The 261,466-nt window shown below is 39.0% G+C and overlaps 1 protein-coding gene and 1 pseudogene across 4 annotated transcripts; both read right to left on the minus strand.

Moving 5' to 3' along the window:
• Positions 1–28,179: 28,179 nt before the first annotated feature.
• On the minus strand, positions 28,180–28,496 carry LOC113837818 (annotated as a pseudogene).
• A 61,485-nt stretch (positions 28,497–89,981) lies between these two features.
• Positions 89,982–229,105, minus strand: Stag2 (stromal antigen 2). 4 transcript variants are annotated; one of them, XM_027433515.2, is made up of 34 exons: positions 228,861–229,105; positions 170,605–170,744; positions 165,151–165,229; positions 163,066–163,230; positions 153,865–153,961; positions 150,083–150,159; positions 147,602–147,806; positions 145,554–145,705; positions 143,020–143,093; positions 141,648–141,771; positions 140,478–140,576; positions 140,307–140,386; positions 138,459–138,566; positions 137,774–137,885; positions 136,367–136,484; positions 135,295–135,398; positions 124,919–125,011; positions 124,709–124,798; positions 123,839–124,042; positions 121,607–121,677; positions 121,308–121,395; positions 121,135–121,215; positions 118,283–118,375; positions 117,571–117,745; positions 112,767–112,906; positions 111,192–111,293; positions 109,043–109,191; positions 106,658–106,786; positions 103,717–103,940; positions 100,721–100,910; positions 100,520–100,630; positions 97,508–97,634; positions 95,823–95,900; positions 89,982–91,910 (listed from the first exon to the last, which is right to left on the minus strand). In XM_027433515.2, exons 2-34 carry the CDS (start codon positions 170,646–170,648, stop codon positions 91,887–91,889), a joined length of 3,807 nt encoding a protein of 1,268 aa, XP_027289316.1. In that variant the 5' UTR covers positions 170,649–170,744; positions 228,861–229,105; the 3' UTR covers positions 89,982–91,886. The 4 variants fall into 4 exon arrangements, with proteins under 4 accessions (XP_027289316.1, XP_027289315.1, XP_027289317.1 ...); XM_027433514.2 differs by lacking the exon at positions 228,861–229,105 and adding an exon at positions 227,684–227,817; XM_027433516.2 differs by lacking the exon at positions 228,861–229,105 and adding an exon at positions 227,428–227,515.
• Between the last annotated feature and the right edge of the window lie 32,361 nt (positions 229,106–261,466).

The following is a 261,466-nucleotide window of genomic DNA, read 5'->3' on the forward strand; positions in this document are numbered from 1 at the left end:
TTTCCTTCTCTCCCTCTCACTCTCTCTTTGAAAATAATGTTTTTAATTATTCTTTGGGAATGTCATACAATATATTGATAATAGCCATCCCTCTTCCCCAACTCCTGCCCGATCCTTCATGACCCACCTACCCACCCAACCTTCACCACTCTCCCTCTCCCTCTCCCTCTCTCCTTGGCTCTCTCTCCTTATCTCCCTCTCCCTCCCCCCTCTCTCTCCCCCCATCTCAAAAAGCTAAGCATAGTAGCTCACTATGAATTTGAGATTATCTTGGGTCTACATAACGAGTTCCAGGTCCACCACAACATATAGTGAAATTCTGTCTTTAAAAAAAAAAACAACCACAAAACAAAAAATTATGTCCAATCTGTGTTGACCAACTAACTACTTCTGGTTATAGAACCTGCCCTGAAGTGTGGCTGATATATCAGGTGTCACTCCATTAAAGAAAATTGACTTTCCCTCTCCTGGCAGTAATCAAATATCAATAACTCTTCAACCTGGGATGGGACTTGGAGCCTACCTCCCCTCTTTCATGCTGGGATTTTGTCTGGTTTCAACTTGGGGATTTCTGTGATAATTGCCTTCTACAGCAAAAAGAAACGTTTTATTGTTTGTGGTTCTGTTTATTCCCTTAGCTTCTCACCATTTTATTTTGGGGTTTGCACAGGGTAACAATACCAGGCCTTTACCTGTGAGCTACACCCATAGTCTAGCTGAGAAGAACTGTGCCAAACTGCAGCCAAAAATTCAGTCTTACTCAAACCTTGGCAGGTATTTCAACTTAAATATTGGGGGCAGGCTTTCTGGTACAGCCTGTAATCCCAGCAGTTAGGAGACTATGACCAGAAGATGCTAAATTCAGGTCCAGTCTGATCCTTTTGCCTCTACCTCCCAAGGGCTGGGATTGAAGGTATGTGTCACCATGTCAAGTATATGTGCATAATATTATCTTATCTCAACCCCTCCACTCCCTTAACCCTCTTCCTCTTCTCAGCTAGCTCCTCTTCTAGTTCATGTGTGTATGTGAGAGAGACAGAGACAGAAAGACTCAATGAGATTCATTAGGATTATTTACAGAAACATGGGCACCTTACCAGTGGCAATATCACTGAAGAAAATGATTCTCCCACACCCAACACCCATTAACTTTGTGTAAGTCCTCCCGGAGGGCAGGACCCCACAAATACATCTCTCTTTAATGAAAGGGTATTGCTGGAACCAATCTTGTATAGATCACGATACAGTGAATCACAGACACTGTTGAGATCAAGTTGTGGCCATTGGCTGGGCGTTGGTGGCGCACGCCTTTAGTCCCAGCACTTAGGAGGCAGAGGCAGGCAGATCTCTGTAAGTTCAAGGCTAGCCTAGTCTCCAGAGCAAGTGCCAGGATAGGCTCCAAAGCTACACAGAGAAACCCTGCCTCGAAAAACCAAAAAAAAAAAAAAATGTGGCCATTCTTGAAGGGCTTTCATTTGTTCTGCCTTTTCTTCTGTAATGTTCCCTGAGCCTTGGAGAGGGCAATATAGATCTCCTGTTTCTGGATGGCTATTCAACAGTGTGATGGCTAGTCTTGGTTGTCAACTTGATTACATCTGAAATCAGCTAAATCCCAAACAGCTGGGCACACCTGTGATGAATTTTCTTGAGTGAGTCATTTGCAATGGGAAGATGCACCTTAAATTGGGATCATACCTTCTGATGGCAGCACACAGAGAAGAGCATGAGAGAAAGAGGTGTTTTGCTTTTTTTCCTGATTGCCCTCACTCTCGATGGCAAGTTCATCTATCATGTTGCTGAGACATTTATTTTCTAGTACTAGAATTTACTTCATTGGAAGTTCAACGTAGACTGAAGACCAGCAGCTCCCTAGGACTGCCCTGGGACTCCAGCCCCAGATTGGAACTGCCACCAGACTGAACAACTAACAGATTCTCAGCCTTTCTGTCAGGAGACAACCAATGTGGGACTACCCAGACCACAGACTAAAAACCATTCTAACAATTCCCCTTTTAACACACACACACACACACACACACACACACACACACACACACACATCTCACTCATTCATTCTATCAGTTCTCTTCTTTTAGAGGAACCTAGCTAATATAAAAAGTTGTTCTCATTATTTTAGCTAGTTATGAGTCAGCAGACACTACTACTACTCCAAAAAGAAGTTTCTCTGACTAAAGCTGATAGCTGCACTAATCTATGGGTATAAATATAGGTATTTAAAAGGCAATGTGATCCGTTTGGACTTAAGTTTTGTGCATGGTGATAGATATGGATCTATCTGCAATCTTCTACATTTCAACATCCAGTTATGCCAGCACCATATGTTGATGGTGCTTTCTTTTTTCCATTGTATAGTTTTAGCTTCTTTGTCAAAGATCAGGTGTTCATAGGTGTGTGGGTTAATATCAGAGTCTTCAATTCGATTCCATTTGTCTACCTGTCTATTTTTGTGCCAATACCAAGCTGTTTTCTTTTTTTTCCCTTTTTTTTTTTTTTTTTTGGTTTTTCAAGACAGGGTTTCTCTGTGGCTTTGGAGGCTGTCCTGGAACTAGCTCTTGTAGACCAGGCTGGTCTTGAACTCACAGAGATCCGCCTGCCTCTGCCTCCCAAGTGCTGGGATTAAAGGCATGCACCACCAACGCCCGGCTTTTTTGATTTTATAAAATTCTGTAGGTTTTTTTTAAAGATTTTATTTACATATTATGTATACAACATTCTGCTTCCATGTATTTCTGCACACCAGAAGAGGGCACCAGATCTCATAAGGGATGGTTGTGAGCCACCATGTGGTTGCTGGGAACCGAACTCAGGACCTCTGGAAGAGCAGTTAGTTCTCTTAACCTCTGAGCTTTTTCTCCAGCCCCTGCTATTTTCATTACTATAGCTGTATAATAGAGCTTGAAGTCAGGGATGGTGATGCCTCCGGAAGTTCCATTATTTTACAGGGTTGTTTCAGCTATGCTGGGTCTTTTGTTTTTTCCATATAAAGTTGAGAATTGTCCTTTCAAGGTCTGTGAAGAATTGTGCTGGGATTTTGATAAGGGTTGCATTGAATCTATAGATTGCTTTGGGTAAGATGGCAATTTTTACTAAATTGATCCTACCTATCCAAGAGCATGGGAGATCTTTCCATTTTCTGGTCTCTTCTTTTTTTTTCTTTTTTTTTCTTTGAGTTACAAACACTATTGAATTACATGACAATCCCAGTTCCTTTCTCCCTCCCCTCCTCCCCTAACACCCCCCAACTAAAACCCTACCTATCACATATCCTTTCTTCTAATCTATACCTGACTCAACCTTTCTGCTCCCTCATGACCTCTGCATCATTCCTCTTCTTCCCTTCTCATTCTCATAGCTCCCTCCCCCCTCTTCCCATGCTCTCAATTTGCTCAGGGGATCGTGACCCTTTCCCCTTCTCCAGGAGACAAAGTTTGTATCTTTTAGGGTCCTCCTTGTTTACTAGCTTCTCTGGCAGTGTGGATTGTAGGCTGGTAATCCTTTACTCTATGTCTAAAATCCACATATGAGTGAGTACATAGCATGTTTGTCTTTTTGTGATTGGGTTACCTCGCTCAGAATGGTTTCTTCTAGTTCCATCCATTTTCCTGCAAAATTCCATTGGTTTTTTTTCTGCTGAGTAGTATTCCATTGTGTAATTGTACCACATTTTCTCTATCCATTCTTCAGTTGAGGGGCATCTAGGCTGCTTCCAGTTTCTGGCTATTACAAATAATGCTGCTATGAACATAGTTGAACAGATGTCCTTGTTGTATGAATGTGCTTCTTTTGGGTGTATGCCTAAGAGTGGAATTGCTGGATCTTGTGGTAGACTGATTCACATTTTCTTGAGGAGTCGCCATACTGATTTCCAAAGTGGTTGTACAAGTTGGCACTCCCACCAACAGTGAAAAAGTGTTCCCCTTTCTCCATATCCTCTCCAGCATAAACTGTCATTGGTGTTTGTGATTTTAGCCATTCTGACAGGAGTAAGATGGTATCTCAGAGTTGTTTTGATTTGCATTTCCCTGATGGCTAAGGATGTTGAACACTTTCTTATGTGTCTTTCAGCCATTTTAGATTCCTCTATTGAGAATTGTCTATTTAGTTCTGTACCCCACTTTTTAATTGGATTGTTTGGTGTTTTGGAGACTAGCTTCTTGAGTTCTTTGTATATTTTGGAGATCAGCCCTCTGTCAGATGTGGGGTTGGTGAATATCTTTTCCCAGTCTGTGGGCTGCCATTTTGTCTTGCTGACTGTGTCCTTTGCCTTATGGCAAAGATGCACATTCAATAAGGACATCTGTTCAACCATGTTCACAGCAGCATTATTTGTAATAGCCAGAACCTGGAAGCAACCTAGACGCCCCTCAACTGAAGAGTGGATAGAGAAAATGTGGTACATTTACACAATGGAGTACTACTCAGCAGGAAAAAACAATGAATCTTGAAATTCGAAGGCAAATGGATGGCACTAGAAGAAACCATCCTGAGTGAGGTAACCCAGTCACATAACGATAAACATGGTATGTACCCACTTATATATGGATTTTAGACATGGAGCAGAGGATTGCCAGCCTACAATCCCACCACCAGAGACTCTGGGAAACAGGGAGGACCCTGGACAAGGAGAATGGGACAGGATCTCCTGAGCCGATTGGGAACATGGGGGAGGGGAGAGGGAGCTGGGAGAAAGAGAGGGGGAGAGGAGGACATGCAGGAGCAGGAAGGTTGAGTCAGGAGAAGAATAGAGGAGAGCAGGATGAGAGATATCATAATAGAGGGAGACATTATAGGTTTAAGGAGAGATCTGGCACTAATGAGATTTTCAGAGATCTGCAAGGATGACACCAACTGGCAATCTAAGCAATAGTGGAAAGGCTACCCTAAAAGCCCTTCCCCAATATTGAGATTAATGAGATTGATGACTACCTTATATGCCATCCTAGAGCCTTCATCCAGTAGCTGATGGAAGCAGAAGCAGACACCCACAGCTAAGCACTGAGCTGAACTCCTGGAATCCAGTTGCAGAGAGGGAGGAGCGATGAGCAAAGGGGTTAAGATGAGCTGGTGAAACCCACAGAAACAGCTGACCTGAAAAGAGGGAGCTCATGGACCCCAGACTGATAGCTGAGAGGCCACCATGGGACTGATCCAGAGCCCCTCAACTTGGGTGTCAGTGAGGAGGTCTGGTTACTCTATCGGGCCTTGGGTAGTAGATCAGTATTTATCCCTGGCATATGAATGGACTGTGGGAGCCCAGTCCATGTGGAGGGACCCTCTCTCAGCCTGGACAAATGGGGGAGGACCTAGGCCCTGCCCTGGATGATGTGACAGACTTTGGAGGTCCCCCATGGAGGGCTTCACCCTCCCTGGGGAGTGGAGGGGGGATGGGGTGGGAGGATGGGGGGTTGGAGGTGGGGTGGGGGAGGAAGGGAGGGAGAGAGAGCTGGGATTGACATGTGAACAAGCTTGTTTCTAATTTAAATAAAAAATAAATTAATGTAAAAAAATGAAATAAATTTAATTTGGACTGGGAAAAAATAAAAGGCAATGTGATATCATGTTCATGCAAAACAATAGAAATAGCCTCTCCAGCCATGTTATTTTGGCCAGTTTTACTATATCAGATATATATTTTATACTATGGAATAAGTATCAAATCCAGTGATAAAGTGGTTAGTTATATAAAGCACCGTACCAAATAAATGAGCGACAGACTCAGCCCTGAATAAACACTTTCAGTCATTGAAAATGACTGGACTGGACAGTGGTGGCACACACCTTTAATCCTAGCACTTGGGAGGCAGAGGCAGGTAGATCTCTGTGAGATGAAGACCAGCCTGGTCTACAGAGCTGGTTCCATGACAGGCAGGTCTACACAAAGAAACCCTGTCTCATTTTAAAAAAGAAAGAAGGGAGGGAGGGAGGGAAGGAGGGAGGGAGGGAGGGGGAGGGAGGAGGGAGGGAGGAGGGAGGAGGGAGGGAGGGAGGGAGGGAAAAGAAAATGACTGAAACACAGGAGGAGTTTTGAAATTCCTGAAATCAAGAAAACCTAGAAACATACGTAGCAAAATCTGTGAGACACAGGCAAAGCAGTATGAAGAAGGAAATTCATAGCAAAGAGTAGTTATGTCCAAAAATAGCAAGTAAATAAACAAGAGAGCATAAAGAAATGAAATGGGGTATCACAATTACTTTTCTATTGCCGTGAAAAAAAAAAAAAAAAAACACCATGACCTAGGCAACTTACAGAAGGAAACATTTAATTTGGGATTCACAGTTCCAAAGGGTTAGAGTCCATGACAAGCAGGCATGGCACTGGAGCAGTAGCTGAGAGCTCACATCCTTATCCAAAATAGGAGGAAGCAGAGAACATTAACTGGGAATGAGGAAGAGGCTTTTGAAAGTTCAAAGCCCACTGCCGATGATATACCTCCTCCAACAAGGCCCCAATTCCTAATCCTTCCCAAATGGTACCATACACTGAGGATCAAGCAGGAAAATATATTAGCCTATGGGATCCATTTTCATTCAACCCAACACATGGAGATTAAAGAATAATTCAAAGAATCAATGAATCAGCATTGGCTCTTTGAAAAAGATAAACAAAACTGACAAACTGTAGTGGGCTTTCTCTTAGACTATCAGCCCCCAACTCATGACACGGAGACTTTATTAGTTATGAATGCTCAGCCTCATATTATGCTTGTCCCACTAGCTCTTACTTCTTCATTGAACGTGCTTCTCTTCATCTACGTTTTGCCTCCAGGTTTTTTACCTTTCACCTCTCTTACATTCTGTATGTGTTGTAATTTAAGAAAATCATCGCCATGTGACAGAGTTCAAGTGGAGGGGTTTTTTTGTTAAGGGGAAAAGGATTGTAAAAAGGGACAGGGGGAGCAGGAAGACCGGCCTCTGGGGACAGGAGCAGTGGGAAAGTGGAAAGAGAGGGGGTAAGGGGGATGGGAGGTGGGCAGGGCCCTTTTAAAAGGAAACAGTGAATAGGCACACTAAGAGTGGCTGAACTCTTAGTGGCTGAAGCTGAGGGCATATTCTGTCAGAACCCCAAGGATAGGCCATTACAAATGCCTAAATATGAACAGTATGTCCTACTTTTCCTGCTTCTTCCATGTCTATCTGGTGGCTGCCTGGCTCCAGGTGTCTCCCTCTCTTTCTCTTTCATTCTCTTTTTTTCAAGCCTAGATTCCTCCTCCTACATCTTCTCTCTGCCTGCCAGCCCCACCTATCACTCTACTGCCTAGTTATTGGCCATTTAGCTTTTTATTAGACCAATCAGGCAAAGCAATACATCTTTATAGCCTTAAACAAATGCAACACACCTTTACATAGTTAAAGTAATATTACACAACAATAAACCCTTAGCCAGAATGAGAAAGAGAGAAACTGAAGGTAAGAAAAGATAACTAACTGATAACAGAGAAATTCAAAGTTTCATGAGTCTTTTTACAAACTGTGTACTAACAAATGGGAATATCTAGAAGAATGTTTCTGGACACATATGACTTACCAAAACTATATTGAAAGGAAAGTTTCAAATTTTTTATTGATGAAAATACAGTCTCTATAACAAACGGTTCTGGAAAAACTTGATCACTGCCTGAGAAGACTGACACGAGATACATCTCTCTCATTCTATACAAAAAATCAACTCAAATTGGATCAAAGACCCTAATTTTGACCTACAACTCCAGAACTACTGAATTAGAACACAGGGGAAACAATTCAGGATGTTGGCCCAAGCAACACTTTCCTCAATAAAATTCAAAGTGAGGAAAATGGAGGCAAAATATGACAAATAGAATTACATCGAGTTAACAATTTTCTGTACAACAAAGAAAGCAATCGGGACCAGGAAGATAGATGAAAGGATAAAGGCACTTGCCACCAAGCCAGGCAACCTGATTCTGTAGCCTGAATCCATGTGATGAGTGAGAACTGACTCCTGCAAATTGTACTCTGATCCCCCACATGCATGCCATAACAGAAACATTGGCGTGTGCATACACACACACACACACACACACACACACACACACACACACACACACACACACACACACGAACACACATACACAATAAATAAGTGTTTAAAACGGAAACAGTATGAAGACACAGTTCACACAATGGAAGAAAATCTTTGCCAGCTATTTATCTGACAGAATTAATATATAGACTAGATATAAAAACATAAAAAAACTAAACCACAAAAAATCCAATTTAAAAATGGGCAAAAGCAGGGTCTAGAGAGATGGTTAAGTGGTTAAGAACATGCAGCCTGGCAGAGGACCAGTGTTCAGTTCCCAGCACCCATGCCAGGCTGCTCATGACCTCCTTTTACTCCAATGACAGAGGATCCAACACATCTGCCTCTGATACTTTAACATGTACATAGCCATATACCTACACATATTTTAAAATCTTTTTAATGGGCAAATGTAGAGTCAAAGATAAATATCGAGAGCTTTCTCTCATATGTGAAATCTAGGTACATTCCCACACATATTAAAACATGAAAATAGGAAGGAGAAAGGAAACCCATACATGTGTAATAGAAAGTATGTTCAAACTACCTTATTATTATATGTATGAAAATACCAAGGTGAAACCCATATTTTGTACAATTTACATTAATTTTTCAAAAGATCAAAATGAAGTTATTTGCAAGAAAATGGGCAGATCTGGAGATCATCATTTTAAGTGAAATAAGCCATTCTCACCACAAGTATAATGTTTTCTGTCATAACTGGAACTTAGGGAGAAATAAAAAGGGACACTAAACTAAAAGGAAGATGGTTAGGAAAATAGAAGAAGAAGAAAGGCAGAGAACGGGAAATGACAGGAGGTAAACAGGGTGAACACGATCAAAATACATTATATTTGTGCATGGAAATGTCACAAATAAAACCCATTACTTCATACACCTAATTTTTTTACAGTATGGACATTTAGCATGGAAGGAAAGAAAATACTACTGAGAATTCAGTTTTCCTTGTTAACCCACAAGAGAAATTATCACTCAAAAATCTAATCTAAGTCATTAAACTGAAATTGCCATTCTTAATCTATGCACCATTTCACAGAATTCTAGTGGTTTTCGGTTTGTTTACAGAGTACACAGTCATCTGTCAGGAACCCACATGTTACAAAGACTAGAGCAAAGTCAAAAGTCATCATCATCACGAACCATTGTTAAATATCCTTAGAGGAAGAAAGAAGGAATACCGTTTTCTCTTCGGAAAAAGTCCAAAATTTTGGTTGTCAGTTTCAAGTATAGGATTAGCACCTGCCACAAATATAACTGAACATGGAAAGGTCAGCTGCTTGCAACTTTACTTTCTTGCTCATAAGTCAACAGGGGCTTTCCCAGGAAGGTAACACTCTCATTTAAGACATTTTGGAGCCTTTGTTTCCATTTCAAATGCTAGGTAATCTCTACCTTTGATTAAACAAGTAACTGTAACCCACTGCCATGCCTTTGACACCTGTGAAAATGGTATCTTTCTGAGAAGGAGCCTTGGGGGAAATCCACCAGTACACAAGCCCTTGCTCCTCCGTCCTTTGCCACTGTGCCACCAGGAAAGAACATTAGATGCTGTACTCAGTTAGGGCCATTTAGGAATCCTGTGAGATCTAGAGGCTATAAGCTCCCAACAATTAACTTAGGAGCAACTGGAACTCCTCAAATTAGATCAGATTTGACCCTGACATAATCAAAGTAAAGTTTTCCTATGTTCCCATGTTTAATAGTATGTGGTTCCTGTTGCCTCCTGGTGGATAAGGTAATGCTTTCTCCTCCTATTAATCCCTGATACCTACACACATGTGACTTTATATGGCAAGAAAGACTTGGTGGCTGTGACTAAATTAGAGATCATTCAGTGGTGACATTAACCTTAATTATCTAGATAGACTCTGTTATCACAAGATTCCCTACGGAGGGAATCAAGAAGGTCAGACTCAGAATTTGTGACAAAAGCTTGGAAATTTTAATGTTGCTGTGTTGCTAGCTTTGAAGAAAAGAAAGGACTCTGACCCCAAAATGTGGGGGATTTCTTGCAGTTGGAAAGAGCAAAGGATGGTTGTCCCAGGGAGCCTACAGAAAGAATACATCTCTGCTAATAACTTTATTTTAGAACTTCTAAGTATAGAACCATAAAACAAAGGTGTCCTGTGTCCCACCACTATATTTGTGCTAATTTGTTACCACAGTGTTGATGCCAAGGGAAAAAAACATAGTTCTTACCTCAAGGAAAATAAGAAATTGTTTATTCTAGAGCCAAGCATGAGTGACCAAGACCCAGGAACACAGAATAAGTCACCCCAAATACTATGTTCTAAGGTGGTAACAATTTCATGAAGTCTTTATAATCACAGAACAAAGAAAGTTATAAGTCAAAACACCTTCCAAATATATTGGTGGAAATAGCAGGTAGGTGGGTTACAGAAAATTGAAGAAATCTCTGCTCTAGGCCTCTGCATCATGTGGGTACAACCAGCATGGCTTTCTCTCTTCCTCTTCATCTCCCTCCTCCAGGCAGCCACCAAGATTTTTACAGCTTGCCTGCCATGCAGTTTTGTCTTGTTTTGTTTTGTTTTTAGAAACTCTAATTAAAAAAAAAAAACTCTTCAAGCTTTCTTCTGACTCTGTTGTTAAATTCTTTTACTAACGAAACTAAAAACCCCAAGAAAGAGACCCCAATTTCCCTGGGAATGCACTGAACAATAAGGGTCTGCCGTGCATACAAAACGAAGAGAAAACACCACACCTGTATCACGTGGAATGAGTTTATAACACTTCAACTCAAGTCACACGCGAAAACTTTTCCATTAATGTCCAAATTATTGTGACTGAGATCATATATAATGATACTGACAGGAAATCTACTCCTTCTGTCACAGTCCCTTAGAAATGAATATCAACCACATTTCCTGATCCCATTACACAGCCTTTGATTCCCACCCACCCTCTTCCATCTCCCCACCTTCAGCCTATATTATCAACCACAGGAACTCTGGAGCTCAGTTACCCCACATAAATGTTTCAACATAAAGTAGACCTAGACTCCTCCAAGTCTTTCACACACATGACTCTATGTTTTGACTTCACCCCACTTCCTCCTCCCCCATCTCGACACACCCCGCCCTGATTTGCTGTGTGGAAACAGAGTTTGGTCTTAGCATCTCTAAAGACTTCATAGAAAACTGTTCATACTTCTTGCACCTCAGAGCCTGCATCAAAGAGCCAACCACCTTCTCCTGTGTCCTTCTAGCTCAACGATTTTGTCACCCTTTCCTGGCTCCAGAAATTGGCCTGGACAACCTAGTGCATCCAATCTTGTTACAATGTATTTGGACCTCAAATAGAACTTCAGTCTGAAATTTAATCTCTTCATTTCAGTGTCTAGTTGAAACCCCAATACTCTTTATGCAAAAATTCCCCATTCCTATTCCTGACAATGGTGGGGTCTCTACTGTGATGAGGATATAGTGCTTTAGACTTAGGTAATTAAAGGGACATTCTGATAACTTGTCCAGAACAAAAAATGAAAGCTCGAAAAGGAATCAATAGCTTCACCAAAATTACAGCAACTTCAAAATGTTTCTTCCCTGTTTAGAAAAAGAATACAGTCTTTCTTCCTTGGTACCCCTATCCCATTAATTTGTTATCCCTGGTTAGATAATGGCACCTAAAGAAAAAAAGGAAGCAAACTTAAACTTGATAGAGGTGAAAGCAAGTCTGGAAGCAATCCATATGAAGACTTGGCAGTGAATGCAACCAAGGAGTTAGCTGAGATGGGCAGAACCCAGTAGATAAGATTATTGAGGGAGCTTAATCAGAGAACCCACACACCCTGCCTCGAGAGCTCCGCAGTGCTTTCAGTTGGCTTAGTATCAGTTTATCAACACGCAACTACTTTCCACTAAACCTGTTTATTGAGCTTGCACTGCTGACATAGACATGAGTGGGAACCTGGAGGACATTTGCCAGGATTTCCAGGCTCTTCTGTTCCAGAACAATTAGATGAGGGCCACATGGAGAGTGGTAGAAATAGAGCTTATTTATTAAGAGAGCACTTCAGATGATGGAAATAGGCCAGAGAGCTGGGAAGAATTAGAAGCTCAATGGCGGCGGGCCAGTTGTGACCCTTTGTGCAAATTTTACACAGCACCTGACTTCTTCCATATTTGTATAGTGCGGGCTTTTCACCCACATGCTCTGTCCCTCACATGCAGCCCTGGCAGGGTAGGTCCAGACTATTCATCATTGGTTCATGTGCTGATACTGGTACCTCTAACTCAATGCTCTGCCACTCTGCCATCCTATAACCAGGGTTCCCAAATTGTGGTCCCTAGACCAGTGGAGTCATGCCCTGGAAACTTGTTAGATATGCAGATTTTCAAACGTCATCCTGAGTAACTGAATCAGAAACTCAAGGGCTAGGGAGGGGGTTAGCCCTATACATGTTAATCACCTCAGGTGATTCTGATTGCATGTTCAAGGTTCAAGTGTGAGCACCAGTGACAGACCTAGATATCTTTTAATCATCAAGCACCTGCTGAGTGGTAGACTAAAGATTAGAGTAGCCATAAAAGACATAATGCTCAAAGCCAGAAGTGACGGTGCATGCCGCAATCCCAATACTCAGGAAGCCAAGGCAGGAGGACTGTTCACAGATCCAAGTTTAGCCATTAGTACAGAGACTGACAATATTTTTTTTAAAAAAAATAAAGGAACTCGAGGTAGTTTATTAAATTTGCCTTCTTCGTGGTTCTTTTTTTCCGATTTTTTTATTTGAATTAGAAACAAGATTGTTTTACATGTCAATCCCAGTTCTGCCTCCCTCCCCAACTCCCATACCACTCCCCAACTAAAACCCTATCTATCACATATCCTTTCTGCTCCCCTGGATGGTGAGGTCTTCCATAGGGTGTCATCAGTGTCTATTGTATACTTTGGGATAGGGCCTAGGCCCACCCCTATGTGTCTTGGCTCAGGGAATATTCCTCTATGTGGAATGGGCTCCCAAAGTCCACACCTATGCTAGGGATAAGTACTGAACTACTACAGGAGGTCCCATAGATTTCCAAGGTCTCCTCACTGAAACCCACGTTCATGGTGTCTGGATCAGTCCCATGTCAGTATTCCAGCTATCAGTCTGGGGAGCAAGAGCTCCCGGTTGTTCAGGTCAGCTGTTACTGTGTGTTTCACCAGCCTGGTCTGGACCCCTTTGCTGATCACTCATCCTTCTCTGCAACTGGGTTCCAGTTCAGTTCAGTGATTAGTTATGGGTGTCTGCTTCTACTTCCACCAGCTGCTGGATGAGGGCTATAGGGTGGCATATAAGTCAGTCATCAATCTCATTATCAGGGGAGGGCATTTAAGGTAGCCTCTCCTCTGTTGCTTAGATTGTTAGCTGGTGTCATCTTTGTAGATCTCCAGACATTTCCCTAGTGCCTGATTTCTCTGTAAACCTAAAATATCTCCCTCTATTATGGTATCTCCTTTCTTGTTTTCTTCTATTCTTCCCCAGACTCAACCTTTCTGCTCCCTCATGTCCTCCTCACCCCTCCTCTTCTCGCTTCTCATTCTCCTAGCTCTCTTCACCCTCATCCCCATGCTCCCAATTTGCTCAGGAGATCTTGTCCCTTTCCCCTTCTCCACCAGACCATGTATGTCTCTCTTAGGGTCCTCCTTGTTTACTAGCTTCTCTGGCAGTGTGGATTGTAGGCTGGTAATCCTTTACTCTATGTCTAAAATCCACATATGAGGGAGTACATGACATATTTGTCTTTCTGTGATTGGGTTACCTCACTCAGAATGGTTTCTTCTAGTTCCATCCATTTTCCTGTAAATTTCAAGATTCCATTGTTTTTTTCTGCAGAGTAGTAGTCCAGTGTGTAAATGTACCACATTTTCTCTATCCATTCTTCAGTTGAGGGGCATCTGGGCTGCTTCCAGTTTCTGGCTATTACAAATAATGCTGCTATGAACATGGATGAACAGATGTCCTTGTCGTATGAATGTGCTTCTTTTGGGTATATGCCTAGGAGTGGAATTGCTGGATCTTGTGGTAGACTCATTCCCATTTTCTTGAGGAGTCGCCATACTGATTTCCAAAGTGGCTGTACAAGTTGGCACTCCCACCAGCAGTGGAGGAGTGTTCCCCTTTCTCCACATCCTCTCCAGCATAAATTGGTGTTTTTTATTTTAGCCATTCTGACAGGAGTAAGATGGTATCTCAGTTGTTTTGATTTGCATTTCCCTGATGGCTAAGGAGGTTGAACACTTTCTTATGTGTCTTTCAGCCATTTTAGATTCCTCTATTGAGAAATGTCTATTTAGTTCTGTACCCCACTTTTTAATTGGATTGTTTGGTGTTTTGGAGACTAGCTTCTTGAGTTCTTTGTGTATTTTGGAGATCAGCCCTCTGTCAGATGTGGGGTTGGTGAATATCTTTTCCCAGTCTGTGGGCTGCCGTTTTGTCTTGCTGACTATGTCCTTTGCCTTACAGAAGCTTCTCAGTTTCAGGAGGTCCCATTTATCACTTGTTGGTCTCAGTGTCTGTGCTACTGGTGTAATGTTCAGGGAGCAGTCTCCTGTACCAATTAATTCAAGGGTATTTCCCACTTTGTCTTCTAATAGGGTCAGAGTGGCTGGGTTTATGTTGAGGTCTTTGATCCATTTGGACTTAAGTTTTGTGCATGGCAATAGACATGGATCTATATGCAGTCTTCTACATGTCAGCATCCAGTTATGCCAGCACCATTTGTTGAAGATGCTTTCTTTATTCCATTGTATAAATTTAGCTTCTTTGCCAAAACTCAGGTGTTCATAGGTGTGTGGGTTAATATCAGGGTTTTCAACTCTCTTCCATTTGTCTACCTGTCTATTTTTGTGCCAATACCAAGCTGTTTTCAGGACTATAGCTCTGTAATAGAGCTTGAAGTCAGGGATGGTGATGCCTCCAGAAGTTCCTTTATTGTACAGGGTTGTTTTGGCTATCCCAGGTCTTTTGTTTTTCCATATAAAGTTGAGAATTGTCCTTTCAAGGTCTGTGAAGAATTGTGTTGGGATTTTGATGGGGACTACGTTGAATCTATAGATTACTTTTGGCAAGACTGCCATTTTTACTATGTGGATCCTACCTATCAACATAGGAGATAGGAACATAGGAGATCCTTCCATTTTTTAGTATCTTCTTTAATTTCTTTCTTTAGAGACTCAAAATTCTTACAGTACAGGTCTTCTACTTTTTTAGTTAGTGTTACCCCACGGTATTTTATGTTGTCTGTGGCAATTGTAAAGGCTGATGTTTCTCTGATTTCTTTCTCCACGAATGTATGATCTGTATATAGTAAGGCTTCAGATTTTTTTTTGAGTTAATCATGTATCCTGCCACTTTGCTGAAGTTGTTCATTGGCTGTAGGAGTTCCCTGGTAGAGTTCTTCGGGGCACTCATGTAGACTGTCATACCATCTGCAAATAGTGAATGTTTGACTTCTTCTTCCTTTCCAATTTGTATCCCTTTGATCTCCTTTTGTTGTCTTATTGCTCTAGCTAGAACTTCAAGGACAATATTGAAGAGGTATGGAGAGAGTGGACAACCTTGTCTTGTTCCTGATCTTAGAGGAATTGCATTGAGTTTCTCTCAATTTAATTTGATGTTGGCTGTTGGCTTGCTGTATATTGCTCTTATTATGTTAAGGTATGTTCCTGTTATCCCTGATCTCTCCAAGACCTTTATCATGAAGGTGTGTTGGATTTTGTCAAAGGCTTTTTCAGCATCTAGTGAGATGATCATGTGGTTTTTTTTCTTCCTCAGTCTGTTTATATGGTAGATTACCTTGATGGATTTTCGTATGTTGATCTATCTTTGCATCCCTGGGATGAAGCCTACTTGATCATGGTGGATGATTTCTCTGATGTGTTCTTGGATTCGATTTGCCAGTATTTTATTGAGTATTTTTGCATCAATGTTCATGAGGAATATCGGTCTGTAGGTCTCTTTCTTAGTTGTGTCTTTGTGTGGCTTGGGTATCAAGGTTATTGAAGCCTCGTAAAAAGGAGTTTGGTAATGACCCTTCTGTTTCTATTGTGTGGAATACTTTGAGGAGAATTGATATTAGCTGTTTCTTGAATTTCTGGTAGAATTCTGCACTGAGGCCATCTGGCCCTGGGCTTTCTTTGGTTGGTAGACTTCTGATGACTATTTCTATTTCATTAGGGGTTATAGTTCTATTTAAGTTGCTTATCTGTTCTTGATTCAATTTTGGTAAGTGAAATCTATCCAGAAAATTGTCCATTTCCTTTAGATTTTCAAATTTTGAGGAATACAGGTTTTCAAAGTATGACCTGATGATTCTCTGGATTTCCTCTGTGTCTGTTGTTATGTCCCCCTTTCCATTACTGATTTTATTAATTTGCATGTTCATTCTCTGCTGTTTGGCAAGTTTGGATAAAGGTTTGTCTGTCTTGTTGATTTTCTCTAAGAACCAACTCTTCGTTATATTGATTCTTTGTATTGTTCTCCTAGTTTCCACTTTATTGATTTCATCCCTCAAAAAAAGATCAAGATGTACAAGTTTAAAACTAAGAAAAAAATTTAAAAATAGTATAAGGCACAGAACATTTAGCAACTTTAATTTGTCAGCTGAATGATAATTTTTATTGCATAGGGTGTGCTTATATGAAGAAGCAAGCTGGAAGCCTAGTTTGGTGACCCATGCTTATAATTCCGGTACCTGGGAGGCTGAGGCAGAGGATCAGGGCAAGGTCAGACTCTGCTACAAAGAGAATTCCAGGCCAGCCCTGTCTACTGGGGAGGCTAAGGCAGAAGAACCCAAGTACAAAGTTCACCTGAAAGTTCAAGGCCAGACTAAGTAATTTAGTGAGAGCCTGTCTCAAAATAAAGTCAAAAGAGACCTAAGATAGTATACTGGTAGAGTACATGTCTGCCATGCAAAGACTCTGGGTCCAATCCCCAGTATACTCCCCATCAAAAAGCAGCTGTTACATATCCTGACATACAAGTTTTAGTTACTTATTTAGTTACTTATTTCTCACTATGTGGCCCTGGAAAGCAGGATTTGTATTCACTGTTCTAACTCAAGGGGTCCCAACTACTGTTGTTTCTACTTGTTTTACTTTTTCTCTGTGATTAAACTACTGTCCCATCCATATAAGGCAAGTCATGTGAATTAGACAAAGGCACCTTCCCTGGGGTTGTTGCAGCATCACACTTGAATGCGCAGCCTGAAAAGAGGGATCCTAAGCTGCACTTTAGCCCCTGCTCAAGGTTCTTTGTGCCAGGCAGATCAGAGCAGAGCCCACTGCCCTTGTGACAGGTCTTCTTACTACAGGGCTACTTGGACTCATTCTAATTACTTACACTTGGCTTTGTCTCAGAATCCATCGGGGAGGGGAGAGCCTGCTCCCCACCACCCAAGACTCGGGTTTTCTAAAGCCATGTTTGTCAAAAGCATCCGTGTGCAGATCCTTTTGTTGGTAATGGTGGCATTCAAGTTGAATTGCGCATGAAATCATCTTGCTAAAGAAGCTTCATTCTCTATGTAAAAGGGGGCAGGAGAAATGGAAGGATCTGATTAGTTACTAAGAATTCTGAGTAGTGAAATCCCAGATTAGCATAAGACGCTTTCTTGTTCAGAGCACGTGCAGTTCCAGAGCAAAAGAATTCTTTTCTTTCCCCCTTTCTGTTGAAGCATTTAGTTCTAAAATAGTATAATCACAATAAGACTTTCCAGTGTGTGAATTATAGTATATTAAGTCATGACTAATTGCATTGATTTGCATTCGGGGGTTTTTAACATCTGTGTGGTAATTATCCTAATCCAATTTGTTATGCAGAATACAATCAACGTTATATATGTTGGTGTTTAGGGCCCGACACCATTTCTTGCTAAAAAGGAGAAGGAGATACAAAGGTAGCTCAGGTGGAAAGACAAGCCCATCTTTTAGAGATAGCAGCTCCCTTTCTTGATCTCCCAATTTAGCTGGGGGAAGGGTGGAAGCAGGGATCAAGCAAATTTCATTAGCATTTTAAAAGGAGGCCCAAGAAAAGAGAGAAAGGGAGCACATCCAACAGGAGCGCCCGGCTCGTGAGAACAAGAGAGAGCGAGCTGTATGAAATCCTCGGGCAGATTTTTTTCCTAACAGGCTGTGGCTTTCAGAAGCTTCCAGAAATAATATCCTGACCTTGCCTGATAATGAGCCAATAAGACCATGTTCTGCTGACACTGTGCTATTTCAGTAAGGGTTGCATCTTACCTGGGAGTCAGGGTTTAGCTTTGAACCTTTCATTTTTCTGTCCTTTCAGAAAAAGGGTGGAACACTGACAGATCCCCCTTAGAAAAGTCCTGTAAACCTGGGGCACAGCCACAATATGTGGCAAAGGCAAGGGAAACAGCAAGCCGTGGCTTCTGCCTCTCTACAGCACCCATCCGAACACCCACGCTGATACCTTGCTGCCCTCTTGAAAGTGTCTGCATTACCTACTCAGGAACATCTGATCATCTAAATTGCAGTCTTCCTTCAGCAACAATGCAAACCCTAGTGAGCAATACTTAGCCAGCTTCTTATGTAGTTATTTACTTATTTACTCATTGGAACTTAACCCAGGTCCTTGTGCTTGCTAGGCAAATGATCTACCACTGTAATATTTTCCCAGCCCTTATACAACCTCTTTTTAATCTTTAAAATGTATTGGAATTTCTTTTGTACAATATATTTCGATCATATGCTTTCCCCTCCCTCACTCCTCTCAGATCTCCCCCCCATCCCTACCCACCCAACCTCCTTCTTTCCCTCCCTCTCTCCCGCTTTCTCTCAAAAAAACAAAAAGAACCAAGAAAATCAGTAAATCAAAAGATACTCAAACAAAACAAAACAAAACTGAACACAATACACACAATAAAACATGGAGTCCATTTTGTTTTGGCTAGCTAGTCCAGGGCATGAGCGCCTGCCCTACAGTGTGGTTGATATACCTATCCAGTGACACTCCATTGGAGAAAACCGAGTTTCCCTTTCCCAACAGGCATCAATTGCTAGCATCCTGGTTCGGGATGGGACCTTGTGTCCACTTCACCATCACAGTGCTGGGATCTTTGTTAACCAGCCTCTTTCAAGAGAGCCAGCTTTATTGACTTCAGAAGAGAAGATAGAGAAAGAAGGCTCAGATGTCTGAGGGACAACAGAAACCTCAAAAGTGAGGTTTCAAAAGCCAATGTGGCAGATTTTGCTGTCTTCACTCAATTTGTCTTTGTCATAAGCACACAAACCTTGAGCCCTCCAAATATGGCAGGAGCCCCATGCTGGAGAAAGGGGTTGGGCATCCCCTCCAACCTTCCCTCAACCCTCTCCAACAAGCCAGCACTGCCTTTAGTCAGCCCACAATGTAAGCCTATGGCCCCATGCCAAGCTGCTAATGAGAATCAGCAGGAAATCTTGTTAAACATATAGTTATCTCGTTCCTCCTTCAACGACAAGGGCTTAGGAAGGATCAAGCCTAGAGCTTTAAAGGTTCAGAAGACTCTGATCGGCAGTTCCATCAGGTAAACACTGGCACCAGCTCTGATTCCCAACCATACAAGCATCCCTATGAGGAAAACAGACTGGTGGGACAATCCGTGCAGAGAATCCACTTTACAGCTAAGCAGAAAGCTGGCAGCTTTCATCATCCTTCCTTGGTCTATTACAAAGGATTCAGTAAATACATCAATAATAAGACTATCCATAAGAACAAACACTGGCACTTTCATTTTGGAGCAGTCTACTTTGGGTTAGGTGGGATCACTATGTAAGCAATTTACTTCCATACAACCAATGACAGTTCTGATCAACTTCTTCAGTCTCCCACCATTAACACCTAAGTCTTAAAAAAAAAAAATCCTGAAGCCCTGCACTCAATCCTCAATGTGCAAGTGTGGGCGAAAACGCGCGCGCGCGCGCGCGCGCACACACACACACACACACACACACACACACACAGAGAGAGAGAGAGAGAGAGAGAGAGAGAGAGAGAGAGAGAGTAAAAGAGAAAAAGGAAAAAAGGAAAGAAGGAAGGAGGCCACATTTACTAAGAATCATTTTAAGCAATTTTGGCAAAAATACCCCAGGTCTCAATGTCTAATCAAATTCCTGTTGGAAATTATCCACTAGCTATACACCTCCACTTATCCTCGAAGTAGTTGGAGTTCAGTCTCCTCCTACTAGCACAGCAATCTTGAATAAAAATCTCCCTTACTAACTTGCTTACAAGTGCCAGAATATTTCCTGTTCAATAAACCCCTGGGAGAAATTACCTCTGCCAAACCAGGGTTTCATTTAACCAACTACTTCCGAGTTAGTTCAGGCCTGTCCCAGCATACTAACCAAGCTGCTGGTGGCACCATCCAAGGGCATAAGTCAGCAGGGGTCTCTCCTAAGAACTAGCCCTCCTTGTTGGGACAGTAAGGTTCTGACAGTAAGGTTCTAAAAGCCTCATCATTGAGCAAAGCATGAACTCAGTTTTCTCTAGGTCTTTGTAGGAGGAACTGGGATGGGGGGGTGAGCCACTGCCTCAGCAAGCACAGACAAGCAGACAGACGGTCTTGGGGCTGTGGCCAGCTTATTTTAACCATTTTTACTGAAAAGGAAAGAACCATATATCAAGTAATTGGCAGAATAAATATTTCATTGGGGAAGATGGCCCCAGAGTTAGTTAATGGTAAGAAAAAAATAGGAAACAGCTACACATGCCGGTTAGTGTCCTTTGTGTACAGCAACACCACAGAGTCCTTTGTGTTCGGCAGCTCTGTGGCATCTGTCCTGCAAGCTGCTCCCTGCTCCTCCACATTCCAGCCATGCTCAGGGTCACTGCCCGCAAGTTTAAAGCACCCAATTAGAATGTAAGTCACCATGTACAGAAGACGAAGAGGCAAAAATTGTATTAAAAGGTCTGCTTCATTATATTCAGGCCTCTGCCTTTAAGAAAAATCCTGCACAGACTGTTCTAGTACATAATAAATTGCTTTCTGCAAAAGAGCCTTGGTATCTCGTTTCTGTGTTCAGAAAGCCTACAGCATCCTTGAATCACATCTCTAAGGCGATCCATTCACCTTGGTTACTCTGCAAGCTCTTTCAGCTCCCTGCTTACCCTTGAGCAATGGGACATCTTCTTCCCAGGGTTCCCTCCTAACCCAAGACACACCAACCCTTCCATGGCTAAACTCTGCCTATAAGCAAAAGGCCAGACTTAACCTGCTGCTTCAGGTATTTTATGGTCCTAAAAGGATGATGCTGTCATGAGCATCACCCATCAGGAAGGCTAGCTCAGCATCTAGCTCAGGAAATTAGGACGCAGGGCAGTGTAGAACATACCCTTGATTTCTTTGTTAATACTGTCTACATATCTGTACTTTGGTCAGTAACAGAAAGAAATGCCAGAGACTCTTTCTGCTTCCAGAAAAGGGAGACACTAAACTCAGAAGTGAGTCTTTAAAACAAAAGCAAGACACATGAGATCCCACAGAAGCCAAATAGTGTCAACCTTCCATCTGAATCACCTCTGGGAAAGAGCTCATTGTAGCAGCTATAGTGTCTCCCACCTGAACAATTGAACATTGCTACTTCTTCCCAAAGGCCAAAGAATGGGCACACAAGACAAACTGCTAGAAGCTTCCAAAAGCAGACGGATAGCCAGATATCTAAGGGTCCAGTCAGGTGTCACATACAACCGTGTGCTCACAAAGAAACACCTTTCCACCATTTCAATAGAGTTGACTCTGCTGTCCTTCCGGTGTCATAGAAATTGGGATCCAGGTTTTGAAGATGCTCCCTAAACTAGGGGCCACTGGACTTTGGGGCAGAGAAGCTGCATGTTACCTTTCTGATGGTCCCAGCAAGGCATATTGAAAACATTTGATAGCACACTTGAAGGCATCAGGTCACTTCTAAGACTAGGAATAAAAACTCTCATATGCACTGTCCAGGTTGCCTCCCACCCAGGGCCTATATGCTTGGTTGGATAAATGTCCTTTGCCACCACCCTCCATCTCTTGGGCAACATGGCAGCCAAATATCACAGAAGACAAGACTTAGCTATGGTGAACCACTCAGTGTCTCCCATTATCTTCCTGAAGGCTTGCTTATTATTGTTCTTGAATATTTGAGAAACATTTATCTAATATTATATTATATATTATATATTATATATATTATATATTATATATTATATATATCTAATATTATCTAATATTATAAACATTATATGGATGGGGGATTTTTCAAACCTTCCTTTCTGATTCTCAGCACGAACATGAGGGTACAGACTAAGGCAAAAGCTACGTGAAGTGTATTTGGCAGTCTGCATCTTTTCGCTGAATCATGCATCCCTCCCTGCATCCAAATATCCTCACTCTGCTTTTGTCTTGGGCTCTGTGAGGAGGATGGGCAAACCATACATCCCTGGTGTCATTTGTAAACTGGGAAGTAAATAGCATGCGCTCCCTTTGAAGGAGAGGAAGCCCTGGTGACTACCAGGAAAGCCCAGAGAGAGATTTATTTTAGAGCTAAGAGCACAAAGTTTTGTCAGCTTCCTACAAAAGTCCTGCTTTGTTAGGAGTCTTGTCTGAAAGTCCACGTCTTTTAGTAGTCATTGTCAATCACACATCTCCTGCTTCATTCAACCCTAGATAATACTGGAAATGCCTACAAGTCAATAGTGCAAGAAGGTTGCTGTGCATTTCTCATGCCTGGCACTTATTTGGAAGCTCATTTTTTTTCTTGTTTTTCATCCCTCTGGGCAATATATTGGTTTGTGCTAACAAAGTTCAGAGTCCGGAGAAAGAAGGAGCAAGAGATGTTAGTATCTTTCCCTTTCGCTGCCATGATTTGAGGCTTCCAGGGGCACCTGTGGGTGGACCTAGCGCAAAGTCCTGAGCAGAGGACCTGCGAGATGACTCAGCCAAAAAGATCCTTGTACCTAGCCTGATGATCTGAGTTCAAAACTCAGGGCCCACATGGTAAAAGGAGAGAGCCAACTCCCAAAAGTTGTCCTCTGACTTCCATCTATATGCCATGGTGCAGGCATGCACACACACACACACACACACACACACACACACACACACACACACACAAATGAGTCTAATTTTTAAAGTCTTTTCAAATCCTGAGAAGAAACTGTATTTCTTCAAATAGCTCTTCAAAGTCAGTGCTGAGGGTACCACAGAGATGCCTCAGTGGTTAAAGACACTTGCTCCTGCAGAAGATCCTGGTCTGATCCATCCCCATGAGGGCTCACAACCATCTAAGTCCAATTCCAGGGGTCTGATGCCCTCTTCTGGTCTTCACAGGCACTAGCATGTGTGTGGTGCACATACATACATGCAGGCCAAATATACACACACACATAAATAAATCTTTAAAAAAATGTAAAAGCCAGTGTTGAAATTTGAGGTCATAATGAGTAGTGACTAACAGTATTAGCAATGAAGTTTGGATTGGACTAATAATCACTTAGACTCCCTTTTAAATCTCATCATGCTTCCTTATTGAAATAAAGCTGAATATTTTTCATTGCTAATATACTTACCTACTCCGTTTGAGAAATTAACATCCAAGCTGATAAACTGACATTTTACCCCACAAATTTCTGATGCACATTAAAGAACTGGATGACTGAAAAAATAAAAAAAAAAAAGAACTGTATGACTGGACAGTGATGCATGCCTCTAACTTCAACAATCAGGAGGCTGGAGGAAGAATATCATAAATGTGAGAACAATCTGCATTTTAATATGCAGCAAAACTAACATGGACTACAAATGCATCAAACCCTTTTTACAAAAGATGAAAAACTGTTGAGCAGTGGTGGCCCACACCTTTAATCCCAGTTCTCAGAAAGCAGAGAAAGGTGGATTTCTGGGAATTTGAGTCCAGCCTGGTCTACATAGTGAGTTCCAGGACAGCCAGGAATGTTACACAGAGAAAACCTGTCTTGAAAAAAAAAGAAAAATTACGAATTTATTTTCATGAAAATGGTCGCAGATGATTTTACCTAATAAAACATTCTATAGTTGCTATAATTTCTCCACAATTGAGTATACTTACAAATGATGCCTGAGCATAAATGTTCAAAATAAAGATGACATATTAAGGCTCAGCATATTTTGATTTTTTTTTACATTTTTTGTGTATGCACACATGCAAACACACATAGGGCTTGGCTTGCTTATGGAGGTCAGAGGACACGTTGCCAGCGTAGGTTTTTTCTTTCTGCCGTGTGGGTCTGAGGAACTGAACTCAAGTTGTCAGTCCTTACCTGCCAAGTACTCATTAGCTTAGAGCATAGTTTGTTGTTGTTTTTAAGATTTCTTTTTATTTTTTCCTTAATTATGTGTCTAAATATCTGGGTATATGCATATGAGTACAGGTGCCCTCAGAGTTCAAAAAAGGGGGTATCAGATCCACTGTGGTTATAAACTACCTGATGGGAATGATGGGAATAGAACTTAGGGCCTTGGCAAGAGCAGTTTGGAACTCCTGAAAAGCTCATCTATCCAGCACCCCCAAAACGACTTACTAATAGACCAAATATAGAATCTTGCACATCAATCAATCTCAAAAGGAAAGGAATATAACTCTGGGGAGAAAGAAAACTAGAAATGAGCAAAAGGACATAGGAGAGTGTACTGGCTGCTTTTGTGTGTCAACTTGACACAAACTTGAGTCATCAGAGAGAAAGGAGCCTCAGGTGAGGAAATGCCTCCATGAGATCCAGCTGTAAGGCATTTTCTCAATTAGTGATCAATGAAGGGGCAGCCCATTATGACTGGTGCCATCCCTGGGCTGGTGGTCCTGGGTTCTATAAGAAAGCAGGCTGAGCAAGCCATGAGGAGCAAGGCAATAAGCAGCTCTGTTCATGGCTTCTGCATCAGCTCCTGCCTCTAGGTTCCTGCCCTGCATGAGTTTCTGCCCTGACTTCCTTCAGTAATGAACAGTGATGTGCAAGTGTAAGCCAAATAAACTCTTTCCTCCCCAGCTTGCTTTTTGGTCACGGTGTTTTGTGGAAGCAATAGAAACCCTAACTAAGACAGAGTTATACTCAGATTTCCTTCTGTGCTGGCTACAACATGCAGGGGCCACTTAACCTTTTAAAAGCCCAGAAACAAGCCTAGAACTGAACAATAGAGCTCTCTGTGATGATCGTCTTATGCTGCATAGCCATCATCCCACACAGCAGTGACTTCCCACATGTGGCATTTATGCACTTTAAATGTGGCTAGCATAAACAAAAAGTGTATTTTAATAATGAATTTCATTTCCTTCCTAGTCACACATGGCGAATGAGAAAAAGCACAGGTCTAGAGTGTACCAGGCTTTTTGGTTTGGGGTTTTTTTTTGGGGGGCACCACCTAGCTCCCAAACAAAGATACAGAGACTTATTTTTTGTTACAAATGCCTGGCCTTAGCTTAGGCCTGTTTCTAGCCAGCTTTTCTAACTTAAGTAATCCTGTTTCTCTTTATCTATGTTTTGCCTTGGAATTTTTTTTTTACCTTGCTTCTCTTCTTTCTGTATGTCTCACTTCCCTGCTTCCTCTGTGGCTGACTGGATGGCTCAGTGACTAGCGTCTCCCTCTCTCTTCTCAGCCTAAATTTCTCCTTTTTATCCTCTCTCCCTGCCATCCCCACCTTTCCTTTCTCTGCCTAGCTATTGGCTGTTCAGCTCTTTATTAGACCAATCAGGTGCCTTAGGTAGATAAGATGAAACATCTTTTCATAATTAAAAAAATGAAGCATAAACAAAAGTAACACACCTTTACGCAGTTAAAGTAATATTCTGCAGCATAAACAAAATAACACATCTTTGCTCAGTTAAAATAATGTTCCACAGCACCAGAGTCACTACACTGTGCATTCAAACATCATTCAAACATCATTCAAACTTCTACCTCTTGCTAGGAGTCTTAACCTAGCTGACCTCTCTGTGCCTCAGTTTATTTATATGTGAAATGGAAATAATAGGACTCTCTCGACACTTGAGTTGAGCACCTCTTTCTAGATGGGGGGGACAGAGAGGGAGGGAGGGAGGAAGGGAGAGAGGGAGGGAGAGGGAGGGAGGGAGAGACAGAGAGAGAGACAGAGAGAGAGAGACAGAGAGAGAGAGACAGAGAGAGAGAGAATTTCCAGGAAGAACAATGATTTTAAATGGCATGTCTTCTGAAGTCTGGCTTTGGAAGAGTGTTTGACTTTTACCTGCTGTCTTTGGGCATAAGGGACTTCAATTCCTTAGTAAAGGCCTCACAGTGGCTAATGAGTGTTGTTCTACTGGGTGTGTCTGATTGGAAAAAGTGACACCCACAACAGGCACATCTTAAATTATCACACACACCCACACACACACACACACACACACACACACACACACACACACACACACACACCACAGAGAGAGAGAGAGAGAGAGAGAGAGAGAGAGAGAGAGGGAAGGAGAAACCAGCTATGGAGTCTGAGCTGAGTAAAACCAAGTCCTACTGCCTCCTAGCCCCAGGCCAGGCAGGACCATAGGCTCTTTATTTTTTTTTCCATAGGCTCTTTAAAATGGCCTGCAGGCTGCTAGTTTCTGATGGGATTGTAAAGTATTTTTTCATCAGTCACTCTCAATGTAGGAAACAGAAGTGCAAGTTACTTCATTAAAAGCACTCACACATAACTGGATATATTTACATATTAAGCAGGCAACTGAGACTCTAATCTTTCTATTTTCTGTACAGCTGTAATCATTACTCAGCATCAGAGTGCTTGTTAAATACTCAGGGTACTATAGAGAAAACGTTCAGATCTTTACTAAGCAAAGGTGACAACTGAGACATGCTCCCATTCACTCGCCCTCCACAAGCCTTCAACAGTAGTGACAGTGTGCACAGGCACTCTGGAGCTCATTCAAGTGAACCTTAACTATAAAAAAAAACTGTGACCATAGCATACGTCCTCTGGCATATCTAATTAGCTGACTGTCATATGCAAAACATGAGCCTCTTTTCTGCATTGTGTTGTTGGCTTGCAAGTAGGGTAGAGAAAGGGAAAGAAAAACCCAGAGTTCTTAGCAGTTGGAAGAAGCACCATCTTCGGTTGTAGGAAGAAAGGTCAAAAATGTGGTTTCGCAGGATAAAGGCAAGCAAATTCAAGTCAAAGAGAGGCTTTACATTTTTATATCATTAATTTAGCTTCACTACTTGAAAAACATTTCTAACTCAAAAAGTCAACATTCCAGCAAAGACATTGTAAGACAGCTGCAGATGGATAGCCTTCATTAACATACAACAGACAATCCGCAGAAATATTGACCATGTCACATCCAGCAATACATATAAAAGGACATTACCTCATGGTCAAATACAATTCATCCTAAGAATACAAGCCTGGCTGAAATTTAAAAATCATTCAGTATAATTTACCATCTCAACACTAAAAGCCATATAGCCATTTCAATAGGTGCAGAAAATACATTTGACAAATAAAGATTAATTGGTCATATTTTCAAAGACTCTCAGAAAATTAGGAATTGAAGAAATGTCCTCAACCAGACAAAGAACATCTTTGAACAATCCACAGTTAATATCACACTTAATGGTAAAAGACTTAAACCTATCTTCTCTAAGATCAGAGAAAGGACGAGGGTGTCGGGTCTTGTCATTTTGATTTAACATTGTACTGGTAGTTCTAGCCAGGGCAATTAAGCAAAAAGGAAGGGATAAGAGATCTGAATTGCTATGGAAGAAATAAGGTTGTCCTTATTCATAGACATCAAGATTACCTACATAAAGCATCTCCAAAGGTATGGTAGGTGGCCCTGGGGTGTATTTAAAAAAAGCAGGCTGAGACAAGACAGGAGAAGCCAGCCAGTAAACAACACTCGTCAGTTGCCTCTGCTTCAGTTCCTGCCTCCAGTTTCCTGCTTGAGTGCCTGCCCTGGCTGGCTTCCCTCAATCATGGACTACCAAGTGGATGTGTAAGTAGAGATAAACCCTTTCCTCCCCAGGTTGCTTTTTAGTCCTTGTCTTTATCACATGGTAGAAAACAAAGACAACACAATTTTTTATTGGGGGGAATGGGCTTTCAGGGCAGGCCTAGGGCCCTCACTGCAGGGCTTGTTCATTGGTGCTGCCTCCAGAGTTCTATGACTTCTTCACTTCTAGAAGTTCCAGGGGACCGGAAAAGGGTTCAGTGTTCAGGGCTTCAGCGGCATCGTCAGCTCAGAAGAGCAGGCCCATTGTTACTGGGGCCCATTGTGACTGCTGACCCAGTCACAGTGACCCAGAGCATTTCCATCCTCGAGGATCAATTGGTCATGCTTTTACAGCTGCTGTTCAGTGGGCAACTGCTTGAGGATGCCCTTCTTGGCATCTGTGATGATGGCGGTCTTGTGGCATCAGATCATGAGAAACGCATCCATCCCAACACCTCCAAAAAGGTACTTTCTACACCTATTCCTTGAAATATTTTCCCCAGCAGTTTCAATGTTTCGAGTCTTACATTAAGGTCTTTGCTCGAATTTGAGGTGATTATTTTGTACAAAGTGACATAAAAGGTCTACTTCTACTCTTCCAGTATTCCCAGCACACGTTTTAATTTCTTAAAAAGCTGTTTTCTTTTCCTTTCATATATGGTGTCTAAGTTACCTTTCTAATGCTGTGAAGAGGCACTATGACCAACGCAACTTGGAGAATAAAGAGATTACTGAGAGCTTACATTTTAAGATGGTTAGAGTTCATGACCACCCTGACAGCATCCGGCAGACAGGCATAGTACTGGAGCAGTAGCTGAGAGCTTACACCCTCATCCACAGGCAGGGACAGACAGAGCTAAGTGGGAAAGGGGAGAGTCTTTTGAAACCTCAAAGCCAGCCCCCAGTTACATACCTCCTCCAAGAAGGCCACACCTCCTAATCCTTATTAAGCGGTTAAACCAACTGGAGCCCAAGCTTTCAAATGTTTGAGCCTGTAGGGGACAGTCTCATTCAAACCACCACATGTGGTTATGGCACTACTTTCAACAAGTGAATGTTTGTAGCTGCATAGGTCTGTCTGGGTCTCTATTCTGTCTCTATTCTGTTCCACTGGCCTACATGTGTAATGCCATGCTGTTTTTGTTACTGTGGCTCTGCAAGTAGTTTTGCAAACCATCTGCATTTGTGGAGGCTCACAGAAATGCCTTCCCTCTTCTGCCTGTAGCACCACTGTGAGACATCCTCTCATTCCTCTGCTGCACTATTGGGGTTCACGCTTTCTCGTCTACTTCTAAAGATCAATATTTCTGACTTTCCCATGATTGCTGACCCCTCTTCTTCCTGTAGACACGTAATCTGTTATTTGCTTCAGAGTTGCAGACAGTGTTGTCTAACCAGCCATCTTCTTCCTCCCCCTTTGTTTAACATCGCCTCTCTATTGATGTCCTCTTCTTCTGCTGTTCTAAAACAGTAGTTCTCAAACTGCCCAGTTCCCTCATTTCTAAAACAGGAGCCCACCCATCTCTTAGATGCTCCAACATGTGAATAGTAGCGAACGCGCCTGGCGCACATGTCCAGCTCATGAGAGGAAAAGAGATAAGAAAAAGAGTGGACGAAAGTGCTTGATTAAGTGATAGGCACTCTGATTCCTGAATCGAAAAATGAAGGGCAGAAGGAAAGCAGCCTGACTGGTAGAAAGGATGTGTGGGGCGTATTGGTGCCTCCCACACACAACCACATTCAACTCTATGACCCACTTAGGGCATCACCCATTTAGTGGGTGACCTACATTCTGGAATTTCCAGGACAGCCGTACTTCTAGCCCTTCCTCCCAGGGGAACAGATGTCAAAGTTGGGGAAATAGAGGGACCTCAGTCAAAGGACATATTCCTAATGCTCCCCTCTTCTCTCTTTCTCATCAGTGAGGGATTTGTTCGGAGTTCTTTCATACAAAATCAAACAGAACTGGATGGTAAATCTCCTGGGTGGAAAAAAAAAAAAAGCAACAAAACTCCATGACCTCCATACAATACATTTCAACGCCAAATAGAAATGGTTGAGAGATCAAGTCTGTTCTATTTATTTGTGACTTCTAGTGTCTCCCTATCCAGCCCTTCCCTCAGCCTCAGCCCTCCCCTTCTTTCTCCAGCGGTGGCAAAAGTGGAAAAGCATTTGTCTCTCTGCTGGGCAACTGGGACTGAGGGAAAGGCAAAAAGAATTATTTCAGTTGTGCAGCAAGTGCGAGCGTGGGCTTCTCACTGCCTGCCTCCCCCCCTTTTTAATTAATGAACAATCTGGCCCATTACTGCTCCCGTAGGTATGCAAAATAGCTTCTTGTTTGAAATCCCTGTTGTTGAATGTACTCTGTGGGGCACATTGCCACCCCCTGTTTTGCATAAGAAACCGCTGTTTCCAAGATAAAAATCTTTTCATTTAGCTGTCATGAGCTCATCCTTTTTCCTGTGCATTGTGGCTCCGACTCCTTTGAGTCAATACCCAAACAATGACTGCCAGCGTTCAGCCACCCTCCTGCCCCCAATCCCCGGAAGACAGAAGGCTGCGGCCTCCGGAAGCCTGACTAGGACGGCACCCCGAGGTCTTTTCAGCCCTTAGATGTCAAGAGGGCGAGAACTAAGATCTGAGACCTCTAGAAAAATCTCCATGGGATTTAAAACCGACCCTGGGGGTGGGGGTGGGAGACCTGAATGAGATGGTGTGTGGTAGGGGGTGGACATGCAGTATCCTGGGATCATGAACTTAAACAGCCTGGGAAAATCTAAGGGCAGGGAGTTAGGAACTCATAAATGTGCACAGCTGCTAGACCACTCCTCCTCTGTCCCTGACCATCAGACTGCATCTTGCCGGTGCCCTTTGGTTTGGAACAATCACGCCCACAGCACAAATCACACAATAACACTCCGTCCCAAGTAGAAACTAGAGGGGAGACTGAGATTCTGTGGCATCAAAGCCCCTGCCTCCTGTCTGTAGGTAAATCGAGGCCCAGGGACGGGAAGCACTCACATAGTTAGCTGAAGACATGGGTATTGAAGCTTCAGTTTCATGCTGTTTATCCTGCCACACACGGCTGCCTCTGGAGGGAATCAATAACATTTGTGTACAAAGAACCGAGGAAAAAGACAAGATAGGAGATTAAACAACATCATGGTAAAACTACAAAGTCTATACAAACAGTAGGGGTTTTATTGTTAGCCTTCTCGTTTGTAGAAGATACTTTCCAAAGAGCAAAATTTAACCTTTGCCATTATGAAAGACTCTTACAGAAGGTAGTGAGTTTCTAGACAAATGCACGTAGTCATTTTACCTGGAGAGGGGAATAACTTGATTGCATCAACTCAGAACTTACTCCTTATTTCTTCTTTGGGGAAAGAAAGAATACAACGAAGGGGCTTTAATTGAACCATAGACAGCTAATGTGCAGGCTGTGGGAGACCAGGTGCCCCGAAGTTCACAGAATTGGAATAAACAAAGGCCCTGCCTTTAGGAGGGGACGAGCTGGGTTGATCCACTGGTTGGTCTGCAGTTTGATCATAAGCCGGCCTGCATCAAGGCCAAGCCTGGGTATCCCTGGTAACTTCCAGCATAGCAAAGTGCTCCCAGTCGGTGTCTAGTCCATCCTTACTGACTGGATGATTAAGCAAGATCCCGAGCTGCCTCTGAAACATACCCAGTGTTGCGTTTTCTCCATGCTTGGCATCAAAGAAGATTCGTTACAATTTCAAAGAAACAGTTTCCCTATCAGTGCCTCTGAGAAATTTCCAGTGAGTCACGGAACATTTGAGGGGAGCACTGACCTCCCAGGCACCAGAAGTCATGTGTCAACTTCACTAGTGAAGGTGATGAGACAAACCACAGAAAAATTAGAAGGAAATGTCTCCCTCATTTGCCCAGCAGTTTTGGAAAGTCAGAAATCTCATGCCTACTCCTCCCCTAAAGACTATTGGCAGTTCATGGTTGCTGAGGGATGGGTTTCTTCTTCAGTTGCAAAGCCTCTGACAAGTGGCTGATGCTGCAATAAATAACTCCTCAGCCATGCTCATGCAAGCAATGCTAATTAAACTCGGTGTGCCACAAAAAGAGGCAGGGGGTGGGTTGTTGGGGAAAAGAAGGGTTCCAAGAGGAATGGGGGTGTGTGAAATGACCAGCATGCATTATGTACTTGTGTGAAACTGTCAAAGAAAGAAAGAAGAATGAAAGAGGAAAATGAGCAGAAACCTCTTCTATCTAAAAGCAGGATAAGAAGCAGGAAACATGGGTGTCCACCCTAACCTGGCTCATCACTGCTTATGAGATGTTGAAAAATAATTCTCTTCTCTAGTCTTCAATCTCTTTGTCTAGAAGATGACTTTACCAAAGATGACTAAACTGTGGTTTGAAGTCAAAATGTTTTCAAGTATAGAGTTAGTGTGGTGGGGAGTAGGGTAATGGATATACAATAAAAGCAGTAACTGGTAGTGAAAAGACTGAATGAACATTTCTAGTTATATTTCATGCTTCTTTGAAATCCAATTTCTGTTCATGGAATAGGCTTTAAAATGAATCCAATGTTTGTTATTTAAAACAATTCCACTTCCAAGTTTAGTCTGGTAGATCAAATACATGTACTTAACTCCTTCCTAAGATGTCTCAAAAATGGCAAAGGAACTAAAAGGTCAAATTTTGTAATTACAAAGAGAACATGAGAGGCTACCATGAGCAAGGCAAGGCACTTACATACATACACATTTGTACAAAGTGTGGAAACTAGAAAATGGATAAACACATGATAACTGATGATACATCTAAGAAAGCTAAAAACCAAGGATGCTATCGATACTTCATATCCCAAATAACTCAAGATTTGAAAGTACCACCCATCTCTGAAAGTAAGAGTTTGGCCATAGTGTTGCAATCCAAAAGATGTGTTGACAATTTTTAGAAGAAGCAGTTAGTTCCCAGATTGCTTTCTCTACCCAATGGGAGAGGGGACACTTAAGGCAAACACAGCTCAAGAATCACTGAGGTGCCATGTTGAAAATGGGGATTAAGCTACAGTCAGCATTCTGAATTTTAAGACCTTCCGTCCCCTTCCTTGGCTCAGCTCCCCAAATACTAAGAGCCAGGCTTACCCATGCCAAGCAGGAAGTTGGAAAGGCTCTGCTTTGGGAAACTGGTGGAACTCAGAGAAATAAACCAAAGATGATATTGGAGAAGCAAGCAGGAGTCAAATTATGTTCAAGTTTTTAGGTCATATGAGGAGATTTTTGGATTTCAGTCCTAAGATCAGAAATCATCCAGGGGTTTTAAACAGCAGGGCATGATCACTCTTGAAATGATTACTAAGCAGAGCTGAGGTGGCACACACCTTTAATCCCAGCCATTGGGAGGCAGAAGCAGATGGATCTCTGAGCTTATGGCCAGCATAATCTACAACATGAGTTCCAGAACAGCTTGGGTTACACAGAGAAACCCTGTCTCAAAAACACAAAAAAGATTATTAAAAGGAGTTAGTATATCCATTTATGTATTAAAGGAGCTAGTATATTCATTTGTATAATTAAAACAGTTAGTATATCCTTTATTCAAATAGAAATGACTCTAAATGACATTTGGGACACTTTCAGTCATATCAAAACACAATAACTCCTGATCTCTTTCTACTTTTCTCTCCAAACATGGAGGAGTCGTGCAGGAAAGAGGCTATATGAGGGCCTATATCATTGTTATCCATGTTAGTGGCAGGGGTTATGGAGTGCTGGGGAGGCAGACAGACAACCCATGGCCGTAGGCTAGGAATAGGGAGCAAAGGGAAGCTGCACATAGAAACGTGCATAATTTGGCGGCCAAAGACATGAGGTCCTGAAGCAGTGCAGAATGCCATATGGAAGCGTATTGGCAAAGGTGTCACTCGCTGATATAGAAGAATATAGATCCTTGAGGCTGGGGTGCAGTTCAATGAGCCTTCTAGTTTTCTGTTGATGTGATGAAGAGTGACCAAAAACAACTTGGAGAGAAAAGAATTTATTTCATTTTATACATCCAGAAATCAGGGCAGTAACTCAAGGCAGGAACCTAGAAGCAGAAACTGAAGTAAAAATACACAGAAGAATGCTGTTTAAGTGGCTTGATCCCAGGTTCTCAGTTAGCCACTTTTCTTATACAGCCCACCTGCCTAGGGATGGCACCACCCACAGTGGCTGGGTCCTCATCCATCAATTGGCAACCAAGAAAGTACCCTACAGACATGCCTATAGCTCAATCTGATGGAGGAAATTCTTCAACTGAGGGTCCCCTTTTCAGGTGTGTCAAGTTGACAACCAAGCTTGGCCTTCACACCAGAGTATTTACCTAACAGCCTGATGTCTTGGGTTCTATCTCAAGCATCTCATAAACCAAGAGTGGTGGCACATGCCTACAATCTCAGCATGAGGTAAATGCATCAGGTGGTCAAGACCTTCCTTAGCCATGAGCTAATTTGAGGCCAGCCTGGGGTGCACAAGACAGTGTCTAAACAAAGAAAAAGGAATATAGGTCAGTGGTAATGGTGTGCATAAATGGCAGATGATGAAGACTGGTGTTCAAGGGGAGACTGGTTACTTTAATTGGGCAAATAAGTGAGAACTACAGCAAACCTGATAAATGCCAGGATTCTCAACTTTGAAGAAGATACTAAAATTCAAGGAACAGATGGTATGTGTAGACTGAGTTTCTGTTCTGCCTGGTCCTGCAGCCATTTAGTCCCAAATAAATACACAGAGGCTTATATTAATTATAAACTGTTTGGCCGATGGCTTGGACTTCTTATTGGCTAGCTCTCTCTTAACTATCAACCCATTTCTATTTATCTGTGTATCTCCACGAGCTCTTAGCTTACAAGTGATGTCCGGACCCTCTTGCTTTTTCAGTAGGTACATGGTATCTCCCTGGTGGTTCCTCTCTGCCTTTCTCTTCCCAGCATTCTCTTTGTCTGATAGCCCCTTCTATACTTCCTGTCTGGCTACTGGCCAATCAGCATTTTATTAAACCAATAAGAAAAACATATACTTACAGCATACAGACAGGACATCCCCCATTAAGTAGGAAATAATCTTGTAGTAGAAACAATATTTTACATTACTTTTCCACCATCATAAAGTAGAAAACTGTAAGCTAAGCCACTGTAAGTGAGAACTGTCTATACAAAGATTTCCTAGCTCTGTTTGCTAAGAGGATAGACATGAAACAATATTCCACAAAGAAAGAGCACACCAATTTATTAGGTCTTAGCTTCTATTAACTATTCTCCAATAGAGTAATAGAAAATGTCAAAAGGACACACACACACACACACACACACACACACACACACACACACACACACACACTAAATAAATAAATAAATAAATAAATAAATAAATAAATAAATACTTGAACCAAAGACCTCCCCTAGTCAAATCAGCAACAATTTGGGCATCAAATGAATGAAGGTGGTAAATTATGATCGATTGTGTAACATAGAAATTCATATACATATAGTGAGGTAGATGAGCACATAAATGGACAAGAAGGCAGGCTGTGGTCTATAAAGATGTCTACCACAACATATTATATTGTAAAGGTTGTTTTAACAATGTGTTATTAATAATTGTCCCATGAAGTGGTATGGGCTCTATTCCTTCCCCTAAACCTATATAGATATTTGTGACTCCCTCAGCCATTAGGTACTGTTGAAATAATAGCTTTACATGTAAGGTTATATCACAGAAGGGTTAGTGAATTTCCACTATTTTCTCTTGTAATGCTGTTGACTCTCAGCCACACCCTGGAATGAAATCAAACATCCACATGGAGAGGAGGCTTCATATAAAGGCTCTGGCTGACAGCCCAAGGTGAGGTCCTAGCCATGAACCAGAATCAATTAGTTATGTGAGTGAGCCACACTGGAAGTTTCTCTGTCATTCCAATCGTCCCAGCTAAAATATCACCTTGCTGAAATCACAGATTTGTAATCTGCTTAACCAATTATTGTTATAAGGCACTAAATTGGGGCTGGTTGCATATACAGCAATAAAGAGCTGGAACCAAAGACAGTCTCTTCTCTAAGTAGATGTCCAATCACATAGAAAGATTGATGGAAATAATCACTATTCAGCTATCCTGACAGTAGCAGTTGATTTAGGAAGCTAAGGATAGTAGGTGGCAGATTGCCAAGGAACAGAATGTTGGCATGATTTGCAAATATCTCCCCCAAATTTTAATCTATTACAAAAAGCAAAGTTGATGTTTTTGTGGTGGAGAAACCTGCAGATACCAATATAATAAGCAATGAAAGTTTGCATCACCAGTAACAGGACTGGTCGGCATGATATGCCCTCTGACATTTAGCACTGAGAAGAGCACAGCATCATTTCTAGCATATTCCTTCAAGTGAAGCATGGCCTATCTCTAGTCAGGAAATACACTTGTCCTTCTACAAAATTTAAACAAGTACCTTTATTTTATTTATTTATTTTTAGTGTATGTGGACATGAGTGTGGGGGTATATATGTATGGAAGCCAGAGGTTAATATAAAGAATTGCTCTTCATCTTTCTTTTGAGGCAGGATGTCTCACTGAACCCATAGCTCAGCAGTTAGCTTAAACGAACTGGCCAGTAAGCTTGGGGGGGATCCTCCTGTCTCCATCTCCTCAGAACTAGGGTTACAGGTACACAAAAACACTTGGCTTTTACATGGGTGCTTAGGATCCAAACTCAGGTTCCCATAGTTCTGCAGCCTCGTGCTTGTATAGCAAGCATTTTACTGACTGAATCATCTCCCCAGCCCTTAAACATAGTAATTTCTAAAGCTGCAGATAAAATGAAAGACAATAAAAGACCAAAAAACTAACTTTTAGTGAAGGAGCCTATAGAGTTACTATAGCAGCTAATTGCAAGATGGACAGTGCTAACAGTTGACTGCTGACAGCTAAATATTACTGGATGGAACCCTGGACCAAAGGGGAGATATTGTCAAAACAGTAAAGTTGTTAAGGAGTCCACAGATTTAATGGTACTAGTTTATTAACGCAGATTTCCTGGGTCAGAGAGTTGTATACTGGTAAGTTTGGAGAAAGGACATAGCTGGAAGAAACATACACAGGAATGTTTATTGATGAAGGAACAACATATCTTCAGCTACTCTCAATTGGTTCACTGCAAAAGTAGATAAATGATGATGGGATTATAGGTAAAAGGAATCTGGAAGTTTTGTGTACTACAGTGGTGATTTTTCTGTTGGTTTGAAAGTATTCCAAAACATTCTTTTTAAAAAACACGCAATCACTCATTTTATCAAATCATTTCAGATCAAGAATTCATTGCTTAATTTTAACCACTCAACCATTTTTTTTCTCTAGAGCAAAGGGGTAAATATGGGTAGGCATAACCCCAAACCACAGATATGCAAATCACATCTCAAACCAGGCTCCAATTGATACTAATTCATCAAAATTTCCATGCCTGCTGCTGCATCAGCACTCTCAACTCCAACACAGCCACTCTAGGTTTTGCTGTGTTCACTTCCAATGAGCCACAGGTGCTCGTTGCACAAAACAGCCCTATGCCTCATATGATACAACAAAGAGGTACTCCGTTGTGGTAACAGTCTTTATGTGTCATCTATTGTACTAACAAAACTGTAACAGATGAGGACTGGAAAGATGGCTCAGCCTGTTAAGAATACTGGCTGCTGTTACAGAGGACTAGTGGTTCAATTCCCAGCACCCACATGGATGTTCACAACCATCTCTAATTCCAGGAGATACATCATATTCCTTTGGCCTCCAAGGGCACTAGGCATGTATGTGGTGCACAGACACACAAGCAGGCCAAACAACCAAACACATAAAACAAAATAATAAATTTTTTAAAACTATAATGTGTGTAATTCAGTGATTTTCTATCTTGTTTTCAGTGCTATTCTTTCTTCGGTTGCCTCATGCCCTGGCCCAGATGTCCTGATGGCTCAGGCTTTGAGGCTTGCTTTCCCAGTTAATAGTGCACACAGAGAGCCTTTCCCATGTTTCTTCCAAATTGTTCTAGTCCACAATCAAGTTTGACAACAATGAAATCCAAGTGGGAAGTAACTAAATGGAGGAAATTCAACATTATTAATAAGTAAAGAACACAATGTAGTGGCCATTAATTTTAAATTAGCACTACCAATATAGTGTGAGAGTCAGGGATATATTTATGATGTATTTATCATGTATTTTGATGTAATTATTCTACTTTTGGAACTTTTACCAGAAGCACTCACAAGACAGTGTTGATGTAATATTAAAAATACAAATAAAATGTGCAATATTCATGTACCCTTTCAACTGGTTCTTGCTGAGAACCTAGTACGAACCATGTATGTGCTAGAAAAAGAGTTATATTTAAGTCTTATGATGAATTGACACTACAAAATGTTGCACAACCATGGAAACTCTGAGTAGAAGCACTCAAAGGAAACTGTTTATAAAATGATATCAAGTAAAATGTGAACCATCATAGGCACAATGTAAGACAATGTACAGACTATAAATTATTGCAATAATGCAATAAATAAAAACCATATATGGACGATAAAATATAGTAAAATTAAAATTTTATAGACACCATGTGAAAGTAATGTTCACGCTCTAAATCAAATCATAATAAAGTCTGTTCGGTGCTTAAGTATCCAATTTAAATGCTCACAGAAATTCTAGTGTTCTTGCTCACATGATGTAGATAAGGAAACTGAGGCTTGACGGGATTATAAACCAACATTAGAGCATTTGTTCCACATGGCAATGTTTCTGGGTCTTGTTTACTGCTGGATCTCCACTGTCTACCACAGTGCCTCCCCAAGTGCACTCAATAAATAGTTCTTGACTACGAGAAGTGGCTGAGTCATGATTTAAATTCAGTGTCCCCCTCCCATTATTTGTAGAAGCTAGACCTACCAGGACTTCGGGGAACAAATGGGTTCAGAGATGGATTGCAGTACCTACAAGTTCCTTGTTGAGATGCTGGTGCCTCACTTCCTTTCCTACTGTTTCTTTTCTCTTTGACTGTCCGCCCTCTGGTGGAAGCAGTAGGTAGCAGCAAGGGTCAGGAAAGAATGGGCCAGGGTCATCATGAGCTGCACAGAGCACCTCCGTGTTAGTGATACGTATGGAATCAACATTGGATTTTGTCTGTTTCTCTATGCTGTAAAATTGGCTAGATGGGTTTCCATCAAATTTGGATGTTATGTTTAAGATGGTCTGACTTAAAACATATTAGCCAAATGTCCTTGGAGGACACTTCACGTCATCTTAATTTTCTTTTCATTCTGAGTTTGGGGTCCTAATCTCATTATTGATCTGTGTGAGTTAAGAAATTTATTTTTCTTTTCATGTTGGAAATCATACTTAGGGCTCTGTGAGTGCTAGACAAGCACACTACCACTTAACTACAGCCTAAGCCCCCCACCACCACCATTGAACTTTTCTAAAATGTCATAGACTGAAGAGGATATGCACATTTTTAAAAATTATATGTAATTCTCTTTAATGTATGTATTCTCTTTAATTACATGTATTTAATGCACTTGTGCTCGCAGTTGCCTGCAGAGTCCTGGAGAGGGCACCAGATCCCCTAAAGCTGGAGTTACAGGCAGTCATGAAACCTCCCATCACAGGTGCTAAGAACCAAACTTGAGTCCTCTGCAAGAGAAATACGTACTCTTTACTGCTGAGCCATGTCTCCAGCCCGATGTTCAGATTTCTCAAAAATGATTGATTTTTATTTTTCCCACATAATGAACTTATTAAATGCCATAAATTTCACCCCATGGATGAATAAATCTTGGTTTTAAATCGCCAACACCATTTTTTCAAAGGGAACTTTTATAGAAAAGGAAATCCAGTTTGAAAAGAACAGCCATGCAAGGGCTGGTGGGAAAGTCAGTCTCTTGCAAGGGTGAATGGTCACGCTATGAAAAGAATGCCTGGTGAAAGAGCACGAGAATCACGTTCTTTTATGGGCAAGTGAAACCAAAGTCCAGTTCAAAGAGGCATTTGGCTGCTGATCAGGAGATAGGTCACATATAGCCCTAGAATTCTAGATGTTTCTGTTAGAGAACGCTGTGTCTTTACATTTGAGCTCTAAATCAACCATACCACAGAATTTCCACCACTTCTATGTCTGGAATCTTCAAAGGGTGCCTAAGAGTTCCAGTGGAAAGGTCTAGGCTGCCAAAAATTTTCAACTCACTCACTATTCATGGCACAGCACCCACAATCTCAGCAAGTCTGAACTGGCAGCAGAGCTTAAACTGTATATTTCAGTGGAGTGATGTAAAAGGGAACCCAATGGGTCTCTCAAGATTCCCCTTCATCTTTTACATGCCCAAAATACCAAGGGAGCATCTTTCTGATCCCACCACAGCTATTAATAAATCTCAAGTGCAGATGCCTCAAATAATTGGCACCGGCTTGACATTTAGCCTCTTCTCACATAAGAAACACCAAGTAATGTGTTCCCAAGGGAAGAGCAACAGGGATTTACACAAATGTGCTCCAAAGCATAGCAATGAAAATGACCTCTGAAGACATGTGTAAGAAAGTAAAAACTATCACAGTTCAGAATATTTCACCTGCAGAGGGTTAGCACAATAGCACCATTAGTGTGTTTGTTGTCTCTCTGGAGCTTCCTTCAATCGAGATACATAGTCTGTGAAGCACAGGGTGTCTCCTGGAGCCTTAGGCACTTAGAAAGCAATCCTGACTGACTAGCATACTCCTGGGAAATTTGTAAGAATCTTATTAATACATATTTTCTCAATGACTTAATGAAATCTTCATATAACTGAGATTCTTTGATTGCGACAAACAAATTCCAACTCTGGCTCACTAGTGAAAGAAATGACCTCACCCCTAAACCAAGAGAAGACAGGGTGTCGTGATGACTATTGCCGCCAGGAGAGCGACCGAAATTTCTAATACAATGTTGAGGAGCTATTGCCAAAAAAGAATCTAGAATAAATGCAGAAGAGGGAAGGAAGAAAAGAAGGGAACTGGAAAGCATTTTCTAAGATCTAGACAGCATAGTGGAGCTCAGTGGGATTGTGAGTACTCGGTATGTGTGAGGCTCTGCACCAGTACAGCACCAAGAAAGGAGGCACGGGAGAAAGAGGGCCTTAGGATTAGATGAGGTCATAAGAGCAGGCCTTGACCCAGCAGAATTATTGCCCTTATAGGAGGACATCAGTGGCATGAATCAATCTCAATCACTCTCTCCCCCTCCCTTTTTTCTCTCCATACAAACACAGCACAGAATAAGCACACAGGTGATCACACTGTCTGAATGCAGCTGTCTGCATCTCAGAAGAACACTTTGTTCCCATATTTCAAGTCTCCATTCCTGTGAGAAAGTAAATTTCTATAATTTAAGGCAGCCAGTTTATGGGACTTTGTAAGGAATGACATAAGATGAACATAAGTCAACACACAAAGTTGTTAACACAAATACTTCCCCCAAAAAATATCTCACATGGAATAGTAACTGTTAGGTATAGCTATCCTTATTTAGTATGTGTCTTAGTTTGCTTTCTATTGCCATGATGAAACCCATGACCAAAAGCAACTCTGGGAGGAAAAGGTTTAATTTTGCAAACACTTGCGTGTTACAGTCCCTTATCTTGAGATGTCAGGGCAGAAAGGCAAGCAAGAACCTTTCAGGAACTGAAGCAAAGACCATGGAGGGACACTATTTATTGGATTGCTCCTCACGGCTTGCTCATCCTGCTTTTTTATACAACCCACTGTTCAGGGGTAGAACGAGCTATACTGGGCTGGCCCTTCCCACATCAATCATTAATTTAAAAAAAAGCTCTACAGACATGCCCAGAGGTCAACCTGTTGGGAGCAGTTCCTCGGCTGAGGTTCCCTTTTTCACTGGGTGACTATAGATTGTACCAAGTTGACAAAAACTAACCACAACATTTTACTAGGGATAGAATTGAACCTGTAGAAAATTTTCACTAGTAACTGCTTCCTTGACAAACTAAGTCTTTTAATTCATAAATATAGAATCTTTCCATTTGGCTTTTTATGTAGGCAGCATCTTTAGTCTTCACTATAATTTATTATTTCTTGATTAATTTTATGCCTAAATATTTCACTCTTTTTCTGCTATATAATTAATTTCATTTTCAGAGTGTTCTTTGCTAATGTACAAAATTACAACTGAATTTTGTATCTTGTAATATTTCTGAAACTTTTTAATTCTCTCTAACATCTGTATGAGTGTGTGCTTGGTATGTTTGTTTACTTCTCTCTAACATGTGTATGAGTGTGTGCTTATGTATGTTTGTTTAATTCTCTCTAACATCTGTATGAGTATGTGCTTGTGTGTGTTTGCTTAATTCTCTCTAACATCTGTATGAGTGTGTGCTTGTGTGTGTTTAATTCTCTCTAACATCTGTATGAGTATGTGCTTGTGTGTGTTTGTTTAATTCTCTCTAACATCTGTATGAGTATGTGCTTGTGTGTGTTTGTTTAATTCTCTCTAACATCTGTATGAGTATGTGCTTGTGTGTGTTTGTTCCTTATGGTTACCACACATAAGATCACATGATCTTTGAGATAGTTTTGCTCTTCTTTCTTTCTGATATGATTTTGTTCTTTACCTAAACATCCTGTCTAGAGTGTCCTATAAGATGTTAAATACTATTGATAAAAAAATCATCATATCTTTCTTAATAGTTCTCTCAGTCTTTCATCATTGAATATAATATAGTGTTAGCTATGGATTTTCAATTTATACTTTTTTGTCTCATTAAGAAATTCTCTTTTGGGGGCTGGAAAGATGACTTAGTAGTTAAGAGCAGGGCCTCACTATCCCTGGGGAGGAGTTGTGAGGGGATTGGTGGGGAACATGGGAGGATAGGAGGTAGAGGGAATATGGGGGATGGATATGTAAATATGAGTAGTAATTAAAGAATTGAAAAAAGAGCACTGGCTGCTCTTCCAGAGGACCTAGGTTTAGTTCCCAGTAACCACACGGTAGCTCCTATTTATTCTCTCTTCCTGGCAGCCCCGTGTATCCCTCTCCTGTCTATTCTATTATCTATAAGCTACCCAGCCTATAGTATTTTTTAATTGTGGCCCAAACACACTAAAACAGCTGTTGTTAATTCTTTAAACATTTAGTGATACCATCAGCTATGGGGAGCTGGGAATGTTTTGGGGGAATGTTTTGAATATAAATTCATTTTCTGTACTATTATCATTTTATTTAGAATCTGTTTTCACTGAATTAGTTTTGGTAGGCTGTGTTTCTAGGACATTCTTCTTCTCACCCAGGTTATCTGCTGTTTTGTAGATTAGTCATAACATCTTATACATCTTATTTCTGTAATACCTTTACTAATGCCTCCACTTTTATTCTGATTAAAAAAGTTCCTAATTTTTTAAATTACATGTATTTGTGTATATCTAGGGAATGAGCTGAGGGAGGAATTGTATTTATGAATGCAGGAGTCCACATAATTCAGAAGAAAGCATTGGATCACCTAGAGCTAGAGTTACAGGTGGTTGTCAGTGTCACCTGTGTTGTACAATATTTTTTTTCTTGGTTTTTCGAGACAGGGTTTCTCTGTGTAGCTTTGGAGCCTACCCTGCCACTCGCTCTGGAGACCAGGCTGGCCTTGAACTCACAGAGATCCACCTGCCTCTGCCTCCCGAGTGCTGGGATTAAAGGCCGGATTGTACAATATTATTTTGAGGTGTGTGACTTTTGTTTATGCTGCATTTGTTTAACTCTATGAAGCTGTGATTCTTTGCCTGTCTAAAACACCTGATGGTGTAACAAAGAGTTGAATGGCCAATAGTGAGGTAGGAGCAAGGATAGGTGGGGCTGGCAGGCAGAAAGGATAAATAGAGGGAGAGAATAAGGAGAGGAGGACCTCAGGGGCCAGCCAACTAGCCATCCAGCCACACAGCAATCCACAGAGTAAGAGCAAGATTTACAGAAGTAAGAGAACAGGAAAAGCCCAGAGGTGAAAGGTAGACAGGATAATAAATGATAAAAAAAAAGCTGGCTATTCATCCAGTAGCTGATGGAAACAGAAGCAGACATCCACAGCGAAGCACTGAGCTGAACTTCTGGAATCCAGTTGAGCAAGTCATGAGCAAGGGGGTCAAGACCATGCTGGGAAAACCCACAGAAACAGCTGACCTGAGCAAGTGGTAGCACACATACCCTAGTCGTAAAACTGGGGAACAAAGCATTGGACCCAACCAGGCCTCCTGAAAGTGGGTGTCAGTTGAGAGGCCTGGGCAGCCTATGGGGCCTCTGGCAGTGGAACCAGTATTTATCCCTAGTGCACAAAGGGACTTTGGGAGCCCATTCCACGTAGAGGGCTACACTCTCAGCCTAGATACATGGGGGGGGGTGGTCATGACGTGACAGACTTTGATGATCCCCATGGGAGGCCTCACCCTCCCTGAAGAGTGGATGGGGGTGGGATGGGGGATCGGTGGGGGGCATGGAAGGATGGGGAAGGAGAGGGAACTGGGATTGGTATGTAAAATAAGATTGTTTCTAAAAAAATACAATGGAACAGAAAAAATGTACACTGAGAAGGAGAGTGTTTTAGGTTCTTTTCCTATTGCTGGAGAGACTACTCTAACAAAGCAATTAAGGGAGAAAGGGTCAGTTCTCGCTCACAATTTAAGGGTGTGGTCAGTTGTGATGGAGAAGTGAAGACTGCAGGAGGTTGAAGCAGCTGGGCATTTCACATCCATACTCAGGAAACAGCAGTGATGCCTGCCTCTGTTGCTCTGCCTGCTTTCTCCTCTTATACAGGCCAGGATCCTAAGCAGGGAATGGCAGCACCCACAGTGAGCAGCTCTTTCCCTCATCGTTTGGTGTAATTGAGCTAATTCCCACAGGCATTCCCAGAGTTCCATTTCCCAGGTGACTCTAGATTCTATCAAGTTGCCAGTTAACACTGACCATCACAGGAATATTTCAAAGAAGCCACTCTGATATGATCTAGTTTATAAATATGTACATAAGATATTTTAAAAAGAACTTCCTTCACACCCTTAAACACTGCAAGGATGATGCTTTGAATTTCTCTTTATTTTACTTATAATTAACAAATAATAATTGTATAAATTCATGTTGTTTAGCAAATCAATCTGATATTTTGGTACTTTTTTTTAAAAAAAAATTATTTATTTATTATGTATACAACATTCTGTTTCCATGTATATCTGCACACCAGAAGAGGGCACCAGATCTCATAACCGGTGGTTGTGAGCCACCATATGGTTGATGAGAATTGAACTCAGGACCTCTGGAAGAGCAGTCAGTGCTCTTAACCTCTTAGCCATCTCTCCAGCCCCCCTATTTTGATACATTTATACACGTGTAATGTCAACTTGTGGTAACTAATACATACATCACCAAGAAAGAAAGAAAGAAAGAAAGAAAGAAAGAAAGAAAGAAAGAAAGAAAGAAAGAAAGAAAGAAAGAAAGAAAGAAAGGAAGGAAGGAAGGAAGGAAGAAAGAGAAAAGAAAAGATGGCTAAGGATAGGCATTTATAACTATGAATAAGCCTCTGTGTGTGATTCATTTGGGAGCTTGGTGGCAGGCCCCCCAAAAAAGAAAACCCACCTTAGGGCCTCTGCCACAATTGAAAAATGGAAGCAGCACTGAAAAGCTGTCAGTCTCTGCAAGGAATAACATTGTTTTACTTGAAGAAGCTAGGACAGAATCCAGCTAGGTCTAATGTGATTTAAAAAGAAAGATTTATAGGTATGGCACAGTAAGTAGTGAACTGTAAATGTTAAATAACTACCTCTTTATAACTAAAATCATATGATGTATAGTATTTGTTGATTTTTTTGAGACAGGGTATCTCCATGTAGCCCTGGCTGTCCTGGAACTCACTCTGAAGACAAGGCTATCCTGAAACTCACACATATCCTCCTGCCTCTGCTTCCTGAGTGCAGGAGTGAAAGGTGTGCATGACCAAGACCCAGGGTATTTGTTGATTTTCATCATTCAGATACTCTATGGTGGCTGATTGCTAGTTCTCAGTGTGATTGTGTTAGAAAGCATTCTGTTACTATGACAAATTAGCTCAGATAAGCAGCCATGAATAAACAAAGCTTGCTTTTGATTCAAGGCTTATATAAATGACCTCACCAGATCTTCAGAACAACCCTGCTAGATTGGCATTGTTACCTCAAACAGAGAGATTGGCACCCTCAAAAGTTAGACCTGTTCAATGTCCAAAATCCTTGGCAGAGCCACCATTCAAATTCAAAGGGATATAAACTCTATTAAAACTAAAGCATTTACAGTGGCTGCCTCTGTCTTCTTTTTGCTTAGATTTTCTACTCTATAATTTAAAATCTGGAACAACACATCCATGCAGATAGGCTGACAGGATCTATGATGTATTGCTTTTTCTTCACAGGCCCAGGGGAGTTGGTCCTATTGGATCTTCTGAAACAGTTTCGAGAAAACCCATTTTAGAGGCTACAGAGATGAGGCTGTGTATCGATAAATCTTTCGGCCAAGCTGCCCGAGCCCTGCCACCATGTGGGAGCTCAAAATAACACAGAGAGATTAATATTAGGTACAATGCTAGGCTTTGTAATTAATATTGGCCAATGCTGGCTAATGACTAGGATTTCTTATCTGCTAGCTCAATCTTAATTATCAAGGTTAACTACTAATCTATATATTTTATAAAAACTTATTGAGGACGCCGGCTGTATGTGCCCTCTCTTGCAGGCAATCACATGGTGACTACAGAGAAGAGAGGAGGAAGAGCACGATTTCCTGCTTGTCCCTGCTTATATTCTGAGTCTGTCTGCTATGTCACTTCCTGCCTGGATCACAAGATTTATCTTTACTACATTTTCCAGAATGCTCCTCGACTCCTAGTCCCGCCTAATTTGCTTCCTTATTGGCCAACAGTACTTTATTTATCAAACAATAAGACAAGCATACACAGAAGGACGTCCCCCATCATCTCCTCTTTTCTGTCTAAATAAAGAGAAGGGTAACATCTTTTATGATAACTAAAGAAAACTATAACCATAACTATCTGTCTTCAACTCCACCAAAGACCATAAAGGATAGTATATAAAGTTTAGAACCAATAGAGACATCTCTCTTCCTGAACAGTCACCCAAAGTTCCTTTGTAACATTGGGGCATCCATCTTCAGCCTATAGGACACAGTGTGTCTAGCAGACTTCTCCATGAAGCAGGAACCCTTCAGGACTGTCTTGTTTTGCAAGTTCAGCAGTCACTTTGCTGTGGGTCCTGCATGTCCAGTTTACCAAACAGTCCAGGCAAGAGCAGTTTCTTGCCCAAATGGCTAATCTTGCCATGTTGAAGGCAAACTCCATATTGAGTTTCTTCGATGCCCATCCTCCTTTCTGACATAATTGGTGTGCCAGGAGCAGTTGTGTCTCACTGTCATGAAAAACCCTAAACCATCTAGATGCCATATATTCAATATATCTTTGAAAGGTTTGAAGAATATCCATCTCAAATACATCTCTGTATATCTAGAAAATCTAACTAATCTAAGTTATGACTATTATAGGTGACTATATAATCTGTATTTAATTATGCATTATATTTTAAAATATCTATATAAACACAATATCTAAACAAGAGGAGACATATACATATCACAAAATTGACCTTAAAGTTGGATCAATAAATGAAAATACCGATGTAAAGTATTCATTTCTATATCCTATTCCCCTTTTTTTCCTTTAAAAAGAGATTGACAGTGATCATTACCATTTATAACCAACCCCATTTAAATGAAAACAAACATTTATAAACAATATTTGGGAATTTGGGCATAGTTCATTGCAAACTGCTTCATGCTGGTTGCGAGGGGGGGGTCCGATGTCCATACAATGGAGATCATGATAAAACACAGAAACATGGTCAGGTCCTTGTTTTTGTAGACTGCAAGGCTGCATCGTCTCAGCTGTTTTAGATGTTGGATCAGTTGGGACACTGTTTCAGGGGGTCTTGCTTAATCAAACCATATTAGTATGGAAGGAATCCATAGCTTAGCATTGCACCTAATATTAATCTCTGTGTGTTATTTTGAGTGCACACATGGTGGTGTAGCTCAGGCAGCCTGGCAGAAAGATTTATCAATATAAATGATGTCAGGACATGGTTTTACAAACTTCAACAGAAAAATTTCACAAAAGCTTAAAAAGGGATTTTAGAAGCAAAAGAACAGAGACAAGCACGTCTTCTTGGTAGCAGCATTTTCTCAGGTGGTCTCTGTTTTGCTAGGGACAAGCAGAGACTTGAGCTGCTCCTTTAAGAAAGGCTTCCTGACTCAGCATAAGAAGCAAAAACCGCAGGGCTCTGGCTAACAATTCAATGGTGTGTACAAGCAGCTGGCTCTCCAAGCCAGCAGCCTGTTGCTTGATAGCAGCATAGACCAAGGCAGTGAGCACAGCTCTCAGTACTGGTGGTAAACGTACCCCTGCCATCTTGGAAAGATAGCAGCTAAAACAGCCACTGCTTTCATTTTTTAACCCCCCTCCCCCACTGCTTTCATTTTAGCAATGTTGGTTAGCAGATAAAAGACCACATGGCTAGAAAAGGTTAAAGATTTACAATAAAGACAGATTCAGATGAAGAAAACTTCTAAAGGTTTACAGTGTGCTTAAAAATATACATAGGCTTGTGAGAGAAAAAGAAACAGGATAAAGTGCTTTAAAAAGAAAGTAGCTGGGTGTGGTGACGCACGCCTTTAATCCCAGCACTTGGGAGGCAGAGGCAAGCAGATCTCTGTGAGTTCAAGGCCAGCCTGGGAAACAGAGTGAATTCAAGGACAGCCAAGGTTATACAGAGAAACCCTGTCTCATAAAAGGAAAACATAAAAGTAAAAGAAATAGAGTAATGAAAAAGCCATGTAAAGATGGAAAACACACAGATAGTCTGGGTACTATATGCTATATTGTTGTCTTTAAATTGTTTGATAGCCGAGGAAAGAGCTACAGCTGCTAAAACACATTTGATTATAGGTGCTGCTAAATTAATCCAACTTACATATTTTAAAAATGCTTTGACTTCTAAATTTAAATATAAGAACAGGTTACTTAGGAAAAGAATTTTTGCTTGTATTTCCACAGAAAAATGGAAAGCTGTGGATTCCTTCCAGACTAATATGGTTTGATTTGAAACTATCTCAAGTTTTAAAATGTGAATAATTTAGACAACTTGATTTATTCTGTGTGTTCCAAATGGCAGAATAATTCAGAACCCAAGAATGTAGAAAAATGTAGTTTACAAACAGCAGTGAAAAGACCACCCTGTGGAATTTAGTTCTGCTGTCTATTCATAGGAGAGGAATAGTGGAGACCAAGTGAACTATGGATTGTGTTGAAGTTACTGGAGTCTTGCTATGCTATCAGACATATAGTGAGCAATCCACTTTTGCCCACTCAATACAACCATTTGTCTCTATGGTCACATTTCCTCCTCTTGCATGACAAATCTCCTTCAGCTCCTCTGTTTTAAGGACACACGATTAGATCAAGCCCACTCATATAAATCCAGAATAGTATTCTGTCTCAAGATAAGTCACCACTGGAACCATCCCTTTTCCACATAAGATAGTATTCATGGGATCTTGTTTGGTTGGTTGGTTGGTTGCCTTTTTTGTTTTTGTTTTTTGAGACAGGGCTCTCTGCGTAGCTCTGGCGATTCTGGGGCTTGCTTCAAACACAGAGATCCACCTGCCTCCCAAGTGATAGGATTTAAGGAGTGTGCCACCACCACCTGACAATGTTCACAGGTTTTAGAGTTGTGGATGTCAATCTCTTCAGAGGAACCACTATTCCATTTAGCAGGGACAGTCGTAATTTTTGCATTTGAAGCCTGGGACAGTATCCAGACTGAAGACAATGGTTTGAGAGCATCTGCAGACATAGGGTAGAGGAAGAGTATAAACTCTTCTAAGTAGGGAGTAGATTTGCTTCTACTCTGTCCTTCATGTGTCTTAGAGTGCCTGGTACATCATAAGTACTCAACAAATGTTTGTAGAAGGAATCAAAGTTAGTTGCCTGAGGAGTGTGATGTGAGGATGGATGGAAGGGACAGCTTTACAAGGAGGGAGAAATCTTCTTTCTTTGAATAAAAGAGAATAGAAGGGAGAAGAAGTGGTTATGCAAAATAATTTAGAAATGGACAGAATATCTCACTTTGGGTAATTTAGTATCATCAGAGTAAAAGGTGAAGTTACAATCGTTTTTAATTTCAAATTTTATCACCACCTTTCATGTAGTGCCTGAGAAGACCAGAAGAGGGCATCAGTTCTCTTAGAACTGGCGTTATGGATAGTGGTGAGCCACTGTGTGGGTGTTCAGAGCTGAGCCCAGGTCCTCTGGGAAAAGCAACTCTTAACACAGAGCCATCTCTCCAGCCCCCAAACCATCCATCCTTCCTTCCTTTCTTTCTTCCTTTTGTTCATTCATTCGTTCATTTGTTCATCTGTTCTTTTTTTCTTTTATAAACTGAGGCTTAATGAAATGTATAAAAATGCTCAGGTCACCAAGCCAATAGTTCCCTCATGGAATAACTATTTATTGACTGTTGACTCTTCTAGTCAAATCCAAAATGGGATGCTGGGAACACAATGGACAACCAAGATGGACATAAACCCTGTGCTTCTTGACATTTTAGCATAATGGGAAAGGCACAGGACAAGTTGGAGCGGTTTAAGTGACACGGGTGTGGGGGAGGGACCCAAATTGCATTGGGAAGCATTGAGGAAGACTCATGAGAGTTCAGAGGTAATGAACAGCCAGACTATTAGCTGAAATGCCAGCACAGCTGAGGAGACAAAGTGACTTGGCTGTTAACCCAAGCAGCAGTTTCATGACCTAAATGATATTTATAATTCCAAGAAGAAGAAAGGAAGGCAGCTCCCAGGGCTGTGGCCCCGATTCCAACATTCCTTTGTTCTTGGCTCTTTTCTTCATGTTCCCAGGCAGAGCAGAAGCACCAGAGGTGAAACATTTCAGTACTTCACTGACAACTGGCAGATTAAATCCTATAAATTTGAACATGGAGGCCTAAGAAAAACTGAGTTTTCTTCTGGTTTGCCAAGGGCACAAAGGCTGAAAGAAGCTGCCGGCATGGGTTAGCAGCATACTTCCTAAGTAAAGTTTGCAAGGAGTTGAGGTACACAACAGGCCAGATTATTAGTGTGCACAGGTCATGTTGATTCACAAATGTACCATCACATCTAAGCTAAACCCAGTTGTTTCCAAAGCCGATAATAAGGGCTGGAGAGATGGCTCAGTGGTTAAAAGCCAATAATAATTTGAGACTATTACATTCCGGAAAAAGAACAAATTTGAAATATATAAATATACATAATAAAGATGTATGTAATCTGGCTTGGGGTAAAACAATTACGGTTTGATTACTTTTCTAATTAAAATTTCTCTAGCCCCTCATTTTAGTTTTCATTAGAATCTGCTTCCTTCCAGAACACAGATGTGTAGACCTACATGAAAGGGTCAGTACTTCACTCTGTTGCTTTAAGGAGAAAAAAAAACTGGAAACTGCATTTTCCTCAGCTGTTGTTGCTGTTGCTACAACAACATTGCCAGGAGTCTGGAATCCAGCCCCATCCCTGTTGCTGATGGGTGAGGCTTGCCTGAGCATAACGCAAGCATGTCGGTGTATCGAGGGCGACCATGTAAGGAAAGGCAGGCCACATCATCTGTCACCTCAGCTCAACAAGTTTGCCAAGGCGGCGGCAGCAGATTTCCATTGGCATCCACATAGAGAAACAAGATCCACCTGGCTCTCCTTCTTTCATCTCGCTCTCATAGCATTTTCCCAAGTTGAACGGAGTTTGACAGAATGTACAAAAGCAAAGAAGACCTACTCCTTGTGAAAGCCAAAAATGACTTACACAGCTGTAGTGAGGGACTTAACAGAAAAAAAGCTTCCCAAATTGTGAGTTTTGATACAGGGGAGAGCTTCCATGGACTACAAAAAAGAGCAATAAGCGCCGGGCATAGGTGGCTCACGCCTTTAATCCCATCACTCGGGAGGCAGAGGCAGGCGGATCTCTGTGAGTTCGAGACCAGCCTGGTCTACAAAATGAGTTCCAGCACAGCTAAGGCTGTTACGCAGAGAAACCCTGTTTTGGAGAGAGAGAGAGAGAGAGAGAGAGAGAGAGAGAGAGAGAGAGAGAGAGAGGAGAGAGAGAGAGAGAGAGAGAGAGAGAGAGTGAGAGAAAATAACCAGTAATCTTCTCAGGGTTTGGGAGAGTCAGAGGCCAAGAGGAACAGCGTCTGCATACCAGTCACTACTGGCTGTTTACATCCTATTAGCATTTTATCCAAAGGTGTGATCATGGAGAACACAATCAGGTATTTTGCCTTCCTTTCTCCACAGTCATACATATCTGATTGCCCTATTGACCCCTACTACTCAACATGGCGATTATGTACAAGGAAATGAGCAAGCAGCAGAGTACCTACTCTAAGATGAGTGATGGAAGAAGGCAGAGAGGAACTGCTAATGTGTACAGATCTGGGTACCAACCATCTCCCAAGCCATGTCTTCTTCACATGTCATATATTTCCATCTACTTGCTGCTGACAGCAATATCCAAGCTAGCCACTTGGTGGCCTACATGTGTGCTTTGCAGACTAATTGCTGCAGCAGCAAGAGGAGCATCTAGAAATACTGTGCCCAACAGGAAAATTTGGCTGCATTTGAATCCATCTATATTCTCAAAAGACATTTCGTCACAGTACTCACCCAGGAAGGATAATGAAGTGTTATTAGACATTGTTAAATGATTTTGTGTGTGATGCTGGGAATTAAACCAAGGGCTTTGTGCATATCAGGCAAGTTATCTAACATGGAGCTTCAACTTCAGCCCTACATTCTTCTTTTAACTTTCTTTTTATTTATTCTTTGTGTCTTCCACATCATGTATCTCCATCCCATTCATTTTCCTGTCCCTCTGTATCTACCCTCTACCCTTGCAACCCCCCACCCCATAAATAAGATAAAAATTAAGAGAAAAATCACATAATGGAAGCTGTAGTGTGACGCAGCGAGTCACATAGTAAACCCTTTTGTTCATATGTCTTTACTTGCAAGTGTTCATTGCAAAGTCATTGGTCTGGTTTCTGCTACACTACCGATGCTGGGCCCTCACTGGGCCTCCTCTAGGATATCCAATTGTTGCCCTGTGTTGTGGAGATCCTGCAGCTTTGGATCTGCAGGACCGGTCCCTTCACATGCTCCAGCAGACCACAGATGGGGTGGATGGTGGGGTGGGCCGACTTATGACCCTGGTTCTGGGCTTAGGTAGTTATAGGGTCGGTCAGCCAGCTCTCCCTTGTCCTCACCACCAGGGTGAGTGCTCCTGCATTGTCCAGGCTAGTTCACCCCTTGCAGAGGTGAGCAAGGGGTAGGGCCAGCTCTCCAGCTTTCATGTGCTCAGGGTTGTATATCGTATACCTACATCTTCAGGGCCAGCTCTACTGTGTTGCCCAGGCTAGGTGCAGCTGCCCTATATTCTAAACATAATTTTATACTGTGTCTGTTTCACAGTGGTAGAGCATTTGCCTAGGATGAAGAGATCTCTGAGTTCAATCCTCATCATACATATATAAATAAATTTTAAATTGGCATGCATTTTGAAGTAATTCTAAAACATGGTTTAAATTTATTTTTGTCAACTACTTATGACTTTTTTTTTTTTTTTTGGTTTTTTGAGACAGGGTTTCTCTGTGTAGCTTTGGAGCCTATCCTGGCACTCGCTCTGCAGACCAGGCTGGCCTCGAACTCACAGAGATCTGCCTGCCTCTGCCTCCTGAATGCTGGGATTCAAGGCGTGCGCCACCAACACACGGCCATACAATTATTTTAAATCAATAGTCACAACAAAACATTCAAAGGCCCAGGCTTGACAGGGCACAGATTCTAATCGTTTCAAGCTCAACAAATGACACAAAAACCACACTGAGGAAAGCGAGCTCAAGTTGCTCAATAAACATTTTGAAGTATTTTATTTATAGATTCAACACAAAATTTTAATGGCTTTTAAAATATCTTATTTTTTTAATTTTACATGATTAAAATGTAATCTCATCATAAAGTTCAATATATACACCCACAAATTTCTTCCTTCTTATTCAATGTTTTTTTCATCCAATGTAATCTAGTCATATTCTTTTCCCTCCCCAAATTCCTCCAGTTCCTCCCCACCTCCCTACCACTGACCTTCATGTTCTCTCTCTCTCTCTCTCTCTCTCTCTCTCTCTCTCTCTCTCTCTCACACACACACACACACACACACACACACACACACACAAACATTGTGCAGGGATCAATTGCAAATAGCTTCTTAGTTAAAGGTGGGACCTTGTCCACATCCCCTTTTCAGTGCTGGCATTTTGTTCAGTTTGAACCTGTGCGGGCCTTGTATGTGCTGTCACGGTCTCTGTGAGTTCATATGTGCATCAGTGCTGTTGTGTTTGGAGGACACTGTTTCCTTGGAATCTGCCTCCTTTTCCTCATAGCTCCCTGAGTCTTGTGGGGGGGAGTTTGATGAAGACATCCCGTTTAGTGCTAAATACTCCAAAGTTGCTCACTCTATGCACTTTGTGCAGTTTTGAGTCTCCATGTCAATTCCCTTCTACTGAAAGAAGCTTCTCTGATGAGAGTTGAGTTAGTCAGGGCAGGAACTCAAACAGGGCAAGAACCTGGAGGCAGGAGTTTGATGCAGAGGCCATAGAGGAGTGCTGCTTACTGGCTTGCTCTCCATGACTTGCTCAGCCTGCTTTCTTACTGTACCCAGGTTCACCAGCCCAAGGGTGGTGCCACCCACAGTAATCCGGGTTCTTGCACATCAATAATCATTCAAGAAAAGGCACCATAGGCTTATTCACTGGCCAATTTGGTGCAGGCATTTTCTCAATTGAAGTCCACTCTCCCCAAAGGACTCTGGCCTCTGCAAAGTTAACACAAAACTCGCCAGCACATTCTATTGATCTGTTGCTGTACTACATATGACAGGTGAGCTGGCCCACAAGCTTCTTGGGCAATCCTCCTATCTCCACCTCAAATCTCACTGTAGGAGCTGAGGTTACAGATGTGCGCCACCACATCTGACTTTCTGCTTGGGTTCCAGAGAGTGAATTCAGGTCATTAGGTTTCTGTGGCAAGCACTTTTACCCACTAGTCAGCAATCTAGCCCCACAGGTACATCGTAATCCAACCAAGTTTTCATTCAACAACAGCCATCATACCAAGTATGGGGTATTTATTCACAATGCATGAAAATTTTCTATGTGGGATTTCTTTAGAACTTTAAATTTCCCTTGAACACTTGATGTTTACTTGAAGATGATTTACCAAAGGATTCTGGAACCCTTACATGGAACCTTGGGTAGAGACTTATCACAAGTTCTTTGAGCTTTCTCTGTACCGTGCCTATCTCAGTGTTTTAAGGTACAGCATACAAACTAACTGATATGATAAGTAGGCTGAGTTCTAAAAGGTTTATTGCTAGACACACCCCTCAAATAGAAGATGCCAGTGTATAGTAAAGCTGAAAGTGGGGAGGCATACCTATAACATCAGGACTCGGAAGGTTGAAGCAGAAAGGGACATCACAAGTTCAAAGCCAGTCTGGGCTATGAAATGAAGCCTTATGAAAGGACAAAGAGACCGAGAATGAATTAGCATCAATCTATACAGAATTATAAATCCATGATTGAGGACAGGGTGAGAACAATCTCTTACCCCAGAGGCAAATTTCCACATTTTCCCTTAGATTCTAAAGTTAAGAAGTTGATGGTGGGATTTTTTTTCTCATAAAACTTAACACTTGGCATGTTCGTACCTCAAAAATAATAACTATGACCTGGAAAGAGCAGTTATTCTTAAAGAAATATTGTTGTAAAACCAAATCCAGTATTAGACCATGGCAATGCCTTTATACATTGGTAAACCCACCTCTATAACTGAAAACAAGACTACATTTCTGTCGATTTTCCAATAAGTCTCAAAACCTTCAATAATCAATGCACCGCCAAACTTTGTTACCTCTGCCCTCCATCTTTCTGACAACACTCCTCAATCAGTTCCTAGGGCAGCTGCTGACCAAATGTTAAGCACTAGGCCAAAGAACTTGGAGGTCTTCAAAAGTGATTGCAAACACGGTACCAGTCATCATGGAAATTATCCTCCATTTACAAGAGAAAAACTTGATGTAAAGAAAAACTGCAGGACTTGGGGAATGTAGCTCGGCATGGACTAAAGCTTTACATGTGCCCAGCACTGAATATAACCAGGCACAGTAGTCCATGCCTGGAATCCCTGCACTTGGAAGGTAGAGACAGGAGGGCAGAAGATCAAAGTTATTATCAGCTATTTACTGGGATCAGGACCAGCCTGGGCTACATGGGATCCTATCTCAGATAGATAGATAGATAGGTAGATAGGTAGGTAGGTAGATAGATAGATAGATAGATAGATAGATAGATAGATAGATAGATAGATAATAGAAACATTGTAATTACAAATATGAACAAATTAACCCTTCAGTCTGGTACAGCAGTGCGTATGCATAGTTCCAAATAAGCAGGAGGCAGTCTCATCACAATTATTTATTTATGTGTTCCAAATAAGCAAGAGGCAGTCTCATCACATTTATTTATGTGAGGGGCACATGTGACACAGCGTGTGTGTGGAGGTCAGAAGCCAGTTATCTCCCTCAACCATGTGGGTCTCGGGTTGAACTCTGGTCATCAGGCTCAGTAGTATGTGCCTTTACCCGCTGAGACATCTCACTGGACCAGCAGGAGATCTTTTGAAATGGGAGAATCACTTGATCCCAGGAGTTTAAGGTCAGCCTGTGCAACACATGGAAAATCTATTTAAGAATGAAACAGCCTTGTGGCTGGAGAGATGCCTCAGGAGTTAAGAGCACTGGCTGCTCTTCCACACTTCCACAGGACGCAGGTTTGATTTCAAGAATCCACCTGGTGGCTCACAACCATCTGAAACTACAGTTCCAGGAGATCTGATACCTTCTTCTGGCCTCCACAGGCACCTGCCTGAAAGTGGTTCACAAACACACACACACAGCACACACAAGAGAGAGAGAGAGAGAGAGAGAGAGAGAGAGAGAGAGAGGGGGGCAAAACACCCATACACATAAAATAATTTAAAAAACAGAACAGTCTACAACCAGGTATGGTTGTGAATGCTTATAATCTCAGCACCTAAGAGACAGAAGGAGATGGATTTCGCATTCCTATCCAACCTGGCCTACATGGTAAAGATCATTCTGTGCTCTATAGCAAGACCTTGTTGCCAATGGTTAAGTTAAAATAAACAGACTTCAACTACACAGTCAATATCACTAATCCGTCAGGTTCAACTGGTCCAACCCCTTCAGTTGTCTTCTGTGCCTTAAGTATTTATATAACAATAAGCTGCTTGCCTGGGTTAATCCAAGTAATAACATAGCAAGATGATGCAAGTTACACCCCAGAAAAATAGAAAAATTCACTAGCATCAGGACAATCCTGACTCCAGGATATAGTCACACCCCAGAAGAAAGAGGCCATTGCTTACTTTCAAGTCTCTAGCTTGAACGGTGAATAGCACATTGTAGACACTTTTAATCAGGTTGATTAATTTTTAAACATGTAGAATCTTTTGTTTTGTTTTGATTTGGTTTTTGTGTGTGGCATTGAACCCAGGGCCTCAAACATGGTTGGTTCTACCATGTGAGCATATACCTCTAATGCTGAGGTATATCTACACAGACTCGTACCAGCTGTTTAGACACAACATTAAAACGGCGTCAATGAGGAGTTGTAAGGCCTAAAATATTTGAAAGTTTTGTTGATAAAAGTTGAGAAAGATGTGATTTATACAGAGCTTAGAAAGTGGAAACGTAACTTTGATTTTACCACCAGCCACTCCTCTATGGGAAAAGGGTTTGAATGGACCCTGAATGGGTCTCTCAATCTCATATATGCAACGCAAATATCTCTCCTTTCTTCTTGATGGAAACTGAATGAAATGCCTTTAGATTGATGAACTAAGTTCTCTTTGGTAATACAAATTGTTGCAAAATTCATTTTGCATAGTTCAAATAGAATTGCCTTATGTTTTTGCAGAACTTTTGCCCTAGGGAACTCTGTCATGTTTTATAACTACTGCTTATTCTTTAGAGAAATGTCTTGCCCAATTTGACTGATCACACAGAGAAAATGATGAATTGAACTAGGAACAGAGTGCAGGAATGGTGTTCATGTTAAGCAGTAGAGACTGAATTAAATACTCGTGTCCCAATTCTAGTAACTGAGGGCTAGCCTATTCAGACACTCCTATCAAACTAAAAAGAAAAGTTGAATAAAAACGTAAAAATCACCATCTTTTTAAAAAGATTTTTTAATTTGTGTGTGTGCTGTGTGTGTGTGTCTGTGTGTGTCTGTGTGTGTCTGTGTGTGTCTCGGTCTCTCTCTCTCTCTCTCTCTCTCTCTCTCTCTCTCTCTCTCTCTGTGTGTGTGTGTGTGTGTGTGTGTGTGTGTGTACACATGCTACAGTTTGTGTGCAGAGGTCAGAGGACAATTTTCTGGAGTCCCTTTTTCTTTCCATCATGGGATCTAGGGATCCAACTTACGTTGACAAGTATGTGTGGCCAAGTACTTTTATCTGCTGAGCCCACAAGGTAACTATTTACCAGAAAGCCAAATAGATCTAAATTAACTTTTTAGTGCACTTAAAAATAGTTCCTTTTTTAAGGCCTCACCCTCCCTGCAGAGCAGAAATGGTATGGGATAGGTAGGGTGTTAGTGGGGGGCAGGGCAGGGGAGAAGGAGAGGGAGAGGGGACTGGGATTGACATGTAAAACAATATTGTTTCTAATTTAAATAAAAAATTTGAGAAAAATAGTTCTTTTGACTTTGCATTTAGAATAATTCACAATTGTTAAGAGGACAGAAGTCAGAGCTCGAAGTTCCCACACATAGGAGAGCCTCTTCTGAATAAAATCTCCGAATGTTATACCTTCAGGAAAAGGATGAACCAGAGTAGGAAAAGTCATCACACAGGGGTAGAGTATGACTGTGATTCTTTGGGTTTTTGGAAATCTGTAAGCCTTGAACTGGGAGCAAAACAATACCCCACTGCTGGTGCTGTTGAATGCCTAGCAGAAACAAGTGTGCAATCTTCTTAGATGAAGATCCATTTACCCTTGATCCAAAAGTGTCCTTCAAAATGCTGTTTTAATACAGTGAGAAATGCACAAAGTTGACCAAGCACTCAAAGAAACATGATTCTGAAAGGAAGATGCAGTAACAATAACCAATAACACAAAAAAGACCTTCAGATGTTTCAGATGTTGGAATTCCTAACTAGATACAGACTAGGGACTAGTTATGAACTGTGCTTACTATAACAGAATTTAAAATAAGCTTGATGGAATCTGTAGACAATAGGAAACTACGAGAAGTGGCAATGAAAATTTCAGAAGGACTCAAATCAAACATAGAAATAACAAAATAACTGAAGTTAAAACCCAATATTTTAGCAGTCAAATGTTTCTGGGAGGTAAATTGGTGAGCCAAAAGTTGGGTCAGAAAAAAATTTCTAATGTTACACAGAGATACAATCAATGAAAAATAAAAATGAGTAACTGTGGAACATACAAGATAAATGTTCTAGCAGTCAAGACTTACTATTGACCGGGAGGTGGTGGCACACGCCTTTAATCCCGGTACTTAGGAGGCAGAGGTAGGTGGCTCTCTGTGAGTTCGAGACCAGCCTGGTCTCCAGAGCGAGTGCCAGGATAGGCTCCAAAGCTACACAGAGAAACTTGTCTCAAAAAACCAAAAATGAAAAATTAAAAAGAACTTCCTATTGGTAAGAGGTATTCTAAATACACAACTGGAGATTGCTTGTCTTGTAAAAGAATGCTGCAAGGGTCCAAATAGATCATTTTTATATGAACTGTAATTATAATAATATATTTTTAGCAAACATGGGCTTTATAAATAAAAAACTGTAATTTTTTGTGTATTTATAAATAAAAACATGGCAGTCAGAAAAATTCTTATGTACTCAAATTTTTTTGCAATCCCCCTTTCTGAGCTTGTCATTTTGTTTATCACTTATAGTCATTGGATTGAGGTCTACTACAAATGGCTTGAATTCTATCAAAGCTTTCTCCAAGTAAGCAATGCATTTATTTCTTCATAGTTTTAATGTTTTTCTTATAAATTTTCTCCCTTTTTATCTTTGAGATGGGGTCTTACTATGTAGCTCTATTGGGCCTAGAACTCAGTATGTAACCAGGCCAGCCTCGAACTTGTGGCGATCCTCCTGCCTCTGCTTCCTGAATGCTAGGATTACAGGGTGTGCCACCGCACCAAACTCATATCTGTAAAGTACCATCTAATCCTATCAACACAAAAGCAGAGAATAAAGATGTGGTTGGTTTATGATCAAACCAGCACTACACCATGACGATTCACTGTGTTTCACCTAAATGTGTTTCTCAGAAGTGAAAGCTTATCTAGATAAGTTTCTTTTTGACAATCAATCCCAGAAAATTTCGCTGCAGGCTTATTTCCGTCCTCTGACACTGTTTGGAGCAGCTGAGAAGAGATGAGCAGGAGCTTTGTATATTTCATTCTCACAGAGTTGTCCATCAAGATGGGCTGGCCGCTGGAAATGTCATGGATGAGAGTGGAGCTATGTGATGCAGTAATAGCAGGCCTCTCCTGGTGCACTGCTCCAAGTTTCTTCTTGTTTTGTCGCTCGTTTTTGTAACCCACTAATTTCCACTGCCACAGAGTAGAACTATGACCCATGTATTCTACCTGCCTTTACCCAGCCTCTTTCATCACTTTGAAATATATTAATGTAAATCATGATGGTCCCACTGTATCTTCTGACGAACACCATGGAACACCATCTACATGCCAGGCTTTGTTCCAGCCAGAGTGCTACTTGAGGGGTGGGAGGGTGAGGCTACACAGATGACTAGTTGTTCTGACTGAGCTAGAGCACTGTGAGGCTCCTGTTTTCTTCAGTATATTTCCAATTGCAGAAAGCATATGGGGCACGCACAATGGAATCTGTGGAATAAATTACACAAAAGTGGCCAAGGACAATGAGATTGTATATCTCAGTCCGCCTACAGGTGCAAGAGGTTCTGCAGACACTGGCCTTAAGTGGGTAACTGTTGTACGAGGTGGTAATGATTTTCTGGGAAGTGCCTCTTGTACCCTGCCTTCACAAATTAAACTTTTACCTAACCTTGTAACCAAGTTAATCATAAGGCCCTGTGTACTCAGCTTGTCTAAATTAAACTCACCTTTAAGAAAAACAATGTAATCTATCTTATTATACCTTGGACTCACCTTGTAATCAACTTTTACACACTAAGCTGTATGAGCTGCTTTAATCTTAAATTATAGCCCCTATATCTCCCATGTGACCCAGCTATGCTCCTGATCCCGAATACTGTGTCTGTCTGTCTGTCTGTCTGTCTGTGTTTTATGCTAATTGAATTTAATGTCACTGCCAAAAGCAAGCATGTTGACAATAATGTGTAACTAACAGTAAATGCAACTTCTTACTTGTAAAACTCTAGTAAAAGATTGATTATGACAAAGTCTGGCATTCATTTCCCTAACCATGTTGGATGTGCTGTTCAATAAAGAGTGTCCTTCATTTAAGAGGTCCAGGCTCACTCATGGGTAAACAACTCCAGGAATCAGTCCCTTTTATGTGGCATCACCAGAGTATGAGTGTCTTCAAGCAACTTCCTGGTCAATACCCTTCAGTTGGTATTTTAAGCATTCACCTAAGAAAATGAACCTAGCATGTGTGAGGCCCTAGGTTCCATACCCAGTTCCATAAAACAAAGGAAATAAAAACAAAGCAAAATCTTCCTTGTGGATGTGAATTATCATATTTGAAACAGTCTTTAAACTACTTTCTTGGGATATGACTAAAATAAAAAGGATATATCATGATCATTTTGAGACCAGTGTATGTCCATGAAAATATCACTAGTATCTGCCTTCATACTTCATGAGGTAAAACAAACATCAATATATAGTTGTCAATAATAAAATGGACCTTGGAAGAAAAGATAAGTAGTAAGTTTTTTTTTGTTGTTGTTGTTGTTGTTTTTAAAGATTTTTATTTATTTAATTATTTCTTATGTATACAGTCTTCTGCCTGTATGCCAGCAGAGGGCACCAGATCTCATTCAAGGTGGTTGTGAGCCACCATGTGGTCGCTGGGAATTGAACTCAGGACCTCTGGAAGAACAGTCAGTGCTCTTAACCTCTGAGCCATCTCTCCAGCCCCAAGTAGTAAGTTTTAAGTATAGCAATGGACTGGAAATGTTATATGCTTATACTAGATGACATTCTGTGCTTATTGGCCTTTCATCTCCTTAGCTCAAGTGAGATCTGAGACCATATTTCTTTTTTTTCTGTTCATGATGCTTAGCTGAACTCATGCATGGAGTAAATAGTCAATATTCACTAAGAATTGGCAATTTCTGATGAGTAGAATTTACATATTTACCTATTTAGTATCACATCATTGGGATATGCAAGTTTCACAATCCAATCAAATCTCTCTCTTTTCCCCTAGTTAGCTCCATATTTTGTAATAGTTAACTATGATGATTAATGTGGTGGTTTAAATGACAATGCCTCCCTCATAGGCTCTGACATTTGAATTTTTGGTTCTCAGCTGCTGGTGGTGTTTAGGGAGGCTTAGGAGGTCTTGCTGAAGAAGGTATACTAGTGAGATGGGCTTTGAGGTTTGAAAGCCAAATGATATTCCCAATCCTATATCCCCGGTTCCTGCTTGTGGTTTAATATGTAAGCTCTTCGCTACTGGCTCCAGCCCCCATGCTTCCCTGCTGCCACATTTCCCTGCTGTGATAGTAATGAACTCTTACTCCTCTGGAAGCCCAAACAAACCCTTCCTTCTATAAGTTGTTTTTGGTCACGTTGCTTTAGCACAGCTATAGAAACCAAACTAAGACTATTAATTTTAAATGTCAACGCCTGGAATCACCTGGGAAGAGTCTCAGTTGAAGAATTAACTAGATCAGATTGGTCCGTGGGTATGTCAAGGGTGACTGTCTTGATTATGAATTGACTAAGCCCACTGTGGGTGGCACCATTCCCTGGGTAGGAGATCCAAGACAGTGTAAAGAGAAACTAGCTGGGCATTAACAATAGTAAGGAAGCAAAGATTGATTTATTTGTTCTTTGCTCTTGGCTGGGGATGTAATGTGACTAGCTACTTGAGTTCCTACCTTGACTTCTCTAAAACTGTTGACTTAATGTAATGTCTTCCCACATTTATCCGTGTTGCTACCAGTAGCAGGATTTCCTTACTCCACTGTATATATGTTTCATAAATTCTTTTTTTCTAGTCATCATTCAGTGTACTTTTGTATTCTTCCCATGCCTTTGTTATTATGAGCAATGCTACAATGAATATAAGGTATACATATCTCTTAAAAACCCTGGTTCAAGTTTGTCTGGCTATATGTTGAGATATGAGTATGGCTAGATCATATGGTATTTCTATTTTAATTTTTGAGACACCTCTGCAATGATTCTATAATGACCATACATACCAATGTTCTTTGTCTTCAACAGTTTACAAAGATACTCTTTCCTCCATATCATCTCCAATACTTGCTATCTTTTGTCTTATAGATAGGAGCCACCTTAGTGAGTGTGAGGAAATAACTTGTGCTTTTTATTTGTGTTTATTTTATTTAGTAACAATGTGCATTTTTTCACAGACTTCTTGGTCATTTGTCTTCTTCTTCATAGTATCTATTTACTTCCTTTGCCTATGTTTAAGTGATATTATTTGTTTTTCTATTACTTGATTGTTACAATAAATATTTCTGCCAAAAGCTGCCTGAGCCCCACCGCCATGTGTGTGCTTTATGCCAGCAGCCTGCCCGAGTTAGGCCCAAATGAATACACAGAAACTTGTATTAGGTTCAAAGCTGCTTGGCCAATGACTAGGATTCTCATCCGCTAGCTCAGTCTTAATTATCATAAATCTATATATGTTATAAGACTTATCTTATCGGATGCCTTATTGGCGTCCCTCCTTGCCGGTGGATCACATCGTGCCGCTGGAGCAGGAGCAGAGGGGAAAAGAGGGCCCTTCTTGTTTCTCCTTCACTTAAATATGAGTCTCCTTGCTATGTCACTTCCTGCCTGGATCACCACTTCTCTACTACATTTCCCAGAATCCTCTTTGACTCCTAGTCCTGACTAACTTGCCGTTTCATTGGCCAAACAGTATTTTATTTAACAATCAATAAGATAAACATACACAGTACATTCCCCATCATCTCCTCTTTTCTGTCTAAATAAAAAAAAGGATAACTTATCTTTTATAATAACTGTTCCTTGTAGTACCGAAAAAGGTATAAAAGCATTGACTGTCAAGCCGGGCAGTGGTGGCGCATGCCTTTAATCCCAGCACTCAGGAGGCAGAGGCAGACGGACCTCTGTGAGTTCGAGACCAGCCTGGTCTATAAGAGCTAGTTCCAGGACAGCCTCCAAAGCCACAGAGAAATCCTGTCTCAAAAAAATAACAACAACAAAAAAAAACAAACAAAACAAAAAAAAAAAGAGTTGACTGTCAGATACAGTGAGAACAACAGAAAGTTCACAAAGATCCAGGACTGCAGAGAATTAAGTTTATTGCAGATTTAACAGAAGCACACACAGTCCAGGGTAGCAGCAAGACCACTGGATTCTTAAAAGTCAGGTCAGAGTAAGGCGGGTTGTGTAATGACTGGAGCAAAAGTGGTTTGAATTCAGCTTGAAAACTTGGTTTTATGCCAAGCTAACATCAAAGACCTAAGATATATCCCTGGTTCTAAGGTCCAATTGTAAAACTCCACATGCTAGTCTAATAGCTTTATTTACCTACAGACAGGCCAGAATTAAAGCAGGGAAAGCATAGCAGTCACAATTCATGTACTTCTGTACTTTATTTTATTTTTTTTTTGAGATGGGCCTTTATATATATATATATATAGCTCCCTGAGATTTTGAACTCACACAGATCTTCTTACCACTGCCTCCCCAGTACAGGCCTGCACCACTACAACTGGTCACACTTGGGTATGACCAATATTATTTGGAATATTATTTTAGTCAGTTCTGGACATCAAAATAAAATACATTAGACTGTATGATTTCTGAACAACAGAAATGCATTTCTCAAACTGGGGATGGTAGTTGGGAGGGGATGGGAGATGGGTACATGAGGGATCGGGATGGTCCAGTTGGAGGACGGATGGAGATGTAGGGCAATGAAAGTGCCCTTGATAGACCTTGATAGACGGGGGCCTTGTGGGGTTAGGGAGTAACCTGGCGCCAGGGAAACTCCCAGGAATACACAGGGAGACCCCAGCTAAGACTCTTAGCAATAGTGGAGAGGGTGCCTGAACTGGCCTTCTCCTGTTATCAGATTGGTGACTATCCTGTCATCATAGAACCTTCATCCAGTAACTGATGGAAGCAGATGCAGTGATCCACAGCTAAGCAAAGGACTAAGCTCTGGAAGTCCAGGTGAAGAGAAGGAGGAGGGATTATGTGAAGAGGGGGGTCAAGACCATGATGGAGAAACCCAGAGACAGCTGAGCTGAGCTGAGCTTGTGGGAAAGCTCATGGATCCTAGACCGACCTAGGTCCTCTGCATGTGGGTGACAATTGTGTAGCTTGGTCTGTTTGTAAGGCCCCTAGCTGTGGGACCAGGATCTGTCCCAGGCACATGAGGTGGCTCTTTGGAACCTATTCCCTATGGTGGGATGCCTTGCTCCACCTTGGTCCTGCCTCAACTTGATATGCCATGCTTTGTTGACTCCCCATGGGAGACCTTCCCATTTCTGAGGAGTGGACTGGGGGAGGTAGAAAGGAGGTGAGGGGGAGCAGGAGGAGAGAAGGGAAACTGTGGTTGGTATGTAACTTCAATTACAAAGTTAATAAAAATGTATTTCTCATAGTTCTAGAGCCACTGACAGATGCGTCTAGTGAGTCTATTCCTCATGGGTGACACATTTTGCATTCTCACACAGGCAAACAAATTTCCATTGGTACCTTTCATGTAGACATTTAATATTTTTCATTATGGCTCTTCCTTCATAACTTAATCACTTCCTCCAAAACATCTAACCTCGTACTCTCACCCTAGGGGGTATGCTTCAATATGAAACAGGCAGGGAAGGGGAATGTAGGCCTTCAGATCATAGCATCCCTTACAAGATATACTGTTTGTCAGGGTTCTCCCTCCCCTTTTGCTGATTTTTTAAAAAGGGTTGTTGGTTGCTTCTTTTGCTGTGCATAAGCTATATAATTTGACACAAGAGAACTTGTTTATTTTCGAAGCTATTTAATTTTTAAATGCTGATTTTGAAACTATGAATATGTCAATGAAGAAAAAGTTTGTGCCATCTCCTTCAAAAAGTATGGCTCAGCCACAGTTCATGTCTGCATAAAGACATATAAGGTTCATTGTAACTCCTATCAGAGATGACATACATGAACGCCATGTGAACTAAATAAACAATTACTAAAGACTAAAAGAACCAAAAAATAAAAAAGAACCAGAAAAAAAGACTAAAGGAAGCCTTGCTAGAGAATGAGTTTGTATTAGACCAGTGCTAGCTATTTCATTGTAATGTATGTGTTTGTACTAAGATTGTTTCTCGAATTTTTTTTTTTGTTTGGGTGCTTTATTTTGCTTTTTGCTTGGAATGACTTTAGATTTACAGAAAAAATGTAGAGAATTCTCATATACCTTTGCACAGTTTTGCCCAAATTTAAGAACTTCTGGTTAAAAGTAAGAATACAGCATTGCTAATATCACTACTAAGGAAAATACAGATTTAGATTTCACCCATTTTCCCACAAGTGTCTTTTCTTTGTTCTAGAATCTAACCCAGAATAGTATATTATATTTAGCTGGTCTGGTGGTTTAAATGAGAAATGTCCCCATAGGCACACATCTTTGAACACTTGGTCCCAGGTGGTAACACTGTTGGGGAAGGTTATAGAAACTTTAGCAGGTGAAGTATGTCAATAACAGTAGGCTTTGAGAGATTATAGCCTCACCCCATTTTCAGTTCACTCTCTGCTTCCTAAATGTGGATAAAAATGTCATCTCCCATCTTCATGTTCCAGCCACCTGCGACCATGCCTTCTCTGTCATTATGTCTTTCCCCTATGGAACTATGAGCCAAAATAATGTCTTTCTTCCATACATTGCTTTTGCTCAAGATGTTTTACCACAGCAACTAAAAGTAACTAATCCAGTTAGCCTTCCTTTTAATCTACAACAGTCAACTAGAAGCACATTTTGTGGAAGTATGGCATAATCTTCAAAGATAATGATAGCTTTGAATTTTATGCATGAACATAATTACTCAAAATTTGTAAAAGTTAATTAAGAAATAAATGGTTAATATAGATATACAGCAAATGTTCGATGACAAGATAAATTAACAATCATAATTAACTGAATTTTTGGTTTTGGAAACAGGATCATATAATATAGCCTAGACTGTTCTGCAATTCACAGTCCTCATCCCCTGAGTGAAATTGTAGGGATGCCACCCATGTTTGGCTGAGGAAATGATTTTTTTCAATTAAAGGAAAAACAAAATTAAAAGTTGATATCCTTTTATTAATTTCCCTACAATTGTTTTTGTGTTAGCATTTGTAAAAATGAATGCCCTTTAGTAAGTTTGTTTAATTTTTAATTATTTAATTATAACACCAGGAGTGTTTTAAGGGAAAAATGTCTCACTTGGATATCTTTTGTAGCTTAGGAAAGTGAAATAATATATAAATGTCAACTTTTCCACTACAGAGTTGCATGAGGAATAAAAACTCCTAAAGCAGCCACAAGAGCCCCAATAAATCATGTTCCATCTGAATTTAGTGAACAACAAAGGTAACTGACTATACAAAATGCATACAGACAAGCCAGGAAGTCCAAGTTTGTGTGCCTGTCATTTAAGCAAACACCACAACAGACTTTACAGCACTTTCTTGTTGTTCTGTGTCTAAAGAACTAAACAAAACTTGAAGTGATTTTTATAGATCACAAACCATTTTAAGTAGTGAAAATTGATGGAGTATTTTAGATTTACTCAAACTATGGATCCCAGGTAGAGCTCCTTTGAAAAATTAAATCACTGGAAAATACTGTGTCTCGTTTTCTAAATTTTTTCATTAGTGATACTATCAGATGTGCTACTTAAAAAATGAGAATTTGAAAGTTTGACACATAGAAACAGCCAGAAAACTTTCAAAGATATTACACAGCACCAGGGATAGATACTGCAGCGGGGAGAGGCTTAGTCCTGCCTCAACTTAATGGGCCAGGCTATGTTGACTCCACCATAGGATCCCTTCCCCGATGGGAGGAGTGAATGATGGTGGACTGGGGGAGGGGAGAGCAGAGATGGTGGGAGAGAGAACTGTGGTTAGAATGTAAAATGAAATAAAAGACAATAAATTTGAAAAAATATAGACAGCACAGTGGATTAATGTTTTGGTTTTAATTGCTTACAGTTGGCATGTTGAAAAGTACTCAAACACAGCAGTGTAAAGGATTAATCATTTACTAAGCTCGTAATTCTGAAAGTTGGAAGATTCTTCTGGGTTCACCTGTGTTCTCTCATGTGTCTATACTGAACCATGGGTCATCTACACAAGTGTGCTTTGGATGACTGACTAAATACACGCATGCAATGAATGCTAAAATGCCATTGGAAATTCACAGATGGCTTTTGTATTTAGGAATCTATTGCATTTTAAGCTGAGTATGGTGCGAATGTCTGCAACCCCAGAATTTTGAAGATATAAAGACCAGAGGATCGGAGTTCAAGGCCAGAGGCAACTACATAGCCAGTCCAAGGCCAGTGTGGGCTGCTTAAGGCCATGTCACAGGAAACAACACAGAGTCTATTACATTTTGAAAAAGTGTTTATCAAATTACTGCATTATCACAACTTCTTTGTCTGTAGTTAAATTTTTCCCCAGCCTTAATATGACTCAATAATGGTGTAGAAACATATTCTACCCTCTCTCTCCCACTGAAGGGAACTTTAAGATCTAGATAGAATGAATGAAATGGACACTTGAGGACTCTATAATTTAGCAAACATCTTGGAGGACAAAACTTCAATGACCCTTATATAATAGAAAAATAAATAAAATAGAGAAAGTGGATTTTTTGCAGCCCAAAAGAAAACAGTTATGTTGTTTACAAGAAAGTAGATGTAACTGAAGATAACTGCATTAGTCAAATTAAGCAAATTACAGAGGACAAGTATCAGATATTCTGTCCCATTTCTGGTTCTCAAATTTTATGTAGGGGCTGGAGAGATGGCTCAGAGGTTAAGAGCACTGACTGCTCTTCCAGAGGTCCTGAGTTCAATTCCCAGCAACCACATGGTGGCTCACAACCATCCGTTATGAGATCTTGTGCCCTCTTCTGGTGTGCAGATATACATGGAAGCAGAATGTTGTATACATAATAAATAAATAAATTCTTTAAAAATTTTATGTAAGTACATAAAATCATATAATTATACATACACACACACACACACACACACACACACACACACACACACACACATACACACATGCCATGTCCCCAAAATAAGAATAAAACAATCTAGGGACATAAACCAGACAAATGTCAGGGGAGAAGGGTAAGAAAAAGGAGGGTTGTGAGTATGAGAGGGGAATGTACTCAGAATATAATGTGTGCTTCACACAACACATATGGAAAATAGATTAAATAAAAGCATTTCCAAGTATCACAAAAGTAGCTTCTACAAACAACCCTGTTCTGGCAGACACCTTCTTAAATGTTCCTCTGAAGGTGTTCAACAACAGTGCATTATTGAGAGTGCTAATCTGTGTGTGTTCCTGCTAGGCAATGTTGATTAATTAGATTTAATAATTCTACATTACACACAGCAAAATGACACCGCATCTTAGAATGTATGCATTCTGATTTATCAATTAAAATGATATTCACAAGATTTTGAATGTGAAGCCTCATTTTTTAGAATACATGTCTTTTTCTCTAATGAAACTCTACATTTACTTTCGTTTCTCAGAAAATCACTCTGTGCTTGCATCATTTAGTCTTGACCTTAGTTTCTAGTTCTGAATTTAGTACTTGGGCATTTAATGTCTGGCCTATATGTGTTTTCTGTCATTTCTAGCCATTAAAGAAGAGCAGAATCCACTGAAACTTCTGCAATTTTCTTTTTCTTCCAATAGCCATGCATCTTGTTTCTTCCTAAATTATGACAATGTTTTCATGACAATACCCCTTTTGAAGTACAAAGAAACACACACACACACACACACACACACACACACACACACACACACACACACACACACACTCAAACACATGTCTCTGCCAATCTGAGTGACACCTAAAAGAGGGTCTTCAAAAAATTTTAAAAATTCACGAGGCCATGAGATGGTTCAGTGGGCAAAAAGTGCTTGCTACCAAGCCTGATTACCTAAGTTTTATCCCCAGAACATACATGATGAAAAACTAACACCAGTAAGTGCCCTCTGACCTCTACATTCACATCACTACAGGTGTGCACTGCCAAATACAAAGAAAATGCTTTAAAGCATCAAAGTTACCAATCTGTATACACCTTCTCAAGCATCTGTTAAGTTCCGTAGTAACAACCCTATTCAGTAAGTCAATTCACACGTTTAAACAAACGGAACGTTTACACCTAGTTTCTGATTCATGGCTAGTTCATCAGGAGACAATCATATGTTCAGAGCCACACTTTTCCTGACACTTTGTGTGGCTCAGATCTGGTTACTGCTTTTTAAAAAAAATGCAGAGAAATGCAGCTCGTCCACCGGTCTTGACTAAGTGTAGCCCTTCAACAAAGAGCTTCTCTTTGCAGCAGAGACCAATGTAGAAATCCCCAATTGGTGAAAATGCAAAGAACAGCTGACCATGAGGTGCCCAGGCCTCCATGAGCCATCTACAACACAACCTTACACCTAAGGCTCAGAGAACATTGAGGAAGACAGGGTAGAAAGATTTCAAAAGGAGGCCTCTGCACTCCAGGGAGCCTCTGATGGTGGATTAGTATTTTTCCCTGGTGCAAGAAGGGACTTTGAGAGCCCATCCCACGTGAAGGGATACACTCTGGCCCTGGACACATGGGGAAGGGCCCAGGAAGATTTGGTGGACTTTGCAGAGACCCCATTGAGGGCCCTACCCTGCCTGGGGAGTGGTGGGTGGATGGGGTGGGGGGTAGGCTGGGGGTGGGGGAGGAGGGTTGGGGTGAGGGGAGGGAGAGGGAGATGGGACTTGAAATAAGCTTGTTCCCTAACTAGAACTAATAAAAAAAACAAAAAAAAACAAAAAGAAATAATAAGTGAACTCAATAAAATTGGTGATCCAAAATTACCTTACCAAAAAAAAAAAAAGATTTCAAAAGCTGGAGGACCAAGAAGTCTGCTGTATGATTGTGTCTTCTATATGTGTGTGACAGGGAAGATGTCCCCATGAAATCCAAACAATATGGCTGCTTAAACAAAGCCTGCTTAATGTCCACACTGGTTGATATGTCAGTATCAACAGCACATCTAACAAGACCCAACTTCTACATGAAGAGCTACAGGCAGTTAATGGCTTATGATAGAGAGAAGTAAAACCAGCCTTTTCTAGGTATCAGCCCAGCTAGCATGCTCAATCCCAAGCAGCAGTAAACATTCATTGGACTCAGCAGTTGTGTGTATGTGTGTGAATTTAAGGAATGGGAGAGAACACAGGAGGAATTGGACAGGGAGCAAAGGAGGAAAAATTACGTAAATACACTTCTCATGCATGAAACTCTAAAAAGAAACAAACTGGCTTTCATGGTGATGGAAGGCTCCTGGGAAAGAAACGTCATCAATGAACTTAGCAAGCTATGGGGCATGCTAAGTGCATCCACCAGGGAAGGTGGATCCACTGCTACAGTAGTGGCGTGAGTATTATGGGTTACCCAAGCACTATCCGACCACCTTTGAGGCCTGCTCCACGGAATAGTCAGACTTAATACATAAACCTTGTCAAAAGCCAATGGCTGGGGAGGTCATAGGCTCTAGGTAGAACTTAACATTGAGGTCTCGCTACATGGATATGTTGTCAAATTGCTATCAAAATGTTATTTATGTGTATACCCATAGATTACTGTTGATTCCAACTCTGGTCAGAGAAACATGCTTTTTTTTTTTGGCCTGGCAGCAGTCAATGCAGAGACTCCTGACTGATCAAAATGCTGAGAATATGACTATTGAGTGACCAACTTAACATGATATGGAACACCTATATCACACACAAACACACAAGACTCGGGGAACATTTTGGAAGAGGGGTAAAATGAATTGAAGACTCTGAGGAAGAGTGTTATGAACTGCTGTCTTCTGGACACGGGGTGGCCATTGTACTCACAAGGGGCACAAGCCTTATCAGTACCCCACACCAGATGGGGAATCTGTTGCAATTATGAAGCTACTGCTATCCAACCTTATCACCCAAAGCATATAATTATAGAGTCCATTTTGGGGAGTGTGCATTCTAGGTCAGCTTTCTGGAGGAAGCCCATTGCAAAAAGGCTACCACATGATTTCCAACAAATAAAAAATGACATGTATCCACCATCAGAATGTTACATAAACTAGTCTTGCTGCTTTCAGAGTCTCCAGTGCTCTATGTCATCACTCTTCCTTCTCCCTATCTCTTGGCATCAAGTGGTCCTTCTTACTGTCTTTATAGTTTTGCTCTTCCCCAGAATGTCACATAGATGGAAATCATGCAGCAGTCCTTTTGCAATGGACATATTCTGGAAGACTGACATTTCTCTCTTATTTATGTGCAATTAAAATTCCTTCATGTCTAGCTCATTATTTTTGCATCTATTATTTGCACAATATAATGGATTCCTTTTCAACATTTTCATACATACATTCATACAGTATATTTTGATCACTTTCATGTCCCATTATTTTTCCTTTCAGTCTTGGTATGTGTATGTGTGTTATGCCATTTTAGGATGCAGGTACGAGCACCTGCACAAGTAGAGACGACAGGAAGTTGTTACTATCTTTCTTCACCACCCTCTGTCTGTCTTTAAGACAAGGTCTCTCACTGAGCAGAAAACTGACCATTCTGGATGGGTTGACAGGCCAGCTAACTCCTTAACTCCATCTAGGGTTACATGCATGGACAGCTTTTTTATGTGGTGCTGGGCTCAAAATTCAGGCAGGTTCTAATGCTTGCACTGCAAGGGCTGTCACTCACTGAACCATCTCCCCAGCCACTCATTACTTTTACAGAGGAGCCTGACTAACATAGCAAATATTCTCATTCTTGGACCTTGTCTTTCAACCTTCTGCTTGATGTCGTCTATTGGCAAAACTTTCTATGGAGCTTCTTATTTGACTGTTTGAGTTGTGCCTTTCCAAGACTTGTAACTGGTTACTTTGTCCTTACTTTCTCAATCACATCTTTTACTGTCTTCCTTAACTCGCCCAATTATTTGTCTGAATTGTCTTGGAATTAACTGATCTTTGAAAGAAATCATTACTTTGAAATTTGGAGGATGGATTTTTGAGTCTCAAGTAGCCTAAACTGGCCATAAACTCAGAATGTAACTGAAATTGACCTTGAACTACTAATCCTCCTGACTCCACCTACACAATGCTGAGATTATAAGGGTGTGCCAACATATCTGATTCTTCTTTTAAAGATATTTTATTGATATGTATGTGTGTGTTAGTGTGGGCACATGTGTTGGGGTGTCCCTGAAGGCCAAAAGAGAGCACTGGAAACCACTGGAGTTACAGGCAGTTGTGAATGCTAGGAACCAAATGCTGGTCCTTTGCAAGAGCAGCAAATGCTCTTACCTCCAGCCCCATCTTTTGAATTCTTCAACCAAATTTTATCCACATATTAATCTTCCCAGGAATATATATTCAGCAGGTGGAAGGACCGAGTGAGAGAGTACTGGGAGAGACAACTAGAACTGAGGGGCATTTGCAATGGAAACTCCCTGGAGTCTGAGGGTGATCCTAGCAAAGACTCCTAGTAATGGGGGAATATGGACCCTGAAATGGCCATCTTCTATAACCAGGCAGGACTTCTAGTGAAGGGTTTGGTACACCAACCCATGATGGGGGATGTCCCTCTGCATGCTATGAAAACAACCCACACAATCAACTAACCAGGGCTCATAGGGGCTCAGAGACTTAAGTAACAATCAGGGAGCCTCTGCATTTGTTATAGTTGTGTAGCTTGGTGTTTTTGTGGGACTCCTACTGGGTTGCCTCATGCAGCCTTGATATGAGGGTATGTGCCTAGTCTTATAACTTGTTATGCCATGTTTGGTTGATATCCCTGGGAGGCCTGCTCTTTTCTGAAGGGAAATGGAAGAATCGATCTGGGGGAGAGTGAGACGGGGGACTTTGGTTGAGATGTTATGTGTGAAGGAATTACAAAAAATAGTCCACCATGATGGGGAAACAGCAAGCATGATGGCTAGAGCAGCAAGCTGAAATCTCACATTTTAAACTGCCAGCAGGAAAGAGAGTGAACTAGAAATGGCGTGGTGTGTCTTTAAACTCTCAAAATCCACCATCAGTGACATACTTCCTCCAACACAGCCACACTCCTAAGACTCCCCAAATCTTGATCACCAACTGGTGATCAAGAATTCAAATGTTCAAGACTTTAGGGGCATCTCATTCAAACTATTATAATCCACTTCATTACCTTTGAAACTGGTTGCTCCATCTATCACAGCCTTTGAAGGGACCAGCTTTGTTTTGATGAGTTCCAAGATACCAGGTTGTCATGACATGATATAATTCCAATTAGATTTTGTAGTAGTCTGTGTTACTTTGTTTCAACATAGCACAATTATGCCGCAACAGCTCTGCTTTCTTTGTATGTGTCCCAAGAGTGGGATTCTCCTAGTAAACCAGGAAAATGAGATGTAGACAGCAGACAACATTGTGTATACCCTTTGTGGTTAGTCTTGTCAGTAACACACAGTCTAAAAGGATATAAGATGAACCTATGATGTGGCCCCTTAAAGGCTTCACATCTAGTCTTTTTGAGTTTCTCTACTGTTTCGGTAGAGGTTAATATCCAGGACCAGGCCTTTAGGCTCCTAATAGACATGCCTACTTTGAACCTTGTTGTCAGTTGAAGGCTTTTATTTCTTCTATTTGTCTTTTAATTGTCTGAGAATTTCATCAACATATATAATGTATTGAGATCAAATCCAAACCCATTCCTTTGCCTCTAACCCCTCCTTCTTACTTTCAACTTCAAGTGATTTTTTTAAACTCACCAAGTCCACTTAGTACTGCCAGTGTGTGTATAGGTAAAAGGCAATCTACTGAAGCATGGGTAGCCTCTCAAGGGCCATATCCCTGAAGAAACCGACTCTCCATTTATTTCCCTACTCTTTCAGTTAAAGTGTCTGTTGAAATTTATGTAGTGTGGTATGACATAAACAAATAGAAAGACTTGTGAAACAGAAAACAAAGTCTGAAAACACAGCAAGTGCATAGGGAAGATCAGTGAGTAATAAATATGACATTTATGATCAATGGGTTAAGATGACCTTTTTAATAGTACTGGGTAGTCATTTGGAAAGAGATGAAATTATACTTGTAGGTCACACCATACACAAGCATATATTTCAAATGGAACACAGACTTGAATCAAGTTAAACCATTTAAACCCCCAAAGACGATTCAGAAATTCCAGTGTGACCCGAGAGTAAGAAAAACTTTCAAATCATTACTCTTTACTAGATTTAATTAAAACGATTGTATCTTTGACTATATACATTTTTTGTTTTTCAAGACAGGGTTTCTCTGTATTGCTTTGGAGCCTGGCTTGCTCTGTAGACCAGGCTGGCCTTGAACTCAGGGATCCGCCTGCCTCTGCCTCCTGAGTGCTGGAACTAAAGGCGTGCACCACCAATGCCCGGCCTACATAGAATTTTTCAAAATCTTATCCTACTTTGGTATCTCTCTCCCTAGCACTTCATGTATATGAGAAAATATTGTATATTTGTCTGAGTCTGACTTATTTTCAGTAACACAATGAGCACTAGTTCCTACTTTCCTATAAATAACAATCTTATCATTTGCTTTATGGATTACTTCTCTCTCTCTCTCTCTCTCTCTCTCTCTCTCTCTCTCTCTCTCTTTGTGTGTGTGTGTGTGTGTGTGTGTGGTTTCAAAAATGTTTACAAAGTAGAATAAAATAGAATAAACACAAGTGATGAATTGAAGAAAATATTTTCAGCCTGTATCTCAGACAAAGGACAATATCTAAAAAGAAAACCTCTAAGAAGCTGGGGAGAGACTGGTATACACACTCATGTCTATACTCTTAATACTTGGAATTGAGAGGCAGGAGGAGAGGCCATTATTAGGTATATAGAGTTTGAAACCAGCCTAGAAGAAATGAGACCCTAAATTAAGTTGAGGTAGATATTCCAATGTCTAACTTTAAAAAAAAAAACATTTTTTAGTAATTTATTTTATTTTCTAGACATTGGTGTTTTGCCTGCAAGTATGTCTGTTTGGGGAATCAGATCCCTTGGAAGAGGAATTACAGACAGCTGTTAGCTGCCATGTGGGTGCTGAGAATTGAACCCAGGTCCTCTAGAAGAGCAGCCAGTGCTCTTAACCACTGAGCCATCTCCTCAGCCCCTCCAATGTCTAACTTTTTAAAAAGGCAAAATATGGGACTGGAGAGATGGATCAGAGTTTGAGAGCACTGGTTGTTCTTCCAGAGGACTTGAATTCAATTCCCAGCAACCACATGGTGGCTCACAACCATCTATGATGAGATCTGGTGCCCTCTTCTGACCTGCAGGGATGGATGCAGGCAGGCCGCTGTATACATATAAATATTTTTTTAAAAAGGCAAAATATGTAGAATTCACGAAAAATAAGTTAAGCCTTGAACAATGTAAAAATGGCCAGCTTCACTTACAACAGCAAAAATAAAGGTTGAGTTTACAGAGAGTTCTTTTCAATTATCGGATTGCAAAGGTTAAAGAGATGAAATATTCTGTCTGTCGGGCTGTGGAGAAATAGGCACTCCTATATTTAGCACTATGTGCAAGCAGGTAATACAAACTGTTTCAATCTTTTCAGAGAGGAATTTGATAATATACAAAAGAAATATACAGGTATTTATTTGCCATTTGAAATAGCAACTGTTTCTAGAAATTTGCACTGACAATAATAATAAAAATGCATAAACACATAGTTAACACACATGCAATTTGCCTGCTATGTAGAAAGGAATACCCAACACATCAACAAGAAACTACATTTGCTTACCTAAGGGACTACATAGGGAAAGAGTGCAGTCTACCAATGGAATAGAAGGAATAAGTGAGAATGTTCTAGGTACGTACATCTGTATGGTTTTACCCTTTAGAATCATCAGTGGTTATTTCAAATATGCAAAAAGAAAATGCCAGGCAGTGGTGATGCATGATTTTAATCCCAGCACTCAGGAGGCAGAGGCAGGTGGATCTCTGTGAGTTCGAGGACAGCCTGATGTACAAAGTGAGTTCCAGGATGGCCAGAGCTACACAGAGAAAGAAAAACCAAAATTAATTAATTGATTAAAATAAAATCAACAAAGATGAAGAACGATCTCAAAAGTCAATATAAAGAGGAGCAGATGAGCCTACATTTATTTCAAACCTCTAACAAAGTCCTATTCCACACAGTGTTGAGAGCAGCAGGGGGAGGCAACACCATGGTAGGTGGGTAGGAAGACACATGGATAGATACATACATATGTGTGTATACTTCCAGCTCTGTCCCCTAAGAAGCTCTCTAGAAACAGCAATAACAGAGCATCAATGAGCATGTGACGGTTTCAAATCCTGGCTTTTAAGTACCATTCTTTAAGAACTGTAGTTCTATGGAGAAATGGCTCATTTAGGGGGTGGGGTGACAGGAAACACAAGATGAATCTGGTACATCTTGCCATTAAGTAATGAAATGTGCCTGGTGCCTATGAAGGCCAGGAGAAGAGCGCTGCATCCCCTACAATTGGTGGTGTTACAGATGGTTATGAGCTGCAAAGTACGCTGGGTGCTAGAAACTGAGCCCAGATCCTTAGGAAGGATCTGAGCCATCTCTTCAGCTCCTTAATTATAGAGCAAAAAATATAGTGATTTCCAGGTGAAGAAACCAGTCACCAGCTCTATCAAGTAACCAAAGTCAATCATTAACAATGGAATAAAATATTATGCGCCTACTGATAATGGTGCACTTAGACAGAAAACAATTGTAGCAGTCGTCTGTTAGGTGCATCTAACTAACCTAAAAAGGAGATACTAGAAGCCCTAGTTTGCTTTCTATCAGTGTGGCAAAGACCATAACCAAAAATAACTAGGGGAGGAAGTGGTTTATTTCGCCTTACACCTTAGTCCATCACTGAAGGAAATTGAGGCAGGAACTCAGGAGGAAAGACCTGAAGCCAAAGCCATGAAGGGGAGCTGCTTCTTGGCTTACTCCCAGGTTTTTTTTTTCTTTCTTTCTTTTTTTTTCTTTCTTTTTTTGGTTTTTCGAGACAGGGTTTCTCTGTGTAGCTTTGGAGCCTATCCTGGCACTTGCTCTGGAGACCAGGCTGGCCTCGAACTCACAGAAATCCTCCCGCCTCTGCTTCCGGAGTGCTGGGATTAAAGGTGTGTGCCACCAACGCCCGGTCACTCCATGCTTTCTTATAACAACCAGGGCCACCTGCCAAGGAGAGGCACTACATCAAACAGACTAGACCAAACCAATCACCGATCAAGAAATTGTGCCACAGGGTTACTTACAGGCTAGTCTGATGGAGGCAACTCCTCAAATGACATTCCCAATTGACATTTAAGTGATCACGCAGCTCGCATGTCATCAAAACCAGTAGACTTTGAAACATTACCAAGCCCAGGTTGAGATTCGGCCTTAGACCCTGTGGATTACAGCTCTACGTGCGGATCCTGAGGAAATATCTCCCAGATTTCAACTTAGTTATGCTGCACCCTTGTTAATCACTGATGATTTTCAGCCCCAGCTAACCAGCACTGATTCTCCTAGCAAAGGTTTAATTTTAAAGGTCCTGATCTTTTGTTAATCACAGCTGATTCTGCAGCCACAGCTTATTGAAACTACAGATTCTTAACACAGCATATTATCCGAACAGTCTGACAGAATCTCAAAGTACTTCTGAAACTTCACAAGCCAGATCTACATCACCTGCACTGTTGCAAGCATTTTAACCTTCCAAGCTCCTACAGAACAGACCACTAACTAAGCTTTGAGCACTGAAGGCTTTTCCATCCCAAAGTTCCAAACATTTCCCAAAACACGTTCAAGTCTGTGATAGCAACATCCACCAATTCTGGAACCAATTTCTGAACTAGTCTGTTTTCTATTGTTGTGATGAAACACCATGACTAAAAGTTTATAGTCCCTCATGAAGGGAAGTCAGGGCAGGAACTCAAGCAGGAAGCCAGAGGCAGAAAAAGCAGCACTGAGAGCACGAGGGGGTGCTTTTTACTGCCACTCACACAAATAAACCATGGAGACTTCCCAAATACAGTCCTATGTGTTTCCCCACTTCTTAGGGGCCAAAATGCAGATGATCAACTTTGGAAAACATGTATAAAAGAAATGCCTGTACTCTGGCCATGTCAACATCCATATATTGAAAAGGGTATGTCATAATTAAACTGATAAAGCAGCAAAAGAAAGGCAGCATGTCACATACACACTCACTTTAGCAACAGACTTCCCAGCAGAAACCTTAACATCCAACTGTGGGATGACATATTCAAAGTGCTGAAGTCACCTTTACCCGAGTCCTTCCCATTACTACCTGGTGTCCTTTGTTGATCTTACTCATTCTAACTGGTAAAACCTAAAATGAAACTGAAAAGTCCTTTTGATTTACCTTTCCCCAACTGCTCAGCATGATGCACATTTTAAAAAATATTTTTTCCTCCTTTGAGAACTCACTGTTGAGACATATCCTCCCCTTACTGTTTTTTTTTTTTAATTCTTCATATATTTTAGAAATTCTGTCAGGAATATAGGTGACAAAGATTCTCTCCCACTCCATGGGCTTCGTCTATACTCAATTAATTGTTTCCTTAGCTATGCAAATAATTTTTGGTTTTTATGAGATCTGAATCATCAGATGTTGGCCTTACATCCCAGGCAAATGGAATCCTTATTCAGAAAATCCTTACCTACACCTGTATCTTATGGTACAGCTCCTCCCACCCCCAGTCTTAGCAGTTCCCAAAACAGATACTCCTTCTTATACACACAAGTGAGTGTAGCTCTCCTCTTCATCAAAGACCTCTCTTTCCAACAGATGGAAACCATCACAGAAAAATCACGACTGGTCAAAATGTAGAGAACAACTGACCATGAGGTGCCCAAACCCAAAGAATATATCTACGACACAACTCCTGAAATCAAGGCTCAGAGAACATGGAGGAATAAAGAGCAAATTTTAGGAGCCAAAAAACCAAAAAGCTGTGAGATTATGTCTCCTAGAAATGTCAGAGAACCTAGACCCATGAAATCTTATCAATCTGGATGCCTTTTAAAAAGACCTGAACAAAGACAACATGAAATCTCCATGGGGCCCCAGCCATAGACAAAGAACTACAGGCAACTAAGGAATGCTGAGAATGGTATAATTAGTCAGTCCTAAGAATGAGACCCTTACTTGTTTACCCAGTATCAAATAATCAGCCCTGAGTATGTATGTATGTATGTATGTATGTATGTATGTATGTATCAATGAAAATGAATCAAAAAGCCAGGAGGTATATGACATGGAAGGGGAAAATGTGATTATATTTTTTAAAAATACAGGAACACAGGAATACATTAAACCGAAACCTGTATAGTGCTGGCCTGTACCCACAAAGCTGTCTTTCAGAAATGGAGGGGTGGGACTTTCCAAACAAAGAATGGGGACATTATCAGCAGGACAACTATAAGAAATGTTCCAGATGAAGAAAAGCATGCTATTTATTAACATGAAAACTCACTAAGTACACAGTCAAGTACAGAATGCACTAAAACTAAACTAACAGTTTATAACCTTCACATTTTTAATTCTAAAGTTAAAAGACAAGTAACTGGGCTAAATACAGATGTAGCTCTTTGCATAGCATAGCATGTGTGAGGCTGAGTTTGATCCTCAGTATGCAAAATAAAAAGGTTATTACATTTCTTCATTCTCTGTGTAAATGCTGCGTGAACGTGACTGCTACATTGCACACGAGTGTCACACTGCATGTGAAGGTCACAAGACAATTCCCAGAAATCACTTCTCTCTTTCTACCATGGTGCTCCCAGAGCTCAAAATCTCATCACCAAGCTTGAAAGCAAGTGTCTTGACTCATATTTTCTGCTCCCTCATGTCCTCGGCATCCCTCTTCCTCTCCCCTTCTCACTCTCCTAGCTCCCTCCCCCCTCTTCCCGTGCTCCCAATTTGCTCAGCAGATCTTGAGCCTCTCCCCTTCTCCAGGGGACCATATATGTCTCTCTTAGGGACCTCTTTGTTTACTAGCTTCATTGGCAGTGTGGATTGTAGGCTGGTAATCCTTACTCTGTCTAAAATCTGCATATGAGTGAATACATATCATGTTTGTCTTTTTGTGATTGGGTTACCTCGTTCAGAACGGTTTCTTTGAATGGAGATATAATAATAGAGGGAGACACTTTTGGTTTAAAGAGAAATCAGGCACTAGGGAAATGTCTGGAGATCTACAAAGATGACACCAGCTAATTATCTCAGCAACGGAGGAGAGGCTACCTCAAATACCCTCCCCTGATTATGAGATTGATGACAAACTTATATTCCATCATCCAGCAGCTGGTGGAAGTAGAAGCATACACCCATAACTAATCACCGATCTGAACTGGAACCCAGATGCAGATAACTGGAATACCAGCATGGGACTGATCCAGACCCAAGGAACATGTGTTTCTGTGAGGAAACCTCAGAAATCTCTAGGACCTCCTGTAGAAGCCCAGTATTTATCCCTAGCATAGCTGTGGAATTTGGGAGCCCAGTCCATATAGAGGAATACTCCCTGAGCCAAGACACACGGGGGTGGGCCTAGGCCCTACCCCAAAGGAAATGTAAGACTCTGATGATACCCTATGGAAGGCCTCACCACCCAGGGGGAGCAGAGAAGATATGTGACAGATAAGGTTTTAGTGGGGGGGGGAGATAGGGGAGGACAGGAGGGAGAAGGGAACTGGGATTGTCATGTAAAACAATCCTGTTCCTAATTCAAATAAAAAAAGTTGGAAAAAAAAGAAAGTGTCTTTACTCACTAAGCCATCTCACCAGCTCAACAAAAATTTTAAGAAAATTAATTAAAAAATAATTTACAACAGTAGATATCTAAAATAATCTTGAGACGCGATATAGAACATGTAAATTATAATAGCAACAAACACAATACAGAGGGTAGAATAAAACTAGGGTCCTTTATGTCATCCAAAATAAATGGTACCAGTCTGTTACACATCTGATTTATGTAGGCCTCATTGTAGTCACAAGACAAAGAGACATGCAAGCAGTCCTATCACACTAAACAAATAATGTTTATACAAATTGAAGGTATGTGGCAGCCATTTTTCAAGTAAGGCAACCTCACCATTCTTTCAATGGCTCTGATTATTATTTGCATTTTATCAATATTTTCAATAACGGCATACTGTTTTAAGGTTATAATAGTGGGCTGGTGAGATGGCTCAGTGGTTAAAGATTTACTGACAAGCTTAATTATAATAGTGGGGCTGGTGAGATGGCTCAGTGGGTAAAGATTTACTGACAAGCTTAAAATCCTGACTGCATTTGATAAACAGGGAAACATTTTAGAGATAATAAACTTGTTAGTTTTCCTCTGACCTCCTCACATGTGCACACAAATATGAGTTTCTTTTTGTAAGGCAAAATGCATAGTTTAGATTACAGTAATAGTGCAGAGGTAACTTTCCAGGCACAGGGAAATTGAATGATGACTTTTACTGTGATATTCACTTTATTGCCAAGATCAAAGAACCAAACCTGAAGTATCTTCGAGATAAAACTGTGGTAGATAGCCAAAAGATAAAAATTATTGAGTCAAAACACAGTAGATAAAAAGAAGGTAAGAAAAGAACAAAGCCATCAGAATGAGAAAATGGCAGTACTAAGTCTTTACCTATCAATAATTACATTGTCAGCAAATGGGTTACATTTTGTAATTAAAACACAGAGAGTCTTAATAGATTAATAAAAAAGACCCAAATCATATGGGGCCTGTGGTGATTTGAATGAGAATGGCTCTCACAGTCTCATTTATTTTAATATTTGGTTCCCAATTAGTGGAAATGTTTGGGAAGGATTAGGAGGTTTGGCCTTGTCAGAGGAGTTATCTAAATGGGAGTGGGCTTTGAGGTTTCAAAAGCCCACACCACTTCCAGATAGATCTCTCTACCTCATACTATTTGTTGATCAAGATATAAACTCTCAGCTACTGCTCCACTGCCAGGTTTGTCTGCCTGATGCCATTGTCCCCACCATGCTTATGGACTCACCTTCTGAAACTGTAAGTTGCCTATAAATTCTTTCTAGTTGGTTGCCTTGGTCATGTTGTCTTATCACAATAAAAAAAGTAACCAAGACACTTCCTATAAATGACTCTATTCACCTTTAAGGGCATACAAAAATTGAAAGGGAAGGGATGAATAAGACATCTCATGAAAGGGGAAATCTGAGTGCTGTACTTTCATCAGGTAGAATAGGCACTTATAAAATAAACAGACAAAGGAGGCTATTATAGAAAGGAGCCCAGTCATAGGATGGATAGAACCAATTAAAATGTTCCTGTAGCTCAGTAGTAGCTAGCATACATAGGACCTAGGTTGAATAACAAATTCTGAAAAGCCTTAATTAGCTAATTAAAATAAATGTAATAAATGAAAACTGAAAATACCAAAGATTCTGGAATGCATTAAAAACAGCTCCCAGGAGCCGGGTGTTGGTGGCGCATGCCTTTAATCCCAGCACTCGGGAGGCAGAGGCAGGCAGATCTCTGTGAGTTCGAGACCAGCCTGGTCTACAAGAGCAAGTTCCAGGGCAGCCTCCAAAGCCACAGAGAAACCCTGCCTCGAAAAAACAAAAACAAAAACAAACAAACAAACAAACAAACAAACAAACAAAAAACAGCTCCCAGGAATAGAAAGACATAATGACCCATGTTAAAAAAAGATTACATGTCAAGAAAACTGATAATCAGAAACAAACAGATATTTCTAGAACCATAAAACACACCAATAAAGTAAAAAGCAAAACAAAACAAAACAAAACAAAAACAAAACCTGAACGACTAAAAATGTACATGAATGGTTAGGGAAAAAAAATCTCCCCATCAAGGAGAATCCAGAAATAATCATTTCACTGCTGAATTTTACCAAACATTTAAAGAATTAATATCATCTTTTTCAAAGTCTTAAAAAAAAACTAAGAGGAAATATTTCTTTAAAACAGATTTTTGTTTCTTTTGAGACAGAATCTCAGGTAGTCCAGGCTGGCCTTCAAACTTACTATGTATCCAAAAGGTGACCTTGAACTTATGGTCTTCCTGCCTCTACATCCTAAGTGGGATTACAATTGTGTTACACAAAGACCCTAACAGAAGATTGGATGAAATACCTAAGATGAACACAGAATAGCAAAAGTACTAAAGAATAATATTCCAGCAACCCAAATGCAACCATAGCCTGAAAGAATTATTCAGCAAGATCATATCAGATTTATCCCAGGTATACAATGACGGCTCAACACATGCAAATCAATCACTGCAATGCAACACATCAACTAAACAAAGGACAAAGCCATACGACCATTTCAATTAGAAGACGGATGTGACAAAACAACACACTGTTTCAAGACAAACTGAACAAAACACGAACAGAAGAATGTTCCTCAACATTCATTAATGTGAACCTGGAACTACTTGCTCAGATCAGGACAAGATAGGGATGCCTACTCTCACCACTTCTATTTAACACAACCTACTAGTCCTAACCAGAGCAACAGGGTGGGAAGAGAAACAAAAAGGAATTTCATTCCCTCCCTCCTGCCCTCTCCCTCTCTCTCTCTCACACACACACACACAAACCTACACCCCACCCACAATAATTAACTTTAAATTAAAAATACTGAAGAACACATTTAACAAATGAGACAAAGTATCTATATACTGAAAGTGATATAACACCAATGAAAAAAACTGAAGACACGAATATAAAGATATCTCGTGCCCATGTATTGTTATTATTTAAATGCCCACACTGCCCCAAAGCAATAGCATAATCCGTATCAAAATGCTCAGGGCATTTTTCATATAAATGAATGAAGCAAATCTGACATTTGTATGAAATAACAAGAGACTCCAAATAGCCAATACAATCTTAAGCAAAAAGAAAAGAGTATACTGGCTGATTAAAAACAACAAACTATAGTATTCAAAATAACACAATGCAGGCATAAAAACAAACGCAAAGGCCAATAGAACACAATAGGGAACCCAGAAATAAATGCACACATTTGGGGTTGGCTGCCAAGAACACACAATGGAGAAAGGACAGTCATTTTAGTAAACAATGTTGGAAAAACTGGATATTCTTTCACTTGAAGATGAAACTAAATCCTTACCTCACACACTACATAAAAATAAATTCACAAACTGGGCCAGAGAGATGTCTCAGGGGGTAAAGAATTCTGGTTGCCCTTTTAGAAGAGGTCAGTTCAACTCCCAGGACCCACATGGCAGCTCACAACTGTCTGTAACTCTTGTCCTAGGGGATTCACTGCCTCCACTATTCATGTGGTGCAAATACATGCAGGCAAAGCACCCAGACACACATAAAGTTAAACAAATACATTTTAAATAAATAAATGTACAATTAACTAAAATTTAAAGACCAAAAAGTATAGGAGAAATTCTCTAGGATACCAGTCTGGGCAACTGAGTCTGACCTGAATACAACGAAAGTGGCCCAGGCAGCGGTAGCACATAATCTTTAATGCCAGCACTCGGGAGACAGAGGCAGGCAGATCTCGAGTTTGAGGCTAGCCTGCTCTACAGAGTGAGTTCCAGGACAGCCAGGGACACACAGAGAACGCCTGTCTTGAAAAACAAAAGCCAAAACAGTTAAAATAGAAAAACAGGGCTATTATCAAAACCCCACAGAAGGAAGTCTATATAAACTACACATTTGCCCTTAGTATTCAAAATATACAAGGAATTAATACAAGTGGACAGTAAGAAATCAAATAATTGGATTAAAAAATAAGCAAGTCTTCATAGATGTCTCTCGAATGACACACAGTGGCCAAGAAGTATATCAGACCGTGTTCAATATCACTAAACATTAGGAAATTCATGGAACATGGTGTGGGGGGCCCTAAAAACTAGACCTACTACTCCTGTGATTTGGAACAGCATACATAAGAACATTATCTCAAGTGACATATGACAGACACAGAAAAGACACTATCTCACTTGTACATGGAGTCTTAAAAAAAAATCAAATTCAGAGAAGCCAACGTGATTCCCAGAGGCTAGGGAGGAGCAGTTAGAGGGAGACGGCTAAAAGGCACAAATTTTCAATTACAAGTAGTTTGAAATATCTGTTGCATATATACCATGTTGTCCACTTAAATAAACAATGTGTATTACTGAAAAAGCATAGAGAGACTTTTTTTTTTTTTTTTTTTTTTTTAGACAGGGTTTCTCTGTGACTTTGGAGCCTGTCCTGGAACTAGCTCTTGTAGACCAGGCTGGTCTCGAACTCACAGAGATCCACCTGCCTCTGCCTCCCGAGTGCTGGAACTAAATGCGTGCACCACCAATGTCTGGTGCATTGAGAGACTTTTTAAGTATTCTCTCTGCAAAATAATAATAATAAGCCTGTGAGAGTGGCTTTCAAATTCCACAATGTGTGAACACTTCAATATTAGATATGGGCTGTTCTCATAGTGAGAGATCAGCCTTTTGCCTCTCGAGTCCTGTGATTAAATAAAGAGTATATGCCACCATGTTTTTAAGGATTTGAGTAGCAAAAACCTGTAAGATTCAAGTAACCAGCTACTTTTATTTTTAAATCTTAGAAGTTATTAGATAGGCAACCATGTTCCCCTGTCTTGTGCTACCCACCATAGTTACTACATGCAAGGTCATTTATGCTGTCCTCTTGGCCTGAAATTCTCAGCCTTAGTACTGCCATTTCTTTTGGCCCACCTGTCAACTTTCGAGATGCAACTTAAACAGCAGCTTTTCTTGTTTATAATTGGCAAAAAGAAGACACAAATGATGTGACAAGTGAATTGATACTGTTTTGTAATGGAATATTACTCAGGAATAGAACGAACTGCTCACACAGAAAGTGCAGAAATATCAGCAATATCCCATAACACATAAAAACAATACTGGAGGGCTTCATTTATATGACAACCTAGGACAGTCAAGTTTAATCTATGATGGAGAGAAACCTAAGAGATGCTACCAATGTAGAAGGACAGAAGTACAGACTGGCTAAAGACCTAAATGATACCTTCTGAGTGGGTAGTGATGCTCAGTATCTTTAGTAGGGATTTGGGACAAACACTTCAAGCATTTGGCAAAACAGCAACTATGAACCTAGTTTGCATATTCACCACATATAATTTTGTGCCAAATAAAAATCAAGTATTGAGTGCTTAGTGACATGTAGGCTGCAGTATCTAGGAAGTAGGATGCCCATGTTTGCCATTTGCTTAGAAACGCATAGAGTCGGCTTCCATAGATGGATCAGCACTAATACCAAGTACAAAATGTGCTAACCATGAACTTTCTTCAACTTTGTTGTGTGTGCTGAATGTTTTCATGATAAAATGTCAACTGTCTTACAAAAAGACCTCCTGAGCACATTTACTACGAGAGCCTCTAATAACATCCTACACAATATATTTGGTCCAGTTTGTAGAAGGCATTACATCCGCATCCTAACTGCTAGGAACTATATAAAATGTCACAAACCAAGTCTATTTTGCTGTCTTCATGTGTCTACCCAGGCAACAGTGGGTAGGTAGTTAAAAAGATTTACTGATCTCAAGAGATATTTAATGAAATTTATCTTGTAGTTTCCCCTTAACCATATGCCTTATGCTTTATTGACTCTATTTTGCTAACATAATAATCTATCTGACCAGGTACCCAACTTATGAATTCTTTAAAATATTTAAACTCATTTAGTATGTATATGAATGCATGCATTTATATGCATATGTGTCAATCAGAGAACCCTTGCAGAGTCTGTTTTCTTCATCTGCCATGTAGGTTCAGATCAAACCTAGGTGATCGGGCTTGGCAACAAGAGACTTTACTCACTAAACCATCATGCTGGCTCAACCTATGAATATTTTTCAATTTCTCTTTGTGGCAGAACACTGAAGAAACTTCTCTTAAATTATCATCTTTATTCCAGTATGCCAACATTTAAAAACATTTTAAGTAACTTTGGAAGGGCTCAGAGCTCATGTTTAACCTTTATTTGTTACAGAAGCCAGCTCAATAACATACTAAGTAAAGGCAATGTTTATCCACACTACTACATTTTATACCCAAGTAGATTCCTCAAGCAACAGGCAAGCATGGCACAATGAATCCTATGCCATTTTACCTTTATGTAATGTTTTGTGTTTTCCAGTTTACGCCTGGAACCTGCTATGTAGGCCAGGATGTTCTCGAACTTGCAATGATCCTCCTGCCTCAGCATCAGCAACGCTGGGATTAGAGGCAGGCGTGAGCCAGCACACCGAGTTGCACACATTTCTCGATATCACTCAGTTTCAATAGTTTGTGAGATACAGCAAAGCTTGAAAGTATGGGTCTGAATACCAGCCTCATTACTTATTATCTATTCACCCTTGAGTAGGATTTGCTAACTTTGCTGTGATGCATTTTCTTCACCTCTTCTTGATACGTAAAAATAAGGAGGTGCGAGATAATAATGTCATGAAGGTTGTGAGTCACTACATATAAACTCCTTAAAACAATGGCTAGCAATATTACCTACCATTTAGTTCAGAACCACTTATGACAAAGACTCCTTGTATGATTTACACATCAATGAAAATGAACAATGTACACTGACACTAATAACTTTTAGAAGGGTGCAATGCAAATTTTATCACACAGAAGACACAATATTCAATAATAAATTCTTTTTCAAATGCTGGCTTTTACTGCCACATCATAAGCCCATTATCCCAAATAGATTTCTTTAGAACAAGACTCCTTACTGGATTTTTGTCCTAGTACTTATTTCAAACTTAATGATTTTATTTTTTACATTTAACTGTGAGGGAAAAATTTTTTCACACATCTGGCACAATAGGCATTCAAATATATCCTTAATGAACAATGCAGGCATTTCAAAGTCTATTTAACCTATACCAGATAAAAATGAAAACAATAATAGTTACAGGTTTCTATTTTAAACAACCCAACTAGGGATTTAGTCACATTTAAAAATATATGTGATTTATTAAAAATATAATCTGGTGATGTGTTGTATAAATAGTCCCACTCAAACACATTAAAGTGTGATAATAGATATAATTTATAAAGCATTTAGAATGACCCCCCTTTCAATTACAAGAGATAAAGCATACAACATACTGTAGGTTTATTTTTATTCAAAAAGTTACTGTCTCAAGACATAAATACAAATCAGAAAACAGTACAATTAGGACAATAGAATGTGGAGGACAACAGGTTAGAGTAATATATAAAACATTTTTAGCTGGTTGAAAACAAAGCTGTAAGAACTGCTTTCACAAAGAAGTACTCTTTTCGAGAGTGAGAAAAAAAAATCAACTTAGGTTTAAAATCATATATACAGTCCTCTCAGCAGTTCTAGGAAATGCAGTGGTGTGTAAAAGAACATATGCAATACGTTTGCACATAACAATGTTTGTTGATGGAAAGTATGTTAGACATGTCTGGTTTTATTCATTAACCATGAATTAATAAAATAAGTGTATTTTGTGTTCTTTCAGCTAACCTATGGTTTTTTGGCTACCACAGCCCAATGCTTGTTGATTTCCTGACTCAAAAAACCAGAAGCCTTTTGGTATTCACACATCTGAAGATATTCTTGTATTGCAAGCATATTAAGGCATGGAATGATTAAAATAATATACCTCAAGAACTGAGAGACGACTGACAAAAGATAGATATACATGTAATATAAGTTAATATTTTGTTTTAAACGATGTCTAGCTGCCTAAGCCTCGCAAAATGAGTTGATGTCAAAATGGCAAGTGGCCACTTTCTGTTTTAAACTAATTCATTTGTGAAAGGACATAAAATGAAGTTTAAAGCTTAGCTTTCAAAGAATATTATGGGTTATGAATTCTATTATCCCATCTAATTTACATACAGAGGAAATGTACTGTAACCTGTTAGAAGTATCTTTAACCTGAAGACTGCTTGCAAAGACAGATAGATAAAACAATATAAAATACAAATTTAAAAATCATTTTAAAGCATGAACAGTCATGCTTTTCTATTTTTAAACATTGTTAAACTTTCAATATATTTCTGAAACCTCATAATTTTAAGTTGGAATTTAAAAGTAAGAAAAAACTAAACAAACTGCGCAATTATAAAATCAGCACCAATTTATATATATATATAATTTTATTTAAAATTTAGATCCCTATTCCCACACTCTAATAAGCTGTATAATTTTTGTTTAGAATTTTTCTGCAAACATACTACAATAAGCTTCTTTTATTTGGAGACAAAATACAGTGGCACTACTGGAAGGAATATGACAACATTACATTTTTATCTTAAAGGACAAGCAAACTTTCAGGGCTCATATGGGAGAAGCATGTTTGAGACTGGTTACCTTCTGGCAGTTCACTGCATCTGGATATTTCTGAAAAGTATACAGAAGCTCTTGAATTTTAAAAATATCTTAAAATACATTTTAGATGAAAAAATTGTAAAAGTTCTGCTTATAAGTTTAACTTTTTTCCACAATTACAACATTTAAAACAAAGTTTTGTTGACTGATGTTTTAAGCATTTAAATTTTGAATGCTAAAAACAATTCTATCCTACAATTTCAGGGTTAGGGAATAAATTCATCCTTAACTTTTGTTTCTCGGATGTAAACAGAAATCCAGCAGAGGTCATCATTATTTAGTACAACCAGTAAATAAATGTGAGAAGACTCTTATCTGTACCAAATACTTCTTCAGATTGTTATATTTTTTAAAAAAGCATGAAATAATTCATTTAAAAGCCAACTAACAGCGCATAAATAAAATATTTACTTTCTAAGAAAAACTGTAGCTTATCATCAAATTGTTTACTTGTCCTTTACTTTTTTTCAGGCAAACAAAACTGCCCCTCAATGCACTTCATCTTGGTAAGCATAAGCGTGTTATATTCTCCTTAGAGAAAAATCTGTACAGAATTTCACTGTATCTACCACACTTTATTTTAAAACTTCCTCGTCCACTTAGAAAATGACTTCACCACAGATTTAAATGTGTACTGGTATTAAAACATTGACACTCCAAGAACCTAGTGAGAGAGAGAGAAAAAAAAAACTCGTTAAAATAGTCATTCATCTCTTAGTAAAAAAAATCTGTAAATATTATAATACTTTATCATTGTTATATTAAGTAACATACTAATCAAACCACTCTGAAAACATCTCTTCAGACATATAATTACAAAATAAAGTGATCATTAATAAATAATAAAATAATACTAGTAGAAGTCAATTAAGTCACAAACATAACTAACAGTAGGGACTCTGAAATGATTGTTATATAATCCCTTAATGCCTGAACTCAACATTTGTTGAATGAACAAATCAATGTAATTCCCTGCATATCCTTCTAGCAAGGGTTCACTGGAAAGAATTTAAGAAAGTCTTATGAACTTAGTTCTTGGTACCCTTAAGTGGGTTGTTTTTGTTGTTGTTGTTTTTTAAACTGGCATCTATCTGACCATGAAGACCAAAAGAAAAATCCAAGAACAATACCTATGTAAAAAAAAAATAAAAAGCTTTCTTTAGAAAAATCTGTTCCGAGGTAGTGAACAGAAGTATAAATTTTAAGGAATTAACAACTAAGGTATAATCTGAGCAAAATGAATTATACTGGTGTTTTTTCTTTCTAATGCATTCCAGTTATAAAAAGATTGGTTGGCAAATTCTGATAATAACTTGTCACTAGAAGGGAATAACTCCACCCTTTTCACTAAAGCATCGAGTAACTTTTACTGCACTTGTTATATGCTAAATGTTTCCACTAAAATTCTAGCACTTATTTGACCAATTAAGCAAAACTTTAGACTATTGTGAATGATCGAGACCAGCTAGCAAAGAAAGAACTGAGAGCAAGATAACTAAGGGTTCAGACTTCTCTCTTAAACACAAGTCAGAACCTCATGATTGTTCTCATCTTTAAGACATTGTTTATTTTTAAACAAAAGGAAATTAATGTCTTGTCGTGGCAAATTATCAAGTAGTGTGTGGAATTCCCAGTAATGAAAATAAAAAGGAGTCACACATTCTCCATTCATCACCACTACCACACTTCTTTTTCCTTCCTGCTTCTCTAAGAAGTCTCAGGGTTCTCTTGTCAGTTAGTCAAGAATTGGGTGGTTAGAATGTTTGAATTAAAGAGGCCTAGAAGATGTTTACAAGTTTCTTCTATCCAAAATACTCGAGGACTTTAAGTAGAGCTTCAATTACTAAAGTAAGGGCAAACTATTTGTCTCTGTATTTTGCCTGCATGTATATGTTTAGCACATGAATGCCATGCCTGGAGAGGCCAGTAGAAAGCATCGAATTCCCTGGAAGCAGAGTTACAGGCAGTTGTGGAGCATCGTATTTGTGCTGGGAATGCAACCCAGGTCCTCTAGAAGAACAGCAAGTGCTCTTAATCACTGAGCCAACTTTCCAAGCCCAATTTTTAATGTAGAGCATAATACTAAGATGATCTCAGATATTTTTCAAACATAGTGGCTAATCAGAAAGCAGCCAAACAGCTGACATTCATTTAGTTTTATACACGTAGGTTTACAATCAGATTTTCCCACTAGAATATTAAATTACCTTCACTATATTGAGCTCTACTTTGTTAATTTCATGCTACAGATAATTCTAGTAAGAGAAACTTAACACATTATACTACTTCTGATGTCAGCATTAATAAATACTCAAGCACGTATTTCAAAGAACAAATTTTAAACGTTGGAGTATTATGCAAATACTGGCAGGAGAATGACCATAATCACAGGAGATAAACCAGTTTTGTTTCCAGGTATGAAACTAGTTATATTATTAAACTAAAATCGTTATGTGTATGTAACTCTAAAATGATATTCTCATAATTTGTACACTACCATTCCTAGACAATGTGAAAATCATGTTCCCAAAGATAGAATTTGTTTAGTGACAGCCTGATGTATCTATATATTGAGTGCTTTGAGTTACTTCTCTCAGAATTAGAGAATCTTAGAAATGGGCATTAAGAGATTCAAATTCCAGTTTTATTATTTTAATGACATTTATCATAAGTTAGATTATTCTCTATTTACCATAAGAAGACATTTTTTGCATTTAGTATCTTCTATTAGTCCTGTTTCTTATGGTTTTTAAAGTCCTGGAAATTTAAAATAAAGAGTCGAAGACTTCTAAAGGTACCCAAACCTTTACAGATTACTTAGCACTCAGTTATGTGACTGCTGCCATCATGTGGTAATCTTATAAAATTACATACATATTGGCACATGAGCTCATTGCCTTATTTCATTATCACAGGTATCTAAATATCAAATTAGCAAGTTTACTATTTACTTCCAATATTCATTATACATCCGATTGTGATAAAGCTGTATTAATATAAATATCGCTTCCTTTTTTCTCTGCTTGTTAAATGTCTAAAAGGGTAAAGTTTCTATGGCTGTTTCATTATTTAGTACTCTGACAAATAAATGTTTTTTGTACCCATAGTATATTATGAAGGAAACAAATGGCACTAGATAAATGCATGATAAAAAATGGAAAGCTCCACCTAGCACATCAATTTTGACTTTATCATTTCAAATTCCTAATCATACTTTTTAGTATTTGACACAAATAAGAACTAATTTTAGTTTTAGTTTATTACATATGGCAGGGAGTTCTATCAAATTAATATGCTGAGGGTTTTAAATAATTTGTATACCACATAATTCAATATACATTTAAACTATAGAATTATGGGTAGGTCAGGTTGCCTCTTGCTATAGAACCATGTAATCAAAGAATGTCTGGAGTCCTGAAGTACCAACAGCACTTGTTAAAGATGCATAACCTCAGGCCACACTCCAGACCTTCAAATATAAAAATCTAGCTGTATTTTTAAAAGATCTCTGGGTGACTCAACTGTACATTAGAAATCGAGAATGAATGATTTTTGAAAAGATCTCTCCCGAGGGGCTGAAATATAGCTCAGTGATAAGGCATTTACCTAGCACATGTAAGGCCCAACATCAACTACCAGCATCACATAACAAATAAATAAGAAGCTCTGTTCAAGGGTTAGGGTTAGATCTATATGCACTTCTCTATAGTGCTTTCATGTCAAACAACCAATTAGAAATATATTAGATGACTTGATTTGTCAAAACATTTCCAGTATCTGTCTGGAAGCAGGTTATAAGGTCAACCAGGGCAAGGAAATGGGTAAGTAGAAGATAATACTACCTCAGAGGATAGAACAATAGTTACCCAAGCTAGTATAGGGAAGAAGCAGCATGAATGGGTGAGATGGAAAGACATGCAAATTATTTGACAAAACTAACTATCCTGTTAGGCAGAACTCAAAATGAAGAGACTTGCCACTGCCTCAAGCACTGCAGTCCATTCAGGCCAGGACATTTACTAACCTATCTTACTATACCAGTGGAATTATCCCAATGAAAGAATGCAAGAAGTATTAAAGTAACAGAAATACCTATCTGGAGATGCCAGCAAAAATATTATAACCTAGATCTCATTCTATTACACCTCAATCTCATTCTTCACTATCAAAATCCTTGTTTTCTTTCTGAGAGAATGTGGTCGACACTGGCCTTGACCTCATGATACTCTTTCAGTTTCCAAATTGTACCCATAACAGGTGTCTGCTATTACTCTCAGTTGTATGTTATCAATTTTCATCAGGCCTTTTTATTATAATTATTCCCCTATTTATTCTGCCCACCCATAAATGCCAAAGAATTCTTGCTGAGATAATTTATAATTCTGATTCATATCATTCCCTCATTTGAAATTCTTCAACAGGCAACCAAAATCTACAAGACAGGTCTAAGTGCTTAACATTCAAAAACCAGTTGGTCAAGAATTTCAAAGTATTTTTCACGCTTATCATTACTTCATCAGATCACTGCCTAAAGTTTTGATTTAAAAATCCTGGGGCATATTTAAATTAAACCTACTGATTCATCCATAATTGAAGCTGGATCAAAGAAATCAGGCTTCAGTTCTGTTCTCTCCCGTCTATTCTTCGATGGTGGCTAAGGAAAGAAAAGAGAAAGTTGGCTTTAACCTTAGCACTCTGGAGGCAGAGGCAAGCAGATCTCTGTGAGTTCAAGACCAGCCTAGTCTACAAAGCAAGTTTCATGACAGCCAGGGCTGTTACACACAGAAACCCGGATCTTATAACCCCCCCCCCACCTCCCTCTCCCTCTCTCTCTCTCACACACACACAAAACCACTCTTCTAGTATCATTTTCCTTGAAAGACACCATAAAGGGAAACAGCAGTTCTTTCTTTCAAGGAGAATACTCAGTAGTACATAAAATACCACAGGGACTTGTCCTGCTATAAATTCAGCTTTATGAATTATAGGATTTCTTCTCCTTGGGTAAGTTAACTTTTTAAGCTTTAATATCATCTCAGTTTATCTCACAAAGTTCAATGAGACTGTTGCCAAAATATAAGCATATTGTCTCTCTCTTTCTGCAATCTCTGAGGAGGCAGACAGATCTCTGTCTCTTCTCTCTTTCTCCCTCTCCCCCCAAAAAACTTACTTCCCATGTAAAAAAAGGAATATAAGCATATTGCATATAACATAACCATATGTAACTTATTTTTAGAAAATTTTGTATGTATTTACCTTCTCAAGTTTCAAGTAATGTTAATTTAATTACAATAGGAAAGTCTGCCTCAAGATTTCAACCAAGAATATACTATATTTGGAAATGAAAAATTAGAAAGTGATGGTACTTAATATACTCAATAACTTTAAAAACTTAGTATGTAAACACTGAGTATTATTTGATTTTTGTAGTCAAATTAAAATAAGCAAAATAAAGTCCCTTATAATCCTATACACTATTAAATTAATATCAAATATAAATGCACAATTTATTATTTCAAATTGTTAGAATATTTTTTTAAAAACCTGCTTCTTGCCTTCAGAAACTGAACTTTTGCTCAACCTTGCAACCAAGTTAATAATATGCCTTAAGACAATTCAAAACATTATTGCTTGTTTTCTCTGCATAGCTCTGGCTGTCCTGGAACTTGCTCTACACACCAGGCTGGCCTTGAACTCCAAGATCTTCCTTCCTGTCTCCTAAGTGCTGGTACTAAAGGTATGGGCCACCATTGCCCAGCTGAGACCATCTATTTACTCAATCTGTATATTCAGCCTATTTAACTTATTAACCAATATTACTATACCTTGGACTTCCCATGTAATCAGCATTTTACACTTAAACAAATAACTTTAATCTTAAATTATGTACCCTTCCATGTTCCTGACCCAGAACAACTCTGTGTGTGTTTGTGAGAGAGAGAGAATGAGAATGTTGTGGTAATCATTTTCTGAAAACAGCCAATGGATTGAAAATAACCTTAAAGAAAACAGTATCTACTATAAATGTTGTATATAGGAAGAATCTGTTTTCTTATGTGGTACAGATTCATCAAACTAAGATCTAACACCCTCACCAGCAGCCGCACACATGCCTCAATCCCTTCTCATACACTTAAATCCCTGAAAGGAACTTTAACGTTTTTGTAGAACTTAATTTTTAATCTTTCTCTAAGAAATGCCAACTTTCTTTTTCAAAGGATTTAAAGAGGAAATATTTTCTTGCTTCTGGATGTTTCTTACCAAGTCTATATCCATGGTGTCAAAGTCCATTCCCTCATTAAGATCCTCAATCCGCCCTTCTGAGGACATCATGACATCTTCAACAATTGGCTCTTCATCATCTTCCATTAGGCTTGTACCACGCCGACTAGAGAAATATAAAACAAGGTAAAGATCTGAACCAATGTCATGACTACTGATAGATAGGCAGCAAGTATGTAGCTTTCTATATTCGAGTAGAATGGAAAATGATGGAATTAAAGGCCAGGGAGAATGATTAGGCATTGATCATGTCATCAATGGTGTCAAAATCCCAATGTTTAAAAATACTAAAGACTTGTTTATTCTACATTACTTCAATACATTTAGTTTGTTACTTCTGATATGCCATGTACAATGTTCAATGAGAATTTTCCACATGTAAACAGAGCAGATACCTCAAATCCTTTTTGAAAGTAGGCAGGGTACAAATTAATAAATAAACATAAAACAGACCAAAGAAAAGACATTTTCAGAATGCATATATTCTAATTATACATAACACTGATGTTAATCATTACTCATTCATTCAGTGCCAAATATGTATACCAGTCATACATTCATTCACACACTCACATGACACCTACTCCATGGCAGGCTGCTATTGTGTCCTATGGACGAAAAAAGTGAGTAAAATATGATTCCTGCCCTCAAGGAGCTTACAGTATACTACAGGAAAGCAGATAAACGTGACAACATGATACACATTACAATGTATGCATCAAATGCTTTAAGGGCACACCAAGAGAATTCATTTTGCCTCATAAAAATGAACACTTAATGCTCAAAGCTGAATTCTTTCATACTATGAAACTCAAAGCCAATACTTTATATAAAATGAAAAATAACATCAAGATCAAAAGCTGTGTTTTTCATATAATTACAGGGAAAATAAACTAAGTTCACAAATGAGCCCAGATCAGCATAAAGTAGGCAGCCCAGTGGTGAATTTGCATGTGACTTCTTCCCTTCCAGTTTGGCTGACATTACTGTCTTTTCTTTCCAAAGATCCCTCAGATCCCCAAAACCACTCACCAAAACCTACATTATTTAAGTAGTTTCAATGTATACAATACTGTAGTGGATCACAATATCTGATTCAGGCTTTCTGAACAAATATGATAATGTCAGGCATAATAATTCTGGATAATAAAAGACAATTTTATTGTACTTTTGTGAAAATAAAAGCAAAGGCAATCTGTGTGTTTTGCAGATCATATAATCAAAAACCAGAAATCCATTCTATATTTCCTTTACAATACACTGAAGGTATATATGATATAAACTATGGAGGAAAATGTAATTCAGAAATTATTCTAGTTACAGGGTAGGTACATTAATGAAAGAAAAATCATTGTAAAGCAAAAGTACTTTAATGTTTCCGGCAACCAACCATTTATGGTACAACCACCAAAAGTATCCTCCAGTAATAGCTGTTTAACTCAGACAATCACTTTTAGTTGTCGGGAGATTGCCTACAACCAAGAACCAAACCAAATTGCAAACAAAAAGAATAATGAAAATGGTACTGAATAATGAGATGTTCTAGATCACAAAGATCTTGAGGACTGGTGCCAAGTTTTTAGAGGACAAATATAAACCAAATAATTATATGGCAGAATTCTGAACTGCTTGGATGATGTTTAATTGGAAACTAAGGACTCAGTTGTAGGATCAATCAAGCATGAAGTAAAATACAAAATAAGGACAATATAGCAAGAGAAACAGGACAAAACCAAGTGCTAATGCAGATAACAACCAGAGAAGACAAGTCATAATGGCACATATTTAGTGCATCCATAGAAGGTCATAAAACCACTACAGGGATAACTAGAGTGAATATTTACATTCCACCATTCATGTGGCAAATTCTTAAAGTCAACAACATAAAACAAAATATAAATTTTAAAAGAGGTAACAATCACTATCTCCCAAGTTTAAAAAAATACAATATGTTACAATGCTTTCAAACTTAAAATAATTAGAATAACATTTTTGCCATGTATATAAAGCATGATCTCAATCTACTTGTCAGCAATTTCATGAAAATTTCTCAAGTATTTATCAAGTTCCCATACAGAAGTCAGTAAAAACAAAGCAAGAACAAATTTTAAGCAATGAACATTGACTCATTCCAGAAACATTTGCTTAGCGTTTTCTATGTGTCAAGCTCTACCAAGCAATGAATGAGGTCCCTGCTCTTGAGGAGCTCACAGTCTAGAGAAATGGACAAAATTGCAATACACAAATAATTACAATACAATATGGCAAATGCTGTAAGAAATACAAATATACAGTGTTATGGGGTCATAGATGATTACAGTTTCACTTAAGGTGGCACTTAAGCCTGTTTTCACCATGATTTTATAAGTTTACAGGTAATGAGATGTGATATACTAAAATGGAGGCAGGAGGCATATTTTGAAAGATTTTGCATGCCATGAACTAAGAAACTGAACTTTATCCAGCAGGCAATGGGAAGCCATGGAAAAGTTCTAAGTAAGAAAGTTACATGGTAAGATTTTTATTCTAAAATTCTAATTCTGGATGGTAGTGTGAATGATGGAGTGGTAGAAAGTGTGAAGGGAGAGGTTTGGTGAGCGGATAAATGGGTGGGAGTTTAAAGGAAGAAAACCAGTTAGAAAGCTAATTACAATAGTTCAGGTGAAAGATGAGGACCTGAACTAAGATGGGAATATAATTAAGATGTAACACAAATGTATTTTTACTTCTGTGTACCAAAATAAACAAGGATTCATATTTATATTTTTCCAACAGATCAATCTAAGTATGATTGGTCCTTTGGCTAGCTAGTTAATATTTGACTTGAAACATTTTCTATTTCTGTTGGAAAGACCAAATTCTAGTTCCTTGATTATTTCAGCTTAGTTACTCTAGAGAGCTTGCTGAAATTGTAGATACGGCACACATTAACGTATGTTAAGATGAATTAGTGAACTTCCTAGACTCAGACAATAAGGCACTCTCACTTACATGGCATGCTGAAGATTAGTTCGCAGTTTAACATAGCTCATTGCTGCTCTCTCCTGCTGTTGCCTTGCTTCCTCTTGCTGTCTTTGAGCTAACATCCATGTTACCTGCGTGCTTCAAGGAGAATTTTATTCTTCTTTTAACTTAACTTTTTTCTATGTAATTAATAAAGTTCTAGTAAAGAAAATGATCGAATGTACTTACTTATAATCAAGAGGAGTTTGATGGTGTTCTGTCTGCATTGGATAGACACTCATGAAGCTATCCTCAGGCCGCAATCTTTTAGGTTCTCTCATGATAGTGGAGGTGAGCTGTGGCGTCTGCATCATAACAGGGGTATGCAGTGTTTGCTCTCTGCTTAGCCACATACTGTCACTACTGCTGCTTTCTTCAGCTGGAAGAGAAAATTGACAGCAATCAAGTTTGGCTACTAATTGTATGTAACTCATCTGGAGGAATCTGTAACTCATTTAAAACAACAAACATCTGGTTGCTTCCACATTCTAGAGCTAGAACCTGGGTCACACAAAGGTATGTATGTTCAGCCCTCCAGTCTGTTTGTGAAGAAAGAACAGGTAAGCAAATGACAACATAGTATGGTAAGTGTTAGGAGAAAAGGAATACATAGGGCACGGGAGTAGTGACAGATTAGAGACAGCTGCCCACAAGAAATAGTAAGCAAGAGCAGGAAGCATCTGCACTCGGAAAGATTCTCTAGGTTGATCACGGAGGCAATGAGCAAATCATATTAATCTGTTGGTTCAAACTAATACCTTGCTGCTATATGGATGTGAAGATTTAAGGAGTAAGATGAGACTGGATAAAGAAGCAGGTTTCAACCTGTAGCCGTGGGCATGGTAGGGAGGCTGCAATTATCAGCATTCAGGACAAGGTGAAAAGAGCAGAAGTTCAAAGTGAAATTGCGTTTCAAAATCCAATGCAACCAAACAAAAGAGGAATTAATGTATAGAACATTTTGTGATCTGAGTTAAGGTGACAATGAACCAACCGTTGCTAACAGCTTGAAGAAAATGAAGCAATTTGGTGAGTTACATGTTTTAGTGACTATGGTAGTAGTATGGTTGGTAGACTTAATAGGAAGGTTAGTTAAAGGGTAATAGGCCAGATAGGAGAGTAAGCCATGTTGCTTGGAGAAATCCAATTTGGTATTGAGGATGGGGATTAGTAAGAAGGGTGGTTTTCAGTCTATAGGATGATTCCATTTTAAGAGCTTAATGTCAAAGAAAACACAAGTCTATATATAAGTTAAGTAGTGGACTATTAAAAAGTCACACCTGTAAAATCTACCCCCTCCAGACAAAAATAGGTATCCCCATGATTACAAATGACAAATTCACATGTCAGTGTCATTGAGTTAATAGTACGGTAAAACTAGTTACTATGAATTCGGAAGAGAGTTCTTTTACTACAAGACTGAGTGTGCACACAATTCATGCACATGTATACTGTTTTGAGGATAAATGTGCTCATACCCAAGTACTTGAGGGATGAGACATAACTGCATGTAATACAATATAGTAAGATTATTTTGAGTTCTACTAAGTTCAGGGTCATGTTCCATTGACCTGGCATTTATCCTTCCTTTCCCTTATCTATATACACTAATTTACATTTTGTTTTGTTTTTCAAGACAGGGTTTCTCTAGACAGCTCTTGGCAGTCCTAGAACTCACATTGTAGACCCGGCTGGTCTCAAACTCATAGTGATCCCCCTGCCTCTGCCTCCCAGGCACTGGCATTAAAAGCATGCACCACCACCACCCACCTCTTCCACTCATTTATTAATTGCAATTTATATATAGCTATCCAATACCTAAAAAGATCATTTATATTGTCTATAAAAATTTCATTTCATTTAATAATCTATTTGTAAGATGTTATATAAGTACCAATGCATGAAAGTGTTGCACAGAATATAAAGGAATAACTTAGTGACACAACACAAATTGTTAAAAAGTCAAAGAAACGATTTTTGAAATTTATAATCATATTCAAGATTATAATTTGCTAACATGTCTACTAAAAATGATACTTCTTATAGTTTCTTATAAAGCATCACATTCCAATTTCAGGGTTCTTCCCTCGGCTGCAGATATGCTGGGACTTTATAGCCAGGCCTAAAATTCTAAAATTGGACAAGTTACAGGTTATGATTAGACAAAAGACACTGAAATCATCTAGCAATCAAATTTGAGTGCTGCACACTCTACAGTGGTACACTTCTCTAGTCCCATCCCTTGGAAAACATGGAGAAGAGATTCATGAGTTCAAGACCAGCTTGGGATATAAAACAAGGCTCTGTCTCATGAAAAACAAAACAAAAGATGAGGTGAAGGCATGTATCCTTTCCCTGGAATCTCTACTGATTTCCTAGCCAACAAAATATTAAAGGAGTTTGGCAACACCAGTTTCCAAGCTGGGGCCTTACACTGGAAGCTTCCACATCTTCTTTTAGAGTAACAGCTCTTGGAGCTTAGTGAGATACTGATATGGAGACAATCTAAAAGGGTTTTGAGAAACAATCCAGGTGAAGTCAGTTATGTAAGTGAAGATGCTTCCATACAAATGAAGCCACCAGCCTTTAGGCACCATATCCTTACTATGTCAAATCTAAAGACTGTTTCTCAGCACCCATAACTACAAAAAATCTTGACAACTATACTAAGTTGCTTAAAAGCTACTGAGAAAAGAACATTTTCCCTAGGTCTAAACTGAGGCACTTTTGGGATGCTAGGATTCCAACACCACAAAGTATAATGCATTTCTACCTAGGACAAATATCACTTTTAATTTCTATCATGTTCTTCACAATTATTTTATTATTTCTGAACAGAAATTCAGAGGTTATATTACAGCTTTCTTTGAATGTTCTGCTGCAACAAAATGATCTGATCTCATACTGGAACCACTTTCATGTGCATATAGTACAGAATAGGGATTAAAAGGTAACAATCTATCTGGATTACTTCTCATCTACAAAGGGAGAATGTGCCTGGAAGAGTTGACAGAATTGACTGCCATGGACATAAAATGGTTAAAACAGCACATTTATGCATAATTGACACACTGTAAAGCTACTATTGAGTATCATACATCACATGAAAAGCAAGGTGTCTCTTAATAACAATCCAGTTGGTCAACAGTAAGAAGAAAATTTAACAGTATTAACTATGTGCTTACGGAGAGCAAGTTGCATGCCTTCAACAACTTTCCGTTTTCCTGTGGATGGTTTTGATTTTTTACTCCGTACGGTTGAACCCCGACTGCTCATTCCACTAATGACTGACATGGTATCATCATCACCACCAGCTAGCAAAGAATTTCGGTAAGACATCAGAGGAAGCCATACATCTTCTCTTCGGAGTGACATCTGGAAGGTCATGAACTTTTCCAAATAAACATACCTTAAAAAAGAAGTAGAAACCATTAACTTTGATGCACAGAGCTGCTAGTTCAAACAACACTTCCTCATAAGAGCCTGAGCCTAATACTTTCTTACTTAATCTCAACACCAGCAGCACAATAAAGAGAAGTGTCCACAGAATCCTCAAATGAAATGAAATGAAATACTTGACAGTATTCCAGCTTGACATTTGTTGAACAGCTGCTATGTCCTTGGTACTAAATAAGCATATACATTCCCTTTCTATAAAACGTAAGCTTGGTGGAAAACACTTGAATCCAAATTACCTTAAGGTTTTCTATGGAAAATTCTAACACTAAAATTTAACTACTATTCATGTGATTACTTTGTGCCAAGCATTTTAAATGAAGTAAATAAAGACATGATAAGACAAACTAATGTGACCATAATCATAAAAATGTCAGTGTCATCATGATTTGGATCCCAGGGTATGTATGACACTAGAAGTTAAGAAAGGCCACATTAAGCTTAGACAAACTTATCAACTAACTGTACTGTAAAATTCAGATATTTGTAGTAACTGGAATAAATAATTCTAATCAATTTAGATTTATCAGCATAATAAAAAAAGGCCATCCAATATATCTTTTGGGTTATAATATACTTCAACCATACTTAATACTACAGTATTCTTCACTGTAGCCTAACTGGCTACAATATTGGAAACCAATACCAGACTGAAATAAGAATCAACATTTGAGCCGAAATAAACTAACTGGGTATGGAGCTCCATACCCAGCATATCCCTTAACAGAATTAACAATGAGGTGCCTCCAGGCTACGGACATGTTCAGTGAGCCAAGAGTACTCGGGCAGCCATCATGTGGCCCTGAGTTCAAATGCCCTGGAACTCACTTACATATAAAGCTGGGCATGGTTCCAACTCTAGCACTGGGGAATAGAGACAGGGGAATTATTAGAGTTTGGTGGACAACAGGGTTGAGAAACCTTGTCCAAAGGAAGACACCCAACAGATTGCTCTGCCTCCACACAGACATGTATGCGCCTATACACCTCATGTGCTTGCACCCCAAACAAAAAAACACCTCCACAAACAAACAAATGAGTAGCCTCGTGGAAGCCACTCCTGTTTCTCTGCTTCTCCGCCCCTGGGTTTCCACTAAGCTGACTTTTTCATATATAAGTCCATTATACATATTCAGAAAACATATAGTTATCTATAAGCTTTCTTGTTTGTACTCAACATTATAGTCTTTTAAATCCATCAGTTTGGACTATGTTCCATAACATGAGTCATATGGTGCATATCCTAGGAGAAGGAGAGGCTATTTTGACATTTCCATATTCAAACAATTTAACATTCACTGTTCTTTAACAGTTCTTATTATATGCATGGTTCAAAGATTTTTCTACAGTATATGAATGAAGTGACTCAGCCTGGAGACAGATAGAAAGAAACCTAAACTCTACTAATGTCAGATCATTCCAAAACTAATCATGTGGCAATTTATGTCACCAATGATGCAGAAACAGTTCTATTGCTCTATATCCTTAAAAAAATTTAACCCTATCAGAGCAATTCAGTTCTGATCATCTGTTGCACAGGAAATACCACGTTTAATCAGCATTTCTCTGAGTAATGGTCTAAGATTTCTCTTTGAAGGGCATTGCCTAGGGTTGGAGACATCAGGCAAAGGAACTTGTTGCCAAGGCTGAGATGATCTGAGTTTAATGCTAGGGACCCAGAGAGCAGAAAGAAAGTACAATCATTCACAGGTTGTATTTTGACCTCCATATGTGTATTGTGGCCAATGTGTTAAGTGCATACACATATAATAAATAAATATAATATTAAAATGACTTAAAAAAACATCTCACTATGTTGCCTAGGCTGCTCTCGAATCTTTCTGTCTTAGTCCCCCAAATCCCCAAACAGCTAGGTCAACAGGCACACAGGACATTGCACCCAGGCAATGCAATTTTTCATTACAATCAATTCATATACAAGAAATTGCACAGAAACCAATAATACTGTTGAATCTCTATTACAAATGAATGTACTCATGGAATCTACATACTCATATTCCATACCCTTGAAAATACTTACTGTTTCTCTTCCCATTCAACAAATACAAGCTTCGAAGTAAACATTGAGTTTTGTCTGCTTTAAAATTGCAAATGTTATTGTTCAACTATAGAGTAGTTCTAATTTTCTACACCCTTATACCTCAAGGAGCTGGGGGTGAGGGCAGGCACTAGAAAGTCTTATATCTCAATAGCCACAATTTTAGTAAATTATCACACAGAAATTTCTTTAAATATTAAAATGAGGACAGGAAGAGTTAGTTAAAGGGAAAAAAGTAGTTTTGCTTTGCAGAACAGCCACATTCCAAGAAACATACTGAAACAGGATAAGCCTGATGAATTGTCAATATTATTGTCCTGTAAATGCTAACTACCTCCTCAGTTGGGCTAGAGCAAGAATTCAGCAAAGAATTCACAAGCACTCAAGTTATACCTCAATAGTCACAAAAACACTGGGAGTGGAGCTCACAATACTAAAGTGCAGTACTATGGACAGAATATAGTGAAAGGTAGAAAACTGATGAGGGCAAGTAGAAAGTTTTTATAAATTAATATAATGCTACAGAGGTGTGCCCCAAAGAAATCAAGTGTAACAGTTGTTTATCTGAATATCAGAAGTAGTTAAGCTAGACATTTCTAGCAAATACATACACTGTTCTTTTATCTTGTCGGAGCAGTTTAGAAGAAAATTCACTGAGAATATCAAGAAATGCCAAGTTTAAAGGTGGGTGGCTCTCCCCTTGTGGATTAGGCTCCTTAAAAGCAAACTCTATGCCATCTCTGTAAAGGAAATGAAAGAATGAAATATCGTGATGTTTACTTAGTTGCAAATTATCTAAAAATCAAAGAGTATCACCATGTCATTCTAACACAACATATCTCTCACACACACACACACACACACACACACACACACACACACACACACACACCAGATAGCCATCAGCTGAATGTGGTTTGGTTTAATCTACATTCTTTTCTGGTGTTTTTTACATGGTTTCTTTTTATAACATAGACTGGAGTGGAACTTGCAATTCTGCTTAGGCCTCCCAAATCCTGGGATTACAAAAGTATGTCAAAAAGTTCAGCATATGATTGACCCCAGATGCTGTCGGGGAGGCCAGTACAAGACTGATCCAGACCCCTGAACATGGATGTCAATAGGGAGGCCTCTGGTGGTGGATTAGTGTTTTTCCCTGGTGCAGGAGGGGACTTTGGGACCCCATCCCACGTGAAGGGATACACTCTGGCCCTGGACACATGGGGAAGGGCCCAGGACCAGCACAGGAAGATTTGGTGGACTTTGCAGAGCCCCCGTTGAGGGCCCTACCCTGCCTGGGGAGTGGTGGGTGGATGGGGTGGGGGGTAGGCTGGGGGTGGGGAGGAGGGATGGGGGTGAGGGGAGGGAGAGGGAGAAGGGACTTACATGTGAAACAAGCTTGTTCCCTAACTAGAACTAATAAATAAATTAAAAAAAAAGTTCAGCATATGTTCTGTACTCAAATATTCTTTCCCATAAAAATAGCCCAAATTGCGTTGGTGGCGCACGCCTTTAATCCCAGCACTCGGGAGGCAGAGGCAGGTGGATTTCTGTGAGTTCGAGGCCAGCCTGGTTTCCAGAGCAAGTGCCAGAATAGGCTCCAAAGCTACACAGAGAAACCCTGTCCCGAAAAACCAAAAAAAAAAAAAAAAGCCCAAATTCTTGCACATACAAATCAACAATGTTACCACGTTTTTTCATAAAGCATATAAAAGTGGATAATGCCTACTTATGACTAACTGAAAGCGTTTTTTTTTAAAAAAAAAAAACTCTAATCAAGGCCCATTTTAACCACATTAATGTCATAATAAATACCACAATTGATCAAGATAACAATCACCTTTGTGCGTTATCAAAATTTAACAAGGAAGAAAAACAATGAAGAGAAAACTGGGAAGGAAAGCAGGCTATCCATGGGTCCGCACTAGGTCCTCTGTGTCTATGTTCTGGTTGGTGTTTTTGTGGGACTACTAACAAAGGGAGTGGGGGGATTTCTGACTCTTTCATCTGCTCTTGGGACCCTTTTCCTCCTACTGGATTGCCCTGTCCAGCCTCAGTATGAGGCTTTGTGCCTGGTCTTATTGTATCTTGTTATGCCACGTTCCGTGGATATTCCTGGGAGGCCTGCTCTTTTCTGAAGAGACATGAAGGAGGAGGCTGGAGAGAATGGGAGGAGTATAAGGAGGGAAAGCTGAGGTCAAGATGTATTACAAGAAAAATTTACAAAAAAGAAAGGCTATTTATCACATGAAAAAATTTACTTCTTATTACTCTTTATGATTATTACATTTTTACCTAAAATTATTACTAATGTATCAAAAGGCATACAACAAGGTAAAGTTAGAGAGTGAATTAAAGTTGGAGAGTGATAAAGAAAAGGAAAAAGGGAGTAAGTTGTGTGCAATTCAATTAATATAGCTTAAGTGCTGAGGCCCAGGCCAAGCACAGACCTTGTTTCAAAGCATTCTGAAGGATGGTGACTTTGAGCTTAGTTTGTTCTGACTTTCTTCTGAACGAGTGTGCCCACGCATAAGCTCATGCTCACACATGTATTTATAAAGGGTGGGAGGACCCACTGTAATGGTTTTTTTTGAGGTGGGGGGGGAGGTTGAGACACGGTTTCTGTGTAGCCCTGGCTGTCCTTGAACTCTGTAGACCAGGCTGGACTTGGATCACAGAGATCCGCCTGCCTCTGTCTCCCAAATGCTGGGATTAAAGGTGTGCACCATCACCACCCAACATGTAATACATTCTTAAAATTTAAGAACTTTTTAAAGCTGGAGAGAGCCGAAGGAGGGAAGGGAGTAAGAACTGGGATTGGTATGTAAAATGAGAAAAGATTGTTTTAAAATAAAAAAAAAAATCCAAAAAGGGGAGGTTTATAAACTAAATAATAAAACAATCTAAATTAGCCATTCAAAACAAACAAAAGATTAGACAAAAAAGAAGATGCATAAAAAATAAAACACTGAACAAAGTATTAGGAGATTGATTACTTGTGTAGCATGGCAATGGCTTCTCTTGTTTTCAATTGGTCAAGTCCAAAAGTTAAAGCAAAACGTCGAGCAAGTTCTTTTATACCACTAAATGTTGAAGATGATCTATCGAAATTATAGCCATTCTCTTGTATCATCTCATTAAAAAGCTGTTTGAAAAAAAGACAATGTCAGTATTTTTGATAAGTATGAATTAACATATTTCAGGCATACTTTCCAATTAAAATATAAGTTAGATAAATGATATATAACATCAATAATACCAAAACCACAGATTTAAAAAACCATGATACAAAAATGGGCATAATTGCATCATATCATATATTTAAAATAGAGCCATCTTTATTGGTGTTCCAAACTCTTTAGGTTAATTTTGTTAAAATACCCATCAGTTGGTATTAATTGGGTACAAACACGTATTACAACATAAGGAAAGGAAAAACAACTATGCTCTGCTTTTGTGGTGATGGTGATCAAACCCAGAGTCTCACGAATGCTAGCCACTGTATTGCTTATCTCCAAGTGGTGAATCTTTGCACCACAAACTTTCATAATAAAGTAGCAAAAGCTTTTGAGTTTTGATATCCTGTAACTTGTAATCCAAAGACTTGATCCAAAAGAAATATTTATGTACAATACTAAGCACAAAATATTTAGTCCTATTTATAAGTAACAAAAGACCTCAATATCTCGGTTTAAAAATTATAGTCCATCTACAAAATGGAGTATTATACAACTATTAAAATACCAAGGAAAATAAAATTATTATTTCAAAGAGATATCAACACTCCTATGTTTTCTATATAATAGCATTAACAATAGAATTAACTTCATTGTCCACACATAAAGGAGCATGTAATGTACCACATACATATGCATGTAAACACACAAAAAGAGTTATTATTCAGCATTTGAAAGGTAGAAATTTTTTAAAGGTACAAATTGTATGCCATTTGCAAAAGATGGGATGAACCCAGAAGACAATCTATTAAGTGAAATAAGGCAGGCATAGAAAACCAAATACCATATGGTCACACTTAATAGAACCTCACCAAGTTGAAGCCAAAGATACTGACAATAAAATGGTTACTGCCACAAGCTAGAGCAGTGGAATAGGAACCATCAATTAAAATGATTAGGTTCCAAAGATCAACTTTACAATACAGAGAGCACAATTAACAATGAGACAGTTACTAGAGAGAGAAGGATGTGGCTGAGTGGTAGAGAGCATCTGCCTAACAAGCACAAGGCCCTGTGCCCTCCCCACACACAAAACCACATAAAGATGTGCGCACACATTTTCTTGTTCCACAAAAATATTGTATACTTAAACAGTGTTATTCCGTACAGTGGCACAGACCTCTAAAAACACCAGCCCTCAGGAGGCTGAGACAAAAGGAATTTCAGGACAGGATAGCCTGGGCAACAGGTGAGACAGACAATAGCAAGATGTTTTAATTAGTAAAGGTCTTGTCACCACACCTGATGATCTAATTTGATCCCCATAACTTACAAGGTAAATGAAGAGAACCAACTCTCCCAAGTTGTCTTGTGATCTGCATATGCACAATTTGGCATGTTTGTACGTACACACACACACACACACACACACACACACACACACACACACACACAGTGTAGTGGGGAAGGAAACTGGAATATGGCTTACTGGATCAAAGTTCAAATCCTAGCATCCATATAAAACCCAAGTGGATATGGAATTCTGCCTATAATCCTAGGTTAAGCAAGGTCCAGGATCAGTGAGAAACCCCAGCTCAGTAAGGCAAATAATTGAACACAATACTCAAAAGAGAATCAATGTCGGGCCTCCACACTTATAACTGCATACAGGTGTATACATACATATACATTTATGGACACATGCTCCACATAGACATACAAAAAAGAAAAAGAAAATTTCTCAGATAAAAATTTTCTTATTTCAAGTTATGAGGTAATGAGTGAGGCAACTAGCCAGAGTCAATCATTTCACATGTGTGTATAAACTTCATGTACTACTACTGAATAGGTTGAATATTTTGTGTTGCTACTTTATGAATTGTCTGTCATATCCTCTGCCCAGTTTCAATTATTACATTTTTAGTGATTGACAGTAATTATGTTAAGCAAAGCGGATACTCGGTCTTACCTGCTGCAAACTGAGAATAAGGGTCTTAGCACATTGAATTTTGTCAATTTGCCTTGTTTTACTCATTGTTTCTTTGATGATATCTCCATAATCATTATAATACTAGAAAAAGAAATTAATGCAAATTAGAGTTTACTCTCTGAAAACTATTGGACAATGAGACTAAGTTTATGTTAATTCTATAAGAACAAAACCATTTGTACTTTCAAAGACAAGAAATTTTAAAACTAAAGTTTTAAGGTCATTTCTAAGACATTGCCTTGAACTTAAGAAAACATTTGAAAACCCCAAACTGTTTAAATAAAGAAGGCATAAAGTAAAGTAATAACTAGGTTATACTGAATCTCAGATGTAACACTAAGTTTTAAGAACAATAAATAAAATCAAAGTTACTCTCATTGTTAATGAGATGTAAGTCAACTTATTAATTTGGTTTATAGAATAAACCTATGAACAACATTTGAAAGAAAGTTACTGTGACCAAAATTTAAAACAGTGGTTTTAACACCTATAGAAATAACTACCAATGATAAAAGAAGAATATACAGGAAAAATGCACTGTTTTTGAGACAATGTCTCACTAAGTAACTGTGGCTGTCCTGGAACTCCCTATGTTGACAAAGCTGGCCTCAAACTCACAGAGATCTGACACAAATTATGTATTTTTTCAGTTGTGCCTTATAATAAAGTTGAGGCCAAATACTGAGATAATAAATATTCTCCATGATGCAAAAAACTGACCTCAACTCAGAACATCTAAATCTAAAACTTTCAAATTTGTTTTAAAATTTTTATGTGCCTTATAACGTAAAATTAATTAATCATGCCAAATGATATAACTTCCAAACTACTTTTAAGTGATGCTAAGCCTCTTTCCTATAGTAAAATATTCAAAATAGAAAATTAAACTGGCCTTAACAAATTATATGTATTTTTATTTGTAGAGAGTAAAGACACTGGATGTAGTGGCTCAGGCCTTAATTCCCAGTTTGAACACAGACACACATGGGTTCAAAGCCAGCCTGGTCTACATAGTGTGTTCAGGACAGACAGAGCTAAATAGTGAAAACCTGACTCAAAAGAGAAAGGGAAAGAAAAGCAAGTAAAGACTTCAAAAAAATTTTACATTCAAAATATGTTTTTACTTGAGAAAGTATCTAGAGCATCCCTTAACACGGGCCATACTCTTTTAGTATAATTAACAATATTCTCTGTAGTTAGTCCTGATTCAAAATGAGAATAATCTCACATATATTTTTGGAAGTTATGAGGAGCCTCTAATTGCTAAAGAAGTATTTTCATCATGAATGCAATTTCTTATGATTACAGTTAACCTGGGATGGCTCCTTTTCTAACATTCAAAATGGAAATAATCACAAACTAAAATGTCCATTAACTGAGTACAGATAAGAGAAAATGTTAACTTAAAACGCTAATTGCTTGAAGATGAATATTTATACTACGCAAAAGTAATAAAGTATTTAAAAACTTGCAATGGTGCCTAAACAGTCAAGCCATTATCAAAACTTCTTTTAAGCACAAAAATAACTATCTACAGTACATTTTCAGCCTTACCTTCATATACTGCTTGAAGATATCGGCAGCTGTGTTCATCTCCACCACAGTATATACAATTAGCTTACAAAATGCTGCAAGTAAATTTCTCCTCTTGTGCAAAGCTTCAATTTTACTGGCTTCATCCTCTTGCTGACCATCTGTGGGGGGAAGGAAAGAGTTCCAGTAATAAAACCACCTTGGATTTTACTGCAATCATATTTTTTGACATATCACACACATTGGCCCTCAAGAAGCATTAAAACCAAAACTAAATGTCACAACTACTCAAATATTCTAATATACTACATTTTTTCGATATCAAATAATCACCATGGAAGGAGCAGATGAAACAAGTAAAAAGAACTAATTAGTCACATTAAGCTCATTTAATTCATTCTTATACTTTCCCAACAAAATGACTTGTCAAAAAGACCTGCATATTCAGAATCTGTTGGTAAAGAAGTCTCTTTCATTGACAAATTAATCTCAAAAAACTCCTATCATTTCCAAAGATGATCTCACCCTACTTTACTTCTGATTTGTTCTAATACACTGTTCTTATTTGAACTGGCCTAGAACTCTCTAAGTAGACCAGGCAGGCCTCAAACTCAGAGATTTGCCACATTTTGCCACAAGAGAACCTCTACCCAGAGATTGGAGGTAGAGCAAGAGAACAGATAAAGTTCAGAGTGCCAGCTAGCCTGATACAGCAAAGGTGAACATGGATACCTTTATTCAAAGTGTGAGGACTGACATGTAACGTATGTGTGGGTATACACAAATTAACACAGATACAGTAATATAAGCAAATACACACAATGGTTTCCCTGGGAACACATTTCAAATTGGAAATTAACTATTAACAAAACTATGGCACACAAAAGGAAACTAGAAGAACCCCACTATTTCAGTTTTGTTTGGTTATTAGCTCTTCACAATCTTTTCAATATCTTTATTAGCCATTTATATTTTGCTAACAATCTGTTAGTCTATAACCAGCTAGCCTTTCAATATCTGAACAACCCCTGAAGTAATCCTGACACCCAGTAGGAAATTATCTACCTCAATTATTTTGGGTATTAATGACTTAAAGCAGAGCATAAAGAATGCTAAGCCATAATTCTATCAATGAGTTATACCTGAAAATTCTAAAACCAAGTTTTAATTTAAGACAGAACATCAGCAAAAGTTTTATACTAAGTATATGTTCCATTATGCCAAAGCCATTTGCCCAGAAACTTAAAAAAAGTTTACATTAAACTCACGTTTTTAAGATTATACTGAATATTATAAATTAACTTAATATCCATTACAAGGGATCATTTTTACATGATTTTCAGGCATTAGTTAATAATATTCAAAAGAACATGAAGTATGGGCTTCCTTCTACAGATTAAACTGGCCAAAAATAGAATTTTTAACTGGGCAGTGATGACACACACCTTCAGTCCCAGCACTGGGGAGGCAGAGAGGCAGGGGAAATCTCTGAGTTGGAGGTAAGCCTGGTCTACAGAGTGAATTGAATTCCAGGACAGCCAGGGCTAAAAGGAGAAACACTGTCTCTGGGGGAAAAAACAAACCAAAACCAAAAGAGGGAGGGGAGTTTTTAAACTGATATTTTTTCTTTACTTCATGAAAAAAAAGAATTCACCTCTTTTATTATGAGGGTTAAAAAATAAAGAGTATAATTCAGGTAGTCATCAATCTGATTACAGGGAAGGCAAGTTCAAGGTACCTTCTCCACTAATGCTTACGGTCTTAGTTGGGGTCACCCTTGTGGATTCCTGAGAATTTCCTTAGTACTACCTGAATTATCATCATACAGCCTTCATTCAGCAGCTTATGGAAGCAGATGTAGAGATCCACAGCTAAGCAATGGGCCAAGCTATTAGAGTCCAGTTGAAGAGAGGGAGTATCGATAATATGAGCAAAGGAGTCGAGACTATCTTAGGGAAACCCACAGAGACAGCTGGTGTGAGCTGCTGGGGGCTCGCTGACTGGGGACTGAAAGCTGGGGAACCTGCATAGGACTGAACTAGGCACACTGAATGTGGGTGACAGTTGTGTGGCTTGGGCAGTCTATGGTGCCACTAGCAAGGGAACCAGGATTTATCCCTAGTGCATGAACTGGTTTTTTGCTATGGCAGTATAGCTTATTGAGCCTATATAGAGCAGGAAAGGCCTTGTTCCTGCCTCAATGTGGCAATGTGCCAGACTTTGTTGACTTCCCATGGGAGGTCTTACCCTCTGAGGAGTAGATGTGGCAGTGGGGGAGGGAGGGGGAGGGGAGGCTGAAGGACAGAAGGGAGAGGGGGGACCTGGGATTGAGATGTAAAATAAAAAATTTTAAAATTAAATAAATTTTTCTCATAGAATCTTTCAAGTATAGGATCTTTCCATCTGAAAATAGAGGTAATTTGGTTTCTTTCTCTATCTGTATCCCTTTTATTTCTTCCTCTTATTTTTAAGGCTAAGACTTTGAGCACTGTATTAAACAAGCATGGAGAACATTTGTTTCATTCCAGACTATAGAAAAATGCTCCAATTTTCCCCAATTTAGTCTAACGCTGGCTATCAGATAGTCATATATAAGCAATTCAACTATGCGACGACCTGTGGCTAAATTACACCACACAAAAGAGTATACAATCCAACTTCACTCTTACATTTATATTCAATAAAAGAACTTACACTATTTTTCAAGTAAATAGTGTATTTGTTGTAAAAAATCTGTAATAGGGGAAATTAGGAAATGTAAATTATAGTGGTCAATTCTTATGCTCAGTGGTTGAGTTGAATCAACTGCGGTTACATGTCAATACTGAAAAACAATCTCAAATTTTAAGTTTGCTGTAAAACATTCAACATATCATTTATATTGAAGTTAACAACAGAAAATTACTTAACAGAAAACTTCTAAATAAAATGGAAATACACGATGAACACCGAATTTATGACAGAGGTTATTTCTAGGTAAAAATAACGGGGAAAAAATTATTGGTGAAGGGACACAAATTAGGGTATTATATCTTCTTCCAAATAAACTACAAAACAGCTAAGTTTAAGAAAGATGGGTGGATGTGTACAAATATGGAATGATTTATATTTTTCCATAGAACTAGAATATATTTCATTTTAAAAAGCTTAACATAAAAAAAGAGTCCTTGCTGGGCGTCGGTGGTGCACGCCTTTAGTCCCAGCACTGGTCTCCAGAGCGAGTGCCACCAAAAAAGAGTCCAAGAACCAAATTCTAGGAAGATCCTACAAAACTGAAGCTTACTTTCATTTGATTTGCAATGGTCTAAATGAAGCCAACATAGCCATTAACTAACAAAAGCTTCTTTTTTAAATAAAGATTTACACAGTGTTCTGTCTGCATGTATCCCTGCAGGTCAGAAGAGGGTACCAGATCTCATGATAGATGGGTGTGAGCTATCATGTGGTTGCTGGGAATTGAACTCAGGACTTCTGGAAGAGGCCAGTGCTCTTAACCTCTGAGCCATCTCTCCAGCCCCTAAGAAAAGTTTCGTACCACAACTTTCCATGATATTTGAGAATGCAACTATGATTTTGCATACAATTTTTTGGGGTGGAGAGGTTTCAAGACAGTTTCTCTGTGGCTGTAGAGGTTGTCCTGGCTATTGTAGACCAGGCTGGTCTCAAACCCAAAGAAGATCTGCCAGCCTCTGCCTCCCAAGTGCTGGGATTAAAGGCGTGTGCCAGCACCCTCTGGTTGCATACAATTTTTAAAGATACTGTCTCATCTTTTCATATGAATTTTAGATATCAACTTCTTTATTGAAGTTGCCAGTGGCACCATAAACTGTCCAAGTCACACTTTATTCAAACTTCCATTACCTATAAAAAATACATTAATGGTGGCACATGCCTTTAATCCCAGGCAGAGGCAGAGGCAGAGGCAGAGGCAGGCAGGCAGATCTTTGTGAGTTCGAGGCCAGCCTGGTCTACAGTGCGAGTGCCAGAATAGACTCCAAAGCTACACAAAGAAAGCCTGTCTCGAAAAACCAAAAAAAAAAAAAAAAAAATTAAAACTAGTTCATTTCAGATGCCTTCAACTTTAATTCTTGAGGGAAAGGACAGTCTCATTTTTTTTCCTATCCAAAGAATCTAGCAACCTGTAAGAAGTGTACCTATACCTACAGCTGTGAGTGAAAGGTGAAACTGAAAGTATAAATGTTCAGGGTATCCAACTTTTGGCACTGTAATGCACTTATGTGCACATTCATAACTATCCTGGCAGCTGGAGTACCAAAGGACAGACATAGCTGGTGAAGATTACTAGATGGATTTTTCACTCATAGTTTTGGTTACTCTGTACTTCCCAGTTGTATTCTAGGTATGTTATTTTGTGAGCAAAAACTTCCCTGGCATACAGTGATGAGTTAATATATGAATAAAAAAGCACACTGAATACACCAATACTACTTGATTTTCCATGACTTCATATTCAAGGAAGGGACCGGGAGTATAATACGGAGAATATGAAATACGAAGACTAAATTAAAACAAGGTTGAGTGGTTTGATTTTTAAATTGTGATTGTTCTGTACTGCCCCCAGATCAAAGTTTCAATTTCTAACATTCAAAGATCACATGATCACAACATATGAAAACCTATGCTATATAAGGAGATTCAAACCAGAAATGTCAGAGCACTAGTGAGAAGCACAGATCTATCTTGGAAGCATATCATCTTTATAGTACTCTGACATTCCAGAATGCAAACCTGCTTTCAGATTGAATGTTATTAATGTTGTTAGTATACACACACTCACACAATGAGATGATGAGAACAAAATTACCTGCACTATTACTGTCGTCATCTTGTTCGATGAAGACATGATCCAAAATAAAGCTGAGCAGCTCAGACTGCAATGAAGAGTCCGGGGTATAAACCAATGGCTCTAACATGTCACGCCCTCCAGACATGATCTGATGACTGAAGATCATCAAGATGTCACAGAGAATAGTGAAGGCCTGTGAAAATGGAGGGGAAAATGTTAACAAGTTTCTTAGCAAATGCCATACATAAAATAGAAGAATATATTTAGCTTAAGAGGAAATCTAATGTTCTGTATTTGAAATTATTAACTTGTTTCCTTAAGATTTTAAAGCTGAGCTGGGTGCTGGTCATGACACACACCTTTAAATCTAGCAGAGACAGGCAGATCTCTGTGAGTTCTAGGCCAGCCTGGTCTACAAAGTTCTAGGACAGCCAGAGCTGTTACAGAGAAATTCTGTCTCAAAAAAAAATTCAATTAAATTAAAGCTGAAAAGCTTCATTTCTTAAATAATGACTACTAAAACAAGAAACAACTTCACAGCCGGGTGTTGGTGGCGCACACCTTTAGTCCCAGCACTCAGGAGGCAGAGGCAGGTGAATCTCTTAGTTCCAGGTCAGCCTGAATTACAGATCGAGTGCCAGGATAGACTCCACAGCTACACAGAGAAACCCTGTCTCGGGGAAAAAGAAAAAGAAAAAGAAAAACAAGAAAAAATGTAGCAATTACTAACCTGTTCCTTAACAGTAGTATTCACGTTGGTCAAGTAATGTTGACATATCTGACAAAATACCCTCATTTGTTTCTTTAAACGCAGTAAGTCCTCCTTAAAAAAAACATGTTTTAAAATATTATATAAACAACTCAGTACTTCAAAATGGTTAATAAGATAAACATTATCAAGAAAAACTATATTACCTCTATATGAAATTTTTACTTAAATTTATTCTTCATGAATAAATAAAGGAAGACAACTATTTTTCTTTTTCTCAGATCTCCACAAGGTATACTTCAAAGTACCTATTTCAAATTTCTAAATGCCACTCAAAGGACTCTAAGTCAGCACAATACAGAGATAATTACACATTCATGTTGACTGTTGCACTATTCCCATAAGTAAGCAATGGAACCAGTCTAGATGCCCAAGACCAGATGAATAGGTGAGAAAAATGTAGTATATATACATAGAAATAAAATTATACCATTTATAGAAAAATGGGTAGAACTGGAGATCATTGTGTTAAAAGAAATAAGCCAGACTCAGAAAGACAAATATTCTAGTTCTCTTATAAGCAGCATCTATACTTGTTACATTTATGTTGCTTTTGATAACTATAATTTTATGCATATATTTTTTATAAATGAATTGATTATAAGGGTCAAAATTAACTGATACAGGACAACAATATGAAGGTAGTCTATAATGAAATTATAAACTCCATACTGAAATAATAACATATAAACATACATATATATTATTAGTTGTATGCATGTTTAAACGAAACTAACTACAATTCAGTTGGGGGAGGAATAGTTCTAAAGAAAGGAAGAGGGAAGATAACATAAGGGGAAAAGAATGAGAAAAATTATGTGCTTTTTCATATACAGAATATAGATTAAATACACACACTAATACATGCACGCACATGCATGAGTACATACCATGACATGAAAAGAGAATGAGGAATATTTGGGGGAAGGAAGGGAACCAGACAGAGTGGGGAAAGGAAATGAAATGATGAGACTGGGAGTGGGAGGTGTAAGCAAATTACAACTGCCCTGAATTGCTATAGTTGACAACTTGACACTATCGGGGAATTGCCTAAATCAGGATGGCCTGCAGCCATGTATGTGAGGAACTGTCTTCATTAATAATTGACATGGCAGGGCCCAGCCCCACTGTGGGAAGGACTACCCTTGGGCATGTGGTCCAGAGGTGTATAATAAAAAGAGCTAGTTGAGCAGAGAACCAGCAAGTAATAAGCTAGTCAGCAATATTCCTCCATGGTTTCTAACTCAGCTCCCTGCCCTGACTCCCTTCAATGATGTATTGTTGCCTGGATATTTAAGATAAAATAAACCCTTTCCCCCCTCAAGTAGCTTTCGGCTATGGTTCTTACCAAAGAAACAAAAACAAACTACACTAGTAATGATACACATGAATGGAAATGTCACAACAAAAACCATTATCTTGTACATTACATAAAAGAATAGTTAACAAAAATTCAAAGAAATATAAAAACATAAAAATTAATGGGTATGTCAGGTGTTGGTGGCGCACGCCTTTAATCCCAGCACTTGGGAAGCAGAGGCAGGCGGACCTCTGTGAGTTCGAGACCAGCCTGGTCTACAAAGCGAGTTCCAGAACAGCCTGCAAACAATACAAAAAAACCCTATCTCGAAAAACCAAAAAAAAAAAATTAATGGGTATATTAATTGATAATATCCTAAATATCTCGGGAAACTTACATCCTTATAGGTGGCTAACTTTAATGAAAACACCAGCTCAGAATGCTGAGAGCAAATATTTATGACTCATTTTCACTTTATTATTTGAAAGTGGACAGTTTATGGAAGAAAATAAATGGAATGGTATCTTGTATTTCTTATTTGAAAGAGAATGGTGATAGATCTTGAAAACTGAGCTTTGTGATGTTAACAAACTTTAAATGAGAGAAAATTGAAAATAGAAAAATTCCTTCTTCAGGAAAATACTTATATGTTTTATATATAGCTCCCAGAAAATTAATTATTTAGAAAAACGAGTCAAATTAATTTTATTATCCTCAATTTAAACATGAAACATGATCTTGGGGGTAGAGTGATGGCTCAGTAGCTAAGAGCACTTGTTGCTCTTGTAGATGACCAGAGTTCATTTCCCATGGTTTCTCATAAACACCCATATCCCCAAGTCCAGGAATCCAACAGAGAAGCAAGAAATGTGTATACATTCATACAGGCAACACGCTGATTGATATTCACAACTTTAAAAATAAATAAACCTTAAAAACATTGGTTTGAAAAACCTTGAAGACTACTAATAAAGTGATCTCAGGATACAATCAGGGCAGAAGATAGTATAGAGAAAGTTGGCTCATCATCTTCAGTTTATGTAATCCAGTCATTGTAGAATTATTTTAAAGGTACTAAATCCTGTTTTACAAAATTTATCTCCCTAGGGCTGAAGAGATGAAATACCAGTTAAGAAAGAGCGCTGACTGTTCTTCCAGAGATCCTGAGTTCAATTCTCAGCACCCACACAGCAGCTTAAAACCATCTGTAGATGTAGTTCCATGAGATCTGATGCCCTCTTCTGGTGTACAGACATTATATACAGACAAAACTACCTTCCTATATCAAACAATTTTGAGAATGTGAAAAGGCAAATTTTGTCATCTTTACATGTGAACAATTTTAATTAAAAATGATACCTTGAAATAAATTAATATTCTTGCATTGAATATATAAAGTAGAAACACAACTACACATAAACATGACTTCACTGAATTAATTTGCTCTTACTAAAAGTACAAATTTGCTGAAAATGTGACTGTTTCACAGGAACACTGCTGAACTAATGCATACCTTTGTAGAACTGCTTTCAGTTACCTTCGCAAGCTGCCAGAGGATGACATAGTGAGTGCACTGCAGAGCGTGGATAACAATCTAGAATAGAGAAATAAAAGATCAGAGGTGAAATTTATCTCACAAACTTTCACTTGTCTGAGTTCAATATGGAATATAAAATAAGTAAAAACCTGTTCAGGCATATCTCCGTTTTCAATTCCGGTTTTCAAGAGTTTGTAATTACAAGCAAACAAATCCCACTTTGAAAGATCATGGGCACTGTTAAAAAACAAAACAATAAACAAATTAAGCTATATTTACAAACTAAGATAGGCCATAATTGCTTGAGAATATTATAGCATTTCCCATCAAGTGATTTTTTTAAAAAATAAAAACAAAGAATTTAAAAATATAATAACCCATAAATTATACAAGGCTATTCTTTATAGTTTTTTTTAAAAAAATCAGAAACTTAAAATATTCAACTTACTTATGAAAAGCAGTGATCCTCTTCAACGTTGATAATACCTGATATGCGTCATCTTCATCAGGTTCTTCTCCCTATGAATATTGATCACATGTTAAAAAAGACCAAAATAATAAGCCCAGTGATACTTACACACGCCTTTAATCCCAGCACTCAGGAGGCAGAGGCAGCTGGATCTCTGAGTTTTGAGGACAGCATGGTCTACAGAGAGTTCCAGGACAAACTCCAAAGCTACACAGAGAAACCCTGTCTCAAAAAATCAAAAAGAAAAGAAAAGGGGGGTTGAGGAGGGAGGGAGGAAGGGAGAGAGGGAGGAGGGAGGAGGGAGGGAGGGAGGGAGGAGAAGACTGACCAACGGAATGAAATAAGCTGGGTATGGTAGTACCTTAATTCCAGCACTTGGGGAGACAGAAGCTGGCAGGTCACTGAGTTCAAGACCAGTCTGGTCTATATAGTGAGACTGTTTCAAAAACATATGCACCCACACATGTGAGTATACACAAAGATAAATAGCAAAGTAAAACTGTTTCTCAGTCATACAGATTAAGGAAAGAACCACGAAGTAACAAATAATAGGCTACTGAAAGAGTAATAACTTAGGGAGAAAAAAGATCACAATAAAATCCACAAACAAAGTTCATCATTCAAGACCTAAATCTGCCAAATTTAATACAATATGGAGGAGTCAACCTAAGATTATAAAAAGAAGCACATAATGAACGAGAGAATTATGCAATACAGACATAAAACTATTTATTTCAAAATGTCCTGTTTCCCAGTACTAGATGGACCACCAATAAAAGAGCCCATACTAGATGACAAGAAACCATACAACACCTGAAAACAAAAGCTAAGTGAAATGAAAATACTGTTCAAGAAAAAAATAACAAATCAATCCCACATAAATGGGAGAAATCCTATGAAATACAGTAGTCCTGACTGCTCATATTTTGGAGGATTTTTGTGAACTCTATCATCTATGATATCCAGGTCCCTCACAAATATACCATTTTATATTTTAACTTAGTTTAAAAACTACTGTGAATTTAAAACTAACTTGTTTTAGCTATAGTCTACTCAGTCAAGGGCAGACCCATGAAAATTTTTACAAAAGTAGTAACTGTATTTATATAACCCTCAAATTAGTAAATTGTAAATCTAGAATAATATTACACCTAAAAAGTAAAATAATTTTATGAAACAGGAAGTCTAGAAATTACCCCTAAATGATTTGAGGGCCATTAATCAAAATGGAAAATCAAAATGTGGAAAGGGTCTCTGAAAGAAGCTCTGGCTGGCCTGATATTCACTATGAAGTTTGAACTGGCCTCAAGCTAAAAACAACCCTTCTTTCTCACCTTCCAGAGTGCTGAATTTATCCAATTGTTAGCTCCTCCATCCACCACTAGTGCTGGACAATTTCTAACTGCTGTGAACAGCATCCTGTGGGGAATGCCTGCTGGGCATGGTGTCATATACCTTTAATCTTAGCACTCCAGAGGCAGAGGCAAGCAGATCTCTGAGAGTTGGAGGCCAGCTTCTACATAGTGAGAACCTGTCTCAATAAAAAAGGCTAAAGGAAGCAGGGTGTACCGGTGTACTCCTTTAATTCCAGCACTTGAGAGGCAGAGGTGATCTTTGTGAGTTCAATGACAGCCTGGTCTTCAGAGCTAGTTCCAGGATAATCAAAGGTACACAAAGAAACCATGTCCCAAAAACAAAACAAGCAAAAAAAAAGGCTAAAGGAAATAATTTGACAATCATTACTTGTCTGGATTCAAATAAAGGAAAACACATATATATGTATTTCTATGAAAAAAACACATATATTCAAGTGCAATAATGCAATAAGCCTCTTTGAAAGTACAACATAAGAAACTCCAAAACTTACACAGTAGCAACATAGTAAGGAACAGTGAAGACTACAATGGTTTTCCCTTTCAGTCTAACTCTATTATCTATACTCTAATAGCCACTTTTCAACTAAAATCGGGCAACTACCCAGTTAATTTCTTTAAAGCCAAAGGGAAAAATGCTGGTTTTTTCTATTCATCTTTTCAAAGTTTCATATCCTTGCCCTTTTTTTTTATTTTAGTGAAAAAGTAATAGCACTTTGATGATTTATAGAACTAAAAAGACTCACCAACACACCACTAGACTGTCATCAAGACTAACACTGAGTGACTCAGTTACTGGAAGGGAAGGGTCCAAAAACAAAATACTTGCAATATATACCTCTTGCAGAAAATCTTCAAGAAGCCGGTTAAATTTATCTGCCAATTCATCTATCAGCTGACTTCTTGAAATATCTACTCTGTTGAAGATCGTGAACTCTTCATTACATAATGCATGGTAAGTTTTAGAACATGCTTCTAAAACATCTGTGTCTGTGTGCTTCTCTACAATATTTCGGATCTGGCGCAATAAGGCATCCAAATGCTGCAAAAATAAAGTTTATTTCATTAAAACTAATAAGGTACAGGGCTAAGGATATAGCTTAGTGGTAGAAGGTATGCCCATTGTGTGCAAGCTCTATTACAGAATATACAGTAGGCATACTGTGACTATACCATACCAGCAATTGTGAGCGTTTTCAAATATACTAAATGTAAAGCATAAGACATGTATTTTCAGACACTGTTCTCGTTTTAGGAGACAAATACGCTAATTGACCCATACTTATTTCTGCAATAATAATGGAAATAAAATTACCTATCTAACAGGGGTTTGGCAGGAAAGTTAATAATTGTAAGGAACTTTCAATGGTTGTAGGAACACACAAAAAGTGTTACATGAATAATACATAAATTTGCTTAGGAATTGTTACTATCTAATGACTAATGACAAATATCCATAAATGATTAGTGAAATATAGTCATACAATTTATATAAGAGAATGAAAGTAAAATTGTGGGTATAAAGCAAAAGGGTAGCCCACTTGTACCATTCTCTAAACCTAATTGGTCTAAAATATAGAAGGCCCTAATAGATACAGGTTAACTCTAAGTACTACAAAACATTTATAATATAAGAAAGCTGTATAATAAGGGAGAATAAAATATAACATTTTCTCCTTTAAGACTTTATAACACAGAAAACTCTTACCTTTTCTAATCGTCCAGTGGTATATATCTCCAAATCAAAGTACTGAGGTAACTGCAGCAAATTGGTCACCTTTTCTGCATCTACAGAGTACTTTGGGGGGGGAGGAGATCATGTTAAAGACATTATAATAATGCTAAGTAAGAATATGCTGTGCTATTTTGAGAGAATCTGTGATTTATGAGTGACACTAAGTTATCAACACAATCTTACTTTTGCTAATAACTGTGGAAGGGCCACAGCAAAAAGTTCCGTGATTTTTGTTCTGTCATCCAACTGTGTCTTCTTCTCCTTTGCTGTTAGCACCTAAAGTAACACAAAGACTTCCATAAGCATCTACTAAGCTTAATAACACTGTTAAATCCTCAAATTTTAATTAAGACAAATAAAACAGCAATATTTTAAATGATGGATACAAAAATTTTGAGGCAGAATCTTGCATTACTAAAGACCACATTGGCTTCAATTCATTTTTTGAGCCCCTCAAGTGGTGGAATTATCAATAAATGCAAACAAGCAAGTGTTAAAAAAAATTGCCTAATATAAAACTTTAGCCCTAAAGGTAATACAAAACAACTTAATGGTAATTAAGGGTGCAATGATGCACAGTGTTCAGGAGGCTGAAGCAGGAAGACAATAGTGAGTTCAGTACTATTTTGGGCTAGTTAGTGAATACCAAGTCAGCTAGCCAAGGGCTACATAGCAAGACACTGTATCCAAAAAAGAAAATGAAAGTAAATTTAGGGGAAAGTCACATAAAATAAATAACAATCACAATCCAACTAGAGAAAAAAATGGAAGATGGGTGAGCTGCACTCTCCAAAATCCATCACAAATCTGGAAGATTCTTGACCCCTGTGACTTTTAAAGAAAGGTGAGAAGTATAGAATGGCAAGGGAGCATGTCTGTGAACAGCAGACTTGAGAGACCAGATAAAATACAGAATCAATGAACACTACATTCATAAAGAATATTACAGAATACCACAGAGAGAGCGCTGAACAGGAATAGTAGGAAATGGAGAAATCCACCCCTATAAACTACCACTAGATCCCATAAAGAAGAAAAAAGAAAGCTCCTGTAGCAGAGAGGGAAGGAAACCCATCATTTTTTTTTAGATGAAAAACAAGTTGCTTGCTGAAGGTTGCAGAAATTACCAACTGCCATTCTTCTGCAACAAAACCAATGAAACTGGACAATGAAGGAGCAGGTTAAGCAGAGAAAATACTGTACAACCACGTCTCCAAATTCCAAGGACACCCCTCACTCCAAGAGACAAGACCAGAACCAGAGAACTAAGTAAACAACCCACAAATTGGTTTTAACTGAAACTTAATGCAGAATGTAAAGTCAATTTAAGTCTGCAGACAAAGGAAACTCAAGCCTTGCTAAGGAGAAATTTCTAAATGCAATGGCAACCTCAAGATACAAAAGGGAATGTGAGGCTCAAACTCTGAGGTGACACCTTCCTCAGTGAAGGTTGACTCCAGGGTACAAGTTCAACTCCTATGGGCAACATGTTTGAAAACCACTGAAATACACTCAAACAGATCAATCGGGTTGAGCAGGTTTCAGCTGGACAAAACACACAAGGTAATTACTCTCCCACTGGTAGATTTAAGTACATAATACCGCTGGCTCTTCCATATACCTATTTAAAAATTTCTTAGAATTTTAATGAATGTTAAAATCCATCACCTTAATAATTGCACAACTCCCTGCTTCTAGTTACTTGTCCCACCACCTCCAGTATTTTTTGTTTCTGGTAAATTAATTTCTGGTCTTACAAAGCTTATTTTCTTACATTCCTATCCTCAGTAACTAATACCCAACTGCACACTATTCTATCATTGTTCCTTTAAACTCCACAATTTATTGAATTTGAAAATGTAATGGCTATCAACTATTTATGTCCACACCAGGTCTGTCTGTCATTAGACTGGGTGGCTATTGCGTAAGTGTTCTCTTGGAGTGGTGCTTCAGGTCATGCCCTTCGTCCCGAGCATTGGTTGAATGCTACAATCTATCTAGTACTACTAGAACATTTTTTAAAATGTAAACTGAAAGAACAAAGATGATCTCACGAACAACCTAATCCAAATATATAAACTACAATGCAGAAACCCAGTACACATGAAAATCCAGGGAACATGGCTCACTGACGTCACCAATCCTACAGCAATGGTTTCCAAACAGTGACTTAGATGAATAAAACCAAAGGATCTAAAAAATGATTATTAAAATGTTCAGCAAAATCAAAGAGGACACAAATCAATTCTGAAATGATTTCAAAGAAAATAAGCAAATGAATGAAATAAAGAGAGAATAAGAAAACAAATTAAATAAAGATAGAAACAATGAAAACATCAAATTGCAATTTTGGAAATAAAACCTTGAAGTAGAAAACTAAGTGGAAAGCATTACTACATATAAAATGGATCAAATGGAAGACAGAAGACCAGGGTTTGAAGACAAAGTAATTGAATCAGAATATTCAGACAACAAAATAATAAGAAAGCACAAACAGAACATGCAAGGTGTGTGAGACATCATTAAAAGATTGGATTTATGAATCTTGGTCACACATAAACAAACCAACCCAGGGAATAGTAAATTAATAAAATCATAGCAGAAAATTTTCCCAAGTTTAGGAAAAGAGATTGCCATGCAGATACAAGAGGCATTTAGAATGCCAAGCAGACAAGAATGGGAAAGAATCTTCCAATATATTATAATTAAAACACTTAATATATAAAACAAGAAAAAAACACTGAAAGCTGCAGGCCTGAAGCATTAAATCATATATAAAAGCAAGCCAATATGGTAACAGCAGTGACAACAAAAATCTTTAAATGCCAGGAGAGCATGGAATAATGTATTTCAAGCTCTGAAAGAAACAACTGCCAACCAGATTACAATATCTAGCAGTGCTAGCCTGTATAACTGAAACAGAATGAAAAATATTCCATGATAAACAGAAACTAAAGAAATAAAGACTTCTAAGGAGCACTACAAAAGATAACTTGAAGACATCTTATGCATTTAAGAAAGAAATAAACACATATATCACAGAAAAGAATAGAATGCATTAAGTAAGCAAAAGAGATAAAAGAATGTACCAACATTTGAGATTATGGGATTAATAGTAACTTTAAATAATAACTCTGAATTTTAATAACCTTAATTCTCCAAACAAAATACAGACTACCAGATTTGATTAAAATAGGACCCATTTATTTGCTGTTTCCAAAAAGCACAGCTTTACAACCCACGGAACTGGTGAAAACAAACACAACCCAGGGTGAAAGGATAAAAAAAAAATATTGAATCAATGGAACTAGGGAAAAAAAGAGGTTTAGCTAGTCATAGTAGTATCTAACAAATAAGACTTGAAATTGGCAGGGGTTATAAGTTGTTTCACACTAAGGAAACAATCTACCAAGAAGATGTAAGAATTCTAAACATACAACATCAGCACACCCAATTTCATAAAACCAAGACAATTGGATGTAGAGGAAAAGACTAACATCAACACAGTAAAAAATGGAGAACTCAACAGCCCACTATCACAAAAAGGTCATTCAGAAAAGTGAATTAATCAACTGATACTCAAGAAAGATTCATCAGAGCTAAATAACAGTATAAATCAAATGGACTCAACAGGTATCTGATGAATATTCAATCCAAAAACTGTACAGTACCCACCCCTCTTAGTATGGCCAAGAAACAAGACACAAAACATTATAATTAACAATGGACTAAAACTAGACATTAACAGCTGAGAAACTACAAAAAAATATACAAATTCATGGAAACTAAATAGACTATTGAATGAGACTCATTTTGTTTGTTTGAAAGAAGGAAAAATTTTAAATTCACAAAATTCAATGAGAATGAAAGCACATCATACCAGAACCAAAGAGATACAAAGAAAAGAGATCTAATGTGGCATGTCTTTCTGTATGTTGTAAGTTATGTTTTATTACCATTAGTTAAGAAAAGAAGCTAATTTGGTAATGGCCAGGCAGAATAGAGGCAGGCGGGAAATCCAAGCAGAGATATGGGGAGAAAGAAGGGCAAAGTCTGGGAGACAATATCCAGCCACCAAAGGAAATGTCCGAGCATCACTAGTGAGCCATGGCTATGTGGTGACACACAGATTAATAGAACTGTGTTAATTTAAAATATAAAAGCAAGTAAAACCCTGAGCCATTGGCCAAATATTTATAATTAATATTTATAATTAATATAAGCCTCTGAGTGGTTATTCAGGAACTGGCAGGCAGGAGTGAAACTTCTTTTGGGTCAAATCATGACACGGGTGACTTATTATTAGTTACTCGGCCTTAGTCTAGGCTTGTTTCTGGCTAGTTTTTTAAACTAAAATTAACCCAATTCTCTTCACCTACGTTTTGTCTCAGGGATTTTTAACTTTCTTTCTTTCTGTATGTCCTACTTTTCCTGCTTCTTAAGTGTTGGCTGGTGGCTATGTGGAGCAGGGCATCTCCCTCTCTTTCTAGCCTGTTCTGTGTTCTCTCTATCCCTCTTCTTCCCTCTCTCTCTCTCTTCTAGATTCTTCCTCCTACTTATTCTCTCTGCCCGCCAGCTCCGCCTATCCATTTAATGCCTAGCTATTGGCAAATCAGCTTTCTATTAGACCAATCTTAGGCAAGCAAGGTGAAACAGCTATACATCTTTACATCATTAAACATATTCACCATAAACAAATGTAGCAATCTGTACCTAGGTAACAAATGCAACAACACACCTTTACATGAAGTAATATTCCACAACAAAGATTTAAAAAACCAAATCACATAGATCTCAAATAACTGCGGACACAGAAAAAGGTGAAGAAGCCAAACCAAAAATCAGTAGATAGAAAGAAATAGGAATAGATCAGGACTGGGGCCGCAGAGATCTCTTAAGCAGTTAAGAGCAATAACTGCTCTTAAAGAGGACCCAAGTTCAGTTCCCAGAACATTAGGTGGGTCACAACTACCTGTAAATTCTCTAGCTCTAGAGAATCCCACACCTTCTTCTAGCCTCTGTGGGCACTTAAACACAAATGACACATATAAACACCTAAGCCTATACATACACACATAAATAAAAATCATTTAAGAGCAGGCAGGAGTCAGAGAAATGGAAATGTGAAGAACAGACAATGCAAAGAATCAATGAAGCAAAAGAATCGATTAATTAAAAAAGAAGTTGACAAGGCTTTTGCTAAACTAACCAAAGACAGAAAAAATGCTGTTAATAAAATTAGACATAAAAAGAGGAGACATCACTATACATACTAATGAAATTAAAGGACTCATTGGGGAATATTTAAAAATAAATCCCATCTCTGGGGGCAGTGGTGGTGCACGCCTTTAATCCCAGCACTCGGGAGGCAGAGGCACGCAGATCTCTGTGAGTTCGAGACCAGCCTGGTCTATAAGAGCTAGTTCTAGGACAGCCTCCAAAGCCACAGAGAAACAAAAAAAAAAAGAAGAAGAAGTAGTAAATCCCATCAAATTTGAAACAATATAAGAGACTGAGAAATTCCTAGACATATATGACTACAAAAGTTAAACCAAGAGGAGATAAACAATTTAAACAGACCTGAAACAATGAGGCTAAATTTGTAATAAGTCTCCCAAATAAAAATGAAGTCAATGCTCTTAAAATTATTCCACAAAATAGAAAAGAACACACTAACCTCATTTTTATGAAACCACTGTTATTCTAATATCAAACCCAGAGAAAGATACATATACAAAAGAAAAACTATTAAATTAATCATAGCAATGAACATACATATAAAGATGAACAGGATTTCTTTTCACAGGTGCAAGTATAATTTGATATGTGCAAATAAATAAATGTAAGAATCTATCACATAAACAGGCTCAAGGACATAAATTACGTGATCATATAAACAGATGCAGAGATGGCTTTTGGCAAAACCCAACATCCCTTCATAATAAAAACTGAAGAAAATAAGACTTTATATAAGGAACATACCTCAACATAATAAAGGAAAATACAACAAGCCTACAGTTAAGGCTAGAGAGGCTTAGAAGGTAAATGTGCTTGTCACACAAAACCACAAAAACTGAGTTCATTCCCTGGAATACACATAAAGATAGACGATTCTACAAAGTTGTCCTCTGTGCTCCAAATAATCATCATGGTAATGCACCAAACCACACACAAGAACAATAAGAAAATAAAACGTGAGAAGTGACAGCCAACACTGTATTACCCTGGGAAAACCATAAAATATATCCAGTAAATTAAGCAATGAAACAAGGGTATCCACTTCCGATACTCTTATTCCATATAATGCTTGAAGTCTTACAGAAATAAAAAAGGGAAAGAAATAAAGGGGATACAAATAGAAAAGGAGTTAGTCAATGATCTGTATTTGCATATGATGTGATCTGTATGTAAAAAACCCCAGACATCATAAAAACCTCTTAGAATTGATACTTTCAGCAATATAGTAAAATAAAAAGAAAAGCATATAAAACTCAATAGCCTCCCTACCACAGCAATAACAAACACACCTGAGAAAGAAATCAAGAAAACAATCACCACCAGGCGTTGGTGGCACACGCCTTTAATCCCAGCACTTGGGAGGCCGTGGAAGGCAGATCTCTCAAGACAGCTTGGTCTACAGAATGAGTTCTTGACAGCCAGGACTACACTGTGAAACCCTGCCTCAAAAAACAAACAAACAAACAAAAAAAGAAAATGAAGGAAGGGGGATGAATGGAGAGAAAGAGAAGTATTTTTATTTCAAAAAGTAAAGCACCTTGCAATAACCTAGCAAAGGATGTCAGAGACCTCCACAATGAAATTTTCAGGAAGAAAGAAATTAAAAAGTGCTAAGGATAAGTAACTGTTGAATCCTCGGTCTGAAACAGGGTGTCTATATCATTCCCTCCAAGGCCTCAGGAATACTGATGAGAAAACAGAAGAATAAGCTAGAAGATAAATAAGGAGGGATGCTGTGAAACTTTGTTTTCTCAGCATGGTATGGTCAGGGCACTCACATCAGCAATGTGTACCCACACAAGTCCTGCAGAAGACTGGGTCTTACCAATATTCCATCAGGAATTGAGGAAGGGTTCATAAAGCCCAATTCCTCCCAGAGGAACTACTACAAGTTTAACGAGTTGCTAGAGAAGAGGGAGGCATACAGCTTAGTGATATAACCAGCCACTTAGTCAAGTGGCCTCATACTCATATTCATACAGGAAAGCCTAATAAATAGTGACCCACAAAAATGAATAAAAAAGTTATGAAACAGGTTTATTGAAAGGGACTTCAGCAAAAGAACTGGGATGAATATAAGAGATGATATACATCATATTATGTATACAAATATGAAAAAGAATAATTTCCATTTATTGATACAACTTTAGGGTCAATCTTGTGATATATAAATTTCACTTCTTGTTTGGTATTGTGTTTATACAGATCTTTTAAAAATGTAATGCATAATAAAATGCAAATTATATATAGTCAGGTATAATAGTCAAAACTTACAGTTAGGTTAGTTAGGTTTTCTAGATATACAGAGATGTATTTGAGATGGATAGATATTCTTCAAACCTTTCAAAGACCTGCAGAATATATGGCATTTAAATGGTTTAGGGTTTTTCTTGACAGTGAGATACAACTGCTCCTGGCACACCAATTATGTCAGAAAGGAGGATGGGCATCAAAGAAACTTGTTATGAGTTTGCCTTCAACATGGCAAGATTAGCCATTTTGGCAGGAAACTGCTCTTGCCTGGACTGTTTGATAAACTGGACATGCAGGACCTACAGTAAAGTGACTGCTGAACTTGCAAAACAAGACAGTCCTGAAGGGTTCCTGCTTCATGGAGAAGTCTGCCAGACACACTGTGTCCTATAGGCTGAAGATGGATGCCCCAATGTTACAAAGGAACTTTGGGTGACTGTCTAGGAAGCGAGAAGTCTATGTCAGATGTAGAGTTTACATGTTGTCCTTCTGTGGTCGAAAAGAATAAATTTTAAGATAACATTTATCTGTGCTTAAATAATCAGAATTCACAATTCACAATTCACTGGCATATTTATAGGAACAAGTCAAACAGCAGAAACTGTGCACTAATTCTAATTGAAATACATGTGGATATATTTGTAGAATTCTAGAATGCAATGGTGAAAAAATGAGATTGAAAATGTGTAAGTAGGACAAAGGTGTCCAGAAAGCACGTAGGAAACTCACTAGAAGAAAATACATCCAATGTGAAAACTACTGGATTTTTTGACATGATCAAATTTTTCTCTGTACATTTATGTGTTATTTTACTCAATGTATACAAATTACTATTCTAATAAATTAAATCTAATTTTATAGTTGAAAAAAAGTGATTGAGATGGGCATGCTTAATTCTAACATTGGAATGTCATAGACAAGTAAGTGGATTCCTTTGAGTTAGAGAACATCCCACTCTACAAAGCAAGTTCCAGACTAGACAGGGGCTGCACAGTGAGACTGTTTCAACAAAGGAAGGGATAAAGGGAATTGAAAAAGAAAAGGACACAAAATAGATGGAAAGACTTCCTATGTTCATGAATAGCCAGAATTAACACTGAGAAAATGGCTTTATTTGCAAGAGTAATCTAGAAAATCATTTACAAAGACATTCTTCACAGATACTAAAGAAAACAAACTTAAAATTCACATGAAAGCACAAATAGCATCTACAAGCCAAAGCAATTCTGAGCAAAGAGAACAATGCCAGGAATCATCAACACATCTAATTTCAAGATATACTACAGAGGCACAAAAACAAAGAAGGTACAATATTAGAACAAAAACAGACAATGGTGTGAAATTGAGGACTCGGGAGACAAACACACATATAACACAAAAAACATACCAATAACCACTTGTGTTTTGGTAAAGAAGCCTGGAAATTACAGTAGAGAAAAGACAGCATCTTCAATACAAGAAGCAAGAACTGTATATCCACTTGTATATGAGTGAAGCTGTATCTGTGACTCTCAGTACAAAAATTAGTTCAAAATGGATCAAAGGTGTTAATTTAAGATCTAAATGTCTGATGTTATTAGAAGAAACCAGATAAAACAGTTCGAGGTATGGCAAGGACTTTCTGAAAAGGACTCCAATAGCTTAGGATATAAATTCAAGAACTGAACAATGGAACTATATAAAACTGCAATGCCAAGGAAACAACTGAATGGAGTGACGGGCTACAGAATTGGAGAAAAGCTATACTAGCTACAAATTTAACAGAAGACAAATATCTAATTCAAAGGACTATTTTAAAAGTATGATCAATAAATGGCTAACTTGATGAACTGATAGCTCTCAAATCATGAAGTACATACAAATGGCGAATAAACATAAAAAATGTTCAGCACCCGTTGCCATCAAAGGACGAATTCCAACAAGACAGAGATTCTATCTAACCCCAGTCAAAATAGAAATTATAAAAAAACAATTAGCAATAGTATCTGGGGGAACTAATGAGAATAATAGAAGGTAAAGAAGATGGAAGGATATAGCAAAGCATCTGATATACTTGTATCTTTATAAAAACATCAGTAGGAACTAATAGACACCAATTAATTAATTTTTCAAAATTCAATACAATTACTCAAATCTACCTTTAGATAGAAAGAGAAATAGTTAGGAACATGAAACATGGTTTTTGAAACTTATGTAATAATAATATTAAACACTTATTTTAACTTACTCCAGATTATGAGCCATGAGACATAGGTAATCAGTTCAGAATTCTACTTTGCTACCCATAATTAGAAAAACAGAAATAAAACATAAAAATAAGACAAAACAAAATGAAGAAAGAAACCAGATATAGGGGCTAGGGGTGTAGCTCAGTGTAGAGCACTTGCCTAGCATGCACAATGCCCTGGGCTCATTCCACAGCACTGCAAGAAAGATGATTAAATAATTAAAAAATGAGAAATGAAAACAGAAATAGAACAAAATAAACAGACTTTCACATACTGGCTGAGAATTATTTCATGAAATTTAAAAACATATAGTTGCACATATATTTGCATGTCATAATATAAATATGCATTTTGATGGTTTACAATAAAGCATTTGAAATTCTATGGATTTGTAGGTATTTGTGAACTTCTAAAAGGATTAAAATGTAATCCCTGGAAATAGGAATTACTTCACCTTCTTGATTAATAACCTGCTTTATTTCTAATTTCAAATTATAATAAAATATGAATCTATGAACATATCAAATATGCAAATGTAGTACTCTACATGTACACTACATTTGGTCTTGAAGATAGTGTCATTTATTGTCATCACATGTATCACAAAAGACCTGATGGAAAATTAAATTTCTCAAATTGCTACTACTTAAGAATTTATGTATGTATGTATGTATGTATGTATGTATGTATGTATTTTTATGCATATATGTGTATGCACATGCAAAGTAATTAAAAAGTAAAACTGAGCATCAAATATTTTTGTTGGTCAAAATGGACTTAAAGAAAAGATACCAAAAATAGAGAAACGAAGTTCAGAATAACAAAAACATATTGGCATACCCTTTTTCCTGTCCCTCTTCCCACAGGAGGATGACATTCAGCTGCTTGTCTAATAGTACAAAGCATTATTTCAATCAAAGCACTCTCTTGTCTGTCTGTTAGAGCTAAAAAAGAAAATCAGAAAGAGTTAACCTATTTCTTTTTCATATATGCCTCTTATAACTATTATGTAACTTTCTTCTGCCTATGAACAGGAACTGACCTAATGTACTAAAGAAAATCCCATTATTATCACAGAAAAGATCAGAACAAGTTAAATCTTACCATTCTAAACTTCAGAATTCTGAGTAATTTCAGTTTATATACATAGGCAACAGAAAGTATGAACCCACCCCTCACAGAATTTTTAAAAATGTTTTAAAATATAGCCCAGGCTAGCCTAGAATTTATTATGTAGTCCAGGCTAGAACAGAATTCATGATCCTACTGGCTCTTCCTTCCAAGCACAGATATTACAGGCACATGCCACCACACCTGGCAAAAAAATGCTAAATTTTGAAAGCAATTAGATCTTTGTACATCACACAACATTCATATATATATATATATAATATATATATTATATATATATATATATATATATATATGTGTGTGTGTGTGTGTGTGGTGAATATATATATATGAATATGAATGTATATGAATATAAATATATATGAATAAATATATATATATTTATATTTGAGACACAGATTGTGATTTAGAGAATTAGTATTTGTTCAACCACCTACAAGGCCTTGAGTTTGATTCCCATCACTGCAAAAAAGAATTATGCTGTTTCAAGAGACCATGTCAAACTCAATGTCTTTGTCTATGACTGTTGCCTGTGGATCAGGATATAAAGCACTCAGCTACCTTTCCAGCACCCAGTTGCCTAGCTGCCTGCATGCTGTTGCACTCCCCACTATGATGATAATGGGGTCAATCCTCTGAAACTATAAGCAACCCCCTAATTAAATGCCTTCCTCTATAAAAAAATTATGCAAAGTTATAACACTAACAAAAACTAACATAATGAGCAAAATCTATTTCCAAAGCAGTATGGACAAACAATAGCATAATTAAATATTCTTACCTTCCTCTCCACTAAGTGGCTCTTCTAACAACAAACTATTCATACATTCCCAGTCTTTCAGTAGCTCAGTAGCACAGTCCCACATGCTGTCGACAAGGTAAGCTGCATGCTCATGTAACTAAAATTTAAAAACAACATCATGCTCTTAGACAAATAGAATACAGCTTTAGAACAGAAGCAAAGATGCTTTATTGACACCATGTTAAAATTCTTAAAAAAGAAACTAGTTCTTGAGATCAAATGGATGAAAGAACAGAGAACTGTTATGTCTGATGTTATCAAGTAAGTCTTGTTAACCATTACTACCTTTTAATATATTACATAAACATTATTTTACAAATAGATTAACTATGCACTTATTGCTTATTTGGCACTAAGATTTCAGTTAACTTTTCTTAATTCTTAGTTCTATGATTTTTATTTTAACTGAGTGGGAATAATAATGGTCAATTAGAGCAATAATATACATTTTGCTACTTGATTCAATTTATATGGACAAAATTCTCTTCATTCTGAGAGAAAAAGACTATATTTTTCCAACTTGTTTTTAAGGGTTGAGGTTAATTATGGAGCCAAATTTTTGATAAACATTATGCATTTCTCCAACTTTAAAGAGAAGTATCTTAACAAGGAAATATCCTCAAGAATTACCAAAATGGATTTAGCAACATACAAAGAAGCATCATAGGATAAGAAGATTTGATTGATGTTTTAGAAAACATAATTCAACACATTTATAAAGTGAAACACAAGACTAAACAAACTGTGAACCCTAAATAAAAGTGAATTTTGAGCCCTCATAAAAGATTTAACCGAAAAAATACAATAAAATAAAAAATAAAAGGTTTAACCAACAGAATGCTAACTTAGTGGAGATGAATGTAAGTCTGTTACTAATCAATATTAATACAAGAAAGGAAGCTGGCTGCTGTGGCTCACAGAGGAACCCTGTGTGGGAAGAGTCCTCCTTGAGGCTAAGGCACATGATTTTGCACAAGATCACGGTCTGTCTGGCCTACTGAGATCTTGTCTCAAACAACAATAATAAACATGAACATTTGAAAACTTAGCATGTTCTAAGCTTTTCTTTTATAGGGATTATATCAACATTAATTTAAAAAATTTACTGACATTTCAAAATAGAAAAGGAAGGCTTCAAAAGATTGAGTAACTTATCCAAGATAACACAATCAATAATGAGAATACAGCTGTAATACTTTCCAAAAATATAAATAAATCATAATTGTTGAATACCTATGTTATTAAATTAGAAAGCACTTTAAAATTGGAACAGATAGATCTCAGCTGGATTTAGTATTTGATTATTTGTATGATTTCAGATATACAGCATTTTAATACCTTTCAAAAGTTTGAAATTTAAGTATAAAATAAACAACAGAAACTAACCTCACTTTCCAAGAAGAAAAATACCAAAGTCTTAACAAGGTTGGCATTTGGACCTTGTCTTCCCCTTCTTTTCATTATTCCATCTTCTTCTGGATCTCTACGGCTGAAGAGTCTATAGGCAAAGAAAAAATACTTACTTGAAAACTAAGCACCTAACAACAGAATAATGTAAAACTGGATAGGTAAGCATTAAAATATCAAGCCTTCTAAGTACCTTGGAAGTCTTACATTATTTTATACAATTTCTTCCTTTCATGGAAGTAATACAATGACTGAACTAAAATATTTATGTACAAGTATGATACATATTTTTCTTTAAATTGGAACATAACATTTCCTTTTCTTCCTTGAACATTATTTTAGCACAATGACCCTTTTCTAATGGATAGTGTGTGAGTTTTTCCTAAACAACAAAGAAGAACTAATGTTAGATAAGAATTAATAGAAAACTGGTGTGGTTACTTCATACCAAGTAAATATCCTAATAGTTAATACACCCCAAATAAACCTTTCAGTAAAATCTTAACAAATATATTACCCTAGTTCATGTGATTAAACATGTTCTCTTTAAAAGTCACTAAATAATATTTGCTTAATGGTTTCCGCAATCATATAGCCAAAGAGCTTTATCTGAAAGGATAAATAATATCATAAAAGTAAGAGAATAACAAGAACATAAATGTACTTTTTGTAGAGAAATTCTCCAGCTGCTACTGCTACTGGCCGGTGAGCTGAATAAACCAGATGATAGACATTTTCACAATCTTCTGCAGTAAGAACTTCTTCACTACTCCTAATAAGAAAGAAGCAATAATGATTTTAGTAATATCATGACTATATCAAACTTTTATGAACTTAATTTCACAAATTTATATTAAAAATAAATAGAATGTATTTGAGTACAATCATTTGGTAAAACTTTGACCCAACAAAAATGGTGAGTGTGTCATTAAGATAAAGCATAACTGTCGCATTATACAATTAAGAATAAATATAGGCTAGGCATGTTGGTCCTTGCTTGTTATGCCAGCACTTGAGAAGTACAGTCAGGAGGATAAGGACATCGTCGGCTATTCAACAATTTCAAAGTCAGCCTGTGTTACATGAGTAGAGGTGGGGAAGAAGGGAGGGAGGAAAGAATGAGGTTAAGCACAGAGAGCAAGATAAAAGTGAACACAGGAAATGAAAATTTTAAATGGTTAGGCGAATAGAGTACTCTCCTCTGCTCTTTCCTTCCCCCCCGCCACACATAAACCTGTGTGTCACAATGTGTGGCCATCAGAGAACAGCTATTGGGAGTCAGTTCTCTGGATTGAGACAAGGTCTCTCTTCTGTCTACTGCTGTACTACATATTCAAGGCTAGCTGGCCAGTAAGCACACTGATTTCTAAGCATCCTAATCTAATATCTAAAGACTTATGGTACATGATAAATATTTCAGAATGCAATGGGTAATCACTGTTGAAGACAATGTGGAGGCATTGAAGCTGGTGGGAATGGAGAGTAACATAACCACTGTATAAATACTGGTGTCTCCCCAGAAAATTAAACAATGGACTGAAAATGGAGCCCAGTAATAGAGTAAATGGCTTATATTATGAAAGGTTCAAGGTTAAATTCCCAGCAACCTCATCCGCACCAACTCCAAAAATCCCAGAGATTTACTATGCCATTTAGCAATTTCTTTTCTGGGGAAATACTTAAACTACTATGTTCATACATACATAGTCTCAACAGCCATAAGTTGGGAACAGCTCATGGTTCCACCAACAGATGAATGGAAAAAGGCAATATGGTATATGCATACCTTGAAGTAGCATCCACCCCCCAAAAAACAGGACAAGCAATTCCTGATACATGTTTTAGTGTGACATAATAAAAGGACAAATATTATTGCTCTACTTCCATGAAGATCAATGACAAGAAAACGCATGAGTGGAAAATAAATAGAAGAACTGTTATGAGAATATGGCAGTAGAAGAATGAGGAGTATAGTTCCAATATACAATGATAAATATAACAAAGTATAATACATACATTTTTTCCGTGCACTAAAACATTTAGCTTTATTTCTACAGCATCAAGACCAACTTAAAAAAAAAAAAAAAAGACTTCCAAGAGAATTGGAAGACATGAATCCTTAGCTGGGTTACAATTTCACAAGCTCAATAGTTCTTTCTTCCTGTGTTTTCTGAACTTTACGTGAAGAAATCAAATTTCTAGCTGGGGTTGAGTTTACACAGGTTAAGACCTGTAGTCTCAGGTAGTTGGGAGTATAAAGCAGAAGACACATTTGAACACAAGAGTATGAGACCACTCTGGGCAATATAATAAGACCTCTACCGATGGATGGATGGATGGATGGATGGATGGATGGATGGATGGATGGATGGGTAGATGGATAACATTTCTAGCCTAAAATGTTATGACAGAAGCTATTAAAATTTAGGCCTAAACATATGTGAACCAAGTATATATCAATGTATTATCTAAATATCTTTACATTAATAATATACAACAAATATATACTTACTGTAAAACAAGAGTGAGTAACTTTATTGCTTGTACAGCAACATCATATTCTTTGTCAAGGGTCATAGACACAATTCTATCCTAAGAACAAAAAAATTAAAGTATTTTTAAAGGAAAAAAAGAAAAGTATCTCAAGCTACAAATATTTTTAAATACTCTAATGAGTACTAACCTTGAATCGACTGGTAAATAGTTCCAGTTTGGAATTAAGCTCTTTGTTATAATAAAGCCCTTGTAGAGCAGTAAGACATTTGAGTCTAACTTCACCTTGCTAGAAGAAATAAGAGGAGACAATATATTCAAACCACGTATTGTCAAGTTCAAAACTGAAGGATATACTTTCTACTTTAAAATGTAAGCAACATTTATTCAGAAACTGAAATAGTTGATAATGAAAAGTAGAAATTGGTGCAAAAGATTAAGCAGTGAGAAGACTATTCCTATAGGTCAGGTGATAATATTTCACAAAAATTTATCAAAGCAAAATAAACAGCATGTTTCACAGCAAATAATATTCAGAAGAATTGCAAGCAAAGAACTTCTCCAAGGCTAATGATGTGGCTTAAGAATGATAGTTTAAGGAAAAAATATGTATTAAAGGTCAGAAGACAAACTGTAAGGCCTACTTTAACTAAGATACATGTTTATCAAGACAGGATGAAAATTAAATAGAAGGGCCGGGCATTGGTGGAGCACACCTTTAATTCCAGCACTCAGGAGGCAGCGGCAGGCAGATCTCTGTGAGTTCGAGGCCAGCCTCCAAAGCTACACAGAGAAACCCTATCCCCTATGTCGAAAAACCAAAAAAAAAATATTAAATAGAAACTGAACTGTAAGGCTGTACTTCAGTACTGTAAAACAAAACTAAAGAAAAGCTATAAATATGTAAGACTCACAAAACAAAGAGATTTAGTGCTCTACAAAATGTCTTCCCATCACCACCTACATGATCCTAATTATTTCAGCACAATCAGAAAGTCAATACTAAGGATTACCAGTGTCCTTGCTCAACAATCCAGGGGAATCTAGACTAGAGACCAAGTTTTGACAGAGTAGACAGAAAAAAGTAAAAGGAGGGGTTTCAAGGGATGTGGCCTAAAGTATGCATAAATAGATATCTATTTTTTTGAGACAGGGTATCTCTCTATAATCCTGGCAGTACTGGAGCTCACTTTGTAGATCACGCTGGTCTCAAACTCAGAGAGCCTCCAGCTTTTGCCTCCAGAGTGCTAGGATTTAAGGTGTATACCAACATACCTGGTTCAGATATCAAATTTATAAATGAGATCTGCAGACAGTCATACCTATGTATAGATGGAAGAGTCAATGGGGCACAGCTTACCTTATCATGCATAGTCCAACCAACATATTTTAAATAGCTGTCATTAAGGAAGGCATCACTATACATCTTCATCCAAATGCCAATCTCTTCAATGCATATAGCTCTGATTTCAGCTATGGCATCCCTAAATGGAGGAAGGACAAGTTATATAATCAGTGCTACTATATTACTGGGGATATAGTCTATTCAAAAGATATCACGTATTTCTCATCTACTATTAATATCTCACCATGTTAACCACTGTTGAGGACTAAAAAGAATTGAAAGAAACCATGGCTTCAAATACTAACATGCTTATAGTCTAACTGGCCAAGAACAAGAAGCATAAATATTTAAAATTAAACAAAATTATTTTATCACTTAGTTGCTTACAGAACCTTTCTCATAAACAAAATCCTACCTTCACCCTTTACTCTAGAAGGTGATTCTCAACCTTCTTCATTCTGCAATCCTTTGATACAGTTCATGTTGTGGTAAACACCAACCATAAAATTATCTCATTGCTACTTTATAACTATAATTTTGCTACTGTTATGAATCATGAAGTAAATATCTGTGTTTTCTGATGGTCTTAGGTGGTCCCTGCAAAATGGCTTGATTTCAGAAGATAACAGGAAAATTAGTATAGCAAGATCATGATCTTGCAAGTATAATTACTTTATATCCATAACACTTAGGCCAAGCCTGATTTTAGTCCATAATTTTTTTAAGACAAAGTCTCATTATGATGCCCAGGCTGGTCTCCAATGATCCTATTGCTTGGATCACAAGTATGTGGAAAACTACTTGTCTTTTACTAAATCATTTTGAGTTCACTTTTTATACTTGTGAATCATGGATTAACACAAGAATGTTTTAGGGAACTAGAATAATCAATAAAAATAAATATGATGGAATATTATAAAACAAGCATTACATGGATTCAGTAAGTACGAAGTTAAGGAAATGAAGCTAAATAAAAATGGTACCAACATTTGTGAACATGTAATAAACTGTGTTAAGATTACATTTCTCATCTGCTAACTTAAAATAACAAAATGAAGCTTCTTACTTTATTCAAATTTTCCCAGTGAAATTAAATAGAAGAGTGAAGAATTAGCATGTGTAATCTAGCAACACAATATATCCCAAAGCAATTAAGTATTCTGTACCCTTATTAAAAAGTATATTTTCCATTTGCTGGACTATGCCAAGTCAGGCACAGAGCATTACCATTTATTCAGATAGGAAACATCAATGTCACAGCAGTAAAATGAATTTTCCGAGACTCACTCAGTAGTAGAACTCAGGATCCAACATGTATCTTACTATAATTTTCTTTCCCTTAGTTTATACTAAGTCAAAGACAAACAAATTAACAGTCTTGACTTACCGGTATCTATGTACAAACACTCCTTTAAATATTGCATTCATCATGTTTTCTATTTCATCTTGATTTTCCTGAAGCTATAAAGAAGAACAGACCATTTCTTTTGAATTGCAAAGGAGTACATCCAAAAGGACACTTAAAGGTTGTTATAAGTAACAATAAATATAGATTGCAACAGTTTTTGGTGCCTACATCTTTCTATTCTAATGGGCAAAAGTGACCACAGAGGAAAATTTAAATATCAAGCAATATATGGCTAGTAGATTATTTTACTGCTGCTTATAAATTTCCATTGTACAGTATTCACATCTAAAACATGCAAGAATTTTTCATTTTTAATCTTATGACAAAGAAGTGTCATATGAACTTATGCCTGCTCAAAATGTTTAAAAAAGGTAAAATAAGTATAAAAATTGTATTGTTACTATATTGTTTTAGGAAAGAAATACTGTCCTGAAATAATAAGTAACAGTTCCTATCTTGATTAATTTATTACAAATGTATATTATTTACTCACAGACATTTTAACTTTATAGTTTGAGAATTAACAGAAAAATGCTTTACAATGTAAGGAATATTGTTTTACAATCATAATATAAAATTAAATTTAAAATATAAAAATATAAATTCATACTCTAAGGAATATTGTTTCAGTCATAATATAAAATTAAGTTTTATATTATTTCATGTGATTTTTCTAGAATGGGTTTCTTCTCTGTATGACTAATACCTTGTATTCACAAATGATTCTAAAATGGGCATGTATTTATACTTATGAATGTAATATTCATTATCACAGTCAAGCTGTAATTTTATTTGTTTAAAATCTTAGCCATAGACTGAGGATGTACATCAGCACCAGAATATTTGCCTAGCATACGAGCTCTAACATGACTAAAAAAAGCAAAGAAAGAGAAGGAAGAAAGCCCTGTAAGGAATAAGTGGACATAAGAAGGAAGGATGGGGACAGCAAGGAAAGGCAGGAAAGAGGTGAAACAAAACATACATAAACCTAATCTAGAAAAGGGGGTAATTTGTGAATGAGTTCAAGACTTTACACATGGTACAAAGGCACTCATCATTGAGCTATGTGTATCCTTTGGTGTATTTATTCTAAAATTTGAATTTCAAGTACTTGTAAATTTTTCCGTTCACTCTATGTTAAAAGTTTATGCAACACTACAGGTATAATTTCAAGGAATGAAATATACTTCACATTTAGAATGAACCTATAAATAAAATGTATTAAGTGAATAAAGGTACAGGTGTATCAATTCTTCATTTCAAATTACAAGAAAAAAAATGAGGGATATAAAAGCAAATTTGTCATCCCTAAATCTTTGGTTACTTTTTTGAAAATATCATACTAAGTAGTAGGTTTCATTATGGCATTTTTATCCATAATTTCTTTTTTGTTTGTTTTTCCTTCCCACTCGAACCCCTCAATTTGCCCCTGAACTTTTCACATTTTCACTCCAGTAGCTCCCCTTTTATTCATGTGTATTCTGTCATGTGTACTTCACTCTTTCTAGTTTCGTGACTCAATTATGTATGCACTAATATAAAAATTATGTAAGTAGTTGTCTTTACTTTCTTTCCTTTTCTTCTCCCAAATCCCCTGCAAAAGGGCTTTCTCTTTACAGCCCTGGACCTCATTCTGTAGACCAGGCTGGTCTTGAACTCACAGAGATCCATCTGCCTCTGCCTCCCAATTCCTGGGATTAAAGGTACACACTCCTACTGCCTGGCTTGTCTTTACATTTCATAGCTTTATTGAGCCAAGTTATTTGACTAATTCAGAAATGACCAACTTAAAATTTTAGCTTCTTCCAAAAACAAAAAAATCCCAGGGCCAAGTAAATAATCTGTAGATTATCATGAAAACTATTTGAATTCAACTACATTACATTTTTTGATTATGCAACATTTTCAATCCCACTGTGAAATAGAAAAACATATCTACAATGAAGAACTTGTTATAAACGCAGCACCAAAAGATTTTATTTATCATTGCTTAGGATAAAACTAAAGCTGAATTTCCTCATTTGAAACTGAATTTGGTGAGCAGAAAAGCAAGTGTTTTCTATTATACTGAAACAAATTATTTAAATTCCAATTAAAAGCTGTAAGTCATTTTACAAATGTATTTCACAGTAACTATGAAATCTCATTTCATCTAATCAATAAGCTGAAACAGTCAGGACAAAGACTGTCAGTAACATTAATAATACTAAGGCTTACTTGAGCACAAAACTTGGTAGTAGCCTACAAAGAAAAACGTATACTGAGGTACTGTTAGCATGGATATTTAATAAAACCTGGAGTCAGATGCATGAACAATGTTTAAATCTTAGTACTGGGGTACTATAGCTCAGTAGTAAAACATACATGTGGTATTCATAAGGTCTTGGTTCAATCCTCACCATCAATAAAAAAATTAATAAAACTTTAAAAATTATCTGAGCCTAGCAAGTTATAATTAATGTAACCAAGTTGGTTGCATATTAGTACCCTATATATTTAATACTAGAGGTTACCTCTTTACGCTTTTGTAGCAGGAGTTCTAGCCTCTCGTTGGCTCGTTTTCCAATCATTTTATTGCGTTCTGCCTCATATTGTCTTTGTGTGTTATCCATGTTAATGCTGAGATTTAGTGCCACATTTACCAAAGCGGTCATCAACTTCATAGCTAGATTTTAAAGGAAAAAAATAGTATAATAGATGCAAAATTTCATTAAAAGGATCAAATTACAAAAAATTAAGAAAAAAAAAACCATTCTGCTTTTTGACCGAAATAAAGGATCCAACTGCCACAAAGTTGACAGCAGCACCTAATGTATGGAATATGATGAGTCAGTAAAAGTGCCTAGCTTAGTACTTACTATCAGTTGCATTATCTCCTAGTCCTGACAAAAGGCCACCAAAACAAGAGCTAAAGACATTAAGAATCTCGTCCTTAAGAGTACTGGCAGTTTAAGAGCACTTCCAGTAACGAACTATAGAAATGATACCTGTCAGTTAGAAGACCTGGGCAGTCTATGGGGCCTCTGGTAGTGGAAGAGTGTTTATCCCTAGAGCAGGAATGGACTTTGTGGAGCCCACTCCACATAGAGGGAGACTCTCTCAGCCTAGACACACGGGGGAGGGTCTAGACCCTGCTCCAAATGATTTGACAGACTTTCAAGATCCCCCATGGAAGGCCTGACCCTCCCCAGGGAGTGGTTGGGGGGTGAGTGCAGGGTATGAAATGATGGGAGAGGGAACTGGGATTAATATATAAAATAAGATTGTTTCTAATGTAAATAAAAAAGATTATTTAGACCTAGAAACAACAACAACAAAAAACTTCCAGAGGACCCAAATTCAATTACCAGCACCTATGTGGAAGTTCCCAGCCACCTGTAACTCTAGTTCTAGGGACTCCAAAGCCCTCTTCTGCCCTCCCCAAGCAACAGGCACACAAGGGATTCAGACACACATGCAGAAAAACACACACACACACACACACACACACACACACACACACACACACACATATATATATATATAATCCTATAGTACACATTTCAGGGTTAACTGCAATGCCAAACAATGTAAGTGAGGTCCAGAATATATTTACCTGCTACTATTCTAGAAAATGGTTCTTACAATGATCTTTTGAGAGACTACGATTTATCTTCTAAATTAAGAGTTTAGATTTATTTTCCATTCCTCTACATAGAGTGGGAAGAATCAAGAGAATTTTTGAGACAGGGTCTTCTAATACTGTTGCCCAGACTAGCCCAGAATTGTCTACATAGCCCAGACTGGCCTCTAACTCATGGCAATCCTGTGTCAGCCTCCTGGGTACAAAAATTAGAGAAACAAGCCATCATACCCAAATTTAACTGTCTCACATCATATTATTTTGGGTTGAAAGAGTTTCGTAAGCATCCATTTTTAGTTTTTCTGTTGTATATCATAAAAAAGACAATGATAAAATTGTAAAGAGGCATAAAGATATGAACATATTTTAATCACACACAAAATGTTTTTTCATGAAAAACCCTCTAGATCTGTACCTTTTGTTACAAAGCTTGGGACAAGACTACCTTACTTTTGTCTTCATTTTTGATGCATTAATCTTTAACTCAAAAATCTGTTAACTGTCCTTTCTTTACCAACTGGCATACAGCACATTAAGAGATATGACAAAGCAACAGTATACTTGTATTTGTGGCTATCGGGCATTTTTCTGCTGTAAGCTATTTAACAGCTGAAGAAGAGAATAAATATACCAATCAATTCCCAATAGTTCACATTGGGCAGAAGAAAAGGACTATTAACTTAGTGGTCACCATATCAAAAGAAAAGTAGCACTCAGGATGCAGAGACAGGCAAGATATCTTTGAGTTCAAAGCCAGTGAGTGTATGGGCAAGATACTCTAGGCCAGTCAGAACCACACATTGACATGTTGTCTCAGAAATACTGAAAAGGAATTCACAGTATTACAACTGTTAACTCTTGATGCCAATCTCTCTCGTCTCTAACAGACGAGACGTCTGTTAGAGACGTCTCTAACATAAAATATTTCAAAATACCAACCTGCCAGGGTGCTTGTGTGTCGAAATGCTCTGACTTGTGAATCAGACAATCCAGTAAGAAGTGAAATGACAGTATCCATCATATACTCATCATATATGATACTATATTGACACTGCCGTACTAATACACCAATGAACTCACAAAAACTGGACTTGAACTTCTTCCACTGAGGGCCAGCCATGGTGAGTGGATAGTCCCCACTATCCTAAAAAAGGGGGGGTTAAACAGCATTTCATTTCAAGTTCATGACTTAGTTCATTTACTTTTAATGCAGCCAGGGCAAAAGCATGAAAATACTACTTTATCTTACCTTCTTTTCCAAGAATGAACTTTAAAGAAAGCAAAAGAATTTGCAAAGATAGATGCATTCCTCTTTGAACACTGACCTTTTATTTAAGATCAAAGTAGACATTTTAATAGACCTAACTTTAATCAGTGAAATTAAATATCAATTACTGATGTTAAAAATATTAAGCATTCCCTCATCAAAGTAAAACATTCTTCTGAAAAGCACAACTACACCTACTAAATTTCTTTAGAACAAAAACAAATCAAAATTATAACCTCAGATTGAAATAATAAAATTATATTCTAGCCATTTAAATAGAATCAGTTAATTTTTTTTATTAGTTTTAAGACACCAGTAGGCGTAAACAACCACTTAATTTAACACATGCAAAGCTGGGAATACAGCTCAGCAGAAGAACAGTTGCTAGCAAGAGTAAGGGCTTAAATTTGGCCCCAAGCACCAAACAATAAAACAAAATTTAGTAAGAGAACAGGAAATGTAGCTAAGCCAGCACTCGGGTTTTCCTTCATGTAAAAATGGGGTTATTCGGGGTTGGAGAGACAGCTCAGTGGTTAAGAGCACTGGATGCTCTTCCAGCACCTACATGGCACTTTACCAGTCTGCAACTCCAGCTCCAGGAGTTCTGACACCTTCACACAGAAACTTGTGCTGGCAAATGCCAATGAATATAAAATAAAAATAATGATTTTTAGAAAATGGGGGCACTCATCATTCCGAAGTTAAACTGATAGTCTCCAAAACTCATTAAAAGTAAGTTCTAGGCTGAGGATTTATTTTAGGAGTAGAGCATATGCCATGAGTAGGCCCTGGGTTTCATCCATGGCATATACACATACACATACACATACATATTTAAAGTAGAGCCCAATAGTATTTAAAAACTGCAAAAGGGCCTCTGACAAGAGAAACGAAAGCATCAATTTGATCACTGAAGTATATTGTTTTTAATGTTTAAATTCGTAATTAATTTGTCAAACTCATGTGGGGTTTTTTTGGACCAACGGGGATTAAACCCAGGCTCTAGATCATGTTAAATACACACTCTGACACTGAGCTACTGATGAGTTCATTTAGTTAACTATATTGAAATACAGTTGTGAGCAAATTGGTTTGCTGAGATGTTGTAATCATATTTCAAGATGATTAACTCAAACCCTTGTTTTCTTTTACTAAGAAGGTTCTCACTAAAACGTTTACTATTGAAAGATTAAAAAAATTTCCATTGCTCATGAATACCTTCCTGCTACTAAGGGACTGATTAATAGCACTTAGTGGCATCAAAACCATTTTAACAACTCATCTATCTCTTAGAATGATAGCTGAAAGCTTTTTCATTAGACAGAGCAAGAAAAAAATAACCAAATAAAACAAGTGAGACAAGTGTTTCTATTTGAAAGTTCAAGTCATTCTAGAAGCATAAAACTGGTGCTAGAATAGGTATGAATAAAACAAACACAAATTTCTGTTCTAGAGAAGTTTTCACTTTAGTAAATTTACCAATGATTTATTGGTAGCAATATTTTGATGATATATATCACTGTGATAATCAACTGCAATATATACTATTTTTGTTCTTTGAAATAGAAGGTTTTCAGTCGGGCGGGGGTGGCATACGTCTTTAATCCCAGCATTCGGGAGGCAGAGGCAGGCGGATCTCTGTGAGTTGGAGACCAGCCTGGTCTACAAGAGCTAGTTCCAGTACAGCCTCCAAAGCAAAGCCACAGAGAAACCCTGTCTCGAAAAACCAAAAAAAGAAAAAAAAGAAAAAAAGAAACAGAAGGGTTTTTTATGTAATATTTCTTTTATCTAGTCTTCCTAGTTACTCAAGTATTTCAACAAATCTCCCTTTTCCAATATTTCAGAATGTAATATTCTAGATTATGTTCTTCCCTGATTTTTTACTTTTATAATAATAGTGGCTAATTCCTTGCTATGTGCATAGAATTGTAAAATGCTATGTAATTTTCAAACATTTTAGGAGCAACCTTATAACAGAACTGGTATTATCCCCATTTACAGATGAGATGGATGCTAAGACAATTCACCTGAGGTTGCACAGCTATTATCTGATTAACACCATAAAGTAATATCTATAATATTAGCACTTAAGATATGTAAATGCTAAGCCACAAGTGACAGGAATAAAATTATTAAAACATTTAGAATGTTACCTCATCAAATTCTTCAGTCATTTTTCGAATTATCTCAGAGTTCTGCATATGTCTAAACATCTCTGCTGTGACAACCCCTGAAATTTCCAAGGATAAGAAGTTAATATAAGGAGTAATGAAGAGAACTATAGAGAACATAAAATAGCACATCTAAGTCTACACTCACAATAAAAGCATGCTTAACCTCCCACTGCTGACAGCTATGATTCTTCCTTGCGCAATCAATTCTGAACATTACCACCTGTGTTACTTTACTCATACTATGATATGCAGTAATGCAACAGTCCTTCTGTATTCCTGGGGAATAGAACACAATTCTTGAGTACCCTCGTTCCTCGTGGAAACTTGTGTCATATATGAATATATAAGCTATACATAGAATCCTGAAGCTATGACACTGTGTCATTGGTCAGGCAGTAACAAGAAGAAATCCGGAGCCTATTTGGTACAGACCATTTTTAAAATTTTTAAATATCTAGATGTTACAACTCCTATCTGTTAGAGGATGACTATATTAGTTTGTTTCATTAGCATAAACAATGGTAACATTTGAAAATAGGATGAATGTGAAGACAAGGGAAATAAAGAGGCACAGTTTACTTTAACCATGTTCCTATTAGACAACACTGTGTGCAAAACAACGATATACTGGCATCCTCAAAGCCAGCTGTAGGTAAGGGTCAGAAGTTATAGGTCAGTTATCTAGTGGATGTTAAAATATGGAAAGCTATCTGCAGCAATAGGGTCCCACTGTTAAGCTTTAGAGGATAACCGGAAACATTGGCACCATGGCATGGGACATGGGCTTGCTGCTGGTCAACAACACCAAAACAACTAACCCATTCCTAACAATGAACTTTTTATTTCTTAGCCTATGTTGTTGAGTAGGGGCATTGCTGGTCCATTGTAAAGTATCTCCTTTTTAACTCTTTAACAGAATGGAAGCCTGTCTCTACCCTCCCTCACACTGTAACCCAGAGTGTGAGTGTGAGTGTGTGGAAAATTAACAAGATTCCACAAAGTAGGTTTCCATTATTATTTTTTTTAAAGCCTGTAGTGTCATTTATTCCTCCCTGTATTCCCTCTGTTACCCTGTCCTCCCCTTCCCCACCTAACTAACTTAATCTTTTTTAATCCCATTCTTCCCTTCTAATCCTTTATACCATTGTGTACTGACTTGAAAGATTTCACCCCTACCGGCTAGGTTCATAGTGCTACAAGGTGCTATATGTGTTATCAAAGGAAAATAATCAATCTTACCATCCAAACTATGAAACCAATACCTGGCACCATTATCGGACAAAGAACTGATGGCTAGGCAGGCCATAGACTTTAGGGGAGAACCCACTACTGTCATTCTGCTAAACGGACATAGTATTAAAGTAACTTCTAATGACTTCCCATTATACCCACAGATTTATTAGCGGATGGTGATCAACATAGAACTACCGGTCAAGGTACAAACAATAAGAGACTACAGGATGCTCAGCCCTGAACTAAACATATATACTGATCTCCTGCCTCCAAGATCTGGGTATCATTGTGGAAGGGCAGAAAGAACATGAGACACAGTGGATAACTACAAGAAAACAGGGTTTTCTGAACACAACAGAGTAGCTGCACATATGCACTCACAGCAACTTAGACAGTATACAAAACCTCAGAGAGAGAAAGTGATTTTCTCTAAAATGGTAGTCCCTAGTAAACTGACCATGCTCCAAGAGAAGGCCACACATCCAAGAATATTTTGACACTACAACTTAGTTTTGGTGAATTTCAACAGGAAAAAAAGAGAACAGTATGTAGGGTAGGTAAGGAGGAGGGGATGAACCTGGGAAGAATTGGGGGGGGGTTACCAAAGTCCATTGTATATACCATTCTCAAAGTTATAATAACAAAGTTAAACCAAAGGTATAAAGATGATGTCTTAAAATTTGAAAGGGAAAGGGGAAGGTAATACATGATTAAAGGAAGAACACAGTAAATACCCTGATGAATAGTAATGCCAATCCCCATTTCACAAGCTTCCTTCCCTCCTCACAAACGACATGATACATGGAAACCCAAAAATAAGCAGAAAAGCATCCAAGGTCAAAAAAATATAGATGCCTCGAACTCCAGACCCTGAAATCTTAGGCAGTTGTGAAGCCACCCTCAGAACATAAGGCCATAGCCCATAGTCTGAAGATGTGCAAGGCATGAAGGGAAACTGCTGAACACTGGCAAACAAAAAGGAGCAGGTGACTCAGAGAGAAGAAAGAAAGAATTGGCCACAAAATCAACAACAAAACAGCCCAGATTCCTCTCTGTAGGGCCAATGACCCCTACCTGAATGAACAATTCCAGAAACCATATTACAGTAACATGAAAAATGAGCTATCATCATAACGCTCAGTCTATAATAATGGTTAAACTACATAATTAAATAAACTTACAAATGAAGTCTACCAAAATAATGTTTGGCTATGAAACAAATATTACATCAGTGTCCAAATCCACATAACTTAAGTGTTCAATACACATTAGAGTTTTAAAAATCTTAACAATCTGGTTTCCAATTAAGTGTCCAAACATTCAAGTCTTTATTTGAAAACAGAGCAACACCAGACAAAGGATGAGTCTCATAAAGGAAGAATACTTTCAAAACATTACTTAACCACAAAGTTTTCAAAGTAGATTAAAGGACATAAAATACTAAATGGCAGCTAGTTTTATTTTAGCTAAGTCAAGGAAACTAGGCAACTCTCTCTACTCTGTTAAGACAGGATTTGAAATTTCTCAAGATTGCTCTGGTGTAAACCTGCAGTCCAACAAAAGGGATAAAAAGCGCATTTGACCAGAATTTGATGACAATCTTAATAGTACAATGGGACTAAAGGCGTGTGTGACCACCTACAACTCAGATAAAATTACTATATTTTAAAAGATATGTTGTGCAATTAAAAGTAACTTACTTCTTTTCAACATACAAGTGGCCCATTTCTAGAGATGTCTTAACATTTAATTATATTTAAAATCAATATTTCCCTCCAGATTTCTAGTCCTCAAACTGCTGGAATGAGGTAGTGATATTCTTATTAAAAATCTAATAACCCTAAAAGTGAATAAAATACTCGTACCTAGGTATCTGCTATAATTTCAATGATTATCAAAGACAAAGAAGATAGCAGAAACTGCCCATGATCTTGACTGACTCATTACTTACTGATCCAGATGAGACCAACCATATAATTATAATGTACCAACTTATATACTTCTGTTGTGCTAAGTCTGTTCTAAATAGTTTTGTCGGAGGTAAGAAATAACTGTATTTTGTTCTTTCCCCATTCCTATTTCAAAATATTTTTAAATTAAGTATAAACAGAATAAAAGTTTAAACCTACAATAAATGGTAATTTCAGTAGAGACTTACTATTATTTATGAGTTTTAATCCCTACACTCTCTTATTCCATACCATAACATCTAAAACTCTATCTCTTCATTATTTACCTTCTCACTTTTATTCCATTTATTCATTCCTAAACCAGATGCCAAAAGTAGGAAATCTAATAAAATACCATAAACATTATAAATTGCTAAGTTTTTAAATAAATTTCACAGTGAATATACCTTTGTCAATACTTTCTCTCTTGCTTTGTTCTTTACTTTTCTCCTTATACATTTTGCACTGATATAATGCAAATAATTCACTACCTTGACATTATTTTCCATGAGAAGGGATGACATTTCTTTAAAAAGTGGCTATCTGAGAACTTATGATTCTAAAATAAATATATTTTACCTTTACAGCCCGAACACTGAATGAAAAAGTTGATAAGGTCAAGAAGTGCTATATCTCGGTCATGCTTGTATGATTCTATCCAGTCATCTACCACCGACTAGAGAGAATGAGGAAAAATAAAGAATCATTAGTTTTTACTGATGGTCTAAGCAATTAATTCTAATGAAAGCCATAAAATTCAACATTATGTAGTACAACATTATGTAGTACACACACACACACACACACACACACACACACACACACACACACACATATATATGTTTAAATAGAAAGTTTCATTTTAATAGAACCAAATTCAATAAAGTAACTAATTGAGAGTACAAAATAATCACATACCTTGTATTAATTCATAATTTAAAAAAACTGGATCAATGACATCGCTCAGAAGGTAACAGCCCTGGGTGCTGTGTGGGATCCTGAGTTCAATACCCATGACCCAAATAATATTAAGAAGAGAACCAGTCCTAGGCCAGCGCCCTCCAAGTTGTATGATGACCACCAAAACCAATCCATGATATACATACATGCTTGTGTGCCACAAGCTCATACACACACACACACACACACACACACACACACACACACTTTTAAAAAATTAAAAATTTCAGAAACCAAAAAATAAGTTACATCCAATTCTATTCTACAGAATCTATAATTATGTCTTAGATGTATTAATATCCTAGGAAATATAATGACACTTATATTTTCTATATAAAAAAGAAATTCCTTTTCACAAGTATCACACCAATATTTTGTCTTTACCATGACAAAGATATGTGCTTGTGAGTGCACATGTACAAATGCAAACATACACACTTTTAAAACTTGAAAAAATTAAGCAACAAAAACCTAAGTTATGCTATTCAATTTCATAATGTGTAATTGTTTCTTTATGCCATGAATAATATCTAGAGAATATATCATCCTAAAGGAATGTGCATGTTGGCATGCTGCCCTGGGCAAAGGTGTATTGTATTGTAGGGTGCCACTGTCTTTACTTAACTGAAAAATTTGAAATAGAGTTGCTTGGAAAGGTAGTAAAAATGTCCTTAATAGTGTAGTATGTATACTTAAGCAAAGCCCAAGTGGTGTGATTCTTTTATCTTCAGCAAGGTAGGTATTTATACCATTATCCACCTGCCTTTATGACCTTGAATCAACCTATGGACCAGAGTGTTGGTGAACTTAATGAAGTGTTACTGCCAAAGAAATGGGGGGGAATTTGGTATATGATGCTCACCACGTAACAAATTTTTTTCTTCTGACATTAAAAAAATGGTGTTTATTGCTTGTACCTCAGCTGTTTTGAGTATTAAAGGGTTTGGGGAGCAAAAACAAAAGCAAATGCCACGCTTTTTTCTTGTTTAGTAAGACATTATAAAGAAAATTAATCTGAGTCGATTTAAATACACAGAAGTGATTAATAGTGTTTGAAAAGACTCCGTGTCAGGGAGGTGGATAAAGAAAAGCAAGATTTAAATGACACCTGCCACACAAACACCAGAATGAATTCCATTAATACATATGTCACATGTTAATCAAGTTTAAATATTAAATTTGAATAGAAACAAAAGTTTATGGTTTTGGAAGAGGCAAAAGCCTGAATTAACGAGGAGATTAAAAAAAAACACACAACAAGGGGCTGGAGAGATGGCTCAGAGGTTAAGAGCATTGGTTATTCTTCCAGGGGTCCTGATTAAAATTGCCAGCACCCACATGGTGGCTCACAACCATCTTTAATGAGATATGGTGCCCTCTTCTGGTGTGCAGACATATATGGAGGCAGAGTGTTGTATACATGATAAATAAATAAATCTTTAAAAAAATAAGCTTTTTAAATGGTGGGCCCTAATAATACAATTTTAAAAAGGCAAACTAAATGCTAAATACAAATAAAAAAGTAAGACAATTCACAGATCTGGGAAGGTGATAGTATCCGATAGCCAATACTCTAAACTTATCTCACTGCAATTCCTATTAAAATTCCAGCTGATGGATTTGCAAATATCAAAGCTAATCCTGAGATTCATAACTGCAAAGGAAACTAAATATCCAAATCAATACTTAAAAAGGAGAAAATATCGGGCTGGAGTGATGGCTCAGAGGTTAAGAGCATTGACTGCTCTTCCAGAGGACCTGAGTTCAATTCCCAGCAACTACATGATGGCTCACAACCATCCTTTATGAGATCTGGTGCCCTCTTCTGGTGTGCAGATATACATGGAAACAGAATGTTGTATACATAATAAATAATTTTTTTTCAAAAAAAGACATTAAAAGGTCAATTTAAAAAAAAAAAGGAAAATATCTGACCTGGGGAAATAGCTCAGTAGGAAAAATGTCTGCCTCACAAGGGTGAGGACCTGACTTCAATCCCAGAACAAATGTAAATAAAAACTGCTAAGCCTTGTGGCATATACTTGTACTGTGATGGGCAGCCAGAGAAACAGAAGGCAAGTCTAGCCTAACTGATGATCTCCAAGCCAATGAGGGACCCTGCCTCCTGAAGTTGTCAGAGCTGAGACTGTTCACTAGATCCACACACACTTATGTCATATATGTGGCCATGTACCCGCACACATACAAATATGCAAATATGTATACTCACATGCATAAAAGGAAAAAACCTGGCTGTCTCATCTTTCATGATTTCAAACATACCACAAAGACAATTGTGGAAAAATATAGTCATGTAATTATTCCCCAGAAATAAACCCTGAAAACTCATGGTCATAAAACTTTCACAAGGATCCCAAGACAATTCAAATTGGGGGGACCGTCAACAGATGGCCTGGGAACAACTGGATTACCCTCATGTAAAAGAAAAGAATGAAAGTTGGAAACTGCTCTATGTCATGCATACACTACTTTTATTTAAAAGAGCAAAAACTAGCCTGGCATTGGTGGCGCACGACTTTAATCCCAGCACTCGGGATGCAGAGGCACGCAGATCTCTGTGAGTTCGAGACCAGCCTGGTCTACAAGAGCTAGTTCCAGGACAGCCTCCAAAGCCACAGAGAAACCCTGTCTCGAAAAACAAAAACAAAAAAAAAAAAAAAAAAAAAAAAAAAAGCAAAAACTATATAACTCCCAGAAGAAAACATAAAGATGTAGTCCAAAAGTATAAACACCAGAAAATATTAATAAGGGAAAACTTCTTATATTTCAAAGATTTCATCAAGAAATTGAAAGGTAGTCAGTCCCCAGAAAGGCAGAAAATGTTTTTTAATCATATATCAGAAAAGGTATCTGTACACAAAATATATAAACAATGTTCACGACTAAGTCATTTTTAAAAGACAAAGTGGAAGCTGGAGAGCTGATTCAAAGATTAAACGCACTGAATCTTCCAGAGGACCTGGGTTTAGTTGCCAGCACTCACATGGTGACTCGCAACTACCTGAAACCCCAGGGGATCCCATAACCTATTCTAACCTTAGAGGGCACCAGGTACACATGTGGGGCACATACATATAGGCAAACCCAGACACAAGGGGCGGGGGCTGGGGGAGCATCCATAGTTCTGTAAAGGCAAATGGCCAATAAACACACGTTTTAATACAAAAGAAAAAAAAACAGGAAAAGATACCACTTCACAGCCAGATGTTGGTGGCACACGCCTTTAGTCCCAGCACTCGGGAGGCAGAGGCAGGCGGATCTCTGTGAGTTCAAGAATAGCCTGTGCCAGGATAGGCAAAAAAAAATTGTCATAAGTAGTTGACAAAAAAAAAGATACCACTTCATGCTTACTAAAATGTTTATAACTTTCAAAAGTACAGTAATGTACATTTGGCAAAGCATGAAACACTGCTAGCAATAATGAAAAATGGTAGATTTTTTGGAAAAATATTTGGCAACTGCTCAAAAAGTTAAATATAGAGTTACCATATGACACTGCAATTTGCATGTCAGGTATATATTACTCAAGAAAAATTAAAACATATGTCTAACCAAGCACTTGTACAGCACTATTCAAAACAGAAGTAGTAACAAAACAAATGTATAAGAATGTAGAAATATATAACAAAATAGTGAATGTTCATACACTATATCAAGTCAACCAAAAAGAACTCATAACACATGCCACAAAATGGATAAAACCTTAAATAACCATAGGTTATATGATTCCATTTATATGAACTGACCAAAACAGGTGAAGACACACGAAGTAGATGAGTAATCCTTGGACATGAGCTTTCTTTCTGGGGGACTGAAAAGGCTTTAAAACTAAACTCCTCTTACTTCTATACTTTTGATCAGGAATGCTCCCTCCCCCTGCAAACTTCCATGTGTTAAATGTTAAAGTCTTAGTCCTCAACTTGGACCTAGTGAAAGGTGTTAGAAACTTTAACAATTGGGGTCCTAATAGGAGCCTGAGGCAGTTTCAGGCATGTCCTCAAAGGAAATACCAGTTTCTTCCTGTGTTTTCTGACTGCTGAGAGGTAAACAAGTTAATCCCATGTTCTCCCCACCATGACATGACACATGATTTGTCACCCCAAAGAAACAGAGGAGGTGACAAATAACCATACTGACAATTTTGAAACTGAGTTCAAATAAACTTCTCCTCCCTTTATGTTGATCATCTCAGATATTTATTACAGGAATGGGCCTACATCTGAGTCATATTCAATATAACAGTTCATATATGTTAACCAGCACAACTGAGAAAAGTATTGACATAGTTTCCCAAAATGACTAAAAAAAGAAAAAAAATCAGCCAGGCGTTGGTGGCTCATGCCTTTAATCCCAGCACTTGGGACACAGAGGCAGGTGGATCTCTGTGAGTTCAAGGCCAGCCTGGTCTCAAGAGCGAGTTCCAGGATAGACTCCAAAGCTGCACAGAGAAACCCTGTCTCAAAACACGAAAGAAAGAAAAGAAAAGAAGAGAAAAGAAAAGAAAAGAAACTTCCAAATGATTAGGGCAACTGTATGAATACGAGACATTCAATGAGTACCAATAAAAGTCAATACAGCAAAGATAAAGTCTTTCCAAAAACAGTTCCACGTGAATTCTAGAAGCATTTCTATGATTGGATAGCACTATCTTAGCAAGAGTAAGGGTACATTAAATAATATAGATACAAAAATGTCCAATAAAATTTTAAAGAGACCACCCAGAGCAATAACAAGTAGTTCTTAAAATTAAAGTACAACTTACAAGAGGAATCCAAGTCTTTGACAATTTAAGGAGTCAAGACCATGCTGGAGCAATTTAAGGAGTCAAGACCATGCTGGAGCAACCTACAGAACCTGTTGACCTGACCTGGTGAAAGCAAGGGACCCCAGTGGTAAAGCTGGGGAACCAGAGTTTGACTGAACCAAGCCCTCTGAATGTGGGTGCCAGTTAGGAGGCCTGGGCAGTCTACGGAATCAGTGTTTATCCCTAGTGCACAAATGAACGTTGGGAGCCCATTTCTTTTGGGGGGGTACTATTTCAGCCCAGATACACCGAGGAGGGCCTAGGCCCTCCCCCAAATGATATGACAGACTGTGATGATCCCCCATGGAAGACCTCACCATCCTTGGGGATCCAGGTGGAGGTGGGTTGGAAGGGATTGGGAGGAGGCATGGGAGGATGGGAGAGACAGGGAAGGGGGAATTGATATGTAAAATGATTGTTTCTAAATAAAAGAAAAAGAAAAAAATAATGTGCTACTGTACATGTACTAATACAATGTCAAGCGTAAGGTAAGAATAAATGTTACATTGGAAAAGTAGAGGCGGTATCTAAGAATGCATTTTAAAATAGTGACATTTAGAGGCTGAAGAGATGGGCAGAGGTGAAGAATACTTGCTCTTACAGAGGACCTCTGAGTTGAATTCCAAACACCTCCATCAGGTAGATCAAAACTACCTGTTACTCCAGTTCCAGAGGATCCAATGTTTCTGATCCCCCGGGGCACTTTTTTCAAGTGCACATACCCAACACAGAAACACATGTATACACATAATTAAAAATAAATTTTAAAGGGGTGATTTTTTATTCAGTCAGTCCTATTTGATTTGAGAAAAAAGAAACTATTCCAAGCATCTAGAGAAACATAAAGGCCTGAGCACAGAGCACATACTGTGGCTGAAAAATAGAAAGGATGCCATAAGGAAATCTGGGCTGAAACTTTAGATAAGGACAAACCCAGTTTCTAAAATGCAGATTTCCTTGATCAAATTTGGCCTTAGGAAAGTAAGGCAAGAGGAAATACACATAACAACACAGAGGTGGACAGGAGCTTTAGGGCAGTCCCTGGGGAGATAACTAGAAATGTCCCCTGGGGCACACAGAAACAGACTTTGTTCAGGTTTTTATTTTTACTTTTTACTTATCTTTTTCATCTCATTGCTAGGGGCCAAACAGAAGTTTCTACTGTCAGTTGAAATGTCTAGTAATTTGTATACCTCCTGTCATTGCAACACCCCATGTGCTCTTGAGACCTCAGTACCAGTGTGATAGTTTTGGAAAGTTTGGCAGGGCTTTAGAAGACAATTAGTGCATACAACCCTCACAGATTGGATTAATGTTCTTATAAAACAGGGCCCAAGAGCTGTCTTGCACCAAGAGGAAACAAGGCAAGGAGGCTCTCTCTATCTATGAGCCACAAAGAAGGCACTGCAGACATTAAAATCTTCCAGCACCTTAACCCCAGACTTTCTAAAATTCCTAACTCTGAGAAATCATTTTGTGTTGTTTATATGTTATGTAGTCCATATTATCTTGCAGCAATACAATGAACTAAACCACTAAAATTGATTAAAAAAGTAAACGCCACCAGACACATAAAGACTGGAGTTGCAGCTTAGTCAGCAGAAAGGCATTTGTTTTATCATGCACAAAGTCCAGGGACTGATTTCCATCACTGACCAAACAGAAAAATGGGGGGGGGGCGCATGTGTGTAAATATGTTTAACAGCAAAAAAGTGTGCTCAAATTAAGTTAATTATATTCATTCCTTACAATATTAAATATCATATTTAATATTAAATCATTAAATATTACAATTTGATTTATTTAAATTATACAATATAAACTATTAATACTTTTATGAAATACATATAGTCCAGGTAGGAAATGATAGCACATGTCTATATTCTTAGCTAAAATGGAGGCTTGAACCTAAAATTTCAAGACCATCCTAACAGACCCCATCTCAAAACAACAACAAAAAGATAGTATGTACTCCTTGCGTTTTTATTAAGAATCAGTTAAGTAAGTGACTAGTAATATTAGGTCACCCAACTAAGAAATCCATCTATGGTGGTTCCAATGAAAGTTGGTCTGATAGGTTCCTCCTACATTTGAGTGCTTGGTCCTTGGTGGAACTATTTAGGAAGTAATGGGAGGTATAGCCTTGTCAAAAGAGGTCCACTGGAGGTGAGATGTGAGGGTTCAAACTCCATGCCATTTCAAGTTAGCTCACTTGTTCCCCATCCCTTCCCACATACCTTGTGCCAGTGGATCAGACATAAGCTCCAGTGCTATGCCTACCTGCCTGCCTGCTGCCATTCTCTGGACCATGGTGGTGATGGACTCTACTACCTTCTGGAACCATACACCCTGAATTAAATTATTTTGTTAAGTAGCCTTGGCGATGGTTCTTTGGCACAGCAATAGAGATGTAACTAAAACACCGACCATATTCAACTGATTTCATTTTTTAATATTGTGTGTATGTGTGCCTGAGTGTATGTACATGAATGATAAAGTGACATAAAGTGACAGCAGAGGTCCAAAAGGTCTTCAGATCCCCTGACACTGGAGCTATAGGTATTTGTAAATCAACATGCACGTGCTGGGAATTGAACCCAGATCCTCTGTGTGGTGGTTAAGAATGGCCACTGTAGGCTCATGGATTTAAATACTTGGTCACCAGGGAATGGCACTATTAGGAGGTGTGGCTGTTATTGGAGGAAGTGTATCACTGGGGGGGGGGTAGGTTTGGGGAGGTTCAAATGTTCAAGCCAGGCCCAGTGTCTCTCTCTTCCTGATGCCTTCAGATCCAGACATAGAATTCTCAGCTAACATGCCTGCTTGTGTTCCTCCATGTGCTCTGCCATAAAGACAATGGACTAACACCCTGAAACTTTAAGCCAGCCCCAATTAAATGCTTTCCTTAATAAGAGTTGAACACTGAATAAGACACACAGCAGGAGTAGTAAAAGTGCCCTTAAACACTAAGCATCTCTCCAGCTACCAAGACTTCAATTGTTAATGGCAACTATATAAATCCAAGGAAACACAAACCTTCATAACCAAACCCCAAACCATATTTTATTACCAATTAATTTTTTGCCTTATGTCATTAAAACTTAGAAAATGACTCAAGACACAGCTTTGCGCTGAGGCTGTAGTTGAGTGGCAGAGGACTTCCCTTGGTACAAGCACCAAACACGCACACCACACACACATACACACACACCAAGACGCACACGCCTAGATACGTAAGTACAGCAGTTAGAATACTAACTAGAATATAAATGGCTCTGGGTTTGAGTCCCAGCAAACCCCCCAATAAAAGATATTATTAATATATCCACAGTTTTGTATTTATTAAAACACAATTAAGCATGGGCATTGGTGGCCCGTGCCTTTAATCCCATCACTTGGGAGGCAGAGGCAAGTGGATCTCTGTGAGTTCGAGGCCAGCCTCCAAAACAATACAGAGAAACCCTGTCTTGAAAAATCAAAAGGAAGGAAGGAAAAGGGGAAGGGGAACGGGAAGGCCAAGGCCACTGAAATAGTTCAGTGAGTCAAAGTGCTTGTCAAAGCCTAACAGCCTGAGTAGAGAAAGAACGAACCGCTTGCTGAAAGCTCTCCTCTGACTCCCACATGCAGATCATGGTATACACATACCGATACCATACAATCATGCCATACTTAGACACAATAACAAGTCAAATGAAAAGCGAAAGCTGGCAAGATGCCTCAGTGGGTACAGGCACTTGCCAAGGAAGTCTGGCCATGTTAGGTTTGCTCTCCCAAACCCCCATAAAGATGAAAAGAAAAGAATGAGTTCACCACGGAGCACATGCATGCATCCACATCCACACACACATGACACAGGCAAACATGCTCAGTAGGCCTGGTGAAGGGTACACACAAGAAATACCTATTTTAAAGAAAAGAAAAGTCAGGGCATTACTTTCTATGTTAATGGAGTTTCGAATAGACAAAAGTATGTCACAGAATATCGCAAACATTACCTGCATAGCACTCTTGCCCATTTTGACAACTTCAAACAACATCATGTTTTCCACTCCATTCTGTTGATGGTGACCGTTCATTCGGTTTGGACCAGAAGGAGGTTTTCCTCCTCCATTTCCACTTTTGCCCTTTTCTACTGCACCCTTCTTGCCTTTTTTACAAGTCTGCACAAAAAAACAGAAGTTGATTACATGTTATCACTCTCACTGTACTTGAGAGTTCAAAACAAAATAACAAGAAAGCAGCTGATTAAGTTTTAACTTGATATAGAGAAGAATGCCATTGAAACATAAGTTACATAACAGCTATAGTCGCTTTGTTTTCTATGATAATCACATTATTATTATATTTTTTTTTTGGTTTTTCGAAACAGAGTTTCTCTGTGTAGCTTTGGAGCCTATCCTGGCACTCACTCTGGAGACCACGCTGGCCTTGAACTCAAGGAGATCCGCCTGCTTCTGCCTCCCAAGTGCTGGGATTAAAGGTGTGCACAACCAACGCTGAGCTATTTTTTAATTAATTTACTTATTTATTTTATGACTTTGGGTGGTTTCTCTACATGTTTGTATGTGTACCATGTTTGGGCCTGGTGCCTACGAAGGTCAGAAGAGGCTTTCAGATCCTCCTGAGACTAGAGTTAGTTAGTTATGAGCCATCATGGGGGGGGGGGGCTGAAGATTGAACCAGGGTCTTTTGTAAAGACAGCAAGTGCTCTTTAACTGCTGAGCCAAGTTTCCAGCCCAGAAGCTCATATTATATTACAGTGGATCAGATCATTTGATGACAAACTTTGAGTCCAAATTTCTACTACTCTTAGCTGAGTGATTCTGGACAAGCTACAAAATCCATACATTACTCCAGAATTTTCCCATCTGAGCAGAGTTGTGCATGTTTAGAATCCCAGCATTCAAGAGGCTGAAGCAGGAGGGTCAGCAATTCAAGACCAGCTACATTATAAACTCAGACTATATAAGGCCTGGCTGGGGAAGAGAAAAGAAAGGTAAGAGGGAGACTGGATGTCGGGGGGAGATGAATAAGAAACAGAAAGAAGGAAAGGCAAAACATTATCCAATTTGTGAGGCAGAAGATAAAACTCTGCCTACCTCACAGGGATGCATTGATGATGAAAGCAGAAAACATTTATCAATATTCTCAGCACATAAAAAAGTCAACAATAATGTAGGTACTAGGAACCAAACCTCAATCTTTTGCAAGAGCTGTAAGCAAGTGTTCTTAATTGCTGAACCATCTTTCCAGCCTCTCTAATAAATTTTTAAAGTGCCAGTGCCAAAATAAAATCACAATCGAAATTCACTTTGAGCTCAAACATGGTAGTACATACAAATAATCTCATCACTTGGGAAGAAGGTAAGTCAGAAAGATCACAAATTCATTTCAGTCTGGGCTACATAGCCAGTTCAAGGCAAGCCTAAGCTACATAGTACAACTCAGTAATAAAAACCAAAACAAACAACAAAAAAATAAAACCAGCAAAAATTTTAACAACTTACCAATTTATCCACAACTATCTCTCTGGCTACTTAATCATAGTCTAAATTTACATTCTACTTACTAAAAACTTAGCTATGTTAGTTTTCATTCTTGACATTATTTACAAAGGATAAAATGATTTTCATTACTAGACTAGACACAACTTGGGTTATATGTTACATGTTATGTATACAGGTTATATGCTACATCAGTAGGGTATAACAGAAGAAAGTTTATATATTTTTGGTTTATATTTGAGGCAACACAACATTATAATAGATTTACTGGAAATCAGACCAGTTGAGACACCACATTTTGCTTAGCATATTGTACTTTATAAGATGACCTACTATAAACAAAAATGCATCATTAATTTCAACTACACTATACTATACACATACATAAAAGCTATTTGGTCTGAAAACATAAAGAACCGTGTATACTCAGGTTTGCAACACAATTGAGACCCCAAAACAAGACACATCTGAAGTATGAAATTCTCTCTCAGTTAAGCATGCACACAACGCACATGCACACTCGCGCACGCAGACACACCCCTAAAGAAAAAGGAAAGTCACATAAATGATACATACTTTGCCTTTGCCTTGCTTCTGATTTTTTCCTTCAATGTCCTCAAAGTCCGTGTCAGAAGAAAAATGTGTTTCTGACTCCCTATGACAAAAAGATAAGCAAATATTTTAAACATTTCTTAGAAAAGTAGATTATGTTTCCAGTTTTTAAACATTATTTAAAACAGAAAGGCATGGTTAAATCATTACAAAGAAAACAAAGTTATGGATATGGAAGACTCCTTTGGCAAAGTGGACGGGATGACAGGCATGAGAAGGAAATAAGAGGATGTAGGGCCAGTGCAGTGGTGGTGGCGCACTCCTTTAATCCTAGCACTTGGGAGGCAGAGGCAGGTGTTCAAGGCCAGCCTGGTCTCCAGAGTGAGTGCCAGGACAGCCAGGATTACACAGAGAAATCCTGTCTTAAAAACCAAAACCAGCTGGGCGTTGGTGGCACACGCCTTTAATTCCAGCACTCGGGAGGCAGAGGCAGGCAGATCTCTGTGAGTTGGAGGCCAGCCTGGTCTCCAGAGCAAGTGCAAGTCCCAGGATAGGCTCCAAAGCTACACAGAGAAACCCTGTCTTGAAAAACCAAAAAAAAAAAAAAAACAAAACCAAAAATTAAAAAACAAAAAAATATTTTGCTATTCAATATTAAATCATTAGAGAATCTTAGCAATATCAGTAGATCCTGACTTCTACCTTCTACTTACTCAAAAGAAGTTCACACATCTAAGTATATATAGTGCCAACATCTCTCTCTCTCTCTCTCTCTCTCTCTCTCTCTCTCTCTCTCTCTCTCTCTCTCTCTCCCCGTGTGTGTGTGTGTGTGTGTAAAACACAAAATATAATGGAGAACTATGCTAAATGCTCAAAATCCTTAATGAAGCAAAGAAGCAAATAGGCAGTGAATACAGAGAATCAATTCCAACACTAAACAGCAGTGATCTTAGAGAAATGTCTCAGTCTTCTCATCTATAACTCAATATTCAATATACACAGGAAGAATGAAATCTTCCAAAGTCTTTTCAACCTCCAACAGATAAAACTACAGTCCTTAAAAAACTGGCCCTTGTTTTTAGTGGAGAAACTTTGTATAACCTGGATTTTCTCATACACACAAAAGGAATTTATTTAAATTAAAATTGAATTAACATGTGTGGTTCTTTATGTTGCGTGCATGTAATCATGTATAAACTAACCCTACCCAATAAAAACAGTTAAAGCAAGAGATACACTAGCAATTATAAAACACTGGGTTTTATAATAAAGCCACCATGAAAGATAATGGTATAACCATTGCAAATGTATAAATGTAAAATGAGTTCTGCTTAAAATAAATGGACCAAAGGGAAAGACTATCTTTATAAAGGTAATGCCTTCAATTTAGAGTTCTTCTATTTTGCATTTTTATTACTGTAATATTACCAGCTGTCTGGACACTGTTGAGGTAGAAATGCTTCATAAATCTAAAGTAATGGTTAACATACTACCAAGAAAAAAATTACTATTTATAGCACTTACTTACCTACAAATAATTTAAACAATGAACTGAATGAAGACAGTGGGAATCCTAACTATGTCCTATCACGTTGAGAGGAAATGGCCTATAATTGTAACATGAATAATAAATGACCCAGAGACTGATACTGAGGTTGAAGCTGAGGGTCAGATAAGCAAAGCCGCTGACCACTGGCTTCTTATCTCTACCTCGGGCTGAAAGGGCTGATCCTGTCTCCAGAAGCTCTCCACCAAGCCTCAGACTGCTGCCTCATCTCAGTGTGGCTAGAGAATGAATCTCCACATGAGACCCTTTGCTTTTTTACACATCCCTAGTGCTGGAATTAAAGGCATGTGATCCCTAGTGCTGAGATCAACTTTGTGTGAGCTATTTCTCTTCACTCTTGTGTATGCAGGGGTGGCCTTGAATTCAGAGAGATCCATCTGTCACCACTGTCTGGCTAGCTAGTGTGGCTGCTGGGATTAAAGGTGTGTATCACTTCTATAGCTTGTGTCTGACTTTGCTTTTGGAATCCTCAGGCAAGCTTGAATAAATCATAATATATCACCACGTGTAACAAATACCAGTTCTGAGAGTTGATCACCAAAGACTACTATAATCTCAACCATGAAATTTAGGCCATGGTTGTCACTGATACTCTTCTACAAATACATATAATATAGCAAAGAAATTAAAAACTTTTAAAAGATCGTCATACATAAATTTTATTCTTTTCTTCCCAGATACTTGAGAAACACCAACTCTTAGCTCAGTAACTGCTAAAAATCTGTGAACAGAAGTCTTTCCAATACTCCAATGGTCACAGAAGAATCAAAGGCTCAGAAATATTTTTATTCTTCCCAACTATCTAAAAACACAAGAATACTTCACTAGAAATAAAAAAAATTCTGAAGAAAGTCTAATTGAGTCATCAAAAATGGAAATTTAAAGTAAACCCCAAGCAAAAAAAATAAACTCTCCCTAAGTCTGTCTTACCTCCATTGTTTTCAAAGAAACACTAAACTACCATAGGTGGAATGACATATTAACGAATATGTTGACAACAAAATACTAAGACAACCCCTTCAATGGCTGCGAACAGGACAGGTCTACTAATACCAGAGAACTGAACCTTCTGTTCTTCACTGTCACTAGTATATCACATCCCCAAGCAAACGACATGTTTATTCTACTCCCATTAATTCTTCTAATCCATTATTCTATGCGGGACCCACATTTTTAAAGTATTCTACATTAATACCCTATAATATCAAGTTTTTAATGATCTTGAATCTTGATGTACATAGGAAACTGCATATTTTTTGCTTTCTAAATTGAAAATAAGAGTTCATGAAAGCATGTCTTAATTCCTTACATTGCCCAATACATCTTTAACAAGAATTTGCCATTTGGGGGATTATTTTATTTTTTGTGAGCAGGCCCTCATTATGTAGCCCAGTCTGGTCTCAAACTCTCAATCTCAAACTTTATGAGTGCTGGGATCACAGGTATGCACCACTAATCCTGGCTCAATAACTGCTTTAACAAAAATGAATTCAAGACATGGAATATGTCTCACTAAAATGCTATTTTCCCATAGAAACCTTAAAGTATAGCAAATACACAGTGATTAAAATATCACAGTTTGGGCTGAAGATATGACTCAGCAGGATACTTGTGTAGCATGCCCTAGGTTTAAGGCCTAGAAATGCATAAAAATGAGCATGGTAGTATATACCTGCAACCCAAGCACTTGAGAAGGCAGGAGTTTCAGTAGTTCAAGGTCATCCTAGGCTACATAGTAAATTTGAGGCCAGCCTAGGCTACATGAGACTGTCTCAAAACAAAACCAGATGTAACTCAATAGTAAATACTAGTATGCATAAGGTCCTGTGTTTAATCCCAGAGCCTCAAGGAAATGTCATGCCATTAGCAAACCCAACAGACTCATAATCTCCAAACAAATTATTAAAAAACATGAAAAGCTACATACTAACAAAGGTATAAACTGGCTACCAGGTGAAATAGTATCTACCTACTGTGGTCAAAATTTTTCTACTAAAGTCCCATAAGAATCTAACAGGGCCAGGCGGTGGTGGCATATGCCTGTAATTACAGGACCCTGGAGGCAGAGGCAGGCAAATCTCTTTACATTCGAGGGCAGCCTGGTTTACAGAATGAGTTCCAGGACAGCTAGGGACATTACACAGAAACCCAACCTCAAACAAACAAACAAAAAACCTACTAGGATCCAACAGGGAATTGTGTGTAAAATAAAGCTAAGCAGATCTATAGGCAATTTAAAGGCTTACTTTTAATTCAGACACCTCATGGAACTGTTGCTTTATATAAAAACAGTTACTATACCCAGTCATGATAGTGTGCGCCTTTAATCCCAACACTTGCAAGGCAGAGGTGGACAAATCTCTCTCTCTCTGTTGAGTTATAGGCCAGCCAGTGCTACACAGTGAGACCTTTCATCAAAAAACCACCCATACATTCATATCTACATGTCTGCACATAATATGACTGCTATGGAGACAGAAGCCAGGTTCTCACTATTTAGCCCAGAGAGTCCTGGATCTCATTATAGACCACAGGTTAGCCTTGAACTTGCTATCCAGGCATGGTGGTCTATACTTAAAAAAGGAAATACTGCAAGAGCTACTATTCCCTGCCAAAAAAGTAAATAAAGCAAGAGATAATTACAGAAAAAGCAGACGAAAGGGTACAGGTAGTCATTTTTAGATGTTTATTTTATAGGTAATAGTGCTTTATGTGCATATATGTATGCTGGTGCCCAAAGAAGGTATTCCTGGAACCGGAGTTACAGATAGTTGTAAGCGACCATATGAGTGCTGGGAACTGAACATGGCAGGCTCTGCAGGCAACAAGTCCTCTTACCCATTAGCCATTTCTTCAGCCTCAAGAGTGTAGGTAACTTTAAAGGCGGAATGGGGGAATAGAGAGGTAGGTAGTTGAGTGGTCATATTTTAGACCAATACGAATAACGTGTTTCTGAAACAAATGATTGAGATGTCTTACCCTCATTTGATTAAAAAAGAAAACTTGACACAACAATCTAAATAATAATGTATGGTATTATTCCTTACTAACAAAAAGATTTAACATTTTAATAATCTTGGATATTTTCCCTCAAAACAACTAGTACTGTGCAATGGTTTGAATGAGAATGGTCCCCATAGGCTCATATGCTAACACTGTTTTTGAAGGTTTAGAAAATATAGCCTAATTGAAGGAGGTGTGTCACTGAGGAGTGGGCTTTGAGGTTTCAAAACCCCACACCGGGAGCAGTCTCTCCTCTCTCTGCCTGCTGCCTGCAGATCAGAATGTAAAGTTCTCAGCGACTGCTATAGCCCCATGCCAGTCTGCAGCTGCATGATGATCATGGACTAACCCTCTAAAACTGTTAAGCAAGCCCCCAATTCAATTCTTTCTTTCAGAAGAGTCATGGTGTCTCTTTCATAATCGTCATGATGTCTCTCCACAGCCACAGAACAGTAACTAAGGCATACTGCAATACCAACAATGGACTCAGAATTGCACGTCAAAAAATTATAGTAGAAGCTGGAGAGATTGCTCAGTAGTTAAAAGCATGTAGTGCTCTTGCAGTGTTCACTCCCAGTAACTCCAGCTCCAGGGAGTCTGATGCTCACTCTCTCTTCTAGCTCTGACAGGCAAGTGCATATACACACACATACCTACACACAGATACATGCACAAACACATACCTGAAAATAAGATATGTGTAAAATTATATGTTGCACATATGTAAATTTTAAAATAGATCCAAAATAATAAGTACTAAAAAATTTCAATGAGTACAAATTTTAAAAAAAACAACTCTCAAAACACACATGCTAACTTATATACTAAGATCAAGGAAAAGCAATTTAATCAAGATTACCATTTCAATTTGTGGGGGGAAATCAAATATTTAAATACATAATACTTACTGTAGTAGATTAAAATCAGTTGGTATTTCTGGAGCTGCTATCATTTCTTTATCATCTTCTGGAACACCCCAATGTCAGAAATATATTCATATATTTATGTGAGTAAAATGAAACTGCGCTTCCTCTGAGAAAGACGGTTCCTTTAAAGAAGAGAAAGTATTCATTATGAATACACCACAAACATCAAGAAATATTCAGACTCAAGAGCTAAATTCCCAAGGGTCTCTTAATGTGTTTTAGTAAATAAGTATTTTGTTCTCTCCCATTTGACTGCATGTTAAGAACTCTTACAGATCTACTACAATAACACAGCCATCAGAGAGGCTTGTACCATACAGTTTTGTTTAAAATATCTCACAACTCTCTAGCCTTGTGCTTGTAAATGTGCACTGCTCTCCCTCTCTCCTCTCTCTGTCTACCCATGTACAAACTTGTATGTGTATTTATGTATATACACATACAACATAACACATATAAACATCAAGCATAGACAAATAAATACATGCTAAAAAGAAATAAAATGTAGCAGTCTTAATAAAGTCCTGAGGTCCCTAAGAAAAGTTTAAATCATAATATAATATGCCTAATTTTTTAGCTTTTTATTGATGGTATTCAGACACAGCTAAAAGGAGCCTTTAAAAACATTTTAAGATATAATTTTAGAACACTTTAAAAAAAAAGTTTTTCGACCCTCGATAAAAACATATAGCACAAAGCTTAGTTCACTAATATAATAGCTGCCACAATAATTACATGTTGAAAAGAGTGGAAATGTTAGATGTGATCTATTTCCCTTAAGTTACCTACACAAAGAGTCTAAATAACATTGGTCAGCATGCTTCAGTGTGATCCCCAACGCAACAAATAAAAAGTCACAGAAACACAAGAATGCTACTTGCCAGGCGGTGGTGGCACAGGACTTTAATGGCAGCAGAGGCAAGTGAATCTCTGAGTTTGAGACCAGCCTGGTCTACAGAGTGAGTTCCAGGACAGTCAGGGCTACACAGAGAAATGTGTCTCAAAAACACAAAAGAGAAAAAAGAGAGAGAGAATGTTATTTTGTAATTGCCTATGGTGGTATTCACCTATAACCCCAGCAGCCATGAGTTTGAGGCCAGCCTAGTCTACATAGCAAGAACATATCTCAAACAAAAAGGATGATGACTCTTGTTATAAATTACAGGTAAGTCTGAGCATGAGAAAGGAAAATTATTTTCTAGCTTAGAAGGGCACAGGTGCATCTCCTAAATTAAAGAATGATCTGCTATCAAATGACTGGTACATAACAAAAGAGGGGGCAAACAGGCTAAAGCTAAGTTCTGTCTTCAAAAATGTAAAATTATTATTGTGTACATATATGAGTACATGTCACATGTGGAGGTCAGATGACTTTGTTGTGGTGATAATTGATGCCTTTCATATTTATGTAGGTTCCAGAGAGCAAACCCTGGTTGTCAGGTTTGAGCAGAAATGCTTTTACCTGCCGAGCTCTAACTATCCTTTATTTACAGCTTTTTAAGGACAGTACCTTACAAGTCCTATACTACCTTTGAACTCCATATGTAGCTGAGCATGACCATGAACACTTGATCCTCCTGACTCATTTCCCAAGTACTAGGATTATAGATATACACCACCACACTTGTACTTTTAAAGCTTTCAGTCTTTTCGTTGTTTTGTTTGTTTTTCAAGACAATGTAATAAGCCCTAGCTGTCCTGGAACTAGGCTGGCCTTGAACTCACAGAGCTCTGCCTGACTCTGCCTCCCCAGTGCTGGGATTAAAGATGTGTGCTGCCAATGCCTGGCAGGGGCCACCGCCTTGTAAGGACCACATCAATTTGAGAGTCACCAACATCTAGCCACCTTTCAGTCTTATGTTTTGGTTTTTGTCTTTAAAGAGAACCCAAGTACTTGGTGGTCAGCTAGAGGAGATGAGGGTCTTTGAGATGATTCAGTAGGTAAAAGCTCCTCCCACCAAACCTGATAGTCTGAATTCCATCCCTGGAACACACATGGCGCAAAGATAAAACCGACTGCCTCAAACTGTACAATGACCTCCACAGAAGCTCTAAGATGTATGTGCCCACACCTACACCCATATGTTCCTAGACACAGACAGCTAAATACATGTAAAAAAATTTTTTTAAAGTAGGTAGACCTAAATAAACATCTTAGAAATGCTCAAATATATCATACTAGTGAAAATCTTACGACCTTTTCCAATAAAAGAGACACAAAGGAAAACAGCGAGGTGTGATGCTACACACCTCTAATCTCAGCAATCAGAAGGCAAAGGCAAGAGATATTCTAGTTCCAGCACAGTCTGGGCTACGAGGTAAGTGCTAGGTCCAGACAAAAAGAAAAGGGTTAGCAAAGAACAGAAAATAAGAAACAAAAAGAGGAGCAAACAATTTCACCACCAATTCATCGACTCCATAAGAAACAACAATTGATAAATATATGTTCAAACCACTACTTCCTAGTTTATAAACTATTATCATGCTAAAATAAAAAAACAATTCTTTACAAGAAGTATTTATGCAGCAAGAATGGTGGTGTATGCCTCTGACCACAGAACTTGGGGGTTGAGGCAAGATCAGAAGTTCAAGGTCATCTTTGCCTACATAGATAGAGTTCAGGACTAACTTGCCTAACTGAAATTCTGTCTCAGGAAAAAAAAATACATTCTGTGAACAGCAATATAACAAAATTCAGTGAGAAAACACTGAATTTATCTGAAAGGTCCTCATACTGTGAAAGCTTAAACTATACCTACTATTAGTATGGTTTTCCTTATATCCTAAACTTCTGTTCCCCACCAAGACCTTTAAGTGTAAAAGCAGCTTTGATTACTGTGCCCTATATAAATGTCTAATATTCTGTATTTCCGAGGTTTGTTATCGCCTACAGAATATATCTTTGTCTTCTACTATCTTAGATATTTGATTTATTTGATATTTTAAGGAAGCTGAAAAAGCACAGACAAATCCTCAACCAACACCTCGGGACATTATGGTGGTAAGATTTCAAAACTATATGGTAGCCAACTATGCTGTGTTACTGTGTCTCTGAGCACTTCACACCAAACACTGTGGGACCAGAGGTATTCTTCAATGATAATACTCAGCAGAACAATGATCTGTCTTAGGGAACTGCCCATACAAGAAAAATGAAAAAACATTGATTTCTATAAGAAAGCATATACCTCTTAAAGCTAAAAATGCCAAACTCCATATTTGGAGATACATAACACATACATAAATACACACACACACACACACACACACACACACACACACACACACACACACACACACACACACACACAGTCTCACTATATACACCTGGCTGTCATGGAATTACTATGTAGAATGAACTGGCCTTGAACTTACAGAGATCTACGTGCTCCTTCTTCCCAAGTGCTAAGACTAAAGATGTTACCATTCCCAGGGAGTTTTTGATATTTTTAATCTTATAGTTAACTTATTAGCTAACCAAACACTTTATCGTAACTTTAAAAAAATGACAAAGTTGCTTTGGGATTTAGAAGAGAACACCGTGGGAAACAAAGTTGCCACTGGGAATGTTTTCAGAAATCAGTCTCAGACCGCAGATGTTGAGAACATTTCTTTTCATTTTAAATGTCTACACCTGCATGTAAATACAATTTGCTTTTCCCAAAGACTTAGATTACAAAACTTATTAAATAATGTCTTCATCCAAGTCTGCTAGCATAGGTCTGTACTCAGATACACAGGCGGGAGGATCCCAAATTCAAGCCCAGATGTGACAACTTAGTGAGACGGTGTCTTAAAATAAAAGGTAAAAAAAGAGGGCTGGAGATATAGCAGAGCACTTGTCTAGAAGTGCAAGACGTTTTGCTCAGTCTCTACTACATTGCCTCTCCACCAAAAATGTCTCTAAACATGCCTAATTGTTATAATTTAAGAACAATGCTTAAATAAAAGCATAAACAATTAAAAGGCTAATCATTTCTGGAGTGCTGCAGGTTATTAATTACACACTTACACACTAACACACTTAAACACACACACAAATACACACAAGGTGGAGCTCTCAGCCAATATCAAAGAAAAAGTTTGAGGTCTTGATCACATACAGGCTTTCTCTGTAAGTACCATAAAAGAGATGCTATCCCAACAACTGGGGAAGACAGCAGAGACATGAAGTGTGTATTAAGTCTCCATGCCTATTGTCCTTGGAAGGGACATCAGCAGCAACCAGCTTCTGCTTTTTCTATATTTAGTGTCCACTTATGGGCTGTTATTCCTATTTAGATTATAAATTAAATTTAATAACAAAAAACATCTGCTGGGGTTGGGTTGCACTATGAACCAGAGCACTTGTATTCCATTTGCAGCAACACATACACACAGAGAGAGAGGGAATGACTTCCAATTCTGAACACATGAAGAAACTAATTATTAAAGTAAATAAACACAAATAATTACATCTTTAACTTCAGAAACTGATCTGTAAAGTTCACTTAAATTGTACCACCAAAATGAAGCAAGCAAAAAAACTGATATTTAGTGATATTGTTTAAAAAATAAGAGTAATTTTAATTTTTCCCTTAAAGAATAACTGTTTGAAATGACTTTTAATTCAATCCCAAGTGATCTAACCAGTGAACAGAGTCATGACTAATGCAGTCAGAATCTATGTTATTACTGGAGAATACGGTAAATAACACCTAAGCAGCTGATGTGTTAATTCTATCACTAAAAATCTGCAGCAGCCAAAAGCTGGTAAATTCATACACACCATGTCATCATCTTATCTTAGTGCTCCCCCCCAAAGTCACATTCTTCTACTCATTAGTATCATATCTAAGATATGCAAAATGTCACTGACATTATAATAGAAGCACTAAAACTTACAAATTATTTAAATGTTCAGCCATGGATTAAATGGCTGTACATCAGTGTAAGTAATGAAACATGCACACAATGAAACTACTTATAACTATCAATGTAGATAAAAATTTGATTCATTTTAAAAGTATATACTATAAGCTGAATGTAATAGTAGCAAAAGAGAAAAGAACAAGAAAATGAAAAAGGCAAAAAGACCGTAACATATCAGACTGACCAACATGTGAGTGGTTTTTCACTTACAATCTTATTGTTACTACAAGAAACTTAAATTCTGAAAGAGAATAGTACTCTATCTACCAAAACTTGCACAAGGTCCACACACAGTGGCATAGCCTGTCATCCCACTACAGGAGAGATTAAAGCTGAAAAAGAAAAGAACACAAGTTGAAGGCCAGCTGGAAATACAGCCAGTGGAAAAATGTTAAAGCTGAAGAATTACAAAACTATGCTGCTAAAATCTGATTCATTCCAACTTCAGGTCCATAATCATAAAAAGTTAAGCATATAAAAACTGATTTCTACCATAAACTTTTCTTTCTTATGCTTGCCAAGTGTAGATGAGCTGGGAACAGAAACTTTTCTCTTGGTGGTGCTAGAGATTCAACCTAGGGCATTGTACATACTGGGCAAGCACTCTACTGCTGTTATCTCTAGTCCAAGGAACAGAAACTTCCTTAAAGAGGACTAACAGGAGCAAAGGTAGGTTCCTTCATATTGGCCTAGCTATATTCCACTGTCTGTCAGTTAATCTGATGTTGATTGACCAATTCTATGTTAAATGTCATATGGCAGCTTTGAGTACAGGGTAAGAAATGAAAAGCTAACCATTTAAATTAGATTATAAATGCATCCCTTTAAAAGGAAAAATGTGCCGTTAATTTGATGATTAATGACCTTTACATTTTATTCATTCCAAAATATTTTTTCTTCCCTCTACCAGGCTCCCTAATCTGTGCCAAATTCTAAGTAAATAAGACTGCAAAGAATTATGCAATGATGGCATGTACTCTGACCAGTAGTAAGTTCTGAATGTAGCAGTTTCTCGAAACCACATTGTAGCTACCACATACATTATTTGGAAAAAACATGCATTCTTTTCCACAAAGTGGACCATTCCTAACGAACCCATAAGGATAGCTCATGATCTAGAGTACAGAAACAGGTAATCTGGAGAAGCTGTACCTTAAAGAAATCAAAAAAAAAAAAAAAGGCATTTCCTAACTCAAGAATAAACACCAGGTCTACACTTACAATCTTTGAAAATAGTAACAAGGAAGTTAATACTCCAAAAGGAAAAGGACTAAAATATCTAATTAGACAAAGTAAACACACTAAAGGTCGCAAGGCTTAAAAACTAACTTTTATGGGGCTGGAGAGATATTCATCAGTTAAGAGAACTTGCTCTTCCAAAGAACCTGGAGACCTCCAGTCTCCATCAGAAATAGGCAAGTACATAGTGCACATAAATATAATACAATATAGTCTTTAGAGAAGCGCTTATTTTCAGAAGGAAGAAAAGGAGTAAACTGAGGCAATTTACATAGATATAACATGGCTGCATAGAAATTAAATAAAGCCATACAGAACTGGAAACATGTATCTGACTATGAACTTGGGTAAGAATGAAGTACTACAGATTTGTGTTTAACTAAAGGAAGTAAGATGGAGGTTCAACAAGAAAAAAAGTCTAACTCATTTCTAAAGACCCAGTACTCTCTGAGTTTATATGACACAGTAAACAGTTTCTGACTCCTCCGAGGATTATACCTGGTCTGATACATACTTGTTTCTCTCCCCATGTCAGAAACTGGAACCCTGCACATGAGCCACCCAAAACAGTTTCCATGTATCTTTGAAGTTAGACAAACTTAAAAGCTTTAATATCAACCTCTTCTCATCTACCTGACTATACTGGCACTTGCTATATAACAATGAAACATATATATAACAGTATACCTGGCAAGTTTAATAAAATCTATTATTAATTTTAAGTCTGTTAATTCCCCAGTTTGCTCTAAGAAACCATAGTAAATTAGAAATCATATGTTTCGAATAAAAAACACAGGCAAATATTAGTTTTATCATATGTTATCACCTTAAAATAATTTCTCAGGACACACACAGTAGCACACACCTTTAATCTCAGCATTAGGAAAATACAGGCAGGCAGATCTGTGTGAGTGTAAAGCTAGCCTGGTCTACATAGAAAGTTGCATGCCAGCCAGAAAGAAGAAAAAGGAGGAGGAGGGAGGGAGGGAGGAGGGAGGGAGGAGGGAGGGAGGGAGGGAGAGAGAGAGAGACAGAGAGAGAGAGAGAGACAGAGAGAGAGAGAGAGAGAGAGACAGAGAGAGAGAGACAGAGAGAGACAGAGAGAGAGACAGAGAGAGACAGAGACAGAGAGAGAGACAGAGAGAGAGAGAGACAGAGAGACAGAGAGAGACAGAGATTCAGAGACAGAGATTCAGAGACAGAGATACACAAAGAGAGACACAGAGAGAGACACAGACAAAGAGACAGAGAGATTTATCACAGCTAATAATTTTGAAAAGAAATATCAATGTGTAATCTTCACTTTTTTGTTATAGTCTATATTCCAGATGACCTACAAATGTCACACGCTAAAGGCTTGGTACTCACCCACGTAACACTATTAGAAGGTTCCTAAGAAGTACATCCTATAACCAGGTCTTTAGGTCACTGAAGGAGTGATCAACAAAGGGGATATAAATTAAGAGAGAATAAATTCATTACACAAAATAAACTGCTTTATGGAAAGGTACTCTCCCAGCACTCTGCCTTCAGGCTCATGTTGGGGAAAGTGGTTTCACTGTCGTATGTTACCATTATGATGTATTACCTCAGCACAAGCCATCAGAGATAAAAAAAAAAAATTCCAATCTAGGACAAAAATAGATTTTTTCTCTTTATAACAGAAACCTCACTAAAACATCACATATATTAAACTTTTAAGACTTGGTTAATTTCAGTATGAATCACATTAACATCATTTCCAACATTCTAAATAAACAAGTGTGTATTAAAGTGGGTATCAACATTAAAATCTGCTAGAATAGCAGATATCTAAAGACACAAACAAACTTGAAATAATCTATTTCAAATTCAGGTGTTAACATTAATAAAGGATATACAGTAGTATTCAAGTAGAACATGGTATTGCTAACCAACTTATTTCATGCTGGCTACTAGTTGTTCAACATAAAATTTTAGGCAACAGCAAATCTGATGGCAAAGGAAACAAAGACAATAGTCTTACTTAGATTTCAAGCAAAATCTAACTTCTGATTTTATACATTATTTGCAGTAAAAGGCTAGAATAAAATTATGGTAATTAGGGAGGCAAAATCCAGAATTAGAAAGACAGAATAACCTATAATGTAATTCTCTCTCATAGGCAGACTCATTATTTCCATTTTTCCATACGTGTCTATATAGGTGTGGGTAGGTCATGTACTGGGAGAGAGGATAATGCTTCAAGGAAGTAGAAGGAAGTAGAAAAGATGTGACACAAAAGTGAACGAAAGCAGAGGACTGGAAGTGAAGGGTACCAGGAAGGGATACAGGAGCTGGAGCTGGAGATGGAGATGGACTGCCCAGATAAAGTTTGTATAAAATGTCATAATGAAGCCCATTACTATGTATGCCAACTAAGAAAAAAAAATTTCATTTTTACCTATTCCCAATAGATTACATCAAAAGCTTCCAGGCCAATTACCTAGCACATCCAAGCCTGTAGATTTAATCTCTAGCACCATAAGAAGAAGCTAAAATTGAGGGCCATTTGAGGGGTTGTGCAGAAACCTAATACAGTAGAAACTTCCTAAAATATATATGTATGAAGGAAATCTAGATGGGACCACCAAATAACAGGGGAGACAAAGTCCCATTTAGACTGGCCAAATGAAACCTCCAAAGCCAAGAATGGGTTACATCTAATCTAGCTATTTACCAAAGGGGCACCATGGAAAGCCCCAAACAACCCAGGCAATTTCCACAAACTAACAGATAGGGCCCTATTACTGAACGCAACACCTACATAAGTCATTGAACACAAGTCAAGCTGGTGCCTTCCTGGAGCCTTCACCCCTAGTGACTGGAAGTCACTCAGCATGCTATCAGAGACAGGTAAACATCAACCCAATTACCCTTTGATCTGCAATGGTGACCTGCCTGCAAGATGAGCTGGTGCTGGGGCTGGAGAGATGGCTCAGTGGTTAAGAGCACTGACTGTTCTTCCAAAAGACCTGAGGTTCAATTCCCCACACCCCACATGGCAGCTGACAACTGTCTGCAACTCCAATTCTTGGGTATCTGATAACCTCATGCCGATACACATACAGGCAAAACACTAATGCATATGAAATAAAAATAAATAATCATTTTAAAAATGATACACTGGAAAAAAAGTATACACTGGTGCAATAACGGCACAAAGCTTGTGGAACTAACCAGCCACTATCTGACTGGAAGCACTGTCTAACTGGACTTAAAGCTGACCTCATGAGATGAAACCCATGCCCAACAACACTCAGGTGTACAAGAACCTGAGACCAGATAGACCATTCATATAGGGGAAAACCAAATACTATTAACTACTGTTCTGATAGAGGAATATAGAGCAATGAAATAACATTCTACGATACTCAGGTATGCTTCCTCTTGCAGTAAATAGGAACAAACAGATACCCACAGTTGGAAAATATGCAGAAAGTGAGAGACCTTGGAACACTAAGTACTCAATGGGATGTGTCCATAAATCCCACAGCTAACTCCATGCACAATAGGAAAGGACTGACAGCTTTCTTTCAGATCATAAACAAGCCAAAGAGGTTCACTCTTAGCACTTTTTATCAACATGGTGTTATGGAAAGTAACAGCCAAAGAAAATGGGGAAGAAAAATAAAAAGCTTGTGAATCAGAAAAGTAAATTATCTTTGTTCCCAGGTGACATAATCTTATATTGTAGAATACCCCAAAATTTCCACACATAAACACAAAAAGTTAGATTCAGAAAAGTTTTAGGATACAAAAATCAACACTTACAATCCCCTTTACTTCTATACACTATCAATGAATAACCCAAAGTAGAAATTAATAAAATAATTCCATCTTCAGTAACATCAAAAGATTAAAATAATTATGGATAAAAACTACAGAGATAGAAGACTTGTATGATGAAAATTACATAATGCTGAAAGAAGTTAAAAACAAAGAGAAAGATAATTCATATTAATGGCTTGCAAAAATTAATATTTATAATACATAATGGGGCCAGCAGATACAATGCAATTATTTTTGTTTGTTTGGGTTTTGTTGCTGGTTTTTCGAGACAGGGTTTCTCTGTCTAAGAGTCCTGGATGTCCTAACTCTATAGACCAGGCTGGCCTCAAACTCACAGGGCCTGCCTCTGCCTCTGGTTTAGATACAATCCTTATCAAAATCAGCGCAACTTTTTTTATAAGACAGAAATATTCTTCCTAAAATTCACACAGAATTCAAAGTTCCCCTGACAGCCAAAACAATTTTTAAAAGGAACAAAGTAATGGGGCTCATAGTGCTTGATTTCAAAATATGCTAGCAAGCTAGGTGCACACCTATAATCATAATACTTTGAAGCTGAGGCAGGCAGATCCCTGTGAGTTTGATGTCAGCATGATCCACAGAGTCCAGGACAGCCAGGGATACGTAGTTGAGACCTTGTCTCAAAAATATACTACCAAACACTGTAACCAACACTGTGCAATACTGACACAGAGACAGAAAAAGAATCAGTGAAATACAACAAAGAGCCTAAAACTAAACACTCATATAAATGCCATAAAATTATCTTCCACAAGAGGAAGGACATGGGGATCAAGAACCGTATGCATAAGAACCCAGATGCATGCTTATCCAGTCAACAAAAATCAACTCAAAATGGATTAAACACCTATAAGACCAAAAATGTAAAATTCCTTCTAGGAAATCGAGGGAATGTTTCACGGCATTGCAATTAACAAGAATTTTTTTTAATGATGCTATAGTAAAGCCAACAAAAGAAAAATAAGGCAACAAGGACTTTCTTAAAATTTTTGTGCAATCAGAGTGAAAAGCCCATCTATAGAAGAAATTATGCAAAAATCATGTATTTGATAAAGAGGTAATATCCAGACATACATAAAGAATCCTACTACTTAATAATGCAAAACAGGACTCAAGTTTTTAAAATTTGGTAGACTTCTCTGAATAGATAGTTCTAAAAAGATAGTAAGGCCACCAATATATGCAAGTTGCTGAACATCACTAATCTAGAGTGAGGTATAATTTCAAACAAATTAGGGCAGCTACTATTTACAAAAGGGCTAGGGAGATAGCTCAGTCAGTGTCTGCACAAGTGTGAGGATCTGAGTTCAATTTCCAAAACCCACATAAAAAGGCTGTGCATGGGTCTATGGAGAAAGGTCAATGATTAACAGTGGTGGTGCAGCCTTTAATCCCAACACTCAGGAGGCAGAGGCAGGCGGATCTCAGGACAGCCAGAGAAACCCTGTCTTGAAAAAACAAAACAAAACAAAACAACAAATACTTGCTGTTCTTGCAGAGAGAACCTGGGTTCAGTTCCCAGCACCCACATTAGGTGGCATACAACAGTTTGTAACTCCAGTTCCAGGATACCCATGACCTTCTGGCCTCTGTGGTTACCTGCAACACAGAGTGCATACACACACACACACACACACACACACACACACACACACACACACACACACAATTTCTTTGCTAAGCATAGGGATGGCTGGATGGTTGTAACAGCCTGACAACTCCAGTTCTATGGCCAGAGCCCACCTAAAGGTGGGGTGGGCTGGGGAATAAAGGTCTCCTCTGACCTTTATACTCATGTTGTGACACACACAATAATAAATTTTCTAATTTTTTTAAGTTGGACATGTTGGCATACACCTGTAATCTCAGTAGTAGGAAGTAATGACAGGGGCTTCCTGGCACTTGCAGAATTAACATCTGAAGCTATCCTCTTCTCTCCCCATATATGTACATGTGTGCACTTACATAAATACATAAAAAAGAAACATTTATTGGTAAAGATATGGAGAAATCAGAACCCCTTGCACTGCTGCAGGGACTAAAAAATGTTATAACTTCTATAAAAAACAACAGAACTTACTTAGAATTTGAAAACAGCTACCATGATTCTGTAATCTCATTTCTGAGTACAAACATAAAGCAGAAAGCAATGCTTGACTAAGTATTTGCACACTCACATTCATAGTAATAATACTAGCATTAGTCAAGAGGTAGAAGTAACACAAATGTCTTTCTACAGATGAATGGATAAACAAAATGTGCTACATAAATACAATAGACTATTTACTATTAGATCTTAAAAAGGGGAACTGTCACATAACATACAATCAAAATGAACCCAAGGACATTATGTTATGTGAAATGAGCCAGTCACAAAAAGACAAATACTGCATGAGTCCATGCATAAGTTATTAAGATGTAGTAAAAATGTGCAGAAAAAGGTGGTAGTTACCAAAAATACAGGAAAAAGGAAAAGGGAAGCTATTTTATGGGTTTTCAGCTACAGATTACAACATGTAAATTTTCTGAAGATGTATTTCCTTACAATGTAAATATACTATGCAAGACTGCCTCAAAGGGTTAATTCATTAAAAAGATATTAAAATATTACATGTGTGCTTAGATTATTATTGCTTCTAAACCTCGCCAAAGGAGGTTTCTACTGTAGGGATCATGTACTTTATTTAGTATATACAAACAAAGCAACACCCAATCTCAGGTCCAAGATGACTGGGCTTTTTTAAACCTTCCTATACCATCTAAAGCCAAAAGGCTATCTTCTTTCTAAGCCATCAGAAACACAGTCAAACCAATTAAGGCATCTTGCAAAAACATCCTCAAAAGGACTATGCATTCTAAGATAGGATACAAAGTAACAACTCAGCAAATATTTCATATTTTAGAATGCATTGTTTAAAATAAATGTTCAATAAAACTAATGTGCCTATGGTTTGAATAAAGCTAAAAGCATACAGCAGTGATGCTGAAACTACAACCACTGATCGTAGTTGAGTTATCAGATATGACATCCTTGGCTGAACAAATGGCATGTTTGTTAAGTCATGGGTCAGGGAAAGAACCATCTAAATTAGAAACTTTTCTACAGCAAACATCTACTATGCACATGCACACCCATACACATACACAAAATAAGTTATTAAATAAGGTAACAAGACTAGGAAAAATGCATAAGCAGGTTCTTCATATATAAGGATCTCTCATCTTCCTCTGTGGTTTTGACTTCGGTCAAGATACTAAAAATGCTTTTGATCATGATAAATATCTCTTCCTCCTCCACACATCAAGGATTGTGCTTTGCTCTCCTGATTAATAATTCTCAATTAAAATAAAAAACAAAAGCTTTCCTTCCGCAACTGCTTCAAGGCAATTATTCTGTTGACATGTAGCAAATGTGCCCCTTATATATCATTTTCCTGAATGTGCTTGATTATGTTTCCACACAGGTTACTCTCCCGTAACCTCCTCTGGCTAACCACAACCACTTACTACTTGGTGAATGTTAATCTTGATTGTCAACTTGATTGGACAGAAAAATGTTAAGGAGATTAGCAAATCATGCCTCCAGGTGTGTCTGGAAGGGCATTCCAGAAAGAATTCATTAAGGGAGTGGGGAGGCCCACCATGAAGCAGGAGCACCACATAGACTGCAGGCCAAGTAGGAATACAAGAGGAAGGAAGAAGCCCACGATTGCTGACATTCTCTCTACGTCTGCTTTCTGGTTGCTATAATGTAAGCTGCGATGCCTACTTCTTTATGCCCTCCTTACAATTTTGTATTGAAATTTTGGAAACAGCAAAGAACAATCTTTCCTCCATGATCTATGTCACATTATTTTCTCACAAGGATGAAGTTAGCAAATTCTCATCTGTGCATTTCTCTCCCAAAATTTACAGAGCAACAAGGATTTATTGCACAATTTTAACTTAGTTACTAGAAAGTCTAGTATTTCATAGTTTTCACAACTTGTAGACCACGAAATAGTTCAGTAGATTCAACTCTGGTACCATAACAAAAGACTACTTTCATGATTCCACCCACATAGCATTAAAAAATAAAAACCATGAAGATCTTCTGTTAGGTGGTCTAGCATTTACCATCAAGGTTTTCATGAAGCAGTGTTATCAACATACCATTCGCACTGGAGAGACAGCTCAGTGGTTACTAGCATCGGCTGCTCTACTAGAGAACCAGAGTTAAAACCCCAGCAGTACATGTTGGCTCACAGCCCTCTGTAACTCCAGTTCCAGAGGATCCAACATGTTCTTCTGACTTCCACAGGCACCAGGACAGACATACCACCATTCCCATGGGGAAAAGTTGTGAAATAACAATATGTATGCATGAATGGAAGTATCTGCACTAAATAATAATTCTGAATGGAGGCTGGCTCAGTATGCAAAGGCACCTCCTGCTAAGCCAAAAAAGACCTGAGCTCAATCCAGATCCCCAGGACCAACATGGTGTAAGGGGAGGACTTAGCTCAGCAAAGTGTACTCTTAACTTCAAACAAAGTCCATGGCATGCATGGGCATGTAAGCACTTCCACAATCCAATTAATAAAAATGGAATTTAAAACAAATGCTCAATGTTTAGAAATGTAACTCAGAGGTAGTGTAACTTGCCTAGAACCACAAGGCCTTGGGATGGATAACTAGAACAACCTAGAAGAAGAGGCAAGTTAAAGAAAGCAAGGGAGGACCAGGTGGTAGTGGTGCACACCATCAGTTCCAGTACTCGGGAAGCAGAGGTAGGCAATATCTCTGAGTTCGAGGCCAGCCTGGTCTACATTGCAACTTCCAGGACAGCCATGGATGTTACACAGAGAAACCCTATTTCAAAAAAAAAACAAACAAACAAACAAACAAGAAGGAAAGCAAGGGAGGAGGGAAACACTAGAAGAACTGAATAAGAAGTATTTTCTAGTGCCCTATAGGGCACAGGGGATGCTGACATGACTGTAGGGTGCAGAGTCTATGGAAGGCTTCTATATAGACCTTTCTATATAATTTTATAAGTTTTGAAATAGGTAAACAGATTTCTCCAACAAATGAAACTGAACTGCACTTAATCGTGTGGATCAAATTAGATATTACATGAGAACACAAAGAAAGCACTTAGTATATCAAGTAACATTAAATGCAACACTTTTTATCCTTGGGGGCATGAATTCTGAGACCAAAAAAAATGTCAAAATTAAACCTGGGAATCTAGCACACTTAATGTCTTGGGTTTGATCTCTAACACACACATACAAGGGGAGGAGAAAAGCAACAACAAAAAAAAAGTACGCCTTCATACTATAGTTTTAACAGTCTCTTCTTCTAAATTTGCTTTATGTCACAGGAGAAAATGAATAATCATGGTAACACAATGAAGAATCAAAGTTTTGAGCCGGGGATGTAGCTCAATGGTAGAATATTTTCCTAGTGTGCTGAAGTCTTGAGTTTAAAATCAAGCACTATTATATAATCAAAATTTAAGTATGAGACAATTAGCAAAGAAATGGTTTAAACATATGCTAAAATTGAAGAGAGATGCAAATTAAAGACAGGATATCACTATGCCTATCATAATTACCACAATTAAAAAGTGACATCAAAGCCAGTAAAGATACAGAGAAACTGCCCCCCACATATTTCTTTTGGAAGCATAAAATGGTAGTCACTCTTGCAAAGAGCTTAGAAGTTTCCTTAAACACTGGACATGCATTTACCATAGCAACCAGCAAATTTACTCCACAGCATTTATCCACAGAATTGAAACCTACTGCTATACAAAACTGTATGTATTTAATAGTCAAAATTTGAAAGAAATTGTAATGGGCTGAATTATGTCCTACAGAAACTCTTATGTTGAGGACAAGAGTGTTGGTACAAACCTATAATATCAGCACTTACGTAGGATTATGAGGGAGGGGAGGATCTCAAATTCTAGGCCAGGAGGTTACAGAGCCAGACTTTGCTTCAAAATAAATCACAGGCTTAAGTCCTAACTCCCAGTACTTGAACATGTGAAATCACTTGAAGTGGGGGGAGGGGAGGGTTACAATAATTACCAAGTTAAAATGAGGTCATTAGTGTGAGTCTTAAAACAATAAATATAAAGAGTTGTTAATAAATGTAGATTGGTAAATCAGAAACACGGGGAAAGCACCACATGAAGATAAAGGCACAGATCCTGTCACATTAATGATAAGCACTTTGGAAAAAAGTTAAAAAAGAAAAACAAACGCAGAGAAGCAGCTGAAGCTTCCATAAACTTAGAACACCAAAGCAAACTAGCAAGCTGCCAAAAACTAGGGGAGAAGGCATGAGCACAACACTCAGAAGAAGCCAACTGGGCCAACACCTTGATCTTGACTTCTGTCAAACAAAATCAATTTCTCACATTGGATCATTTATGTAAGAGTGTAGGAATTTGTTATGACAACCCCTAAAAACCATTTCGACCACTTCAACAAGTGAATGGTTCAACAAACTGTTCTACAGGTACACCTAAGAATATATCTAAGCAATGGAAGAAATAAACTACTAAAATATAATAATTTCAATAGATCTCAAGGGAATTATAGCGAATTTTAAAACACTTCAGATTGCTGAATAGATCTAAGCAATGGAAGAAACAGACTGCTAAAATATAATAATTTCAACAGATCTCAAGGAAATTATACTGAATTTTAAAACACATCAGATTGTCTGCTGAATGATTTCCACTTACCTGACTATCCTGAAAATTTCAAATTATGAACAGATTACAGTGGTTACGGGGACTAGGGGCAAAAATAAAGAAGACAGGTAGATGACTGTAATAAATGAGTACCAAAATGGCCCTGGTATAATGAGATGGTGGTCACAATCATCTATCCACACAGGTAATGAACTTGCATACAACTGTCAACTAGAACATAGCTGTCAGAGGACTTGCCTAGGTAAGGTATGGTCCTAAGATAAATATTCAGCAACACAAAAAATACTGCATAGAATACACAGTCACATTAATGAAATGAGTATATGCATGACACTGGTAACATTTGGGTCAGCTCCAGACACTTTAATACACTGCAACAATTTCAATTACTGTTTGTTTTTGTGGAGAGGCAGAAGGGGGTAGGTTCTCACTAGTAGCTCTGGCCTGAATGAAACTCTGTATCTGATCTACATACACACAGAAAGACACATTTTGACACCAGCATGCCTGTGGGCACATGCACACATACTAAAGAAAACATAGTTCCCTTTTTGAGACAGGTCTTACTGTGTAGACCTGGCTAGCCTTGAACTCACTATTTAGACTAGGCTTACCTCCAACTCAGAGATCCACCCACCCTTGCCTACAAAATGCTGGAATTAAAAGTATACAATATCATGCTCAACTATAAAGTACAAGTTTAAAAACTTTCAACGATCAACATTGTATTTTTAAAAGGTTAAGAGCTTTGTTTAAAGCTACACAGATATTAAGAAACAAAAATTTCACCAGGTGTGGTGGTGCATTCTTGCATTCCTGGCACTCAGGATGATATAGAAGGATCTGAGTAAAAACCCAGTCCAGGCTATATAGCAAAGTCCTGTCAATCAACAGCTTTGGGGGATGTTGGAGTTTTTTGTGGTGTTGTTGTTTTGGGGGGAGGGAAGGAGATAAGGAAGAAAAAAAAACCTCCTGGATTAAATCAGTTTTCTGTACATTTTTCTCCAAAATTTATCCCTGTCTTAAATTAATCCACATTAATAGCTGTTCAAAACATAAATGGGATTATACCCATAAAATACTCTGAATCACTCAATATAAAAGGTTCCATTTCCTTCTGTTGTATTTAAGTAGACTATCTAAACTACCACAAGAAATCCCTGAAATATCTTACATCCTCTATGGATGCAGTAATAATTACACTGTATCAATGCAAAAAAGCAATAGTTTCCTTAAAATTTCATACACAAAATGATGGCTAGAAAAATCTTGAATAAAAAAATCCTCAATAGGTGTATCTTACCAGTAATTTTATTGTAAGGCAATAATTTGTATTCAGTAATTATAGCTAATGAAGTAGATCTCTAACTCTCCCAATCTGTAGGTCTCGTTAATGACTAAAGGTGGGAAAATCATTACCTTTAAGAGAGCAGCTCTCTCTACCTCAATGGTAGAACACTTGCCTAACATGTCACTTATATTGGTTTAATAAAATGATGTTTGGTCAGTAGTCATGCAGGAAGTATAGGTGGATCTACCAGACTAGGAGAATTCTGGGAAGAGAAAAGGCAGAGTTGAAGTCATCAGACAAATGGCAGGAGAAGCAAGATGAGAATCCCTTACTGAGAAAAGGTACCAAGCCTCATGGCTAAACATAGATTAAGAATTATGGGTTAATTTAAGTTGTAAGAGTTTGTTAGTAAGCGGGGAGGTGGTGGTGCACGTCGTTAGTCCCAGCACTCAGGAGGCAGAGGCAGGAGGACCTCTGTGAGTTCGAGACCAGCCTGCTCTACAAGAGCTAGTTCCAGGACAGCCTCCAAAGCCACAGTGAAACACTGTCTTAAAAAACCAAAGGAAAACAAAAGAGTTTGCTAGTAATAAGCCTGAGCAATAGGCCAAACAGTTTATAATTAATAAAAGCCTCTGTGTGTTTGTTTGGGACTGAATGGCTGCAGGACTGGGTGGGACAGAAACCTCCATGTACACATGCACAAGGCCCTAAATTCAATTCCTTCCACAGGTAAAATGGGGATTGTGGTAACTGGCCCCCCATAATCTCATAGGGAGTGGCACTAATAGGTGTGGCTTTGTTGGAGTGACTATGGCCTTGTTGGAGGAAGTGTGTCACTGTGGGGCTGGCTTTGAGGTTTCCTTTGCTCAGGATACCACCCAGTGTCACAGTCCAGTTGCCTGCATGATGTAGGACTCTCAGCTACAGCACCATGTCTGCCTGCACACCACCATGCTCCCGGCCATGATAATCCTCTGAAACTGTAAACAAGCCACCCCAATTAAGTGTTTTTCTTTATAGAGTTGCCTTGGTCATAGTGTCACGTCACAGCAATAAAAACCTAAGATAGGGATATTCTCAAAAATTGTAGTATATGAAAGAAACATATGAAATGCTTACGATAGTCACCTGCAGCTGGCTGGTGTTGACTAATGCCTTTTAATCCCAGCAATTTGGAGGCAAAGAAAAGCAGATCTCTGTGAGTTTGAGACCAGCCTGGTCTACACAAAGTAAGTTCCAAGACAGTTCCAAGACTGTTACACAAAGCCTGTCTTAAAAAAGAACAATAGCCACAGGCTCCACATCTAGGTACTCACTCTATAAATCTGTAAATTTCAGCGATCTATATTATACACAAAAAAACAGCTTCCTAAACTATGGGCTGCATAAAGGAATGTGGAGGTCATGAAAAAGTTGGCAACAGTAAAGTGTTTCCAAACACTTAATAATGAAAAATTAATTCAAAGTCAAATATGTAATGAATCCAAGTTGTTTGTCAGCACATTCCCATGCTGCAATACAAGACTCCGTGGTAGCCTTGTTTCTCAACATGAAACAGTACACTTCACACAGCCCATGCACTTACACCATCCAACACCAACAAACGACTTGAAACAGCTCAGGTCAGATTTGATACTGCACCTTTTGAAATACAGTATGTACTTTTACAGAAACATAATGTTTTGATTATAGAAAACAGACCTCCTATTTTCACACTGTTATTCCTCTGCATGTAAGTATCAAGTTAGCATATATTTGGATTTCGCTGTGTTACAATGTTTAACTTTTAAAATTGCTGTTTGAGTTACTGGCTTTTCATTTTTAAAACTTAAGTGAATTCTGCCTTTGAGAATTCACTTAACAATTTCTAAAATTTTACTATTTCATAATTCTGCCATTTTGTGCATGTTTTGTTATTTAAGCAAATAGGCATCCTCAGTAGTGATGATTATAAAACTCAAAATACTGATCAACTTAGAAAATCATAAGGACTGACCTCCAAACTTTACCAATAACTCAAGGAGCTAGTCTCCAAAACACCAAATAATCCAATTAAAAAGTGGGGCACAGAACTAAATAGACAATTCTCAATAGATGAATCTAAAATGGCTGAAAGACACTTAAAGTGTTCAACATCCTTAGCCATCAGGGAAATGCAAATCAACACAACTCTGAGATACTATCTTACACCTGTCAGAATGGCTAAAATCAAAAACACCAATGACAGTTCATGTTGGAGAGGATGTGGAGAAAGGGGAACACTCCTCCACTGCTGGTGGGAGTGCGAACTTATACAGCCACTTTGGAAATCAGTATGGTGACTCCTCAAGAAAATGGGAATCAGTCTACCACAAGATCCAGCAATTCCACTCCTAGGCATATACCCAAAAGAAGCACATTCATACAACAAGGACATCTGTTCAACTATGTTCATAGCAGCATTATTTGTAATTGCCAGAAACTGGAAGCAACCTAGATGCCCTTCAACTAAAGAATAGATAGAAAAAATGTGGTACATTTACACAATGGAGTACTACTCAGCGGAGGGGGGGGAGGCAATGGAATCTTGAAATTCGCAGGCAAATGGATGGAACTATAAGAAACCACTCTGAGCGAGGTAACCCAGTCACAAAAAAAGACAGGCATTGTATGTACTCACTCATATGTGGATTTTAGACATAGAGTAACGGATTGCCAGCCTGCAGCCCAGGCTGCTGGAGAGGCTGGTAAACAAGGAGGACCCTAAGAGAGACATACATGTTCCCCTGGAGAAGGGGAAAGGGACAAGATCTCCTGAGAAAATTGGGAACATGGGGGAAAGGGTAGGAGAATGAGAAGGGGAGAAGAGGAGGGGTGAGGAAGACATGATGGGACAGGGAGTTTGAGTTGGGGGAAGAACAGAAGAGAGCAAGAGATAATATAATAGAGGGAGACATAAGTTTAAAGAGAAATCAGGCACTAGGGAAATAAATGTCTGGAGAGCTACAAAGATGACACCAACTAACAATCTAAGTAACAGAGGAGAGGCTACCTTAAATGTCCTCCCCTGATAATGAGATTGATGACTGACTTATATGCCATCCTATAGCCTTCATCCAGCAGCTGGTGGAAGTAGAAGCAGACACCCACAGCTAATCACTGAACTGAACTGTAATCCAGATGCAGAGGAGGACTGATGAGCAAAGGGGTCCATACCAGGCTGGTGAAACCCACAGAAACAGCTGACCTGAACAAGGGAGAGCTCTTGGTCCCCAGACTGATAGCTGGGAAACCAGCATGGGACTGATCCAGACCCCCTGAATGTGGGTGTCAGTGAGAAGACCTTGGAAATCTATGAGGCCTCTTGTAGTGGATTAGTACTTATCGCTACCTTAGTAATGGACTTTAGGAGCCCATCCCACATGGAGGGATACTCCCTGAGCCTAGACACAAGGGGGTTGGCCTAGGCTCTATCCCAAATATGACAGACTTTGAAGACTCCCTATGGAAGGCCTTACCCTTCTGGGGAGCAGAAAGGGTATGGGATGGATAGGGCAGGGGAGGAGGGGAGGGAGAGGGACTGGGATTGACATGTAAAATAATTTTCTTTCTATTAAAAAAATCATCCAAGATTTATTTCTTTATGTAAAATATACATATCCCTCCCATTAGTATGCGAATTTGATTTTATTTAATAAATGGTATATGTATAATAACTAAGTGCGTTAGGATAGGATTTATTTAGTTTTGTTGTATGTGTATGAGTGTTTTGCCAGATTGTTTCTGTGAATCCCATGTATGCCTGGTACCAACAGAGGCCAGGGAATCAATCCCCTAAAACAGGAGTTCTCAACCTGTAGACTGATATGACTCCTTCTCATATCAGACATCCTATATATGGGATATTTACATTAGGATTCTTTTGGGGGGGGGAGGTTTCGAGACAGGATTTCTCTGTGTAGCTTTGTAGACCAGGCTGGCCTCAAACTCACAGAGACCTCCCAAGTGCTGGGTTTAAAGGCGTGTGCCACCACTGCCCATCTTACATTAGGGTTCTTTTTTTCTCCGTTTTTTATTTGAATTAGAAACAAGATTGTTTTACATGTCAATCCCAGTTCCCTCTCCTTCCCCTCCTCCCCTGCACCCTCAATTAACACCCTACCTATCCCATACATTAGGATTCTTAACAATAGCAAAATCAGTTACAAAGTAGCAGCAAAATACTTTTATGATTGGGGGTCAACACATGAGGAACTGTGTTAAAGGGTCACAGCATTAGGAAGGGTGAGAACAACTGTCTAGACCATCAACATGAGGAACTGTATTAAAGGGTCACAGCATTAGGAAGGGTGAGAACCAATGTCCAGACCATCAACATGAACTGTATTAAAAGGGCACAGCATTAGGAAGGTTGAGAAGAACTGCCCAAGAACTGCTGTGAACAGACATGTGGGTACTGGAGATGGGTCCTGGACAAAAGCAGCAAGTGCTCTTAACCAGTGAGCCATCTCTCTCGCCTACCCAACAACTGATTGAAAATAAATTCCTTTATGATTTATTATTGGTGAATGTTTGGTATTTATACCTATCTCACCTACCTATATATTCAGAGTCAGGTAAAACGGGGTCACAGGTAGGAAAATGTTAAGGAGCCCGTCCTACTATAGATAGATTCAACTCTCACATTAAGGAAAAGTACTGCAAGTCATGGAATCAGCAATCTATGATATATAGGATGACCCAGTTTTAGAGACACTGAAGGCATGGATAGGAGAAGCAGCAAACACGTTCCCCCTTTCTGCCTTGGGCCACTTAATCATCTGAACCTTATTCACTCAAATGCCAGAAACCCACAGCTCAATGATGCATTTCCCCAGAATACCCTTAAGAGGCCTCCAAAAGACTAAGCCACCAACAGCCAGTAAACCACTCTTCTTCCTTTACGATAGTAAGATGCTTTGCCTGCTCTGAACATCTCCAGGTGTGTGGTGGCACCTGTATAATCCCAGCACTCAGGAAGCAGAAACAGGAGGACTGCCACAAGACTGAGGCCAATCTGCTCTGCATAGCCATCTGTAGGCCAAAATCTCTGCAAGTTCTTTCTATCTAATTTTCAACTTTCCCTCTGGAACAGATCTTAGCCCAGTATGTTTTCTACATGAACACTAAGTTTCCACCAGTTTTTTCCAGAAGAACCTAAAAGTGTACTCAACTGGAAAACTGTTATCATCGGATTTTTAAGAAAGAGTAATAAGTAACTGGACTGAGGAGTTGGCTCAGCAAGTAAAAGCACCAGCCATGAAAGAAAGTCCAATGACCAGAACCCAATCCCTGGATGTGGTGGCATGCATCTATAATCCCAGAAGACCTACAAGGCACTGGAAAGTTCACTGGCCAGTTAGGCTGCAGTATGCAGTACAGCAAAGCCAAGAGAAATCCTTAACTGGGTACAAGTTAAAAACATAGGTCATGGTGGCACACACCTTTAATCCCAGCACTTGGGAGGGAGAGGCAGGTAGATGGATCTATTGAGTTCCAGTCCAGTCTGGTCAACAGTTTCAGGACAACTGGAGCTACTCAGAAGGGAGCCTGTCTATAAAAAGACTAGTTGTCCTCTCACTTTCACACAGCACATGTGTACATATACATACACAAATATATTTAATTTGTGAGCTTAAGAAAAAGAGCAGATACTCTCTTCAGACATATATACTTTAACACCACTCATTTGCATTGACATGCAACTGCCTCAACTTCCCAAGGAGCTGGGACTCCAAAACACTTGCCACTATGCGCAGTAACCAACCTGTTTGGAATCGATGAAACTGAATTACAAGGCTCATTTCATAATTCCAGCTAAACTTATATTGTAAAATATTCTCCAGACTAGTAAATAGAATCACCTCCTTATTCTCAAGCTCTAATCGTTTGTATTTCCCAAGCTTTACTTTCAGTTTCTTTTTCCTTAAGGGTAATGCAAATCAGACTTGACTTTGATTTTCTAATTTTTTTAAATTTTTTGAAAATTTCATAGGGCTGGTGAGATGGCACAGCAGGTAAAGACCCTTATTGCCAAGCCTGATGACCTGAGTTCAATCCCTAAGTCCCAGGGACTTAGGTAGGGAAGAATTAAGTCCTACCAACTGTACTCTGTCTTTCACACAGTTGCTGCTGCACACAGTTGCCACCCACAACAATAAAAATATAAACAAACTGAACGTTTTGTGTGTTTATACAATATATATTAATCACATTTTGAACCACCTTACCCTAGTGCTCCCCACTGCATCTTCCTCCCAATTCATGGCCTTTTCTCTAATTGCAGCAGAGTCTCACTATGTAGGCCAGGCTGGCCTTGAATCCGCTGCATCTTCCTCTCAAGTTCTGAGATTACAAATGTACCATCATGCCCAACTGCCATGCTTAAAAGTCTATTTAAGCATGGATCAGTTTCTAGTATTCTCCCAACCCAGCTAACCCCTCCCCTACGCCAAACCCCATTGCCTGGCTGCCTTTCAAATAATTATAAAAAGTATCTCTGTTCCATGAATCTATCTTTACTCTAGCCCCCACAGAAGTGCTCCTTCCAAAAGTATTACAATGGTCAAATGCACAAAATTATGATTTCTATTCAAATATTAAGCATTTCTATAAAAGCACTGACAATCAGATTTCTAAAAAATACACAATCTTCTAAATTTAAAAACATATACCAAGGACCGTAATCATGAAGTCTTCAGAAATGAAGTACTCTAATGCCTGCAACTTACAACTTACTATAAAATACATTTTAAAAGAAATATAGACAGTAAACCAGGTGTAGTGGTACACACCTTTAATCCCAGCACCCAAGAGGCTAAGAAGCATGGAGCACTATGAGTTCAAGGACAGCCAGGACTAAGTGGAGAGATACTGGCTCAAAACAAAAACAGATTATGGAAGCCACTGCCAGATGAAATTTTTTTTAAAAAATTAAGTAAATATCAGCAAACCTAAGAGGTCAAACATATGTGGTGGATATAGAAATGTTCACTGTACTAGTATACTTGTTGATTTTTGTAATAATGTGTTCAGAGAAATTAGTAGTCATCCTTCTCTAACTCCGTGAGTGCAGGGACAGTCTTAGATAAGCAATCCCTATAGAGTGCATGAACATAAACATGCTTAGGATGTCCCGAGTCAAAGAGAAGTTGCCATGACAGGAAAGAGGAGCTTAGGAATGGTTCCAGGTGACCCCGATCTAAAAATAGAAGGGCATGTACCATTTATGCTGCCAAGTGGACACAAGAGTATTCAAAGCATTTTAAACACTACAAGCGGAGAACAGGCAAACAGTCTGGTATATTCAGAGAACAATTTATGAGGGAAGGAAGAAGGATGGTTGGTTTGAAATGGCCTCATAAACTCCTACTAAACTTTAGAAGTATCTCCTCTGTGAAATACACACCCTTAATTGTCAGATAATCATCTCTTTCTTTTGATATACTTTATACAAACATCCATGTTACAATAATTTTGTGTTTAAGCCAGGAGTGGTGTCGCACAGCCTTTAGTCCCAGCACTCAGGAGGCAGAGGCAGGCAGATCTCTGTGAGTTTGCAGCCAGTGTGGTTACAGAGCAAGCTCCAGGACAGCCAGGGCTGCACAGAGAAACCCTGTCTCAAAAAAAACAAAATAATAATAATAATGAAAAATTTTGTGAAGACTTTGTAATCTGAGGCCAAAAATTTCATCCTTAACAATGAATCCTAAAATGACACCATTAAAATACATGCCCAGATGCTGGGCATGATGGCCAACAGCTTTAACCCCAGTATTCATGAGGCAAAGACAGAGATCTCTGTGAGTATGAGGCCAGCCTGGTCTACACTGCAATTTCCAGGACAGCCAGGCCTACACAGTGAACCCTGTCATTAAAAGAAAAATAAGGGCTAGGGAGATTCCTCAGTGGTTAAGAGCACTGGTTGCTCTTCCAGAGGTCCTGAGTTCAATTCCCAGCACCCACAACTATCTATAATGGTACCTGATGCCCTGTTCTGCTGTGCAGACACACAGGAAGATAGAACACTTGTGTACATAAATCTTTTAAAAGACGAAGACATGCACCATAGTAGTTATTCTATTAACATAGAGTATTCCTTAAATAACAAACCCGTGGGCTTCCCTTACAACTAAAAATATCTACACTACCTTCAAGAAATATTTTGTCCCTTACTATAATCTTTTATATTTTCTAATTTCATATTTTGTTGAAAATAAAACTTCTTTTTTCCTTTGGGGAAAAAGATGGTTTAAAAAAATAAAGAAGTGAGGATATATTCGGCCCTATTGTTCCGCTTGCTCTTTTCATTTAATGATAGATACTACCTTTGTGGAGAAGGAAAGAATGTTACTGGGGCTTAAACCCCAGAAATTTTACCTTAGGTTTTTATGTATCAGCACGTTTTAGTACTACATCATTTTATAAGCCCAGTCATCTCTATTAGAGTGATTAGCTCCAAAAGCTTGGAACGGGAGAACTGGAATTTTTTTCCACTTTATACTTCTTTGTACTGAATTTTAACATGAGCTAGGATCATTATGTTTCTACAGTTAATAATACAGTTATTCCTTTTTTAAGTAACATACCCTAATATTTGAACGTCTTTTATAGACATGAGGACCACGATTCAGGAGCTATTACATCTCCTGGATACTCTCTTTTATAAAATACACAACCCAGCAATATTTGTAATAGCCAGCAGCTATTACAAATAGGAAGCAGCCTAGATGCCCCTCAACCGAAGAATGGATAGAGAAAATGTGGTACATTTATACAATGGAGTACTACTCAGCAGAAAAAAAAACAATGGAATCTTGAAATTTGCAGGAAAATGGATGGAACTTGAAGAAACCATTCTGAGCGAGGTAACCCAATCACAAAAAGACAAACATGATATGTACTCACTCATATGTGGACCTGCTTTATGATACACAGTAGTGACCATGCTTTATCAGAGCTGTTTTTAATGATGTTGCTCAGAATGGTTTCCTCCCAGATGATGACTGAGAAACTAATTTAAAAAAAATGGTGCCAAGTACCACAAGAGTAACAGAACTGTGCTGTCTTCTGGGATTTTGTTTTTTACTTTTTTGTTGTTGTTTGTTTGTTTGTTTTTTGTTTTTGTTTGTTTTTTGTTTTTTTAAAAATGGAATGTGCTGGATGTCTCTACAATTTTTTTCAAAGGACTACAGAACCTGGAAAAGCTGTTGCTGCTATTGATGCATAACATATTGCCATTATTGCTCTTTTTATATAAATATAAATATATACATATACATAAGCTAAAAAAATAAAAATAATAAAATACACAACCCAAGAAAGGCAAACCCTTCAAAGAATTCCATTACAAGGAACTCAATAGTTTCACCTACAATAGAACTTCAAAACATTTGTCTGAAACAAATGAGACAGAAAAAGAAAAGACAAAGCAAAGGAATGGGCAGACACAGACACAAAGACAAAAAGAAAGTCATCAGTTTTAACAAGATGCTTAACTGGATAATAAAAAAAAAAAGTACTCAGTTCAATTTGCAAACCACAAAAAGAACATGGCACTTAAATCCAAGAAAACTCTTTTTAACAAGTTTCTTCCAAATTCAGAATCCAAATAAACATAGAGTAGTGACACACAGCTTGGAGGCACAGCACTTGGGAGGCAGAGGCAGAAATCTCCATGAGTTCAGGGGCAGCCTGGCCTACAAAGGGAACTCCAAGCCAATCAGGGCTAAATAGACCTTGTCTCAAATAAAAGTCAAAACAATATAAATACATGATAGATGAATAAATCAGATGAATAGAGAAGGGAATGAAAACTAATGCTTCAACAAGATTTCAAGGAAGCAATGACATAGAAAAGAACAAAAATACTGTAAAAAATATTGACAAAAAATATTGACAAAATACATGAAGAAATTTGGAAAGAAAATACTAGTAAAGAGTTTGTTTTGCTGATTGACAAAGACAGGCTACACAAAAAAGGAGTGGACATAGAAGAGTCTATAATGGATGTGTCCCTGCAAAATAACGAAATGGGGCATCTATCTAGGACTTAAAATATGCTTCTTTAGTGACTTGAAAATATGAAATTTTACAAAATATATTGACACATAAATACATAATAGAGAAGTTTACTTATTAAGGTCATATTTTTTAAGAATAATAACCATAAAAATCCCATATTATGCTGAGCGTTGGTGGTGGTGCATGCCTTTAATCCCAGCACCTGGGAGGCAGAGGCAGGTAGATCTCTGTGAGTTTGAGGCCTGCCTGGTCTCCAGAGCAAGTTCCAGAACAGCCTCCAAAGCAATACAGAGAAACTGTCTCGAAAAGCCGGAAAGTTCCACATTATCAAAGGAGTGGAAAGATAATATGTACTAAGAGTTATCAATACAGAAAAAGACAGTTCGTGAGACTATTAAAGTGCCCCACAATTGTAAGAAATAGCACTGTACAACATCAACTAGATGAAACCTTTGAATATTTTAGTGCTTAATATTTTTTGATGTATACTACATAGAAATAATCTAATTTAATTTTTCCTTTATTATAAAACTATCAACTTGAGAAAAAAATCAAAAAACGGAATGGGATAAGTCAGTGTCCTTGTCTAAACTCCCAGACACTACATAAACTCTCTCTCTCTCTCTCTCTCTCTCTCTCTCTCTCTCTCTCTCTCTCTCTCTCTCTATCTCTCTCTCACACACACACACACACACACACACACACACACACACATCACATAGCATTCCAATAATCTGAATAAATCACTTATTTTAGCCCAGCCTGTGCTCATATATGTACATATCTGTCTTTCAAAACTGTAAACACAAGCTAAGGAAGAGCACTTGGCTGGAACGCACAAACCTTAAAAACTGTAACTACAAAGTGAATACGATATGTAATTTTTTCTATCCATGTGGATTTCTACTATCTCTGTAATATTCCTAAGAATGTCTAATGAAATTTTATGAAATCCCAACAAATGATAATCTACTCATTTATTGTCAAACATTAAAATCACTAATAGGCTTTGTAATGAATTATTTATTTTCATTCTATCAAAAATCAAGCCAAATTTATTCTACGGATCATGACACCAAATAAATTATTCCTTAAAAGCTTATTGTCTAAGGATTTAAAATGACAGCTATCACATACCTACCTAACTTAGCACCTGGCATTTACTTACCTCAATAAATGGAAGTAACAGTACTTAAAAATTCCACTTAACAACCAAACTGTTATTCATATCATTTGTATGAATGCTACCTGGAATTATAAACTTTTGATCACATTTGCTGCAAATGCTGGGATATCAATTATGACTGTCAAATTGATTGGCTTAAGAAGAGCTAGGGGATTAAAGGGGCACATCGTGAGTATGTCTGTGAGGATGTCTTCATAGAGGATTAACCAAGGAAAGAGTCTTACCAAGAATACTGTGGTGCTCTTCCCCGGGAAAAGAGACCAAATAGAACAAAAAAGGGAAGAAAAAGCTAGCTGAGTGCCAGCATCCTCTTTTCTCTCATTCCTAGAAGCCCACAAAATAAATTGTTCTGATCTGCTACATCCTCCACACACAATGGACTGAAATTTCTGAAACCATGAACTAAATAAACCCTTCCCATAAGTCGTCTATGTCAAGTATTTTGATTATAGCACAGAAAATATCAAATAGCACTGTTTTCCCCAAGTTTTCATATTGCTTATCCCTTTTTTTCCGAGTGCTTATCCCTTTCTATACTGCAATCAATCATTTCATATTTGCGATATTTAACAAAATCAGTATCAAGCATAGATATATCTGTAATTATTTCAGAGTAGGTGATATACTATTCATTTTTCAGATGAGAAAACAAGGAAGTTATGTCATTTTCATAAGGTCACAGTAAAGGTGTTATAGCTCAAGGTCATACAGATAAAGATGTCATAGCTGGAGGCCATACAGTAAAGAAAGATGGGTGTTGAAGATACTAACTTAAATTTAGTTGGCTCCAGAGCTTAAGTTCTTTCAACTATTTCAAACTTACTCAAAATAAATTCATCTACTTGGAAGCTGTTCAAAATTATATTAAGAACCATAATTACCTTAGTTATTGCTCATTTAATTCATCCAGTAGCATGCACATATCCTAGATCAAGGCATAAAAAATTACAAAGAAAGACTTGCAAGACTGATCTGGGGAGATGCAGGATGGAGTCACAGCTTTGCCTGCATATCATAGCCTACGTTTAACTTCCTAATTCATGTGTGTTACATACCTGAAAAACGGTCAGAGCAGTCTCCAAGGCTTTTTTCCTGCTCTAAAACTCTAGTTCTCAAAGAATAGGCCCAGACCAGGAAGCACCAGATAAATGTCTAGGGCTTTTTTTCTCCATTTCTAACCCTGCAACCTTGAGCCAAGTTTGAACATCTTGAAACCTCACTCCCTAAGGGACTATTGTTCCAATAGATTGAAAAGTGCTACATAAAGCCCATAGTGTGTTGGAGCTATGATACAAGGCCAGGGAGATAGAACAATGAGTAAAGGCATTCACACCCAAAACTGGCAACCTGACTTTGATTCCCGCTCTCACGGTGCAGTGGAAGAACCAATTTCTGCAAGTCTTCTGACTTCCCCACGTGCACCACAGCAGGTACACAGACATACACATCCAAATTTAATTACAAGTTAAGCACTATGGTACAAACTATTACATTTGATTAAAGGATATAAAGAGCAACATAAGCAGATTTCTGAATTATGCATAACCTTCAACACTATAGAATACAGTGCAAATATGCATCCCTCTCACCCAATCTTGCAAGGTGGTGGCCAAAAGAGCAATATATTACTTTTAACTGTTCTTTACTCACCACCTTCCAACAGCCTAACTTCTTCGACTTGGAAAAGAAACTTGTCTATGTTTGAAAATACAACAGTAATTCAGTTTCTTTAAATAAGAGTAAAATCTTTTCATAAGGAAAAATGCTAATCATTATACTTGAGATGAGTTTATACATAGTTAAATAAAGAACAAGGTTTATTTAACCACTTCTGGATTGTAATGCTATTTTTTTCTTTGTATTTTTTCTTTGTTTTGAGACAGGGTCTCTGGCTGCACAGGCTGGTCTGGAACACCTGATCCCAGGCCACACTGGAGATCAAACTTAATGCCTTAAACATACATTGAAAAGAACTGTGCCATCGTGGACATCCCCAGCACTTGGCTTTTTGCACTAGAGTCTCTCACTATGTAGCACAGGCTGGCAGTAAAGTAGGATTTCTCCTGCCTTTTCCTCTCAGGTGGTATGATTAGAGCTATGGGTCACCACACCCAGATGCTTTATTTTTTTAACCTTGGCACAACTTTTTACACTGTCTAGTAACAAGTTCCTCATCTCAAAACTTTTGTTCTGCTTCTCAAACTGACTTTTAAAAATCTTGGGGATGCCAGGATCAGTGAGGCATGCCTTTAATCCCAGCACTCGGGAGGCAGAGGCAGGTGGATCTCTGTGAGTTCAAGGCCAGCCTGGTCTCCAGAGAGAGTGCCAGGATAGGTTCCAAAGCTACACAGAGAAACCCTGTCTCAAAAAAAAAAAAAAACACTTGAGGAGTTCCAAACCTTCAGAAATTTGGTTCCATCACAACTAGAACTAAATTTACTTCGGGGTATCTTAATTAGTATTATTATAAATTTATAGGTGAAACAATTCAGTCATTCAACCAACAGTTACTGAATAACTGCTTTGTACCAGGTACTGTACCAGGTTACAGCAATAAACAGAAACATTCCTGTTCACAAGAAGTTTAAGGTACACTGGAGTGTAAGTCAGAAGTACAAAGAAATACCAAACACTGGTAAATACAAACATGTAAGTAAAGCAAGGTGACAGTGTTGGAAGGTACAGAGATCAATTCATTATATCAAAATATAACATATGTTACTATTTTAAGTAAAAGTATAAATAATGCAGTTGATATCTCCTAAATATCCTCTTTCATACTGAAAATAAATCATTACCAAGAAACAGACTAAATTACTAGCAAAAACTTCAATTCACTATAGCCTTCATTGCCAAAAAAGACCATATCATAAAAAAATCTGAGTTTCTCACCCCCCCACACACACACATAAACACTGGTTCTTAAGCTTTATTGACAAAATATTTTAATTCACCTATCCACTAACTGGCTGTCCACTAACTGCAACTTAGCATCGGTTGGCTAAACAAAATAATGGGTAGATTATTGCAGGTTTCCAAACAGACTACTATCTGTAAAGGGAAATGAACTAAGAAAACCATAAATAAGGTGAACAGATATTACAAAATGATGTGAGACCCCAATGTAAAATATTTAGATACATATGCTTAATATTAAAATACATCAACACCAGTAATTAACCAAAAAGCTACTATATACTCATAATTAAAGGCCCTCAGGTTAGATTGAAGTGTTGTTGGTTACATTCAAGATACTCTGCTGAAAAACAGGAAATCATCATTACAGCGAGTAAAAAATATAAACAACTTTGAGGTACACTAACAAACACCATTTAAAAATATCAAACCCAGAAGAAGCTCAAGTGTTAATTAAAGAGTGTGTACTGTTCTTGCAGTGGACCTGTGTTTGCTTCCCAGTACCAACATCAGGCGGTTCACAACTCCCTGTAGCGCCAGCTCCAGAGAGCCTGTAGTTACATGCACTCATGTGCACAAACCATGCAGAAGCCCCCACACAGAGACACCCAGGTTAAAATAATAAAACTGGGCTGGAGGAATGGCTCAACCATTTCTATGACTCTTCAAGATCCAAATTTGGTACCCAGCACCAACATCAGATAGATCACAACACCCTGTAACTCCAGCTACAGGAGGATTGAGGCTTCTGGCCTCTGCAGACACCTGCACTCATATTAAAATACTCAGATACACACAATACAAAAACCTGAAAATAAAATCTTTAATAATTATAACAGTAAATGTTTTAAAATGAGCATCCCTATGTTTAAAGTGGGGGAAAACCATATCCAGAGCAGGAATAATGTGGTTCCAAGTACGGCATAACAAGGTAAAATGGGTGAAAACCTATTACAAAGCCGAGTTTGGGTTACCAAGAGTTTTAAAAAAATATTCAAGCTTAGGCTGGGTGTTGGTGTCGCACGCCTTTAATCCCAGCACTCGGGAGGCAGAGGCAGGCAGATCTCTGAGTTCAAGGCCAGCCTGGTCTCCAGAGCGAGTGTCAGGATAGGCTCCAAAGCTACACAGAGAAACCCTGTCTCCAAAAAAACCCAAAAAAAAATCAAGCTTGGTTAAGCATGGTGACACTCTCCCTTAATCCCAGCACTCAAGAGGCAGAAACAAGTGGATATCTGTGCACTGAGGGCCAGCCTAGTCTACATAGTAAATTCCATGCCAGTTACAGCAACCCAGAGAGACCCTGCCAAAAAAAGTGTTCAAGCTGATTTATAGTGTGACTTCACTTCTAGGCATACAAGAAAACACAGGTTGCTTGTAGAAGCAATGCTATCTAAAACAGATGACAAACACAACTAGGTAGCCCTGTGATCTGGCATAAATAAAAGTATGTACCTCACATGTTCCTTCAAGAGTAAATTTCAAACCTGGGTGGTGGGTACATATACCTGTAATTCGGGCACTCCGGGAAACTGAAGCAGGAGGAATCCAAGTTCAAGGCCTGCCTAGTTACAGAGGGAGTTCAAGATCACACTAGACAACCTACTGAGCCAGTATCTCAAACATAAAAGACTGGGCATATAATCACTAGTAGGGCACTTGCCTACAATATTCAATCCTCAATACTGAAAAAACTTTTAAATGGAAATTCTAGATGCATTAAAAGTTTAAATATAGAGGGAAGAAAGGCAGAAGGTAATTCCAAATTTCCAAATGGTAGGCAATTATTGGAATACTGAAGAGCATTTGAACATACACATAACAATACTCTTTTCTCCTTATAACAAACACTTAGTCGTAACTACTTAATTAGCATCTTTCTACCTACTACAATATACATTCCACAAGAGCAGGAACCAGGCCCTTGTCCATTGCTAAATCCTCTGGGATTACTGTAGTGCCTCTCACATACTATCTAACCAACCATTTGTTCAGCAATTACATTTCTGGGAATAAACACAAAAATAAAAGCAGGGGTGGGGAGTACTGGAAATAAAGCTCATTTGGTAGCTGGATGAACCTACCATACTCTAGACTCTGGGTTTGAGCCACACACACACACACACAACACACACACACACACACACACACACACACACACACACACACACACAAAGAGAGAGAGGGGGAATCTGAAAACAGGAACTATATAGATTACTTATACACCAATGTCCATATAAGCATTGTTCACATATCCAAAAGACAAAGTAATCAAGCATCAATCAACTGATGCATGAGTAAACAAATTATAGTATAGAGGCACAATGCAGTATCATTAAACCTCATCACAAATGAACTTAGACATTATATTAAGAGACAGACTCACGAGTTGACAAATACTGAATGACTTCTGTAATAAGAAGTACCTAACAGAGTTAAATACAAAAACAGAAGGGGAACAGCTGGTAAGAGAGTGAGTAGGAAGTTAACTATTGCTTAATAAATATAGTGACACACTATTCAAGTTTGGGTTTTCTTTTAAGATTTATTTTAAGTGTTTGGCCTGCATGTATGTGCAACGTGCAGAATGTCTGATGCCCAAGGCAGTGAGAAAGGGAGTTACAGGATGTTTGTGCACCACCATGTGATTACTGGGAACCAAACTTGGGTCTACTGCAAGAGCAACAAGTGGGGGCTGGAGAAATGGCTTAGTGGTTAAGAGCACTGATTGCTCTTCCAAAGGACCCGGGTTCAATTCCCAGAACTCATATGGCAGCTAACAGCAACTGTCTGTAACTCCAGTTCCAGGGTGCCTGACACCCTCACATGGGCAGGCAAAACACAAGTGATCTCAAGTGCTGTGCCATCTCTCCAGCTCTAGAGTGATGTTTGAGACAAGCTGACTAGTTGATCTCAAAGTCATTATACTACTGGCTCAGCCCTCTCCCCAGTTCTGGAATTATAGTTATATACCAGTACTCCTTGCTAGATATGGTTTAATAATGGGATACCGAAAATGTTCTGGAGCTAGACAGTGATAATGTTTATGTAAGAATGTGAATGTACTTAATGGTACTGAATTGCACATTTAAAGTGGCTGAAACAATCCAGTAAAAATCGCTCAGTGGCTAAATGTTGTGTGCATGTACATATATGACAGGTATGTACACACAGAGTTAGAAAGTGTAATGGCTTGTGGTAATTCTAGCTACATCCATAGCAATTTTATATATATTTTAACAAAATTATTAAAATTGGAATAAAGAATTATGAAATACTTTCTTCAGAAGAATAAGATTTTCAGATGTATTTTTATTTGTAACTATGCATTTATATGTTTGTGTAGGGTTAGTGTGTGTGAGTGCAGTGCTCTGAGTCCAGAAGAATGAACAATTCCTTGAAGCTGGAGTTACATGTGGTTGTGAGCCATTATTCCTGCTATGGGTGCTGGGAACTGAATTAAGATGCTCTTCAAGCTGGGCGCTGGTGTCACACGCCTTTAATCCCAGCACTCAGGAGGCAGAGGCAGGTGGATCTCTGTGAGTTCAAGGCCAGCCTGGTCTCCAGAGCGAGTGCCAGGAGAGGCTCCAAAGCTACACAAAGAAACCCTGTCTCGAAAAACCAAAAAAAAAAAAAAAAGCTCTTTAAGAGCAGCAAGTACTCTTAACCTATTAGCCATCTTTCTACACCCCAGAAAAAATAAAATTTCTTAAGACACTCATCTCTAACTTTATTTCAACCCTAGGAAGCTTTCCTCAAAACTTAAGGGTTTTTTTTTTTCTCAAAAAAACTAAAGTGGTTCCCTATACACTTATTTCACATAGAATTACAAAGGGAAAAAAGAAAAGCGGCTTCACTTTCAAAACAAGACTCCAGAAAGTTCAATCATATTTGTGAGAGCTAATATGAAGATATCAAATTACAGCATTACATTATCCTAATACCACTTGTGTATTTTTAAGTACAATCAATTCTTGGACTATAAACACTAATAGAAATGTTTCACACAAGGTAATTTCAACAAAATTCCACTTGACATTTAGAAGGCATTAAATCAGATACACCCTCCCTTCCTATCCCTGACCGCATTTCACGTTAATTCTTAGCAGTAACCTGGGACTCAGTGTGGGAGAACCCAACTTCTATTAGACACCACAAAGAAAACAATCTACATAAGGGTAACTGTTAATTTTATCAACTTCAAGGTAATTTTAACTTGACATAATTTGAAGAAGAGTCTATACTGTATACATTTTCATCTCCCAGATGGAACATGCCATCTGGATTCCGTTCAAATCTGAGATGCTTATGGATTGTATGTTACATTCATCCTAAACTGTCTCATTTCTTCTGCTTGGTTATAAAGTTTATACCCCTGGCCCTCTGCTCTCTTGAGTTCTCTCCTCTATTAGACAATGTACTATATAAATAGGAAATTCCAATATATATCTCCTGATCTTATCTGTATTGAAATTCTGTCACATGCTATCAGTTTGAGATTGAAGTATGGAACATTTTTCTCTCCAAAATGTAAACATTTAGATGTCAGAGTGCAGTACAATATTACTACCCTGTACCAACTACAAAAATTATAACAAAAACTGCTTTGAGAAACACAAACACAAAAAGGGTACACAAACAAAGGCATGCAGATCTCTGTGGGCTCAAGAGGCCAAGCTGATTACATAGTGAGACACTATCTTTAAAGACAAGTCTGGCAATGGTGGCACACGCCTTTAATCCCTGTACTGGGGGAGGGAGCAGGGGCAGGTGGATCTCTGACTTAGGGGCCAACCTGGTCTACACCGAATGAATTCCAAAACAGACAGGACTACACAGAGGAACCTTGTCTCAAAACCTCCTCCCCCACAAGAAAACCTTAAAAGACATCAGCTTACTGTGTTACCAAAATATTAATGAGCACAATTTTTAACTTCAGCATATTACATTTCTATAATGCACACACATATTCAAATTATCTAGGAATCTATGTCTATGTGGTGTTATTTTCTACTAAGATATCCTATTTAAAGCCAACACTACTTGTTACACATTTAGCTCCATTCTAGGCACATCAGAAATATACTATAAATATTATGCAAAGAATCTTTAGACAGAATTAATTAAAGTTATGACAGTATAGAGAAGCAGCTTTAAGGCAAACTTGTACTAAGAAGTAAAAGGCTCCACAGAACCTAGAAACTGAACTGAGGCCAAATCCTCCTCCTGGAACTCAAAGCAATTCATGAGAATAGGAAAAGTATTAAGATTTAACTTCCTTCCCACCTCTACCTCAAGAGGCTAAAGTATCTGTCTCAGGTCTATTAAAGATTCAGTTAATTTACTTCAAGATCAGCTTGAAAATAGTCTGTGTCTCAGGATACTACATGAAGCATTCATTCAACAAATACTAAAGATTACTTTGTCCAAAGCATAGTTCCAGGTGTTAGAATTAAGTCAACAAACAAGACTGACAAATAACTTTGATCTCATTGAGTTTGCATTAATGTGAAAAAAAAACAGACAACCCATGCAAATGTATGTTTGACATTGATAAGAGCTACAGAAAGGAGAAAATGGAGGACAAGAAGAAAGGGACATCATTTTTTATGCTATGACTAAAGGGCTCTTCTGAGTTAAGAAAAGAGCATTGGATACCCTGGAACTGGAGTTTATGGATGATTGTGTGCCACCGTGAGGATACTGGGAACTGAATCCAGGTCCTCTGTAAGACAGACAAGTGTGCCTACCATTGAACAATCTCTCCAGCCCCATTACTTAAGTTCTTCAACTTCATTTTCTTAAGTATAAGATTGATATGCTGGGCGTTGGTGGCACATGTCTTTAGTCCCAGCACTCGGGAGGCAGAAGCAGGTGGATCTCTGTGAGTTCGAGACCAGCCTGGTCTACAAGAGCTAGTTCCAGGACAGCCTCCAAAGCCACAGAGAAACCCTGTCTTGAAAAACCAAAAAAAAAAAAAAAAAAAAAAAAGATTGATATATTACTATCATATGACACATCTGATACAAGGAATGTACTGGATAAATGAAATTAATATTCATAATCTTAGGGCTTAATATGCCAATAAACCCCTCAGCATATTATCTGTCACAAAGGAAACATTCAGGTCAAGGATTTTTTTTTTTTTTTTGGTTTTTCGAGACAGAGTTTCTCTGTGGCTTTGGAGGCTGTCCTGGAGCTAGCTCTTGTAGACCAGGCTGCCTCCAGGTCAAGGATTCTTACTTAACTCACCACTATAATAACCTCCAAGGCAAGTTAAATAAATACCACGCACATATGAAGAACATGACAATTCCTTATTTAAAGATGTCCAAACACACGTCATAATTAATGCATGATTTAAAATATACTGCCCTAAAAAAAGTATTCACGTGAATATCCACTTATCAGCAATATGACAGTTTAAAAGAACATGGGCATGGCAGTCATTCCTGTTGGCTTCACAGGTGTGTGCCCTTGGGCAAGTTTAAGCCCTGTACCTGAATTCATCACCAGTAAATAGGAAATAGTAACAGTACCTACATCAGAGGGCAGCTGGAAAGATTAAATGTCCCCTCCTTTCAGTGCATCACATACAGGGTTATTTAGTATTAATGGCATAAAAATATAACAGGGAAAGCACCATCAAGATATTTGAAAACTTAAGAAAATGTAAAAAAAAAATTCTGGATATGGAATTACCATCAGCAAAGAGAGGCTGAGGCTGAAGGCAGGGCTGAGCTTGCTTGTCCAGAATGCTCAAGGTCCTGGGTTCTTCCCCAGCCCAAGAGACAGCGCAGAAGAAGCAAATAGGAGAGAAGCAGATAGGCTATGGGAAAATGGAAAACCCAAATCAAAACCTGGTATCTTCATGTGGCCTGGTTCAGACCAATTTACCTAAGAGATACTTTCCAGAAGTATTGTCCTTCAAGGAGCCAATCTGAGTTAGGACATGAAGTACTGGGGAAAGCAATAGCAGAGGGGGAAAAGGGAGAATGGAGTATGACACATATATGAAGATGTCATAATGAAACTCTGTATGTTAGCCAAAAATATTGTCCTTGACTGATAATATTATCTTTGCAGCACATATGGCAACAATTCTTTTTTTTTTGTTTCAGTTAATATTATAAAAACATTAGTTACTTAAAATTAATTCAACTTTTTCCTGAGGACTAAAACATAAACTTTACCATCTCTTCTATTCTCAACTCTTATTTACATGCCAGTCATCTTCATGAAAAATATAATACATGTACAACTTTAGACATGGAGTAATTTAGCCTCACCAGGTCGCAGGAGAAAATAAGCGGTTTTTTTCTCCTTCCTAAGCCACCTAAGTTGTCTAACTACTTAGAAGTATTTAACCCTCCTCTATTTAGGATCCTTGTCTCCTTTTGTTATCTTTCCCCAAAGAAAGCATCACAATGAAATCTATAAATCATCCCACTGGGAGGCAGTGTATCACCATGGGAAGAAATGTTCTGAAATTAGGCAGAATTGGATTGAAAAGTAAGCACTTATTAGCTGAGTGATCTTAGGCAAATCATGTTAACCATTCTGAAATTGGGTAAGTGAAAAGCCATCAACTGCTTCACAGGCTATTGTAAGAAGCCAAAAATCAGATGTTAGGGAGCCTACTATATACTCCCATGTACTAAGATAGTGCTGCAAATGATATCTTCTCACATAAAAATTATCATTAATGCAAAGCCAGCTTAGAGGAAACTGATAATTGACTATGTCTCTTACAATATACAGCTCTTGGATATGAATAACAAGAACTGAGAAGTACATTTGTAAAAGATCTAAGATTTGAATTCAATTACCATCTCAGAACATGGATAATACACCCTGTACAATGAAACAAGAATTTGAAATCAGATTTCAAAAAGCAGAGCTCCCAAACTGACAAAGGCAACAATCTAGTTATAAGAAATAAACCTGAATATTCACCAACTTTGAACATTTATATATGCCATATTTACCAATACACAATTACCTCATTAGATTTGCATTTTTCTATAGCACTTTGTTAACTGCCTGTCTAAATTAAAAGTATTAGGAATTCATTACCTATTAAAGGAACTTTCCTAATAAAATCTCACCTTATCTAAATCATTTCTTTGCAACTTTTTGAGGACATTTAGAATAACCAAATCTACTAAATATATTTCAATGAATGGAAGTACCTTGTGCATTGATAATCTAAACTCAACAAAGTACATAGGAAAAATCCATGTCACTAAAGGTTTGCTTTATAGTACGTGGATCAAAGCTGAGGTAAGCAATGAGGGAAATGTGCGAATTTGGGATGTGCATTTCTAAACCTTTATTATCTTGATGAAGGCAGCTTTTGACCCAGTGGGTCTAGGCGGGCCTGAGGTCACATCTGCAATATATTAGGGCAAATGTTATCTACTGCAGCCTTCCACATAGCCAAGTATGTGAACACCTGCTTACCTAAACTCAGTTATTTATCTACTTGACCCTAGTCTTTCAAGTTCAGCCTCACAGCTTAGATTTTTTAGGTCATTCCCTTACACTCTGCTCAATTCCATTTCAGACTCTAGCTTTCCAAAAACGTATTTCTACTTCTCCATGAGGCATGGCTACACCACCACTTCCTCAATTCTCCTGCCAAGGGTAAAGGAATGTCTTTTGGTCTGAATGAGTGGTGGAAGCAGGAAGGAACATATACCCCAGCAGAAAAATATTATAGCTTTGCAAATATTTCCTGTTTTCTCTCTTGTACCACAGAATGGAAATTCTCAACGATTAATGGTCCTCACTATCTTTAATACTATTTCTTTAGGACAGGAAACATTGTTTAAATAAGGGAATATTAAATGGGTTCTTTGTAGCACCAATCTAACTGTCATAAAGTTTGAAAACCAGCTACAAAGCAGAAGCTGGTTACGTAAAAATTTCTCTGCTTTAAAATCTGAGGGGGTTTAGAAATCTAAGAAAGGGGGTATCATACATCCCCATTCTAAAATGAAAGGATCTAAAGGGCTAGAAAGATGGCTCGGCTTTTAAGAGCACTTGCTGCTCTTCCAGAGAGACACAGGTTTGATTTCCCAGCACCCAAGTGGTGACTCAGAACATTCTGTAACTTCAGTTACATAGGAACTGATACCCTCTTCTGTCCTTCAGGCACCAAGAATCAAGTGATACACATACAGACATACATGCAAGGAAAAACACCTATATACATAAAATAATTCTAGGAAATTATCATGTATATGTATAATATATTAAAAACAAATTTAGTGCTGGGCGTTGGTGGCGCACGCCTTTAATCCCAGCACTCAGGAGGCAGAGGCAGGTGGATCTCTGTGAGTTCGAGGCCAGCCTGGTCTCCAGAGCGAGTGCCAGGATAGGCTCCAAAACTACACAGAAAAACCCTGTCTCGAAAAACAAACAAACAAACAAAAATACAAAATGACCAGTGGGACAGTGGTGGCACATGCCTTTAATCCCAGCAGAGGCAGGGGTATCTCTGTGAGTTCTGGACCAGTCTAGTCTACAAAGCAAGTTCCAGGACAGCCAGAGCTGTTACAGAGAAACCCTGTCTCAAAAAATAGAAAAAGAAAAAGAAAAAAAAAGAAGAAGACTGAGGATTTATCTCAGTAGTAAAGTGCTTGCCTAGAAAGTGCTTGGCAGTAGGTTCAATCCCTAAAAATGGTTCAAAACCACTTTTAGAAACATCACTCATCTATCTTTACCAGGTGTGGTGGTGCATGCCTGTAATCCCAGCACTTGGAAGGTAGACACAGGAGTACCAAGAAACCAGCTACATAGCAATTTCAATGCCAGCCTGAGTTACTAAAACCATGTCTCAAAAACAGAAACAGAACAAGTGGCTGGAGGGATGGCCACTACTGCTCTTTCAGAGAACCCAAGTTCAATTCCCAGCCCACATGGTAGCTCGCAACCATCTGTAACTATAGTTCCAGAGAATCCAATGATCTTCTCTGGCCTCCATGGGCATCAATCTTGCACATAGTGCACAGACATCCATGAAGAAGAAACACACACACACACACACACACACACACACACACACATATTCATTTGTGTATATGAATGCTTTGCCTGCACACATAAATATGCACCATGTGACTGGTGCCCACAGGTGAGAAAAGGTTATCGGATCACCTTGAACTGGAGTTCAAGATGGTTATGAACCACCATGTGGGTGCTGGGTACAGAAACCTGCAAGACAGACAAGTGTTCTTAAGCAGTGAACCACTTCTCCAGCCCCAATAATTAGAATTTTTTAGAACGGGCCAGGTCATGGTGCTACACAACTTTAATCCCAGCACTCAGGAGACAAAGGAAGGAGGATCTCTGAGTTTGAGACCAGCCTGGTCAACAGAGTACGTTCCAGGACAGCCAGGGCTGTTACACAGAGAATCTCTGTCTTGAAAAAAAATAGTGGTACTCTATTGTCCAAACTAGCTTCAAACTTCTAGTGTTGTAATTTTAGAAACACCTGGAAGAGAAGTCAGGCCATACAAAAGGACTCACATAGAAGTTTTATTGGAAAATGAGAGAGAAGGGACAGAAAAAGAGGCAGAGAGGGGGGCAGAGACTAGTCCCTGGGGATGAGAGTGGTAAGGGGGGAAGGAGGGAAGAAAGGGAAGAGAGAAAGAGGGAGGGAAGGATGGGAGGGAGGGAGGGAAGGTGGGCAGGGCCCACCTTTTAAAAGTGAACATAGTGAATGTGTACAGGTGGTGCTTAGTGCCTACAGCTGAGGATGTATCCTGTCAGAACAGCAAGGACAAGCCAGTACAGATGCCTGAATACTAACAATCCTCCCTTTTTACTATAAAAGGGGAGGTGTTAGAAAGGGGTAGCAGGCAGGGATGAGGACACAGTGTTCTCAAGACTACTTCCTGATGACCTGGGGGGGGAATCATTCATCTTTGGGGGACCTGAGAAAGCTGGGGTGCTGACCACCTCCTGGAGTAGCTGTTTCACTTCACTGTCCTGGTTCTGTGGAACCGTTAGGTGCCTCTTGGACCTGGCAAAACGCTGTTCCAGGTAGATCCAAGTCGACTCCCTAGGGCTTAAGGCACCTGAACTTTTCCCATCCCCAAAGCATCACCAGATGTGTTTGCTCGTCTTGTGCCTTCAGCTGGTAGTCCTGCAACAGCTGATTAGGAATGGCCAGGGGGACTAGGCGTTGGTGGTGCATGCCTTTAATCCCAGCACTTGGGAGGCAGAGGCAGGGGGATCTCTGTGAGTTCCAGGCCAGCATGAACTACAGAGAGTTCCAGGACAACCTCCAAAACAATACAGAGAAACCCTGTGTGGAAAAACCAAGGGAAAAAAAAAAGAATGGTAGGGGGTCGCCAAAAAACATCCTAATGGGATGTTCCCATGAGTGAGGGTCTGCAATTCCTAGCATCCCAGGAATTCAGAGAGGGTCAATTTTGAGATGCCACAGGTTATTCAGTGATTCGTCAAACACAGAGCAGGGACCCAGGGCTCTGAGCCCAAGAGAGACACAGTCACCTAGTACCAGGACTTCAAGAAAAGCCTGCAGGCGAGGAGAAGACTGTGTTTGAGAAAGGAAGCCTCACATCCAGGGAAATGGTCTGAAGCGGGGAGCGCCACCAGAGGCCCAACTGCCAATATCGAATGAAAGGCAAAGCCATCAGCAAACAAAAAAGCAGATTTGTTGCAGGTGGAAGAGAAAGGCTCTGTTGAGGGTGGAGCATATGGGTAGGGTCCCAATGTGAAGTGATTACCTTTCGGAGAGCTCTGCCACTAAGCAAACATGCTGCACGCAAGTACTAATGTAAGAGGTTTGGGGGGGGGCAGTGGAAGAGTGAAAGGGTAAAAAGGGCGATACCTCGTTCCATCTATCAAGATCGCAGGCAGAATGTTGCAAAGGTCCCCAAAAAATAGCAAGATATAAAATGCCGGGAAGCAAATTTTTGGTAGGCTTATTTCCCATGAGTGAGGCAGATTGAGATCCAATGGCTTTTTCTCAAGCAAGGATCAAGAGAAAGGCACAAGCTGCCTGGTGACCATCAATCAAGGGGCAGGAGCCGAAGGATCCTAGTGTCCAAGAAATGACACAGTCACAGGCCACCCAATGAGTCATCAGGCAAAAGGCGAGGGCCAAGGGCTGTGAACCTAATAGAGCCATGGTTGCCTGGTACCAGGACTTAAGAAGGCCAAAAGGCAAAAGGCAAAAGGCAAAAAAAAAAAAAACACTCGAGAGACTAGAAGTCCTCCCTCAAGCGAAATAGCCAGAGGTTCGGAAGGAGGAGTGGCTCACCAATCATGCTGGTTTGGGATGAAGGGACCCAGCAAGGCAGAGAAGTGAGACTGTGGAATGTGGACTGAGTTCCAGGATCTCAAAGTGTCTCAAACTGCCTGCGGGCAGGAGGAAGCTCTAGGAGAGTCTTTCTCCGTCAGGGAACCAATGTTGTAATTTTAAAACTACCGTAAAGAGAAGTCATGCCTTACAAGAGGACTCACACAGGAGGGTTACTGTAAAAGGAGAGAGAAGGAGCAGAAAAGGGGGCAGAGAGGGGGCAGAGGCAGGTCCCTGGGGACAAGAGTGGTGGAACTGCCGGGCTTTGGTGGCACATGCCTTTAATCCCAGCACTCGGGAGGCAGAGGCAGCCTGGTCTCGAGAGCCAGTGCCAGGACAGGCTGCAAAGCTACACAGAGAAACCCTGTCTCCAAAAACCAAAAAAAAGAGTGATGGAAGAGAAAGACAAAGGGTGAGAGGGAGAAAGAGAAAGATGGGAGGTGGGCAGGGCCCCTTTAAAAGGGAATGTAAATGTGCACAGGTGTTGCTCTTAGTGGCTGCAATTGAGGGCGTATCCTGTCAGAACCCCAAGGACAGGCCAGTACATACACCTGAACACTAAGATCTAAGCTCTCAAAATCCTCTTGCCTTGGCCTCCCAAGTAAAGGCCCAAGTCATTGTACCCCACTAACAAATTTTTCATTGCTTATTGCTTTTACACAGAAACAAAAACAAATTGGAAGGCCTCAAACTTCTGGATAATGGTAAATGCTGTAAGGAACCATCTGTTAACTGATTATTAGCCACCAAAGATGAGCATTCCAAGGTAACATTAGCATCCTGTCACTTTTCTTCTAACAACTTTCATAGAAAGCTGTATTGTTTGTTTGTTTGTTTGTTTGTTTGTTTTTCGAGACAGGGTTTCTCTGTGTAGCTTTGGAGCCTGTCCTGGAACTCGCTCTGTAGACCAGGCTGGAATCAAACTCACAGAGATCTGCCTGCCTCTGCTGGGATTAAAGGTATTGTCTAATCTAATAACTGTCACTTTTTCAAGTAAAGACATTCTGCCAAAACTGTCTTGATGACAGGGTGAAGCTACAACTCAGTGCAGGGTGGTGCCTAACACACACAAGGCCCTGGGTTCTCTCAGGCACAGAGAGAAAGGGGAGGGGGGAAGCAAGGAATGGCAGGCAACACATCCTAATATTGGTGCTTGTGAGACTGAGACAGGAGGATAACAAGATTGAGGCCAAAGGGGATCACACAACCATATAATCTTTAAAAGAAAAAGACCTAAAGAGCAACTATAGTAGAGGACAATTATTTTAAAGAACTTTTGCCAGGCGAGGTGTCACACACCTTGTTTGTTTGTTTGCTTTTTGAGACAAGATTTCTCTGTAGGTTTGGAGGCTGTCCTGGAACTCGCTCTGTAGACCAGGCCGGCCTTGAACTCACAGAGACTATCTCAGCCTCCCAAATGCTGAGATTAAAGGCGTCCATCACCTCCACCCAGTGTGTGATACACACCTTTAATCCCAGGATTAAGGAGACACAGATGAATCTCTGAGCTCTATGTAACAAGTTCCAAGCCAGCCAGGGGTAAAGAGTTAAGCTTTGTCTCAAACAAATATGCATTTTTATACATTTTATTGTGATACAGTCCAACTAAGGGAACAGGATCACCCTGTTATTAAATCACCACCGATTTAATAACAAACCCTTGAGAACCTGACAAAATGCACACATAGTATCTTGTGCTGTATGCAAGAGACCCTGCATTCAATCTCCAACATCACAAAAAATTGTACATTGTGTCCCAGTACTACTGAACCTCTGTCTTACAATACACTCAAGGTTTCGTTTGTTTTGTTTTTTGCTTTTGGAGATAAGGTTCTGCTATGTAAACATCCCTGGCTGTCCTGAAACTTGCTCTGTAGACCAGGGTGGCTTCAAACTCAGATATCTGCCTGCCTCTGCCTCCTGAGTCCTGAGATTTAAAGATATGCACCACTGCCACTTGGCTACACTCATGCTTTAAAGCTAAAATGTATTGTAGATTATTGTAGATACCTTAAATATATTTCTTGAGCTGATCCCGGTGGCCCACACCTCTGATCCTAGCACTCAGGAGGCAGAGGCAGGTCGAACTCTGTGCCTTCAAGGCTAGCCTGGTCTACAGAGCTATTTACAGGACAGCCAAGAGTACACAGAGAAACCCTGTCTTGAAATACAAACAAAAAAGTTTCCTGTACATCATTTCAGAATGTTCATTAACCACCACCTCAACTTTCAACTCTAACTATATGTTAAAATAATTGCATTAACTTCATATGATAAATGTCCCCATGCTCCTTCCCTCAGGATGCTAAAGCAGGAAGATTACAACTTGGAGGCCAACATGGGCAAATTAGTGAATTCAAGGCTAGCCTGAATGACAGAGAAAGCCTAGGTCAAAACACAATAAAAAGCTGGGGCTCTCATTCCATACAGAGGAATACTCCCTGAGCTAAGACACACGGGGGTGGGCCTAGGCCCTACCCCAAAGGATACAATAGACACTGATGACTCCCTATGGAAGGCCTCATCATCCAGGAGGAGCAGAAAGGATCTGTGTTAGGTAGGGTTTCAATTGGGGGGGGCAGTAGGGGAGGACAGGTGGGAGAAGGGAACTGGGATTGTCACGTAAAACAATCCTGTTTCTAATTCAAATAAAAAAAGTTGGGGAAAAAAAGGTGGGGTTTTTGTTTGGTTGGTTTGGTTTGGTTTTTCTGCTTTGTTTTGTTTTGTTTTTGCTACAAGGACAAACTAAGCCAGAATAAAATCAGTATTGCACAAAAAAAGCTGGGGCTATAAATCAATAGTAAAGTACTCACCTAGTTTATATAGTGAGGCACTAGATTCAATCCCTAGTACCACAAAAATCCCCTTCCCCAAATTAACCTTTGCCCCTAGGTCAAAATACAGTCCACATATTCCTTATCTGATCAGAAATGTAATTATGTTCCTTCCATTTGTTTTCTTGAACAATTTTAACAAACCAAGCATATTAATATACAGAACTACTTAATAGTAACTCAATCTTACTGGTAAGATAGTGACTGAAACAAAACCCCCAAAATGAAGTAATTAAGGTCACAAAAGGCAGCAGTCAATGAAATATGAAACAACAAACTATGGAAACAAAATTGAAAGTCCTCTTAAGATGCAATGAGGAGTGGTGATGGTGCACGCCTTTATCACTGCGCTCAGGAGGCAGAGGCAGGTGAATCTTTTCGGTTGAGGTCAACGTGGTGTACAGAGCAAGTTCCAGGGCAGTCAGACTATGCAAAGAAACCCTGTCTCAAAAGATGGACAGATGGAGGGATGGTAGGGGACAAAAAGGTCAGATTTCATGTGGAGGCACAGGCCTTTAATCCCTTCTGCATTCAAGACCAGCCAGGGCTAGGTAGAGTCCCCCGTCTCAGGGGGAAAAAAGTTTTAAGCAGAAAGATCAAATCTCTACCCCTCACCTACACTCAGCAAAATAATATGCCTTTTCCAGAATTCACATTTGGTAATTTGGCAGGGAAGAAGATACCATATACATGAATAAACCAAAAATACAAAATAATTGTAAAAAAAAAATCACAAAAGTAAGAGTGGTCGGGTGGGGGGTGGGGGGACGGGACTAGAGGACCGGATGTTGACTACCTTCAAAATGCTAATTGTGAGTATTCAGGCTTGGGGGTCTGACAGGATATGATCCCAGCTGCAGCCACTAAGATCACCTCCTGTGCAAATTCACTATGTTCCCTTTTAAAAGGTGGGTCTTACCCATCTCCTGTCTCTGTCTCTCTCTTCCCTACTTTTGTTCCCAGGGACCCCTCTCTGCCCCACTCTCCCCCTTCTCTCTCTTCAAATAAACCTATGGGAACCTTGATGCATGGCATGACTTTTATTACAACACTAATAGCAGCAGCTCTACCTCTGAGCACCATGTGTCCTAGTCCCAAAGAGAACTCTTCCATTCCTGAAGTGACATGCCCTTCTTTGCAAGCCCTAACTCTCAAATTATGTTCCAAGATCAGTTTCACTTCAGGCAAGGTGCTAAACCTACAGCATTTTCTTGGGTTTTAATAACATTCCTCCCCAGTCCCAAACACTGCCATTCTCTTATCTACCTTCTCAGTGGGATTCCATGAAATAATAGCATCAATATTTCTTAATATGAAAATTATAAAGGAAATGTGAATAATACACAAGTAAAATAAACTCAGATGTTGTTATGGTTGTTTACTTGTTTTGCTTCGGTAAAGTTCAAGGAAGTTACTTTCTGACATTAAGACATAATCACCCTAGTCTTAATAACTTCAAAACAGTATGCTAGAAATTATACTGAGTTTTAAAAAACAATGCTATCTTGTCTTTTACTACTGCCCCTGTGCCAATAAAAACTTACCCCAAAAAATAAAACTTAGCAAACTCTTTGATTACAGAAATTTAAAGTAGTTTGTATCACTTTCATACCCACACAAATCACTATAGGGTTTTGGGATCCCTTCTTACCAATTACTAATTGGGCAAGTTACTAGGCCTTCATGTTTCCTCTTCTGGGAAAGGGTCTATTAATTAGGGTCATCATATATCCCAGTTTCTCTGGGACAGTCCTAGTTTATGCTCTTTTCCCAGCATGCTGTCTGATTAATGACCTCTCTTACTCTCAAAAGTACCCTAGTTTGGCAGGACGTGGTAAATCATGCCTATAATTCCAGCACTCAGGACAGTGAAGAGGGAAGATCACAATGACTTCAGTTCAAGGCCAGCCTGGATTAGACAATGAGGTCTAGGCTAATGTAGACTACATAAAATACCTTGCCCTGTAAGGTTGAGCATGGTAGCACACACCTTTAATCACAACACTTGGGAGGCAGAGACAGGCAGATTTCTGAGTTCCAGGCATCAGTCTACATAGTGAGGTCCAGAACTGCCAGGACTACATAGAGATAGCCGGTCTCAAGAAAAAAGAAACAAACAAAAAAGAAAACAATGAACCATGTAGTTATAATACCTCACAGGATTATGAAAATTGAGTGTTGTAATGCATGTGAAGTATCTCTAATAGTACCCAGCATATAATGAGTTCAGTTAGTATCAGTTACTATCAGTGTCTTTTTAGAAAAGAATTTTTAATTATGTAATAAAAATGTTCCTACAAATAAAAATCATACATTTAACTTCCCACATTTAACTTATTTTTGGTTTTGTTTGTTTTGTTTTTCGAGACAGGGTTTCTCTGTGTAGCTTTGAATGCTGTCTTGGCACTGGCTCTGTAGACCAGACTGGCCTTGAACTCAGAGACCCGCCTGCCTCTGCCTCCCGAGTGCTGGGATTAAAGGCGTGTGCCACCATTTCGCGGCCCACATTCAATTTTTTCAATTTTTTAAGACAATTCAGCAGCACTAACTGCTTGAAATAAAATACTAACAAATTTATCAGCGAAATGGCAATATCATCAATTTACTTACATCACATACGAGAAAATAATATGAAAATCGATCTCTGCTTATAGCCCAATCAAGCCTCAATATACTAGTAACATTTGTAACCAAGGTGCTTCAGGTTACCTACAGAATTCATAAAACTAAGGAATAGTTTTGGCATCTGTCTTTTTTCAGGACAAATAAGAGAAACAAACACACTGCATGCAATAGGCACCTTGGGTTATAATTCTGTCATGGAACATTAGTTCTTGGTATTAATGGAATACAGAGAGAAAAAAATGGATGAAAATAGTCTATACTGGGCCAGGCAGTGGTGGCACACGCCTTTAATCCCAGCACTCAGGAGGCAGAGGCATGCATATCTCTGTGAGTTCAAGGCCAACCTAGTCTTCCATTACAGCCAAGGCTGTTACACAGAGAAACCCTGTCTCAAAAACAAAATTCAATATTGAAAGAGTCTGAGTCAGTCAAAGAAGACTGCTATCACCTGTAAAAATTATTTCCTGACGATGAAGTTTAAGGGAATGATCAATACAAAATACTAAATTTGACTCATGGCCATAAAAAGCACATGCATGCCATGTTCACACACAATGCATATTTTATCTGTATATTTAATTTTTACCTCATCTTCACTAAATCCAACATCTAGAATTTCTTCAGACAAGAAAAACTCAAGTTTATGAATAGCTGAGTCTTATTAGATTATCCTAATTTGTAAATTGTAATTATGTGCATTTATTTTATGTGTCTGAATGTTTTGCCTTGTGGATGCATGTACACCACATGTGTGCCCATTGCCCTCCGAGGTCAGAGGACAATGTGGGAATCCCTGGTTTTAAAGGGTTGTGAGGCACCATGTGGGTGTTGGGAAGCAAACCCAGGTCTTCATCAGCTAGAGTAATGGCCCTGGCCTAAATTTTTAATTAAAATCTAACCAGTAACAAGCTGAATGACTCAGAGACTATCCTTAGACATACACAGAATAAAGAATTTTTTAAAAGTGTAACTATTCTGTGTATCATAGAAAATAGAAACCTTTGCTCACATCAAGACTTCAAGATTCCATGAATTTTGATCAACATTCCATGAATTTTGATCATATTCAAGCAATGTTAAAACTCAGAATTCAATTACTTTGATTGTTAGTTTACAATAAAATACACAACTTCCAGCCGGGTGATGGTGGTGCACGCGTTTAGTCCCAGCACTCAGGAGGCAGAGGCAGGCAGATCTCTGTGAGTTCAAAGCCAACCTGGTCTACCTACAAATTCCAGGCCAGACACAGCTACATAGTGAAACTCTGTCTAAAAAACAACCTTTTTATCTATTTGGGGGGAGGAGCACATGGGGCATACCACGGTGCATGTATACAAATTCAGGGGACAACTTGTAAGAGTCAATTATCTCCTTCCGCCATGAGGGCTGGCTGCATAGACAGAACACAGGTCAGCAGCCTTGGGAGCAACATGTCCTTGCCCACCCAGGTGTCTCACTGGCCCAAACATACAACTTGCAGCAACTCACCAGTCCCTGAACAAAGATCTGTAATTATCTTGTATTATATATGGAAAAATGTTGATCTTATAGATAAAATTAAAGCAATGAGAATTGCAGACCTAAACTCACTAAGAGAAACACCTGAGTTTAACAAACAAAGGACTTGAGATCAAGCTAATCAGGGTGTGATTTGGGGAAAGTCATTTATTATTACCTAGAACCTAAACTTCCTCATCTGTAAAATATCCTTTAAAACATATATTGCAAAGTTCATGAGGATTGATATTAAAATATGGTTTCTGACTCTCAAAAGGAATCCAAGGGGCTAAAGAGATGGCTCAGTGGTTAAATGTACTGGCTGCTCTTGTAAGAACCCAGGTTCAATTCCCAGAACCCACAGGGCACGTTACAACCTTCCTTAACTACAGTTCCCAGGGATCCAACACCTTCTACTGGCCTCCTTAGGCACCATGCACACATGTAGGTAAAACACTCATCCACATAAAATAAAATAAAAATAATAATCCCAAAGAAACCCAAAATACATTGAAATTACTTTCTAGAAGATTAGCTCAGGTTACAAAAATTACAGATTACACTCTTACAAAGTTATTCTTGCCACCGCCGGGCGTTGGTGGTGCACGCCTTTAATCCCAGTACTCAGGAGGCAGAGGCAGGCGGATCTCTGTGAGTTCGAGACCAACCTGATCTACAAGAGCTAGTTCCAGGACAGCCTCCAAAGCCACAGAGAAACCCTGTCTCGAAAAACAAAAACAAAAACAAAACAAACAAACAAACAAACAAAGTTATTCTTACAAAACTATAAAGAGAGCTCAACTTTCCAACACTAAACACTCAATGAAAATTTAATTAAGGCTTATTTTTAAAGGAATTTTACTTTTGAGTTTTACATGAAGTTATTAAGAGCTTATAAAAATCTCTTTAGTTTGTCATGTCTAATCATGTACTTTTCAATTAAAAAAATACAAGCATGCCAGCCAATGTCTGTAATCCCAGGACTAGGAAGACTCAAGTAGGAGGATCGCCAATTTGAAGGATACCTGGGATCCAGAAGGAGATGCCATCTGAAAATAAGTAAGTAAATAAACAAGCAAAGAGACCATTGTATGTGCCTTGTCTGAAGAGGAGAACAAAACAATTTTATTAGTATCTTTAACAAACTTTCTCTTCTTTCAAGATAGGATCTCACAAAGTAGCCCGGGGCTGGTCTAATACTCACCCTGTGTCCCAAATTGACCTCAAATTGACAGCAATCCTTCTACCTCAGCCTCCAAAGTGCTCAGATCACAGGTGTGAGCCACCGTGCCTAGCAACACTCACTTCCTGGTGTCTACTAATCAGTATCAAAGAAGTACAGCAAACATGTATAATAACCCTATTCAGGAGGAAAATTCCCTGTAGCAGATTAGCAAAGAAGCTAAAGATGTACCATTTCTTAAAATTCATATACACAAAACCCAGTCCACAAAGCCACATTACTTACACAGAAAAACAGAGTATTTAGTTAAATTAAATGCAAAAAATGCACTTCAGGAGATTGAAAAGGAAAACCGACAATTTTATTTCTTCATATCTTTGCCACCAGAACATGCAAAATCTACCATTTGTGACAAATACATAAAGAATTACTATACAGGCACAGTATGGAACTACACACAAAAAGCCCTGAGCATAAATATTAAATGTAGAAAACTAAAAAAAAATGCAAAGTACTTTTAAACATAGTGTAATTTTATAACTCCTTTTTATTCTCCAACAATCACATTTCAATATACACTAATAGCTAACTAGAACTACACTAAAAGTGCATCGCTAATTAGGACTATCCCTTTTCTTTGCTATTTATTATCCCGAATACAAAATAGTACTCCTCTAAATAACAAACTGTACATTCTAATATAAACCTTGGGTTCCAAACTAATCTTTCAACATCAAAAACTGAAGTGTTGCATCTATCACAAAGAACTGGAAGCATAATAAAAATGCTGCCCACTGTTTACAGCATTCCCATAGGACTGTGGTGAGTATGTTAAGCATGCAGAATAGTAAACATTACTAAAGTGACCATGAAGTCTTTTCACCTCTAACCTTGTATTCCCAAAGAAAGAGATTTGAGCCTGATCCTAGGCCAAGCCCCCAATTTTACTTCATACAAATGATAAAAAAAAATGGTGCATTTAATTTCATTAAAATTCTTTTCACATTTGGACCTTAAAACAATGAAAAATCAACTTCAAGGCTGCCAAAACTTCTCATTTGTTAGCTACTGCCTCACCACCAAAAATCAAATCTGATGCCACATCTTCACCATCGACTTAAAATGGTAAGGGAATAGGAATACAAACCTGAAGCCAGGAAACCTCCCTTCTCTCCCGATCCTTGTAAAAACCAATGATTCCAAGTAATAACAGTTCAGAGATGTTTACTCCCAGACTAGGGGACAATTTTTTTTTGATAATTGGGAATAATCTTTACCAAACACAAAAATAAGAGTGTCCATTGCTTTGGATTCCCTTCAGAACTTTAGCAGATATTCAAAACTGCATCTAACAGAGGAACAAAATAAGCTTGACACAGAATGGTAACACCAAACTGCAGAAAGCAATGCACTTACCTTGGATTGGGGGAGCAAATATACTAATTAAAGGAGACCCAAGGTCTTAATTTTAATTGCACTTTTATTGCTGATAGCAATATTGAAAATGTTCTTCAAAGAAAATATTGAAATAGCTTCCACATCAACTTCTAAGTAGTTAGAGCAGCAGATTGTTGGGGAGGGTACATCATTTTCTATGTACACATTCAATTTCCTATTGGTTTAAAAAGAAGAACCCTCTCTACCCTGCCTGTCAGTCTCAGATACCTTATAATACTACAGTTACTTCACAGTGGGAAGGAATGGCTAATAAGTACATTTCTTTTCCAATCCACTTCTCTACCTAGTCATTAACACCAAACACTGAAACTGAATCCAGCCATGTCAATCTTCCTACCGGGAATGCTCCCTATGGCACCCCAATCCCTTCCACTGGCGCTTACTCCAACTGCCAAAGCCCCTCCTATTAATAGTAAATCCCTCTCATACTGACTCACTCCAACTCCAAGTTAATGAAACAGACACCAAAAAGAATGTTTTAAATCTACAAATGGAATTTCCTGTTTTCAAAACGAAGAATCAAAAAGAAAGTAATGAGAGCACACTGAGACTAGTTACATTTAAAGTCGGTCTAATTTACAAGAATTGACATTGTTTCCCCTATACTGCTTGTTTAAATCTTTTTTCAAAGTCGGTATGCTAGGCATTATGTAATTACCTACACACAAGCCTAAGTTTCGTGTAAATAACTTAGATATGTAAATATAAAGAAGTCAGCCCATCAAAATGCAGTGAGTTGGGAGATTTTTTTCTTCCAAATTCTTCCTCAACTACAGAAATTTGCCAGCATATACAAAAGTAGAGGAAGTTAACAATGAGCCCTTCCGAACCCACAGCCACTTGTCTTTTCCTTTCATCTCTGTCTCCCTACTTATCTTGAAAGAGGGACATGTACTCATAAGGACAGTGAGAATAACCCCAAGGCAAAAATATAAAACTTGCATGTTAAAAAGTCAAAAATTTTGCAATCTTACTATAAGAGCATCCTGCACAAGTCCTAAATAGTCAAATTTAAGAATTCAGTTAAAAAACATAGAAATAACCATCTCTAAGAATTTTAATCAAGCCCATCAGACTCAATGAGTACATTTTAAATTATATTTTAAGAGGATAAATAGAAATACGAGATGAAAATGAACTTAAAACATTTGCAATTAGCTGGAATTCACACAGCACTTGATCTCAAAACCGAAAAAAAAAAAACCCAGACTATTTAACATAATGTGTCATGAAATTACAATTCAACCACTTGAAAAACCGCTGAACACTTATGCCTTAACTGGTCCTTCTGATCCCTAATTATAGATTGATATCAATGTAGAAAGAAAAGCAGGCATTTTGACGTAAGTGGTTTAAAATGTTCAAAATGAACCCCACCGTTCATTGAGAAATATATGAAAGCAAGAGCAAACTACCTGAATTGAATCTCCGTCACCAGCAATGCATCCACTTTCCAGGGCCATCAAAAACAAACCATATGAAGTTCACATATACCCTTAAACGCAACGCACTGGGCTCCAGACAGAATTAGGAGACCGCCTCCTGCTTTTGCTCCTAACCAATACGCAGAGAGAGAAGGTTGGCAGGAAAGTGCTGCGAGGACAGTAACAAACACCAGCAAGCTCCCGAGCAGGCCCTGCTCGAGCCAGGAATGACGCACTTCGGTAACCCGACTCTTTCTCCCCTCCACCCCCCGCCCCCAGCAGCGGTGCTGACACCGCCAACAGCCCAGAGTAGGAAAAAAGACAACAGAAAAAAAAAAAAAAAAGCAAAGCTTGGACTGCACCGGGTTTCATTAAGAAACCTCGATTATTCCTCTTTCGACACTAAACACCAGGACTAAACAGGAAAAGAAGCTTCGTGCTTAAGCAAGTCCCATCATGGTGGTTTAAGTCACTAAATTAAGCTGATAATGAGTCCAATCCACAGAGACATATATACAGGGTGTGGCTGCTGTGAAATACGGCGGTCCGTGGGAGAAACGGGGGTACGGAATTTACACTCCAGTGTGAAGGGAAGATGGGGCTTTACCGGGGTCGAGGAGGAGGCGGCCCGCGCATTTTAAGGAACCATTGCAAACCAACACAAGCGTCTCCTTTACTTAAACCTTACCCCACAGATCAAAAGTTTCTTATAGACATAGCACAGAAGCTGGAAATAATCATTTAATCAAAAAACACGACGCTTAATTTACCAACTACATCCAGAAGAAAGGAGGGGGGAGGGAGGGGAGGGAGGCAACAACATAAAAAACATCCTAGGCCACGGAGGAGAAAGTCTCCCAGACCGGATGAAACTACTAATGCAATATTAAAAATTCAAGTCGAGCACCAAAGCACGAAAAATCACACGATAACCCATTACCATTTAGAATTAAAAATAAAATGACATATAACAGCAAGGAGGAGCAGAAACTAAATGTCGAAAGTACAGCGGTTTATAAAAAAAATAAAAAATAAAAAAAATAAACTAAAGGCAAAACAAGACATTCTCGCGGCGGGAGGGAAAGGGAGAAAAAAAGGCCGAAATCAACAATACGTTTACGATTCTAGGCCAGAAGAAAATGGGAACGGGGCTCAAAGTTTTGCGGAACTACTTGATGCTGTTTCCCACACCTTCTCTCTCCCATGGCCCATCCGACCCTTTTCCTCCTGAAATTGCAGTCCACAGATCTCCGGATACGTGCGAGAAGAAAAGAGAAAGTCGCCCTCAAGCAAGAATAAAAGTGTGGAGGGAAAACAGAGGCTGCCTACCTGGGGCAAGGATCAGCTCAGTTCGTGCCTTGAGAAAGACAGTGCGGGTGGGGGTGGGAACGAAAAAGCAGCACTAAAACTAAAACAAAAGTGGCGCCAAAACCCCCCAACAAACAGCCTTCCACTCCCGCCCTTCCCCCCCTCTCCGCCCATGCCAGGCAAGCAGGGCCCCCTTTGGGGCAAGGTCTACGCGCAGGGGACCGACGCCGCCGGACCCCAGTCTATTTCGAAAATTGGTGCCCTAAGAAAAACTGACCGAAGTCGGGGCCTCGGAAAGGATGGAGAGATCGATGCCAACCGCTTTGCCCAAGCAGTTCCCCCACCACGCGCTGGAGATGATGGGGCGGGGGAGAGAAGCCGAGGGGCCCGTCACATGAATGTTGTTCCCTCTCTAGGAAGGGAGGAAGAGAGGGAGGGAGGGAGGGAGGGAGGGGAGGGGGGGAGGGAGGGAGGGGAGGGAGGGGAGAGGAGGGGAGGAAGGAGGGGAAGGGAGGAGGGAGGGGAGGAGGGAGGGGTGTGAGCAGAGTAGATTTTCCCTCGCCTCCCTCGGTCCGAGGCCCAAATAGACACAGGCGAGCCTGCTCGTCCTCCCCTCCCCCCGGTTCCCAGCACCTCCATTTTGCTCGCTTCCTTCCCCGCACCACCACTGCGCGCTCTCCCACCCCCCCAACACACACACACATCCACACACATCCACATAGACACACACACCCGGCCGAGGCCTCCCCGGGCTCGCCTTTCCTCGCCCCCCACCCGACTACGGATGGCACCCCCACCCCACCTCCAGTTTAGGGGGGGCTCTCTTCCCGTCCCCCCCCCAGGCGGCTTAGGAGGCCCCTGGAGGAGAGGCAGCCACATAGAACGCTACGCGGAGCCGCGGAGCCTCCATCTTGCGCCGCTGAGCGTTCTCCATTTTGGGCCACCCATTGGGGGGGGGTCCTCGGCGAGGCCCCGGGGTGGAGGGGGGGACAGTTGGGCGAGGGAGGCAGGAGAAAAGGCTGGAGCGAGGGTTAGTGGAAAAAAAAAGGAGCGTCGTGCGTTAAAAAAGCGGCTCTGGGAGGAGGGAGGCAGGAAACGGGGTTGGGGGGAGGTGGGGGAGATGCTGGAAGTTCCTTGCAAGTGTTGGGGTAGCGACTTGGGGGCGGAGAAGCGAGGCAGGGGGAGACGCGGGGGGCGAAGGCGAGGACGCGGTCCCCGCCGGCCGCAGCCGCTCAGCTCACTGCATGGCTGCCCCGCGCGGAGCCGCAGCCGGAGCCGGTGGACAGCCCGGGGCCGAGAAACGGCCATGGGGCATCCGGGCCGCCTCGCCTCCCTCCCCGCCGCAGCGCTCGCTTCGGTCCACTGCAAGCACACACACCTCACGGTGGGCCGCGCGCCCTCCGGGTGCCCCTCCAAACTTCTAGAAGCTTCGCCTCCGCCATTTTATAACTTACCTCCCCCCTCAGCGTCTACAGAGCAAGCAGCCAGGAAACTGTTGGCCTCCCCCACTCCTTCCTTCTTTCTCAGGCCGGGGGCTTCTTCACCCCTGGGCTGGTACAAGATTTTTTTTTTTTTTTGCCCCTTCCTCTTCTTTACACCCTTGAATTCTACTCGGGGACGGAAGCTCCCGCGGTTCTAGAGCGGTGGGGGGGTTGTTTGAAAGTGGCGGTCGGATCCGGCGGGTTTTTTTTTCTTTTTCTCTCTCTTTTTTTTCTTTCTTTTTTTTTTTCTTTTCTTTTTTTTTTTTTTTTTTTTTTTTTTTTGGTGGCGCTTCGGGATTGTTTGGGGTGTTCGCTCTTCGGCGACTTGGAGGCGAATGGAACGCGCAGGCGCCATCTGTCGGCCACGAATCCGCGCCCAGCTCCTGTTGGGAGGCAGCGGCATCTAGCGGCAGCCAGCGGCCATTGCAGCGCGCGCCTCCCACCCAGCATCCTCCTCCCTGTCCCCGACCAATCGCGACCGACCGACTCCCGGCTCCGGCGTCTCTGACGCCTCTTGTGAACTAGGCGCCCGCAGGGGCGCGCCGCCGAGTGGGGTAAACAAGGTGGCGTGCCCGCGCCTCACTTACTCATTCGTTGGGACGCGCTTCCTCCTGGCGCGGACTGGATGGGCCGCGGCTGCTGTGTCTGCGGCGCCAGGGAGGAGGTCGCCCGGAGGCCAGGAGCACTGTCCGCCTGAGCCTGGCCGTGGGAATTCCGGGCCATGACGACCCAATAGTCCCACTCCTCCGCCCCCTGCGCAGCCCCGGAGTGGCAGGACAGCACCCTTCGAAGCTCTCTCCTCCAACACACCTATCCCAGCAAAGGGCCCCCGGGTCCTTTCCTACACCCCCTGCACTTGCCACCCAGAGAACCCAACTCATGCCCCCTGATTCCAAGGGATTCGATGGCTCGAATTTTTGTTTGTTGGGGGGTGAGGGGGGCTTCGAATATGGGGGAGGGGAAAGATGCTGATTCTCTTTACCAGGAAGACTGCTGATGGGTGGGGAACACATATGTGATTTTCAGCTGACAATTCCTGTTCCAAGAAAACGTGGTCTCTATCCTCAGATTCTAGGAGACTTAGGGAAGTAGGCTACTAGACTAGTCCGGCCGCTCAACCAGTTTATTGTCGACTTTGGGGGCTTGGGGGCGGGAGAGGAGACGGGACCAAAGTGGCATGAAATACAGACACATGCAAGGAACAGGGTAGGCAGGGGACCTGCGGAGATTACCAGACACAGAGAGGACCTGCGGAGATTACCAGACACTGGCCTTCTGTGGAGGCCACCTTGCCACATTGTTAACAAGTTCCTTATCTTTGCTCTTATCCCTCCTGCAAATATTTTGAAGTGTAAAAAGACCTTTTGCCCTCTTTCCAACTCCCTTGATTCCTTATCACCCTTGGGTGTTTATTGGGAGGATTTTCTTTTTGTCACTTCATTTCCAGTCTACCCTCCTGGGACCTTTGACTGCCTAGAGCTCTCTATTGGGGGGGGGTTGGGTTTGGGGTGGGGGATACTCAGGAATGGCCTATTCCTGCCAAGCTGCTCTTCTCCTTGGACAGGAAGAGAACTATTAATTACGCTGTTTTCCATTGCTATTACAGAAGTTCCTAGCCACCTAAAATAGCATCAGATTAAAAATCGTTTCTGGTTCTTTTTTTTTTTTGCATGTTGATTAAAATATCTTTCTCGGTATTCAGTTGTTTCAAACATTTAGTAATAAGAAAAATGACAAATTTTATGAGCTGAGTAAATGGTGGGCATCACATCCTATCACAAACCTTAGGAGATTCCTAATGCAATATGTTGCTTACTGGCATTCCTTAAATTATATTCCTTCCACTTCTGTGTCTTAGGTCCTCTATCCATTGAGCTTATTGTTATGGTCCTGCAACTTAAAAAAAAAGATTATGGTATATTTGATCAAATCAACAATAAAAGTTAAAAGAAACATCTAAATACCAATAAAAATGAGGGTTTTTTTTAAACATTTTTACTTACCAGTAAAGCACCAGGGCGTAGAATAGCATTCAAAATACATTTCCATTTCTTTGCTAGACCTTCTTTGCTAGAACTATATGCAGCTTTTCATAGATTCAAGTTTCAGAATGATGCAGCTAGAACATTAATAGGCAGCAGTGGAAAATTTACAGTTTAAGCAAAATTCCTCCTGAAGTAATAGAAAAATCAGACTGTGTGCCAAATAATTTTACAGTAATTAGTAGTTCAATTGTGTCAATTTGGGTAAGTTGTAAGTAAATCACTTCCTTTTTTTTACTGTTTTAGTATGGACTGGATGGAAATGATGTTCTGCTCCAAACAGCACATAGCACATGGTACAGTTTCTCATGTTTTTTTGTTTTTTTTTTCTTTTTTTTTCTTTTTTTTTCGAGACAGTGTTTCTCTGTGGCTTTGGAGGCTGTCCTGAAATTAGCTCTTGTAGACCAGGCTGAACTTGAACTCACAGAGATCCACCTGCCTCTGTCTCCCAAGTGCTGGGATTAAAGGCGTGCGCCACCAACGCCCGGCTTCTCATAAGTTTTAGAAATTTAGGTTCAATGTTGTCTGTGTAACAACTGAGGTATTAAGAACAATTCTATGCTTTAAATGAAATTGAAAAGTTCTAGCAAATTTGCTTTCATTTTGTGAAAAATACTAGTGAAAATCAGTAACTAGTGTAATATCAGAAGTGAACTTTGTAGCGAAGAAATTTGTTTGTTTGCTTACTTGCTTATTTATTTGATTTTTCTAGACAGGGTTTCTCTGTGTAGCTTTGTAGACCAGGCTGGCCTCGAACTCACAGAGATCCACCTGCCTCTGCCTCCTGGGTACTGGGATTAAAGGCATACACCACCATGCCTGTCAGAAAAATTGACCTAATCATAATTTTATGTAACATGTCCATGAGTAGAAGACTGGAAAGAGTCACAGGAAGAATTGTGGATGTTTTATTTAGATTTTGACAAACCCCAAGATTTATCTGTTACAATGTAGTCTGTACATTTCTAGTGAGGAGAATATTTTTTCATGAGAGTGTCATATCCTGCCTGGCAGCAGGTGTCTTTATCCAGTAGCCATTTTTCCAGTCCTCATGTGGGTTTTACTGTATCATGAACCAAAAACCAGTTTGACACTTCCTTTTTAGTTTGGTTTGGTTTGGTTTGGTTTGGGAGGTGTTTTGTTTTATTTGAGGCAGCTTTTTGCTATGGATCCCAGGCTGACTTGAACTTGTAGCACTCCTCTTATCTGAGCTTTCCAAGCTCTAGGATTGTAGGTATACGCCACCACACATAGCAGTTTGTCACTTTTTTGTATCTAGCATATGACCAGCCAACTTCCTCCTGAGCATGCATCCTAGAAAAAAATGAAAACTTATGTTTATATGAAAACATGCAAATGTTCATAGCAGCTTGATTTGTGATGAGCAAAAAGAAACAACCTAGATATCCGTGAAATGGTTAAACAAAGTGTGCATTCACATACGGAATATTACTCAGAAATTAAAATGAACCATTGATTCACAGGAAATGTAAATGATTCTCATGGGCATTATGCTTAATAGAATGTAAAACTCCATTTTCATAAAGTTACAGACTACCAGATGGGCAAATATGGCTCAGCAGGTAAAAATGCTTGTGGTGAAGCCTAAAATGACCTGTGTTCAATCCTCAGTGCCCACATGGTTTTTGTTTTGTGTGGTTTGGTTTGGTTTTTCGAGACAGGGTTTCTCTGTGTAGCTTTGGAGCCTATCCTGGCACTCACTCTGGAGACCAGGCTGGCCTCGAACTCACAGAGATCCGCCTGCCTCTGCCTCTGCCTCTGCCTCCCGAGTGCTGGGATTAAAGGCGTGCGCCACCAACGCCCGGCATTTGTTTGTTTGTTTTTTTGGGGTTTTTTGTTTGTTTGTTTGTTTGTTTTCGAGACAGGGTTTCTCTGTGGCTTTGGAGGCTGTCCTGTAACTAGTTCTTGTAGACCAGGCTGGCCTCGAACTCACAGAGATCCGCCTGCCTCTGCCTCCCGATTGCTGGGATTAAAGGCGTGCGCCACCAATGCCCGGCCAAGTGCCCACATGGTTAAAGGAAGACAACCACCTACTACAAGTTGTCCTCTGACCACCACCACCACCATGCCCATACCTGTGCTTGGCCATGTATACACACATACATGCACAGATAATGCAAAAAAATTAAGTCATGTATTATGATATCATAAAATCTTCAATTGACAAAGTCACAGTTCATAGTAGATTCATAATCGACACAGATTATATTTGAGGAATGGGTATGCCTATTAAGGGGTAACTTGAAGTGGTTTCTTTGTGATAACTGAACAACTGATCACTCAAATGTAAATATGGAATACAATTTCATGTAGCTACACACGCTTCATGGAAAAATGGGTGAAATTCCAATGTGTGCACAAGCTAGCAATATTGTATCAAAGTTAATTTCCTGCTCTTGACGGGGCACTGTTGTTATACTTACTATTATTATCATTAAACAAAGCTGCATGAAGGGTATGTGAAATTTTGCAGGGGTTTGAGAGCACTAAACTATTTCAAATATAATATATAATAAATATAATAGAAAATATTCAGCCGGGTGGTGGTGGTGCACGCTTTTAGTCCCAGCACTTGGGAGGCAGAGGCAGGCAGATCTCTGTGAGTTCGAGGCCAGCCTGGTCTACAAGAGCTAGTTCCAGGACAGCCTCTAAAGTTACACAGAGAAACCCTGTCTCGAACCCCCCTCCCTTCAAAAAGAAATTATTCAGCCAGAAACAATGATGCATGTGTCTAATCAGGACTTCAAGTTCAGACTAAGCAACATATCGAGACTTTGTCTCAAAAAAATGGATACTGATAACAAAAGAAAAACTCTCTTGTTAGTGGAAAGATAAGAACCACATATCAAAGAAATGCATCAAATTTCTAGCTTACAGTCATTTTAGTAACCTTAGAGATATGACTAATTCCCAAGATCCCTATCATTCTTGTTGACTAAGAGCCTGATGCTGCAATACTTAGAGTAGACCTTTGACCTGTGGCATCAACAGGAAATAGCCATACCTGGAAGCCTGATCTAGGCACATGCCTTTAATTCCAGCACTCAGGAGGCTGAGGCCAGCAGATCTCCGTGAGTTCCCAGCCAGCCTGGTCTACATAGGGAGTTCCAGGGCTACAGAGAAACACTCCCGCCAAATTTTAAAGACATCTTAAATACTATATTACTGGATTTTTTTATTCTTTTTACTTTAAAAAATATGCAGTCATCCCAGTGAGTTAATGGAATTGAAGATGCAACTACATACTAAATACTAAATCTCTCTCTCTCTCTCTATATATATAGTAAGACAAGATCTATGTAACTCTGTCCCGGAACTTGCTAAATAGACCAGACTGGCTTCCAGCTCACAGAAATCTGCTTGCCTCTGCCTCCAAAGTGTTGGGATTGAAGACAAGTATCACCATGCTTTTAATTGTGGGGGAGTCTGGGTCTGTGTGGGTCTGCATCTGTGTAGAGGGGTGGGGCAGTCAGTTTTCTCCTAGCGTGTGGGACCCTAGAGCTTAAATTCAACTCATCAGCCTTGGCAACAGTGCTCTTTTACCCACTAAACCATCTCAGCAATCCTAAGAGCTGATTATTTCTTCTATGCAACACATCTCATTTCTCACCTGCATTACAGTAATGTTCCCACATCCAGATTCTTTTGCATCAAATCCAATACAGATCAGATTACTGCCTTGCTTTTATGCTCATTTAATTGTTCCCGTATTTACTCTCTCTGACTCATTCAGTTACTTTTTTGGTTTCACTGTGTATCAGCCTTGGCTGTCCTGGAAAACCTGACAGGCCCTCAAACTTACAGAGATCTGCCTGCCTTTCCTGCCCTAGGTCTGGAATTAAAAGCATGTACCACCATGTCCAGTTCAATCCCATCATTTCTTATTGGCCCACATTGCTGACATTCCTGCTTCTGTAGCATCTATGTGTGTCTGGAATCCCCCGAAGGACAGGTGTGGCGACACACACCTGTAATCTAAGTACTGGAAAGTGAAAGCAGGAAGATCAGGAGCTCAAGGCCAACATGGGCTATGTGAGACCCTATCCCAAAAATTAAAATTAAAAAAAAAAGCCTAGGGATCTTCCTTAAATGCCAATTTTGTTTTGAGAAGTCTGGGGTTAGTGTGAGACTTGCAATTCTACATATCTAGCAAACTTCCTGACATGCCTATGCTCTGAGTAGTGAAAACCCGAAGAAGAAAGTATAAATTCTTTAGGGTAGTTTTTCCTACCTTCCACACTCATCTCGATTTCATCACTCCTCACAGTGAACTCTGATGGAGCAATGCCTCTGTTGTTCAGTGCTCTATTTCCTTAGCAGAGAAAATAAGAACTAGTTTTGAAATGCTACTGAGGATGTTAGCAAAGAGGAACCTTTACAGGATGCTTGATGGGGATAAAATCTGGTGTAGCAACTATGGAAATCAACATGGACGTTCCTGATAAAACTAAAAGTAGAACTGCCATATGATCCCGCCATAGTACTTCTGGGCATTTTGCATAGCATAATCACCCCAGTTCCATCCATTTCCAAAGGATTAAGTCAGCACACTAAAGACATACTTGCATATCCATGTCTATTGCTGCACACTATTCACCATAGCTAAGAAATGGAACCAGTCTAGTTGTCCATCAACAGATAAATGGATAAATAAATGTGATACATACACTTGATAGAGTTTTGCTCTACCACATGTAAGTATGAAAGTGTGTAATTTGCAAGAAAATGGATGGAACTTGAAATGATTATGTTAATCAAAATAAGCCAGATTCAGAAAACACTACCATGTGTTTTCTCTCATTCACAGAATCTAAATTCAAGAATGTATGTGTGTGCCTGGCAGTGGCGGTGTGTGCACTTGGGAGTCAGGGGCAGGCAGATCTCCGTGAGTTTGAGGCCAGCCTGATCTACAGAGCAAGTTCCAGGGCAGCTTGGAGTACACAGAGAAACCATGTCTGGAACTGCTACCCCTCCCCCCAAAAAGAATGTATGTATGTATGTGTATGTGTGTGTGTTACGTGGTGTGTGTATATGTAGGCATGCAAAAAGAAAAGAGACTATGAAAGTAGAAGAGAGCTCTTATAGAGGAAAAGAGGGCAATGAATACAAGTTACGTAAAAGCAGAAAGGGGAACTATGTGGGGGGTGTGGGGAAGACCAGGAAGAAGTTTAGAGAAGGGCAGTTGGGCAAGCAGATAACAAAGCATAGTGATATGTATTTGTTGAAAGTCTGAGGGTATAGTTCAGTGGTAGAATGCATGATTAGCAAATGGAAGACTGGGATAAAAGCCATATGCATAGGTGGTTGTGTATTTGCTGAATGAAAGAATGAACTAGTAAACAACTACACCCTGCTCATGTGCCAAATAGGTGTGTGTGTGTGTGTGTGTGTGTGTGTGTGTGTGTGTGTGTGTGTGTGTGTGTGTGTGTATGAGTGCCAGGCAAGTACTCTACAAATGAGTTGCATACACTGCTCCTAGCCAAACATTGTAAACAAACCAAATTACTTAGTACTTTCCAAGCGCTTTCCCACCTCTGTACTCAAACTATTTCTTTCCTTTCCCAAGATTTTCCGCATTCAATCTTATACAATGTTTTGTTTTGTTTACTTGGCTTTTGTTTTAGGTTTTTTTTTTGAGACAGGTTTCTCTGTGTAGCCCTGGCTGTCCTGGAACTCTCTCTATATATAGACCTGGGTGGCCTGGAACTCACAGAAATCTGCCTGCCTCTGCCTCCCGAGTGCTGGGGTTAAAAGGGTGAGCATCAACGTCCTGGCAATCTTTTGCAGTCTTAAATGTCTAATTTAAATATTGTAATTATGTCTGTCATTTGGGCAATCACCTACCTATCAGGTTGTGGTTTCTTAAATTTTTGATTGTTTGTTTGTTTTTGTTTTTCAAGACAGGGTTTCTACGTGGCTTTGGAAGCTGTCCTGGAACTAGCCCTTGTAGACCAGGCTGGTCTCAAACTCACAGAGATCCTCCTGCCTTTGCCTCCCAAGTTCTGGGACTAAAGGCATGCACCTCTACCTCCTGGCCAACAATTTTTTTTATTACACTGAGATGAGAAAATAAATAATAGTCTAGGCTCTGGGTGTGGTAGCACACACCTTTGATCCCAGCACTTGGGAGGAAGAGGCAGGCAGATCTCAGTGAGTTCAAGTCCAGCCTAGTATACAGAGTGGGTTCTGGGACCACAAGGGCTACATAGTGAGATTTTTTTCAAAAAAAGGAGAATGTTTTATAATAATAACAGTTTGTATAACTATGTGAACTGATGTGGTAACCATATGTCATGATTGAATACTTGTAATATAGCTAGAGCAGCTAGGAAATGGATTTTTATTTTAATTAGTTTTAATTAAAACTTAAATGTAAAATAGTCACATGTGGCTAATGGCCACTGCATTGAGCAAATATCTAGAGATTTTTTATTCCAGTTGTTTTTTTTTTTTCATTCAAAAGTATTTACTGAGTTCCCCATGTACCCAAGACACACAGTCTTTTAGGGGTTATTAGAAAAACTACTTGAATTGAAGAAGGTGCTTGACCTCAGGTAGCTTGGAATCTGTTAAGAAAAAGAACAGAGCCGGGCGTTGGTGGCACACACCTTTAATCCCAGCACTAGGGAGGCAGAGGCAGGTAGATCTCTGTGAGTTCGAGACCAGCCTAGTCTACAAGAGCTAGTTCCAGGACAGCCTCCAAAAGCCACAGAGAAACCCTGTCTCGAAAAAATCAAAAAAAAAAAAAAAAAGAAAAAGAAAAAGAACAGAAGAGATCAAGATAAGAAATAATATAGAGGAAGACATTATACGTTTAAAGAGAAATCAGGCACTAGGGAAATGTCTGGAGATCTACAAAGATGACACCAACTAACAATCTAAGCAACAGAGGAGAGGCTACCTTAAATGCCCTCTCCTGATAATGAGATTGATGACTAATTCATATGCCATAGTATAGCCTTCATCCAGCAGCTGGTGGAAGTAGAAGCAGACACCCACAGCTAAACCTTGAACTGAACTGTAATCCAGTTGCAGAGAAGGAGGACTAATAAGCAAAGGGGACTATAACAGGCTGGTGAAGCCCACAGAAACAGCTGACCTGAACAAGGGAGAGCTCTTGGTCCCCAGACTGATAGCTGGGAAACCAGCATGGGACTGATCCAGACCCCCTGAATGTGGGTGTCAGTGAGGAGACCTTGGAAATCTATGGGGCCTCTTGTAGTGGATCAGTACTTATCCCTAGCATAGGAATGGACTTTGGGAGCCCATCCTACGTGGAGTAATACTCCCTGAGCCTAGGTCCTATCCCAAAGAATATGACAGACTTTGAAGACCCCCCCCATGGAAGGCCCACCCCCTGGGGAGCAGTGTGGGATAGGTAGGGTTTAGTTGGGGGGGCAGGGGAGGGAGAGGGACCTGGGATTGTCATGTAAAATAATTTTCTTTCTAATAAAAAAAAAGACAGTAAGGCTCAAATCATTCCAAACAAGAGTTACAGAAGATTGACAGCATAGGACATACACAAAGGAGAATGTGGCAGAGTCCCAAAAGGAAGGTAAGTATTGAGGTGGCATAGTATTAATTAAACAAACAAAAGATAAAGCATGAAGGAGTGTGAACAAAAATGTACAGTGAAGACTGAATGCCCATTGTCCCCTGTGAGTAGAAGACCTATAGTTCATTGGGCAATGGGGATTAGAGGACAAGGAACCCTATTAAAAGAACCGGAGGTAATTACACAGTACTGGTGGGAATGTATACAGCTTTATATGTTGTTGGTGGGAATGTCAAGTAGCCAGGCACTACAGTATAAATGTGCAGATTTCTAAAAAATAAAATAAAATTAGATCCTACATATGACCCAGCTCTACCACCCCTGGGTATTTACCAAAAAACCTCCAAGTCAACAATATATACACATAGTTGCAGCAGAGGCAGGTGGAAGGCCCAATCACCAAGGTTTTATGCATCACTAAAGAAGGAATGTGGTAGCCCAAGAACAATAGCTAAGAAAGCCAGATGTTTAAGATATCATTTTAGGGGCTGGGCGTTGTGGTGCTCGCCTTTAATTCCAGCACTCAGGAGGCAGAGGCAGGTGGATCTCTGCAGAGTTCAAGACCAGCCTGGTCTACAATGTGAGTTCCAGAACATGCTGCAAAGCCACAGAGAAACCCTGTCTTGAAAAACCAAACGAAACCAAAAGATATCATTTTAGGATGCTGGTTCTGTATGTTGCATTGCAAAGCCGAGTCATGATGAGGACTGGAGTAAGTAGCAATGTGTAGTGCTTTGAATGAGAAGTGTGCCCCATAGACTCCGGCATTTGAACACTTGCTCTCCAGTGCTGTTGCTGTTGGGAGAGGGTTAGGGGTTGCGGCCTTGCTGAAGGAAGTGCATCATTGGAGGTGGGCTTTGAGAGCTTAATGTCTTGCCCCACTTTCCAGTTCACTCTCTGCTTCCAGCTTGTAGTTGAAATGTGGATCTCTTTGTGTTCTACTCTTTCTGCCATGCTTCCCTATCATGATGGACTCAACCCTCTGGAACCATGAGCCCAAAGAAACTCTTCCTTCTATAAGTTGCTTTGGTCATGGTATTTTCTTTCTTTTTGGGGAGTTTCAAGGCAGGGTTTCTTTGTGGCTTTGGAGCCTGTCCTGGAACTAGCTCTTGTAGACCAGGCTGGTCTCGAACTCAGAGATTGGTCATGGTATTTTCTCAGAGCAACAGAAAAGGAACTAATATGTGGTAAAAATGTATCGGAGTTTAAATAGCATTATATTTATTATAATAATAACATTATATTACACTTCATAGAATGAAAACAAAATGAGAATTACGGAGGCTGTGGATATAGTTATGGTAGAAAACTTGTCCAGCATGTGGTAACCTGCATTCCACTCCCAGCACCACAAAAAGGGTTAGGGGGTTTGGATTAGAGTTGGAGAGATGGCTCAGGGGTTAAGAGCATTTGCTTGCTTCTCTTGCAGAAAACTCAGCACCCATGTGTTGGCACACAACTGTCTATAAATCCAGTTCCAGATGATCTGACACCCTCTACTTACCTTGGGAGCAAATGGCACAAATGTGGTGCACATATGTACATGCAGCCAACACACACACACACACACACACACACAGACACACACAAATAAATAAATAAATAAATAAATAAATAAATAAATAAAATTTTGCCATGTACCGTAGAGGTACAGATTTTAACAAATGTACCCACCTCTAAGAAGCACATGCCATGATGACCCCCTATGGAAGGCCTCACCCTCCCTGGGGAGCAGAAAGGATATGTGATAGGTAGGGTTTTAGTTGGCGGCGGCGGCGGGGGGGGGGGGGGGGGATTGTCATGTAAAACAATCTTGTTTCTAATTCAAATAAAAAATCTGCAGAAAAATAGAAGCACATGCCATTCACATCTGCACGTTAAAACAAAATCTTCCAGCTAAATTATTTGAGAAAAACTAGACGAAATAATTTATTCCTTTTAGCACCTAGTTCTTTAGTCATTTAATTCTGGCACTGGTCCTACTTATCGTTATTAAGTAGTTAAACACAACATGGGGTTTATTTATGTGCAAAAATTAATAGTGACCAAGGGAAGGCCTATCAACTCAAACTCACGAACTGCTTTAAAGGTACTATTTTGACACAGACTTTTTTTTTAAATAGAGTCTGATATAGCCCAGGCTGTCTCGAATTAACTATGCTTTTGTTCTTATAGAAATGACAAGCACGCCGGGTGTTGGTGGCGCACGCCTTTAATCCCAGCACTCGGGAGGCAGAGGCAGGCGGATCTCTGTGAGTTCGAGGCCAGCCTGGTCTCCAGAGCGAGTGCCAGGATAGGCTCCAAAGCTACACAGAGAAACCCTGTCTCGAAAAACCAAAAAAAAAAAAAAAAAAGAAAGAAAGAAAAGAAAGAAATAACAATCACAATAAACAAATGAAAACATGTTCAACCTTACTAGGTGTCAGAGACATTGCAGTTCAAAATTGCATTGAGATTCCATCCTACCCCAATAAGAATGGCAGTTGTTAAGAAACAACACATGTGGGTGAGTTTGTGGACAATGAGGGACTCTTACACAGTGTGGGAGGGATTATAAGCTAGTCCAGCCACTCTGGAAGTCCATAAGGGGGCCCTTGAAACAACTAAAACTAGATCCACCATGCAGTCCTCTTGTGGGTTATTACTCAAAGGACCCCAAGTCCACATGTCATAGGGATTCTTGCACAGCCGTGTCTATTGCAGCACTATACACACTAGCTTTATTATAGACCAACCTAGGTATCCAACAAAAGAGGATAGATACATAAGGAAAATGTGGATGTTAGACCAAAGGAGCGTCCGCTGTAAAGGAGATCTACCACACCTTATGTGTCTTAACTACAACCTTCCCTAAGCCGCTAAACTACTAGTTTGTAACAGCCCCGAGGTAGGGTGAGACAATAGGATTAACTTCCTAAAGTACTGCTTTAAAACCTATTTAAAACCTATCTAGTGACTTGCCCAATCTGCTAAATTTAGAGACCCCTATGTTGGAAAGCAGTAGTTTTCAACCTCCCTTAATGCTGCAACCCTTTAAATACACTCCCTCATGTTGTGGTGACCCCCCCACCTTAAAATTATTATTTTTGTTGCCATTTCATGACTGTAACTTTGCTACTAATTATGAGTCACAATGTAAATATCTGATATGTGACCCCTGTGGAGGGAGCGAGACCCACAGGTTGAGAAAGTGCTATTGTAAAGTCTATCAATGTAGAATTCCCTCCATTCTGAGAGGTGCCAAGGGACCCATCCCTATCTTATTCCAGTTTCCTCCTATGCCAGTGGCCCAGTGTTATTAAAAGATCTGATGGCCTGAAACCCAAACCCATCTCAGCACATATCTCTACTGAACCTGGAAAGAATCTTTCTTTTTTTAAAACTACGTGTGTGTGTGTGTGTGTGTGTGTGTGTGTGTGTGTGTGTGTGTGTGTGTGTGTGTGTGTGTGTGAATTTTTCACCCATAAGAAACAATGATGCCATGTGGTGTAGTTTTGGGAGAAATGGGTGGGTGCACCTAGAGATAATCGGTCAAATAAACTAAGCCAGCCTCAGAAAGATATGTTTTGTCTCATTTTTAGCTCCTAGATTTTATAGGGATAAATAAAATAACATGTCTATAGGACATGGAAGTGGAAGTAACTTGGGTGTCAGAGGACAAATGGGAAGGGGGAAGAGTGAGAAAATGTGGGGGAGGGAAATGTACTCAATAAACAATATTATACAAAAACTTAAAAGCTATTTTTTTTTTGAGACGGAGTTTCTCTGTGTAGCCCTAGCTGTCCTGGAACTCACTTTGTAGACTAGAATGGCCTCAAACTCACAGAGATCCACATGCCTCTGCCTCCTGAGTGCTGGGATTAAAGGTGTACCACCATACCGGGTTTAAAGTGGGTTTTTTGGTTTTTCAAGACAGGGTTTCTCTGTGTAGCTTTGGAGCCTATCCTGGTACTTGCTCTGGAGACCAGCTGGCCTTGAACTCACAGAGATCCTCCTGCCTCTGCCTCCCGAGTGCTGGGATTAAAGGCGTCCGCCACCAACGCTCTAAAGTGTATTTAAAAAAAAAGGAAAGAAATAGCAATCAGTTTGGAAGCAAAATCATATGTTATTCTTAGGTAGTAAAGGCACTTGTCACCCCAACCCCCAAAACAAGCATATTCTGGCTATTCCCCCACAATACTGAAAGGGATTTGCTTAAAATTAGCATGTTCCAGGAACCCCCAGAAAGACTCTGTTCTCTTGGCACACTGACAAGCTCATAAATCAAAGGTCACGTTAATAACTAAGAGGGACAGTAAATAGCAACAAGACTACTTGAATATAAGTGCAGTATTTGTTACTCGTTAACTACCAACATTAACTAAAATGCTCAAACACCAGAACCACTGTCAGCATGTTTGCTGTTTGATGATAACACCTCTAATGTTAGACACTAGAAATTAATGTTGTGGAAAGATTAAGAGGTGTGAAGAGAGAGACGTGGGTATTTGCCAAGTACAAGAAAGCTAGAGATAGAAAATCCTGAGAAAATATTTTATTCCCCAAATACCGACAATACTCAATTTTATTCTTTTTTGGCCGGGGGGGGGGTTCTTTGGGGGAGAGGTTGGTTTTTTCAAGCCCGGGTTTCTCCATGTAGCCCTGGCTGTCATGGAACTTAACTCTGTAGATCAGGCTGGCCTCAAACTCAGAGATCCACCTGCCTCCTGAGTGTTGGGGCTAAAACGCGTGCACCACCACTGCCTGGCTTCCATTTTATTCTTTTTAACAGCTATTCAGGACATTCCTAGGGAAATGGGCAAAGCTTGAATGACTTACAGTGGGTTGTGTTCCTGTTAATTGTTGTCTTGTAATGCTAACTGGTATGTTTATTCTTCAGAAACATGAACTCAAGGATGAGGTGCTATACATTGGAGTCTCAACTACTCAAGAGGTTGTGACAGGATCATTGTGTGTGCTCAATATTTCCAGACCATCCTGGGCAACCTTGTTGCTAGAAAGAAAGGAAGTCAAATGTGACAAGATAAGCCTCTATTCCCCACATTTCAGAGCCTGAGGTAGGAACAGCAAGCTCCCATTTGAGAACAAAATGAGAACAGGAAATACACCCTGGAGTATTTCAGGCTAACAGGAGCATTATCTCTTTACGTTACATCAAACAACTCAGAAGGGAAGCATGAATATAATCCTTGTGTACACTTTACATTAGTGCACTGGTGTGCAAAGGCCTGCTAGCAGCAGCTCACAAAAGCTGATTGTGAACTTGTCTTCCTAACTCTGGTCCCATGATGTCACATTGCTACCTCCATGGAAATCCATGCTACCCATACTACGCATGACCAGTTACTAAAACATTAATAGCAAAATCCATCCAGGTTCTGACTGGTGGCACATGCTGATAGTCTCCACACTGAGAAAGCTGAGTAGAATGGGTAGCTAGTTAAAAGCCTGCCAAAGCTATAAAGACCCTGTTTCAAATTCAAAACAAAACGACACACCAGTGCAGCTAAATACACAACTAATAATACCAATATGCTGTCCTCTAATCATCTGGAATTAACTTTGAAATGTGTCTTCCCCAGAAGGTAAATATATGCGTCATACTAACTTTGTAGTAATTTATCATATACTGGCTTTGTTCAAATATACCATTTTTCTCTCGAGCCTCCATTGCTTCACAGGACTTTGCAAAGGCCTCTGCTGAATGCATTCTGTCTCTTGTCCCTTCATTCTAGCTCCTAAAACTGTATGGAAGATACATAGAAGAGTATCTAGAGCTGTCCATCCTACTTTCAGAGAAATTCAACAGTCCAGAAAAATGAAGGTGTCAGCTGGGCGGTGGTGGGGCACACCTTTAGGCAGGTGGATCTCTGTGAGTTCAAGGCCAGCCTGGTCTACAGGGCGAGTTCCAGGACAGCCTCCAAAGCTACAGAGAAACCCTGTCTTGAAAAACAAACAAAACAATAACAAGAACAAATGAAGTTCTCCCAGGGCCATGGTGGCACTCACCTTTAATCCCAGAACTCAGGCAGGTCTCAGTGAGTTTTAGGCCTGCCTGTTTTGTTTTGTTTTGTTTTGTTTTGGTTTGGTTTGGTTTGGTTTTTCGAGACAGGCTGGTCTTGAACTCACAGAGATCCACCTGTCTCTGCCCTCCGAAGTGCTGGGATTAAAGGCATGCACCACCACCGCCTGGCTCTGCCTGGTCTTTAGAGTGAATTCCAAGACAGTTAGGGCTGTTTGTTACACAAAGAAAGCCTGTCTCAAACAAACAAATGAATGAATGAATAAACAGACAGACAGACAGATAGATAGATAAGAAACAAACTTCTCACACACAACATAATCATAATGTCCTGGATAAGTCTTTTTCTTTTTTCTTTCTTTTTTTTTTTTTGGTTTTTCAAGACAGGGTTTCTCTGTGTAGCTTTGGAGCCTATGCTGGCACTCGCTCTGGAGACCAGGCTGGCCTTGAACTCACAGAGATCCACCTGCCTCTGCCTCCCGAGTGCTGGGATTAAAGGTATGTGCCACCACCCCCCAGCTGGATAAGACTTCTTATCCCTTAATTTTCCCTAAACCCTTCAAGAACAAACTTTTGCCAGACACAGTGACACACCCCTTTACATCCCAGTACTCAAGAGACAGAGACTGGTGGATCTCTGGGTTCAAGGCTGGTCTGCTCTGAGTGTTGAATCCCAAGACAGTCAGGGATACATAGCAAGAACCTGTCTCAGAAAAAAAGGAAAAGCAAAAAAAAAAAAAAATAATAACAAAAGAACACATTCCCTAGACTAACTTCAGATATATGAACATCCTCCTTTGCATCCTGACAAATTTTAGTATATTTATTCATGTAATAAATAGGAGCATCTATAGAATGCAGTAGATGCTCAAAAACATAAAATTCTATAATCAATAAGTACTTGTCATAACTTATAGTTTAGAATTTCTTTGTTCAATGATGCTTTTGATTTACCAAGCCATAAAAATCTGTATTTTCTTAGAATTGTAAGTGAAGAGCTGACTACCAACAATGAAAGTAGGTGGTTCGTTTCACAGAGGGCGGTGGATGCCCAAATGCCTAGGTGCCAAATTATAAATGTCAATCAGCCTGGGAGTACCTACTGAGATTTCATGCTTTCAGATTTAAATAAAGCTGTGGAACACTTGGAGACTCAATCTAAAGTTACCTTCCAGAATGAAACTCTGTTGTCACCTATACCTAGAGGAAAAGTGAATCTGTAACACAAGGAGATGGAAACATAGATACAGATTGCTAGGAAAAGTAACTGGTCCCTATTTTCTGAACCTAAGGTCTCTCACATTCCAGACAAGCACTCTACCACTGAGATATGTCCCCAGTTTTGTCCTTGTTTAAAAATAACATTGTGGGCCACAGAGATGGCTCAGCAATAAAGGCACTTGCTCCCAAGCCTAACAAGCAGAAGTTTGATCCCCAAAACTCACATGGTAGAAGGAGAAAACCAATTTTTTTTTCTATTTGTTTTTTGTCTTCCAGGTCCTATGATAACAGTTCCCATCATTCATATTTTAAGCCTGTATTGCTTGGAATTGTGTGTCTCAGTATGTTCCATAATACAGTACCCGGAAACTTCTCACAGCATTAAATTAATGATAATAAAACCCAATTCTGTATAAATCATTTTTGTTCATATTAAGAGAAATATGACATAAAGAACAGGCATTTTGGCCGGGCAGTGGTGGCTCATGCCTTTATAATCCCAGCACTCAGGAGGCAGAAGTAGGAGGATCTCTGTGAGTTCGAGACCAGCCCAGTCTACAAGAGCTAGTTCCAGGACAGCCTCCAAAGCCACAGAGAAACCTTGTCGAGAACCCCCCACACACACACACACAAAAGAACAGGCATTTTGTCTCTGATAAATAGGAACTGGTCATTCAGCAAAGCCAAACATTGACAGAAATACCAAGGGACAGCCAAGGCTATTCTTACACCCTATATACATTGTTTGTGAGTCCAATGCAGGAGAAAACCAATTCTTGCAAGTTGTCCTCTGACCTTCAGGTCCATGCCATGGTGTGTGTGTGTGTATGTACGACACTAAATAAATAAATAAGGTCCAGTAAAAGTTTTTATTTATTTATATTTTTGGTTTTTTTGAGACAGGATTTCTCCGTGGCTTTGGAGGCTGTCCTGGAACTAGCTCTTGTAGACCAGGCTGGTCTCGAACTCACAGAGATCCACCTGCCTCTGCCTCCCGAGTCCTGGGATTAAAGGCCACTAAAAGTTTTTAAATGACGTTTACAAGAGCTGGAGTTTTAGATCAGTAACCTGCTGACTGAACCCCAGGGTGTCAAAATATTAATAAGCAAATAAATACATAATCCCTTTCACAACATCTTTGGGAAAACTATAAAATTTGAATATGACAAGGTTTCAAGAACTACCAGAAGAAATTTAATGAGGTTAGTAGTCTATTTAAGGCCTCAATCTCATCAGAGCCATTTTAACTGGGGTCTTTATTCCTTTATGAGTTGCTGAAGCATTCTTAAGGTTTACAGCCTGCCATTTAAAGCAAGTGAAGACCAATAAAACACCCACTTGACAAACTCAGGTTATTTCCCAAGAAGAAACAACAACAGAATTTGCAAAGGCATTCCTTTTTATGGCTGTTGTGATACAGTGTTCAAAAACCTTTGAATGCAATGATCAATTGGGATTTTTATACAGGATATAAAAATATATGCCGCTTGATTGGAGATCAGGTTCTAGCCTTCAGTCTGCAGATAGTAGCACATGAAAATCAAAAGGTAATCAAAGATTAATCAGGCCACTGTTTCTTAAGACATCACTACTCCTATCAAAGTAGGATTTTGGTACCCAAGAAGATGGCTGCACACCTTAGAAACTCATAAACGCTACTGTTTTTGAGAAGATTAGAAAAGATGAGATACAGTTTCTTTGCCCAGAGAGAGAGAGAGAGAGAGAGAGAGAGAGAGAGAGAGAGAGAGAGAACATGATTTTTTAATGTCTTTCTAGCAACATTTAAAGGACTCTAGGAAAATTCTCATACATAAGAACCTGTACAGCCGGGCGGTGGTGGCACACACCTTTAGTCCCAGCACTCGGGAGGCAGAGGCAGGTGGATCTCTGTGAGTTATCGACCAGCCTGGTCTACAAGAGCAAGTTCCAGGATAGGCTCCAAAACAATACAGAGAATCCCCCACCCCTACCCCCGCCCAAGAACATGTACAAAGATGTACATTGTAGCACTTCCATAAGGGAGACTATCTAAGTGCTAGTCAACAAAGTGACTAAATGAATTTTAATACAATAGTATTGGTGGCACATGTATCAATATGGATTAACACTAAAAAAATTTAAAAAGCATAGAATAAAGATGAACACATTGTTTAATTTTTAATGTCATATATATGAATCTATGTATATATTCAGTCTTAAAAACAACCTTACCAGGTAGGTACTAGCATAAACTTCCAGTTTCTAGGAAAAATGAGGCACAAAAAGATTAAATAATTTCCATAAGGTTATAGAGCTAGTAACATATACAGTATGTACTACCAACCAGGTCTGGCGCCAATGTTTGTGTTCTTACTCTCTATCGTTTATAGTACAATAATATGTATGTAAAGGTCAAACTATTTAAAAGTGTCATATAAAATTGATGGTTAAATACATATGTGGTAAAATAAGAAAACACATATGGAAACTAAGGTATAAAATCCATTATTGTGGCTACTTCTGAGAAAAGGAAATAGAGGAAATAAACGGGAACATGAAGTTTCGATTTTATCTACAAAGTCTGATTTCCTTTCAAAAAAGTTCTCCTGTAAATATGGAAAATTTTAAAAACCTAATAATGCTGGGTGGTAGGCATAATATTCTTTGTTTTTTCTTACATCCAATATGCTTTATGGTTTTGGAAAAAAAAAGAAGAAATGAAATGTATGGTTTTGTTTGTTTGTTTGTTGAGAGAAGGTCTCACTATGTACTCCTGGAATTCGCTATACAGATCAGGCTGGTCTTGAACTGACAGAGATCCACCTGTCTCTGCTTCCCAAATGTTGGGATTAAAGATATGCACCAACACACCCAGCCCAAAACGTATAATATTAAGCCAGAAAATTAATTTTGAATCTCAAATATCATAATGAACAATTCAGATTGTAATTTAAATATTTATTAAAATGAAAAATAAAGATTATATGACAGTCAGAAGACTTTTGTATTTTAGTTGAAATGCACTTGGATATTTAATAAAAGCAAAATGGTGGAACCTGAGAAAAATAAGATCCTACAGAGAGAAATAAAGGAAAGCTCACATAAAAATCTTATTAGCAGCCTTTAATTCCAGCACTCTGGAGGCAGAGACAGGAGAATCTCTGTGAGTTCAAGGCCAGCCTGGTCTATAAGAGCTAGTTCCAGGACAGTCTCCAAAGCCACAGAGAAACCGTGTCTCAAAAAGACAAAAAAAAAAAACTTATTAGCATACATTGATATAAGTAAGCACTACACATAAAGTCTCTTGAAAGACCATGTCCAAATTTAAACCAGAAGCCCATACAGGCATTTTGGAACTACGTGACTGCAACATTATTCTTCTGTACATGAATCTTCTATTGCTTAAAGAAAATCATATCGAGAAAACAGTTCCAGAAGTAGCCTAATAAACCGCTAGCTTCTGCAAGCTTCACCATTCTACTGAGCAATAGGATCCTTGGTGTAACAACCAATAACATTTTAAGTTTAAAGGTCAAACAATAGATCTAATGTGAGCAAGAACAGAGACAGGTTCTACCTCTCTGTTTCCAGACATTCAAGTAGTTACACAAGAAACCTTAAATCTAACACACAGCATCTTCTTATCCCTTTTTACTTTGAGACTGGAGAAATTTCAAGGGGATGCTGAGGATCTTGGGCTGTGACTCAGTATCAGAGCACTTGCCCAGCATGTGCAAGAGCATCCAAGCACCCCAAGAAAACAAAAACACAAGAAAAATTGCTCTTCACAGCAGAATAAAAAAATATTTTATTCCTTCTTCTTACCTTTTAAGTAAAATGGAAAATTCCCCAAATAGATTTTATGTCAATATATATTTCCTAAGAAAGACAGTCAAGAGAGCTCTGGATTTTATAAATATTCATGTGAAAAAATTCCTCCTTTTAAAATTTTTGTGCCTTCCTCTCTCATATTTCAATACACATTTTCCATCAAGAATAATTATCCCTATCCTTTTACCTAAGTGAGAGGAATTTTCCACCTTGAATGCCACTGTGTAGCCACTGTGCCCATAAATTACATTTCTAATGAATCACTTCTCAGTGAGCTCCAAAGCATTCATACCACAGTCCCAGGGGTAAATAACATTGGGCACATTCCCAAATCTTGAAAGTATCATAGCGTTAATTACCACAATTATGAGACATTTGTGGCCTCCTCTCTCCTCTTCATTGTATGTGAACTCACCCCTTTGCTGTGGAGATCTGGGGAAAGTAGGTGAGGCAGAAGCATGGAGAAATGAGAAAGCTTTTAAATAATATTCCTGGACTGGCCTTCCAAAATGTTATACTGCAGAATTTCTCTTACTACTCCTGGCCTATACTGTATGTATAGGAGGATTAAAGACTTAAGGAACTTTTCAGTTTTATTGCATTTTATTTAGAAATAGCAACACAGGCCTGACATACTTTTTTGTGCTTTGAAGATAGGCTTCAGTTGTTTGTTTCTATTTTCTCCTTTGTGTGTTTTATTTAAAGATAGAGTCAATGATATACCTAATACATGAATCCACTCTTCTTTTAAAATATCAGAACATGGAGACGGCAGTAAGTCAGATGATAGAGTACCTGCCTACCATGTACAAAGCCCCAAAATTGATGCCCAGCATCAAATAAAGCCAGATGTGTTGGCCAATGCCTATATACTTAAGAGGTCAAAGGAGGAGACCAGGAATTCAAAGTCACCCTCAACTACAAACCAAGTGTGAGGCTACATGAATCTTCTCCCTGAAAAAGAAAAGTCAGAACATGAAAAAGGAGGACGCTGGGATGTGCAAGAAGGTTCAGCATGTCAAAGTGTTTCTTCGAAGACCAACAACCTGAGTTCCACGGCCAGACCCCACAGGGTGGGAGGACGACCACTCAAAAGTGGTCCTCTGACCTCCACACAGCTTCTGCGTCATCACACACTCAGGTGCATTCATACACAAGAAATAAGTGTCCAAAACAGGGGCAGTGAGACGGCTTAGTGGGTTAAAGGTACTGCTGTCACACCTGACAACCTGAGTTTGCTACCTGGGGCACACATGGTGAAGGGGGAGAAATTGCTCCTAAAAGGTGTTCAAATAGGAGTGCTCCAGCATGCCCACACCAACACACAGAATTAAGTAAACAGATTAGAAAGTCAATAAATCAGCACATTTTTATACATTTACACAAAAAGACAAAGGTGATGTCTTTGTATTAGTCTTAGCTCTCCAGAGAAAAAGAATGTGGCGTGTATATGTTCATTTGTTTGTTTTTAATTTCTTATATCCAAAGGATCATATGATCATGGAGCTCTCAAGATTTATACCTACTAAGCTAAAAACCCAGGAAAGCAGTTATACAATTCCATTCTGACAATCAGTAGGCTCCAGACCCTAAAAGAACCAGTGTCTTGGCTCCAGCAGTCAGATAAGAGTTCCACCTTTGCTCTTTCTTTTATAGATTTATTTATTCTTTATGTATACAGTATTTTGCCTGAATGTATGTCTGTACGCCAGAATAGGGCACCCGATTTCATGACAGTTGGTTGTGAATCATCACGTGGTTGCTGGGAACTGAACTCAGAACCACTGGAATAGCAGCTAGTGCTCTTAACCTCTGAGCCATCTCTCCACTTTTACCTTTGAGGTTACCCTTACTGAATCATGTGGCCTACTCACATTAGCAGATGGGTTACTCCGATTTTTGTCACTGTGACAAATATCTGAAACAAATGATTTAAAGGGAATGATTTATTTAGGTTATGGATTCAGAGGTTTCAACCCATGATCTGCAAGCTTTCTTGTTTCTCAGTCACTAAGAAGGCAATATATCACATCAGAAGGATGTAGAGATGTAAAGATGCTCACCTAATGATAGCCAGGAAGCAGAAGGACAAAAGGGGTCTGGGAACAAGGAATAGCCACCAAGGACACACACCCAGTAACCTACTCCAATCACACTCCACCAAGTAGAATTTTCAGCACCTCCCAAAATATCAATATTTCATAGTGAAACTATAACAGGAGGACAGCCACCTTCATTTTCTCTATCAATTCAAATGCTAATCTCATCCAGAACCATCCCCATAGACCTCAAGCATAGTGTTTGGCCAAAAATCATGATCTCCTTTGGCTCAGTTGAGCTGACACAAAGTTTACCAGAATTCTTTTGACAACTACCCTAACCCATTCCCCTTCTTTCTTTTCACAGATAACCACTTTGGGGTTTGTTGTATATCATTCCAGATAAACCCCTTGTGTATTCTAACCCAAATAGGTATATATAGTTGGGTTTGATGGCTCACACCTGCAATCCCAGCTCTTGTGAAGCTGAGATAGAAAAGTCACTGAGTCTGATGCAAACCTGGGCCATATTAGGAATTCTAGATTAGCCTGGGCCCTTTCTGTTTTTTTTTAAATTACTTATTTTTATTTCATGTGCTTTCATGTTTTGTCTGCATGTATGCCTATATGAAGGTGTTGGAGATCCCCTGCAACTGGAATTATAGGCAGTCACGAGCTGCCTGCCACTTGAGTGCAAGGAATTGAACTGAGGTCCTCTGGAAGAGCAGCCTGTGCTCTTAATTACTCAGCCATCTCTCAAGCCCTGAGACCCTTTCTTTAAAAAGTCTATAAAATGCATTGTGATGTAATGTTTAACATAAACGATATCCTATCATACACAACTTTTTGTGACTCATGCTTTTTTTTTTTTTTTGGTTTTTCGAGACAGGGTTTCTCTGTGTAGCTTTGGAGCCTGTCCTGGCTCTCGCTCTGGAGACCAGGCTGGCCTCGAACTCACAGAGATCTGCCTGCTTCTGCCTCCCAAGTGCTGGGATTAAAGGTGTGCGCCACCAACGCCCGGCTATTCATGCTTTTTTATAACAGGTTTTCAAAATCTCTCTCACTGGGGATATAGCCAAATATGACCTGGAACTCCTGATCTTCCAATTTTCACCTCCCACAGTACTGGGTTTATAGGTGTACACCACTATACCTAGTGTTACTTTTGGCATAGTTTTGTTTCCTTGTTTTTCTTATTGCTATAATATTTTCATTTTTCAAGACAGGGTTTCTCTGTGTATCCCAATGCTATGTATCCCTGGAACTCACTTTGTAGACCAGGCTAGCCTCGAACTCACAGAGATCTGCCTGACTCTGCCTCTTGAGTGCTGGGATTAAAGGCATGTGCTACTAAGCCAGGCATCTTATTTCTAGTTTTACAGAAATAAAATGTACCTGGGAGGCAGAGGCAGGCGAATCTCTTGAGTTTGAGGTCAGCCTGGTCTACAGAGCAAGTTCTAGAACAGCCAGGACTACACAGAGAAACCCTGTCTCAAAAAAACAAAAACAAAACAAAAAATCAAATGTAAAATACTTTCAGACACTCATTATATTCCTTTCTAGTTTCTCTTCATAATAGATTTCTTGCCATTTCTATATTTTTGAGGAGCTGAAAGAAGCCTCACTGTTATCTATTGCCTGCTGCATTCCACCATCATATACAGTTCTTAATATAATGATTTGTCTTGCACTTTTCAGTTGCTGGCAATATGTCAGTAAACAATAAATTTATCACCTATAAACATTCATCTTTTCTTTTCCTTAATATAATTTGAATCTTCATCAGAGTGTATATAGTAACATAGACATTTTTGTCTTTAAATAGAGTTTAAAACAACGGAGTAATAAAAAATCACCTATAAACTTGGGAACCATTCTCTCATTCATCTATATATCTAGTAAAAATACATTTGTTTGCATTTTTTGGTTATTCAAAATAGTCCTGGCTATTCTGGAACTTGCTTAATAGACAAGATTGACCTTGAACTCACAGAGATCCACCTGCTTCTGCCTCCTGAGTTCTGGGACTAAAGGCGTGCGCCACCACCTCCCAGTTCTGTTTGTTTTTAGCCCTTTTTTTGATGTTAGCAATGGAAGCCAGGACCTTGCATGTATTAGGTAAGCACTCTACTATTTTATTACATACCCAGCTTTCAACACACTGTAGTGGACACCTGTGAGATTAGGTTCTGAGGATAAAGAGGTGTGTGGTGCTGGGGTATAGCTCACAACCTTGAGTTTGATCCCTAGTATAGAAGATGGGGAGAGAGGGGGCGGGGACTGTTGAGTGACTCCTATTCTCACAGGCTTTCACAGTAGGTGGAAAAGTCCTCAAGGTAAATTGACAATTACATCATCATTTGATCAGTGTCATGACTGAAAGTATAGTATATACAACAGTTTCTTTTCTTTTTAATCTTCAAGACAGGGCTTCTCTGTGTAACAGCCCTGACTGTCGTGGAACTCAATCTGTAAACTAGGCTGGCCTCAAACTCAGGGATCAGCCTGCCTCTGCCTCCCAAGTGCTGGGCATGTGTGAAACCACTGCCTGGCTACATATAGCAGTTTCAATAGTTGGCCCTTGGGTCAAGTGCAAAGGTTCAAATTCCAACCCTATTATTTACTATCTGCCACGGTAAAGATCTACTTCACGCAGTTAGTATGAGATTTGAGTCATTCACATGACTGGCAAGTAGTCACCATGATGAGTCAAATTTGGAGCCCAAAAAGCACAAAGGTTGTGGAGTATTGTAAGCAGGTGGGGTGGAGAACACTTGGCTAAGCTACAGAAGGAATGGACTAGTGACAAGAGGCACACAAATGAAAACTATTGCAATTTTCTACAGTCAGCAATAATCATCTGCTTGCTGGTCTTGGTATTTCTGGACCCAAAATTCTCCATTGCCTCCATGGTGCTCCTGCCTTCTTTGACTTTCTCAAAGACCACGGGTTTACCCTCCAACCACTCACTATTGGCAACACAGATGAGAAATTGAGAACCTTTGGCCCACTATTTTCATGGAGAAGAGAACACACCCTTTATGCTTCAGGATGAAGTTTTTATCTTCAAATGTCTCCCGGTAGATGAACTTGCTACCGGTTCCATTATGGCATGTGAAATCACCACCCTGGAACATAAACCCTGGAATGATTCTGTGAAAGGAGGAGTCCTGGCAACCAAATCCTTTTGCTCCAGTGCCCAAAGCACAAAAGTTTTCTTCTGTTTTTGGATTCTGTTTGTTTATTTACTTACTTACTTATTGCAAACAGCTGAAAAGAGACATGGCCATGATGCTAACATGTTGGTATTGACTATGACAAATAGCAAGTGGCTAAAGGAGAGAGCAATGTCTGCAAATGAGTTGTGTGTGTGTGCGTGTGTGTGTGTGTGTGTGTGTGTTTGTGTTTGTGTGTGTGTGTGTGTGTGTGTGTGTGTGTGTGTGTGTGTGTGTGAATGTTTCTGAGATGAGGTCTCACTAAGCAGCCCAACCTTGCCCAGTCTCAATCTTGTAGCCCTCCCCCTGCCTCCCAGGTTTACATGGGTTACAGGTGTGCAACACTGTACCTGGCTCACTGTCTTACTTTTGTTTCCTTTTGCATTTTATTCAAGCAGGGTCTCATGGAGCCCAAGGTGGCCTTGTCCTTGCTCTGCAACTGAAAATGACTTTGAACTTTCAATCCTGTTGAGCCTCCTGCCTCAAACTTCCCAGTGCTGGGACTAGAGACGTGTAATGACACATCACTTATGTGGGGCTGGGGAGCAAATCCAGGTCTTAGAGCATGCTAAGCAAGCACTCGAAGACCTGAGCTGTACCACCGGCTCTCCTTGGCTTACTTTTTGATGGTGCAAAATAATTTCTTAGTATAGTTTTCAAGATCCTTTGTGATCTGGGCTACTAGTTACTTTTCTCACTGCTGTGATCACTGTTGTGATCAAATACACGACAAAAACAACTTAAGGACGTGTGGTATTTCAATGAGATTGGCCCCCATAGGCTCATATATTTGAAAGAGTTGGTAGAACTGTTTTGGAAGGTTTAAGGGGTGGGGTCCTTGTTGGAAGAGGTATGTCACTGGGGGTGGGCTCTGAGGTTACAAAGCCCATGCAAGACCTAGTCTAGTCTCTCTCTCTCTCTCTCTCTCTCTCTCTCTCTCTCTCTCTCTCTCTCTGTCTCTCTCTCTCTCTCTCTCTCTCTCTCTCTCCTCTCTCCCTTTCTGACTCCTGTTTGCAGATCAGATATAAGCTCTTAGCTACTATTCCAGCACCACGCCTGCCTGCCCACTGGCATGCTCCTTCCTACAACGGTCATATATTCTCCCTCTGAAACTGTAAGCAAGCCTCCAAGTAAATGCTTTATTTCATGAGTTGCCTTGGTCACGGTGTCCCTTCACGGCACTGGAAAAGTGACTAAAATAGGAAGGGTTTATTTTGGGTCCCAGTTTGAGGATGTATAGGACATCATGATAGGAAAGGCATTGCAGCAGGTGTATGAAGGTGATGGTCACATTCCATCTGCAGTCAGGAAGTAGACAGAGATGAATGCTGGTGCTCAGGTCACTTCCTTCTTTTACTCAACCCAAGAGTCTACCCCATGGGATGGTGCTACCCACATTTAGGACTGGTCTTTCTTCCTCAGTTCAAGTTCTTGAACTCCAGAAATCGCGTCACAGAACATCCAAGGTGTGTCTTCCAGGTGACTCCAAATCCAGTCAACTTGACAGTATAGATTGTAGATAGTTATATCACCTTTCGATCCAAGATTATATTTCCAAATCCCCTAAAATTCATTGTCCTGGTTGGAGAGATGGCTCAATGGGTGAAGATGCGTACTGCCAAGCCTGAGTTCCATCCTAAGGAGTCACACGGTGGGAGGAAGGAATCAACTCCCATAGGTTTTCACTGGCCTCCATATATGTGCATAGCACATGTATGTCCACTCATATATACACATGAACAGATTTAATAAGAGCTTTAAAATTTATTTCCCAAATGTAGATTGTCTCATAAGAAATTACCCAAAGCTGCCTTTTCAGGGTCTATTTTCCTAAACGTCTACTTCCTTTGGGCATTCAGAGGTCAGGAGCATGCCAAACTATAGCAGGGGAAACAGACATAGGAAGAAGTAGTAGGAAAGTTTGATGAATATGGATTGTAACACATACATCTGTACATATCGCCAATGGTGAATAAAGAGGTAATAATCAGCTATGTAACTGATAAAAATGGGTCCCGTAAACCAGGTGTGGTGACTCATGTCTGTAATCCTACAACCCAGGAGGTAAAGGGAGGAGGTTCAGAAGTTCAAAGCCATCCTGGGTTCCACATCAAGTTCAAAGTAAGCCTGGACACTACATCAAGACACTATCTCAAAAACTGGGTCCACGTAAATTATTTCTCTTGATGTCCACACCCCCTTCTAAATTTGACTCTGCTGCTCCTCATGTTAAGAGGCTTAGTTTACTCTTCCTCCTGTTGAAACTTGGCTAAACATAACAAATAAAACATATATGTGACATCTTGGAATTTCTGAGCCAGGAAGGCTTTATGAAAAGTAGTAGGTTCTGTAGTTGTCTTTGGTATACAGTAGCCATGTAAAGAAGTCCAAGCTGTCAGGTGGTGATGGCGCACGCCTTTAATCCCAGCACTCGGGAGACAGAGGCAGGTGTATCTCTATGAGTTCGAGACCAGCCTGGTCTACAAGAGCTAGTTCCAGGACAGCCTCCAAAGCCACAGAGAAACCCTGTCTCGAAAAACAAAAAAACTGCCAGGCGTTGGTAGCACACACCTTTAATCCCAGCATTCAGGAGGCAGAGGCAGGCAGATCTCTGTGAGTTGGAGGCCAACCTGGTCTCCAGAGTGAGTGCCAGGATAGGCTCCAGAGAAACTCTGTCTTGAAAAACCAAAAAAAAAAAAAACCAAAACAAAACAAAAAAGAAGTCCAAGCTAGGGCTGGAGAGATGGCTCAATGGTTAAGAGCACTGACTGCTCTTCCAGAGGACCTCGGTTCAATTCCCAGCAACCACGTGGCAGGTCACTACTGTCTGTAGCCCCAATTACAGGGGCCCCAACACCCTCACAGAGACATACATGCAGACAAAAATGTACATAAAATAAATAAATTATTAAAAAGAGTCCAAGATATCATGCTTTAAGGAGGCCATGTGAAGATATTGGCCTGACTGTGACAGTCACAGCTGAGCCCCAACTGAAGGTTACCCAGCACTAGCAAGCTGCAGCCATGAAATCCAGGAAAGATCCGCAGAACTGTACAGGAATCCCACAGAATCTCTTGAGAAATAAAGCAAGGTGTTTTGATCCACTCAGTTTGTGGGATGTTTGTAAGTGTGACAAACTGGCCGTGGGAAAGGGAATAGGAATTCTCCAGGAAAATAATGGAATAAAGGAGGAGGCTGGGAGAATGTTATGTACAAAGATGCAGAGAATGGATGCAGCCTCTCAGCAATGACAAATTGCAGGGAGTGGTTAAGCAAACAATATAAGATTCAGAGTAAAGAGGAGCCGTGAAAGTTAGGTAAGCTGGATCGAAGACTGCAACAAAAATGTTACGACCATAATATAATTTGCTGATGAACTTTGGCTATGTGGCACCTCAGAATATCATACAGGAGACACATTTCTCCTTTACTGTTCCTTTCCCTTGCAAACTGTTTGGTTACACACCTCTTCAAAGGACAGATCAGGTCCTTATGTAGCTCCTTCCAGTTTCGTTATGCAGAGATCACTAGGAAGCACTTATAGAATTTAAACAACTGCCCAGAAGATGGGATAGAGTTGGCATTCATTTGTGTTTTTTCTTTGCTGTTCATTTATGAATGGATCAAACATTGAATTCCTATCATTAGTCAGACACTTGGTATTCAGAAAAAAATAAGCTACAGTTTTTACCTTTTAGAGTCTGATGAGACTGACAAGCTTGGCCACACAGCGAAAGGGAAAATCAATCTCTATATCTCTCTGTCACTCCCTCCCTCCCCTCTGTGTGTGTTTGTCTGTGGTGTGTGTGTGTGTGTGTGTGTGTGTGTGTGTGTGTGTGTGTGTGTGTGTGTTTGCTTGGTTGTTAATAGGGGGTGGGTGCAGTTGTATGTGAAGGACAGAGGACAACCTCAGGTATTATTCCTCAAGAGCCATTTACATTTTGGGGGAAAAGGGCTCTTTGGTACCTGGTACTCACCAAGTAAGCTAGGCTACCTGGCCAGCAAGCCCCAATGATTTATCTGTTTCCACCCCCTCATCCTGAGGGTCCATGCCTACCTAGCCTTTTTAGAGAATAAAAACTGATTCTGGGAATCAAACTCAGGTCTTCACGATTGCAAAGCAAGCTCATTGCAAACTAAGCTTTCCTCATGGCCTAGAAAAGAGATATTTTTTCAGGAGAAAATCTTATTGCATCAGACAACATGGCTTTCCTGAAAAAACTGTTACCAAGGTCCCTCTTTCAAGCCAGGTAGAGTGGCACTTATGTGTAATCCCAACAATTGGGAGGCAGAGGCAGAAGATACATAATATGAAGCTAGCATCAGACACAATTGTGAGACTGTCTCAAAAAAGAGGAGGAGGACGTGGAAGAAGGGAATTCTGTCTGTTTCTACAATAATAAACTCTGGATTTTTTATTTTTATTTTTTGTTTTTTCGAGACAGGGTTTCTCTGTGTAGCTTTGGAGCCTATCCTGGCACTCGCTCTGGAGACCAGGCTGGCCTCGAACTCACAGAGATCCGCCTGCCTCTGCCTCCCGAGTACTGGGATTGAAGGCGTGCCCCACCAATGCCAGGCTGCAACTCTGGATTCTTAATGGAACTGGCTGTTTTGCTCTCCCCAGCTTTGGTTGGACATTCCCTGGAGTCCTTAAAGATCAGCTCCCCAAAGCCAAATCACACATGTTCAGACTTCCTTTTCTATATAATGTCTTTGTGAAGAGCTCACTGTCTGAATACTCATAGTTTCCCTTTTATTTTCTTCTTTGGCATCAGTTTTATGTTTTGTACATTTTTTTGCTTTGTGTTTAATTTCACATTTGGAAGTCTTGAAGTGCATTCCGTGTTAAAAAACCGGCAGCTTCAGAGGCTGAAGGTCATCATTACTTCTTTCCACCTAATTTGTTTCTTATTAGTTTTTAGTGTTTATTGGAGTCAGGATGATATGTAACCAAAAGATCATATGTAACTGAAGCTAACCTTGAACTCCCAATCCTTCTGCCTCTATCTCCCACATGCTAGACTTGACTTTTCCCAACTTCTTGAGTGGAGGTGTGGTTCGAGACAGGGTTTCTCTGTGGCTTTGGAGGCTGTACCAGAACTCGCTCTGTAGACCAGGCTGGCCTCGAATTCACAGAGTGCTGGGATTAAAGGCGTGCACCACCACTGCCGGGCTGACTTTTCCCCACTTTTAAAATGTTAATATTTTCTCCAGTTCTCTTCACCCAATATTCTTTTGGATCATTGCAAATTACAGTGTGTAAACAACAAGCAGTATAGCACGATAACCCTGAGGGTGCAATAGTGGCACACAGTTATCTAATTGGGCATAAAACCCACTCAACCAAATGGATCTCGTGCCTGATACCAGAAACATAGTCATCTACTCGGTGCTAGTGAAGTCAAGGTTACTGGAGGAGAATCTACAACTGCTAATTTACTAAATCAGCATAATCCCGACCAACAATCTATAAACATTTGTCCTTACACCCAAGGAAACTTCTCTTTGCAACAGTTGGAAACCATTACAGAAAACCACAACCTATCAAAACACAGAGTTGTAGAGCCCAGTCTTTGCTAATACATCTACAAAACACTCCCACAGCGGGGCAGTGGTGGCACATGCCTTTAATCCCAGCAGTAAGGTGGCAGAGGCAGGTGGGTCTCTGTGAATTCCAGGCCAGCCTGGTCTAGAGAGCCAGTGAGTGCCAGGACAGCCAAGGCTACACTGAGAAACCCTGTCTTGAAAAACCAAAACAAAGAAAAAAACAAAGAAAACCCCCCAACCTTGCACACCCAAGGCTCAGGGAACATTGCTGAAAAGCAGACAGAAAGTTTGTAAGAGCCTGGGGATGAGGGAGTCTGCTATGAGATTCTGTTTCCTAGGAATGGCAGAAGCTACACCCATAAAGTCTCAGTAACAAGATGGCTTGAGCATGACAGCAACAATAAACATGCTAATGTGGACATGGATTTGGGGCAGGGAGCCCAGGGACCTCAACACTACACAAGCGAATGCTGAGAGAGTGGGAAAATAGTCTTCTTCCGTGAATATCCAAAACCAAATGGCCAACCCTGAAACCATTGACATACAGTTAAAGTTATACAGGCTGAGCATGCTGGACTGACACATTTAATCCACACACAGACACACAGTCACTGACACTCACATGCATGAAATCAATCTTTAAAAAAAAGAAATTACAGTACAAGAGCTGGAAAGATGGTGCAATGAGTAAATTGCTTGCTAAGTAAACATGAGTGCCGGAATATGACAACCAGCACCCATGGATAAAAGAGCCGGGCATGGCATTTTTAATTGCCAAGCTGGGGAAGAAGGAGGATCCCTGGGGCTTGTTGGCTAGCCAGTCTAGCTTGAGTTCCAGGTTCACTGAGATACACTCCAAAAATAGAGTGAGAAGTGATTGAGAAAGACACCCAGTGCTATACACACACACACACACACACACACACACACACACACAGAGAGAGAGAGAGAGAGAGAGAGAGAGAGAGAGAGAGAGAGAGGAAGAGACATGAAAATAAATAAATAAAAGTAGAAATTAGAGTATTAGGCTAGGGTGTAGCTCAGCGGTACAGCTTGTGTTTACCATCTCATGGCCCTGGGTTCCATGCTCAGTGCACATGTGTGCA

The sequence above is a fragment of the Cricetulus griseus genome, chromosome X (genome assembly GCF_003668045.3).
Source record: "Cricetulus griseus strain 17A/GY chromosome X, alternate assembly CriGri-PICRH-1.0, whole genome shotgun sequence".
Taxonomy (NCBI): Eukaryota; Metazoa; Chordata; class Mammalia; order Rodentia; family Cricetidae; genus Cricetulus; species Cricetulus griseus.

Coding starts and splice junctions, on each gene's coding strand:
- Stag2 (XM_027433515.2), bottom strand. CDS start 170,648: ATGATAGCAGCTCCAGAAATACCAACTGATTTTAATCTACTACA. Junction 103,941..106,657: donor CGACAAGATAAAAGAACAGT/GTATGTATTTGC, acceptor TTCTTTTTTAAG/GTATGTTTATTTGGAAAAGT. Junction 100,911..103,716: donor AGGCATGCAACTTGCTCTCC/GTAAGCACATAG, acceptor TTTCTCTTCCAG/CTGAAGAAAGCAGCAGTAGT.